Source organism: Ceratotherium simum, chromosome 4 (assembly GCF_057802395.1).
Source record: "Ceratotherium simum simum isolate JZ-2026a chromosome 4, ASM5780239v1, whole genome shotgun sequence".
NCBI classification, from domain to species: Eukaryota; Metazoa; Chordata; class Mammalia; order Perissodactyla; family Rhinocerotidae; genus Ceratotherium; species Ceratotherium simum.
In genome coordinates, this window is record NC_141903.1 from 56,160,752 (window position 1) to 56,391,836 (window position 231,085).

Consider the following 231,085-nt stretch of genomic DNA (forward strand, 5'->3'; position numbering starts at 1 on the left):
GAAAAAATTTGGCCATTATTTCAAATATTTTTTTCTGCTACCCCCCCCCCCACTTCCTCTTCTTCTGGGATTCCAGTTACACATGTTTGACTGCTTAATATTGCCCCACAGCTCACTGATGCTCTGTTCATCTTTTTCAATTGTTTCATTTTGGGTAAATATTATTATACTTGGATTTATATTTCTATAACTTTAAGTTCACTGATAATTCCTTTTGCAGTATCTAATCTGCTCTTAAATTCAGTGCAATTTTTCACTTCAGATATTGTATTTTTCACTTCAGATATTGTATTTTTCCTTGCCTGAAGTTGCATTTAATTCTTCTTTATTTCTTCCATTTCTCTCTTCATTATGTCCATGTTTGTCTCTAGTTACTTGAACAAACAGAACACATTTATAATAGCTGTTTTAACATCCTGTTAATTTCATCATCACTGTCAATTCAGATTTATTTGCTTTGATGATTTTTCTCCCTGTTATGGATTGCATTTTCCTCATTCTTTGTATGTATAGTAATTTTTTATTGGTTGCCTAGCCATTGTGAATTTAACATTGTTGAGTACTCAATTTTGTTGTATTTAAATAGCCTTAAACATTTTCTGGCAGGTAGTTAAGTTACTTTCCCATTAATTTGATCCTTTTGAAGTATTTTTTTAAAGTTCTTTTTAAGAGGGCCTAGAGAAGCCCTTGTTTAGAGCTATTCTTCCCCGCTTCTAAGACTTGGCTTTTCTGAGGTCTCTACTGAATGTCCTTCAGTTCAACAATGTCCCTGCACTCTGGCTGGATAGCAGTCAAACAATCCCCAGTCCTGTGTGAGCTTTGGGAATTGTTCATCTTACAGTTTCTCTGTAATTATTTTACCTTGGAAGTTATTCTTTGTCCAACTTCGTGGGATGTTTTCCATTTTTCTCCTCATACGTTCATGTTTCCCTTTAATTCCTTGAACAGAGTATACATGGATTGATAATCAACCAAAGACTCAAAGAACCCCTATGTACACTTCTACAGTAGTTAATCCTTCATGGACAGAAGCAGAAGTAGCTCTATCTATTTTTAATGGGGATGGGAGGAGATGCAGAAATGTTGTACCATGTTCTTGTCTTCAGCTTTGCATTTCCCAGACTCAAGGGACCAAAGGTTATTTTTGATAAATGTTCTCCAAAATTTTTATGTCTTAAAAATTAAGCCCTTATTCCTAGAAATAGGAACATTCCTATTCGTAGAAATAGAAATTCCTGAGCCATCCAGGGCCATATCTAAATTGCCTTATATCCAATATCAGCTCTCCGGCCCTTGCTCTATATAAAGCAGGGAATACGTGGTGAGGGGGGTTAGTACTTGAGCACAATAAGTGGCCCAGCTTTTTAAAGTTATGTAAAATCTACTGTACACCTTGTGATTAGGGCTTACACTTTAACCTCTATATGTAGTGGGTCAATTCCCACCACCCCATGACACTGAAAACATTTAGGGATAACAAAACAACACTGCCCATCCTCTCCCCTTGCCTCTTATCACTCTGAACAGAAATACTCAGAAGAGATATATTATTAGAAAGACTCCAACCATATCTCCAAACATCTCCTGGGTTACCCAACCCTTCTTATGTCAACAGCCCAACCCCCTACTCTTCCCTGACCTGTGAACAGCTTTGGCAGGGGCATATCAGGATTTTGGAGACAGAATTCACTACCAGAGAGACCTCAGCAGCTATTCTTACAGCTATTTTGTCCAATAAATGGCACAGAGCTGAATAGCTCTGTAGTATACCCACTTCTGATCTCCTTTCTGCTGAAGATAGAGAAATTGGGAAAACAGTATTTTCTGAGACGAAATAATGGAAAGGAAACAGATTACACGTAATCACTTTAAATGTTGGTATCAGCAGAGCTGGAAAAAAATCCCCTGGTGACAATCTGCTAATTTTGAGGGGATTAAATCAACTGAATAATTTTGGATGGGCAGATAATGAAAGTAACCATTCTGACAGTTAAACTACTCCAGGGAAGGAAACTTAATTTTTAAGTCTCTGGCAATAATTGCATGTAGAATTTGGTATTTTTTAAGCTACACAATTGGGACTGTTTCTTATGATACAATTTACATTTCTATAATCTCTGCGTGCAGCCATGTGTTTTGGACCCCAAGTGTCTTGCCACTGGACTGGGAGAGGCCAGAGGATGGGGAGAGTCATTTTATCTCTGAACCCCAGAATAGTGCCAAGAATTCCACAATGTATATGGAATCCTTGATCAAATCATAAGCAGATTTTTGGCCTTTTTGTCCAAGGATTCACTGCCTGGGTCTCTAAGGAGGTGGCTGAGTTTTCAGTCTCATCTTTTCAGTTATCTCACCAGCCCTGACACATAAAAGGTGTTTTTCTCTTTGAGCCTTTTCTAATGCAAAGAATTCTAGGGGGAAAAGATCACAATGAGAGTCACAGTGCTAAAGCAAAACAGCCAAATAACAAGTGGCTGCATACATTCCTGTTTAAAACGTAACCTCCTGGGTTTTGGAGGAAGACAGTCACACAGGCCCTTCCCACCCCTCTGTGTGATTCCCACGATGCAGGTAGAGCCTGGCAACCTCATGACGGTCAGAGAAAGGAGACACCAAAGTGCTACCTTCAGTCTCATTTCTTTCTCCTGGCTTCCCTTGCTAGACGAAGCTGGGAAGGTGTTACCCCGAGCACTTTCTCCCAAAGTGGCCCCTTTTCAAGCCCCATACACTGTCAAGTGATCACAGGGTCATGGCTCTTTTATGTGCTCGTACCCTCAATAGCAGGACCTGGTCAACCCTGAGTACTTTTTCCTGTGGGGAACAGGCCCCAGAATCCTACTGGCCACATTCAGATGAGATTTACTAGGTAATCTTTAAAAACACTATGCTGCACCTAGCTGAGGCTTCACTCATGGGTTCTGGGAGACCCCTTACTTCTACACAGTGGAATAAACCTTTGTGAGCCCATGAGTACAGTTACATAAACCCGTCAGTGAGACACACATTTCCCCAATCTAAGAGCTCAGGTGGAGTATGTGCTTTACTGCTTTTTGTCTAAAATAGAAATTTTCTGGGCCGGCCCCATGGCTTAGTGGTTAAGTGCGCACGCTCCGCTACTGGCGGCCCGGGTTCGCATCCCAGGCGCGCACCGACGCACCGCTTCTCCGGCCATGCTGAGGCCGCGTCCCACATACAGCAACTAGAAGGATGTGCAGCTATGACATACAACTATCTACTGGGGCTTTGGGGGGAAAAAAAAGGAGGGGGACTGGCAATAGATGTTAGCTCAGAGCCAGTCTTCCTCAGCAAAAGGAGGAGGATTAGCATGGATGTTAGCTCAGGGCTGATCTTCCTCACAAAAAAATAATTAAATAAAAAAATAAAGTAAAATGAAATAGAAATTTTCTGAATATTTTTCATTTTAAAATCCTTCTGCATTGGCATTAGGGTTACTTATTTCAATTTTTTATTTAATTTATTAAATTTAATTAATTAAATAATTTAATTTATTAAAACTTCAATGTTTTCAGCTTCAAGACGTAGAGAGTAAAAGTCCTGGATTACGGTAGTCAAGTGAGGCACTTACCTCAGATGCAAAATTTAAGGGGACTCTGCAATCAAGATACATAATATTTTAATGCAGCATTTAAAAAAAATCAAAATTAATGCAAAAATTTCATGATGAAGAAAATATCAAAATTTTAAGTAAAGACAAGATCAGTAATAGTGCCATTCTGACCTATATTGAAACCTGAGGCAAATGAAAAACTCAGCAATATTTTGTTCATCATGGATGCATGATGTCTCTTCACAATGTAGAAAGAGATAAAGTAATAATCAGAACCAGACTCAAATATGACACAGATGTTGGAACTATCAGGAAATTTGAAACAGCTATGATTAATAATGTTAAATTCTATAATGGAAAAGGTAGATAATATACAAGGTCAGATAGGTAATTTCAACAGAGAAATGGAAATTATAAGAAAAAATAAATGGAAATGTAAGAAATAAAACAACACAGTAACAGAGATGAAGAATGACTCCGCTCATCAGTAGACTTGACACAGCTGAGGGAAAAAAAATCAATGAACTTGAAGATAAGTCAATAGAATTTATCCAAACTGAAACACAAAGACAAAAGAAAAAAAAAAAACTAGAACAGACATCCAAGAGATGTGGAACACTATCAAGTGGTCTGATGTGCAAAACCAGAATTCCTCAAGAAGAAGAGAATGGGTCAAAATAAATACTTGAAGAAATAACGGCTGAGAATTTTCCAAAATTAAGACAGACACCAAACCTAGATCTGAGAAGCACAGAGAACGCCAAGCAGGATTAAAACAACAACAATGAACACAAAGCAAAAAACCTAGGAATATCATAGTCAAACTGCTGGAAACCAAAACAAAGAGAAAATCTTGAAGGCAGCCAGAGGAAAAATATACACATCACCAATAAGGGAATAAGGATGAGAATTAGGGTCGATGTCTTGTCAGTAACCAGGCAAACAAGAAGACAATGGAGTGAGATCTTAAAGGGGCTGAAAGAAAAAACTGTCAACCCAGAATGCTATATGAAGTGAAAATATCCTTTTAAATGGAGGAGAAATAAAGATTCTCTCAGATAAACAAAAACTGAGGAACTGAAGGAATTCATTGCCAGCAGACGTAGTGTACAAAAAAATGTTAAATAAAGTTCTTCAGGTAGAATGAAGATGACATAGGTCAGAAATTTGGATCTATATAAAAAAATGAAGGGAGTTGGAAATAGAAAAAATGAAGATGAAATATTTTACCTTTATTATTTTTAATTGTTCGAAAATATAACTTGTTTAAAGTAACATAGTAACAATGTTATGTATTTATATCTTATCTACAAGTAAAATATATAACAACAATAGCACAAATAATGAGTGGGAGGCATTGGCAATATATTGTTATAAGGTCCTTAAACTACACATAAAGTAGTATACTACTACTTGAATGCAAATTCAGATTACTCAAAACATGTATATTGTAAACCCAAAGAAAACCACTAAAATTTTTAAGCATAAATAAGAAGTCAATAGAGCAGATAAAATGGAATAATAAAGAATGCTCAATTAAAAACAGAGAAGGCAGAAAAAGAGGAAAAAAGAAAGAAACAAAGAACAAGTGGATTTTAATCCAGCCATACCAATGATCACTATAAATGTGAGTGATCTCAAGACATTTAGCTTAAAGGCAGAGATTGTCAGATGGGGAGAGCATATCCAATTATATGGCATCAACTAGAACCCCACTTTATATATAAAGACATAGATAGGTTAAAAGTAAAGTATGAAGAAAGATACATGATGTACACTAAAAAAACAAATTAAAAAATTGGATTAGCTATTTTAATTTCAGACAAAGTAGACTTCAGAACAAGGAATATCATCAGAGATAGGGAGGGACATTGCATAATGATAAAGGGGTCAATTCTCCAAGATGACATAACAATTCTAAATGTGTATGCACTTAACCTCAGAGTTTCAAAACAAATAAGGCAAAAACTGAGAGACCTGAAACGAGAAATAAACAAATCCACAATTATAATTGAAGATTTGGACATTCCTCTCTTAGTAATTGATAGAACAAGTAGGCAGAAATCAGTAAGAACATAGATGATCTGAAAACACTATCAACCACCTTGACCTATTTGACATTTATAGGACATTCCATCCAACACTATCAGAATGAATAATTCTTCCCATATACAATGGGACATTCTCCAAGATAGCTGATTTTGTGGCTCATAAAAAATTTTTAATAATTATAAAAGAATAGAAATCATCCAAAGTATATTCTTGGCCCATGCCAGAATTTAGCTAGAAAATAAAAACAAAGATTTTTGGAAAATCCCAAATATTTGAAAATTCAACAATATACTCCCAAATAACTCATGGGTCAAAGAGAAATTCCCAAAGAAAATTTGAAAAATATTTTGAATTGAATGAAAATGAAACTAAAATATGTCAAATTTGTGAGATGCAGCTAAAGCTGTTCTTAAAGAGAAATATATAGCGTTAAATGCTTATGTTATAAAAGAAGAAAGATCTAAAATTATTAACCTAAGCTTTTACCTTAAGAAGCAAGAGAAAGATAAATCAATTGAATCCAAAGAAGCAGAAGGAAAAAATAATAACAAAGATTAGTGTAGAAATGAATGAAATTGAAAACAGAAAAACAATAGAGAAAATCTATTAATCTACTAAAAGTCGTTTTTTTAAAAAGATCAATGAAATTGATAAACTTCTATCCTGAATTATCAAGGGAAAAAAAACAAATTATCAATATTAGAAATAAAAGATGAATATCCCTACAGATCCTACAGATATTAAAAAGCTGCCAAGGGATTATTATGAACAATACCTATGGCAATAAATTTGACAGTTTAGAGGAAATGGACAATTCTTTGAAAGAAACAAATTACCAAAGATGACTCAAGGAGAATTCAAAAACATAAACTAAATGTGTAATTAAATAGTTGTCATAAATAAAACTCACATGGCTTTATGGTGAAATCTATCAACATTACAAAAAAATACCAATCCTACCCAATATACAGTGACAAAGTTGGGCTTATCCCAGGAATGTAAGTTTGGTTGAAAATTCAAAAATCAGTCAATGTAATCCATCACATTAATAGAATAAGAGAGAAATAAAAACATATTTTCCTCTTAATAAAGACATTTGTCAAAATTCAACACTCATTCATGATAAAAACTTTCAACAATCAAAGAACTTTCTCGGAGATGGCCTGGTGGCATAGTGGTTAAGTTCACACACTCCGCTTCAGCAGCCTGGGGTTCACAGGTGCGGACCTGCACACTGCTCATCAAGCCATACTGTGGAGGCGTCCCACATATAAAAAATAGAGGAAAATTGGCATTGGCACAGATGTTAGCTCAGGGCCAATCTTTCTCACCAGAAAAAAAACCTTCTCAATTTCATGAATGGCACATACCAAAAACTTAGAGCTAACATCATGCTCAATGGTGGAAAGATTTGCTTTCCTCCTAAGACAGAGGACAAGGCAGTGTTGTTTGTTCTCATCACTTCTATTTAATATTGTCCCTGGGCGTCATAACTAGTACAATAAGAAAAAAACTGCATAGAGATCAGAAAGGAAGAAGTAGAAGTGTCATTTTCCCCAGACTACACGATCACGTGTACAGAAAATCCAAAGGAATCCTCAAAAAGTTACTAGAACTAAGTAGTGAGTTTATCAAGGTCACAGGATGAAAGATTAAAATACAAATATCAGTTGTATTTTTATACATTAGTAGTGAACAATTAGAAAATGAAATATAAAAAATACTATTTAACAGGGCATTAAAAAAATGAAACCCTAAGGGATAAATTTAATAAAACAAGTATAAGACCTATACAATGAAAATGACAAAACATTGCTGAGAGAAATTAAAGAACTATATAAATAGAAATTCACTATTGTTAAGATGTGATGTCTTCCCAAATTGAACTATAGATTAAATGTAGTTTCAATCAAAATCTCACAGGCTTTTTTTGGTAGCAATTGAAAAGTTCCTTCTAAAATTGAGAGAGAAATGCAAAGTACCTAGAATATCCTAAGCAGTCTTGAAAAATTATAACAAAGTTTATTTCATGACTTAGTATATAGCTACAGTTATCTAGTATGGGTCTGGTGTAAGGATAAACATAAATATGGGACCAAATAAAGAGTCCAGAATAGACCCTCATAATCAATGGTCAAATGATTTTGAGAAAGGTGCCAAGATAATTCAATGGGGAAAAGATATTCTTTTCAACAAATGATGCTGGCAAAACTGGATATCTATTTATAAAGAAATGAACCTTGGCCCTTACCTCATACCATTTATCAAAATTACCCTAAAATAAATTATAGGTTTAAACATAATTTAAAACTATAAAACTTCTAAAAGAAAATATAGGAGAAAATGTGAATTTGAAGACAGCAAAGATTTCTAGGATAGGATACAGAAAGCACAAACCATAATAGAAAAAAATTGGCAAAAGTAGACTTTTTCATAATTAGGCACTCTGCTTTTTGAAGGAAAGCCACTGACCGAGAGAAATGTTTGCAATAAATATATCTGACAAAGTGTTTGTTTCCAGAAAATATAAAGAACTTTAAAAAAATCTACATTAAAAAGACAATCAGGGCTGGCCCCGTGGCTTAGTGGCTGGGTGCGCGTGCTCCGCTGCTGGCGGCCCGGGTTTGGATCCCGGGCGCGCACTGACGCACCGCTTCTCCAGCCATGCTGAGGCCACGTCCCACGTACAGCAACTAGAGGGATGTGCATCTATGACATACAGCTATCTACTGGGACTCTGGGGGGGAAAAAAAATCAACACAATAAAAAAAGAGCAATATATTTGAAAGGACAATACTCAAAAGAAGATATATGAATGGCCAATAAGCACATGAAAAATTGCTCAATATCATTAGTCATCATGGAAATGCAAATTAAAACCACAACACATCTAAAAAAGCTAAAATTAGAAAGACTGACAATACCAAGTGTTGGTGAGGATGTGAATCAATAAGAACCCTCATAGGCAGATGGTGGTAATGTAACATGGTACAACTACTTTGGAAAACAGCCTGGCAATTTCTTATAAAGTTAAACACTTTCCACACAACTCATTAGTTTCTAGGCATTTCCGTGAGAGAAATGAAAACATGTGCCCTCCCAAAGACAGACACAAATATTCATAGCAGCTTTACTCATAAATAGCCCCAAACTGGAAGTAATCTAAAATCCCATCAACAGATAAACAGATAAACATTTTGAGGCGTATCCATACAATGGAGTACTCTTCAGCAATAAAAAGGAACCAACTTTGGATACATACAACAACATGGATAAATCTAAAAAACAGGCTGAACAAGAGAAGCCAGACACAAAAGAGTACATACTCTATGCTTTCTATTTACTTGAAATTTTAGGATAGGCAAAACTAATCTATAATGACAGAAAACAAATCAGTGGTTGCCTTGGGCCAGGGGTGGAAGAGATTTACCACAAAGGAGCACATGGGATCTTTTGGGAGGGTGGAAAGTTTCTACATCTTGACCGTGATGGTGGTTATATAGACCTGTGTATCTGTCAAAACTTATTGAATTGTAAAACTAAAATGAGTATGTTTTATTATATGTAAATTGAATCTCAACAAATTTGACTAAAAGTAAAAAATAAATCCTAATTTTTTTAATATTTAGTTTCAGACAGACAGCTGGATTTCAACATCCAGGATGTGCATCACAAGAAGCAAGCCATGCCATTCCAAGGCCTGAGCTCAAGCCAGCTGCTGGTCCAGAGCCTTGGGACTGCCCTCCTGTCAAACTCAATGACATCCCAGGTGCAGAAGTCCACTATTCGGAGTATTTCTGTTTAGAGAATCCTATCCTACGTGTTAGGAGAGGGTGATGAGTTCTTGGCTAACAAAGAAGTCCTATGAAGAGCTGTTGTACTCCCAGAGCCTAGCACAGTGCCTCTTGAATGAATAGATAAGACAAAAGTAAAAAAAAGAGTATTCTCAGAGGAAACCTTGGATCTCTAGGTCAGTACATATACAAGGACTGAGAGAGTCAGGGGTGAAGAGAGGGAGCAAATCAGTGGCTCTGAAGAAAACCCTCAGGTCAGGAAGTGCCTCAGTACTGGCTTAGAGCAAGCCTAGGCTATGAAGTGCACAACCTAAGCATTTGCAAATCCTAGCAGTGTCCTTCCTCGCTAATTCCATTGGGCCAGGTAAATAGAGCCATCCTCACTGTAGCAGATTCCTCAGTGAGGGAAATTCTATTTTCCATATACCTGCAACTCCCAAGAGTTGCATAGAGTTGCATCTCTAGCCAAGGCCAGCCTGCAAAGTGCAACTCGCATTTCACTGGAACTCCTTGCAGAGCATCTGGCCTTTCCTAGGATGCTCACAGGCAGGCCTATTTTCTCTGGACCCACATGTCTTTTGTTTCCCACCACAGAGGTGTATGCACATCCCAAATCAATTAATTAGCATGGGCTCCTTCCCAGTGACAGCCAACAAAGACACTGTAAACATGGCTTGACTTAGCTCACACAGCTCTTGCTACATCCACACTCCTCCTTGGCTCATATGTGACCCATCCATTGATGAAAAGTTAATGGCACGCAGTGTGTCACATGTGCCCATACATTCATAGTAGGATTCAAGTGAGAAGTCATGCTTTTGGGGAAGCTTAAGAGGAAGATATAGAACAGACTCTATTGGCTTTCCTCCACTTAATTAAAGATTCCATGCCTTGGCTCCCTGGAAAAACATCTGATCAGAAATAGCAAAATGTCCTGCTAAGTAAACCAACATGATAAAAGAAAATCATTAGCAAGATTAAGCTGCAGATGTTGGAACGGAGGGATGGAGAGGCTTTACGGGGGTTGTAAGACCACCTCAGAGAAACCAGTGAGGCTTTGAGGAGGGTAAGACAGAGAACATTTTGCTTTTCCCCAAAAGCCTGGGATGCTGTGGGTTAACAGGTGATCAATGACCTTGAGGGCAGTCAAACCTCAATTCAACATATTTGACAGACTGCTAGTTGCTTTTCCAAAGGTAATAGTATTGACAGGGGAATTTCTTGGATCCCCAAAATAGACTCTTTCGAACTACTAGGTAAGGGATAACCATGGTTTGGGGTATTTTCCCTCACTTCCTGAGATGGCAGTTTGTATCACCACCCCTTCCCACCCCACTTGAAGAAGCAATGCAATGTAATGGTAAAGGTTTGGACTGAGGATTGAGACCTGCTTTCTACTCCTGGCTCTACCAAGAAGGGGCCACGTGACCTCAGATAAGTCACTTATCTTCTCTGAGCCTCACAAGTGGTTAGATCACTTGATATTCCCCTAGTTCCTTCTGGGTCTTTTCATGTTGTTTCCATTCTGTCTTCCAGAATCTTCCATTAGCTTGTCCTCTAGTAGCAACCAATTACTTGGCCTCCCAGTTGAGGGCCAATGCTGTTGTTTGACCTGTTGTTGGGGCCAATGCTGCTGCTCCCAACTGGCATTTGATCAATTTTATTTAACAAATGAATGAATTTACCACATGCATAAACAAATTCCTGACTCCTTCCTGCATGCTTGCTTTCTCTGTAGGCTGCTATTGCTTCCCATGAAACAGGGGTGTTAAAATGAACTTAAATTGTTCTCAGTTAATCAGTCCTTATTCAAGACCTTCTACGTGTCAGGCATCAAAATAGGCAGGTGCTTGCAGTGACCAAAGACATATACAAGATCCCTGCCCATAAGAAACTTTATTTCCTTTACCTTGTCTATGACGCCACATCAACAGTTGGTGAGTACATCAGTCAGTGTCCAATCAGGAGGCAGAAACTAGACAGTGATTTAAATAAGGGAAGTTTGACATAAAGAATTATTAAGTTATGAAACAGTAGATATAAGATATAGGAAAACATAATAGGGTACCATAGGGCTCAGGGAGAGTATCCAAGGAAGAATAAACTTGGAAGGAGATCCCCCTCCTTAAGGTTGGGGCTCATACCTGGTTGGAGAAGGTGTAGTTGAAGTCCATTGAATGGAAGAGAAGATTGTTGGTTTGTCCAGGCCAGACCTGGTCCACAGTCACTGGGAGAGCAGGAAGCAACCCCCTGGGAAGTAGGTAAGCCACAGCCAGTGACTAGAGGTGTACAGGAGCACAGAGAATGCCACTGTTTGTAGGATGCTTGGAACACCCAGTGTCCATGTCAGGAGGGTAAGGGCATGTGAATAGAGCAAATCAGGGCACAGGTGAGTCACAGTTGGTGGGCAGGTGAGTGGGCTTGCAGAGGGGCTGGAGGTAATGCTCTGGGCAGGAGGCCTAGAGTATGCATTATCTGTGTTGGGAGGGCCACGGGAAATGTTCACCATGTTAGGCCAAGGCTGCAAGGTTGTCAAAGGACTGCATGCTCTGGGCCCATAGTTGGGGCAGAGCACCAGCAGATGCCCTCACATCCACACCAGTGACCAACAGGGCAGCTAGTGAAACTTGTAGGAGAAGCCTTTTCCTCCTGCGTTGTCCCTCTAGCACCCTCCACTGAGAAAGCTCAAGATGGTGCTCTCCGTAAAGGAGAAGAGCTTAAAGGGATTGCAACCATTACGGCAGAGCAGTATTGAAGGGGACGTTCGGAGCCAAGAGGCAAAAACTAACGTCAGGGGGCCGGCCCCGTGGCTTAGCGGTTAAGTGCACGCGCTCAGCTGCTGGCGGCCCAGGTTCGGATTCCGGGCGCGCACCGACGCACCGCTTCTCCGGCCATGCTGAGGCCGCGTCCCACATACAGCAACTAGAAGGATGTGCAGCTATGACATACAACTATCTACTGGGGCTTTGGGGGAAAAAATAAATGAAATTAAAAAAAAAAAAAAACTAACATCAAAAGAGCCCTAAATTAGGGGTCAGAAATTGAGTGCACCTGTGTGATATTCGGCAAGTGACTTAGGTGTCTCAGTTTCAGTTTATTCATCTATAAAATGGAAATAATGCATTTCCAATTTGCTAAACAAGAATACTGTGAGGATCAAATAAGATTAGTAGGAGTAGGAAATGGCTTTGTAAACTGTGAAGCGCTACACATTTCTAATGGGTCATTGCCGTGTTAGTTGTATTCCGTATTATAGTTGCTGCCCCATCAAGTTGGGTGATGTTCCACCTGGTATTAAGGACACAGAGATGAAACCCTGTCTTATTTATTTTGAATTCCTAGCACCTAGCACACTAACTGGCACAAAGCAGGCAGTTAATTAGCCTTTGTTACCAGAACTACATTGTTTTACTTATTGACTAATTGATAGTCTCATTAACTGCGGAGCTAAGGCTGAAAGTAATGCTGTGTCTGACCAATCAAGGACCAACTGTGGCTCCTCAAAAGTGGCCCACCCTGGTGTTTCCCCATCTTTCTTCCTACCGCGAGAAAGCTGCTAGAATCAGTAGGGAGAGCCTCTTTGCCCCTCCCTGGTCTGCCTCTTCCTGAGAACCTGGGGCAATGCCTTTATTGTAGATCCTGATACTCAAGCAGAACAAGAGAGTTCCATAGGACCTCACTTGCTGGCCTATTAAATAGTTAGTGGTTAAATAAACGTATAAATGAATGAATGAATAAATAAGCAGAGTTGTCCAGCTAAGGTCTTGCCTGGCATCCTATTTGAAGATGACAATTATAAGGCTACCAAAATCCATTTTTCCTTAAATACACCTTTAAAAAAGACACAAAAATCTTTGTCCATTCCTTTCTCCATTACTCCCTCCTTTCCTTCTTTTTTTTTTTTTTTTTTAAATAATGAAGAAATCTGGGTCCATATGCACAGCAACTGCTGATTTATTCATTTATTTATTGTATTTTTGCAGCAGGAACCTCATAGCAGAATATGCCAGGGCTCTGTCTGGGCATCTTGGGCACTGCTGTCTGAGGTCTGAAGCATCTCTCTCTGCGTGAAGGGTTAAGTTCCTGGTGGTCTGTGCTTCACACTCTTTCTGTCCTGGGATTGCTACTGATTCACGTAGGGAGAAAGATGGGAACAAGCTGTGGCTGGAGGGGGCAAAAATTGAGGACATGCTGATTGGTCTGGGAGAGGAAGCTCCTGCCATCTGGCTCTCCTCCCCAACAATGGCAGTTCTGAAGGAGAAGCAGAAAAAGGCAAGCAAGTTTAATTGCTGAAACATATCCTGGGACATTTCAGAGCTCCCTGCAGTGAACTGAAATGTTGCATACTCTTTAAAGCTAAACATCACTAATGTAATTAGAAATTTTTTTTTTCTCCTGCCCATAACACATTTTGTGGATGAAGTTCAGCCAATGAGCACTTATATAGATTTGGGCACACTAACGGTTAACTGTTTGAGGCAGAAACAACTGGGCATTGCAGACTCAGTTTGCTCTGCTTTTGATACGCACTGGGATGGGTTAAATATTTCAGGGTGAAACTAACATATGGAAGAAGTCTTTCATTCATTCATTCCCCTGCCTGAATGGCAGTTTCATATGATGTGAATCAGCCCCACTTGTAGATAACTCAACACATTTAGAAAAGGAGGCACAAAGGTAGCCCTGAAGTGGCTTGGACATCTGTTACTGGAGCACAGAAGGGTAACTTATCAGTCAGTTAATACCTCATCCTCTCTTTTTCTTGGTTTCCTACTTAGCTGTGTTGCATTGTAAATGCTTAGTCTGGAAAGAGAGAAGCATTGTTTTGATTGTTCTTTTCTTTTCACAAATTCAGCAAATGGTCAAAAGACAGAATCGTGTCAGGCTACCAAAGGTACATTCCACACCTCCTCAGCATCCTAGGGAGCTGGAGAGAGAGCTGAAGTTCAAGTTCTCACTGAGAAATGTAGAGGAAGTTGAGTGTCAGGTCCAATTCCATGCTGCTGGGAACTGGTCTCACTGGTCTGTTGTGCCAGGTGAGTACCCAATGAGACTTTGAAATTGACTGAATAATGTCTCCCCTCTGTTTTCAGAGAAGTGGATATTTTGCTTATTTAGAATGGAGGGTTAGAAGTGTCAAGCTGATCTTCTTTGAAGGGAGTCAGAGTCATTGATTTTAAAGCCTTCTTCTCTTACTCAATGCCCACTTGAGAACTGAAAAGTATGAATGATGCCTTTCATATTTTTGTCCCTAGCTCTGTACACACATTTACCACTGAAAAATAAGACAGATCTGCTAAGAACAGCTATAAGGGACAGAGGGGAAATTGTGATTGCATTTAATGGCACTTGACTAGAGAACCTCCAAATGCCCAAATCTTGTCCTGCCAATCACTCCTCAACCCTTGACATTCCCAAGGGAGCTGCATACTGAAAGATTGATAAATGGGAAACAAAGTGACACTTTCTTATTATCTTTCAGAGCTTGATAAGCCTGGGTTAGAGTACATGGTTCACTCTTAAGGCCTAAGAATTAGGACCCTCCTGCTCTCCTCCCCAACACACCACAGCTTCACCTCAAATTTTGTACTATCGCTACCCTGCCAGCCACATGGCACGAAACTAAAGCAATGATGCTTTGAGGTGGAGAAAGATGGCTAGGCCCTGAGGAATCCCTGGTTCCGCTGACAATTCCAATCCATGGAGCAAAAGCAGGGAGTGCAAGAGAGGACCGCCATGCACAGACACGGCCTTTTTACTGTACTCTGCCCACTAGTAAACACAGCCAACCAATATTTTATAGTTGACCAAACAGAATGGCAAACCATTCTCCCGTAAGAGACGTGGGGGAGCTAGAAAGAGAGACAACAGGACAGTAGGTAGAGAAACAGAAGCCTTCCTTTGCCAATAAAACATTCACCCTCTCCCCACAAAAATGTTCTATTTGAAACCCCCTACAGAGAAGCTTATGAAATAGAGGTGGCTTCTTTAGTAAAACCTAAAATACATATTTAGTCTTAGAAAGCTGATGAAATAAGGAATAATTCTTTAATTATAGGAGAATTTTTCACTTCTCAAAAAATATAATTCTATAGAAAGAAAATTAGACATTTTGTGGCCCCACTTGTTCAAGCCCACACTTTTGTAACTCTGGATCCAACAGCATAGACTATAGAGCTAAATATAAGAATTAATTAAAATATTTTTGAGATTGTCCTGATTAAAAATTTAACTGAAAGTGTAACCTAAAGAAAAGGGTTCTGAAAGTACAAGTGTATTTATGGGAATGGTATTAACCCAAGGAAAATAATCCAGGAAAACCAGAGATGGGAGGAGTGGTTTGAGAAGCCTGTATAGGGGAACCACAGCACTGTAAAATCAGTACCCTTGGGCAAATTCCCATTGAGTGCCTGAAGGAATAACCCTACAGATGGTGGTCACACTCTACTGCTCCATCAGCTCAGGGCATCTATCTACACATGAGCCTGCCCAGCAGAACTTGATAAAACCGCTGACCCAAACATACAAAGGAGGTTAATAGCATTGCTAGCAAAGGTGGCCACCCTAGAGTCTTTCAAGCCTGCTGAGTGAGGAATGTTTGCGCTGGGCAATTTGCAAGTTCAGAAAGCTGATGCACCCAAACTCGCTAACTTTTTATTACTACTCCAGTTACTTTCGATCATACAAGTACACTACAGAACATACTTTGCAGTAAGAAACACCAAAACTCTGACAAAGAGGGCCTTAAGCCATGAAGTAGAAAAGTTAGATGTTATAAATCACCACTCTTATCAAGAAGAAACTGATCCCTCACATTGGACTCTACATCTAAAGGTACAGTCTTGGTTGCATAGGGAAAATTTTAACTAAAATGTTACAGATCAGCTTTCTGAATGGTTCTCTGCATCTTGCTTGCACTCTGCATTATCTATGTGAACTCTTTCAGATTTTTGTCCAGCCCCTATACTTGTGATAACTTAGAACATTCTGTGCCATGTAACAGGAGTCTTCTTTCTAAGACTTTGTCATTGACTTGTCCCACGTCATCGAGGAAAGCCTATTTGTAGGCGGTGTGTATATGTGTGTCTTTAATCAAGACACACTCTTTTCAACAGGAAATTAAAATCTAGGTAATGAGCTCACAAAATCTATACATACTTAACATATATCTCAATATAAGAATGTTTCTGATATCTTTCTGGAGCACTTCATTTGATCCTGTCACATAAATCACCTCTGAATTTGGTAGGAACATAACTATTTTTCAGTCTTTGCAGTATCAGTACAAGAAGCACGTCTAGGTCAAATTCACGACTATCATAAATCTCCTCTCACATCAGTGGGAGAACTTGCTCTAGCATTTTGGACTGGAGGAATCTGGGTCTCCAGCAGGTTATCAGGCTTTCATTCTCCTCTTGTATATCTCCTGCTCAATGAGTGAAAGGAACAGTGACTTCAGGAGACCCTCCCCAGAAGAGATGTGGCTATTCCCTAGTGAGATTACCAACGTATTTGGCTAAAGCAGTTTGAAAACCACTCTTGTAAATCTGAGATTTATGATCGTTTGGTTTGTTTTTAGGAATTCAGAGGGTACTGTGCAAATAAGAGAGGCAGAGGGGAAAGAACTATTTATGTACTCCATTAATTCATTCAACCAATATTTCTTAAGTACCCTGATGTTCACAGGACTACTTACATCAGCAAGTAATAAAGTGAGAGAGGCTGGATTGCAAAGTGGAGCACATGATCTGAGATGTACAAGTCACCACTTTTTCCCATCATTTGGAAAATTACTGTGCTCTGCTGCCAAAGCATAACCACATTCCTGGACAGGGAGGAATGCTGAAGCTTCCAAAGTTGAAGTGTTAGAGCGGCCTGTTTCTGGGGACAGCTTTTTGCCTTGTTCATAGGTAGCATGGTTGAACCAGTAGGAAGAATCTGAAATGTAGACTAGAAACAGAGCACAAAGGAAATCTGGCAATTTCAGAAGCCAGGTGACATGGGGAAAAACCTTGAGAAATCACTGAGCTCTATGCCTCATGGCAAATCTACATTTATTATAGGTGAGAAAAACTTTATTATCGACTTTTCCTTAAACAATTCAGGTAGGATGTATTGTGTTCTTTAAAATTCAGTTTCAGAAATAAATGCAACTATTAAATTTACTATTAACTGCTTTCCCCTTCTTTCCTTTACTTAGAATCCTTTGAAGAAAAACCATTTTAAGAAACCAAGTCATTTATAAAATGAGATTCTCAGATTCTCATTAAAAGATGCTAAAAATGACTGAACTCTGGCTTTACTAAGGGAACATTATTATATTTTCATTATGTTTCCTGCCTTGGAGATTAAAACAGTTTCTCTAATCCTGTAGCATCCTCTTCCTTACAGATTTATAAACTGGACCTGCTTCAACTTTCTTGTCTTTGAAGCCTATTTCTTTTGAAATAAAAACTAATAACTTTCCATTTCAAATAAAACAAATAAAGCGGGCCATGAAAACTGCCATCATTTGGATTTGGATCGGAGGCCTCTAGTCAGCTAGTACAACCTTACACTTCAGAGAAAAGCAAAAGACCTTTAAAAAGATTCAAGAGTATGCATGTGGGGAGGGGTGGGAGAAGGAAGCAATGATGAAATTCTTGAAATTCTCCAAAATTATAAATGCCATTAAGCTTTACTATAAAATCTCTCAAATTAATGTGTTCCTAATTTTAGCATTAAATGAGGCTGGTGTATTGAGTAGAACTATTTGCATAATGATGACAAAAATCAAAGTTTCGGGGAAGTAAAATTGACTCATCTGAAACTTAAATTTTAATTCCTGAACAGCTTCTGACTAATGAGCCTGAACAAGTCAGAATTGTCTTGGCCCTCTTCTTCAATGGTGGAAAAGGGATTATGTAAAGACTGGGGGAAATTTACAATATACACCTATGGTTTCTCAAACTTTTCCTTCCAATTAGCCACCCTGGGTGCGGAGGATGCATATATCCTCCCAGTAGCTCTGAGAGCTTAGCCTAAAGTTGCAGGCTGCAAGCACAAAGTTTTTTGAAGTTTCCCATTTTGTCTTTAACATTTATATGTATTTTGAACTATATACCATAAAACATCATCTCTCTTTAAAAATGTAAATGCTCTAAATTACTGGCTAATTAAAATCATATTATCCCCATATGAGTTAGGCTATAGGCTAAGCTGTTGTAGTAAAAAGATCCCAAATATAGTTGCTCAACAAGATGTTTTATTTTTCACTAATGGTCTGGAGATAGCAGACTGTGAAGGACATCTTGGCAATACTGCTCCACGAGGACATTCAGGGACCCAGCTTCTTTCCATCTTGTTGCTTCCTACCCCTAAGGCATTATCCTTGTCTGCTCAGTCAAAGCTTACTCAGCTCCAAATCTATGTTTCAGTCACGGAAAGAGGAAAGAAAAGTGGAGATGAATTCTCCATGCACATTTCATTGGTGAGACCTAGTCACATGGCTGCAGTAGCTGCAGAGGATGGAAAATATAATTTGCAACTGGATAGCCATGTGGCTGGCAAAAATTAAAGTAAAAGTGATGCTACAGAAATATATACCACATCCATCTTATGGATTTATGTATCCCTTACAAACTACTATATTCCTCTAGGGATACCCCAGGGAAGCACAGTATAAGGCATGGGTCTGCAATTTTTTCCAATAAAGAGCCAGGTAGTAAATATTTTAGGTTTTCTGGGTCATATGCTCTCTGTTGCAACTCTTCAACTCTGTTGTTGTGCAAAAGCAGCCACAGACTATATGACTACGTGTAAACGCAAGTGCATGGCTGTTGTTTTAGTTATCTATTACAGCATGACAAATTACTATAAATTTAGAAGTTTAAGTCAACACTCATTTATTATCTCACAGTTACTCTGGGTCGGGAGTCTGGGTCCTTCATGTAGGCTCTCATAAGGCTGCAATCATAGTCAGTTGGACTATGTTTTCATCTGGAGGCTTGACCCAGAAAGAATCCACTTCTAAACTCACCCAAGTTGTTTGCAGATCTACTTCCTTGTGGCTGTAGGGCTGAGGGCCTAGGGCCTCAGCTTCTTGCTGGCTATGGTTGTCCTCAGCTCCTAGAGGTCACCTGCAGTTCCTTGTCATGTGGTTCTGTCCACAGCTCCTCTTACGACACAGCAGCTTGCTTCTTCAAAGCCAAGAAGGGAAAAAGTCTCTAGAGTGAGTTTGGTAGCACAACAGAATTTTACATAATGTAACAATCACAGGAGTGACATCTCATTACCTTTGCCATATTCAATTGGTTAGAAGCAAGTAACAGGTGCTGCCCACACTCAAGGGGAGAGGATTATACCTAGGTCTGAATACAAAAAGGCAGGGATGATTGGGAGTCTGTCCACCATAGCTGTGTTCCAATGAAACTTTATAAAAACAAGTGGTGGGCTGAATTAGGCCCACAGGCCATAGTTTGCTGACCCCTGGCATAATGAATAAGGTATAGAAGAGATTGTTTAAGGTGAGAAGAGATAGAAAGTCATTGAATAGAGTTACAGAAAAAGTTAGATTTCTCAGACCCAGAAGAACTATGTAGAAAGATAGTCATAGAAAAAAAAATTCTGATTCTAGTCCCTTCCATAATACACCTATTACCTTATTTTGTTAATAAAACATTGAGTGGGATAGATTGGCATTATGCTCGAATCTGGCGATCGTAAGATAAGAGTTGTTATTGGAACTCCAAGTAAATTCAAAGTGAAGGGGCTTCACAGCAAGCTTTCTGCAATTTTGACTTTAATTCAAACCTTATGTTGGACAATTTCAACAGAAAGCCTGGTCATTTTCTCAGTGATTATGAAAATGACAGCTAACACTTATTATGTGATTATAGTAAATCAGGAATTATGGTAAATGTTTAACATGAATCATTTCATTTTATCTTCATAACACTCCCATGTTATTTAGATTATTATTATTCCCATTACAAAGATGGAGAAACTGAGCTTTAGCAAATTAACACAAAAAGTACAACTATGATATGACTCTTAGTCTGTCCTGAGGGCCCAGACACTTAAATTTTATTTGAAGTGAAATGGGAATGGTTTGAAGGGTTTTAAGCAAGGAGATGGGGTAATTAATATGATGAATGTTTTACAACTATGAGCTCTGTGTGAAGACTGGACTGAAGGGAGGCTAGAGTGGAAGCAGGGTAGTCCAGGGCAAAGATGATGGCAGCTTAGAAAAGGTAGTGTCCTGAAGACATATTTGCAAGATATTTTGGTGGTAGAAGTGACAGGACTGCCTCTCTAACTGTAACGCACTCTACTGCCCCCTTGTTCACTACACTCCAGCCACACTGATCTCTGGTTCCTGAATCGCACTAAGCCTTTTCCAATTTCTGGCTTGCAGCATGGGCCATTCTCTCCGTCTAGAACGCTTGTTGCTCTATTCTGCTATTGCTTCATTCTAACTCATCCTACAGGACTCAGCTCACATCTCACTTCCTCAGAGAATCTTTCCTTGATGCCCCATTCTAAGTTTGGTCCCATCTTTTATCTTCTCTTAATAGAATCCAATTATTTTTCATCCCATACTTGTTCACAATTTATTACAACTTGAGTTTTTTTTTAATTGATTGTCTAACATGTTACACTCCAAGAAGCCAGAAACTATATTTATTTTGCTCATCACTGTTAACATGGTGCCTAGTGTACACAGTTCCTGGCACCAGAGACACTCACTGAATATTTGTTGAGGAAACAAATGGCCGATTTCAATGCCCTTTCACTTAAATACTGTACTATTGCCTCTCACATTTGCTGATTTTAGAAGAGATTTTCCTCTTCAATCCCTCTGGCTTTATCAACATGACATATTCCAAGTAATTAGTGATGCTCCAGTCTCCAACCCACTCTCACCCTACACTTGTCCCAAAACTCCATCCCAGGTTAAAGAGAACGCTGAGAATGAAATCTACAGTAGGAGGAAGGGGCTGACAAAGTTGGCTTAAGGTGGGTGAATTCCCATTTATAGTTGGTGAGAGTATAAAGCGATGTGAATCTTTGGGGAAACAATTTATCAATATGCAAAAATGGCCTTAAATGTAAACAAATAAAAACATACACAAAGAGGGGTGTGTGTGTGTGTGTGTGTGTGTGTGTGTGTGTGTGTGTGTTTGTATTTATATAAGATGTCTGAAAAGATATAAACCAAATGTTTCTAAGTAGTTAGGTAGGTACTTCTGGGGAATGAGATGGCAAAACAGAAGAATCTTTTTTTTTTTTTTTTTACAAGGGGCAATTATTTTTATAATAAAATCCCATTAAAATAGAAATAGAAAATAAATCTTCATACTTCTGACATAATAATCTCACCTCTAGGAATCTATACTAATAAAATAACAAGAGATGTAGTCTAGGGTTTATATATGATATTCACCAGTGAGTTCTTTAGTATGTTAAAAAACTGGAAATAATCAAAATGTCTAACAATAGATTGGATAACTAAATAAAGTGTAATTCATTCAAATGATGACTATTTAATACACATTAAAATTGTTTTAGACAATAAGGACATGAAAAATGCTCATGTTATAACATTACATAAGCAAAGTATGAAACTGTAGTTATGGCATTACTCTAATTTGTTAGGAAAGAAAGAAAAAATGAGAGAAAAGAGAAAGATATATGAATAGACAAAAAAAAAAACTTCAATAAAATCTACCAAAATGTCATTAATGGCCATTTCTGGATGACGAGATTCTATAATTTTAGGTTACTTCTTTATGATTTTTTGGTATTTCCTAATTAAAAATAATATATTTTCCAATCAGAGAATTGCAGATATTATTTGTAGTAGGTATAAAAATAGTACATTGGTTCCTTTCTCACAAGTAATTCTATTTGTATTCAGCCCTCTTGTCAAGCACTCATACAAGACATATTTATTTGCTAAGATAGTAGGTTCCAGTCCCCACTTATCCCTCCACCCATCTTATTTCTATGAAAAAGTAACATGCATTTAATACTCTCTGGGGATGATATTTTCTTTGACTTGTGTATTGTAACAATGATGGTACCTTAAGGAATAAAAGTATCTGCAATTAAATATATTTCAGGAATAATTATGTTCTTGGTTGCAATCAGACCTTCTACTTGTCCTTCCTTCAATATCTTTGGTCAGACTTTCTTGAAATAGACTAATACAGAGAAAACCACCACATTTTTGTATAGGTTTAGACATATTCTTAGAGAGTATAAAACCAGCTCTTTTAGGGAACACTAATAGAAAATTTCATTTTGAACTGTCACATTTAATTTAGATACCTACACTGGGAGTTAAGTTGGCGATTAAACCAAAGAAAACTTCTACCTATCTATATGGTCACTGTTAGGAAGGCCTAACAAGTTCAACTTGAGATGATGTATGCTTATTGGTACATAAGAAGTGTGAAAGAGTATTTACCAAAATGTAGTTCCCTCTGGGGCAGAGCATAAAAACATAAGACAAATCCTACAAGCCACATATGGAAACAAATCCAATTATATTATAAACATGTCTTCCAGATATCCTATCAATAGAAGTTTGAGTTTAAAAACTTGTCAAAGCAATCAACTATGATCAACAACTACAATATTTACTTTCTGAAATAATCCAAACTGCCAGTCCTTCTAAGCCACAATATACAAGCACACATATAAATGAGTAAGGGCATAAATCCCATACATTGAACATTTATTTGGGAGACATTTAACAATTGTATTACTCAGATACCCCATATAAGGAATGTGATTTAATTTCAATGGTTCTGTTTGTTTAACTGTAGGACATTTCTGAAATCAAATTCCTTCATGTGAAGAAAGTTATGTTTGAATCAATGCATCTCTCTCTCTCTTTCTCATTTTCTCCCCCACTTCCCCTCTCCCTTTCTCCTCCTCTCTCCCTTTGTCCCTCTCTCCTTCCCTCTCTGGAAACAATATAGGACAGATATTTCATTCATAAAAAATGCAATTGATATGATTTTTTCTTATAAGCAATCATACATTTATGTACATTCATAGCATAAAATACTGTGCACTTCAGTTCAACTAATTTGAAGACATAAAAATTTTATTGACTGTAATTAACATATTTACAGAAAGAGAATGTAAAAAGTATCTGTTTTGAAATTTAAGAACAACCATTTAGCACTCATTACAATTATTTTTATTCATGATCTGAATCTGTCTCTTACACTATGAAGCAGATCATTATTAATTTGCAGTACAAAGAAAAGCACACAAAAACCTGAATTGTTATTAAATCGTTAAACTCAGAGGAAATGTTAAAGCACACAGAGAAGTTCACACTGAAATTAACTGATATACTACTACTAGCTCTATTTTAAATTTCTTTCTTATATTATTTATCAAGCAAAATATACTCATTATATTCAAGGAAAAATACCATAATGTATTTGATTGTATGTGGCTGCTTTCCTATGTTTATTAATGTAATTACTGAAGTTCTGTATTCTAAGGTATACATTATACCTTGTATCCATGGATCCTCCTTGATACATAAAGGTGTCAAGTATGTAAAAAATAAACAGGTCAGGAAATAAAACAAAAATAGGACAGTAAGAACAATACGGTATTTACTTTTTTCCTTTAATGCAAAAGTAACAATTGCTTTCTGTTGGCTCATACAACTAGAGAATATATTTTAGAACCTCAGTACTCAGAACAATGATCTCCCTTGGCTGTTATTTGTCTAAGAAGCAATAAGCCATATAATTTACAAGAAGAAAGCTACGGAATCCTTCAGAAAATACAAGCTGGCAGTCTATCTTCAATGCAAAATAGCGAGGTGGCAGGAGTGTGATGAAGAAACCAGTCTTTGAGAACATCATGTAAGGGAATCCAGCTGTGCTTGTATGGTCTCTAGCTATTTACAAAGGCAAAAAAAAAAAAGAAAGTTGGTAAAGGGAGAGAAATTCATCTGAATTGTTGTTTAGAAACATGCAAACAGAAGGAAAAGAATGGCATTGGCAACTATGCTTATTAAATCCATTCACACAGCAATAAAAATACCACTTAGAAAACTTTTCTTTTTATGTGAAGATATTAGAATTCATGCTTGCTATTTAAGTTTTCAAATTTGTAAAGGAGGATTTCTAAATACTACTGTTTTAAATACACTCAGCTGTTTCATTTAAATGATCACTACATAAGATTTGGGAAGTAGGGGGCAGTGCATTTTCCTGGATTACAAAATCAGTATTTGGAAAGAAACACGAAATATGCTCAAAAAGAAATCTTTAAGGGCCTGACATCTTCCTTCTCCCTTGGGCCCAGAAATTAAAATGTCTAACATGACCTATATCTGAAGGGCCAGTGTGGCTAAGTACCACAAAGTTCATTACTTAATGCTTTACATTAAAACAACAATCATATTGCTTTAATTAAAACTATTTCTATTTTCTTTCTGATTTGGTTTGTCAGATTCTCTTCATCTTGGCAATGCTTCCTACTGTGAAATATAAGGTGTTTACAAGGGGAGTTTAAAGAATCTAGCTCCATAATAGGGCATTCAAAAGTAAGAATTCATAAAATGAAGAGAACATTACAAAAAAACCCACATACATATTAGAAATTATTTAAAAAATATAGACCTTGTTATAGAAATCAAACAACTCTTCGTGACTGAATTCCACAAGAACTTTCTCCAGGCTCTGTAAGGAAGAAAAAGAAAGAAAAAAAATTTAGTTGTATACAATTTACATTTCATTTTTCTCTCTCCAGCCAGCCCAAGAATGTGCCATATTATTCTCCATGTGGTTTTAAAAAAATACTTACTTGCTCTACTCAAACCCACTGTTCCTACAACTCACAAATGCACTTAATAACATTCTACTTTAGCAAAAGGTTTCAACTCTATAGGGACATCTGTTCTTTAAGTTTACTCCACAAAGGTTAATAAAATATATGCCAGCAAGAGAACAATTTCATTATCTATTTTTTTCAAGACAGAGATAATATATGAGATTATATTTCATCTTTCTCAGCAGTCCATTTGAAATCTAGTAAATACCATTACACAAAGACACTGAAGGCAGCATATCTGATTGAACTCATCCAGCCATTAATGCCTCATGTCAGCACAGCTGCTGCCTCCAAGCATTAATTTAACAGTTATGATCTTAACATGCTGAGATTGTTACCTTTTTTAATGTACAGACGCAGCAAAAGTTAACGATTAACACAACAGCTTCAAAGCTGTTCCTTCCTTTCACCTCACATATGATAGAGAAATCTTTATTTCTTTATAATGGATGCTAAAAATGCTAAGTAATATTTTGTATGTATGCATGATGGTTTAGTAAACATTTAAGCAACATTAACCCAACCCACTCCAACCTGCTTTTGGTTGATTTTGTAAACTGAGGAAACAAACTAGTTTCTGAAGATTGTTCAAATATGTTTATTTTATTGAAGGTATCTTTGGGAAGTGAAAGTTAATGAGGAGAGGATGCCAAGAATGTGCTACCTGGTCTGACCACACTGTCATGCTCACATGACATAAAACAAGCACCACGAACTGAAGAAGTGGAAAATCGTTGCAGATAAGACATTGATTCATGTACTTAATTGCTTGTGGTTATTTCCAACATTCTATTAATTATAGTTCTCAGTTTCTATGTTTACTTTTTTTCTTTGTTTTATCTGTTTTAATGATTTCCATTTCTATTTACAAAGCCAACATTTTCAACACAAGTTATCTCCAGCTAATCCAGGAGAGTCAACGGGGCTATGTTCAGAAACGGCACCTCTCTTTTCAAGAAGCCTAAACATAAAGGATCAAATTCCACACTTCTTCATTTCTCTTATACAGTCACCTAAGTATTTGAGCTTTAAAAGGAATGAAGAAGCATATCTACTTTAAAGCCTCAACCTTTAGGAATTATATAAAACTATAAATTTTTCAAATTTATTAGAAAAATTAGTTGGCTAATTGGCACATATCATTAAACCACCAAAGGCTGAATCAGCATTGTCTGGCAGTGCTATATTTCCTCCCAGCAGTTAAAGGGAGATGATAGGCCTAGGTTTACCCTAGGGAAAAGCAAGGCAAGTTCATTACTTTTCCCCCTCCAAGCCAAAAGTTAGGAGGGATTGAAGACTCAATCAGTATGTGAACAACTGATTTGCTGTACCCCTAGAGGGTGCAGCCAAGCTTTGCTTTGCTTTGTTTCAAGGCAGTGTTTCCTAAAATGTTACACTGAGGAAAGAGAAGGAAGGTAACTTGGAAAACATACTTCTTACAACAACAACAGCTAAAATGTGTGTGTGTGCATGAGTGTATATACAAATATAGATATGTGTGTGTATATATCTTTTATATATACATATTTAAATTTCGTGTCTCGCTTTATTGAAATACTTAGCCCCAAGAAGGAAAAATGCTGATACCTGAGATAAAACATGCACCTATACCTGTGTGTGGCATAATCACTGGTACCTATTATCATTATCATTTCCCATTCAACCCACAGGGACTTAGAGAAGACCATGAGAATATGGGAATGGTTTTAAGTGTTTCATGTCTACGTGTTGAGAGATTATCCTTAGAATTTGAGAATCTATTATCCAAGGGGTAGCCAAGGGCAGTTGTTTTTTAGGAGGGTAAGGATGGAGCTTAGATGTGTAGGATGAAAAGGAAAGGGGGGCTTGGCAAGGGGCCAACTCCCGACATTTTCATGTTTTGACATGGAACCCCACAGAATCTAAGAATTTTAAATTCAAATCTGGCCTTACAGGACACTATGAAGGTATCTTATCAAGAAAGAAGTATAGATCACATTTTATTTAACAGTTTGGTGACTTTATTTATGACTTTAAATTTAGACATATGGTCCACGGCCTCCATTTTTACTCTTGCTTCAGGTCCCACAAATATTAGGAGTGGGACTGATCAAAATCTTTACTGGGACCATAGCATTTTTAGGAGGAAAACACACTCTTAGCTTTCTTTGAGATATACCTGGGAAGTTATATTCAGATTTGCTTATCAAACCAGAATCAATTCTCTATCTTCACTGTCTACTCTTCAGAAAATGTATGTACGGTTCTAGCCATTAAGGAAGCATGTTTTCAAACAACTTCTCTTCAGTTTAACGTCTGGACACAAATCAATGGCAGTCCAGACCCAACAAGGATGTACAAACAGCATTAAGTTTAATGAGAGTTCAATTATTAGTATTTCAGGGGTGCTTCTGTTTGGATTGTCTAGCTCTACATACATCTTCCTTCACTTTATATACTCCTGGCCTTTGACTCAACTCATGGTTCATTAGTATCTTTGTTAAAGGAAGAAGAGGAAAAAATAAATTGAAATTCATACCTGCTATCTGAGCTATCAGTAGCAACTCTAACAGGCTTTCTGAAGGAAGACGTAGAAAATCCTGGCTAAAGTAGTTTTATAGGCTGAATTTGACAATGGATTTAATTTATCTTAATTAAGTGATTAACTTAATTAATTAAGTGATAGCTTCCTGTCTATCACTGTCAATAGATAATGAGCCTTGACTATTTGGTCCTAATTTTTTTTCCAAAAGAGTCAGAAAGATAGTCTGGATAATAAAATGTAGACTATTATGTCATACTAAATAAGAAGGGAAATAGCTGCATAAAACTACAGTCCTGAGTCATCAAAATGCATCGTCATCTTGTCAATTATATACCAAAACTATTTTAAACTTGAACTACATAACTCTAATCACTTGGCGAAATCAAATAAGTATATATTTCTGATACATATGTGTATATATTTTTCATATATATGCATATGTGTGTGTGTATATGAGATATATATACGCGCACACACACACACCTTTAGCTAGTACTGTACTTCACTTTTTACATAGTCTAGTGCTTAGGAAAAAAGTATATGAGAACATACATAACTATTCTTCTAGTAATCAGGTACAAAGGATATTTTCATATAAGGCAAATTGTATTTTAAGTTAAAAGATTTTAAAGAAATTGATAATTCTAACAGAGAGTTTATATTGTCTTCCAAAGAAATATAATGATTAGATAAATAATACAAATTATTTCTGGGAGAGCTTTTTGTTGCTTGTCTGTTTAAGAGGAGTATCAATGGATACTACTATTATTCAGGATAACTCATGGGAAACATTCACTAGGTTTGGTAAAAAAATAAGTAATTTAATGATAGCTAACTAGGCCAAGATATTGTTATACATACCCGTCCACAGAAACGAAGAATTTTTTAGACATAAAAATGAAGTCAGTAAGTAAGACAGTTTTTCTTTTCTTTTGATTTGTTGTTGTTATTGTTTTGTTGGGGGTAGAGAGGGGGATTGATTTGTACTGAGTCATCCACACTATTGCATGGTCCATCTTGGGAGAAAAGTACCTATATGTATTATGTTTTGGAGGCTACTGTGAATGATACCTGCTCACATGAGAATAAAGCAGGAAAACATTGTTCTTAGTCTTTTATTCTTGGTTTTACACAATCTTCCCTAATCTCACTTTTAAGTTTTATTTCCCACAAGACTCCTCCAAAATCTCTGCTCCAACCAAACTGGTGTATTCACTGTTTCCCAAATATTCCACTTTCCTGCCTGTTTTTGCTTATGTGGTCTCCTATTTCTGAGGTAGATTGTAGTTCTCAATGGGTAAAGTAAAACAAAAAAGCTAAAAGAAAATATAAGGGAATATTTCCATAACCTTGGGGTATATAAAGATTCCTTTAAAAAGACATGAAAATATACTAACTATATAATCTTTATATAGGTTAACAACTAACAAATACGTTGTTAGTAAATATACTAACTATAAAGAAAATGATTGATAAATTAGAATACATTAAAATTCAGAACTTCCATTCATCAAAACACAGCATCAAAAGAGTGGAAAGAGGGGCCGGTCCTGTGGCGCAAGCGGTTAAGTGCGTGTGCTCCGCTTCGGCGGCCCGGGTTCGCTGGTTCAGATCCCAGGCGCACAGCGATGCACCGCTTGTTAAGCCATGCTGTGGCTGCATCCCATATAAAGTAGAGGAAGATGGGCACGGATGTTAGCCCAGGGCCAATCTTCCTCAGCAGAAAAAGAGGAGGATTGGCACCAGATGTTAGCTCAGGGCTGGTCTTCCTCACACACACAAAAAAAGAGTGGAAAGATTGGCCACAGAGACTCATATCCAGAACACACAAAAATTCCTGTGTGTCAATAAAAAAAAGAGATAAAATTCAGTTTAAAAATGGACAAGAACATATATCAAATCATTATGTTGTACACTTAAAACTAACACAATATTATGTCAATTACATCTCAATAAAAAAATCCCACGTGGGTGGTAGTGTTTGGCTGGGGAGAGGAGGAGGAAACTATCAGGAGATCCTTATGATGTCAGATTAGACTGTTAAAAGGGACTCTAGCTAATGTGAATGATCTGAAAGCCTGGCTGCTGGCAGAATGCAAGCAGGGGTGTGAGGGGAAGGGGAGGAGCTAACAATTAGGGACAGCCCTTCTCTTGGGAGGCTTCCCGGCAGTTTCCCCAGCTCAGAGGGGTGGGTCCAGGTTGCCCAAGATAACCATGGATTGACAGGCTTGCTCTGATTCAAAAAAAAAAAAAAGACGACAAGACACTTAAACAGGCACTTCACAGAAAAGGATGTCCAAACAGCCAAAAACAAATGAAAATATATTAGTAACCATACTGCTGGAAGGGGTGAAAATTTGTATAACTACTCTGGAAACTTGTTTGGTATTATTTACTAAAGCTGAAGATATGCACACCCTATGACTCAGGTATTCATTCCTAAGTATTAATATTTTGCTCAATGGTACACAGTTGAACATTTGCACCATGAGACAGGTACAAGAATATTGATAGCACCATTATTCAAAAGAACCAAAAAACAGAAGTAACCAAAATGTCTTGCAACAGAAGAATATATAAATAAATTGTAGTATAGTAATACAACGGAATGTTATACAGATATGAAAATAAACTACAGCTAAATATAACATCATGCATTACTCTCACAAACATAATGTTGAACATCAGAGGCAGGCACAGGAGAATATATACTCATTGATTTCGTTTATATGAAGATTTAAAAAAACAACAACAAAAAAGATTTTAGAGACAAAAGCTTAGATGGTAAAACTATAAAGTAAAGTAACAAAGATATTACCAGAAGTATTAGAGTAGTGATCACCTCTGGGTGACTGGAGAGAGGAGGTAGTAATTGGGAGGAGGCATAAAAGAGGCTTTTGAGGTAATGGCAATAATTTATTTCTTGATTTTGGTGGTGGGTAAAAGGATATTCTTTTTTAGACAAATCACTGTGCTCTTTTTCTGTATGTGTGCTATATTTTCCCCAATAAAAAAGAATGGCATTGTTATCTGTTAAATTCATTCATCAATTTTTCCTCAATAAATATTTATTAAATGCCTATGAGGCCTGTTCTAGGCACTACATATACAGCAATGAGCAACAGAGACAAAAATCTCCCACATTCTAGTTGAAGACAGCAATAAACAAGATATGTCGTCATCATCATCATCATCATCATCATCATCATCATCATCATAATTCACATACATACATGTAGAAATGTTTGTTGGTGATAAATGCTAGGAAGGAAAATAAAGCAGGGATAGGGAATGTATGTTTAGGGGGGTAGGTGGAGATTCAAGGTTAGGTGGTCAGGGAAAGTCTCACTGAGTTGGTGACATTTGACTTAAGATTTTAAAGAAGTGAGGGAATAAAAAGCCAATCCTCAGAATGGGAGAAAATATTTGTGAATCATTGTCTAATAAGAGTATAATACCCAGAATATATAAAAAATTCATATAATTCAACAACAAAAAGACAAATCCAATTAAAAAACAGGCAAATGACTGGAACAGACATTTCTCCATAGAAAATATACAAATGGCAAGTAAGCACGTGAAAAGATGCTCAACATCATTAGTCATTAGGGAAATGCAAATCAAAACCATAATGAGATACCACTTCACACCTAATAGGAAGGGTATACTTTTTTAAAATGGGGGAAAAAAGTGTTAGTGAGGATGTGGAGAAACTGGAATCCTCATACATCGCTAGTGGGAATGTAAAATGGTGCAGCAGCTGTGGGCAACCTTGGCAGTTTCTGAGAAAGGTAATCATAGAATTACCGTTATGACCCAGCAATTCCACTCCTGAGTACATACCCAAAAGAACTGAGGACAGGGACTCAAACAGATGCTTGTACACCAATGTTTATAGCACCTTTTCAATAGCTGTTTACGGCAATATGTTGACATTACAGCAGTTAAGATTTTGATAAAAAGATGGTAGAGGAAGCAAGACCATAAGAAATATAAAGACGTTACTCAGAGTAGTGCATTTTGTCTCCTCCATCAACCATCAGTTTAGGCCCTGTTATGGGCTGAATTGCATCTCCTCAAAATTCATATATTGGAAATCTAACCCACAGTATCTCAAAATGTAACTGTATTTGGAGAAAGGGTCTTTAAAGAGGTAATTAAGGTAAAATTAGGTCATGTGGGTGGGCCCCCATCCAATATGATTGATGTCATTATGGGAAGAGATTAGGACATTACAAAGGAGACCAGATGAAGACACTGGAGGAAGACAGCCATCTACGACCCAAGGAGAAAGGCCTTAGAAGAAACCAATCCTGTTGACACCTTGATCTCAAACTTCTAGCCTCCAGAACTGTGAAGAAATAAATTTCTGTTATTTAAGCCATCCCGTCTATGGTACTTTGTTATAGTAGCCCTAGTAAAATAATATAGGCCCTATCATCTTTTCTGGGACAGATAGAAGAGAAGATCTTTAAGAGCAATGGAAAGTCATTAGAGGGTTTTAAGTATAAAAATGAAAAAATTATATTTACATATTAACAACTCACTTTGGCTTTTATTTGTAAATGGATTCCAGTTGGCCAAACTGGATGTGGAGAAACCAGTTAGGAGACTATTGCATTAGTCCAGGCAAAAGATAGTGACTTGATCTAATGCGATGGCAACAGTGACAGAAAAAAGTGAAAAAACTTGAGACATGGTTTAGAGCTAGAAGAGATAGCACTTAGTGACAGATTTGAGTTGCAGGGGAAGGTGAAGGAATAGACGAAGTCAAGAATGACTCTCAGGTTTCTGGTATGAAAAACTGGATGGATGCAACTGAGATAGGTAACTCTAGAGGAGTAGATTTGAAGAAAAGGAGAATCAAAAGTGCAGTTTCAGGGGCCGGCCCAGTGGTGCAAGCGGTTAAGTGCGTGCGCTCAGCTGTGGTGGCCCGGGGTTCCCCAGTTCGGATCCCGGGTGCACACCAATGCACCACTTGGCAAGCCATGCTGTGGCGGGGTCCCATATAAAGTGGAGGAAGATGGGCATGGATGTTAGCCCAGGGCCAGTCTTCCTCAGCAAAAAGAGGAGGATTGGCAGATGTTAGCTCAGGGCCCATCCTCCTCACAAAAAAAAAAAAAAAAAAGTGCAGTTTCAGACACAATTAGCTTGATTTGTTTGTGAGATTTCCCTGAAAATATATGAAATAAGTCTGGTAAGCCAGAAAAGAGTTTTAGGTAAGAGATATACATTTGGGAGTTACTGATACATTGATATTTAAAACTGCATGAGATTGACCAGGAAAAGAATGCAGTATGAGAAAAGAGGGCAGTCTGGGCTAACCTAGTGGAACTCCAGTATCTAGGGTAGGTAGGTGTTCCATAAATGATGAGTATCACCAGGTTCACAAATGTTTCCTGCATGGTATGTGGAAGTGTATGGTGGGCATTTATTACATGAATCAAAATAATTTAGTGAGTTAGTTTACAGGCAATAAAACTGGGTGGCTTATTTTTAAACATGCCTTCAATCTTCCATTTTCCAGTAAAACCCATTAAAGTCACTAATATTGTTAACTAAACATACACAGACTAGAAGATTTACTCTCTTTCTTCTGTCTTATACATATGATTACAACTAGGAATCCATTTAGGAAATTCATTACTTACATTGTCTAAGCTGGTCTCATGCATTAATACCAAACTTAGGCTTTCTGCACCCTATTTGAAACACTGCAAAGTGAAAAGGAAAGTGCAAAGATTAACTTTCTGCCAATTTCTTAAAAGAGAAGAAAGATGTATTTGTTCACTGATTCCTTTTTATTTTTAATTTGTAATCCTGTCTACGAGTACCTGGATAACGTTGCACATACCCATTAGCAAAATTCCCATGGAAACAGAATTTAGTGTGGTCTTCACAGAGGTCTAACTTGATGAAAGCTAACAGTAAAAATATCTTTTGCTTTCCCATTAGTTAGGTATTAGGAACACATATACATTTTCCAAGAGATAAATGCATGAGCCTCTTTACAAATTATCCAAGCAGAAATATCCTCTAAATAATACAGACATAAACTAGATAAGAATTAAACCAAATTTACATTGCTTAGTTTTTAAACTTAAGTTGGATATCAGAGTTAGAAATGATACAGTTACCTTTTCACCCAGAAAATCAGGAGTAGAGGATCCCAGTAAAACAAAAACTACTAATCTCTTGTCCTAGTTAAATCTAAAAATACTTTGCTAGGTACTTAAAGAGGAAGTTTTCTCCTTGTCAGTTACAGAAATGAAGGATAGAGATAAAATTTAAATAATATTTCAAGTTCTACTGAAAGAGTTTATAAAACAAAAATTACTAGTCACCATTTACTAAATAAATACATCTATATATTATACTCTCTACAATTCTATATGTAGTTACAGATCATTGTAAATATATTCCAGTATCTCTATTATTATTTGTTGACTATCTTCACTATTATTGTTCAAAAAACTGGGGATATAATTTAACCTTCCATCATAGACTGAAAAAAACCATGAAACTCTACTCATACATACAAGCATTAGCCATTTCTGTCACCCATAATATTCAGTCATTCAATAAATATTTAAAGAGTACTGATACACAGATGAACAAGCCATGGGAAGCAGTATACTCTTGACCAAAGAAAGGTCCTTCTCCAGGTAGGCAGGTTACCCTTTACAGCTAAACTCCCAACTATAGGAAGAATGTACGTGGGACAGTGAGGGAGGAAGGGATCCTCTGCCCATCTGTCAGATCAATGAAATCAATCTTGGCAACCAAAGGGATAATAGATGTTACAATCAGTTCTGATTCAGAGGGTGGCAGCTTAAGAAGATGCAAGCAAAAGCATTCCAGGTAGACGGAAAGAGCAAATCTCCATTTTTCTGTGAGGCAGCTTGACTACATGATCTCACAAGGTTCTTTTCAATCCTATGACTTGAGGATGTTGAACGGCACACCCATATAACCAAAGTAAACTGATGAACTGAGGTAGGTAGAGAACCACAAAATGCCAGTAAGAGAGAGCTTTAGCAATGACCTAGTTCAACTCTCTTATTTAATAGACGAGGACGCTGGTCCCACAAAGATGAACTAACTCACATAAGGGATACAGTGGTGGGACTAGTAATTGTTCTTTCCACTGCATTATTATGGTAACTGAAGATAAAATAGCACTTTCACCTACATATCAAGCTAATTTATAGAAAAAAATTTCTCTTCATGAATTTGCACAATTAGTTCCCTTCTCTAACTCATCCTACACAGAAATAGATAAAAGCTTTGCTGAGGGGAAACAGTTTGATAAAAATGGCTGAGGAGGTGCCAAGCTGTCTTAAATAACAGAGGTATAATGTGAGGTTAAAGTCTTCAATTTCTCAAAAATTTTCAGAAAAAAATATAAGCAACTCTCTTTGTCTTGGTTATATTAATTTAAAAAAAGCCACTGTGAAAATTTCACAAAAGTTAACATAATACCATTGCCATATTTAAATTCCAAAATTCCAAACAAACAAAAATATATGAGCCCAAAGAATATACTACATCATACAGCAACAGAGCAAGAGAAATGATCACTTTCACCTGAATATGGAGCTGATTTCTGCTGCTCCCTCAAGCCCTGTGATTCCACAGGCCTTCATTAAAATAGTGCCCAGTCCGGCAGGCTCCAAAACCTCCCGGGCATGGCTTTGCTGTTTGAGGAGGGCAGTGGGCCAAGTGAAAACCCTGAGCTTATATCAAAGTTTGATGAAGTTATAAAAGGACAACTGCAACAAATACATGGAATACAAGCCACAAAAGGCATTTCCCCAGGGTTAAATCAACCAAATTAAAACTCTTCTTTTTTCAATCTTTGAAAAGTACAGTTTGAGAAAATGCTTATCTATTTAAGAATATAGGCAGTATATAAACTACAAAAGCAAATTTCAAGCTCGGTAGCGTGGCATTTCAAGACTTCCAACACCTGGCCCACGACTCCTCCTACAGCCTCATCTCCTAGCATCCTCTTAAGGCACTGCATGCACCAGCGGTACCAGCAGTGTTCTGCATACCGGCCTTCGGGTCTTTGTTCATGCTGTTCCCTGTGTTCTTCCAGTAGTGCTCCCCAGTCGCTCTTGTGTGTGCATGTATGCACACGTGCACAGATACCAGCTATTTCATTTGGCTACATCCTTTAATACTCAGTTCAGTTGACATCATAGCACCCTATGCATATCTCCATCATTGCCGTTCCCTACTACACTGTATGGAATTTCCTACCTTTGTGCTGCAGATGGTAGGCTCTTCAAGGGCAGGGCCTATGCTTTACTTTCTTTACCGTAGTCCAATAGCCTACTATGGTACCTAATCATAGTACTTAACAACTTAATATATGTTTACTGAGCTTAATTTTAAGAAGAAGAGTATATATGGAGAGTATCAGAATAAATGGATTTTGTCTAAATGACGACAATGTTTTCCAATTATTCTATAGAGTTTGCCCCAATGATGACAGTAATCTTGTAGATCTCATAACTCGTGTTACTCGGTAAATATGTGGGCTAAATAACACAGTAATTAAACCCTAAGTATTGCTTCCTGGTTAGCTTGAAAAATGGCTTCTCACATTTGAAGGTCCCTGCCTCAAGTTGGTGAAAGCGGAAGATTTGAGGTTTTGTAAATATGTAGCTAAAAACACAATAGTTTTGGCTGTCAACTTAACAACAAACCATTTTTGGCCAGAAACCTTTATTCAATAGAAAAATTGTGTAAAAATGTGCATGAAATATTGTCACTAAACGTTTAATCAGAGGTATCTAATTCAGCTGTTAGTACATTTAACCCATTATCTGTATACACCCTTTTCATTCTGGCTAAAATATTACTTTTTTCTTGTGTAGACAAAACAATATGCTTGGCAGTAATATCATCGCCATATTCTCTGCCCTCTTAAAAATTAACAATGTGCTAGGCATGAGCAGATTACAAACTTGGAGCCAGTAAAAAAGCACCTCCTATAGTACTCATTAACTGTAATTTATCACGTGTATGCTGATATGTCATTATGATTTTCAGCTTTGGTACTGAAATATTTAGCTATGGTTGCTGAATATAATCAGCAAGATAAGAGGTCTTAAATATCATTACATGAAGCTCCTTAAATACAGTGAGAAATTATGTTAAGAAGAGCACTGACAGCTAAAAAAATGGAGCTGTTTTGTGTAATAAATATTATAGATGATGCTATCTTTTTTGGGAAATTATGCTTTATTCTAATTATAAGTACTTATCTGATTACTGAAGTATTATCATTACAGATTCAAAACAGCTGCATTACTTAACTTTTCAAAACATGTGTTAGTATCCTAGCTGAAGGATTCCAGGTAAACTACAGACACCAAACTGAAATCATTTTATGTTTCCAGTGTATAGTTTTTCTTCTGCTGAGGAAGATTTGCCCTGAGCTAACATCCGTTGCCAATCTTCCTCTTTTTTTTGCTTGAGGAAGATTATCTCTGAGCTAACATCTGTGCCAATCTTCCTCTACTTTTTTTCTTTTTTTGGTGAGAAAGATTGTCCCAGAGCTAACATCTGTGCCAATCTTCCTCTATTCTGTATGTGGGTTGCCGCCACAGCCTGGCTTGATGAGTGGTGTGTAGGTCCGCGCCCAGGATTCGAACCCATGATCCCCAGGCAGCCGAAGCAAAGTGTGCGAACTCAACCACTACATCACCAGGCCTGCCCCCTTCTTCTACTTTTTTGTATGTGGGTTGCCGCCACAGCATAGCTGACAAGTGGTGTAGGTCCTAGGATCTGAGGCAGTGGTGCAGACGCAGAACTTTAACCACTCGTCCATGGGGCTGGCCCCTCCAATGTGTAGTTTTAAAACTAAGACCTCAATGCCCAAATTTGGGTTTCTCCCCTGTTGATAAAATCACTTTATTGTATTCATAGAAAGTTGGATGATGTGCGTATACTTTCAAGAGCTACTATGTATTTTGCATCCTAAATTAAATAACCTAATGTAATTCACAGTGTTAAGAAAAAGGTAATTAAAAACATATGTTGGTTTAATTTTTTTCTACCTTGTGTTGTCATGTCAGTTTTCAAGGAAAAGAGGACCAATACGTGCACCTAAATGAGTATTAATTTCACAATTTAGTTACAATTTACACTTCTTATCAGCTAATTAGAAGCTCTGTTTCTGCAAAATAAAAAGGGTAAGTTCAGCATTTGCTTCATGTTATGAAGGGCACTGAATTTATCATATAAGAGGCCCTTGAAAATCCACTATTAACCTGCAGCATAACAATAGGAAACCCCCTATTTCACCCTCAAAACGTGTGGACCCAAAGTTCTAAACACAGGCAGGTACAATAACTAATTTGATTATGGGGTAAATTTAAGGCAGTAACTGTCTAGAAGAAATTAACTTGTAATGATGTTGTTCCATTACAAAATTTTAACTTGTAATGGTGACAGATGAAGACTGCGCTCATTTTTCCATCCACATTAGTTCCCTGCTAACCTAATCACCTGATTACTATTTGCAAAATCCTCTTGGAATCATCAAATGAACTAATAATGCATATTCTAAAAATGAAATAGTTCTAACGAGTTGATATTTTTCTATAATCCTGAGTATATCTGGAGCTCATAAATAAGGTTTTCAGTTTACATTTAAAATACAGTGTCTGGGGCATACTACTACGAATTTAACACAGATACTATTGGCAGATAGTTCAGTTTGTACTATGGTACTTAAGTAAAGGGTGGAGCATGGGTTTTATTTTTAATTTAGGGCAAATAACATTGGAGAATCTAACTTATAATTTTTAACAGCTTTATGGAGATAATCATACACCATACTACTCACCCATTTAAAGTGTATAATTCAATGGTTTTTAGTATATTCACAGAGTTGTACAACTATTACCACAATTAATTTTAGAGCATTTTCACCACTCCAGAAAGAAACCCCATACCCATTTGCTATCATCCATCAACCCTCCTAACCCCTTAGCTCACCCTAGTGCTATGCAACCAGCAATCTACTTTCTGCGCCTATAGATTTGCCTATTCTGGAAACAATAAAAATTTTAAATAGATCCATAATGCACACTAATATTTAAGGAATGGGCTATAAAAAAGTAGAGCTTTGCAAACACAAAAACTGAGGAATGCCTTGAGAGGTAGGATAAAAACTAGAAAAGGGCTATCCTGGATCCTAAGGAAAAACAGAGTTTTAAGAAGGAAAGAGTGATTCCTTCTTAAAGGCTCCCAAGAACCAACTGAGACAAGGACTGGTAAGTTTTTATTTTAGATTCAATGACAAGGAGAATGTTACTGACATTGGCAGAAGTATTTTTGGTGGACTGGTGAGGAGAAGCCAACTCCGGTTGATTAGAGGGGTGAGTATAAAGTGAGGAAGTCAAATGAACGTAGACCAGGGGTTAGTAAACCGTAGTCAACAGGCCAAATCTGGCTTGCTATTAGTTTTTATAAGTAAAGGTTTATTGGAACACAGTCATACTCATTTGTTTATGTATTATCTATGGCTGCTTTTGTGTTACAATAGTAGAGTTGTATAGCCTGCAAGCTTAAAATATTTACTATTTGGCTCTTGACAGAAAAATGTTTGCCAACCCTTATTGTAAACAAATGCCTCAAATTATTAGTTATAGTTACCAAAAGTGACCTAATAAGCATCCATATTCCACATTATGTTCACTATTGCCAGTTGAAGAGGACCAGTTGTTTATATTAAGTACAAGTAAAATCAGCTGTATTGAATACAGTGTAATTACTCATCTCAAGGCTGACATTTCAGGCCCTCTACACTACCATCTGCTGTTTTACAGGAAAGGCTGGTGAGAGCTGCAGAGGCTGTTAGATCATATCTTTGGAATAAATAGAATATATCACTTAGCAGCTCATATTTATATAAATTTCAAACATTAGTAAATTCTTACATCCTGCAAACTTCTTTAAGAGAATACAAATGTGATTTTTTAAAATTGATATTTTAAAAAGTAAATTTTGCCTCAAGTTTTATCTCTTTTCTAAAATTCATTAATAATAATTGCTTTTTTGAATAATTAGTTTCAAGTATTTTATTTTAATTAGTCCCATATTCAAATGAAGTCTCTAAAAAATTGGTTTGAGTGTCAGTTTTAAAACTCCAATTTATCTACATAAAGAAGAAGCCAAAGGTTTGAATCATAAATATTAAAACTGGCTTGTTCAGCTTTTGCTTGTTGTATGTGGTCTTTGCCTGGAATGACTCATAACATAATAAAGCTATACAGTTTGGTTTAATGTTTTGTATCTGTTGATGATTAGAGAGGCTAAATGCCTCTCCAGTCTAGTCATTAATATTAATGAGTTCTGTGACCTAGGCCAAGTTAATAAAACAAACCTTTAAATATCTTATTAAGAAGTTCTCAATAATAATTTTGAACTTGGAATTACTTTATAGAATTCTTTTATACTGCTGGAAAATAAAGAAGCGTTCAAAGGCATTTCCTATCTCGGATGGGAAAAAAAATAACAGAATGGTGAGACTATCTATTAAACATCACTTTTTGATTACAGGTCATATAGGGCTCCTTCAAAATCACAGATTAATGGAAGAGGGAATTAAGACATAGATTATTCCATAGATGACTGGAATACAATATGAGAACAGGTTAAATCTGTTTTAACCCCAAAGTGATTACAAGTAATTTTTACTTTCAAGTCAGATCTGAGTTAACAAATATAAAATTGACAAGGTTGGTGGGATTTACCCAAATAGTTGTGAAAAAATTACTCATTTGTGTTATGGAGTTGGAAAAGGTCAATGATTTTGTAAAAATATGGAATGTTTGTGTGGAGCAATGTCATTTAAGGCGGGGTGAAATAATGGCTTACAGGTCTCTCTTTTAGATGTTTATGAAGAGACTGGCTTAAATAAAAGTTTGTAGAAACTTGTAGAAGCAGCCAAGGACTACATTGCAAATGAGAACTCTTTCAAATAGACACAGGCTCCTTCTAGATGGGTCAGACTAATTTGAAAACAGTATTATTGTAACAGAGCTAAGTGATGTCCTCCTTAAAAGATGATCTTCCACGTGGGTGGCTTAGGGGTAATAACCACATTACTGGGTCATGCTCTCAACTTGGTCTTAGTTTGGAACATTAACCTAGTTCATGGAGAGTGCTTATATTTATGCAGTCAGACCTAGATTTGAGTTAGGTTGTAAAGTATACAAAATGCATTAAGCAGGATTGGTAATATACCCTAACTTTCATTTGGGAATGCTTACTGAAATGATTATATAAAAAACAGCATCCCTTCCCCTTTCCTTCCTATTCCCCATGCCACGACCTAGTCTAAGTACTTATTTCTCAAAAATTAGAATGCTGAATTTGCTTAAATTCCTTTTCTTCAGTTTCATCATTCTCTAGATCATTCTAAATAAAGATGCCAAATTCAGTTTTTTTTTTTTTTTAAAGATTTTATTTATTTATTTTTTCCCCCCAAAGCCCCAGTAGATAGTTGTATGTCATAGCTGCACATCCTTCTAGTTGCTGTATGTGGGACTCGGCCTCAGGATGGACGGAGAAGTGGTGCCTCGGTGCGCGCCCGGGATCCGAACCCGGGCCACCAGCATCGGAGCGCGTGCACTTAACCACCAAGCCACGGGGCTGGCCCATCCAAATTCAGTTTTTTAAACTGCCACTTTCATCAGGTTGCCCTTCTACTAGAAATAGTCAATATCTCCCTCTTTACCAACTGTTAAAGTTCTACCTCTTTTGCTTAAAAGTCAAAGCTTTTCATAAAATGATCCAAGCCTACCTTTTCCTTTTTAATTATGAAATATTTAAAATATTAAAATCACAGGAACTAATATAACAGATATTCATGTAACCCAACACCCAGATATGACTCGTATTAACATTTTACCTTTAAAAAGAGTAAATAGGGAAAACAGTTAAAGTATGCCACCACTCATCTCATCTCCTTCCCTTTAGTGGAAGGATAAAGACTTGCTGGAAATACAAATACAAAGTAGGAAATGAGAGACAACAAACAAAAGACTTAAAAATATAAAACTACAATTCTTAACTACATCGAGATTAGAAAAATGATTTTTTAAAATGCTACCCATTTATTAACCTTAGGTTAGAAAGTGGAAAATGAGTAAGAAAGTAACAATTAAATGGCAGTTAAAACCTCTTTTTACTGTCATTTCAAATTTGTTATAGCAGTGAAATTAGACCTAGTCTTTGGAGATGGGATTTGAATATGCAGAAACGGGGTAAAGAATAGTCACTAATTCTCCCACCTCCATCCCCTATTCCTCTAACAAAACATAGAGAATTAAGGTTGGCAAGGCACAGATCAGAAGGAGTGGAAGCCAATTATCTCCTTTAATAATGCATATGTATGCAAAGCAAGATGGTTTACAATCCAAAGAACCAAAATAATGGGCAAAATCATTTCTCAGTACATAGCTACACTCATGGAAAGTTGGGAAGGAGGTGCTTAAGAAGCAGCTAAAATATTTTTAAAAAATCAGTATAATATTTAGATGGTGCTTTTAGAAAAAGGGATAACCCTAAAGTTAAAAATATACAATTTATTATATAAAACTCATAAAAAGTAACATGAAAATGCTTGAAAAAAGATACAAAAATATGGTTTTGACTAATACAATTTTTTCTAACTTGAACTAGGTCAGATTTTTAATTATCTGAAATCCAAAAGTCAATAGAACCTATGAAGTAAAATGTGAGCGTCAAAAGGAATGCCAGTCTGTGTAATGACCTCAGTATAACTTGGTTCACGAATTGAGTTAGGAAATTACAGGTTTAGTGGGTAGCCCAAGATTTCTCCAAGTGTATCAGTTTCCCCCTGACAGGCTTGATAGGAAATCTTTCCTCTAGAAATACTATATTCAGAGAATACTATTTCAGTACTTTGGAATAAGGTATTCACGACAGTAAAAATGAAATTTTGTTGTGTCTTTAACGTTTAAAGTGTGTTTAACATCTTTAATATTGTACCTTAAATATTGTCAGGTTATGGAAAGAGATTTAAAGAGTGTAATAGGAGTAGTTCTTTAGAAGGTAGGTTTATTCCTCTTGTATCAACTCAGACCTATTAGTTCAGCTACAGATAATGTCTTCTAAGATTAGATGTAAAACAACATTAAAATCTGTAAAATATTTTATACATCTTTATAAGAAAGAGATGTTAATCCTTAGCACCTTGGCCAGATTCAAGTTTGGATAATTCCTTTCCATTGAAATATTCTCCTACAGTTAAAAATGAAAAATGTAACAATTCAATTTTTAAATAATCTATAATTTGGATCTATAATTTACTAATACCTTAAAACATGATGTAAAGGTTCCAATTTTAAATGAAAACATATGCATTATATTCAAAGACTGTGTAAGCACAAAGATTTTTCTTTTCCATATATTTAACTTTCGCCACCCTAGTTTTCATTTAGTTACAGAGTAAAATATCTTTTAAATATTTGATGTAATTCCTAAATATGCTCTCTGCCCAAGTTTTAAAAAGTCTCAGGGCCATTATTCTTTTCCCCCTTGAATCCATCTAACTCTGATCATGAATTTCTTTTCCTAGAGTTTAGACCTTTCAAAGATTCTTCATTACTGGCAGGAGTTCAAATTTCCCAGGTTGCCACTTCAATCCTTCCCCAGTTCAAGTTGAATTATCTTCTCCCTATGACCTCTCCAAGGATGCTATACAAATTTGCTAATTACTACTCTTGACACTTCTATATTTTCTCAAAACAATGCCTTCATTCCCACTGCCCCCTTCAATGAGAATGTACTCCTCTAACTAACTTCCACATGGCAAAATCCTTCAAGGGTCAGCTAAAACACATCTTCCATGAGGCCTTCTCCCATCTCCCAGCAGGAACACATCTCTCCTTCTGAGCTCCAATATCGTCCATACTTGAGCCAGTAGTGCCTGACCTAACACATTCTACCTTGTACTGCATTTTTTCCCTGAATATATCATCACTTTTCTAGTAGGATGAAAGCTTCTTTACGGTAGAATCTTGTCTTCATTTTAGTATAGCACAATGGTTAAGAGTGTGACCTCTGGGGTCAAACCGGTTGCTCGTGTTTTAAACCAGTCTTCGCAATCACTGTCTTGAGCAAATTATGAAATTTGAAATGTTCTATGCCTCAGTTTCCTCATTTGTAACATGGGATAATAACAGCACCTACCTGACAGGGATATGAGCATTAAATAAGTATTATGTGTAGAAGCACTTAGGCCAGTGGCCTGGTCTGGTATTCAGTAAGTAATTAATGATTGCAAGTGTTGGCAATCCTTGTCATCATCATCATCATTTTTTATGCTCCACACGTACCTAACCCAGGGCCTTGAATATAGCGAATGTTTAATAAATGCTTGCTAAGTTGAATAGAATTTTTTTGACTTTTCAAATCGCATGGAAAATAAAGCCAAAAGGAAAATACTGAGTAGGGAAAACCAAAACCAAAACTCTCTCAAATATAATATTTTAAATAAGCAATAAGTAGACAAATAATTAAATACATAGTTATGTAAATTTTGTACAAATAAATTACTTTTTGGAAAAGGTGTAACATCACTGCTTGGATATAACTTAAATATGGTTACAATTGTGAAAGTTATTTTTACACCTATAGGTTGTCTGAGAGGCTCTTTACATAGATAATGAAGTTTGATTTCAATAATACTATCAGAACTGCAGGAAACATCCTGACTTTCAGGGAGAGTAAAAAAAAAAGCCAGTATGTAGAATATTATGTTCTAGGCAGAAGGCACGTGAGGGCTGGCTTTCTTTCCGACATGACATCGCTTCATATTAAAATGCATCTTCCAGCTATTTTTAGATGTAATGTCTCTTGAACACAGACCGCCAAATAATGCAAAACTATGTTACTGTTTTGTGAAGTAGACAAAATGTCTTTAATGGAATGAGTCTATGAAGTTTGTTTGCACTGGTGACCTAATCCAGAGATTAAGCTATAACATTAATATCAGAAATATTTTCACTATTTTTCATGAACATGTGAAAACAAAATGAAATGCCAACCGCTCTGAATATAGTCAGTATCTAAGATTTTCAGGACATGAACTTATTCATGGTAAGCACTATACGTCATTTACGCAGTATAGACTTGCTTTAAAGAAGTAAATATTATTTTTAATGGCAAGGCAAATAAATGAAATGATGTGTTAGACTAAAAGAAATGACTATATATATATACGTATATATACATGTATATATACGTACATATATATATGTTTTGTGTGTGTGTGTGTGTGTGTGTGTGTGTGTGTGAGGAAGATCAGCCCTGAGCTATCATCTGTGCCAATCCTCCTCTTTTTTGCTGAGGAAGACTGGCCCTGGGCTAACATCTGTGCCCATCTTCCTCCACTTTATATGGGACGCTGCCACAGCATGGCCTGACAAGCGGTGCGTCGGTGCACGCCCGGGAACCGAACCCGGGCCGCCAGCAGTGGTGCGTGCGCACTTAACTGCTACGCCACAGGGCCGGCCGCAAGAACTGACTATATTTTGCATTTAGATGACACCTATCTTTCAAGGAGCTCAAGACATTTTGCAAAATCTGGCAGAAACGATATCTCTCTCCATCAAGCTCCCAACTAGGAAAAATATACGCTAAGAAAGACAAGTGAGAAATTCACAAGATGATGCAGGGCTCAGACCCAACAGTCATAAAGGAGATCACAATGCTATCTGTTATGTCAACAGGTGGGCCTCAAAAGTGCAGGCTTCTATTTTCAAATTAAGCCTTGATTTATCTTTTACAAGGCATTATAGTTAACATTCTCTTACCTTCTGATAAGAGAGGAGACTGTGAGTTGCAGAAAATCAAATCTTTGCATGCTAAATGCTATGGTGGAGGTAATGGAAATGTTAGGTGCTGTGAAATGAAGTGAAAAATGACAGAGCTAGGTTTTAGTGAAGGGATATCCTGACTAGCTGAACTTACACTAAGCAGTAATTTTTATAACTACTGAAGGGAACAAACTAGATTAAACAATTTTATGGCTTCATACATACATTCATAATTTGACCTGAATTACAGTTGAACAAATCTGCAAAATAAAACCCTCCTTCTTTCCCCCAGCACCATGTCCTACACTTTAATCACTAGGATTCATCTAAGGAAAATGTAAACCTGAGAAATCAGAGCCAGATGGATCCTACATGGCGAAGAGGTAGTTGGGACCTGGAAAAGTTTGACTTGATTTAGGGTCCACACTATTAGTTAAAGGTCTGAAGCTCTGGCATTTTAAACACCAGGGTACAGGTTCACACTCTGGATCAAGTCCAGCTCTCTCTAACTCTTCATCTTCCCAGGAAGTATGGTTCACTGCAATTCAAATACATCTTAGTGTTTAACACCTCAGAAAAGACAAGTCCTCAAAGAGCAAACTATGAATCAGTCATTTTCTAAAATATATGTGTATATACAAATAAAAACTTGCTTATAAATTAGTGAAGAACTTCTATAAAACCAGAGAAATTTTTAGCTATGACAACCAAATATCAAACCTCATTTCAAGTTTTTCCTTTTGCTAGAATAACCGTTTCTATTACAGCAACTAAAGAGAAAATTTCCATAGCACTGTCTTCAAATTTGATATCATTTTAAAAAGCAAACAATGGTGCTATAATACACGGGACATTTTAAATGCAAGATGGTAAAATATCTAACATAGAAATATTGTCAAATATTGTACAAATGGGCCTAACTTGTACCTCAAATTTTTTGGAATGAGTAATGAAGTTGTAAAATATTATTTTTGTTTTGCTGGTACAAAATAGCAAAGAAGAAAATGCATAGGTATTTTATCTTTAGCTTACTTCAGAGTAAAAGACTTGGGAATGCATACATAAGGACTTGACAACCAATACTTAGACAGTAATCCATTTTATAATGAGTAGAGCTATACATTTTCAAATAATTAACATTAAAAAAATTGGCCCTAAATTCAGTCTTCAACTGAAAGAAAATCATATTAATAGCTCGTGATGAAATCCAGGCATTATAATGTCTTGTTATAGTACGAGCAATTAAAAAACTGAAGAATTATGGATAAAATAAAAACACATATGTCACCTCTAAATCCTCTTAGTTCTAACTTTAAACCTTGTAATGATTATTCTACCTTAATTTCAAAGGGCAACAAAAAGGACATGTTAAAACATGTCCATAACATGTATTAAACTCCGACTTCACTGAAAACTATATTAACTAGTACTAGGACAGTTTTGAGGGATGTAGAAATTTTTAACACAATAGGTAAGTGTGGGCCAAATGAAAATATAAAAACCTAGACTCAAACAGAAAAAGACGGGAGGAAACACTGATTAGAAAAGCATATAGCATTTAGAAGTCAAACAGTACTGGCTCTTGAGTCAGACTGCTTGTGTCTGCATCCTGGTTCCACCACTTACTAGTTGTGTGGCTTCACATAAAGTAATTAATCTCTCTGTGCCTTAGTTTCCTTATCTCTGAATGGGAATAATAATAGTAACTTATTTGAGGATTGTAGTGAAGATCATATAATATGTGAAGTGCTTGAAACAGTGAATGACACAAAGTAAGTTCTCAATAAATACTAGCTAATATTATTATAAAACTAAGGGAAAAAGAATACTTCTGAAGCCAAAACACCAAGAATGGCTGGCCAGTAATACCAGAGGTTGATGAGAGATCTAGAAGATGCAGAACAGGAGCACTGAGTCTGCTGGTAAATCTTAAATAAGAACAATTTAAATTGATAAGTGAAGATAAAAGTCAGACACTAAAAATTAGTGCTCATTGATAGGAATGAAGAAGCCAGAGATCCATACATCTGCAAAAGGCTGCAAAATAAAAATGAGAAAATGGATGAAAAGAAAGAAGCAAGAGTCAAGTGTTTTGGTCAATAATAACAAGAAAGATGTCAAATAAATGCACTGACATGAAAACTTCTAATCACTTCTAAGTAACATAGTTTTAGAAGTACTCAGCTGCAGGCTGTACCGATCAATTTGATAAAAGAGCTTTATTAAGATATGATAAGAATAAACATCAACATCAGTCTAACCCTACTAAAAAAAAAAACAAAAACAAAATAAGAGCATCACCACTCCCTCAACAAGAAAATCCTCTAAATACTTATAGAACAACCACTGTAGTAATTACAGTAAATTACAGTAAATAGTATTACCCCAAGCAAGATGAGTAAAACCTTAAAAGGAAATATCGATTGTCACATCAAGATTTTCAGATCCAGTATCTCCATGGGTACACCTCTGATTTCTGACTGCATCCAGCTTTTCTGTTCAATAAACAGTTCTGAACATTATAATCAACTTCTTTTTAATCAAAACTAGTTATATTGGCAAATTATGTAGTACTGAGAAATGTAATTCATTATGGCAGTTTTCTTTTCTTTTTTAAGTATGTTTTTAATCAGTTTTGGGTGCAGGTGCACTTTTAAAAGAAAAGCAACAAATTTCTACTGGTTACTGATGTCTCTAAAGTAGAAATTGGTTTTGCTAGAAAAAAGTAAAGGACAAAAATGAAATCAAATTTTGTAAGTCTCCATGAGGCAGTCCATGTAGAAAAGCAAGCTTACCGATTTGTTAATAATTTCTAACTCTTACAAAGAGTACATGTTTCACATCTTCCTATTTTTGAATAGTTTAATGAAAAAAACATAATACTTATATCATAAATAAACCAGAACTATGGAAACTAAAATATTTCCTTATTCTCTTCTACAGACCTATTAGCAAACTTTGTTTCAAACTGCAAATATGAAAATATGACAAATTCAAGCCTGGGGTCTAACTTTAAATTGCATTCATTTTCCAAAAATGCAATTAATTAAAATGAGGTTATAAACAAATCAATCTGTCCATTTTAGCAGATAGTTAATTTACTTGTGCAGATTGGCTACTGCTTTGCACGATTATTAATATGGTACCTGATTTTCTCTTTTTATTGAATCTTGCCTAGAACAAAACAGTGAAGTTCTTTTATAATCCCCATTTAAGTACATAAGGATTTACTTCTTATAATATTGAGTAAGTTAAGTTACCAACCAAAATGCTGACATGCCATGCTACTTTGAAATAACACGTCTACTTAATAAAATGGGTCAATACAGAGTATTAAATATATGAAAATAATCCATTTGTTACCATAAAATAAAAATACCACTTAAGCAAGTTCTCCTTAAACAGATAACTAACAATAAACATTGCCCAAGAAATTTCTCCAAAGTCAGTAGTTTTAACTTGTTTTCTTGGGGGAAAAGAAATGAACTCATGGATAAGGTTAATGCTAAATAAATGGTTTTTATAAACTCATTAAGCACTATAAACATTCAGCACATTTTCCTTTTTTGCAAATATGTTGATAAGCCTCCATTAGTTTCATCATCTTTTTAGTTTCTCTTAATTTCAAAATCTGTACTTTTACTTTAAGAGAGAATGGATCATGATGGCAAAAGAGGACACATTATCTCTTCCCTTTCCCTTTAAATTTCATATAGAATATATATTTTTAAAAAAAGCAACATTAATAGTGCAGGAAAATGAGAAAGAATACCACTGCAGATGAGAACATTTTAGGAAGTTCTATAAACTAAAAATGAGAGGAGATTTGATTAAAGGAAAAAAGATTAAATCAGAGAAAACTGAAGCTAAAATAAGCAAAGGAGAAGCTACTGTAGAGTCCCAGAGAAACACAAAGCTCGTGGTCAATAAACAACAAACGCAGGAGTATATTTTCTCAGATGTGATTTCTGACTGTGGAGGATCCCAGAGTGGACAATGGGATTAGAGGAACAGAACAAAGTGACATGTAATTTATGAGAAGGGAGTCCCAAACCCAGACAACAAACTCCTGTAACAAGGAACACTGTGTCCAGCCATACCCCCTCCTATTCCCTGCAGTCACTGGATGAAGCCTTCAGTAACAAGAATCTTATTACCCCAAGAAATAAAGAGGGATGGATTCTCATTTAGGCTGAGGAGTAAATACACTCCAGCCACCAAAACTGCTGTATTTAGGCTTTCAACTATACATATTAACTACCAACCACGAATCACTAACCATTTGAGGAAAAATTAGCAAGAAAGTCATCAAATTCAAACTGAAGAGATAACATTCAGACAGAGTAAAAGAAACAGAAAAAAGCTTTAAATTTAATTGACATTCTCAGTGAAATGAAAAGATGGCACATCATCAACAACAAAAAAGAACACGCTATTTTGAAAGAGTTGTACAAAATTACAAACATGATTGATAAAATAATGACAAAACAAAGCCTAAAAAAATGGACTGGAAATTTAAAGGACCCAGCTAAAGATCAAACTATTGAGCTAGACAATAAAGACAAGAGATTCTCCAAAATCTATTGCAAAATGAGAAAAACATAAAGTAAGAGAAACAGAAGGTAGATTTAGAAGCTCCAGTAGCTAAAGGAAAGATAAAACAGAACTGGGTGAAAAAGTAATCATAGAAACAAAAGAAGAAAATTTCTCCTAGCTAAAGATAGATTCAGGCTTTTGGACAAAAGGGGGTGGAGGCACCTAAAGCAGGACACTATTAATAAAAACAGACACTTAATCATATCCTAGTGTAGTATCAGAACTCTATGGTTACAAATTTCAAAATCTTCTGGGGTGCGGTGGGGGGACAGACGGAGAGAGAGAGGGAAACAGGTTATCTACAAAGGTATGAAAATCATATTGATATCAGAATTCTTCTTAGAAAAATCAGATAATAGAATTCAACAGAACAGTGTCTTCAAAATTCTAAGGTAAAATTATTTACACGTAGAATTCTGTCAAGCCTAATTAGCAATCAAGTGAGAGATTAAATACACATTTTCAGTCATACAAAGACAGACTAGCTTAACATCTTCAGATACAATCTAAAAGACTTACTAAATGATTAATTCTAGTAAAACAAAAAAAAATTAATCTAGAGACGAGGAAGATTTGAAATAAAAGAAACTGTGGTGTCCAAAAAGCAGTAAAACTAAATTTAAATAATTATCGATGCATAATGTTAAAAAGAAATAACAATCTAAAATTAAAGTATAAAAGTATTTTAGAATAACTATCAAGGAGAAAGAAATAGATATATACTAAAAAACTCTAGATATTGTTAGAAAAGAATACCAGCACTCAGTAAGAGAAAAGCTTTTGGATGCCCTCAAAATATTTCTTTTATTCAGTTATACAAAGAGATGCCTGACAACGGAAAGAAAATTCAATTTCTATGCCTTTAGATTTAATATGAGTTCGCTTTTCTCCAGATATACTCGTATTTGTACATCAATAAATCTTCACTGGTGTGTAAACATCACTGTTATACTGTTCCTGGAGCTGCTGAATTCTCTTTAAAACTAATTAGATAAAAATGATTATATATGGCCTTGAATGTCCTATAGAATGGAACCAAATAATGAAATCAAGTATATGAAATTGTGACTTAGAAAGCTTCAGTATTAATTCTTGGAAAATTACTTCCCCCCAAAGTCAGATGACTACAGAATCTTTATCTTGGAGTTACATTATACAAAAACAGTCCATATATGTGACTCTTCAAATTATCTATTGCTAATGTTCCAATGAAAATCAACCTGAACCCACCACAATAGTCTTCATTTTGATAAGTAAATAAGTTTGATGTCTTATTTTTCTTTCTGAGAAATTTACCTAATTTTGAAAAGAACTGGTATTTACAAAAAGGAACATGAAGTCCTTAACTAGCACCATGAGTTCAGGTAGAGAGACCACTGTTAAGAAGGTTCATGGAAATTAATTTTGAGGGTCTAAATGAGCCTTCTATTTACAAGGTACTCATTAAGAGCAAACCAAGTGTCAAAAGCTGTCTTGTCTTAATTGTTTTGCTAAAATGCCCTCTTGTGCATTTTCCTTTCATAAATTACAGATAAAAATAAATAAATGTTTCTACAGCACAGGGCATCTGGAAATAGGTGATATAGAAGTTTAAAATATTAAGTAGAAGAAAAACAAGAGAAGTCTATCTTTCTACTCAGTAGACAACAACAAGCTATATATTTAAAATACCTATAAAGGGTCTTTGCAAAATCTGGAAGACTTATTTGTATCTTGTTTCAAATGTCAAAGTAAGACAGAGGGGAAAAATTGCCCATCCTTGGCTCCCTGAAACACAATTCCAAGGACCATTACAGATCTCAACTGTCATATGGATGCACGAGAATGGTAATTTCTATAGCACCCAAAGTACAAAACATTAAGTCTATTACAAATTGACACCAATACCCAAATTATACTTCAGCATAATCATGTCCATGCTTACTGACCTTCAGAAACAGGTAAAAGTATTCTTCATATACTCAGTAACTCCAAAATGAATAGAAGTTGGAAACTTTACCACTTGAAGTTTTCACTAGTCTCCAAGGTCAGTATCATTCACTGATACAAGCTCATTTTGGACTTTACAACAGTATGGTTAACTTTCATTACATTTTAGATTCTTTTCTTCTGATCGTATATCCATCTAGAAGCCAGGCACAGCATTTTAATAAAGTAAAATATTATGAACTTGCCACCCTTGGGATATTTTTCAAATGCTTTTGGAAATTTTTATAGAAGGTAATTTCAGTCATGCATATTTGGGCTAATTTATTTAGCTGAGAATGAATATAAAAATAGCTCAAAATGCATATCCATGAAAATTTAAGGAAATGAGAAAAATTAAGATTGGGCCTAACTGCAATGTTTCTGAACACTACAACTCATTTCACATTACTAAATGTTTTAAAGACAAGAAATATGTTCTTCTCTTTCACTTAATGAGATCAACATTTCTCAATGTTTTAATAAAGTCTTCTATATCTCTTACAGGCAAAAAAGATACAACCCAAGAGAGTAAATAAATCTGAATTTGCAGTTAGCATAAATGTACACTATTAAATATCAGTGTTAGCCCACGCTATCATTAAATTCAGACTAAGATTATGAAATGTAAGAACTATCTAACTATTCCTAAATCATATCTCACTAATGTATTAGCAAATGAAAACATCTTCAGAGGAAAAAGTAGCTTCTGGTAGATTCCTAAGACTGGGCTACCAAAAGTGAATTACCCTTGAAAATAGAGTCTGCTTCAATTTGTGAAAAATCTATACAATGGGGAACAAATACTTAATGAACAATTAAAATGAGGATAAGAACATGAGAGAAAATTAAGCATTTGTAATAATATGAGGGCTTCAGAAGCAATGGACAAGTATAATAATAGGTTTCATAAAAATAGGTTTCCTCTGTCTTCTTGCCTGCTTGGTAGCTAACTAGGAGCTCTGTGTACACAGGGACGCTTGAGGAGCTGTAGTGAACAGGTAGGAAGCCAGCTCTCAGGCTGCAACCCCTCAAAGGCCAGAACAGTGCAGGCTTATCTGTGGAGTGGCAAGATGCACAACAGAAACCTTATCCCTTCCCATGTGGTTCATTCCCTTTCTTCCGAGATGAAGCTCTGGTTTCTGGCCTGGGGATATAGAAGCGGGGTAGCGAAGCCAATTGTTCTAGTTTCATGTACAGACCTTTAATTAATTCTCCTGTTTTCAGCTCTACGTCTTCTTCCAGCCCTTTTTTATACTCGTAGATTCTCAGGCCAGAGGCACTTTCGGGTTCAGGCAGATTGATCCGTTTCCTCTCACCTCCTCTGCAGCCTCCTCACAGCTTGTTTCATCAGTCAACTCACTCCCATCTTTCCTTCTCCCAGTAGTTCCTTAAAAACTTACAAGTCCTAGTGAGTCTTTCTGATTTTGTTTGCCTCATGGATCTATTCCTTTATGTGCTTCTATGCTTCTATTTTAGTGAGGTCTCAGGAGGGACAAGAAGTCAACGTGTATGCTCAGGCCTCCATTTTACACCAAGAGGGTGACTTTTTAAAATTTTTAACCAGACTACTTCCATCTAGTGCCTATAATTGTGTGTAAAAATCTCGTCTGCTAAGTTGTAGAACAGCTAACCTTTCTAGGATCTAAACAAATTCAATAACTCCACAGCACTTCAATTTAATCTAAATTGTTTATGGATAGGAAATCAGCAGTTATTTTCATACTTAAAGGATAACAAATTACTATTACTACAGTCATAACAAATTACTATTACTACAGTCAATGCTTAATTAAGAAAACCTATTCCATCTGATGAATCTCAAAAAGATTCAGTTTTTATTTCAAGTTCAAAAGTTTCCTTACAAACTAAAAGATAAAATGTATTTTTTCCAGTTATCTCAGCAACTGAATGATTATCAATTAGCTGCAAGATAATGAAAACTAGATGTTTCAAAGTAAAAATTTGGCTTTTTTTCCCCCAAAGAAGGCAAGGAGTAAAAAGGATCAACTACAATAGTATATGAAAGTTTGGGAAAATATAAATTATCATTACTCATAAAAATCAAATCTGAAAAAACAGCAATAATATAATCCTTAAAAATTCTAGAAACAGGTATTAACTTTATGACAAACATACCACTGAATAAGAAATATGATTATTAAGTGACTTATGTGAATCACAATTAATAGAATCATTATGTTGATTGCTACTTTACTGCCATTGTCTCATTGTTGGTTCATAGAATCAGATGTGGAACTGATCTCTAGGCAAGAATTCCCAAAGAAACATAAATATAACAAGAAGCACAAGCCATATAACGGCAGCTTAAAATCTGCACTGTATTATACACTCTATTTTTAAGATTTTAATTTATTATAGAAAGATAAAAACATTTTTAAAAGTTACAAAATAGTTTAATTTATTTGATATAGACCCATAGAATGTCTCAGCCACACTGGCATTATCTTTTAATCTTTTAGAACTCAAATTTTATGTAGCGGAGGAGGAAGGCTGAGGGGGAGGCAGGCAGAGGGGATAAACTGACCTTGACTGTCTCTTCTCATTTCTAAATTCTCTCGTCAATTTTACATTCTCAATTCTTTATTTCTTAATACTTTATTACCATTACAAATAAAAGTTACTTTTTATTTAATATCACAGTAACTTCAAAATCCTACATTAGACAAATGTGTTCAGAATTAAAATCCTACATTAAAACAAATGAGCACTAGAAAATCAGACTTTGTGGTTTGCCATGGCCAGGTCACTTGATTTATCCAGATGTCTGACAGATGAAAGATCCAAATGCTAATCCACAATGATCACTGGAATAATGTTTGGGAACCTACCTATTGTCATAAAACAAAAAGAATTTAGGATAAAAAATAAATACTTGTAATCATTTATATATTTGAAATAGCCCCAACAACAGGAGTCCCAAATATACCAAAGTAAAGAGAATATGTGGTACAAATTTTGAATTTAAAGGAAGAATATAGCTGCTAACCATGCTTTGAATTGAACTAATACAATAGTCTAATAAATATTTTTTCTTTCACTAAAAACAACAAAAATTGCTAAAGACAATATTATTGACATTTAACACAGCATAAAATTATAATAATGGATATTGTACTATTTTTGGTTCTTATTTTGGTGGTGTTTTTAAAGATCAGTAGTAAAGTAAAGAAAAATAAGATTATCTGCACAGTCAGATCACAGTACTGTAGTTCTCAACTTTGGCTCTAATAGAACCAACAAGGACTTCTAATAAAAATTTCTATGCTTAGGGCTACTCCCAAAGATTCTGTAAATCTTTAGGCCAGGGCAGATGTATTAAAAATGAAACAAAACAAAATTACATCAACAAAAACAAACCAGCATAGGCTATTCTGGTGCCTACCTAGCGTCTGGCACACCTGGCAGACCAGCTTTGCCTTCTCATGTATTCCTTTACCTTTGCCAAGTCTTGGTTGTAAAAATCTTCATTCTTTCTCTGTCTTCCAGTTTACTTTCCTAACTTTCACATTATACTTTTTCTAATTATTACTCACAAGGCTGCCTTGCAGTTCATTGATACCAAAACTGAAACTTTCAATGTTGCCCAAAAGCTACACTGAAGTCAATTTATACAGTCTAAAATTTTATTTAAGGGGGATTCAAGGTCACAGACAGATGACTGTTTAATGAATATTCTGATGTGAGCACACTGTAATACAGAGCATAAGGAAAAATATTCAGGTTTCGATACTGCATGCATTTAAGAAAAGCAATACATGACAACAAGCATGAGTTTCTGGTGAAAAGCAGTGCAGGTGAATTCAATGATACATCAGTTTATACCTGGCAGATTTCAGTACCCCAAGATATGCTGGTTTGGAACTCAGCAATCTGAGGGAAAAAACTTGGATAATGTTTCGGTCAAAAGCAATCTCTCAGTGATTATGAAGTCTTCATCAGTTATTACAGAGAATCGAGTATAGTGGTCTTGCACAGTGGCCCTCTTTTGGATTTAAATAGATTATGTGGCCTAGAAATGGTTAGACGTATTGTGGTTCAGTTTGAAGTTCATGTCTCCAATCTCTGTCTTTTCTATTTTTGAACATTTTTGAAAATGCTTATAAGGCTTTTCCAACAGATTTTATTTTACTTCAATAATTTCTTACTTCTTACTTATCCTGATTAGTATGCTTATATGAATATCATAATAATAACTACTGGTTTTATGACACTAACATACACAATTTACCAACCTTCACACTATGTATGCATGTTAATGAAATGTATTATACTTTATAAGTTGCCCTGAGTACAATAAATTTAAACTACCTCAGACTTTTGTCTTTGTCTTTCACTCTTTAGATCCAAACCTAAAACTTTTTACTCTAGCTCAAATGCATTAAAATTGCATCTCATTAGAATTCAATTTTTCTAATAACTATGTACTCATCTTTGAAAACTAATGGCTACATAGTGGAGGTTATTGGGAAACCAGATGCTTAAATAATTCCAGGAAACCTACCTCCCTCTTAATTGTTTTGAAACCTAATTAATACTAAGATATTCTTTAAATTGTTTTTCTTTTGACCTTACCCTCACATACAGATTCAAGAAAAAGTTGATAGGATTTTATTTTTAAGGTGGGGAAGATTCTAACATTAAAAGGATAACAACTTAAGAGCCAGAAATAACCCCTATTTTCTATTTTTCTGGTAAAGATCCCAAATTAAGTTGCCCGAGATATGAATAGATTAGAAGGTCAAACAGACAGACAAATCTGAGTTTGTTTTGAGCAGAGCGATTTCTTTTAAAACTTGTCAATTCCTTCAGAAAACAGATAATATAAATGTGCTCTTATTCCAAAACACCATTTGTAAACGGTCTAATTTGAGGACTGCTGATCCCACATATAAGAAGCTTTCTGAGAGGGAGAGAGAGAGTTGGAGGACATTTATTGGGCTTAGTGACTAAAGTCATCATAAATCACAAACTTATGTATTGGAAAATAAAACAATTCTTTAACAAAAAAGTCTTTGCTCAGCTATTAAAAAAAAAGGAAAAGAAAACTGCACAATTTTTTTTTCTTGACTTTTCATGGTTAGTTCAAGCCTTTTGACTATCTGAGCAAATCTTATAAAAATAAGAAAATCTTGAGCCAGCCCTGGTGGCCTAGTGGTTAAGTTCGGCATGCTCTGCTTTGGCAGCCCAGGTTCAGTTCCTGGGTGCAGACCTACACCACTTGTCTGTCAGTGGCCATGCTGTGGTGGTGGCTCACATACAGAAAAAAAACGGGGAAGACGGGCAACAGATGTTAGCTCAGGAGAATCTTCATCAGCAAAAAAAAAAAAAAAAAAAAAATCTTTAGACAAATATGTAACATAAGGAGCTGTTTGATGAATCATGTGAGGATTTAAAGCTGATCAATAAAATTATTAAATCTGCATTTTGGGAAAAAATCAAGTATTTGCTGAGTGTCTGTCATATGCCTAATTAATTTGAGACCATAGTAGTTCCTAAATTACAATATATGAAATTTTGTGGAATAACTTCTGCCTTATAGAATATTTTCTCAAACTGATATCAAGTGAAAATTTCTAAATAGATGCTTTCTGGTTGGACTATCAATGAGTTAAGTTTCCTACTTGATGGTTTAAATAATTTACTTGACAATATTATTTGATTCTAAAAAGACTGACATAAAGTGTGGTATGTATAAATCAGGAAATGCATAATATAATACTCTGGTGTGGAAAAAGAACATACATAGTTATCTAATTATTTTCTATTTTCTGTTTTTTTAAGTAAAAATGAGTATGCTGTACACATAGGATACAAATAAATAAACTATATGTATATAGAAGGTACATATTACTAAATTTTTATTGATAGGGTATACAATCAAGGAAAGCTGGAGTAAAACAATAAAATTTTCTGACAATAACATTAGAGACTATTTCATAACATTAGAATGGAATTATTTCTTAAACAGGGCATGGGAAGTAAGAACTATGAAGGAAAAGATTAAGAAATAAATCAGATAAAGTAGATCACATTAAAATTAAAAATTTCTTTTCCTCAAAAGATACCTTAAGACAGTTCAAAAGCAAGCCACAGAGAGGGAAAAGATAATTTTAACATATACAGTCAACAAAGGGCTTCTATCTAGAATATCTACAAATCAATATGAAAACCAGATAACTGGATAGACAAATGGACAAGAGACTTGAAAAGGCACTTTATATAAACGGATATCTAAATAGTCAATAAACATGTCAAAAACTGCTCAACTCATTAATAATCAGGGAAATGCAAACTTAAAGCTCAGTGTGATACTTCTATACAAACTCACCAGAATGGCTGAAATTAAAAACACTGACAATACCAAGTTTTGGAGAAGATGGTTAGCAACCATAATTTTCATACACAGCTGGTAGGAAGCAAATTGGTATAGCCACTTTGGGAAACTTAATTACCTACTAAAATTGAACCTGTGATATAGCAATTCATATCTAAGTACAGACTCAACAGAAATGCATGCACATGTGCACCAATCATAGTACTAACTCAAATTTCCAGCAATAGGAAAAATGGTTAAACACAGTGTGGTATGGACACACAAAGGAATACTATGCAGCCAGGAATGTAAAAGTATTGCTACACAAAATATGGAGGAACCTTACACATGTAATGTTGAACAAAAGAACCCAGAGGCAAAACAGCACATTCTGACTGATTCAACTTATACAAAGATTATAAAACAGACAAAACTAATCCATCATATTAGAAAAAGTTGGAAAAGTGGTTAACTTTGGGGAGCAGAGAAAGGGCAGTGGTTAGGAATCAATAAGAGGGTTTCTGGGGATGCAGATAACATTTTCTTTCTTCAATGGGTGGTGGCTATACAGGTGTGTTCATTTTGTGATAACTCATTGAGCTGTGTGTATGTTATACTTCCTTAAAACATGGAGACCAAAGGCTAACTTGAGCACCTTTAGTTGGAAGACAAATTTATTATTTTCTTAAACAATGAGCAAATTTTTCTTCTGACTTTTCACAGAATCCTACTGACTAAAGAGAAAAGTAAAACTATTTTAGTATAATAGTTAAAATGTTCTCATTCTTTTTAAATCATCAAAAAATTATTTGAATTTTTATATAACTGGGAACTTAAAAGTATTCAAAGAAACCAACCGGAAAGTACCCGTTGAACATGAATACTGGAGTAATTACTTCAATACAATCCAGAAACTAACAGATAAAGAGGACAAAATGAAATGTTTTTAGCATAAAAGAAAAGTCAAGTTGTATTTAAAGAATTGTTTAAGATACAAATGAAAACAACTAATTCTGAACTACATGACACTCCCACCAGGGCAGAGAGGTTATCTAAATCAGTTTTACTCAACTGTGTCAAGCTAAAGAGCCACTGTATACTGAGTTGAATTTTATATGGGAGCTGGAGAGCCATAAACTTCACTGCCACATTCTGAAAGGCAGAAACCCTAAATAGTATGTCGGGATTGCATACTATATCTATTTCAGAAGTCCAGGTTAGATCTGCATATTTGTTTTGTTACCAGCAGCAAGAAAGCTGCCTTTTGTGGTTTATCCTCTGGCATACCAGTTTGAGCCAACTGGGTTGAACCAAAGCAGCTCTGATTAGAAACGGAGGGCTTCAAGATGATACAAGTGGGGACCAGAAGTGGGTATATATAACACTATAGACATATTAGTTAAATATCTCTGTCCTAAAGAAAGTTTTTTTATTGAAGTATCAAAATCATGATTTAAAAAAAAAAAGATAAACAAATGAGCTGGAAAAAATTCAATCCATGGTGTCAAGACCAGTACTCTCCACCTCAAAAGAACCCTAGCATAAATATTCAGAAATAACAATGCTCAATAAGCTCAAAAAAGTGACAAAAGCAAATTTGATGATATTGAATATTTCCTTAGTTATAAAATTATATTGTACTTATGTGTGCCAGATACTATTGTTTACATGTATTAACTCATTTAATCCTCGAGCAACCTATGAGATACAGAATGAGACAGAGAAATGAAGTACTTGTACAAGATCACATGAATGGCATTTGAACCTGGGCAATCTGATTGTAAGTCCATGCTCATACTGAAAGAGATTGCTCAATTCTAGCTAAAATGTATACCCTATAAAATATGGAGCATTGAAACATTTATAATATTCATTCATTCAACAAATATTCATTGAGTGCTTATGATGGGCCAGACACTATTATAGGTGCTCTGAATATGTCAGTTTATAAAACTAAAGGCCCCTGCCCTTGTGGAGTTTGCCTTCCAGTGGAAGCTGACATACAATAAACAAATAAGTAAAATACATAATTTACCTAATAAAATATATAGCTTGTCTCAGGCTATGGGGCGTGGGGTACGCTAGAAATATGGTGAAGGGTTATTTCCTAAGGTGGACAGAGAAGGTCTCACTGATAAGGCAACATTTGAGTAAAGATCTGAAAGAAGTGGAAGGATAAACCATGAAAATATCTGGGAGTAGAATATTCCAGACAGAGAAATGAGCAAGTGCAAAGGCCCTGAGGAAAAAGTGTGCATGGTGTCTTCAAGAAATAACAAGGAGGGGCCGGCCTGGTGGAGCAGTGGTTGGGTTTGCGCACTCTGCTTCAGCGGCCTGGGGTTCGCAGGTTTGGATCCTGGGTGCGGACCTACACACCGCTCATTAAGCCATGCTGTGGTGGTGTCCCATAGACAAAATAGAGGAAGATGGGCACGGATGTTAGCTCAGGGCCAATCCTCCTCACCAAAAAAAAATAAAAAAGAAATAACAAGAGACAGTATGACTGGAACACAGTAAGCAAGAGAGAGATTAGTAGATGATTAGGTATGAGAGGTAGTAGTGGGACAGATTATATAAGGCCGTTGTTAGGATTTTGGCTGTCATTTTCAGATGGAAAGCCATTTGAGGGATTTGCACAGAAAACCAAATCTTCAAAGTATTTTGGGCTTTAAGGGTTCCAGAAGAATCCTTGGTAACTGGAAAAGTAAGATTTTGCATTGATAGAAGAGGTGAAGAGTAATAAACAAAAATAGGAGGACTGTAATCAGTGAAGTTAACATATTTGAGGGTCAGGGTCCCTATTGGCAGTGAGAAAGGAAATGAAAAGGGGCTAAAATTTTCACTAGCATTGTGGTTGGGAAGACTGGGGTCTGAATTGACATCTGCTATGGAAGCCAGGTGACAGTGGAGGTAGAAGTGACAAAGGAAAGCAGGGAAATTCTCAGCAGCATCACAGTAATATAATGAATCCTCACAGAAACACTTGCAGGGAAAGACAGAGAATGTCATTGGACAGCTATGTCAATCAACTAGCGCAGCTTTGCTAACAGACACTCTTAAGTCAGGCATTTGGAAGACGGCCTGTTTTAAAAAGAAAACAAAAAAGGACTGGATAGCACTGAAAGGAAAACAATTCCAGTTTTGTAATAATCATTAAACTAAGGTCACATAAATAGGAAAAAATACCCATAGTTCACACACAAATTCTCATGGTAGTAATAATATAATACATATGGCTTTAGATGAGTAAAATTATTACTTTAATACAGTAAATGGATGAATAAGGAATGATATAGACTGCTTATGCAAATATATTTGAAATGAAGTAAAATTCAGTGTTCAAATGGAGAAGCTATTGAAGTGTCCAGTAATGATACATTTAAATAAGGCAATTTGGCTAGAACTGCATTCATCTGTAAATAATTTACACACAGACTGAGTTATGAACAAGCTAAAAAAATAGTATGAGTTCTAAAAACATATCCAATAGCATAATTTCATCTGTAATGTTAAAGAGTGCTGATTTTTAAGGGTCTCAGAATCTCGTCTTTGAAGAGATCCCTTAAAGTATAAATGGTTGGCAGAGTACAGGAAGCAGCTGACGTGGAGCCTCAGGAGAGCTGGGGAAAAAGGGCAACAGCTCTACTAACCAGCCACTCAGAGAAGAGCCAGTCAGAGCAGTCCCTGAGGGGTCTGAGACTTTTCATTTTGCTGGAAATCCCTCATCCAGTCTATCCAACTGTCTACATCCTACCAATGAACTTCAACCTTGAAGGTACTATTTGTAAGAGGACATAGAAATCAATCATTTGTATGATATAATTTCAGATCTGTGTTTTCTACACATATCTTGCTGTTTATTTTTTCCATGTGAAATGTGCCAGAATCTACTCATCTACTTTTTTTTTTTTAAACAGACAACATTGATACAATTAAGAAGAGAGCGTGGGAATAATAAGAAGCTCATCGGTCAAAAACATAGATTAAATGGAGAACAGGTTAATAATGAATACTTTTTAACTCCTTTGAGGAGCCTTTGGTCCTTCAAGATTCAGAATTATAAAAGCTGTAATTCCTTTTGGCTGCTAATTGTAGGGCTGCTGCTTGGATTTGTTAGATTTTGAGTTCCAATTTGAATCAGTTGCCTTCTTGGATAGCTGCAAACCTGGCACTTATGTATTTCAGGTACTTCACTTTCCTATTACATTCCTGGGTTAGATTCACGGTTTCTTGGCTCTTCATCTATTGTCATTTTATTGTATTGGAGAAGCTCTTTCAGAGTTCTTGCACGTCTGAATTATCTTTGTTTGCTTTCACATTTCATGGACAGTTTGGCTGGGTATATATAGACTTCTAGTTTTAAAATAATTCTACAGAACCTTAAGGACATTTTCTCCATTGTGCCCTAGAATTCAGGGTTGCTGATGAGAAGTACAATACCAGTTTGATTCATGTTCTTTTGCTGGTAACCTTTTTTTTTCTCTTTGAAATCTCATAGGATTTTCTTCTTTATCTTTGGTAGACTGAAGCTCCAAGACTATATATTTACATGGGAGTATTTCATTCATTCATTCTGCTTGATATTTGCTCGGCCCTTCCATCTGAAGATTAATAGCTTTCTTCAGGTCTTGTGATTTTTTTTTTATTTCCTTACTTCGCTTCTATAGTGCACATACTAGATATAGTGCCCATTCACTATCTTTGAACACCCTTCTATGTTTTATTTCACACATTATGTTCTTAAAAAACAAGAATATTATACAGTTTGTTAGAAGTGATAGATGCTATTGAAAACAAAAAAGTAGAGCAGAGTAAGGAAGTTCAGGTGCTGAGGTGAGGTGGGGAGTACAGGTTGTAATTTTTGAATAGGGTGATCAAGGCAGGCCTCACTGAGAAGCCGACACATGAGCACTGAGAAAAGGCTATGTGGCTATCTTAGGGAAGAACATTCCAGGTAGAGATACAACTAGTATAAAGACCCTAAAGCAGAAAGTCCTTGGCATGTTTGAGGAACAGTAAGAAGGTTAGTGTGGCTGAAATGAACTGAGTGAGAGAGAGAGAGAGTAGTGGAAAATAAGATCAGAGAGGAAACCTCAGGGGACCACATCATTTAGAATTTTGTAGGCTAATGTAGACACTTCTCAGTCTGAGTGAAATGGGACGTCTTTGCAGGGTAGAACAGTAATGGTTAAATTTTAGCATTTCCTCTGTGGTAGTATTATTACAACAGATTTAATGTTCCAGTTATAAAAATTACATGATTCATTTTAAATTTATTTCTATTATAAGCTTAGAAATTTTGAAAAAAAAAATACTACACCATGCTTTTATTCTAAAATGCAGATGTTACAGAAAAAAAAACTGTATGCAAGATTTGTAAGTTCAATTACTCTTAGAAAATATTTCAATCATATAAGTAATCATCTCTAATCTGCTTTTCATTATATAGTCAAATTATTACTTAGCAAAGCCCATTTAGTTATATTTATTAAAGAAAAAAATAAAATAAATACATTCTGCATTTATTGCAAGTCAATAGTGTTGTTAAATCTTACATCTCCTGACTTATACTAATACCTTCAACTCCTACTGAGAAAAGTTAGGGTAATAGTAAAACCTTGGGAAAGATTAAATGACAGCAAAGCTAAGGGGTGAGAATATAATGTCATCATTGTTTCAAAGCAATTTTCTTAGTTGTAATCCAAGTAAATTTGATAAAACTAAAAACAATCTGCTCCTAGAATGTTACAATCTCCTGTTTTGAACAAACTCATAGTATCTGGAAATCAATATGGCTCATGTTGCACACAAACAAAGTCTGAAAATAGTAATACCCCAGAGCTCCAACAGGATGCCATATCCTTGAACTTTTTAGACCAATATGAAAGGCTATTTCCTGGAAGAAATGATGCTTCTGAGCAAGAAATGTCTTAAAATACTATTTCCAGAATTACTTGCAACCACCATAATAAAACATTATCAGGAAATCGTCAGCTTGATTGTTCACAGCATTGGTGACAGAGGAAAATTGCTCATATTTACTAGACCATATGACAATTAAGAATAGAAGATTTTCATAGTGAATAGGTTAAAAGGCAGGAGTTTTCAATGAACCTAGATTGGGCAACTTTCAAATCTTTGATGACTGTCCTGATCACTTTTAACTGGTTTACTGTGTTTCCCTAAATGTTACATCTGTTGATAGTTAGAAACCAGCTTAAATTCCCATTAAGTTTTATTCAACAAACTTCAAGGTTCTGCTCCTAGAACCTCATAAGCAAGTACTTTCTGTGCTATAACAGGATTAGAATTGTATTTCAACATTAATTTAACAGTTGATTTTGAAAATTTTAAAAACGTGTAGGCTCCCCAGGAGTTCATATTCAACTGGACAACATCAATTCTACTTAAGCCATAAAAACCAATTTCTACAATATGAAAACTCAAACCCATACCCCTTATATGGGGCGAACTCCCAGGGAATGAGTCCAGCAAAGCACAGAATCAAGGAGTCTCAGCTTTGACAAAGTACCACTGGATAATACTTACACCAGTAATTATTTCTGTCATTTACAATTATGGATCTGTTTAATGTCTTCAGTTGCTTAGACTGACCCTTTGGATGATCTTAAACTGCTTTGAAGACTTTACATTTAGGTTTCCAAATTTTCATTTTTGTTTTTGCTTCAAGCTTAAAGTAATTCTAGCATTACAGCAACATACTGCAGCAACAGGTGGATTTTTTAAAAATATACGTCTTCTATTGAAGAGACCAATGTTCTTAACTGTTGTCTGTTTAATTAAAGAGTAGGGAACAGGAAAGTTTGTTTTTTAATGTCAATCACAACTTTTACTCAATTTAAATCATGATTTTCCACCAAGAATGCTACTCTAAGATAACTCTTTTCACACAAGGATCATAGCGAATTTTACACACTCTTAGTCAACCAACAATCCTCACAAGATTTGTTGGATTTAATAACAAATACTTTTTTAAATGAACCTCTATTTCTCTCATCCAAAGTCTTATTTCTCTTCTATTTTGTTTCATAAGAATGAGCATAAGGAAGGACAGGCAGACAACAGATCACTATGTGAGATCAGGGTGTGTTCTTTTTTAGATTCAATAAAGGGAAGACAGAATGGCAAGGTATGTAAATATGAGAAAGGAATTAAATACAGGTGAATGCAGAAAAATAGGAGAGGAAATGGAAGAGGTAACATGGGAAAAGGAAGATAGATAAGTGGCGAAATATGTAAAGAGAAAGGAGAGGTTAGGAGGGCAAAAAGAAAACAGAATGGAGAAGAGAGAAAAGAGAAAAGAAAGGAAAGCCTTTTAAAAAGAGGTACATAGGAGGTAGACCTTGACAAGCAGATAAAATTCTGATTAAGCTGAAGGAAGCCACATGATGAAATTGCTAAAATTTTCAAATGCTAATTAAAATGTGTGTTTTTAAAATGTTTATCCTTTAATCTTCTCATTTATGTTTATAAAATAATGATCTGGACGGGAATTAAGGGCACAGCCTGAAGTAATTGTGAGTAAGAAATACTACTAATGGGAAAAAACTAATGGGAAAAAAAAAAAAACTTGTTATATTTTAAAATTATGATAAATACTGACCACACTATGAATACAGAAAAGTGCAGTTATAGCTACTACATTCTGCAACATATAACATCCCAGATATGATCTCAGTGCTTTTAAGACTACCAGATTACAGTTAGAAGAAAGCCAAAACCAACTGTCTCAATTTGCAATTGAAACAGGTGTTCAGGGAAAGCCTAGTTAACAAAAACAAAAACTTCAAATTTCATTCTTCTAAGTTGAACTAGAGAATTTCTTGTATTCACTGCCAGGTACTATCACCTACAGAAGTGAAAACTTAGATATCTTGATTTCTGAAATAATGACTTTGAACAAAATAGTTCAAAATAATAAAATATAAGAATTTCTATTTGCCAGACAGAGTATGATTCTCCAAATATCCTGGTATTTAAGCACTTAAATAATAAAATATACTTTGGCCAAAAATAAACTAGCTAACATTAAAAAGCTTTACAATGAAAAACTACAACACTAAAAATTCCAGGTGAATAATCAGTAAGTTTATTAACTGGATTATTTTATTTCACATCAATAACATTTAGCCAAAATGACAGCAGTAATACCTAACACAAATAGGCTGTGGAATCAGTTTGACCTTATTTTAGAATATCTGAGAGGCTCTAAGAGCTGGCAAAACCATTTTAAGAGTATGGAGTGATTGAGAGTAAACTGTATTTATTCTGGATTTGAACCACTCCAAGCCAGCCTCAGAAATAATCTTAAAAAAGAGGAGCCAGAGACTCAATACTAAAAAAAATTTTAAATGCAATTTGAAACTGTATCTGGAATCATTAAGTCAGTGGAAAACTGGAAGGAAGGCATCAATCAACATTTGAAAAGCTGTTTCTAATAAAGATGTGTGTGCGTATACACACAAATACTATATCTATACATCATATCTATATTTGGACTGATTCAGGGAGTCCGTGTGCTTGTAAAGGCAACTTCAAGTACTGTTGATGGTGTGGGGAAATAGACATCATAGCTTTTCACACCAGTTTTCTTGGAGAAAATTAGATGGTAGTGATGGGGACTGATAAAAGAGGCGGATTTTTTTTTAAACAACTTGTATACATCGCTGGATCTTAAAGATCTATACCCACTGGAAACTTAACTACAGGATGTACCCCAGGTTTATTGTGAGAGCTAAATGCAGTAACAAATTTTCACTAGCATTGTGATATATACATAACAAATTCATATGTTTTATTCATTCAATAAATGTTAATAAGAATGTATGATCTACTAAGAACTATGTGAAGTCCTGGTGATATGGTAAAAAAGCCAATCTAGTGAATCAGACAAATGAATTTATTAAAATAAATTAAAATACAATGATATATGTCATGATAGAGATGTACAACAGGTCTGGAGGTAGAGTGAAGAAAAACTTAAGGAGAGGCAAAGAAGAGAGAAAGCTTCCCAGCCAAAGCTGAATCTTAAAGTATTTTAAGAATCTACTAAAAGAAGTAAAATTATCTCTGTTTGCAGATGACATAATCTTACATGCAGAAAATCCTAAAGATTCCACAAAAAATTGGATAGAACTAAAAAATTCAGTAAAGTTGCAGGATAAAAAAAAATCAACGTACAAAAATCCATCACATTTCTATACACTAAAAATGAACTACCCAAGAAAGAAATTAAGAAAACAATCCCATTTATAATAGCATCAAAAATAATATGATACTTAGGAATAAATTTAACCAAGGAGGTGAAAGACTTATACACTGAAAACTACAAAACATGATGAAAGACATTAAAGACGACACATATAAATTGAAAGACATCCCATGTTCATGGATTGAAAGACTTAATATTGTTAAAATGTCCAGACTACTCAAAGGACCTACAGATTCAATGGCATTTCAAAATCTCAATGGCATTTTTTAATAGAATTTCACAGAACAAACAATCCTAAAGTTCATATGGAATCACAAAGGACCTCGAACATCCAAAACAATCTTGAGAAAGAAGAACACGGCTGAAGGCATCACACTTCCTGATTTCAAAATATATGAGAAAGCTGCAGTAATTAAAACAGCATGGTACTGACATAAAGACCAATGGAACAGAACAGAGAGCCCAGAAATAAACCCATGCGTATATGGTCAACTAGTATTTGATAAAGGTGCCAAGAATACAACAATGGGAAAGGATAGTCCCTTCAATAAATGACATTGAGAAAACTGGATATCCACATGCAAAGAATGAAATTGGACCCTTACCTTATGCCAACACAAAAAATCAACCCAAAATGGATTAACAACTTAATCGTAAGACCTGGAAATTTTACAACTCCTAGAAGAAAACATAGGGGAAAAACTTCATGACTTTGGTCTTGGCAATGATTTCTTGGATAGGACACTAAAAGCACAGGCAACAGAAGCAATAATAGAAACTAATCTCAAAAGTTTCTGCACAGTAAAGGAAAGAATTAAACAAGTGAAAAAGCAATTTATGGAATGGGAAAAAATATTTCACAGAAAATATATCTGATAAGGGGCAAATATCCAAAATATAAAAGGAACTCTTCCAACCCAATAACAAAAATCCCCACAAATAACTAGATTAAAAAATGGGGAAAGGACCTGAATAGATAATTTTCCAAAGAAGATATACAAATGGCCAACAGGTATATGAAAAGATGTTCCACATTACTAGTCATCAGGGAAATGCAAGTCAAAACCACATTGAGATATTACCTCACATCTGTTAGGATGGCCTTGTCATCAAAGAAACAGAAGATAACTAGTGTTGGTGAGGATGTGGAAAAATTGGAACTCTTGTACACTATTGGTGGGAATGTAAAATGGTGCAACCGCTATGGAAAACAATATGGAGGCTCCTCAAAAAATTAAAAATAGAAATACCATAGGACCTAGCAATTGCACTTCTAGGTATTTATCCAAAAGAATTGAAATCAGGGTCTTGAAGAGGTATTTGCACTAATGTTCATTGCAGCTTTATTCACAATACGCAAGACATAGAAATAACCTAAACTGTCCATCAACAGAAGAATGGACAAAGAACATGTGGTATACACATACAAGGGAATATTAATTAGCATAAAAAAAAAAGGAAATCTTGCCATATGCAACAAGATGGATGAACTTTGAGGATATCATGCGAAGTGAAATGAGCCAGTCACAGAAGGACAGATACTGCATGATTCCACTTATACACAGTCTCTAAAATAGTCAACCATATAGAAGCAGAGAGTAGAATGGTGGTTGCCAGGGCTTGGGGGGAGGGAGAACTGGGGAGTTGCTACACAATAAGCATAAAGTTTTAGTTATACAAGATGATTAAGTTCTAGAGATCTGCTGTACAACATTGTGCCTCTAGTTAACAATACTATATTATACACTTAAAATTTCTTAAGAGAGTAGATCTCAAGTTAATTTTCCTTACTACAATAAAAAAAAAAAAAATCTCCTAGACCATTACCACTTAGCAAGCAATGGAGAAAAAAATAACAAAAAACAGAATGTAGTGAGGCCGCTTTGCCACATGGCCTCCTTACACACAGCTAAGCAGATGACTACGCTCTTTGAGGCCTACTTTCTAATAAACACAATTGAGAATACCTGGATATTGGAAAAATAAGCTGTATTTAGGGTACATAGAAGACTTACGGCAAAATAGAGTGAATGAATCTTTAGGATATTAGAGGCAAAGAAAGAATATTGGATAAAACCTAATAAAGTTCATACTCAATGGATTGAGCCATTAAAAGGAAGCAAAGTATTCTTGAATTTATTTTGTGTCTCATGTATGAAGTGATCATGTATCTAATTGATGTTTAGGTTGGGCTAAAGGATAAACATCTTTTAAATTACTTTTTTTTTCATTTTAAATAATCAAAAATGTCCAATAACCCAGGCTATGTTCCTTTATGTCACCACACAGAATTTTACATCGTACAGATATATCTTTTCACTTGCCAAATAACTGTGCTTGTATTTTGTTGCACAAACCCACACTCCACTATACATTGTCATATTTTGTTCTCCAGCTGTTTCATATATGAATCATTTGTCTCCCAAATTAGATGATAAACTTCTTTAAGGCAAATCATACTGTCTTCTCCTTTTGTATCTGTTAGCAGCTAACAGTGTTGGGCTGCAGAACTGCTCAATAAATGCTTGTTGACTTGAACAGTACCCTTAATCATTGCCATTTCTTTTCTCTGAAGTACAGTTGAATAGATTTAATGCTCTGGTGCTGTCAGCTTTTATACTTCATCCTGCTTCTGTGACCACCTTGCTAGAGAAAGGCAAACTCAATCTTTACATTTATTCAATCAATGCTGCTTCTGCAGGGATTACCAACAACAATGATAATCAATGCCAGTTCAAGTGGTGAGTTTTATTACACACGAATACCTGTCACCTAGAGATTGAACCCAAAATATCTGTCTGTATCAGACTTAGTCATTATTAGTCTGTACCTGACTCAAAACAAATGATCAGTCTTAAATATAAGTTCACTGCCTGCATCTTTCATCCTATAAATGAGAATCAAAAAAACAGTAAAAGGGAAATAATAAAAATAATTATTTTTAGAGTAGATAAATTATAAATGTTCTCTACATATTGGCATTTTTATGCCCAAATGTGAAAGCAAATTAGTTTCTTCTAAAATAAAATTCCTCTACTTTAAACTGTAATGTCTATAGGCACATATTTATTTTACACTATTTCTTCACTTGCCAAATAGCTGTGCCTGTATTTTCTTACACAAACTCTAAGACAGATAAAATAATCTACATTAATCTTATCACAAGCTGGGAGCCAAAATCAAAAATATGATTCTCATAGTAAGTTAATCTTCCAAATGTAAGACTATGTCTCAATGCTTATTTACTTCAGTGAAAAAATTTTCCTTTGCCAATGCAGAAAGAAGAAGTAGTTAAAGTCTGTTTATAATCAGGGCTAAGTTATAACATGAAACAAGAAGTCACAGTGATCCTAAACGGTCCTATTTTAATAAGCTTGAGAAGAAAAGGATCAGAATTCAGACTTAATTGTCCTTTACAATCCCACAATTCATGACAAACCACAATTTATGTAACCATGAAAACATTCATTTAAAACCATAGCAGGACTATATTATCGCTTCAGGTTTAATTGAAACTTTGAAGAAAAAAAAGCAGTGGCCCCATTAAAGGTTCTTTGACAAATCTATTTTATTACACATTTTATATCTATAATCATTTTTCTTGAAACAAGAAAAAAATTACTATATATGAACATGATAAATATGATATTTCCTTACTTTACTTTGCCTAAATTAAATTAAAATTAACATCTATTTTGTGTTGTGTAAAATCAACAATAATGAATAAAATTTTATTTTACCTTTTTGAATTTTAAAACTCTTGCCTAGAATATGAATGATGTTAGTTATCAAAATGGTGGTTTTGTGGCTACACTACACTATGTTTCATTTTTCCTAATTCAATTTTTAAAGGTGAATTGGAAGTGTATTTTTAAATCAAACCACTACAATGACTGTTATCTATTTGGCTGAAAAACTCTTATCTGTACCAACCTCCAATGGCAAAATTGAGATTTCTTTCTAATTTAAGGAAAGCAGGGATGAGGCCAAAACGAACACCAAAGAAAGAGTCATAGCGACAGTAACTATATTCACATTCATTGCTATAATGAAAAAAAACACTCGAATCTTGATTCCTATAAAAGATTTTAAGCTCTATTGAAATGTAAGCATATGTGCATTATTCTGATGACATTTTATTCCCTCTCTTGCCGTGTTGACATTTATAACATGACCCAGTTCAGGTAAAATTACCATAGTGAAAAAGCAGCTGCATTGTGATAAGTGACTTTACCTAGACATGCTGTCTGGTTCCCACTAGTATCCACACTGACATCCTTGGGTGGGAGAGACTAATTTCTTCTACCTGTCTTTTTCATGATAAAAGGCAGGGATACTGACTTTTTAAAATTCCTTGCTTCCAAACTGAGAAACTGAAAAGCTGTGAATGCTCGGCATCCCTGATCAAGTCAGAAAACTAAACTCTGTAATAACACAAGCTAAAAAAATATCCTGATGCCAATACCTTGGGAAATGAAGATAACAGGAATGAAATCACCTAAGTAGCTGGTCTTAGTATTTCTGGCCATGTTCCCTACTCTCCACAGGTAATAGTGGACTGGCAGCTGGGAGCCATATGAGATAAAATATAACTGTGGAATTTCAAGGATAGTGCTATTCTCTGTTAAATTATCAAGAAGTATGAATTGAATAAAAATTCTTTGCAGGTAGTACTAGATTAAAGATGTAAAATAAAGGGGTCTTTCAAAGTTACTGTGAAAGATAGAAAAAGGAAAATAGAAAAGTACCTAAAATGAACTGATGAAGAATAAAGAGGATGGGTAATCACAAGCAACTTACCGAAAAAGTTATTAAAATTATTGGTAGGAATAATAATGTCTGTTTAAAGGAATCCAAGCCATGTTGATTGAAAATGCGAAGCTCCATTAAGGAGAAAACTAGGTAAGAGACTAAGGGCCCTGAAATAAAGAGAAATAAAGAGAAAAGAATTTCTGTCAGCGGGCTGAATCTAGTACTTTAGTAATACTTTTTAAGTAATCAACTCTAACTTATGCCAAGGATAGTGAACCTATAGTACAGACAGAAATAGATCCTGCTTTCCACACTTTTGAACCAGGAAGGCAAAAGAGAAGGAGAGAGAGTCAGATAGAGTGTGCATGAGAGGAGTAAACTTACCTACACCTTGGATCTGGGGCACAGAAATCATGTGAATTTGTCCAAAATGAAAGTAAAGTTAGTGAAGTCAGACTTTCAAAGAGAGTCTGAAAAAGAATGTTTAATATTTTAAACTGTCAAGATCAGCAATCTGTCTATATATAAAACTCCTAATAGCATATTAGGGGGTATAACAAATCATAATTACTATTGTTATAAATAAATATGGAATTTAAGTGCTGCTGAAGTTATCCTGGAATTCAGAGGTACCTGGATGTCTGTAGCAGGATGGTATGGTAGAGCTGGTAATATACACCAGCTGTGTGCGGGACCTGCCTTCCACAGGGAGTGAAAACCTAAGAGCAGCTGACTTGAGCGGGATGGGGAGGGTAGAGATAAGACTAAGGGTGGACCTAGGTAAAGGGAGTCTATAGACAAAAATTGTTTTCCAAAAGGACTCGATGGGACATGGAGTCCAAGCACAGCAGCAATGACTAAAGTAAATCCAATGCGGTTTTAGAAGCTCCAGAATTTGCATCTGTGAGATCATCAAAGGACAGCATCTCTAATAAGGAAGGAGCTACATAGCACATACTACAGAGGTGGTGGTGAGGGTCTGCCCTCATGCGACTGCATGAGAAGATAAGAGTAAAGGAACGTGTGGAGCCTGTGCACACTAGTGAAATAGCCCAGGGGACCACCAGAATAAACTAGGGTATACTTGACAGAGAGTTGGAAGCCTTGCATTATACAGGTAGGACATGAACCAATATAACTGAGTTATTACCATTAATGTGACTGCATGTCAACCTCCAGAATGATGAGACAGGGAGAAACTCAGGTTAGGCACAATTTGTGTCTTAAGCCTCTGAGAATGTTCTTTTCTCACAGATGTGATGAGGAAAAGAGAATAATTTAGAAAAGAGAGTAAGTTAGGGGAAGAGTACATATCCTAGAATAGACTTCTTCCAGAATGCTTAGAAAAGCAGTCTTCTCCCTGATGACCCTCTCTATAACATCCTTAATGGTGTTGTTGGGGTGGTGGTGGTGGTTTTCTTAACAATGATGATGACAACCACAACAAGCGATATTTGCCTAGTACCAGCTACTGTGAAAAAGACTTTATTATTCATTAACTCACTGAATTCTCACAATAGTGTTATGAGGTAGGAACTGCTATTATTAACCTCTCTTGATTAATAATGTAACTGAGCTTAGAATTTATCCAAGGTTACATGGAAGGTAAGTGGTAGCAGCAGCTTAGGGATGTTCTGGCAAGATTTCTGCTCCTGAAGCATTCTGTTTGGCAGCTCCTCCGAGACTGCACAGAGTGGAAACCAGACAATATCATTAGCCAAGGCTAGAAGCAGCAGTAGGGCCATGAGTAATGAACCATGTCCTCAGTCTCCATCTTGAGGCTAACCAGGAGAGGAGTAGAATTCAAGTATTCTGAGCAGGGCTCAGAATACTGTAGTATGTAAAGTGCTTCTGCAATAAGCTGGAATTCTCCAATTGTTCCACTCACACGAAGAAAAGTCACTGCTTTTCAGGATAAGGGCAGAAGACGAGTTTCTTCAAATTCAAGTGGCTTAGAGTGAGAGTAAGAAATGAAGATTACTTAACTCTTATCAAGCTGACCTCTTGTTTCCCCTCAAACCTTAGAAACTCAGCATTCCACAGTTCATGAATAAGAGTGTAGATCCGACAACTTCAAGATCTTCCCCACAACCTAAACACATTAATATGCCTAATTGCCTGTACTCCACTTCAGACCCAACCACTACCCAGCTTCTAAAAAGTTAAAGTCAGAAAACTATTTACCACTTGAATTATAAAAACTCTCTGTATGCATTCGATAGGAAAGAGATATGAATTCCTCAAAATAAGTAATAAATGATAAGCATACATGACACAAAATGTCACAAATACAAAATGGTCAAACTAGCTTATGTAAAATCATTTAAAAATGATAAATCTTTTACCTTTAAGCAAGACAAAATTTCAGTTGATAAGCAGTCTGGAACACTAGTACTTAAATTTTTAAGACACAATTACAGTCTAATGTTACTTACAAAATGCCATATTTAATGGTGGCAAGATAAATTTATGGCCACATTTAAAATGCAAGACTAGATAATATCAACTACATTTTACAAGTTCTTTTTTTTTCCCTCATCAACTCTCTAGCTTAAGCTGAACTAGTTCTCCAAAAAACTGTAACTTTCATTCACGCAGTTGGTAAAAACTAAATGTTCATTATAGACCAGACAGTGTGTTTAGGGTCTCTTACCCTCATGAAATTTAAAATTTTAGAAAGACAGACCAAAATACAAGAAAATGGGCAAAATAAATGCAAGCTATAATGATGGGTAAAAACAAAACTAACAATGGACTGGATGGGCATGGTGCTCGTGGTACGCCTCTCCAAGGACATACCATCTGACTTGAGAAAGTGAGAGAAGGAGCTAGCTTTGTGAGAAGCTGGAAAAAAAGTTCCAGCCAGATGAAAAGAACACGTGAAATAAACTGCAGCAGATAAATACTAGTGCATGAGGAACTACAAGGACATCAATGTGATTGTGGTCAATGAACAAGATCAGGCTGGAGAACTAGAGAGTTGCACCCAACTGGACAAAGTATCATGAGTCACAGAAAAGTGTCTGGATATTATACTAAGTACAATGGAGAGTTACTGAAAAGTGTTTTAAGCAGGGAGTGATGTGATCCAAATAACACTCTAAGAAGGTCACTTTTAAACTGTGTGAAAATGGAGTAGAGGGGCTCCAGTGGGAGTCAGGAAAGTTAAAGGATGCTGACACTTTGGAACAGGTGGTGGTAGATATAAAGAGATGAGAGTAGACTCAAGATAAAATTTGAAGAGAGAAGCAATAAGGCTAAGGATGGGGAATATAAAAAGGGAATAAAGGAATGAATCCTAGATTTCTGCTTTGAGTAACTTTAAGGTAATATTACATCAAAAACTTTTCAAAACAAACATCCAAGTCCTTGTGCACTCAAAGGGTCATTTAGAAAAAGAGCTATGATTTAGAACAAGTATTTAAAATATTCCACTAAAGAAAGGAGGAAGGAAGGGAAGAAGAAGAAATGGAGGGAGGAAGAAGGAAGGGAGGGAGGGAGGAAAGAAAGGAGGGAGGGCGACAGAGTGGGAACCCCTGTCATTATTTGGGGCATTCCAATATCCCAACCTTATGTTATAATACTAGATAAGGTATTATACAATATACGTGAGCTGATTCTTGTTATTTATCCGCCCACCTCCAGATTAATTTTCCATTTAATAGATAATTTGCATAAAATAAGCATGCTCTAAAATTAAAACTCATGTTAGAACTAATTTCTTCTACAATTGTTAGACAAACCACACTGACATACTTATTGATGTTTCATTCTAAGTAAATTTTTAAAATATATATTTTGCAGCTTACAAATACTCTAAAACCTGAGGAAGCAAAAGAAGCTGTATGTGTTAATCGAATCTAGATAATCGGAGGAAGAAACTTTTACATTATAATTGTTGAGTGGGATGGATTCTTGAAAGGGACATAAAAGGTTCTTAAAAGTGACATCATTATAAGTTTTTTGAGTAAAGAGTAGAATTAGATATAGTAGAAGAGATAATGAAGTAAGGTTTAGGAGACTTGGGTTCAAGAACTAGTTCTGATAACACATACTGATATTTAACCAAGTAAATAACCAACTTTACCTGTTATGCTTTAGTTTTTTCACTAATGAGTAGGTTGTAGTACTAACCATTTGTTTCCCTTCTAGCTCTAAAACTCAATAATTTTATGAAACTATATTTAGAATAGTTAATAACAGAGGTAATATGTTAGAAAAGTCAGAGAAACAAAAGTTCCAGTCTCATCAGAGAAAGCATATTCCCATATGTAAACAGAGGTATTAATCCACATCAAATACACAGGACAATAACATATTGTTTATTGATTTAAACAGAACAATTCAATAAATTCTGAGTGCATATTAGGTACAGTGCTAGCCCTTACAGAAAATATAAAAATGGGTTAGTTTACAATAGAATAAAATGTCCAAGAATATAGTGTGACATAAAATGTTACTTTGAAAATAAAAATATTTGCACTGCCTTTTAATTCTAAGTTCCTCAGTAACATCACCAAGTCCAACGTCAAACTATTTTCCAACCAAATGCCTAGAAATCTGACAATGTTGAAGAATGAAGAGTGACTTTAGTTGCAATATTACACAAGCACACACACACCATTTACAGTAATTGAGGAAAGCCCATCAGCTAAAATATAAATTTGCTGTCCCTTCATAAAAAGTATAAACTGTCAACATGAACCTGGAAGAGTTGAGGTATAAGTTAATATTTAAAAACTTCACTTAAATTTCATTGAATGTATAGAGGCTTTTTTTTAATGTACTATTAAAATCAATAAGAATGCACAAATTCAACTTCTGGTCATGGTGAATGACTGAAGTGGTCACACACAATGCCAAAGATAACAATGATAAAATACTAGATTAACACAAACTAGATAAACAAACTACATAGAGACAGTGCAAAGCATTCAAAAGCAGACATAAGGCTGAAGCGAGTTTAATTTTGAAAAATGAAAGTGAAATGGGTAAGAATTGAGAGTGCAAGACTTACTGGTCCCAGGGCACTGACCAAGCTCCACAGCTACAGCTGCAGAAAATGGAGGGAAAAAAAAATGCAGCCATACTGGCTAACTGTGCTAGAAATTAAGAGTTTAGGGCTGGAAAAGTGGCTGAAAATTTGAGGAAATTTTGCAGCAAGTCAATCTCAGAAGGCATGAGACCCAAATTCAGAGCACAAACTACATAAACCCCTGGCTGATAGCAAAATTACACACAAGCAAGGGAGATTCATGAAGCCTGGTGAAAAAGGAAGAAAAAAAAACCCAAGACTTTTGAATTTGTGATGCTATTATTAAGTTAATTAATCAATCATTTGCAGCTTGAGTGGTAGAAACATGAATCTGGACAGGCTTGACTATCAGAGTACAAAGCTCAAAGCCAGCACAGCTACTATCAATTAGGAGGGACTCCTTAGAAGCAAAGAAACACTGGAAAGGGTGAGCACCATCTTAGCCTAAATCCTTGGGCTAACTGCCAAAATTTGCAGGCACTAAGGAGACCTACAGGGGTTCAGGCTAAGAAAACAGCAATGGGAAGCTATAAGCTGTATACTGCACAAGAGACAATGTTTGCAGTTACAATTCAAGAAAGTTAACTGTCTACTATAGATCAAAAAACCAAGGTCCTCAAAAGATTATGACAGAACTCAGAGTCACTTCAGCATATAATCTGCAATGTCCAGTTTTCAACTAAAATTTTCTAGACATGCAAAGAAACAGGGAACGTTACTTGTACTCAAGAAAAAAATGTAGTCAATAAAAATGACTTTAAGGGGCTCAGATGCTGAATTTAGTAGATAAAATAATTCAAAGAAGCTAGTATAAATATGTTCAAAGAATTTAAGGAAAACATGCTATTAGTAAGTGAACATACAGGAAATCTCATGAGAAAAATAGATAAAAAAAAATGGAGACTCTAGATCTGAAAAATGCAGTAACTGAAATGAAACATTCACCAAATGGACACAACAACAAATTGGAGATGGCAGGAGAAGAATCAGTAAAATTGAAATTGGATTAATAGAAATTACCCAATCCCAAGATGAGAGAAGAAAAATAATTAGAGCATCAGAGACCTGTGAGATAATATGAAATGATCCAACATATGTGTAATTGGAATCTTAGCAGGATGCGTGATAAAGGGGAAGAAAAAAATATTCATAGACATAATGGGTGAAAAATTTCCAAATCTTATGGAAAACAGTAGGTTAAGGCCCAAGAAATTCAACAAAATCTAAGCAGGATAAACACAAGGAAAATTTATACTAGAAAAAACATAGTCAAATTGCTGAAAGCTAAACAAACCTTGAAATGGGCCAGGAAAATGCCATAAAAGGGAAAACAAGAAGACTGACAGCTGAATTCTCTTCAGAAACTATGGGAGCCAAAGAAATTGAAACAACAACAATTACTTATTTGAGCAGCAAGATTTATGGACTATTTCTCAATGAAAAAGTATTGGTTCAATTTATAAAAAAGGGTTGAATTAAACTTGCAAACTCAGTTTCCTTAGAAGAATTGAAGGGCAGAAAAGATCGTAATTAAGTGAACAGACCTGGAGATGGAAGTTTAAAATGTTTTGTTCTTAAGAAAAATGTACAACAGGGGCAGGCCCAGTGGCATAGTGGTTAAGTTTGGCACGCTCCGCTTTGCTGGCCTGGGTTCGTGGGTTCCGATCCCGGGCGCAAACCTACACCACTCATCGGCCATGCTGTGGTGGTGACCCACATATAAAATAGAGGAAGACTGGCAAAGATGTTAGCTTAGGGCTAATCTTCCTCAAGCAAAACAGGAGGAAGATTGGCAGTGGATGTTAGCTCATGGTAAACCTGCTTAGGGAAAAAAAAAAAACAAATACTACAACAAAACAAGACATTAATAGTAAAACCATTTCTGTGGAGTTATAATGGTGCTTCTAATACACACTTTCCTTTAAAAAAATATATGCAAAATGCATTCAGCATTTAGAAACATAAAAATGCTTTAAGCAATTAGGCAAGGAGCACCAATTGGAATACCTTCATTCTTAAGGCTATGTTGAATACCATATTTTAATCAGGTGATTTTCAAGTGTTACCTTTTTTTTTCTTTTTGGTGAGGAAGATTAACCCTGAGCTAACATCTGTTGCCAATTCTCTTCTTTTTTTTTGTGAGGAAGGTTGGCCCTGGGCTAACATCCAAGCCTATCTTCCTCTACTTTATATGTGGGACACCTGCCACAGCATGGCTTGATAAGCGGTGCCTAAGTCTGTCCCCGGGATCTGACCCTGCGAACCTTGGGCCGCCAAAGTGGAGCACATAAACTTAACCACTACGCCACTGGGCCAGCCCCCTCAAGTGTTGCCTTTTGAATCATCTGAGCCTGGCTTCACCTCATCTCATTGCCTCCATTCCAGTGATCACAAACATCTTTCAGAGTTCCCCACAATACATTATAGTCTCTTCAGGGTTTTTGAACATACTATCCCCACTGCCTATAACACTCTCTCTCTGGCTGTCACTCACCTTACAGTTTCAGCTCATGTCTCAGCTTAGATCTTTCCTAAGGCTGGCTGGACTAAGTTAAGGCTCCCTAGACTGTGCTCTGAATGTACCACAAGCTTTCACTTCTTAGAACTCATAAATTTCTAATTATAAATGTAATGTCAGATTCACCAATATGTTTGCAAATATATTCCCAGAGCCCAGGAAGGTCACTAACATGTAGTTTGGAACTCAATAAATATTTGTTGAATAAATGACATTCAGATAAAATATAGATAAGCATACTCATTATTTCTTGCCTCACATATTACTTTGTAGTGAAAACCTTTTTCTCTGATATATAAATTTAACTTTACACTTCTCATTACTGAATAAGTAGAAATCCACTGATGTTTCTAAAGTAGTCTCTAGATTTCATTTCCTCACATTTTATCCTGTTTTTTTCTTTTTCAGAAAAATATCATTTAATATAGAATTATCTGATTCCTGTAAGGACTTGCAATTTAAAATTTATATATGGACAGCAAAAATACAGTGAAAGATGTCAACTTGAAAGAAATAAGAAACACAAATAACACAAAATACTATTAAATATTTCATATAGTCTAATCAAGAGTAATCTGTAGATACCCATCAACTAAAACAACCATAATGTAAAAAAAGTCTAAACGTTGTTTTCTTTTGAATTCTACTTTCTTTTGTGAATAAAAGGTCAAAATGAATAACTAAGATAATTTCTTGTAAGATTATCTTTCTGTCCAGCCTCATGTTTCTGAATAGAATATTAAATTCGCACATAAAACTTTGTGTCAACTTTATGACTACAAGTAGACTCTATTCTACTTCTAAAAGCATATTCCCATTTAACTAGATGAGTCAATTTAATATCATTTGGAATATAAGAGTTTGATAGCTTAATGGGTACAGAAACTATAATTGTTAACCAAAATAATTCTAACCCACATTACAAGTTTCCATGTTTTTACCAAGAGAGATTTCAGGAGGAGTAGATTTTCAAATTAAACTATTAAAATTTAATTCCAACAGTCAAAATTAACTTTTCTTAAGATCCACATAAACTATCTTACTGTTTCTTCTTTTCAACTTTGGGAATATTTTCATGAGAGCAGAGTAACAGGCTTAAACTGGACTTAACTATCACTGGAAAGTAAGACACCACAATTTCTTCTGAATTGTGCCATGTGCCCTCCCACAACTCCTTAATACCCCAGGGAGCATTAATATTTTTTTCCTCCTTTCATGATCTCTACTTGGAATATATCACCATTAATGCTGGCTGATGCACCAAGGCTTACCCACATCCACTTGCTCACTAAAGGACACGCGTAGATCAATGAACTCAGTACATCTCACAAATCTGCTACACACGTTTTATTATTTTTTTCCTGGTTGAATTGTCTGTCTGTCTTCCCATCTGTCTATTTATATATCCAGTTATTTTTCATCTAGTAAGAAAAAAGTCTAGGAAAATAAACAAAGGACTCTAAAAATCTACCCTTACTTTCTTCTTGACTTACTACCCATTTAAACAAAGAACAGTGGTTAGAACTAAAGCATAACATCCAAAATAACCAACAGGGCCACCTGAAAAGTAGTTTACTAAATTCAAAGTACAAAAAAATTAAAAACTTAAGAACAATTTTATAAAACAGGAGCTATCCTGTAACTTTCAAAAAGCAACAATATAACTTTCAATCTATGCATAGCCCAAAGTCAAGAGATGCAGGTATCTATACTTTTTCAAAATTAACCACCAGTAATTACTACTGAAAACCTAAGACATTTTCTTCATAGAATTTTTAAGGGATCTTGAAAACATAGGCTGTCACTAGGAAGTCTGTGACTACCTGAGTAAACGAATAACCATGAATATCCTCAGCAGTAAAATGAAAGTGTTTATTTAGAAGACAGTCCCTTTAAAAACAGAAAATAAAAATACTTTACAGACTCCCATAGGATAGCAGGTGTTTGTTGTTAGCACTGTCGAGTTGATTCTGACTTCTAGAGACCCTGTGTACAGCACAGCGGAATCCTGCCCAGTCTTCTGTGCCATCCTCTCACCTTCCAGTGCTATATCAGATGCAGTTGCCACAGCATGACAACTGACAGATGGGTGGTGTGTTTCCTGACTGGGAAATGAACCTGGGCCGTGGTGGTGAGAGCATCAAATCTTAACCACTAGACTACCAGAGCCAGCCATCGTAGGTATATGCTCTTATTATTTATCCCTTGAAAACATTCATGACCAAATGTACCATAAGTTCAAAAACATAATTGCTCAGTTGGTGATTTAGATTTATTTATGAAATAATTGAGCACATTTGAAAATATGGAACAACAGATATAGGTTATATGTCAAATCTCCCTCTGCCTCTCTCTCATAGGGACACTTGTGATTGTGTTTAGGGCCTACCCAGATAATGCAGGATAATCTCTCCAACTCAAGATCCTTAACTTAAGCAGATCTGCAAAGACTTTTTCTTTATAAGGTAAAATTACAGGGTCTAGGTATTAGCACCAGATATCTTTGGGGAGCCATTATTCTGCAATACAGTATTTAGAACAACAGAATCTAAACAATATTTAGAAAGGAAAAAAAAAAGCTATACTTGCTATATTAGTTTGCTAGAGCTGCCATAACAAAATACCACAAACTGGATGGCTTAAACAACAGAAATTTACTTTCTCACAGTTCTGGAAGAAGTCCAAGGTCAAGGTGCCAGCAGGGTTGACTTCTACTGAGGCCTCTCTCCCTGGCTTGCAGATGGCCGCATTCTCGCTTTGTTCTCACATGGCCTTTTCTCTGTGCACATGCATCTCTGGTGTCTCATCCTCTTCTTATAAGGATACCAGTCATAATGGATTAGGGACCCAACCTTATGACCTCATTTAACCCTAATTACCTCATTAATGGCCCCATCTCCAAATACAATCATATTAGGGGCTAGGGCTTCAGCATATAAATTTTGGGGGAACTCAATTCAGTCCATAACTCTCTAAGAAGGTTCACGTGGGGGAAGAGTCAAGGCCCCATTCAAAACCAGCTGGAATTTTCTGATGACAAAAGACTGAATGTAAGTTCTTTTTGAGCTTTATTACTCTACTACCCAAGACTGGCCCTAAAGGGTTCTCACAATGTCTATTCATTCTTCTATCCTGTCTCACCAAAAAACTGCTTCCTGGAAATGTGGTTCCACTTTCCCTGCTTCCTGAAAATTTTTGCCAAACCTGGATCAGGGAAACTCGTGTAGTTAGCCCGTATACTGTTCCTAAAGTTCCAAATAAAGAACTGTTGGTTTTATTTACTAAGTTGGGTCAATTTATTTAGAAAATTGTGCTCTGCTGTCATTAGCAAGTATCCTTAGAAACTGTGTAAGGCAAAACTGTTTTTAACAGTGAAAATTTATATACAGCCTAAATCTACACAGTAGTCAATATGTGTAAAGAGTTTACTATTAACAGTGGTTGATTTGGGGTGGTAGAATTGGGGGGATTTTCTTTTTTCTTTATACTGTCTGTATTTTCCAAATCGTCAATAGTGGTCATCTATTACTTTGAGAATTTAAAAACTCTTTCATAAAAATATATAAATCTTTGTTTTTTAATGGCTTTTTAATGACTATGTTTACTCAAAAGTATCTTCAAAAGTAACTATTAAAATCTATCCACTCCCTATCAAAACCTTCTAAATCCTACAATCCTTACTCAAAATTTTCACCTTTTTTGTACTGAAGATATAGTGCAGGAATTACAGTAGATAATAAAAACTTGAACAAAATTATAATTTAGAACTGCTATGTATAATTTATATCCACTTTACAAAGGTCTAGGCTAGACATGTGTAAAATTTACAGGTGATAAACTATGATTTTTTAAATAATTTTGGTGAAAATATGGGTCTTACATGAAAACACAACCTAATATTTTGAAACTGTTACTATGAAAACATCAGATTTGTCTTATGTTTCTACACAAAGCACTAGAACAAAACTTTCCAGTCCATGTAAATATTGTATATGTGCTACATGTATTTTATGTGATCAGCTTTTCCTCATTTTTGTAATGTAGATAATTGAGGAGTGAGTAAAATAATCTTCTGAATTAACAGAAACAGAACAGTCAATATTACTAATAAAAACTCTGTAAAATTCAAATTTTCTCCTTGATGTGAAATCTTCTGATCAGTTTGCTATCTATTCTTTGTCAAATAATAAAAACTTTATGTAATGGTTAAAAATATAAATCAAAGGAAAAAAGATTTCCTTAATGTTTTAAAGGACATTAAAGTGTGCAAAACACTTTTGTGTGCAAAAGTGTGCAAATACACTGTATCCAAAAATATTGGACACTGTTTTTTTTAGGATTAAACCTCTAATCTGTCTGATTGGAGAAAATTATCAGTGTTGTAATGGTCTGGGTTTCTTACTTCAAAACAACTGTCCCCTTGATATCAAATTCTGTAAATGATAAGGCTTTTCCTTTCCCACAGGGGCAACTTGAGGAGCAGCTTTTCTATTCTGACCTCTATATTAAGAAGAAAAAAAACTGTTTTTCTTCTAGGCTGACAGTATATCTTGTAATATTCATACCAAAATTTTCTTCACAAAAGAAATCTTTATTACAAAAAAATGCTCTGCATTGATCTACAAATAATTAGGCAATATTAAAATAGTGATTATAAACAAATGAGAATAAGAAAAAAAGCCATTTATTTTTAAATTAAGTACTACACTTGTATAAACAAAGTATTTAACATAATCTTTAACATTTTTTTAATTGCTCCGTTTTACAAAAGTTAGGTATAACAGGACATCACTTAATATTATTTTGTGTCATATTTCCCTCAACTAAATGAACTTAACCATAACGCATCAGTAATAGCTATAACACTTAAAATATTCTGAGGTATTATCTTTAATGTAAATAAACTTTCTTTGTATACTTAGATCTTTATAAAATGCTAACTATACAATGCAATTTTTCATTTCTTTTTCTCATATTGCATAACACAAATTTGATATCTATTCACAGAATTAACCACTATTTAAAAATGAGGCTGATAGCAAAACAAGAGACAGAAAAAGTATAATTATGGTATATCCATAAAATATATTCTTTCTCCCAAGAAATTAAGCCAAAGTAAGCAAAAACTATATTAAAGATTGCTTAGCCATCCAAACTATTAAGAAAAATGAGGATTCATCTCTATTGACATAGAAGGCTGTGCATGAAAGACCTCCAATATTTCAACCAATCTCCAGCGCAGTAATTGGTGATTAATAAGCAGGAGTTGAGGTATAAGAAATCTACTTCACTTACTTTTTACATAGGATTATAAAATGGGATCATAATTCTCCTAAACATTATGATAAAAGCTTGCTAACAGTGCAGCACATATTTCACTGGGTGCATTTCCATATGTGTATCAAGGCCTAGGGTCCTGAGACCATAATTTAACCACATATAAATGGGGAAATAAAAATGCTAAAAAAGGAAAGCATCAGGGCCGGCCTCGTGGCTTAGCGGTTAAGTGTGCGCGCTCCGCTACTGGCGGCCCGGGTTCGGATCCCGGGCGCGCACCCACGCACCGCTTCTCCGGCCATGCTGAGGCCGCATCCCACATAGAGCAACTAGAAGGATGTGCAACTATGACATACAACTATCTACTGGGGCTTTGGGGAAGAAAAAAAGGAGGAGGATTGGCAATAAATGTTAGCTCAGAGCCAGTCTTCCTCAGCAAAAAGAGGAGGATTAGCACGGATGTTAGCTCAGGGCTGATCTCCCTCACACGCAAAAAAAGGAAAGGATCAGAGATTCACAGATATCAATGCAATTCAATTTAACAAATACTGAGTACCTGTTATTGCCTGGTTTTGAAGGTCCCAAAGAAGACCCTGAACAAGCTACTCTGTGTTTCAGTTTCCTCAGCAAAATGGCAGTATTATTTATCTCATGCAGTTGTAAAGATCAAATGAGGTGGTATATAAAAGTGCCTGTAACAGGGTAAACACTCAATGAATGGCTGTTTAATCTAGTGTTTTTATTAATTAACATAACCAATGTGTTTCCTTTCTTTGGTAATAGAACAAAAAATTCTTGTTTTCAAAAATTTAGTTGCTAAGTTAACAAAACAGCTCCACATTTGCTTATTAATGTAGGTGGTAAATTTCACGACAGTGAGGGCTAGAATTTTGAAATAAATTATTCACTGTCCAGTTCAAAAACATTAATTAAGGTTAGATTGAAGTTACATCTTCTAATTCTTCTCGTTTGTCTCATAATTCTTCTCGTAATTCTAATTCTTCTAATTCTTCTCATTTTCAACTCTATAGTTCCACTTTCTAGGAAGTTTGCTTCCCTTAGGCAACACAAAAGTCCAGGAAGCAATAGCTAAAGCTGTAAAGACAAAGTCTGACTCTATCATAAAGTCCAGTTCAAACAGAATAAGATATTCACATACACTCACAATAATCAACCATTGCTTAGTCTACTCTATATAGTGTACTACTATTTTCTATATGATAAGATCCTATTTCTGCAGAATGAGTTAGGGTTATGTACTTCCATAAAAGCAGGTATTTTCTGAACATGAAAATTTAAAATTCAATCCAAAATTTGTTTTAAAATATTCTACTCCATGAAAAGAGCTGTATGTAAAATATGAAAAATTCCTTCTTTCTCCCTTTAATAATGAATTCAGGTATATAAATAATAAAACTACATAAAGCATCATTCACATTTTATCAATCACATTCATTCAGTGACACTGAATTTGCATTAAAATATGAATTCACATAAAAAAGAAATACCAGTGTACTATAAAAAGGCCACAAATTTTCTGGACTGTAAAATTAAAATAAGACTGATAAATAAACACACATACTATCTTCATTCCTCTAGAGGTATATGCCATATATCAAGGAAATGAGATGGCAAATGTTTACTCAATGTAAAAGACCTCTGAATAGGTTATGAATCCATTGGTCCTTAACCTTTCTTGGGTTACAGACTTGATAGTACTCATAAATGCTACAGATCTCTTCCCAGAAAAAAATGTGTATGCACATATACACAAAAAATGTAGCAATTTCAGGAGTTTCATAGACCTTCTGAAGACAGAATCCATACAGGTTAAGAATCCCTTTACATAGACCCTTGATATTCAGTGACTATTTTCATCGTGACCCAAAGGTTCAGGGCCTGTGGTAATTTGTCATTTTGATGAGGCACAGATTTGAATAACACTAAAATAAAGCTGAAAGACTGATGTGAAGTAGCAAGTCACCCAGCTAGTGAGGGTGCCTGGCATTCACATCTCAGTTTGACTCTGGCATCTTTACAACTCATCATTAGTAGAATAATTATCAAGAATTGCTTTAGTGACAATCATTAATATATTCAGAAAGTCTTTGAACTCATAATAAAAAGGATACACTGTGCTTTCATATCCTAAGGCTCCTTGGCAAGTTATATCATGATGATTCTCTAAAAGAAACTAGGCTTATAAAAGATATCAAATCAATAAAAGAAATAAAGTATATTATCTCCATAGATAGTCATTCATTAACATATTTATTAAATCTCTATTTTGTAGAAGGTACTTCCTAGTCATTGTGTAGTTTACGAGATAAAAGATAAAGGATAAGGACAATCTTCTAAGAGCATTCAATATTACGTACGAAGTTTATTTCTGGTACTGACCACAAAGAACCACGTGACCAGAGTTTTATTACGGACACCCAAAAACAAGTAGTTATAAGTGTCAGATATGTTTACAATATTCTTCAATTCCTATAAACATTAAAGTTCTAACATGGGTTTGCTGATAGTCTTCAATGTCTGTACTAACTAATATGCCACCATCATACTAAAACAAACCATCAGAAATCCATTCAGTTTTCTTAAAATAAAGGTTGAGATGATAAAATGTGATGAATTCATCATCTAATTTCAACAAAATGCCAAGAGTAATTTCTTCAAATAATGTATAGTTGGCATGGTTTAAAAAAAAAAAAACCCAGAAGTTCTATATACCTATCACCCTGGGTGACCACTTTACACCCTCCTTTATCCATCTCCCCCCACAACACTCCTTCCCCCAGCACACAAATGGCATTTCAGCACCTTCTGTCCTTGGAATCTCATTTTTAATTTTCAAACCCTGTACAAGCCCCACTCTGCAAAAAGCCCCAGCCCCAGGCAACCAGAGCCACCACCACTGGCTTAGATATGAGGGTATTATTTACTCCTAATCCTCAAAGGATAGAAGGGTCCCTGGGGAAAGGATGACGGCTTCTATTTCTAGAACTTTAGGAGGAGAAAGTATAGTTTCTGGCTTTTCAAATTGGAACTCTGACTGCATTTTCCCATCAAACCACTGCTACAGATGGTGGTTTCACTCTAGGTACTATTTATACTACTCTAAGTTATATTATGGATCAAATCAACTTTTGAGAGCTGGAACAGAAACCAAAATGATATTTATCAAACTGTTTTTCAGGAGAAAGAAGTTAAAATTAAAATATTAATGGTTTACTGAGTATGCTGTGTAAGAGGCACTGTACTAAGTGGTTTACGTGTATTCTCATTTAATCAACACAGTGAAGTAGGAACTATAACTATTTAACAAGTTGTAAGAAAACCACTGCTCAGAAAGGTAAGGTAACTTGCCAGGGTTGGAATCCAAACGCAGTTCTATCCGATCCAAGTCTGTGCTCTTAGCCACTACACTTCATTGTCCTATATGTGTGTTTCAAGTTTTAAATATCACTGGACAATGTCTTATTTCATGCACTGTTGACTGCCTGCATGTGTGCATGTGTAAAATTTAGTTACAAAGACATGTATTAAACTTTTTTTGATCTTCAAAATCCATGTATTTAAAATTCTCCATATATTTGAAAAGCAATTGAAAAATTACGTCTATGTATGTGATTTTAGCCTTACTAGAAATTCTGTTACACAAATTTATATTAATATACTAATGAGTAAAAATAGTAAGCTAAATAATAATTACCAAGCTTTTCTATTTAACAACATGATCTCCTGGTAATAGATCAGGCAGCAAAACTGAAATTTTGCGAAGTTAATGGCAACTTCAAATAATATTAACTTTTATACTTCATCTTTCTTCCTCCAAACCTCTAGTTAAACACTTGCAGAAAAAAGGAACTGTACCGTATTATTTTCTCCACAGAGATACTTTATGTGAGAATGTTTTGGCCATTCTACTTTCAAGACATAAAAAGCATACTTTTGTTTTGTTTTAAAATTTTACAAAATTGTTACCAAACTGTGCACTTCATTTTGCAATGTGCTTTTTTAGAATCAGCACTGCTTTCTGAAATTTATCTATGTTGGCAACATGTTAGTCTAATTCTTCCATTTGACTACTACATGACGTCCCACTGTACAAAGAAACCTGTTTAATTATCCAGTTAGAACAGGCCATCATATTGTTTCATTCTGTTGCTATTTCAGATGTAATGATCTTTCTATACATATACAATGTTCTCTGGCGTTGACATCTGGAGGCATGAACTGCAGGGTCATAGGGTTTATATATCTCCAAAACTACTAGGTGTTAGGTAATTGTTTTTCAAAGTAGCTGTACCAATTTACTTTGCCACCAGAAGTGTATAAAAGAGTTCTCATTTCCCTACATAAATATTTGGCAATATCAGACCACCACATTTTTGCAGATTTGATGAGTGCACCAAATTCTATCTCATCCATGTTAGTTACCTGATATTCCATTGGTTCATCAGTGAAATTTATTACTGATTTAAAATTTTATTTTTCTTAGTGTCGACACTGTATTCTGATAGTATTTACATATTTTAATGGTCATTTTCAACTTACTGTAATTCAAAACATTTAAAAATTGAGTTTTTAAGTTTGGAAATAAAAAGTTTGGAAATCTCTTGAAGAATGTTCTAGGGGCCAGCCTGGTGGTGTAGTGGTTAAGCGCGCGCTCCGCTTTGGCGGCCTGAGGGTTCGCGGGTTCGGATCCCCAGCGCGCACCACTTGTCAAGCCATGCTGTAGTGGCGTCCCATATAATGAGGAGGAAGATGGGCACGGGCGTTAGCCCAGGGCCAATGTTCCTCGGCAAAAAGAGGAGGATTGGCAACAGATGTTAGCTCAGGGCTGATCTTCCTCACAAAAAACACAAAAGAATGTTCTAGTTTTGCCATTAGCTATGACAACGTCTGTTTAAAAGCGTTTGGCTTTTTCATCACAAAATTATCTGGATTTGAAGATTCTATTAATTAAAAAGAAAAGTACTTCTAAGTTTTATACTATAAAAACAGTAGGCACTTATGACAAAGGGCAATATTAAAGGTATTAAAACTACTTATAACTGTCTTTCCACACACTCCTCAACAGAATTAACCATTCTATCCTCTGCTCACTCAAAGCACTTTATTTATACATCATTTATTTTATTCAACCTAATGTTAGTTTGTTGCTTCTTCATTAAGTTAGTTCTTCTAAGGCCAAGATTGTTGTGTTGTCATATCTTTAAGTACAAAACATATCTTTAAGGTACAAAACATTAGAGTACCCTAAAAGTCCCTCCTCATGTCTCCTTCCAGTACTACCCTTTCAAGAGTAAACACTATCCTCACATCTAACAACACAGATTTCAACTTTATATAAGTAAAATTATACAATATGTGTTCTTTTGCCTCTGGCTTCTTTCACTCAACATTATATTTATGTGATTCACCCATGACGTTAAATATAGCTGTAGTTCTTATATTCTCAATGATGTAAAGTATTTCATTGTATGACTATACTACAATTTATTTATCCATTCTACTGTTCGTGAGCACTTGGATAGTTTCTATATTGGGGCGCTCATAATAGTATTGCTACGAACATTTTTGTCCACGTCTTTTGGTGAACAAATAATTGCATTTCAGCTGGGTTATATCCCTAGAAGTGGAATTTCTGGGTTACATGGTATATTTATGTTCAATTTTAACAGATAATGACAAATAGTTTTCCAAAGTGGACTACCAAAGCCTAATTTTTATATTCATTCATTCATTTATTCATTCCCTAATTAAAAAAAAATGTATTAAGCAAAAATGTGTTAAGGTACTATGCTTGACCCTGGTGAAAATGGCCAGCACCATGTTCCTGTATCTCTACAGCACTCATTTCTTCCTACATTCATTTTCCTGAATACCTAAGGTGTGCCAGGCATTGTTCTATGTTTGGAGACCATAAGATCAATAAGAAAGACAAAATCCTCACTCTCATGATGCTAACATTCTAATGGGGAGACAAACAATAAAACAAAGGTAATAAATAAGTTTAAAAAAGTAGATATAATATCAAAAAGTAGAAAGTGCTATAAAAAAAATAAAGTAGAATAAGGGGAAAGAATGTGGAGGTGGGAAACAGGGTCCCATTTTAGATAAAATCACGGGGAAGGTGTCTCTAAAAAGGTAAAATCTGGTTTTGAAGTAAGGTGCTATTGACAAAGCTTGTGCGAAGTAGTTATATTTAGCATATATTCTGAAAGTAGAGATAACAGGATTTGTTAATGGATTGGATGTGGGCTGTGAATACACTGAGTATGACCAACTATTCATAAATGTTTGACTGGATGAATAACAATATCTAATAACAACTTTGTAGTATGATCTATTACCTGTCAACAAATGCACACTAATTTATTAGGCAGTTTTCAAAGTATTGAGTATATCCTCTATAATACTACTTAGGTTGTATTTCAAATCTTCCTCTGTTGTCATCCCAATAATCAGTCAGTAATAACTTTGTAAATAAAGAATTATCATTCTTCCCAGAGAAAAAGATTTATAAATAACACAAATAAACATATGAGTATGTCTGTATATGTGTGTGTTTGGGTATATATATAATCTTAATAACATCAAAGGCTCAAGTTTAACAAGTAAATAAATAAATAATTATATTTTAATTAACACGTCACCATTTTGAGTACCTAACAATATCTTAAAGAAGATTGCCAAATAGATCTGTCAAAAAAATTTTAAGTACATAAAAACAAATCCTTTAAGAGATGCTTTGAGGAAGTTTATTTTAAATGTTTTAATAAGCATACTATGACTTAAGGTAAAATTTAACTCCCTGTGCTGTATTACCAATTGCTATTATATTTTTAATGTTCACTTTTTTCTTAGTGTTTTCATTTCAATTTATGACAATTCAACAAGGAGGTAGGTAACTTGGGTTTAAGTTCAGTACTATCACCACATATTAGCCAATACTAACCATATGAATGAACAAATAACAAGTCTCTTTAACTCTCCTAGTCTATCTTCTGCTCTGCAAAATGAGAATAGTAATATTTGCATGCTATTTCTTTAGACCAAAAACCATACAGAGTACTCTGCAACTTTGATTTTGTCTTGCCAAGAAGCACTATTTGGAAAATCAGTCTTAACTGACAGATTTGGCACACCAAAATGGCATTTTATGTGGTTAGTAGTCAGTTAAAACAATCTTTTCTCTTGTAAAACAATGAAAATATTAAGTGCGAGGTTTACAAAGCCTTAGTATGTACTTATCCAGAAAGTTTTACACTTGATCTCTTGTCATTGTAAAACAAGGAGGAAAATACAATGAAAATTAAAATATCCATACAGGATTATATGAAGAAAGAAAAGTATTTATTAAATGAGTCAAAGTATAGCATATAATACACAAACTGCAAATAAAAAGAAAAAAAAAGAGCTAGCTTAATCATAAGGTGGTCAATAACTGTAATCTAATCGTATAGCTTTGAAAAGCTTTAGAGTAAGACTTGGAAAAAAGTGAATAGCTATAGGAAAGGAATCAAAGACGAGTATGCTAACAACACAGAAAAGAGAAGAAGAATCTAGTAGAAAAATCAAAAGGCAAAACAAAAATAAAAATTTAGAAAATCACCATTCACAATAAAAGACATTCTCAAAGTTTAATCTAACAATGAGCTACAATGGAGAAATAGTGCCTGCATCTCATAAATACAGTTAAACTGTAAAAGCTTAAGAATGAAAGAGGTAACTCATTTTACAAAGAGTTCAATAGCAATCGGTATGCCTCTACACCTAAAGGATAAGATAATAGGACAGTTCTGGCAGCTCTGTTTGTTCTCAACTACATAAACAGCCTGGTGAAAAAAGGCTTATGCTCTCCTCTACTGAGAGGGAAAATTTTTTTTACTTATTTCAATTATTAAATGCCTACTGCGCAGGCTGCTATGATCTCTTCCCTTCTAAGGGCTTACAATAATAGACAAATAATAAATAAGTAGAAAGATACCGAGCAGTTGCACCTCAAATAAATAAATAACCCACCTTAGCACCATGTACAAGGAAGGAGTAACTGCTCATTATTGCATAGTGTGTAACAGGGAGCCATGGGTGCTGCATATATAGGAATGTCTAGCCAGGAGATGTCAAATGAGGAAGCTTCCAAGAAGTGATAGAATTTCAGGAGCTTTTTGAAAGAAAAAAGAAAAGATGAACAGAGTATATTCCAGAGGTTATAGCAGGACTGGGAAAAGGCTCCAAAAGTGAAATAAAATGATTATGACTCAATGAAGCTGGTCAAATCACTTTTGTGATAGGATTAGAGATAGTAGCCTTTACGTCCCCTTCCCTAACATCAGTCCTAGATGTTTTATATGTATTACCTCATTTAATCCAGGCAATATCTCATTTAATGCAGAGTTGTTAAATTCATTTTAGCAAGGAGGAAATTGAAACAAATGATGAAGTGACTTGTCCAACTTTATCAGGAAGTGGTGCAACCAAGACGAAAACACCCAGGTACTGTGACTCAGGAGTCCATGTTCTTATCTACCATCTCTACTAAACTATAACTCCATTATAGCAGGAACTACTACGGTCACTTATTGCCAGAGCTTTGTACAATGTCTGACTCATGGTAGGCACTCGTTAAATAACGGCCAAAATAAAGAATGAGAAGCAATACTAAAGGTGGGGAGTGTCACATAGAAAAATATTGATTTTCCCCCTGTCTGATAATGCAATGTTCTGAAATCAATTGAGAAAATCTGATGAATAAGATAGAGCACCTCCATTATCTTTATGCAGTTTCTTGAAGGACCAACAAGAATCTAGGAAGTCAAGAAATCTCTAACCTTACTGATGTCCTTCTCTAATACAGGGGATTATTCATTTCAATGGGTCAAGACTTGAATATATAGATTCATCTAAACTATTAGTAACAAAACATAACGTAATTCGTGTCAATTCAAAACAGCTATTGGGCATTTATAATACCTAAAAATTAAATGTTTATTTCAAGATTATAACAGCAAAAAGACCAAGAATTCTAGATTGCATATAATGCACACAGTAATGCAATAATTACAAAACTGAATAAGACTGTGAAAAATTAATAAAAAGAAAACTCATTTAAAATAAGAGTTGGGAAGCCCTGTAGAGTGAGCTCTCATGCACATATCATCCATCACAGTTTACTTTACAATTTGAGTTAGGAAATGCAACTACTTTCCTACTTCAGCAGGAGGAAGGAAGATTTTCTCCTTGCCCAGCAACAGCCTAGCCAGTGAGAAGTGCTGCAGCTCAGCCAATGAGAAGTAGTTGTCACCGTGAACTTTCCTCCAGTGAACTTTCACTTAGAACAGCCCCTCTTCTCTCCCTCCTTTTCTCTGTAAAAGCAAGTTCCCCTCCTTTGTTCTCTGGATTTGCCTATGGTCTGCCATAGCTTGCATTTCCTGATTTGCAATTCCTCTAGCTATTCCTGAATAAATTCATTTTGCTCTTAAGATAACTGCCTATTTTATTTTAAAGTTGACAAGATCAAAAACATTTGAAAAAGTATTTCCGATTCTCTCTCAAGTTCACTAACTTTAATTCTTAAAAAATAAAAAGGCTTATTAAAATAGAAAAAGAAAAAAGCTAGATTGTATCTGTATAGTTATTTGGACACAACATTTCTATTTATAATTTTTTTGGAGGAAGGGAGAGGAGGAGAGCTGATTGCTTCCTCATGCCTGTTAGCCCAACATCATGGGGTGTCTCCTGCTTCTCAAAGGAAAGTCAGATCGAATACTCTACCTTGGTTGGAATATCTCTGATTCAAACATCTGCCAAAGAAGTTTGCTTCTGGTAGTTTATCTTCCACGGATTAAATACGAATTTTATTTTTATTTCACCAATCCTATTTTCAGGAAAACTCCCCCAAAATATCCTCCCTTCTTTAAACATAAGTGAGCAAACCCACCAAATTTCCACATTTTTCCAGTGCTGGAACTCGATAAAAGTGGGCATGGGTTCACCTCCCCATAAGGGAAGTGGAAACTGTTTCAACTCTAAGGCTACTCAATGGAACAAATGGATTAGGAAGTTTAAACAGTTCAGCTAGCCAAAAATTAATAAACATGTAGAAATCTCCTTCATGAATTTTGCATAGTACACTATTATACTCCCACCACAAACTAAATATGAAGCACCTGATACCTGATATCCTGAATGCTTGACTTGAAGATAATTCATCAATGAGCTAATAATTTCAGTAAACAATCTTCAGAATTAAGAATAATGAAATTTTATTCAACTTTGTTTCTAAATTGCTTTTTCACTTTCAGACCCTACCACATAAGTGAATGCATGTAAACTAACGAAGGAGGGAAAAGAATCAGTGGAAGCGGAATTCAAAGTGTTTTAGAGAAACAGGAAACACTGAGAATAATAGGAAGCAAATACATAACCGAGAGTATCAAGAAAACAAAGTAGGGGCCGGCTCCGTGGCTTGGCGGTTAAGTACGCGCGCTCTGATGCGGGCGGCCCGGGTTCGGATCCCGGGCGCGCCCCGAGGCACCACTTCTCCGTCCAACGCGAGGCCGAGTCCCACGTACAGCAACTAGAAGGATGTGAACCTATGACATGCAACTATCTACTGGGGCTTTGGGGGGAAAAAAAATGAATAAATAAAATCTTTAAAAAAAAAAAAAAAAAAAAAAGAAAACAAAGTAAAAACCAAATAGACGCTAAAAAATGTCTACACCAAATTAAAAGTCCTCAAGTTTTCTTAATATCTGTGATGTGAAGGTGAAAGTGATATAACAACCTCAGTTTCTTAAAAGAAGCTATCTTGACCTTATTTTTTTGTTATTTTATATTTTTCCAAGGTATGAAATAGAATATTATTTAGAAAGGAACATACACATATACATAGAAACACACAACACACATGTGTGTATATGAATGTGTGTGTATATATACATACACACATATATATACATATACAAATATAGTCATGTGCCACATAATGACATCTCGGTCAACGACTGACCCCATGTATGCCAGTGATCCCATAAGATTAGTACCATATAGCCTAAGTGTGTAGTACGCTATACCATCTAGGTTTGTGTAAGTAAACTCTGCGATGTTCGCACAACAATGAAATCGCCTAACAATGCATTTTTCTGAATCTCTGTTAAGTGGCACATGACTGTATGCCCATACGCATATGTGTATGGACGTATATGAATATTTTTTTAACAAATCGTGTAACTGAAAGAAAGACTAGAAAAATTACCTAATGAAATAGAATGATGGAATCTTTTCCTCCAGGTAAGGAATGATTACTGCACTGCTTTTAGATGCCAGCAAAAATTCAGTAATACCAGATGCTATTATACATAGCATGGCTAATTAAGATTTAATGTACTTTTCTGCTTCAACAATTAAATGGGAGGGACTGCGGGAATTGTTTTATATTGCTAGGAAAATCATATAATGGTCAGACAAGTAAAAATAAATTTCCACGAAAAATTTTGTTTTCTTGCATTTGTTTGAGGAACGTTTTCACTTATGAGGAAGGCACCTCCTCCCTTTCATTTGGAATTTAAATTTTATACTGTAGATTTTAGTGCTTTCAGAATAAGAAGGTTTTAGACACACCAGATGTATGACCATCTAGGAAATCAACGTTTAATGGTACAAAAAGAAGAGCTGCTGGAACTTGGCAGCCATTTTATTACTGTCTGATTTATCAGCATTTAACAGAGACAGCAAGTTTTATCATGCACCTTTAACTACTAAATTCAAAACAAACAGAAGGTTTACCATGAGAGGTAGAGAGTGATCAGACTTTATCCTCTAGTTACTCTTCCAGTAAAACAGCATGTGTTGTCTAAAATTGCTATGGGAACCTGGGAGCTCATAAGGAAAATTGAGTTTTAGTTGAATGTCTTCTTTAATATCCTATACTATGACCTCCATAGTAAATAAAAAGTTTACATGCAGACATCCATTATAAGTAAGATCAAATATTAATATTAAAGGGAAGTACAATGATATTAAACTTGGCAATTTAATTATGGTGCTGAATTCTTATTAAGCCTATCACTGCATGATGTTTTTGCTTGCATATTACAACTGATTTTAACATCTTTTGTAAATTCAAATCAGTAAAAGGGAAGATGGATTTGTGCTGCAGTTCCCCTTCTGCCTATAATATAAAGTAGAGAAAGGTTACATTATTAGATATTCTCTCCTCAAAAATGGCAAGTATTCTTCTAAATATCCAGCACAATCAGGAACCAGTTCCAAAAGGAAAATTAATAAAGAAGGTACAGAGAAGAAGGGGGGAAGAGAGAAAACCTAAATGAACATGAGATCAGAAACAGTAACTTAAGCCTCATTGTACTATTCATATTACCTTTCAGAAAAGTGGAATTTAGTGCAGTAGAAAGAGAATTTGATAGAGTGCAAATATTTAGGTTCTAGTTCCTCCTCTGTCATTTAGAGGCTGTGTCACTTTGGGTAAATCAAAAACCTTCCTGGCATTTGCTTTACAGACTTAAAACCAAACAGCATCTTCTCATTCTCTTTATTTAATGCTGCAGTGTAGTCAGGGTGTCAGTTTATGACATTAAAATGATTTCCACAGCAACCAACTGATGTCAACACAGTATTAGGAATTCTTTATAGTAGCAGTCAAAGGCAGGAGACTGGCTTCTAGAGGTGAACATCTACTAAAAGCCTGCATCTCCAATACATAGCAAAGAGAAAACCAAAACATACTTGAAAATTAAACTGCTCCTTCTAGGTTTCATCTTCTCTCTCCAGCTGTGATTAATATTAAAGTCTTTCTCTTTAAGGATAGCAATGGACATTTCTGAGCATAACTTAAGGCTATAAAATGAAGTTAAAAAAACTAATCAAAACTGTGTGTGGGTTGTGTGTAGATGAGGTAGAAAAAAATTATCAAAATAACCAAAACTATGTGCATGAGATAGAGGAGACGAGACAAGATGAGATGAGACACGATGAGAAAAGAGAGACGCCAAGTGAGGCAACTCTTTTTACGTCTTTGGTTGTCAGGCCTTCCACGTAATAACCACAAGGAAAGCATCCACGGCTCTGGCTCTGACCTGACTTGAGAATCAGGGCCTAGTACTCCAATTCTACCTCTACCACTAACTCAACAGATAACCTCAGCAAGTCTTGTAGCTCCCTGTGCTGCTGCACCTGAACTGGATTCTAATCAAAGGGTAGCTGGCTATTTCCATGGGGGCCTATATGGTAATTTACACTTTATTGCACTTACAGAAAGGTAGAAAAAGTAGCAGAGTTCTCCCACAGATTTTCTATTTCTATAAAAATAAAATTCTGTCCTCAACTGTACTTATAATTTTTGTTGGCAAGACAGATAAAAAAATAAACTGTTTATATGAAATACAATGACATTTTAGAAAGTAAAAAATGTTGCCTAAGGTATTAATTTCATATTAAATCTGCAAAGCACATTATCATCACATGGATGGGGATGAATGAAATGACCTTTACGGTCTCTTCCAAAACTGAAGACTCTATGATTATGAACTAGACTATGCAAAATGTGAAAGACAATCCCACATTAAAAAAGGCCAAAAGTGTTTACTGTAGAAAACTTAAAAAAAGGATAGATATTTATTTGGCAGAAACAATTATCCTTTCTTGATTATATACTTCTGATATAAATTACTAACAATTCATAAAGGGAAAACATTTATAATCAAGATGTTATTTTTGCACATATTGAAAGACAGGAATACAGGTATAGCAAAACTTCTAAGCTTTATTTAGAAAATCATCTGTCACACTAAAACAATATCCACTATTTTTTAAGGTTTTGTTTAGTGTTTTCTTGATAAATTTGAAAATTAATAATATGCTATCCTTTATATATGAAGATAAAAAGCCATCATTTAGAATATATATCTATATTAGCTACTTTTCTAATCATTATATTAGATTGTGACAAGCTAATTCATTCATACACCATATTTAGTATTTCTGTGACTAATAATAGCATGAGGGATGTTTGAATATAAGGATGCTGTGCACTGTCTATAGCCATAAATAATAAATGTACTTTCTTAAAAGTAAGCCAGTAAAATATCAACTCCATAACTCTGACTCCTTAATATCATGTGATAATCACCTACAGTAACCAAAGCTGGCATGAGAGTGTTAACAGATTTGGCTATTAAGTTTTTTATACTAGAAAGTTATCATTAAAGCTCTGTGGGTCTAAGATTATTCATCCATGTACTTATTCTCATTGATAACAAAAGAGTTGAAAGTGGTAAATAATTTTTGCAAAAATGTCTAAGTACAATGACTCTAAATTCTCTGAATATGAACAGCCTTTGAAAATATTCATCTGTACTATATATTATTGATAAAACCATGGAAAACAGACTCACTTGACCACCCACTATGTGACTGTGTACATTTATCCTGGCATATCTGTGTAACTTTCATTGAGATCAGTTTTCGTAACAATGAATAGTCTCAAGTTCAGAAGACTTCTTTGCCTGCCTACCATAACCACATTCCTCATATTGAGCCAATCAGCCCACCATGTTGAAAGGCCACAAGTTATGACAGGACTTTTAAAGTGAAATTTTAAAGATCTGAATACAAAAATAAAATGAAAAAGCTTGAAATTTCATTTGTAGCTTAATCAGGCTCCAAGTTAAGCAGCCCCCAAAGCAAGCCATATGATCATGATACAACTTCTCATAGCAGTCAGCAGCCTCTGTGAATACATTTTATTCTGCTGGAATATACTTTAATTCTAGTATTTTATTATAAAACAGATTCTGATCCTTACTTACTTGACTACCTGGCCCTCATAAAAGGAACAACTAGATATAATTAAAAAACACGGTAAATAGAGGCAAGTTCCACCGAAGAATGAGTTATGTTACAAAAACATATTTTCTTCAAGTTGAAGAAAATTTTCCCCGTAGAACCAATGTTATGAACAGCAATTAGACTTCCAGACTCACTTGTAAAATGTGATGTAAGTCTTAATGTAGTTGAAATACAGAACAATTTTCAACTCTTCATGCTAGTTGGGGACCACTTGGGAACAGGGGTGGCAAGGGACAGTGTTTATTATTACTGTTACTGGTAGTGGGAATAATAATATCAGTTACCACTTACTGAGCACCCACTATGTGCTAGGCATTGTGATAAATGCTTTATATATTTTACCTCATTTAATTTCCATTGCCACTCTGTAAGACAGGTATTATTTTCATTTTACATGTTTAAAAAAATCAGGCTTTGAAAAATTAACTGACTTGCCTAAGGTCATACAGCTGAGAAGTGGTAAAGTTATATCCAGGTCCATATGATCTCCAAAGTCCAGGCTGTCTACCACTTTGCTACATTGCCAAGCTTTAAAATACCTACTTTCCTTTCCACAGGCAAAATCACCACTCCTTCAATACAGGTGATCCCAGCTTCATATTAGAAGAAACCATTCTGATCTAATTTACACTGGATATAAATAACTAAATCCTACAAAAGTAGTATTTTTTTCTTTTACAACGGAGGCAACTTAACTCAACTGAATTCAAGAATGGTATACTAGATAGTGAAACAAAAGTAAGGAGAACAGAACAAAAGCAAGTCTGCAATGGGAAGTACATCAGTCCTACTGAAGAGGACATCTATACTTGTCTGACTGGCGTCTTTTCTTTTTTGGAAATATCACTACTCCATTCAATGTGAAACTGATAGAGCTATCAATTATGTGGCCTTCCTTCCCCAAACCCTGGTGGCCATGAGAACCAAGCAGAGCCAATACTGTTTTTTCTGGGGTTTTTTAATTGTCACTGAGGAAAACAACACTTACTCACACTTATCTGAAATCTGGAACTATAAGAATGATATACATCTGGACACACGCAGTCCACGGAGAGTATCTGCCAGGAAATAAAACCAACACAAAAGAAAGCAAACTTGAAGGATGCAGACACAAAGCTGTGGTGATACTGCTGGAACCCTTGGATCCTGCCACGACTGAGGCTAGAGATTCACCTCTCTTTCACAGTAGCTGCTTAAGCCAGTAAGTTGTGACTAAGTTAATTGGTGTTAGGTCTCTGACACTAGTACTCAAAACAATCCTAACACAGGCTTCTGAGAGTTTGCTCTTGAGGTCATCTCCCCTCGGGAGTGCTTTCACTAGTTCTTTTCTTTATCCATTTCAGTACCCAAGGGTGTGGTAAGCAAGAGGGGAAAGGAAGAAAATCAATTTCAATTTCAGATCAAGGATGATTAGTGAAGGGTAAATACAAGGATATAGAATGAGGTTGGGACAGTATTAACAAATATATTTTCCTACTTAAAGTATCTATGTACAAAAACCTGGAAATAGCTGCTGATTCTCATCCATAAGCTCATATTTTGAGTCATGATGTTTATAGAAAACCACAATGTGCAAACTGCAGAAAGTTATATAACAAGGCAACGATAGAATATAAAATGTAGGGAAGTGCTTATTACAAATCAAGTATAATCCAGCAAATGTTTGTAATATGTTTGTTTAATCTGACTTTTTAAAATACACATTTTATATGATTTAAATATTCTTTTTAAGTTTTTGTTTCCCAACTTATCTTTTATAGATTTAAATCATACAGAAAGTAAAAATGCAGCTATCTCAAAGTTTTAGAGAATTTAAGGTTTGAATTTTCATGCTCATTTCTTTCTGGATTAGTACTTCACTTTCCACCATTAGCTGCTTTTCCTTGTTAACATTTCAGGTACAAAAGTTATACATACATAAACAGTGAACTCCTCGACATCAGTCTTAGCAATATCTTTATGGATCTGTCTCTTCAGGCAAAGCCAACAAAAGCAAAAGTAAACAAATGAAACTACACCAAACTAAAAAGCTTTGCACAGCAAAGGAAACCATCAATGAAATGAAAAGGCAACCTACTGAATGGGAGAAGGCATTTGCAAATGATATATCTAATAAGGGGTTAATATCCAAAATATATAAAGAACTCATACAACTCAATATCAGAAAAAACAAACAATCCAATTAAAAAATGGGCAGAGGACCTGAACAGAAATTTCTCCTAAGAAGACATACAGATGGCCAACAGACACATGAAAAGATGCTCAACTTCACTAATCATCAGGGAAATGCAAAACAAAACCACAGTGAAATATCACCTCACACCTGTCAGAATGGCTATTATCAAAAAGACAACAGATAACAAGTGTTGGTGAGGATGTGAAGAAAATGGAACTCTTGTGTACTGTTGGTGGGAATGTAAACTGGTATAGCCACTATGGAAAACAGTATGGAGGTTCTTCAAAAAATTAAAAATAGAACTACCATACAATAGAGCAATTCCACTTCTGGGCATTTATCTAAAGAAAACAAAAACATTAATTCAAAAAGATATATGCACCTCTATGTTCACTGCAGCATTATTTACAATAGCCAAGATATGGTAGCAACCTAAGTGTCCATCAATAGATAAACAGACAAGAAAGATGTGGTGTGTGTGAGAGTGTGTGTAATGGAATATTGCACAGCCATAAAAAAGAATGAAATCTTGCCATATGTAACAACATGGATGGACCTAGAGGGTATTATGCTAAATGAAATGTCAGACAGAGAAAGACAAATGCTGTATGATTTCACTTATATGTGGAATTTAAAAAACAAAACAAGTGAACAAACAAAACAGAAACAAACTCACAGATACAAAGAACTGGTAGTTGCCAAAGAGGAGGGGGTGGGGAGATGAGTGAAATAGATGAAGGGGATTAAGAGGCACAAACTTCCAGTTATAAGATAAATAAGTCACAAGGACATAGTGTACAGCATAGGGAATATAGTTAATAATATTATAATAACTTTGTACGGAGACAGATGGTTACTAGACTTGCTGTGGTGATCATTTCGTAGTATATATAAATGTCAAATCACTATGTTGTACACCTAAAACAAATACAATACTGTATGTCAACTATACTTCAATAAAAAAGTTATACATAACTAAAATATAAATAAAAAGTTAATCCTAAAAATTATTGGCAATATATCACGATGCCAATTCAAGATGATTTAGCATTTACATTTCAAAGAAACTAGGACTCTTGGATGCCAATAACTGAAAACCTAACCCAAACTGGCATAAGCAAAAAAGTAATGTATTGGCTCATAGGATTAAAAGTGTAGGAGTAGCGATAGCTTCAGACATTGCTGGATCAAGTCCTCAAAATACATAATCAGGACTCAGTTTCTCTCTCTCCACCCTCTCAGTTCTACTTTCCGATATGTTGGCCACCTTCTCAGGCTCCATCTGATGTGTGAGGCTGTAGTGCTTGAAGATGCTACAGCCAACCTTCAAAGTATACTGATAGATACTTGTCCAATCTGAACCAATCAATGTGTCTAAGCAGACTCAATGCACTGATTGCTTAGGGACAGGTCACATACACACATATACATATACACATCTCTGAGTTGGTTGGTGACTGTGACCTTACCCTAAGACCAGGGAAGGGGTAGATGCTTCAAACGAAAAATCAAAGGGATGTTTTTCAGAATATCAGGAATACACGCCCAATACAAATTACATGTTTTCATAATAAAATTTATGTGAACTAACAATAACATCTACAAAAAATGCTTTAAGTTTTTCAGTGTGCTGAAAAATATGAACAATTTCTTGAAAATAGTATTCTTCATTAGATTTTCATTATTGTTTCCTTCTGATACCACTACTTAAACAATTAAAACTTGTATTTTCCCCCTTTCAAATTCTCTTTTATAATATGAACTGAAATTCAAGGTTTTGACAGCTGTGGCTATCAAAAAAAAAACAGGATATATTTCCCAATAGTGAGAGATTAAGACCAATTTTTGCCAAGAATAATTGTACCAAAGTTCTTGGTTGCAAAGAGCAGAAGTGATCTCTGTTAACTTAAGCAGAAAAGGACACAAAAATGATGAAGCTGAAGAAACAGACTTGGGAAACAAGCTGGAACTAAAGTGCACTAGGAAGCCAGAGCTGCAACCAAAGTCACGCTGAAGGAAAAGTCGGCTTAGGAAGCCTCTGCTGAGAATGCTGGCACCACCACCACGGCTAGTACCAGTGCCTCCACTGCCCGCTGCTACAGCCACTAGAGGAACGAATTTTTAACTGCCCCCTATCACTCTGCATCACTTTTTTCAGAATGTGAAGTTTCATGCAGAGATTTCTAACCAGTATGTGTAAGTCATGTGCCAAAACTCTAGCTGTATCAAGGCTATGAGAGGGACTATCTGCCCCATTTTGACGTCCACAGTGGGAGGTGGAACCTTAAGCACTTAGAATAAATCCTAACATATAATGAGCCCTTAATAAATGCATTTATTATTCTCATAAAAGCATGTGTAAGTAATTATGTGGCAAATTTTGTTTTTACCATGATACTAGGATTCATAGATCATCTTCATTAAAAAGAAACATAACAAAGATATTTCCAAAATCACACAATTATTGGTAGAAAATAGGCAAAAGCTGATTACTCTGAATCAATTCTTTTGGTTCTAATTCCAGCAGAAAGAATTCCTTAAAAATAAACTCCATCACCTCCCCCCTAAATTTATCCTGCCTGTACAACATACTTTAAGTCAAGTGGGCTTAATAAGGCAAACAATAAACCTGGCAGGCAATCACAAAGTTTGAACTTCTGGGGTAGATTACGACAGGTCACGGACAAGTTACCATGAGTATAATTGGTCAAGTAGTCAGTCACTTACTACAAAGTACCAATGTTCATCTAGGTTAGTTTTCATTGCAGCTATTGGAAACCAAGAGTCAATATTCTGTTGTAAACTGACAGAATGATGTGTTAGTTCACTCCAAAAGCTTCCTAAAGACTATGGATTTATATACTTGGAGGGAAAAACTTGTACCTTGGCTCCTATATTACCAAACTGCTTTTGTGATTACAGGATAAAGTCCATTATTATTCTGTTAGAATTCTACATAAGACACAGAGCTATAATTTAAAGAAACTAAAGTATAAGATAAAAGTGAAGTATTTAACAGGAAAACTTGCTTTACAATGTACAATTGTTGTTTTAATTAATGTACAAATATTTGGAAGCCAGCAATTTTATTTAAAAAAAAGCTTTGATTTAAAAAAAAGAATTCAATTACTACAATATGTTTTCTCAACTCAGTTAAACACAAACTACATTCATTTCTATATTTCTGTTGTGAGTTTGAATTATAATATGCCAGGAATATATTTATATGTAAATGTTAATATATGAAGTAATTAAGAGATCATTTAATTTACTTTGTAGTGCTGGCCCAAATTCTGTCACTCTTCTTTGTCATATCCACATATAGATAGGTTGAAGAGAATTTTTTTTACATCAATAAAGTAGCTGTGCAAATACCATAAAGGTTACTTTTAGAGACTAAAATATCTCCAGAATTCCATTCTAACACTATTTTGTTGTTGTTAGTGTCGTTAAGAATATCCGACTCCTAGCAACTCTGTACAGCAGAGGGCAACCCTGCTCGGTCTTTCTACACCATCCTCTCATCCTCCAGCGCTATATCAGACAATGCTCTTCTGCTGCTCCCAGGGTTTTCATGGCCAATTTTTTCAGAAGTGGGTGGCCAGGTCCTTCTTCCTATTCTATGTAGTCTGGAAGCTCTGCTGAAACCTGTCCAGCACGGGTGACCCTGTTGGTATTTGAGAGACCAACCAGCGGCACAGCTTTCAGCAGCACAGCAACACGCACCTGCCACAGCATGACAACCGACATGAGGGTGGTGTGGTTCCCTGCCCAGGAAATGAACCTGGGCCGTGGTGATGCTGAATCTTAACCACTAGAACACCAGGGCTAGCAACACTATTTACTAATCCATAAAATATATTAGCAATCTCCGTACATACATGCAACATCCAACTGTATTTAAATGCACATGCTATTATTATTTTGTATATAAATGAGAATTCTACAAAACGAATACATTGTCACTGCTCTCTGTTCCTCTATATATTCATTAATTTATCTTTATGGACTTTCGTACTTTATTGTACTTTATGTACTTTTAGCTGTCAGTTCTTAACTATAAAAGTTTTGTAACATTTGATTTACTAGAGCATTAGGAGCTGAGAAAAGTCTAATATATTAGGTAGAAAACAGAAAACAATTTCTGGGGTCTCTTTTGGATATACATTCCTACACTGTTTTTAAAGTACATATTTTCTTTTAGACACTTGAATCATTTATTTATATTTTAATTTTTCATTTAGAGGTATACACTGAATAATATTCGATAAATATGTGATTTAATTAAAAATGCCATGAGAAACAAAATACAGAACTTTCTAATAAAAAAGTTTGAAATCATTACACATTTCTAGTTTTTCAAAAAAGCAAAAAGCAGAAGACAATAAGGAAACGTATATATGCTGTGAGCTATTATGCACTATTGACTACACTGCTTAATAACTCTAGTAGAAGAACTAATAGTTTCACCTCCACTTAAAACTTATTACACTGCCAAGGAAAAGAAGTTCTCATAAGATCAAAGACATATTAAACTACTGGGCTAGGGAGAGAGAAAGTTGTTCATTTATTTAACAAATATTTCTTGAGCTCCCTATGACCAATGAGATCCCTACTCTCTAGAAACTAACTCTAGCTAGTTTCTACTCTCTAGAAAAGACATGGGAAGAAAGACATTAAATAAATTATTACAAATGTGACAAGTGCTATGAAGAGGAGGTATAAAGTAAGAGGACTAAGCCAGGTCAGGTGAAGTCAAGGAAAATCTGTCTCAGGAGATGACATTTGATAACTGAACAGCAAGAGTGAGGAGGTGGGGAAGTTGAGAAGAGTGCTTTCCAGGTAGAAGAATCAGAACCTATAAAAATCCAGAGAGGCAAGAAAAAATGAAGTATATTTGATGAAATGAAGGAAGTGTGTATGACCAGAAAGTAGAAGAATGGTATGAATATAAGGCTGGGGATATGAGACTTTCTCACAAGGTAGTGAGAAAGCTGTTAAATATTAAGCAGGGAAGTAAAACAAATTTACCAAATCAGTTTGGTTATAGGAGCACAAACTGTATTGGAGTGGGCTAAAGACCATAAAAAGAAACAACTTGTTTAAAAAGTTTATGAGAAGATGAGCAAGAGGGTTGTACTTCAAACAGCAGATGGATTTCTTTGTCACTTTCATCTGATGTTTGGATTCGTTTGAGCATGTTTAAATGCTGACGGTAAGAGGCCTGACAAATTCTTGTCAGGAAATCATATTATTTCCATTTTGCAAAGCAAAAAGCTGAGGTCCAGAGAGATCAAGTAACTTGCCTACAGTTACAAAGCTAATAAGTGAAGGGGTCACAATTCAAAGCATCTGATCTCAAAGCCCCAAAGTCCGTTATATCACACTGCCACCAAGTTCATAATATAAATATTACACTGTCCCTTTATTACCATTTATATACAAAATTCTCTGGCTAAAAGCCCACAAAATGTTTTCTCATACATAACACTAAAAACAGCTCAACCCTTGAGAATTATCAAATAACTGTTTTACAGCAATAGTGCACAATATAGTTACTCTAACAGATCTCTGTTCAATCTGTTGTCTTTTGGTAAATAATGATTCTCTCCACTGCTGCTGGAGTAAAAGTTGATGTTGCTTCTTTAGTGTTCATTATGGCCCAATTCTACTTCTACATGATTGATGAGGTTCTATCCTAGGAGTTAGTGTAAACCAGTAATATTAACCCAGAAAGGTCAGCTGGAGATGAAACTGCAACCACTAAAATGTGTCTACATAGAGGTAACAAAGGTCATGGAAACAAATATTTGAGAAAATAATTACTGAATAACAGGATCATGAGAAAAAGGAGCCCAAGTTAATTTGAATTATTCTAGAGGAAAGTTGATTTTAATCACGAACTTCAGGGAAAACAAAAAAAAGTCAGATACATAATTAAGAAAAATAAAGAAAGTATGGATACGCAATTAGGGAGAGAATACAAAAGAATTGACATGCTAGATTTTAAAAAATAAAGAACTAGGGATCAGATAGGAATGGCTGTCATTTTTCTACATGTGACTACAGTAGTAAGTACATCTACTGGACTTCCAGAAATAAATCCAAGTAAACTGAGGTCCTGGGATATCGCATCCGTCATGAATAAAACTTCTTTCAATAGCTATTGATAGTATTTGTTCTCAAAGCATCATAAACTCAATCCTTTAGTATTTGGAATTTAGGAACAACACAGCCAACTGTACATTATTAACCATAAAGAGGAGAATGATCAAAATAATTAAAATCCACACAAATTATAAAAGGAATCTATGTTTGGCTTAAACCAGCACCAGTATCCTCTGTAATGCATGGAAACACATAATCTCAAAAATGTTCTACCCCACTTCTGATCAGCACAATACTATTTAGGTATACCCCTTCTATTATATAATTCTTGAATGCAGAAATGGTAGAGAGATCTCGTCTACCACCACAAACGAACTGCTTTGTAGATTATCAGCTTTCCAGAAAATCCAAAACTGAATGTAAAATTCACATTCATTCATTGAACAAATATTTACTGAAAGCTTACAAAGTGTCTGGCACTGTGCTAAGTATGGTGAATATATTGGTGAACAAAACAGAAATGGACTATTTCTTTCAAAAACAAACAACGTTCTCTCAGAACAGAGCTTTCTTTGGAAAGAAAGTCACAAGTTTAAATTGAATACTACTGGGAAAGTCTCTACTCTTATTAATTTTAAGGAGTTCTATAACTCACTTTCATAAGGATATGGATTATTTAAAACCTTCCAATAGTCCCTTGGAGAACTGGGAAATATTACATTAAAAATAAAAACAAGATTGACTTTCATTTTAATGAGTTCATATTCTATGTAGTCACTGCAATTCTAGGGCATGAGCTAGTTAAACCCAGGTTTTTTTTTTTTTTTTTATTGATGTTTTAATGGTTTCTCACATTGTGAAATTTTGGGTTGTACATTTTTGTTTGTCCATCACTATATATATGACTCCCTTCACCCCTTGTGCCCACCCCCCACCCCCACTGCCCCTGGTAACCACAGTCCAGTTTTCTCTGTCCATGTGTTGTAAACCCAGGTTTTTAAAACTACTTCAGGCATTTAAATTTTATTCTCAAAGAGGTTTCCTAAGATCTTTGGGTTTTAGGTCCTCTAGAAACTGCCTTTTCCTCTCAATTCTGGCATTGTCCCTTTAGTATTGCCTATAAATACTACCATTTCATATTTCAACTATAATGTTAGATATTCTATGTCCATGGTAATTATTTTCTATATTCTCTGATGAGCCAATGGCTTCTCTCACCAACAATCTCCTTATGATTATGTATTAATTTATTATTTTCACTTGTCTTCTGAACAATCTGCCTTTTTCCAGTTGGCTAGAATATTAATCGCGTTTTAGTCTCTATGGGCATCAATATTACTTTAAACTCCCCAAAAATAGATTGCTTTTCTTTTAATCTTTGATAGCATTGGTGTTTTCCCTAAAATACTGCTTTCTTTCCCTAAATTTTGTTAACATCTGATGGATCTCCTTAATTTCTTAGCACTAATTAAAGCTGCTTCTCTGTATAATCTTACTTTAACACCATAACGATTTTAATCACCTCAACTGACCACTTCTTTGACCAAACTCTCTCAAAACATAGCTGAGCTCCCCCTGACACTACACACACACACCTCTTCCCCATTTCCATAAACAATACTACCATTCATCCATTTACATAAACCAGAAACCTAAGGATTGCCCTGAATTTTTCTCCTCTTTCTCCCTCCCACTCTCCCCCTCCCATCCCCAAACTAGAACAAAGATTTTTCATCCTGCCTCAGGGCCTATGCATATTTAATTGTCTCTACTAAAATAATGCTCCTCTCTCCTCCTCTTAACAGACCTAGTTCCTTCTCTTTTTTGGGTTGCAACTTTAATGTCATCTCCTCAGACGCCACCATACCTAACATAGGTTGCTCTCTGATCTTCTCAATCTTCTTCCCCTTGTTTGTGCCCTTCACATGACATACTTCAACTGGCAACTACAGAATTTGCCTGTTTACCTGTTTTTGTCTACATATGGCCCCCAGGAGAATGTAAGCTCCATGAGGGCAGGAGCTATGTCTGTCTTACTCTTTCTCTGCAGCTCTAAATATGCCTGGCACGTATTAGATGTTTAGTAAATATTTATTGCATAAATACACTGGAAAGTTTAGATTAAAAAATGCCGAGATGCTGGCCAGTTTTATAACACATTACCACTGTGGTAAACAAGATCCTGGATACTAGAAGTTAGAGATCACTTTCTTAAATTAAAATATCTTCCTTTTCATTCTCGTCTGGATGACTTCAAATGGGTCTACCAAGATCCATAACAGTGCTGCTTCTCGACCAGCAGCATCAGGATCACAGTGCTTTTTCAAAACGATGGGTCACTAAAAATGTTTGTTGCATTCATCTGAACAGACTTCCTATGATTATTTCCTTCTTTCTTTATGTGGTTTTTCATAGTTACGCTTTATGCTTTTTAAATCTGTGACTCAGAAGTATTACCTACTGTGCATAAATTTAAACTACTCTGACTTCTATTAATTTCTTTCCCATTAGTTACAAATCACTAGCTTAGTTTTAATTTACTTTGTATTGCTATTTCACACAATTTCAGAAGATGGGAGACACAAAGCATAATCTTGGTCTGTAATAAGGACACTGATAAACAAACATCCCATAGGCATAAAAGTCAGTTTTTAGAAGTCACATATTGAACATCCACAGACCATACACCCACATACTACTGTGTTTCCAAAGATCTCAATTTATCCAACAGAGAAGTACGCTTGAGAAACAACATACATTTGTGATTAAAAGGGAGGCATGGCAAGAATAATAAGGATGTTTTTAACAAACATTTCTCCATTTTCTCCTCAAAATTACAACATAAAAATTTCTTTAATATAACAAGAATAAAAATGTAGTCTGTAGCTGATAAGATACTACAATATACATAATTCCCCTAATCCTCCCCAAATCAAAAGAACCGATTTTATAAAAACAGTTTTTAAGGACTCATTTTTTTGCCAGGAAAAATTTTCTCTTCTTTTTATTTTAGTTTTACTACATTTGTTTTTCAAACAAACTTTAAGATTAGAGACCACAAAAAGACAAAAGCTTTTGTTTCTAAAACATTTATGAATGAATTGCTAATAGAAAATGTCACAGTAAGTTCTACTCTCATTCAAGCAAGTATTATTAAAAATGTGAGGCACCACTAAGGTCTTGTATGAAGAAGTAAATCCATTATTCCAAGAAAAAAATGGAATTGGAAAAAATGCCTGTTTTTTCCATTTTACTCTATTTTTCAGTGGCCTAGGACTTAAACAAAAGATAAGTGAATAATTTACTTGGAGAAGGAATCTGGTGAACATGTTAAAAATGCATTCTAAGCAATGGAGAGGTGACAATTACGAATTCAGGTATATTACTGCTATTAGATTTAAACCATATCCATAGCGGTTTTTATAAACCGGAATATAAGTAGCGTTCCACTCAAAAATGTTTATACATATAACTGAAAAATGTACAGAGATAACCTAACAGTCTTTAAGTGTAGACAACAGGTACAACTGACTATTAACCCTAAATTAAAATGAAAAACTTCATTATTGACTGCCCAATATGGGAAACCATCAAATGAAAACCTAAAAGCCTATTTTAGATTAAATGTTAATACATTTACAGTAAGCCTTCATTAGCACTGAGTAGTAATCCTTTTAATATCAAGAACAACAAGAAAAGCTTCCTTAGTTCTTATTCTTTGAATTATAATCTATTTAATTCTAATTCAAAGCTGACTCATCACTGTACAACCTGCATATAAACATGTATCAAATTTAACTGCATTATGATTCTATTACATTGCTTTATCCAAAACCCATCTTTCAGACACATAACCCGTTAGTTTTCTTTTTTGTTTTTCAGCGCCAGTGTCATTTCTTTATTCTTTGTAGACTCTATGGCCCTATTTATCTTATAAGGTTTATTGAATCTATCTGTGTTAAGCACTGCGCTAAGCTCTTTACTGGCTTTATTTAATGCTTGCAGTAAACTTTACCTAAAATATAGGGTACTATTACTATTCTATTGTTCATATGAAAAAAATCGAGTTTTAAAAAAGATGACACATCCAATGTAACAAAGCTAACTGGATGTAGAAGATGAACTTCAACCTAAGTCTGTGTGGGACCAAAGTCCACAGTGCTCTTAACTTTTCTCCCACCACGATTACATTTTTAATTCATTCTTTACTGTCTCCTTTTTAACTCCTCTACTTCTTCCTCTCCCCTTCAATAGTAACATCTCCAAGACTGTCTCTTTTACTCTTTTGCTTCCCCTATTTCTTTAGTAAGCTCATATATCCAGACAATTTCAACATGATCATATAGCCAAGATTCTAAAATCTATATTTTGGCCCCTTCACTTAAGTGCTATATTTCCAAATCCCCAAGGGATATATTCAGTTGGATGACCTAATATTATTCCTAAACTCAGCACAGAAGATTTCCAAAATCCTTTACAACTTAAACAATCTTAATTTCCCACAAAAAACTCAATTCATCTCAGTCCTCATCCAAGTTATTTCTTTCTGCCCATGGAAATACCATTTTTCTACACTCTTCTTCCCTTCATTCTCTATATAAAACTACAATCTAGTCCTGTTGTTCTTCCCCTAGAAGCACCCTGTGGGTTTGAATATTGTATTTCATTCCTGCTACCACAGCCTGATAACCCAACCTACCCTGTCTTCCTGGCCCTGGCATTACCTTACTTCAATCCTTCATGCTCACCATTACAGACTGATCTTCCCAAAATACAATTTTTATCAAGTCATTTTGTTCAAGAAATCTATAACAGCACTCCAGTGCCTACAACATAAAATTTACCTGGTTTGCAAGGATCTCCTTAATCTAATCCCAAGTTACTAACAATTCCTACTCTGTCCCTTCTACTCTCATTAGGCTGTTCCCTTTGTTCTTCCCCAAGTCTTCTAAGCTCTCTCCATCATGGAACACCAGCTCTCCTCCCCACCATCTATCCATACCCTTCAACGTCTCACTTCTTCCATACATCTTGAATCAAGCCCACTCCATATAGGCTCACAGGTGCTTACAAACAGAAAGTACTAGGCTACAGTTAGGAAACCTCGGTTCTAATGGTGGCTATGACATTATCTAGTAGTGTAACTCTGGGCAGATTTTTGAGCTAACTAATCCACACTTCTGTTTCGGCATCAGTAAAATAAGATACTGAAGTAGATTATCCCTAAAATCTCTTTTGGTTTTAAAATTCTTTAAGTCCTACAATATTTATTGTCTTAATACTTTCTAACACTTACTCATACATTAAAGGCTTTATCTATATTTATTCTTCTTTACTAGGTTATAAACTTCCCAATGATAAAAGTTATGTATTATATGTTTTTGTAAATTCAACAAGACATAGCACAGTGTCTGATAAGTAGATCCTTAACCAATACCAGTGACTTATTAACTTTGAGAACTCCTCTGTTTATATCAAGATAAATAAAGCAATATACTTTTAAGTAATAAAACCTTAAAATAATCTCATAATTTTCAAAATCATAAAATTAGTGTATGGGGAGCAGTTTTTTAAAAATTTTCCTTTGCTTTTCTTTTGCTTTCTTCAATTAATTTAAGTAGAAAAAGAGAAAGCAGGATCTGAGAATTTCTTTTTAGGAAGCCCATAAGAATACATTTGCTAATGCTTAGTTATAATCATTATTTCAGAAAACTATTCTGTGGAAAGAGTGAAAAACTCTAGCTTTGTTTTTTAGGAACTTTTACAGCAAAATATCGTTCATTTTATATTGGTTCTCTTTCAGCTATTTTATTTTGGTTATGGGATCATAAAATTACATGGATGAACATGGGGCCAGAAGCATGATGAATCACATTTAAAAACTTACTTTGAATCCCTTTAACATAGAGTATCTGAAATCCATATGTCTCTGGTCCAGATGCATTACAGAATAACATATAACTAATGCAACTGAATGACTAAGGCATACAGTATTATGTTTTCTGACTCTGAGGAATGGAAGATGTTTCTAATGAATACTAGATTCTAATGGCTGTTTTCATCAACTGTAGCTAACCACTCCTCAGAATATGTTAGGGCATCAAACTTTATGTTAAAATCTTATTATCAAACCAATTTTCCTTAAGGCTACTAAGAAAAGCAGAACCAACTACAAAAGGCTTTATCTAGGCTAGAAAACAAACTTTAGAAAGAGGCTGTATTTCCTGGTACTATAATTTTAAGTGTTTCGAAGGAATTAAATGGTACAATTTTTTCAGAGATAGGAACTCAAAAAAGGGGCATCACTACTCATATATTTATGTGCCTATTTTAAAAAGTATAAATTTATGTGTCAATTTAAGAAATTATAAATATGCACACATGTGTATGTGAGTAAACGTGCACGCGCAGACATATAAAAAGATACATTTTTTGGTATCTTCAGGTAGTGCAGCATAGTGTTCATTGTATATTATATAACTTTATTGTATTTTATTTAATATGTGATAATTTTACAATAATTTTATAATTAATTCAAATATTTAACATAACTACCTATCTCAGAAAAATATTTAAATAAGTTTTGTTTAAGACTTAAATCTTACTAAGTAATCACAAAATTTTAGATGTGGAAGAGAACTTAGAGTCACAGATCTAACACAATGTTACATAGTAGGGGCTCAACAAATAAATATTTGTCTACTTGATTTTTAGTACTAGAAAGATTAAAGGAAGATAATTCAAAAAGAAGTGTTTTCTAATTTCAACCCCAATATTCATTTAAGCAGTTGGCTCATTTTCACCTCACTTTCCTTATCTCTACTTGCTCTATCATGTAGCAATATATATTTAAGCATTAGGAAAGAATTATAGAAATTAAGGTATTATTTCTTTAACAGATATAAACACACAGAACTCCAATAATCCTCAATTATAGTGTGTATTCTTCCGAACTCTATTTTTTTAAGTTACGGCAGGTGATCATGTTATTTGAGCAAAAAACTATTTAAAGTCCAGTATGCATGGATATAGTTTATTGATTCATCTAACATCTAACACCCACTATGTGCTGTGTGGTACACTAAATATCAAGGATAAAAAGATGAATAGGTTGCTATGGCTTGAATGTTTACATCCCCTCCAAATTCATATGTTAAAATCCTAACCCCCAAATGTAATAGTATTAGTAGATGGGGCCTTTGGGATGTACTTAAGTCATGAGGATGGAACCATCATGAATGGAATTAATGCCTTATAAAAGAGGCATTTTATATATCTCCAGAGAGATCCTTAGACTCTTTCACTATGTGAAGATACAATGAGACGTCTGAAACTCAGAAAAGGGCCCTCACTCGACCACGCCGGCACATTGATCTCAGGCCTCCACTCTTCATAACTGCAAGCAATAAATTTTTGCTCTTTATAAGCCACCCAGTCTAATCTTATAAGCCATCCCGCCTAATTAGTCTAGTCTGCAGGTTTTTTAATTATAGCAGCACAAAAGAACTAAGACATAAAGTAGAAAAACTCAGTTCCATTGTGGGACGAGGCATACACAAGCAAATAGAAGTGTGTTAAAAGTAAAACGGTCACCTAGCACTGAAGAAGGCTTGGGCAAATAGGGAAAGAATCAGTGGCACTTAAGTTTTAAAAGATGAGTAGCATTTTCCAGATGGCAAGGTGAGTAAGGGACAGTAGAGGGGACATAATATGCAAAGGAGAAGAAAATGATGTTTGGAGATTTTTGAGAAATTCAAAACAGAAGGTGTCTAGGGTGGTGGAGGGTATAGCGTCCACACTATAGGCCACGTATGCTACTGTAAGAGTTTGGAGTTACTCAGCAGTGGGGGGTCACTAAACAATTTTAAGCAACAAAATGTCATGTCAGATCTTTATTTTTTTAAAATGACACTAGACTGGAAGAGGAAGATTCTGAAGCAGGAAGATAAATTAGGAGAATAATGCAGTCCCCTGAGATGGAGATGATGAAAGCCTAAGCTAATGCAGTGAGGATGGCAAGAAGATATTACTAGAAATAGCGTTCACAGTACTTCGTACGTATTTCAAATATATGAGGAGTAGAGGAGAGAGAAAAATAAAGTTGTCTCTTAAGTCTCTTTCTTTCCTTTTCCATACCCCATTCCAAATATCCCAGCTTCTTTCTGCTCCACCCAATACCATCAACCCCTCCCAGGTTCTCCATCTCCATTAGGATTCTTTATCCATAAGATCCCAGATCACCTTGCTGTGGCCCTCCCAACACGGATAGTGCATGCTCTGGGCCTCATGCTGCCAGTCAGTGGCACTCTACTTGCGCATGCCCATCCACCAGCCTCAGCTCAACTGTGCCCCAAAGGGTTGTTTCCTGCTTGCCCGGTGACTATGGACCAACTCTGGTCCCAGCAACCCAGCAAACTTCTCCACCATCCAGTAGACCTGCAATCACATCTTCGCTAAAAAGGTCTGAACTCCAACCTTGGGAGGACTCCCCTCTTCCAGGTTGTTCCTTCCTTGAATACTCTACTTCAGCCCAAGGGTATCTGTTACAGTTCTCTTTACATTTTTATAGTTACTAATCTATCATAGCTTAATAAATCTTTATATTAAACTTCCCCTGTTTAAATTAGTTTGTGGTTTCTGTTTCCTTATTGGACCGAAAGAGATATTGACAACAATAGTCAAAAATAAATAACCTATTACTTGAGAATGAGTAACATGAGAACTAATAACTAGGATTTTTTTTTTTACAAATAATAAAATGAGGAAATTAAAGTAAACCTCTATAGGAGTACAACCTTATAGGACCTAAACACCAGAATATGTAGAATTTAAGTCTTTAGAATATGAATTTGAGATACATAATAAAGCTTTAAAAAATTACCAGAAAATAACCGTAAATAAAATTGAGCTTAAGTACCTAGAAATGAGGAAATACAAAATTAAAGGCCTCCGAATAATACTAGCAAGCTCCCAATTCAGTGAATGTGAGGTTAAATAATTCAGGTTCACTCTGGTAAAGCCTGGAGTAGAACCAGGAAAAAGTCTGGAAAGCCAAGAAAATCAATGTGAGATTCAAACTCAGAACAGCCTGCTTTCAGGTCCATTTTTTGTGTTTTTTTTTTTTTTTCTTGTAGTAAAATCTACATAACATAAAATTTACCATTTTAACCATTTTTAAGTGTACAGTTCTGTGGCATTAAGTACACTGACATTATTGTGCAACCCACCACCATCCATCTCCAGAACTTTTTCATCTTCCTCAACTGGAACTCCATATCCATTAAACACTAACTCCTCATTTTCCCCAGTCCCTGGCAATCACCATTCTACTTTCTGTCTCTACGAATTTGACTATTCTAGGTACCTTGTATAAGGGGACTCATACAATATTTGTCTTTTTGTAACTGGCTTATTTTACTCAGCATAATATCTTCAAGGTTCATGCATGTTGTAGTATATGTCAGAATTTCATTCCTTTTTAAGGCTGAATAATGTCCCATTGTATGCATATACTCTATTTTTATCCATTCATTTGTCAAAGAACACGTGGGTTGCCTCCACCTTTTGGCTATTGTGAATAATGCTGCTATGAACATGCGTGTACAAATATCTGAGGCCCTGCTTTCACTTCTTTTGGGTATATACACAGAAACAGAACTGCTAGATCATATGGTAATTCTATGTTTAATTTTTTGAGGAATTGCAATACTGTTTTCCACAGTCTCTGCACTATTTTACACTCCAACCAGCAATGCATAAGGACATCCATTTTTCTTTTCATGCTGCCATTTAATAAACACTCATTTTGTGTCATGTACTGTGCTGTGTCTTCACATAAGGACAGCTACTTAAAACTATTCATTAATTCAATTAATGTATTGTTATTTACTGAGTTACTACTACATGTTAAGTACTATTCAAAAATGCCACTGCCCTTGTAGAGTTTATGTTTTGGTGGGGTGACACAGACACAAAAATAAGAAACAAATGTATGTCAGATGATGATAAATTCAATGGAGACAAATAAAACAGGTAAAAAGATAGAAAGTAATGGGAAAGTGTTTTAAATGGGGAGGTGAGAGAACTCTTCTCTGAATGGCGACATTTAAGAGGCCTCAGGGAAGTGAAGCAAATAGCTATGAGAGACTGAAAAAAGCAAAACAGACTTGCCCCCCCTACAAACTAGTTGTCCATATCTTCTAACCAGCAGGCTGTATTTTAACATATCTACCATAAAATACAATTTTTTAAAAGAAAAAAGTTAATCTACTATTTTAAATGGTTTAAAAGAATTTCAAACTTGTAGTAAACATTTAGAATTTGACCATTTCTTTGTAGAGAACTTAAAATAGGACACATCGGGGCTGGCCCGGTGGCACAAGCGGTTAAAGGGCGCGTGCTCCGCTGCGGCGGCCTGGGGTTCGCCGATTCGGATCCTGGGCGCGCACTGACAACACCGCTTGGCACGGCATGCTGTGGCGGCGTCCCATATAAAGTGGAGGAAGATGGGCACGGATGTTAGCACAGGACCAGTCTTCCTCAGCAAAAAGAGGAGGATTGGCAGATGTTAGCACAGGGCTGATCTTCCTCACACAAAAAATAAATAAATAAAAAAAATAGGACACATCAACAGACTTAGAGGAGGACTGCTAGTTTTGATAAACATTAAGCCAGAGTGGCTACTAATTTAGGGATAACCAGAATGGTTAGAAAAGAGTTTCTGTAAACAGAGCAATAGGCAAGTGAGAGAGACATAAATTATCCAGGTAAACTCTGGAGTCATTCTTAATGACTCATTTTCTCTCGCACTTTATATCTAACCAACAAATCCTACTACCTTTACCTTCAAAGTATTACAGAATCCCCCTTTCACTACCTCTACCATTGTCATTCTGGTCTAAACCACTATCATCTCTTGACTGAATTACTATAATAATCTACTAGTTGACTGCCTGCTTCTACCATTGCTCTCCTGCAATCTATTCTCTGTACAGCAGCCACAGTGATCCCTGTAGACTATAATTCTGATCCTGCACCTCTTCCACCTCAAATCCTCCACTCAGAGTAAAATTGAAAGTTTTCACCAAGACCTATAAGGCACTACAGGATTCCATGTCCTCCCATCCCCATTATTACTCTCACCTTATCATCTAAAACTCTCTTCTACACACATACTCCTACCACAATAGCCTCCTTGCTATTCTGGGAATACTATAAGCACCCTTCCATCTGAGGGCCTTTGCACTTACTATTCCTGCTTACTGGATTGTTACTCCTCAAGATACGCCAGTCTTACAGGTCTCCAGTTAGATATTACTTTACCAGACAAAAAGACCTTCCCTGACCACTCTATCTAAAATAGCACTCCATTATTACTCTCTGTCTCCAAACTCTACTTAGTTTTTCTTGATGGCATTTATCACTACCTGACAGAGTATACACTTATTCAATCTGTTTAAGTTCTTTCTCCACTACTAGAATGAACTATCCAAGAGGATAGGGACTTTGCTTTGATTACTACTGTATCCCCAATACCAAGAAGCGCCAGGCACATGGCATGATTTCAATAGATGCTTGTTGAATGAAGGAATGAATAAATTAACCCCCATTACTAGTACTCTGTGTGTCCTCATTCCGGGGGGGCAGGGAGGAGAGTTACGAAATGCTCCAACACGGAAATTAATACCCAATGCTTTGGCTTGTTCAATTAGCACATGCAATTCTATTTGTATTTGTAGAAATATATCTATAGAAGGTGGATGATTTATGAAACTATAACTCCTCTGTTGAAAACAATGAACCGACTGGAACTTTTGGAATGACTTCTGATCACAGCTAGAGAGGTGAAATTGAATGCTACCAAAAGTGAAGGGCAAATACCAAGTACTTCATTACCTAGGATGCAAATTAGTCTTTTTTTAAGCTAGTCACAGTGTGATGGCTGAAAATAACCACTACCTCTTTGAATAAAAATATATCTATGCTTACTATATAAATTAAATTGTATGATCCAGCCCACCAAAGCAAAATAAAAAGTTAAAATAAAAGTCAGGAAATTCCAAAGTTTATACTCCTACTCTAATATTAACTTGCTTAACTTGACTTATATAGCATTTAAAAGGTATATATAACAGAAAAACTGAAAATTACTACACTCATAGAAATAATGTTGAAATATAGTTGCTAGAGGAAGTATAACTTAGGAATTTCCTGATTTCTAAGAAATGGAGTTTAATGTCAAGGATTTTTTCATTTGCAAACTACTTTAAAAATGGAATAAACAAAAAATTAAAAAAAAAAAAAAAATGGAATAAATGGGGAACAAGAGGCAGCTGTTAGATGAGTTAAAATTATATGACTTTGTCTTGACCTTAACTCATTTATTACCTAAATATTTTCATTATATATTAAAAGAAAAGATAAATACAAAACAAGGGTTATATGTATTAATTTACATTATTATAAATCTCAACGAAGACTACAATACTACCATAATTTTAGGTAGTTTAAATTTTCCAAACTTTACAAGAGCAAAAGAGAAAAATTTGATTATATTACATAAAATTATTAAAGATGTCCTCTCATACTAATTCAACCTATGTATTGCTCAAATTTTTACATGAATAACAACACTGAAATATAATTAAACAATTTTTCAAAAAGTTAAAAAGCACGGAGAGTTCAAGCCCCAAAACCTCACTATTTCAAATGAGTGACTTAAGTTAGTATTTTTAATTTTAACCGACATATATGCACGGTCAGGACTCAGGAGCACAGAACACTACAAGCAAATCTTTTCTCTAAATGGGAACTCAGCTCTGTTTTCTAAGGTATCAGTCTAAAACTCTGTAGGTTTGAAGAAAAAGCATTTTATTTCCCACCTAGGACAGATACCATAAAGCAATGGTCTGAGCAAATGTTCCAAGTCTGAGCAAACTCCTACACTTTTGTAAAAACAAAAAGCTAATGCTGCCTGATCATTTGGGGTAGCAAATTTAGACAGGAGAAAGAGGCAGCATCCACATTTCCACAAAATGCAATTAGCATCAGCATAGAATTTTTCCTTATATAATCTCACTCTCCCTCTTTCCACCTCCCTACCCCTTACTCTCTTGTTATCCCTGAGGTAGTGTAAATAACATCCTTCCCACTTCTGTAATAATTCAAAGTTTTTCTCTACTCTCCTCCTCACCTCCATCCAGCCTTACATATTAACCTAAATCAGATTATCTCTCTATAAAAATAGCAGTTGGTAAGCCAATATGGGATGTTTCCTTAACATTTTACATACTTCTGAATATGTAATATATAAAGTGGTGAGGCTAAGAGATGTATTTTTCCAGTCTTGGGTTATTCTTCTATAAGCTCTAGACATATCACTAAGCAAAATCTTTTATTTTGGGCACAAACCACTAGCAGCTGAGTTTAGATATAATTCACAAAACAAAGCTCAGCATTTTGGTTTATTTGCATGAGACAGTACAAATAAAACTTGCTGGGACCTTCCCCAAAGTAATTGTGCATACAGAATTACAACTATTCTTGGAAAATAGGCATGTTTGGCCTCTTATAGAGTCCTAAACTTGGAATTAGAAGATGTGGATTCAAGTCCTTAAGCTTTGCAAACAGTAATAAAATAACACTATACATCTTAAATAACTAATCTTTGCATCTTTATAATTTTTAACATACTTTCCCTTAAAGGATCATGACCAATAACAACTCTGTGGAGCAATTATTACCGCCATTTTTCAGAGAAATAGACTTAAGCCCACAGAGCTAGATGTCTCAGAGTCAAAGACTAAAACAACAGAAATATTTTAATGTGCTGGCTTTTTCACCCATACAATGCCCAAATATGACATAAGGGATGTAGAATAGCTCCCAAAGAGCAAAGAATGACATGCCTAGTGAGTATGCCACCACAGTACACTCACAGCAATGCAAGTCCCCAAAACCTAATTTGAATAAAAAAAATGTAAGGGGGGCCACCTCTCTGGAGCAGAAACATGGTAACCAAGTGTTATGGACTGAATGTTTGTGCCCCCAAAAATTCACATGTTGAAGCCCTAATCCCCAGTGTGGCTGTGTTTGGATAGGTAATTAAGGTTAAACGGAAGGTAGTAATTAAGGTTAAATGAGGCCATAATAGAGGGGCCCTGATCTGATAGGAATAGTGTCCTTACACAAAGAGATACGTGCTTTCTCTGAGCTCTCACACTGAGCAAAGCCATGTAAGAACATAGTGAGAAAGCAGTCATCTACAAGCTAGGAAGAGAGCTCTCACCAGAAACTGAATTTGCTGGCACTTGATCTTAAACTTCCCAGCCTCCAGAACTATAGGAAATAAATGTCTGTTTTTTAAGTCACCCAGTCTTTGGTATTTTGTTATGACAGCCGTAGCAGACTAATACACTATGTATATAAGACCTAGAAGAGTGACTAGTTATCACTTTACAATAAGAAAGCACAATTACCAAAAATACAATATGGTCAACTGTATTCCTTGCTAGAATTGTGCTTGGAGCCGAGAAACAAAACCAGGGGAGCTTGATGAATAGGATATTAATAACCTGAAATATTCTTCTCACCATAGGCACTCTATCAACAATGGAACCACATTATTCAGAACTTTCTGAGTTAAATTTCCTTTGTTCACGCACTGCCAGGTCTCGTCCTTGTCTTGGAGACTCTCTTTGGGCTTCTACAGCACAAGGCCACTTCAGCAACTTCAGAGGGGCACATACGTTCTTTAGATATGTTAATAAAATGGAAAAGCTATAAGCTATAGACTGAGATAAATACCGGCTTTACCAGTGACTTTTCATATCTTGGCTGTGATTCATTCTATATACAGACAAGATAACTCTCAGAGAGCAAAGCATTTTCTTCACTTCCAAGTCTTCAGGGTGTGCTTTACTCTAGCCTCCAAGAACAAATATGTTTTATCTTTTCATGTTAAAAGTATTTGTATATGTCTAGTTAATTACTGTATTATTTAAAAATTTCTCACTAAGGTAAATAATTATTTCCCTTTAGCTTATTATTTAAGTCAAAAGACTCTTCTTTTCTTATTTGAAGCTCTAAAGAAGTGGTAAGGAGCCCTAAAGGTGGTAGACAGGTTCCTAGGAATTGCGGGTGTAATATGAACAGGCCAAATTACTAACAACGCCTGGTCCCCTCACTCCATTTTCCCCAACAAGAGTTGCTCAATTTTTGTCAAATGAGAGAGAGAGACTGACTCTGAATATGTGATCTATTTGAAGAAAAGGTGCTGCATCTAAAATAGTTCCAAAATTACTGCTCCAAAGTAGATCCTATTAGGTGTCCTCTATATGATAATCAGTAGAGGACTGATGGGAACATGTACCAATATGTCTTCCAAAAGACTTGTTTCTCAACTTAATCTCACAAAATTGACAAGATAGTATACAAACTGCCCTTTCAGGCAGCAAGGTGTACATTTTTGCTCCTCATTATACTGTTATGTTATCCATACTTTAAAGTCTTCAATAAAAATTAGTTCTAAATTAACCAAATTCAATTATGGTGAATGATAAATATACTTAATCCACCTAGCTGGACCGGGGCTTGGTCACCCTCCACCTCCATCACATACATTCTTTCTTACAGCAAAGAAATTCACCAGAAGTTACTTGGTTAGATCACAATCTAGCCTGGTATCTGGGTACCTAATTATAGAAACAACAGAACCAAAAATTACAGCCCAAGCCCAATTAAAATTTTAAGCAGACACACACACTATATATATATATATTTTATATATGATAGATTGACACCAATGAAAGTTGATTTGCACATGTTTGGTCCAGTTGCATTACTTTATATGAAATCCCCAGGTGTTTAAATCAATTTGAAAAAGGTTCTCTAAAATATCCAAAACTTAGTTGCTCATAAACCTGGAAAAAACTATCTGGGTCATCTATTCCAACTGTCTACACTGAGAAAGATTCCCTTTGGCTGATTTTATCCAACTGCCATGGCAATAATTGTTGTCATTGTATATCAGCGCAAGCAATGGAGTTTAGTGATTAGATATATTCTGCTTCAGAATTATAAGGTCATTAATGTGACCTTGGGGAAATCATTTTCTCTTTTTATAAAACTCCCAGTTTATAAGAATAAGGATCAAAATGTTTCATAGGAGGCAAAATAGAAAAGTAAAATGCTTAAAATGCACTGAATCCTAACAAGTTGTTTTTGTCATAAATAATAGCAACAAAAACAAAAGACAACTATACTAGTTATCTTAAGATCTGGTTCTGATTATCATTTACTAACCATGACTAACTACGCTAGTCACCTAACCATCTTGCCTTTAGTTTTCTGTCATCTATTAATATTAATAAAATATTAATATGCATAGTACATATAGAGTTAGAAGTAGTAATGGCATAATGTGTGAAAACACTTTAAAACAATAAAGAACACGTATTTGGATTATTATAAATTACAGTTGTAAGTATAAATAATGAGATTGGAAAAACATACTTTTAGTACTTTACTAAAATGACTTATTAGTGTAAAAATGGTGGGTTCATCACCACAGTATTTTGTTCATTGCCTGATTCACTTTACCACAACAATAAAACTTAAAATCTTTCAATTTTTCTCTAAATTTGATTTATTTTTCTTTGTTTTATGACTCAAACATTATATTATCTCCCTTATCCAACATTTTCAAATAATTTAAAATCAATACACATTTATTAAATTCCACATATGTACAAGGCACTGTGCCATGTCCCTTTACTCAGAGGTTCATCAAACTGTGGATTGCCAAGGCCCCTTCCTTTCTTCATTTCTTTCTCTTGGGTTTACACTCCATTTAAATGGTAACTTTATCTGAGATTCTCTCTACCCTCAATCACTTATACGAAGAAAGAAGAGAGGACACTAAATTTATTCAGCTCCTACTATGCACTTGGCACTACACCATTATACATAAATTATCTCAGTCCATCCTCACAACAACCCTACGAGGTAGGTATTTGCATCCCATTTTAGAGACTAGAAAGATGAATTTACACCAGATTTGCCAAATCCAAAGCCTATGATCTTTCTACTAAGTCAGCAGTTCCCAGACTTTTAGATTTCTCAGACCAGTATAATACCTACACACACACACACACACACACACACACACACACACAATTTGATGGACTTCATAAGGCTGGCAACATTTTATTTTCTAAGAAACTATATATATTTTTAAAAGCCCTACTATCTACCATCAGCATTATTTTATAAAACAAAAAGATATTAACATGAAAAAGAATAGAAAAACATAATCTCAAAATAAGAAACAAACTTTCTAAAGAAGGAAACTTATACTGATCTTTTCACTACAGAATAGCACAGATTCTCCAACTGGCAAATGAGAACAAGTGCACTGAAGCACACTGTTTCCAAACTAAGGGAGAAGCAGAACACGGAACCCAAGACATGGTCCTACATACTCTTCCTAATGTCAGCACAAAAGTGTTAAGAACGCATGTCACCTGACTAAAGCCATGGGTTTTTTTTCTTTTTTTTTTTTTTCCTCTTCTGTGAGGCAGACCAGCCGTGAGCTAACATCCAATGCCAATCCTCCTCGTTTTTTTTTTGCTGAGGATGATTGGCCCTGAGCTACCATCCACGCCCATCTTCCTCTACTTCATATGGGATGCCGGCACAGCATGGGTTGACAAACGGTGCGTCGGTGCGCGCCAGGGATCCGAACCTGCGAATCCCGGGCCGCTGAAGCGGAGTGCGCGCACTTAATCGCTTGCGCCACCGGGCTGGCCCCCAGCCACGGGTTTTCTCAAAGTTTTACATGCTAAGGTTCTGAGGACAAATAAGTTAAATCTTCTGGTATCAACAGATCAACATTTTCAGTATTACTAGGTATTTTCAAAGATAGAGATCCTTCTTTAGGTTTTTCTTTCAAACAAAATCTTTGCATCTGATGCAGACAAGAGTGGTTAAAGAGTATAGATCCATTACCTCGTACGTAAAGGACTCATCCATCTTCAGCTGCTTTCCTGTCTTTCCAGCCTTATCTATCACATTTAACTAAAAAGAGCAGGGACCTTGTCTTTCTCATGTTTTGATGCAGCATCGGATATTAGGATGCTAAGTTACTATTTGAGGGTCAATATACAATGAATTTATTAGCTCATTGCCAATGCCAGAAAAAGTGGAACATATTAAAAAGCGAATTTGAGCTAAATTTTCAGAATAAACTGACATTTTTAAAAAATTCATAGTTTGTCCTCAAAACAGTGACAGCAGCAAAAGTCATAATAATTCTGAGATGCATATATCTAAATACTCACTACAGTCTCTTCCATATCTCTATTTCTATTTTCATCTGCTTACTAGGCAGAAGATGGGATCAAGAGTCTAGGGAGGGAAGCAAACACACATAAAATAATCTGCTATTTGCTGTCCAATTGCACTTGCAACTGACCTCTACAATTCATTACCATTTATGAGCATCTAGTGTATTAGGCACCACGTTAGGTACTTTACAGTCTCCAATCACTCATCCATTACTACTGCATCCTGAATTGCCCTCAAAAGTCTTAAGAATGGAGCATACCCACTACATACCTAAAGCTTCTAAACAATCACCTGGAAATAAAGTTCATAGTTTTACGAAATAACTCTTTTAGGCCAACATACTTGGCAAATTCTCTCTTTTAAGGATTAAACAGTATCCTGATTGATCTACTACACTTTACATGGTACAGTTAGATTATGTATTCACATTGATCAAAGATAAAAAATATAAAATACTCTTGATTTTGTCACTGACTCCATTTAAGGTCATAATACAATGTAATTGGAATAATCTACCTATATTGTAAATGAACTGCTTTCTAACTGTAAAAAAAAATGCTACAAGGAGGTGAATTAAGCATTTTTCTGGGCAATATATTTAGATTTCAATCTTACCGAATTTAGTCATTGCGTCTACTCTTGCCTTTACTCAGACTATCCTTTTTTTCCACTCACATTTTAAGGCCTAATTCAAATGTGTACTCCTCTGTGGAGCCTTCCCTACAGATCCAGATGACATCAATCTCACACTGCACTTTGAATAAACCTCTATAATTCATTACCATTTACAAGCATCTAGTATGTTGGGCACCATTTTAGGTGCTTTACATATTTCCCAATTAACTGCATTGTTTTTGAGCCTTTTTCTCTCACATCACTCTGAGTCTGTCCAGAGGAGGAACCGTAATGCCCATTTTATCCACTCAGCACCTATCGCAGAGTTTGGCACATAATAGGTTTTGAACAAATGTTCATATTTTGTTAAAAATACACATTTTATTAACAAAATAGACAATTGTATTCATTCAAAATATAAGGACTATTAATTTGATCAGCATCTTCAAATTTTATTATTCTAATGTAAAATTTGATTCTTGACTTTCTTCTACACTTGAATTTGATATAAATAATTGCTTAGAATCAATGTTTTCCACATGTCATATCCTCATTCTTGACTTTTTTTCCCGTTGTACATAGAAATTCAATTGCTAAAGTAATTTTGTCTCTAAATCAGGAGAGTTATTCATTGAATGCTTTATTACATTGGAGTCAGACAGCCCTATGTTCAAATCTCAGCTCAGTTACTTACTAGGCATATGATCTTGCTCAGTCTCTTCATTTATAGAATGGAGATAATAAACAGTACCTATTTCATAGAGCTATTATGAAGAGTAAATTAGATAATATATTTAAGCACTGGCACATACTAAACATTCAGTAAACGGGCAGCTATTGTCCCTGTGATACAGATTTACCCTAATCCAGCAAATACCGTCTTACTTTAGACAGTGGAACTCAGATGTATTTAACAAAGAGCAAAAAAAAATACTTGTATAACTTATAAAAATAGAACTTATAGGGGCCGGCCCAGTGGTGCAAGTGGTTAAGTGCGCGTGCTCCGCTGCGGCAGCCCGGGGTCTGCCGGTTCGGATCCCAGGTGTGCACCGACACACCGCTTGGCAAGCCATGCTGTGGCGGCATCCCATATAAAGTGGAGGAAGATGGGCACGGATGTTAGCCCAGGGCCAGTCTTCCTCAGCAAAAAAAAAAAAAAAAAAAAGAGAGGAGGATTGGCAGATGTTAGCACAGGGCTGATCTTCCTCACACACACAAAAAAAGAAATAGAACTTATATCCCACACCTCATTCTGAGATTTTCTTATTGGTGGAAGGCCAAGGGAAGTAAGGTATAAGCACAAAGAGTTAGAAAACTATCCTCTGATGATTCTGAAATCAGTATTTTAAATATTAAATTTACTAAACCTTTTATAGGACTCCATTCCTGAATCCATTTACTAACAGTCAAAATGTTGGATTTGTGAAAATGCCAAATTCACATTTTCTATTTCCAATTAAAAAAAGCATATTTTACTCAACAAAATATTTGTCTATACAGCCAGCTCTCTTAGCAATAAATGCTTAATTAAAATAATTATATTGTTTTTAAATCCTTATAAAGATATAAGATGTAGAAAAAATATTTTCCCTCTATAATCTATTCATAATTTGGGGCTTATTACTTTTTAAAATCAGAAAGACAATGCCCTTATCATCACTGTCACTGCATGAAGAGAGTGCTTTGACATTATCACCACGGCCAGTGTGCTCAGGGCTCAAAGCTGCTCTTCTACTACGTCAGAAAGGTCTCCGTCCTACCTGCTGGTAAAAGTTTCTATGTTTTACTGTTGTTCAACTTAGCCGTTTAGCTCAGCATTTTAGAACAGTCTGTAAATGTGAAACAAAAATACTGCAGTAGCCACAGATTCACTCATTAAAAATATAATAATAATTGAAGGTCTACCACGTGCCAGGCACAGTTCTAGGCATGTTCCTGCTCTCATAGAGTTTACTTTCTAGGACAGGGGAATAGAATATAAACAAATAAATGTACTACTAAATAGTATATTAGGGGATGATAGTTCTCTGAAGAAAAATAGAGTAAGTTAAGGGGAATAAAGAGTGACGAGAGGGATGCTGCAATTATTCATAATGTGTTCAGGGAAGGCTGCTCTCTGATAAAATATTTGAGCAGAGACCTAATGAAGGGGAAATAGCAATCCATGTAGCTATCAAGGGAAGAAGCATTCTAGAAGAGGTACAGAAAGTGCAAAGGCCATGAAGTAGGAGCATGTTTGCAGTGTTCCAGGAAAAACAAGGCGACTTCTATGGTTAGAGCAGAGTGAGCAAGGGGGAAAAGGTAACAGATGGAGTTAAACAGGCAGCATAGGGTTATATCACGTAGGATCTTACAGCCTATGCCAAGGCCTTTGGGTCTTACTTTGAGTTATAAGGGAAGCCCTTAGAGTACACTAAGCAGAGAAATAACATAACCGGAATTATGTTTAAAAATTATAATTTTTGTGTGAAAAATAAGCTACAGAGAACAAAGGTAGAAGCAGGGAGACTAGAGGCACAGACGACAGATTCATGTCAAACATAAATGATTAGCCACAGGAGAAATAAAATTTCCTGGACTTAATTAAGGAACGTGGTGACCTAGACCCTCTATTCCCTGTGACAAGATTGCAAAAGACGCTACCACCTGTTACATGTCAAACACAACAAAACTGTTTGCCAACAAATTTGTCAGACCTCAGGAAAAAAATCATTGTTTGCAAGGCAAATGACACTTCATTTACACAAGTCTCTCCATAATATACGTTAATCCTTAAAGCTTTAGATGCGCATCCCTAAATCTGTCAGATTCATGAAAGTCAAAATGACAAAGACAGAAATGAATTATTCTACTTCCAGGAATGGGAAACTAAGACCAACTCTCCCAACAAGGATTAACTAGAAAAACTTGACAAAAAATAATTAAAAACAAAAATTAAAAAGACATTTGCTTGAAGGCATTGGAGAGCTAACAACAAAGTAATGATTTATAGTTCAGGATCGAGGAGCAGCCCAGGGAAGTAAACTCAGCTTTTGGAGGCACTCTTCCCCTCCTCCTTAACAAAAGTAGATATTCAAATGGCCAATGGGGGGGAAAAAAAAGATAAAGGCAATCCATCTTATTAGCAATTCAGAAAATAAATATTAACATCATAATAAAATACCACAGGACATTCACCAAAATGGCTAGAACTAAAAAAACTTATTACTAAGTTCTGGTAACAATGTGGAACAATCACAACTTTTATACACTGTTTGTGTGAGTGTAAACTATACAACTACTTTAAAATTAAACATACATATACTTCAGTAGATTGTAAAAATGACCCCAATTCTTCACCCTTCACTACAGACATTATCTCTGAAATGTGACGCTGTAGCATCTTCCATCAATAATTAGAATCTATCTCCTTACTCCTTGAATCTGGCCAGTCCTTTGGACTTACTTTAGCCAATAGAATGTGATGAAAACAACAGTGCACCAGTTCTGCTCCTAGGCCTCAAGAAGCCTTGTGTCATTTCATGCTCCCTCTTAACCAAGTGGACAAGCCTAGGCTAACCTGCTAAAGGATGACAGACATGAAGCCCAGTCACCCAGGTCACCGCAGTGAATAAAGCCATCCTAAACCAGCCTGCAGTCAGCAAACTGCTGACACGTGAGCAAGCCCAGCTGAGATCAGCCAAGCCCAGCCAGCAAACTACCTGGCCCATTCACAGGCTCATGAGCAATAATAAATGGCCACTGTTTTAAACCACTGTTTCTGGAGTGGTAGGTTATATAGCAATAGCTAATTGATGGTACCAGAAGTGTGGTACCGCCATCAATAAAAAAATAAAATATGTAGTATTGGCTTTGGAACCAAACAGTGGCCTAAGGCTTGAAAAATGATGAGCAAACTGTTAGCAAAAGCTGGAAAAGGGTAAGAAAATTTTCACTGGAGGCTGAAAAAATAGGAACCTGTGTTATATAGCAACAAAACAATTGGCAAAATTGTGTTGCCTATAGTAATTCAGAAGATGAAAAAGTTACTTAATAAACATTTGGATTTGCCTAAGATCTCTAGGCAAATGTTGCAAGTCAGCCGGTTGTTCCTAGCTGTGTGTGATGAGGTAATATGGCAAGAAAGAGATGAGCTAAAGAAAAAATTGATCAGTTTACAAGTAAAATCTAGAAGGAATAAAGAGGGCTAGGACTTGCTGGATTGGAAAATACAACTGCTTCTCATCTCCAGTCTCTCAGCTGGCAAAACATTCTCCAAATACAATATAGTCTGAAACTATAGATCAAATTATGGGAGTAAATGTAAAAACCCTTTGTTAATGTCTCTAATCCTTTGTTAATGTCTCTAATCTTCTCTAAAAGAATTATGGAGGGGCCTGCCAGACCTTCTCAGCTAAATAAAAGGCCTTTTACAGTCTTCAAGGAGTTGTCTCACAGCAGTCTGCCATACCCAAAGAAGTCTAGAGCAAGAGGCATGTCTCAAAAAGAATTATAAGTGTGGCTTTTGGCACATGATAATACCCAGCAATTCCACTCCCAGGAAGATACCCAACAGGAATGGGCGATCATATGTAACAAGAGGCACGTACAAGAATGTCCATAGCAGCAGTATACACAATAGCTAAAAACTGGAAACAACCCAAATGCCTATCAACGTTATAATGAATAAATAGAATGTAGTCTATTTATATAATAAAATGCTATACAGAATGAAAATGAGCAACCTACAGCTAAACATAACAAGGATTAATATCACAAACATAATGTTCAAGAAGGCAGAAACACAAGAACATAATCAATATGATTTCTTTTAAATAACGCTAAAAATAAAACAGTCAAAATTAAACTGTGGTGTTTAGAGATGTATGATTAGGGGGTAAAAATATAAAGAGAAACAAGAAAATATTATCATAGAAGGCAGATTACATGAGGGGAGAAAAGGGGAAGTTATTTAGAAGAGGCCAAGGAAACTTCTGGCATGCTGGCAATATTTTATACCTTGATCCGGGTAGTAGTTACACAGATGTTAGCTTTCTGATTAACTGCACTTCTGTGTCTTATATGCACTTTTCTACGTACATATAATTTAGCATGTGGGAGAGATGTGAATAAGTGAGGCCACAGGTCACGCTGTGGTAGCCAAAGAACTAAGAGCACGTCCAGGTTCATAAGCACTTGGGAATAGAACTATTTTTTGTTAATGATATGCACTGCTGAGATTTTATTCGATTCATGTAATCAAAGCAACACTGATGTTTTCAGTCAGCCTGTTTAAGACTAAAGAGGGAAAAACGATTCCCTGCATTCGTTTAATCATTCAGTAAAATCTAGCAGGTACTATATTATGAAATGAACTGTCACTGTCTCTTATCAGAGGCACCTTTCACTTTCAACAATAGTTTATTGAGATGTGTGTTCAATAGCAATTGAAAAATCCTGTAAGATATTATTCCTCCATCATTCATCTAGTTGCTCTTCAGAAGTTCTACGTGAAATTTTACTGTGATGAGAAACATTTGAGTAGAATTCCCTCTTAGCCCCACTATAGCTGAAAGCACAAGACCTAGTCCCTTTCTGCCAGGGAAAGAACAAAGCTAAGAGAGCCAAGACTCTACCTCTCTAAAGGCTTGGGTACTGTACCTCAGCTCATATCAGCTTGACCCATGTGATAAGAGACATATATAGCACAAGATAATAATATGCTATACTACCCAGCTTCCATTAGAACTTTCTCTTAAAAAAAAAAAGGCACCACTATAAAACAAATGCTGAAAAATCATACATCATAACTCCTATTTGTCTACTTCATATTCTACTGCTACACAGTTTTTGAAATCTGTAACTCAAAGCATAAAAGAGAGTTACAGATTCATTCAGTTAAGAGAATACTTTTCTTTAAAAGTGTAAACTCATCAAGAAAGAAAAAATTCTGCTTGAATCAGCACCTAATAACTTTAATTAAATTAGGAATGTACCAGTTGGCTGATGTTAGTACTAGATACACTATAAGACTATTATAAAGAAAACTTTAAATTACCCTATGAATCTATAGTTGTGAAATGGGCTCCAGGGTTAGTAGCATTATACTTTGAAAGAACGTTACAAATCAGACAAAATGCAATTTTAAAATACAAGCTAAAATTTGAGATCTGTGGCAGATTTAATTCTCCAAATATAGATACAATATCTTTTATCCCATATGTCCTCTTATAATATGACTTGAACACCTCTCCCATAGAGAGATGGGGTCAATATCCCTCCCTCTTGAACCTGGCAGACCTTATGACTCTTTCAACCAACTGTGGACAGCAAAAACTATGCTATGTGACTCCTGAGGCTAGGACATAAAAATGCCACGCATTTCTACCTTAGGATGCTAGCTCTTGGAATTTAGCTGCCATTGGCATTGGAACCAGGTGGAGACAATTATTTAAAGCCTAAAGGGCATTGAGGATAGTGTTAGTGGAAGCCTAAAAGGCCCAGAGGGGTTGTTGGTGAGGGTTTAAAAGAAAGTAAGAAAATGTGTTTGGAAGCTGCAGGAAAGGGGATCCTTGTCTTATTTTGGAAACACTGTTGTTGGAAGAAAAATTGAAAAGAGGAAATGTTCCTCATGAACTCAATGACTGAAAGTGCCCCTGGGCTCTTCTTCTCGCTGCATTTGACAACATATGAGAGAAAAGAGGTAAGCTAAAGAATGACCTGTTAACTCTAAAGAACCAAGGACTTCCTGGGTTAAAAAATAAAACTATGTGAAGTAACAAGAACCTCCAGATGACAAACTGATTCTCAAATAATAAAATGGCTTCCATTTCAAATCCAGAACGGGAACTGTACGAACCTACACTAAGATTCACAAAGATCTGACACAGAGCCTCAGAAATGTTCAGACTGACAAAAGGTCTTATAAGGTATATCAGCAGTTTTTAATTGCTGCATAATTAATTATCACAAACTTAGTGGCTTAAAATGAGATCCAATTACTAGCTGGCCCCTCTGCTTTGGGTCTCACAAGGATGTTATCAGGTGTCAGTCAGGCTGGGCTCTTATCTGGAGGATCTGGGGAAGAGTTTGCTTCCAGGCTCATTCTGGTTGGTGGCAGAATCTAGTTCGTGCAGCTGATGGTCTGTGATCTCCATTTCCTTGCTGTCTACCAGCTGCCCTTCTCTGCTTCTAGGGAGTGCCCTCATTCTTTCTCACCAATTTCTCCATCTTCAAACCAGCAACTTGTGGAATCCTTTGCACATTTTGAATCTTTCTGATTTCCTCTTCTGCTAGCAGCCAGAGAAAACTTTCTGCTTTTAAAGAGCATGCCTGATTGGGTCAGGCCCACCCAGATAATCTCCATATCTTAACCCAATTGACTTGGGACTTTAATTAAATCTCTTTAAAAAATAATTATCTGTTTAAACAAAAATAATAATATAGTGTGAGGTTTACAACATCTGTAAGAAAAATGTATGATAACAACAGCAAAAGGCCAGGAGGGAAGAAATGGAAGTATACTACTGTAAAGTTCTTATCAGTGCCTGGAACCTGAGGCAAAAGGAAAAATGTGTAACCCTATTCAGATGTTTTACTGTATATTTTAATGGTTAATATTTTTCCAGAACATTAATTGAAAGTTTGAAACTCGCAACATTTTTTTTTTTTTGTGAGGAAGATCAGCCCTGAGCTAACATCCATGCCAATCCTCCTCTTTTTTTGCTGAGGAAGACGGGCCCTGAGCTAACATCTAGTGCCAATCCTCCTCCTTTTTTTTTTTTTCCCTTTTTCTCCCCAAAGCCCCAGTAGATAGTTGTATATCATAACTGCACATCCTTCTAGTTGCTGTATGTGGGACACGGCCTTAGCATGGCTGGACAAGTGGTGCGTCGGTGCGCGCCTGGGATCCGAACCCGGGCCACCAGCAGTGGAGCGTGCACACTTAACCGCTAAGCCATGGGGCCAGCCCATGAAACTCACAACATTTTAAGTTTAAATATTTTATTTATGTCAACAACAGAATTTGTTATAATTTTACTTTCCTGGCTTTAATGGAAACAGACTCATCAATAACGTTTTTTTTTTTTTAAAGTTTTATTTATTTATTTATTTTTTTGTGAGGAAGACCAGCCCTGAGCTAACATCTGTGCTAATCATCCTCTTTTTGCTGAGGAAGACCAGCTCTGAGCTAACATCTATTGCCAATCCTCTTCCTTTTCTTTTTCCCCCAAAGCCCTAGTAGTTAGTTCTATGCCATAGTTGCACATCCTTCTAGTTGCTGTATGTGGGACGCGGCCTCAGCATGGCCAGAGAAGCGGTGCGTCAGTGCACGCCTGGGATTCGAACCTGGGCCACCAGTAGCGGAACGCACGCACTTAACCACTAAGCCACGGAGCCGGTCCAATAATATGTTTTTTTTTTTTTTTTTAATGTTTCTCAGCTGACTTTTTTTAATTTTATTTATTTATTTTTTCCCCCCAAAGCCCCAGTAGATAGTTGTATGTCATAGCTGCACATCCTTCTAGTTGCTGTATGTGGAACGCGGCGGCAGCATGGCCGGAGAAGCGGTGCGTCGGTGCGCGCCCAGGGTTCCAAACCCGGGCCGCCAGCAGTGGAGCGCACGCACTTAACCGCTAAGCCACGGGGCCAGCCCCCAGTAATACGTTTTTAAATCTACTTCTTTGCTTATATTATTTTCAACTGAGGGAAATGTCATGTAAAACAATGTCTTTTGACCAAATGATGATCTTAAGTAATTTTAAATTAGCTTCAGTTTACTGAAACTTCTTTCACAGGACACCACTGTGACTAGTATTGTTAAAAGAAAATTCTCAAGGTCACTTACATATTTGGATAAAATTGCACTAAACAAATTTCATGAACCAGTTTTAGAAGATCCAAACATCATGCTGATTTTATATTACAATTATTGATACTGCATGCTGCTAAAACTATTTCAGATGAAATTTCTATAGGATTTAGTCTAAATATTTAAGAATCAAGTCAATGGCTGTTTTTTGCAAATAGATGTACTCATAGAAAATAACTTTTCTCTGGTCTGAAGACACTTTATTTTTCATATCTTCATCACAAATGTGAAATTAGGACACTTATAATCTCCCTAATTTCTATTTTATATACACTTTTCCCATAATAATTAATACTCTTATCTGGTGATTTTTACATTTCTAATTTCTTTACTTATCTTTTTTATTTTAAAATTGAGGAGTTATATTCATAACTCTTGCTAAAGTTTCACATTAATCAAACACTCAAAGTTATATTCTCCCATTTGTTGTAAGCAAAGGCGTAGGCTTTTTATTAAGTATACAGCTTTACATATAGTCATTTTTTTTTACAATGTTTTCAATTTTATTTTTCCTTCAATACACTTTTAATCCGTAGTGATGCCTATAGTTTGTCTTCAAATGAGTGCAGAAAGAAAAATGGTGCTTATTCTAACAGTTTTTTTCCCTCAGACTCCTGCATTTGAAGAGTGTTTTCTGGGTGAGCTGTGTAGGGAGGTTTTTTTTTTTTTTTTTTAGTCATTTTTTTTTTATTGTAGAGCTTTATTAATTTTTTCCTCTTGGTTCAAACAGCCACCATGAGGATCCCAAAATTTTAACCCCAACCCCAGTGATAAAAGTTAAAATTTTGCAATCCTAACAGAAAATAACAAACTGAACCCCAAGTTCAAACACCACTACTATGCCTAATCCACCAAGAATGTATTTAACAAATCAGTAGATATAAAGTACTGTACAATTACTCAACATACTCAGTTCAAGGCTACACGCAAATCAGATTATAATTAAATATCCAGTAGTTTAAAAAGATACCAACTATAAAAACAAGAGAATAGCCACAAATTCAAAAGACAGCCCACTGCATTAAGATTTCCTACCATTAAGGTACTAACAGAAAACGACGACAAATTCATAGGCTTTTACTATTTGTGTTTGAATGAGCCATTTCCTCCAAAATGTTCCGACAGTATTTATTCTTTGATTTTATATTTCTAAATATAATAAGTTTTCTTTACATATTCAAAATATTACATATTTTTTAGTATAATACCCCTAAAATTGGTATTATCGCCGAAGATACACAGTTGAGTGACTAGCCCAAAGTCATTCAAAAAGTAATAGAATTGGATCCAGATTTTTCCTGAATGTTTACTTAGTATTCTTTTCTGATTTAAGTTCAAATGCTTAAGAAGTTCACTAGCACCAAAGAACAAAATTCAATAAGGTCTTTTAACAGACCTAATCTTCCCTTGAATATTTTCTTCCAATTGCTGTCAAATAGTAATTTATCCTAAAGATATTACAGAGACTATTAAAAAAAAGAGGGAAAGAATTATCTTCTTTATGCTTTCTACATTTACAGCTAGTTCCACTTTTGGCAAAACTCAATAATGGCCTTATAAAGAGCTGGGCATTTCAATTCTCCTGCCCTAACCCAGAAAGACCTCTTTAAGGAATGAAGATATCAATGAACTAAACTGTACTGTAATAGACACTTTTACATTTCCTATTATATTTAATTCTCAGAAAAACCTTGTGAGGTAGCTATTACTGTCCAAATATTCAGATCGGAATTCAAGCCTCAATCAGATAAGTAACCTGCTCGAGATTCTTCAGCTACTTCCTAAGTGGCAAACACTGTGATTCCAAAGCCTGTGTTGTTTTTACTGAGTACCAATGCCACTGTCAAAGTCCTTCACCTTATTCGCTAATATTTGCCAAAATGTAACAGAATTATTTTTGAGCCAGATGGTAGAAATCACTTAACTCAACTCCTTTATTTTGTACATGAAAGCACTAAGATCAGAGAGGTGAAAATGCGTCGTCCCAGAACATACAGCTATTATTTAGTAACAAAGTCTAAGCCCTCTTCACAATATTAGTGTGGAAAAAAACAAAAACAAAAACCATGAATAGCAATCTTCAGCCAGACCTTTTAAAATATAATAAATTAAATGTTACAGGTGTTCTAAAAAATTTTAGGTCTTTAATTTATGTTAATTGACTTTTATAATAATTCTTATAATAATGAATATATGTTTTAACAGCCTAAAATGAAGAAAAACTAATAGGGGATTAATGCTGCTAATATAAATCAAGGCAAACTCTTACTGTATAAAACAGTATAAGAAGAGCCTACAAGAGTGGAAACCATGGGAGACAGTCATATATGAGTCTAAATCCAATTAAAATAACTTGGCTGGTAGCAACAGAATCCAGCTCAATATATTTGAAGGAAAACAGAATCATTTTAGAATTAGAATTCTTCAAATTGGCACTAACCAGGTCAATATACTCACATTTCTCCCTGTCAATTTAAAAAGAGTTAGTACCTACCACCTGCATTATCTTATCCCCTCCTTTTTTCACTAGGATGCACAGAAGGTTTATCTGTAAGGTTTTTACAAGAATACATTTATCTAACAAACACAGAATACCAATGAGTTTTTATTTAAGAACATTTTCTCCCTCTGACAGGCTCTAATCCTATAAATCAGTAGAAGAATTGGTAATAGGCAGGAGACTTTCTTAATGAACACAGCAGTACTTTTAAATTCTAAGATATGAGAGTCTGAAGATTCTGAAGGCATAAATAAGTAAAACATAAGAGGGACAAAGCACAAACAACAGAAGTTATCAGTTAATACAGTGGAGTGACATTTAATTTATTAACTATGCTTTACTTATATGAATTCAACTATACACTTTGCAAACAGAGATAGAATAATTAAATAACGCAGGCAATTAAGTCCGCAATTTCCCTGAATGAGTGTAAGTCCTGGAGTGAGTGTGAGATGGAAAATGTGAATCTGCTGTTTCCTCAGTCAATGAGTGCCAAAGTCTCATGTGTGCTGAAGGTGATTCTAGTGTTAACAGACATACATGTACTCTAAATGTCAGACTAAAGAAATTACAAACTGTTCCAACAAACTGCTGAAGAAAAATAATATGGCTGAAATGAACTTATTTAGAAATGTTATGCTGGTATCCAATGTGGTGCTTTCCCAAGGGATTCCCTCTCCCTCCCAACAACAGTCTTATCTCTACGAGATCATCACCTTCTGCACTGTTAGACCCTAAAACTCATCTCCCCATAAGATGAGATTCCACTGTATGTATAAGAAAAAAAAAAAAAAGAAAAGAAAAAGGTCATCACTGTTTTTAACACTAATGTGCAAAAAGAAAAATAAGTTTTGTGGGAGAAGCTGGCAGAAATGAGGATTTTCCCACATAGGGAAAACGATGAGGGACTAATAAAGGTGGCCTGTGAATGAAGATTTGGGCCAACTTGCTATAATGTATGTTAATCAAGTATAAACTAAGTCTTAACTAGGTATCTGAAAGAATTTTTATACCAGAGCTTCAAAAATTACCTAAACTACTAGTAAACCAAACTTCCCCCAAAAGAATATTGGAGATGAAAAGCACTCTCAGAAAACAGGTCAAGTTTGCCCTCTGTCAATCCACGCAATCGACTGGTAGACACACCCTGGTCAGGAAATGTTTATACTTTTATGCAAGTCTCTACTGTTAGCTTTTGAGATCACTAACAATATGCTGCCAAGCACAAATTTTAAGCTCTAAATTCAATATCCCACCAGCAATTAAACAATAGGAGAGAATTAGGTTTAAAAAAAAAAAGGTAAAATATTTTACAATTTCTACTTCTTTCAATTTCTGAGGGAAATTATGTTTCCTAAGCCTAACTCACATCCTGGCACTGACAGAAAATGATGATGTTTGTACCCTAGACTGTGGTTAACCAACAACACCCAGCTTGAGGTTGGGTGACTGGCTGGGGACTCCAGTTCCCCCAAAACCTGCCTGGATGTCCCAAGGGCTTAAGAGGTCAATCAGTATCTCAGCTGACCTGTTACCTACTTACACTTCAGTTGAGTAGCTATGCTCTAGAACAATCCAGCACAGAGTCTATTTTACTAGTGGAAATTCTGATTGTCTAGTACTATAAGTACTTCATCACCCAGACAGCCCCCCAACAAAAGAACAGGAACAATTCTCAATCCCGTATATTTTTTTTTTGTGTGTGTGTGGAGATCAGCCCTGTGCTAACATCCGCCAATCCTCCTCTTTTATTTTTTTTTTTGCCGGGGAAGACGGCCCTGGGCTAACATCCGTGCCCATCCTCCTCCACTTTATATGGACGCTGCCACAGCATGGCTTGCCAAAGCAGTGCGTCGGTGCGCGCCCGGGACCCGAACCAGCGAACCCTGGGCCGCCGCAGTGGAGCGCGCGCACACAACCGCTTGCGCCACCGGGCCGGCCCCTCAATCCAATATTTTATCAAGGTCATTCTCTCACTCCTCTCACTTGGCAAATGGAAATAAATCACCTACCTTCAGGAGAGCTTCATGGCTATCAAAACAAAATGTTTAAGAGCAAGATAAAACCATAAAGATTGTGAGAATAGGGTTTCCAGGACTAGCCATGGACCTCACTAAAGACAGGTGGCAAAGTAATCACTATGAAAGCAATGAGGCTACTTTATTACATTGTACCTAATTTTCAGTGCTTCTGGGCCAATAAAAAAAAGTGACTTTATTAATTTCAAGGGTCCTATGAGACAAAGCATAAAAGCACATTAAATAATACCTGGCACATATTAAGTGGTCAATAAATGTTATCTATTATCATCACTATCTTCTTGATTGTTTGAATGTGGTAGAATCTGGTGTAGAGATTACTGTTTGTGCACTGCAGCTATAAAGACACTCAACTTTGATCAGCTCCCCCCTCCCAGGCTGACTAGAATTCAGAAAGAGAAGGCAGCAGCACTTACAGAAGAGAAATGAGGTATCTCAGCCTCCACATGGGACCTGACCCATATTAACTGACCCAAGGCAACTTATGGATTTACTTCCTAACATAAACAAAATTTCCTTATGAGAAATGTTTATCTTTTTTTAGGAGTTACTATTAATCAGGTCCCATTTTAAATTGTATTTTTAAATTTGTTCTGTATCTTAACCTATATAATATCTCTCCATCTCCAAGAAAAAGACTGCCAAAATATATAGGATTAAGTAGTACTTTATTCATAAAGGGCATGTGTACCATCAAAGAGAAGCATAAATACCCTATTACGTGACAGCAGTCTTATTATTAAAGAGTCATTACCATGCCAACTAAAATACCAAAGGAGGTGACTATTATGTAACTTTTGTATAACTGAATACACAATACTCCCAAATCTAAGAAATCTATAAATTATTCTACTCACCTGTCTATAGCAAAAAGGCTTAATAAATTTAAATCAATCAAACTACTTTAGGTACATGCTCACAATTTTCATATTTTCCTGTACTTTAGAATCAAAAGAAGTCAATATACATTACAATCAGTTGAAAAGTAGAGAAAATACCCAAATTAAAATGCGGACAACAATGTGAGCATCATTTACGTGTGGTAGAAGAACTTCTGGTTTCTCATTTTTAAAAAAAACCATCCTATAACTGGAACATGTTTTTATTAAACTATTTCTTGTCTTATTATAGCACTAACAAGTAAATAACACCATCCTCCTCCTCTCTTAACAAAAAAAGGATGATTACAGTATGCCTGCCTCAAAGGGCTTCGAGGTTGCTCAATATTTGCAAAGTTTTGAGCCCTGTAGCTGAAAGCTGCTAAGTAAATACAAAGTATTATAATTGAGAATGGTGATATAAAAGCAAAGATGGTTTAATATAATAGAAAATTACATTTATAATTGGCACATTGCCATACTACCCCTGTGGATTTGTTCTTTCAGATCATATACTCTATGAAAGGTCACTGAGGGTGAAAAAAAAAAGAAAAACCCACAGGGAGTTCAAGTAGCCTAGGACACAATGTTAGTAATTAAGGAAGTGGTATTCTTCCTCTATATTCATTTGGTATGTTGATTTTGTATCCTGCAACTTTACCATATTCATTTAAATCAGGGAGTGTGATACCTCCAGCTTTGTTCTTTTTTCTCGGGATTCCATTAGCTATTCGGGGTCTTTTGTTGTTCCATATAAATTTTAGGATTCTTTGTTCTATTTCTGTGAAAAATGTTGTTGCAACTTTGATAGGGATTGCATTGAATCTATAGATTGCTTTAGGAAGTATGGACATCTTAACCATGTTAATTCTTCCAATCCAAGAGCACGGAATATCTTTCCATTTCTTTGTGTCTTCTTCAATTTCTTTCAGCAATGTTTTATAGTTTCTGGTGTACAGATCTTTCACCTCTTTGGTTAAGTTTATTCCTAGGTATTTTATTCTTTTTGTTGCAATCGTAAATGGGATTGTATTCTTAATTTCTCTTTCTGCTACTTCGTTGTTAGTGTATAGAAATGCAACTGATTTTTGTATGTTGATTTTGTATCCTGAATCTATATTCATTTGGGAATCATTTCTACTAATTAAGAGAAAAGGAACAGTGATTTGTTAAAAATGAAGCTACAGACAATTCAAATTCAATTCTAATAGCCTAGTTACAAAGTAGAATATTGTAACACTGAACAATTTTTTTTAAAAGTGCAAACTATTGTACAAGTAACCAAGTCAGTACTCCACTATCCCAAGATAATATATCCTAAAAATATCTTCCAGAGTAACTTATGTTCCCAACACAATGTTAAACTATAGCACTGCAAATTCAAATTCAATTAACATTAAGTGCTTACCATGTGAGTCATTATAACAGGCATTTCACAGACATTATCTCATTTAATTCCATCAATAATCCTAGGAGGCAGTATTACTAGCCACATTTTCAAATTAGGAAATTTGCCACAGAAGATTCAGATTCTTCCCACGGCCTAAGAATTTAAAATCACTTTAAATCCAATGTTCCTTCCATTATGTCAGATTAGGGTCTCACTGGCTATGCCAATAATCAACTGACAAATCATTTAAACTCATTGGGCCTGAGTTTTCTCATCAGTAATCTTAGCAGGTTGAAATATTCCTAACATCGGTGTCCCCAATTGTCTCCTAAACTCTCTCTAAAATTTACTATTTTAATCTTTTTAAAGTTTACAATTCAGTGGCTTCCAGTACATTCATAATGTTGTGCAACCATCACCACTATCTAATTCCAGAACATTTTCATCACCCCAAAAAGAAACTCATAACCTTTAAGTTGTCACTCCTCATTCTTCTCTCCCCCAAGGCCTTGGCAACTGCTAATCTGCTTGTGATTTCTATGGTTTTGCCTAATCTGGACATTTTATATATATGGAATGATACAACATGTGACCTTTCTGTCTGGCTTTTTTTAATAAGCAAAATGTTTCTGAGGTTCATCCACATTATACCATGTATCAGTACTTCATTCCTTTTTATGGCTCAATAATATTTCATTGTATGTATATGCCACAACTTGTTTATCCAGTCATCCACTGATGGACATTTGAGTTGTTTCTACCTTTTAGCTATTGTGATTAGTACTGCTATAAACATGTACGTACATGTACTTGTTTGAGTCTTTGTTTTCAGTTCTTCTGAGTATATGTCGAGGAGTGGAATTGCAGAGTCATATGATAATGCTATGTTTGAACTTCTGAGAAACTCGCCAAACTATTCCCACAGTGGTTGAACCATTTTACACTCCCACCAGCAATGTATGCAGGTACTAATTTATCCATATCCTCACCAACACTTTTTTTTTCTTTAAATTATAGCCACCCTAATGGATGTGAAGTGGTATTTCATTGTGGTTTTGACTTGCATTTCCCTAATGACTAATGATGTTGAGTATCTTTTCACATGCTTCTTGGTCATTTGTATACCTTCTTTGCAGAAATGCGTATCCAAGTCCTTTGTGCATTTTTGAGCGTTTTGTTGTTGAGTTCTAAGAGTTCTTTACATATTCTAGATACAAATCCCTTATCAGTTACATGATTTGCAAATCTTTTCTCCCATTCTTTAAGCTACCTTTTCATTTTCTTCATAAAGTCCTTTGATGCACAAAAGTTTTTAATTATGATGAAGTACAATTTATCTATTTTCTTTTGTTGTTCTGTGTTTGTGGTGTCATATTTAAGAATCCATTGCCAAATCCATCTAAGATCTCTTTTTGCTGAAAAACTTCATAAGCCTTTGCTTATTCCATAGATAAAGTTGGATCTGGATAATGTGATTTGTTTTACCGCTAAGAATTAAAAAAGGGTTATTTTGGAGTATTTATTATATTGCCCTTACCACGGAAGTGGTAGCATTTTAAGTTTGGATAAAATTACCCTTGTAAGATGAACAGGTTGGAACTTCTTGAGATAAAATGGGTTATCTCTGAAAGAAGCTGCATTTCTGCTCCATTATATAGAAAAAAGGAGGAAGGGGAAAGAGAAAGAGAGGGAGGACGAGAGGAAAGGAGGGAGCAAATTCTTTCCATTTGAGAACCTCATAAATTAATAAACACACAATTTTAAAAGACATTTCAAACTATATGTCCAAATATGTTAATTCCCGGAAAAGACAGTTAACCTTGCAATATAAATTCAATACTGTAGCAGTTACTAGAATCTCTCTAACACATGGATAGCATTTCTAAGACCTACTTCCCTCACTTTAGCTGGGCAATATGTTAGTATCTATCAAATGGTTTAAACATGGCTTTAAAAGCAAATATATTGCTGAAAGATTACTAGAAAAATAAACCATTTTTACCAAAAAAAGAAAGAAGATGGAATATACAAACAAAACAGAATACTCTGCAGCCATTTAAAATGTTGTTGAGGGCCGGCTCCGTGGCTTAGCGGTTGAGTGCGCGCGCTCTGATGCTGGCGGCCCGGGTTCGGATCCCGGGCGCGCACCGAGGCACCACTTCTCCGTCCAACGCGAGGCCGAGTCCCACGTACAGCAACTAGAAGGATGTGAACCTATGACATACAACTATCTACTGGGGCTTTGGGGGGAAAAAAATGAATAAATAAAATCTTTAAAAAAAAAAAAAAAAAAAAAAAATGTTGTTGAGAAGAAGTTCATTTACTGATAAGGAAAGATGTTTTACAATGTAATGCTCTCTCAGGAAAAAACTAGTTTATAATGGATAGATTTGGAAAGCTATATACTAATTAAATAAGTCATTCAAAGTTATTCTCTTTACGTAGGATTATAGGAGAATTTTATTTTCTTATATTTTCTGATTTTTCTATAATGTAAATTTCTTGTGTAAATTTAGAAAAGTACAAAAGAATAAAAAAGATAAAAACAAAATTCTTTAAAAGTGAAATTTATTAACAAGAATTTCTTTCTACACATTCACTTATTATTGCATTTTACCTTCACTCAGTATATGTAATTTGTCAGCTACCTTTTGGTTAACTAACCACAACAATAACAACAAAAACTAGAGAGAGAGTTTTACTGATGCCATAACAGCACAGTTATTGACTGTAAGTAAATTTTATATAAACTCCAAAGAATACCAACAAAACAATTTTTAAAAACTTAAAATATGAAGTTTTAAACATTGTATATGGTCTGTTACTTCATTAATTAGACTTAGGAATCAAAATTTTTCTGAAACAAAAAGTTATCAAGGTTTGTAAAAATTAGATTATATTAATTCTGTCTGTCTCTCGTTTTTACTAGTAGCAAGGGGTGGGATAAGTGGTAAGATAAGAATAACACTGCTTCACCAATCCTATTTCTACCCCTTTGTTCATCTATGGCCCTAGTTATGATATGTCCCACTGTCTAGGGATATCATTCTCCATTATACGATAAGGTGACTGAAATTGACTTTTTTGTGCGCTAAAAGAACAGCTGCCTTCAGACCCTCAAACACATCATCCAGATACAGACTGAAAACATGGAAGTGATGATGCTGGGCTGATGCTAAATACAAACAGAAAATAGCCAAACCTGACTCATAATCATTAGGCATCTTGGAATGCCCACATTTCCAAATAAGAGGTCAGGTGATGCAACATTTGAGGAACTAATTAACCCTCAAAGCACTTTATATATAGGCGTGAGACTTTTTTAGAACATAATTTTACATAATTTTTACCAAAAATTTACATAATTTTACCCCAAATTACATAATTTTGGATCGTAAGTACTAAAGACAGTTGAAAAGCTCAAAAAAAAAGAAAAGATTTTGTATGTGAACTTACTAGAAAAATCTTCACTTTTCCTAATACCATAAATACAGCCAATCATGCCCAATAATTTGTCCCGAGAACTATATTATACAGTAAAAATGATTCCTCCTCTTCAGATAAGTTAATTCCCTCTAAATAATTCTCATATAAAGGAAATAAATAAATCTGAATAAAACATAATTTGCATAATCCATTAAATACATATTTAAGCATTCATATGGTACGTAACACCAAACATGCTTAAAATCTCATTTAAACTAGGCCAGGAAAGAAAAGTGTTTGCCAACTCCTTTTTTGCCAAAATTATTAAGACTGAATTCAATATTCAACAACGCAATTTACTCATGAGAAAACTTAATCTAGCCATCTTTATTTTGTCTTGAATCGAAAATTTATAATACTATCCCAAAATCAGAATACTAGATTCAGAAAAGCAATTCAGAAAATCACCAATGATGTTCAAAAACTAATCAACTCAACTGAGACATAAAACGTTCACATTTTAACTGATTTCTGGCTATAGTATCATTGGTATAGAGGGTTTATTATGAACTACTCCAGTATTTTCTAGCAGATCCAGGGTATATCATCAACCAAGGAAGCAATAGATCAAAGAGTAGCCACTGGCTACACATTGAGAATTCCTAGGATATGGAGCAAAAATTCATATAACTTAGACCACTTCAGTTTCCAAGTTGATGTAAAAGTTCAGACTAGACCAAGTATCAGGTTTTACCTGTATCCACTTCTCCATCTTAAAGGATATGCTATACACCTGATCCAGCCACAGGGAGCTGAAGATTCAAATAAAAAAAATCCCTGAGTGATCCTGGAACTAATGTGTCTATACGAGGCTCCTCTGTACCACACACTACTCGAGGGAGGCTATGGCTAGGGTTCCCATACTATCTCCAGTTTCTCACTCTCCATCATACCCCAACCCTCAACACACACCATATCCTCACTTTCCACCTGACCCTATGGATCTAAAATCCATAGTCAGTCACTCCCGTGTGTACACAGCCAATCCTCTGTCCCTTTCTCCCTTCATCTGATACACCTGGCAAAGAAGACACCTTGATTAAATGCAACTATCCATCTACTCCACATCTGCACCAGAACAACTAAAAATGAATGAAAGAAAAGGTAGGGCCAGCCCAGTGGCATAGTGCTTAAGTTCACACACTCTGCTTCAGTGGCCTGCGGTTTGTGGGTTAGGATCCAGGTGTGGACCTACACAGTGCTCATCAAGCCATGCTGTGGCAGCATCCTACATAAAAAAAAAAAAAAAAAGAAGAAGAAGAACTTTGGCAACAGATGTTAGCTCAGGGCCAATCTTCCTCACCAAAAAAAAAAAAAAAAGAATCAAGAATTACAAAAAAAAAGAAAAATGTGGGGCTGGCCCGGTGGCGTAGTGGTTGGGTTCACCCACTGTGCTTCAGCAGCCCGGGGTTCGCGGGTTCAAATCCCAGATGCAGACCTACACACTGCTTATCAAGCCATGCTGTGGCGGCATCCCACATATAAAGTAGAGGAAGATGGGCACAGATGTTAGCCCAGGGCCAATCTTCCTCAGCAAAAAGAGGAGGATTGGCAACAGATGTTAGCTCAGGGCTAATCTGCCTCTCCCCCAACCAAAAAAAACAAGAAAAATATACAGCCTTCTAACAGCTCTCCTTTCAAATTCATGGTCACAAATCTCAACAGGCAATCAGCACTGTTTAGTGACACTAAAATATCCTAAAATACTTAATTGGTTCATTTTCCCAATATTCAAAATAACTATTTAATACTTTCTCCTCTGTTATCAAACCTCCTACACCTACCCACTCCCCCATCTAATGACTGCATTGAGAAAACAAAAGCAATCAGACACAACTTTCCCTTCCCAGCACCAAAACTATCCACCTAACTCATACTCTTCCTTCTTTCCTATTACAACAAATGATATGTTCCCACTTCCCATCAAAGTTCAACCCTTGCATTTGCGCTTTGGACCTCGTTATCTTCTCACTTCTCAAGGAGCTTATATCCCTCTCTTCCCTGCAGCATCGGTTTCTCTCTCAGTGGATCTGTGGCATCAGCATACACACCTCCTCTGTCTCCAGTCACTGAATCCACATTACGCTACATCGACTATCCTATTTCTCTGCTTCTTGAAAGAGTTACCTATATGGTTGCTTTCACTTTCTCCCCTCATATTCTTTCCCAAGTTTAGTTCAATCAGGTTTCTTCTTCCTCTCAATTGTAATTGAGATTACAATTGTCAAGGTCATCACAGAAGTCCATCTACCAAATCCAACAGTCACATGTCTGTTTTCTTTCCTGACCTCTCAATAGCATTCAATACTCCCCCTCATCTTACAACATCTCTTTCTCCGGCACACAGGTGATCACCGATGACCTCCATGTAACTAAATTCACTTTTTACCACTATATGGTGATTATAATAAGTTGAGGCTATTGAGTCAGATGGACATGGGTTCAAATATTGGCTCTATCATTTTCTAGCATCCAATTAGGGAAAGATAACCACTGAGCCTCAACTTCTTGATCTACAAACTAGGAAAAACATTAGTACCTAATTCATAGCTATGAGAGTTAAACTAGTATCTTTTTTTTTCTCTTTTACCTCTTAGCAGCATGTGACATAATTTGTCCTCCAAGAAATGCTCTCTTCCTTTGGTCTCGGGCTGCTCCTTCCCAATCACTGTCATAATCCTCCAACTTTACTTGCCTTTTAAATGTAGGCATTCATTAAGGTTCTAGACTCTCTCCCTAAGTGATTGATCTCTCCCATTCTCATGACTAAAATTATAATCTAAACTTCAATCATTTCCAAATCTCAATTTCTAGTCTATAATTTCTCCCAAGCCTCAGACTGCCAACCAAACAATCTCCACCTGGGTATCTCAGCTACCTCACCCTCAATATGTTCAAAAGGTGAGCCTCGAACCTTTTTCATGTGCTCTTTCCTCCGCCTGAAACTCCCCCACTCATCACACTCTAATTCCTTGCTGTCAGTTTCCATAGTTCCATGTATTTCCTCTCTTGTAATAGTCACTAAACTGATATTTACTGGCTTAACATATGTATTTCCTGCTAGACCATAAGCTCCATGATAAAAAATAAAACCTGTCTAGATCACTAATAGCTTGCTTAGTACCTTGTGCATAGTAAATGTTTAATAAATATTTCTTGAATTGCATTCAAGCTATTTTAAAAGTTATTGCTTATTTATCGAACTTAGCATTTTATTTGTTCTGATGTTTATTTCACTGTTAACACTTTTATTTCAAAATATTTAAACCAGTCACTGACATTATTGTCATTTCTAGCCCATAAAAATACATCAAACAAAATTGAAAGGTACTTCTAAATATATTCTATTATGTTTAAGGAATTCTACCACTATCATTGCTCTGGATTTCAAAAGTTAACAAGGTTCAGAAGCTAGGAAGACAAGTGAAGGTGATATTATTTGTTTCCCTACTTTAGAATTACACAAAGTTTTAAAATAATTTTAGCAAAAAGATTATTTTTTAATTCTGAAATGCATGAACTTTCTGGAGTATTTTTAAAAGGATTTTCTCCTCCAAGACTCTTTTATCATTTTGGTTACATGAATACTAAATTCTATTACACTCTAATTGTGTATTAATATTGTTTGTTTTTCCTCATCAAAGATAAATAGTGTTTAAAACAATATTTTTGTTAGCTTATAAAGTCTTATCATGGATAAATGCAGACTTTCTGTTAGGCAGCCTGAAATACAGAGAAAAGCTTACACACACACTCGCACACACACAAGGGGGTTCACTTTGTGATATCAAGGAACTATACACGTATGTTTTAAATACTTCATTATACTTGAACACATAAGATCTTTTAGAAAGTCATATTTACAACAAAACTAAAAAAATACACTACATCAAGGAAAGACATTTTTATATTGCTCTTATCTAGAAAACAACACCTTGAAGGATACTATCATTGATAAATTGATCACAATATAAAAGGATACAAAAAAAATTTAAGAATCAGAAAACTAGAGCCACAAAGCCTTAGGAATATTTAAATAAATTTGATTCCAAAGAACTAGGCTTTGTTTTCAAAATATCTGGGCAATTATCTAACAAATAAGGGCTGTTTCTATTTTTTTTAACTGCTAGAGTATTTGATCAGATTGCTTCTGTAGTTATATAATCTATTTAATTATATATAATTGTTCTATAATAAAACACATATAACAAAAGTTTGTTTAATTTGTACACTAATGGAATAAAGAAATTATAAAAGAGAGGGCTCTATGATTTAACAAAAATACCTGGACTTTTCACTGGTCTCCTAAAATTATCTAACTTAAATAACTAGTTATCAAAGAACCTATTTCTGAGATAGTAATTTTACATTTTTCTCCAGAAGCTCTTAAATCCTTTGAATGCAACCTTTGAATTTCATGTGTGTTGCCAACATGATTATGGAAAGCCATTTAACAAACTATAGCAAGACCTTTTTTTTTGGTTTACACCCTTTCACCCAGTAATTATACTCCTGAGGAATAACCCTAAATATCAAGGAGGATCTATTCACTCATTCATTCATCTATTCAGTAAATGTTTACTGAGCACCTACTATGTATATATTCACAAAGATGTTTATCACAATATAACAGGAAAATACTGAAGACAAGCCCATTATTTGACAATATAGGAATTGGTAAGATATCATAGTACACCACAGCCAAAATATGATGCAGTCATTTAAAACCTATTAGTGATGAGTTTGAAGCAATATGGAAAAGAGTTACGTGAAAAAAGCAGAATATAAAACCAGAGAAGTTATATGATTAGACTCTCAAAAGAACGTATGCATAAAATCAACACTGAGATAAAAGAGATCAAATAAACTGGCTGCATCTTGGTGGTAAATCTAAGTTCTTCATTCCATATCTCTATAATTTTCAAGTTTTCTATAATAAACATATACAACTTAGATAATAAGAACCACATTTTTTTAAAAGAAAGACAATCAATATTCATCAATCATTTCATCTGAGAAGAAAAATGACTGACTTGCCTTAAAAATTTTCTGAACGCTTAATAACCATCCCAAATGACACAAATGCAAGTTAGCATCTTGATCCAGAACTGCTGGAGACAAAGCTCATTTTATAAAATTTCTGATCAAAATCAGTGAGTAAAAAGCCCAAGACTTTACAGAATGTCCCTTCAGATCACAAGATAGCATAGTGCAGAAAAAGGAATAACTACTATTACCAAAAAGGAAAAAAAATTCTGATTGATGAATGATATTATCTTCTTATAACCATATCTAGTATTGAACAGTAATAATAAAACTTCAGTTCTTTTTCCTAGGCCAAATATAAACATCACTATTTTTTAAAAATCACTTATAAGTTAATAGATGCATAGAACAAAACAACTGGAAGGTCATTTAGCAAAACATATCAGTGTTGTGGGTACTGGAATTATACTTAGCTTTAATGAATGTTTTTTTCCATATTTTTCAAAATGGCCATTATAAAAATGTACAGCTATTGTAATGGAGAAAAATAAATTTAAATTATTAAGGGAATATGTTGAAATATATTCACTATACAGATTAGATTAATAAAAATACAACATTTCATAAAACTCAAAGACCTGCTCATGAGAGTAGCTCAGAAAAATTTGAAGGTACTTCAAAATCAGTCAACATAAACATCACCTTTAAGGAGATCAAAATATTAAATTTCAAATAGAAGAGTTCATGATTTGAACAGCATACATATTTTTCTCTTACTGAGAAATCTGTCATAAAGAGATCTCAGGATGTGCTTTCTTTTTAATGATTTAGCCTATTTCTTTGTTCATAAGACATCAACATCAATGGTGTCAGATAGCCCTTACAATAAAGTGTGTTAATAAATGCAGCTTCTATTGAACTGAGATGATAACATCAAAACATACAACTTTACTTACTACATAAAGGTGTATATTAGTGTCTCTCATTGACTTAATGTAAAAAATTGTTTCAACTTAATCAAATAAAAGGAAAATGAAATTTAGAATCCTTACAACTATAATTTTATGAAGAAGAACAACAACAATAAAACAGTCATTGCATTTTAGAACAGCTTTCAACACCCTGAAACATATACGTATATTACAGGATAAACTGCTAAATGATTAAATAAGCACAATGATACAGTATCCTAGTGATGAATACAGCATAGGACTCTGAAATAAAATTGTCTGGTTTCAAATCCTAGCTCTCCTGTTTATTCGTGTATAACCTAGGAAAATAATTTAACCTTTATGTGCTTCCATTTCTCCAGCTATCTATAAAATAAGGATAACAATAATAATTCATACCTGTAAGAAATGTTTTAAATATTAAAAGAGGTAATACCACGTCTAGCACAAAGTAAGCACTAAAAAAAAGGGTTTTTTCCCCCTTTTTCTCACTTTAGATAGAATTTGTCATACATTTTGGAAATAAGAATGAAGATCTCTAACTCAAAACTATTATTAAAAGTCCTAAGTTCACTAGAAATCATAATTTCCCAGGCATAAAGTACCTTCTGTAACCTGAGCATAATCCAATCTAACATTAAGATAAATGATAATTCTCTTGTCAAGGTGACTTTACCCCCGTTGTTTCAAAAGAAGAAGAAAAAAATTGAAACACTAGGATTCTTTCTTAAAAGATGTACAAAAAAAATTTAGAATAACTATATTTACAAAATATGATTGTTTTGAACAGCAAATTTACTGAAGAAAATGCAATAAGGCAAGATTAATACCAAAATTTAAATATTTAAGTGTTTTTAGAATATTCAAAGTTAAAGTATTGATGTCATTCAAAATTACCAACATTTGTTACATATAAAATTGCTATTCTCTATAAATAAGGAAATTTCAACTGTCTATGATTAGCCTGAAACTAGTTACACTATAACCTAATAGAACCATTCAACTATCTTGCAGATTATTTTATTCTCTTTTCTCATAAAGAAATTAATACCAGTGACAGAATGTAACAAAAGAATCAATAGTGTAGAAGATTTTTTAATAAATTTCATTTTTTAATAAATTTCAAATAAATTTCATTTTGGCAAAAGAACAAACACTGAAACCATGATGATTTCATTTATTTGTTCTGTACATATCTGATTAACAGGCATTAATTTTGTTGATGGAAACAAGAGAACTCTATTGTTATATACAGATTAGAAATGTAAACATTTAGCATTTCCCACAACTACTGACTTCACAAATTATTTTGAATGTTATTTCAAATAACACTGTGAACGCCAGAGGTTAGGTAAGCAAAGAGCTCTACTGCCCCCTAATGAAATAAACCAAAAAAAACCAAAAAAACCACCTCAGAAAACTCATTTTGCAGCATCTGTGGAACAGGAACATAATCTTACTTTGCTAAATGCAGTAGACAAACACTAAGACAATTAACTGAAAACAACTAGGGTGTATATCAAAATACTGTAGGAAAAGCTACAATCACCCAGTTTTCATGATAAAATTAGTAGCAAAACAGGAAAGCCCTGAGACAGAAATGTTCTAAGAGAAAGAGACCAGTACAACAATGTTATCTAACATGATAGCAATTAAAACTTCACTGCAGACTACACTTTTCATGTGTGTGTTGGAAGTGAATGAGAAAAAAGAGATTCTTAGAAACCATACTCTTCAGTGAAGTCCACTGAAGTTTTCAGCTCTGTAGCTCAAAAGTAAATACCATCAAAACATTCTATCACAATTTGCACTGACTCTAATCCTCTCAGAATTATTTTAATATATGTATATTTTCAGGATAACTACCCTGTAAAATATACACTTAAAAGAATTTTACCTAATGCTTCCAGTTTTAAACAAATGCGAATTTCATAAGTATGACAACTTTGTACTTCATGGTACTTTGCATTATAAACTAACCAGCGATAACTTTTAATCTTCGCCTTTTTTTTTTTTCTGGTTAGGAAGATCAGCTCTGAGCTAACATCCATGCCAATCCTCCTCTTTTGCTGAGGAAGACTTGCCCTGGGCTAACATCTGTGCCCATCTTCCTCCACTTTATATGGGACGCCACCACAGCATGGCCTGACAAGCGGTGCGTCGGTGCGCGCCCGGGATCTGAACCCCGGCCGCCAGCAGCAGAGCGCGCGCACTTAACCGCTATGCCACAGGGCCAGCCCCTAATCTTCCTTTTAATAAAAACTCTCCCTGGGGCCCGGTGGTATAGCGGTTAAGTTCATGTGCTCCGCTTATGCAGCCTGGGGTTCTCTGGTTTGGATCCTGGGCGCAGACCTAGGCACTGCTCATCAAGCCATGCTGAGGCAGCGTCCCACATAGAGCAACTAGAAGCATGTAAAACTACGACATACAACTATCTACTGGGGTTTTGGAGAGAAAAAAAGAAAAAAGGAGGAAGACTGGCAACAGATGCTACCTCAGGGCCAATCTTACTCAAAAAACACCAAAAAACAAAAAACCTCTCCCTTCCTTTAACAATGTTCGTTTTTAAAATGCTCCATGCTTCTGTTCCTTTTACCTAATACCCCAACCTGTCAAGAATTCCCAAATTCTCATTTCAGAAAAGAGCAAATGTTGGGGGAAAAGTAGTGTGTGGTCCTTAATAACAAGAGTTACACAAAAATTAACATCAAAGAACCAGATGTAATAAACATACAAAGAACAGAATACCAGTTCATAAAAACAGGGAGAATGTAAACCAAAGAAAAAGTAAAAGTGCCAGGCAGTAGTTCACTGAGGGGAACAGAGGTGTGGTAGTTAACTGTTCCTTTACAGCTAGGGCACACCACATCACTTGGAGATAGCATGTTTCTGTCCAAGTTGACAGTGGTTATACACTCCACAGCACGTCTATTGTTTAGGAGATATAAGAAATAGGGACCAAATCCACACAACGCTCTAGGGGAGATGGGCAACACAGACAAAAAGGTTCACTGAAGTCTACATACAAAATGAAAATATCCTTTGCATTTGTGTGCTGCTGCTCTTCTTCCCAAGTATCTGTTTCTTACCAAACATGGTTCTCTAGCTCTGTAAGTTATAAGGGTACCAACCAAATGTTCATTCAAAACTTCAAAATAGCAACACAAAGAAAAATATAAATATACTCAAGACTATATCTCAAATGAGTTGGATCTCACATCTGTATAGATTTCCTGAATAATATGAATTAAAAACATGATTCTTTTACCAGAAGCATTACTCATCTATTCCTACTGCCTAAAAATATAACAGACATGTAGACATATTTTGAAGACATAATAAAGGAGCTGTGAGGACTCAAGCATCCCAAAGTCAAGCATTGCCAAAGTCATGAGGCTTAAAGTATACCCAATATATGGTCAAAACACCACCCTTCCAACCTATAAATTGCATTTAACTACTCAGACTTAACATACGGTAGCCACGAGAAATACAACACAGAAGGTATCTAGCTACTTGGAGAATGTATGTATGTACATACGTACATGTGTATTTTAACTCATGGAATAGTCCCAGTCTACACCAGTGAGTTCCAGATTATTATCCTAAACCTAAAGGAATGCCTTCCTTAGTTCATAGGAGGAAAAAAAGGACCTTCCAGGCTGTCCTTTTCCTCTCCAATCCCCAATAAGCATAAATATGAAAAATATGACCAAGAAATGAAAGGGAGGAAGAATGCAAGGAAAAGGAAAAGAAAAGGTTAATTTCACCAGGAAATAAATTTAGTGACAGCTTTGGTTTAAAACAAAGAGATTTATTTATTCACTAGCCCAAAAAGTTTCACTGATGATGATGATGGAGATGGTAGCAGCCAGCGCTTACTGAGTATTTACCATAATAGTAGGCATTGGACTAAGCACTTTACATACACTACATATTTAATCTTCATAAAAACCCTGTGAGATAGATAATATTATCCCCATTCTACAGATGAAAAAACGGACAGTCATAAAGATTAAGTAACTCACCCAAGGTTACACTGCTACTAAAATGCAGAGCATATACAATACACCAGTCAGTTTGACTTTTTTTGGTGAGGAAGATTGGCCCTGAGTTAACATCTGTTGCCCATATTCCTCTTTTTGCTTAAGGAAGATTAGCCCTGAGCTAACATCTGTGGCAATCTTCCTCTATCTTGTAGGTGGGATGCCACCACAGCATGGCTTGATGAGTGGTGCATAGGTCCCCACCTGGGATCCAGGCCTGTGAACCCCAGGCCGCTAAGCAGAGTGGGCGAACTTAACCGCTATGCAACCAAGCTGGCCCCCCAGTCAGTTAGACTTTTAATCACTAAGTTTATATTATTTTCTGGTGAAAATGTGTGAAATGAAATGATACTTTTGAAATACTGTAACAAATTAATACATTATATATAATAAGACCCAACACAATTGCCTAAAATTTTGGTGACATGTAACCTGGGCTAGGCACTGGTCCCAGTTCTTAAGAAAGACAGAAACATGCATGAAACCTAAGTGCCCATCAAGGGACGAATGGATAAAGAAGATGTGGTATATATACAGAATGGAATACTACTCAGCCATAAGAAACGATGAAATCCAGCCATTTGGGACAACATGGATGGACATTGAGGGTATTATGCAAAGTGACATAAGTCAGAGGGAGAAGGTCAAATACCGTATGATTTCCTTCATTAAGTAGTAGATAATAACAACAATAAACAAACACATAGAGACAGAGATTGGATTGGTGGTTACCAGAGGGGAAGGGGGGAGGGAGGAGGCAAAAGGGATCATTTGGCACATGTGTGTGGTGATGGGTTGTAATTAGTATTTTGGTGGTGAACATGATGTAATCTATGCAGAAACAGAAGTATAATGATGTACACCTGAAATTTATACAATGTTATAAACCAATGTTACTGCAATAAACAAAAAATTAAAAAAAAAAGAAAGAGAAAATCTTGGAATCAAAAAAAAAAATGTGCATGATATAATAAACAGTAAAAGTGCTAACAAAGAAGTAATAATATCCCCATCCTTTAATGTCCACTATAAATAATAACATTTCTTCCATTATTCTCTGATTATATCCAATCATAGTAATTTCTCCTTCCTCAGATCTTCTTACCTCATTCTCACTTCTATTTTATTTGTCTTGAAAGGAGACCAAGTCTCATTTATTTATGGGGAAAAAAGGTCACTCCCTCTTCTCTATCTTAAAAAGATAATTACAATTAAAAAATATAATAAATATCTCTCATTGGTATCTGAAATATTTATTTCAATATATCCTACAGTAAGAAAAACTATTTCATAACAACTCTTCAATCTTTGATAACATGTTCAGATTTTCTGAAATTAATATTAAAGGAGAAATCACCATGCAGTATAAAACTTATCTAAAATTCTATTTTGCAAGAGCTGGGATTTAAACACATGAACACACATACTACACACACATAAACACAACTCAGGTCATCTTCATATTCCAAGCACTGGCTGGACAACAAGATTCCCTCTACCATATGAATACAAGTTAAAACACAAAACACCAAGGAATAGCCACAAATATGTAAAACATAAAATCATAATTTTATATGGCTACTTCCAATTGTTTCCATTGCAAAATTTAAGACAACATAATGAAATGTTCTTGCAAGAAAGGCACCTTGAAAAGACAAGCTATTTCTTCAAATAAATAACAAAGTGATATGTAAATCTGACATAAAACCTGTCAAAAATAAAGATATGTCAACTTGTTAATCCTTGTTTAATTTTAATTGAATTATGTTTAAGTTTTCAATCCAAAGAGCAAAGACCCTGTTAACAGTAAACAATATCAAGTAAACAAAGATCAAGTAAACAAGATCAAGTAAACAAAATACATCATTTCACTGGAATACCATTTCTTACCTTCGAATCTTCATTGCTCACTCCTAGCTGTAACACAGCTTGAGGAGATTTTAGTTTTGCTTGAGCAGAGTGAGCCATCTGAAGGTTAAGCTGCCATCCGACTGTCTCTAGCTATAAAAAACAAATGCGGATTGGAATCAGATCATACAGAAGGGAGAAAACAGTCAACTTTGAACAAATCTCCACTCAGCAGAAATGAACATGGATAGCCTGGACTTCGTGGAGAGCCAGTTCCAGGCAGGGCTCCACTAACCTGCATACTCTATGGATTCTCCCTTTGGGCTCATTAGATTGGCCTCATGCCATGCCTGTCAAATCCAACAGTAAAACTGGTCTTTAAATACACTCTATTCTAAAAATAAAAGTTCTAAGACCAAGCGATGAAGAACACTAAAAAAGTCAATGGTTTCTAAATAGTAAATTACTATTTTAAAATAGTATATTTTAAAGCCAAAGATTTTTAAATAGTTATAAATTTTAACTAGTAAATAGCATATATTGGTGATAAGCACTTAAATGACTTTCCATTATCTTTCAAAACTCTTCTGCATCAGGTAGAACACGGGTAAGACTTTTTTGTTGTTGTTGTTAATTTAGAGGGAAATGGAAGTACCCAGATGGTAAGAGGTTCACAAGTTTAGACACAGTTAGTGAGACTGGAATAGAGCCAGGCAAAGAAGTGATACCTACTTGTGAGCAGGTGTTTAGATTATCATGCTTTTCCAAAGTACTCTAACTTGCTGTGGTTCCCAGTTATGACAGAAACTAATTAGAACATCGCCTTTGAATTTATTAATTAACACAACAGCAAAATTTAATCAGGTAAGGCAAAAAAACAGTAAAGAGACTAAACCAGTTTTTTTCTTTTAAAATATTAAGCAGCATAAATGTGGCTTTTTTGAACTTTACAGATTATTGGTTTCTCGAACCTCTGAATTATGAGTATAAAATTTTAGATTTAATTGCCAGTAAATCTCAAGTATCAATATTTAGGGAAGTTTTGTGAAATGCAATTGTCATATGCATCTGACAACATGACTCTTAATAACTGATTTAGTAAAACTACCTTAGCTACACTGGTAAGAATGGCAGCCTCATAACAATTTTTACTTAACCAGAATACTAATTGCTAACTTGAAAGACTGTTTTAACAGCTAGAATCACAGCAGTGACTCAAAGCCAAATCAGAAAGCAAGCAATGAAAAGTACTATCTATTCGAGAGACAATGTGATGAGAAAATAAAGATACAGTTCTGTTCTTTCTGGGACTAAACCTTCTAGAGGTTATGGGTAAAAAAGGGGAAGATGTTGCAGAGACAATCCATAATACTGGAAGTAAAAAATCAATTTAATGGTGCATGTTAAGTAATGATCCTTAATGTATTGATCTTTAACGCTGATTATAGTAAGCATAGTCCCTAATACCAGCCCACCACTATTTTCAACAGTCACATGCAATAGACCCTCCAATAAAACAGGAAAAGACAAGTCATAACCACTCTCATATATCCAAGCGTTTTAATACACATCACTGTCAATTGAAAAGCACTTTCTGGGTATTCTTATGGACCCAAAAGACACTGTTTTGATCTCATTTAATGGATTGATCCTATTCCTGTCCTTTAAGTACTTAAAATAAACGATGAAGATAATATTAAGTGAATAAATTAAAACATACCCCCACTGTGGTCAGGCCTGTGCATAAATTAACGCATGCTTAGTCACTGCATAGAGGTGGTGTGGGAGAATTAAAAAGAGCCCTGAACTTCAAGCTTATGCTTTGGTTCATGCTTAAGCTGTCACTCACTAGCTACATGACCCTGGGTAAGTCACAGTCTTTCAAGATCTCAATTTCTTCATATAAAACGATAAATCTACCTTAATTATCTACTTTTCTGAGCTTTTGGTAATATCAAATAAGAAAATGCATATTCAAAGTGTTTTGGAAACTGCAAAGCATTATAAATACAAGGTATTTTGGTCACCTAAAGTTTTCTGTAGTATCTTTTAAATATAATAGGCACTCTATCTGTTGAAATGTAATGTAAAGAATACTCACAAGGAAAGGTAATTTTAAAAAGAGTCATGATTAAAAAGAGTGTGTGAGTCGGCTTTCTTAAATGCCAGAGCCTTTGCTATTGAATTTTGTGATTTAAAAATATTTGTCCCATACCCACATGAAAGAGTAATTTAAAAAGCAAATAAAATTGCTAAGCTTATATGTAGGAATATGCACAAACGCACACCCACACATAAAATTTCATAGAAAATGATCAGTAGTCAGAAACCTTAAATGAAGAGGAAATAGAGAAAGAATAACTAGAATTATAAAAAAAATATACAGTTACACAGAGCAATAAAAAAACAAAACAAATAAACTCTTCAGTGAAACTAGGAGACAAAGAAAACCAAAACTACTTAAGATAGGTACTCTTATTAGCTCCATTTTACAGATTAAAAATGTAAAATGTAAACAATTGGTGAATTGGAGTAGAGCATATGGAGGCTCCTTATGTTATTCCAACTTTTCCCTAAGTTTGAAATTATATCAAAATCAAAAGTTACAAGAAATTGCGCGAGCCCGGTGGCGTAGTTAAATTCGCACGCTCCACTTCAGCAGCCAGGGGTTCACAGGTTCGGATCCCCGGCGTGGACCTACGCACCACTTATCAAGCCATGCTGTGGCATCCCACATATAAAGTAGAGGAAGATGGGCATGGATGTTAGCCCAGGGCCAGTCTTCCTCAGCAAAAAGAGGAGGCTTGGCAACAACGTTAGCTCAGTGCTAATCTTCCTCACACACACAAAAAAACATTATAAGAAATTGATTCAAGTAAGAATCATTAATGGATACTAAATCTAAGTAGAGAACGTCTAATTTGAAACACACAGTCACAAAGTATCAACCCACAATTGCTTTCTAGGAAAAAGGTAATTATGCAGTGGAAAAAACAAACAACTTTGTAACCAAGAGATCAAAATTAACATCACCAAAAAGTGGCAAATGGATATGTGCCTCTAGGTGTGATATCCTGTGAGGACCATATCACTACTTACTAGCCTTCTACCCAGAATGTCATAACCCAAATTTGATCATGAAGAAACAATAGAAAAACAAAAATAAGACAAAATTCCCTTGCCAAGGTGAAAATCTCCTAGTATACTATTTAATTATTCCTCTAACTGAGAAACAAATATGATAGTCATCAATATTTTAATTACACAGTAAAAAACAAAGTCTAGTGTAGAATTTTGACTTAAGTTAGCTACTCTACATTTGCTTCTGTTTAAAATAAAATTCTGTCCTGTGTATTTCAGACATTTGTACATTAAAATACCAGGACCATTTTAATATAGTTTGTTTTATTTCATATTCAAATTTAAATCTGAGGGTCCTTATATCTTAATCAGCATCCTAGATTTAAAAGTCACCAAGATAACATAAAACACAAGGAAAATGAGCCACTAATATTTTTAATGTTTTTTAACCCATGCCAAAACTGTTTAAATGATTGTTCTGAGGCATCTCACTTATATTACTTCTTATCTGACAATGTTACTAAGATGTCATTCAAAATACAATGACTTCATTCTCCCTTTAATGTCCATGTAACAACTTCAACATAAGCTTAAATTCTCATAATTGCTTTGCAAACCACACTTCCAAGCACATGCAAAATGAGCCAAAATTACAGTAATATTAACTCTTTTACATTGAAAAAAAAAACATAAAGTTATCAGCAAATTTTAACTAGTGGCTCTCTAAAACAGCAGCCACTGTTTGGACCATATTACCCAGTAAGAAATACTATTTATGTTGCAAAATGATATACATATATAAGTTCCGCAAAACAATTTTTTTTTTTTGGTGAGGAAAATTGGCTCAGCGCTAACATCTGTTGCCAATCCTCCTCTTTTTGCTGAGGAAGATCAGCCCTGAGCTAACATCTGTGCCTATGTTTCTCCATTTTGCACGTGGGATGCCACCACACATGGCTTGATAAGCGGTGCCTAGGCCTGTGCCCAGGATTCGAACCCACAAACCCCAGGCCACCAAAGAGAAATGCACAAACCTAATCACTACGCCACCGGGCCAGCCCAACAATTTTTATCCATAGTAATGTTCTTTAATAATCTCTTAATATGTTTCATTTTTAAAATGCTATTTTAAAACTCTCTAAATTGATTTCATTACCCACTAAACCACTACTAGATAAGGCTATCTACAATTAGAAAAATACTTCTCAGAAATACTGAATGAGTTTTAGGAACTATGTGTGTGGAGATTCATGAAACAATTATTATTTATTATATAACAAATCATGAAAATGCATAAGATTAGAGCTCTAACTGCCAAAACAGAAAATACTATTTATATTCTATTGGTATAATCCACCATTTTATAACTGGAAAATACCATAAGCAGAAATTCCATATATGTATGGCTCATTAGAGAAACTATACACCACTATTTACTCTTATGAAATATAAAACTTACGAAGTTGATTAAACGTTTAATACAAGAAGAACACGAACCTACCAATTTTCAGGGCTTAGCTAAATACTCTACAAATTTTGTCTTAAATCACCTCTCGACTTAATGATGTTTTCCTATAAAATCTACTGATTAATTATATGAAATTCTCAACTTAAAAAACTGCCTTCTGGTGCCAAGGAGTGTGCACCTAAAAACACCAATCTTTCCACAAACAACATCTATAAACTCTCAACAAAATACAAAAAACAACTATACATAGAACAAAAGCACATAGGTTTTGGAGAATCAAAACATAATGTAATGTTAACAACCAATGGGTCGAACAATAAATCAAAAGAAAAATAAAAAATACCTTGAGACAAATGAAAATGGAAGTACGACATACCAAAACTTATGAGATGCGGCAAAAACAGTTCTAAGAGGTACGTTATGGTGATAAATGCCTATATCAAAAAACAAGATTTTAAATAAACAACCTAACTTCATACCTCAAGAAACTAAAAAAAGAAGAACAAACAAAGCCCAAATTTAGCTGAAAGAAGGAAATAACAAAGATCAGAGTGGAAAAAAATGAAATAGAGACTAAAAAGATGATAGAAAAGATCAATGAAACTAAGAGCTGGTTTTTTGAAACGATAAACAAAATTGACAAACTTTTAGCTAGACTCACCAGAAAAAAAGAGAGAGAACACAAATAATAAAATCAGAAATGAAAGAGGAGACATTACAACTGATACCACAGAAATACAAATGATCATAAGAGACTACTATGAACAGTTATATGCCAACAAATTGAACAACCTAGAAGAAATGGAATAATTCCTAGAAACACACAACCTACCAAGACTGAGTCATGAAGAAATAGAATATCTGAACATACCAATTACTAGTAAGGAAATTGAATCAGTAATAAAAACCTCCCAACAAACAAAAGTTCAGGACCAGATGGCTTCATTGGTGAATTCTACCAAAGATTTAAAGAAAAATTAATACCAATCCTTCTCAAACTCTTCCAAAAAACAGAAGAGGAGGGAACACTTCCAAACTCATTTTACAAGGCCACCATTACCCTGATGACAAAACTAGACAAGGATGCCACAAGAAAAGAAAATTACAGGCCAATATCCCTGGATAAACATAGATGCAAAAATCCTCAACAAAATATTAGCAAACTGAATTCAACAATACATTAAATGGATCATACACCATGATCAAGTGGGGTTTACCCCAGGGATGCAAGGATGGTTCAATGTCCACAAATCAATCAATGTGATATAACACATTAACAAAATAAAGGGGCATGGGGTGGACATGAAAGGGAAGTGGATGCTTGTTGTGTTAAGACTGATATCTATGCATATAGTAACAAGAAGACCACATATATAAAATGCTGGAAATTGAAGATTTATCTTAATGCCAAGGTATAGGTATTACTTGTTTTTAGCCATTGGATGGTGAAACTTTATTATTTTTTGAGTTTTAGATATTCCTCTGGTTACGACAACAGTAGGGAACCACTGCATCCCTGCTATTAAATTCCTTGGTAATTTAATCACCATTTGTAATGTTATTCTGTTTGCAAATTTGTTCTAAGTTCCAGACAACTAGATTGTTTAGAATGAAACTTAGTAAATTGGGCACTGCCAGCTTGAAAATAAGGAATAAAATTTGGGATCTCCTGGAGGGCCTCCAAATGACAGACTGTTTAAAATTTTGCTGATTTGATTAATAACCTGTTTGAGCTGATTATAAGTACCTTCTTCATATTCTACAGCATTTTCTTTCCAAAGGACAAAAGGTGAAAAATTGCCGTCTGTGTGCCCTTATTGTTGACTGATATATAGAATGTTTCCAATGAAATACTCCTAAAATGGTGGTATCATCTTGTGTCCTTTGGCAAACTCTGAAGAAATAAATCTCCATACATTATAATGGAAATAATGGAAACTTCTCTATTTTAGACAAATGTAAAATTACTCTGAACCTATTATTTTAAACAAAGATTAAATTACGTATACACATGCCATTATTGAGGGATCATAAGTATGACCTCTTATACATTCATAAATTGATTTTCCCAGCTGGTATTACTTTCTTGGTGATACAAGTTTATAATGAGAAATGCTTCAAAAAGCTAACCTTATTAAGGGGATTACACTGAATTGAAAAATGCCCTTCTCTCCTGTGTCAAAGATTTAGAAAAAGTTCTTATCTCATGCTTCATTCTATATGTATAATTTTAGGAAACAAAATATGGAAAAGCCAACTAGAATCATAGGGACCTTGTAGAGGAGTAGGTTTGCTTACTTACACCTAAGAATGAGGTATAAATATGAATTTAGCAAATTTTCCATAATTATTTACATTTATTAATCTTCTTTCTTCTCTTCCTCATGCTCCTCCCCTTTTAAATGAATTGGCCTTTTGAGATGATTATAGATTTACATGCACTTGTAAGAAATAATACAGAGAGTTCCTATACACCCTTTACCAAGTATTCTCCAATGGTAACGTCTTACATAACTATAGTACAAGATCACAACCAGGACATTGAGAAAAAGCCTGGTGCTTTCAGGATACTAATGATTCCCATCTTTATATAAATTCCATTATGTTTATGAAACCTACACTCTTATCATCCTAGTTTTCTATTCATTTTTAAATAACAATGGCAAAACGATATAAAGACTGACCCTTGCAAATGGAGGAAAAAAACAAAAACAGAGTTACCATTCATTAACTGAGATAGAAAAACTACAGGAAGAGTTTCAAGAGGAATGATCAAAGATTGGTTTATTTTTTTTAATGCTAAATTTGAGATGCCTATTAGACATCCAATGAAATTATCAAGTAGGTAGGCCCAGGCTAGAGAAAAAAATTTTATTATAAAATAGTATTTAAACTCTGACGCCTAGATGCGATTGCCAGGGAAGTACAAAAGAAAAGAGAAGAGGACCAGGGACTGAGTCCCGGCACAATGCAAAATTTAGAGGTTGTGGAAGTGAGGAGAAAGCAGCAAATGCAACTAAAAGCAGCAGCCAGAAAGGAGAAAAACCAGAAGAGTATGGACCTGACTTTTATACTTTCTTAGATGCTGGAGACAGAAAAATGAATAAAATTACAATCTCTGCCCCAAAAGCTCCAAGTCTGGTGATGAGGACAAAACTGTACAAAAACTATCTTGATATAACGTGCCATCATGTATGTAGAAAATCCTAGTTAATCTGCAAAAAAAGCTACTAAACTAATGGGTAATTTTAGGAAAGTTATGGCACACAAGATTAATATGAAAAATCAATAGTATTTCAATATACCAGAGACAAACAACTGGAAAATAGCAAAAATGCAATTCCATTTATAGTAGCAATCAAAATCATGCAAATGCGTAGTGTCTTAGTTTGTTCAGGCTGCTATAATAAAATACCATAGATTGAGTGGCTTAATAAAAACAACTATTTATTTCTCACAGTTCTGGAGGCTAGAAGTCAGAGATCAGGGTACCAGCAAGGTAGGGTGAGGGCCCTCTTCCAGGTTACAGACTTCTCTTTGTATCCTCACATGGTGGAAGGGGGCAAGGGAGCTCTCTCAGGCCTCTTTTATAAGGGCACTAATCCCATTCATGAGGGTTCTGCCCTCATGACCTAATTACCTCCCAAAGGCCCCACCTTCTAATACCTTCACCTTGGGCATTAGATTTCAAATATGAATTTGGGGGAAACACAAACATTCAGTCTATAGCATAGGGATAACTTTAACAAAATTTGTGCAAATCCTGGTCATTGAAAAACTATAAACATTACTGGAATAAATTAAAGAAGATATCATAAACAGAGAGATATACCATGTTCATGAATTTAAAGGCTCAATATGGTTAAGATGTCAATTCTTCCAAAAGTGATCTATAGATTTAGAGCAATTCAATTAAATTCTCAGCAGGCATTTTTTATAGAAACTGACAAGCCGATTTTAAAATTTAAATGGAAATGCAAATGACCTAAAAGAGCCAAAGCAATTTTTTAAAAAATCTGGAAGCACTATACTACTTAACTTCAAGATTTATTATAAAGCTACAGCAATATGGACAATGTGGCATTGGCAAAAGGATAGACATATAGACCCATCAATTGACTTCTGACAAAGGTGCCAAGGTAAACAATGCTGGAACAACTGGACATCTATATAGAAACGAACAACAACCCCTACCTAACACCAAACACAAAAATAAACTCAAAATGGATCACAGACCTAAAAGTAAGTGCTAAAACCATCAAACTTCTAGAAGAAAACAAGAAAACCTTTGTGATCTATTACCTATTAGCATATATCACATAGGTGCAAATAGATAAACTTCTTGAATCAATATTGGAGTTATCCTGCACCCAAGTGACTGCCTATCTCCACAAAGCACAATGCACAAATCATACTGCACAGGGCTACCCATTAGGCAGTCTCCAGAAGACATCAAAGATCCAAAAGTGACTGAACCAATGCCCTTCTTTAATGTTGCTGTTACACCAAATCATAGTAAAAGGTACAAATACTTTATTACAAATTCACAACTTAGGGATATTCCCTAACCTATACCTTCAAGTTTAGATGCCACAAAAGTCAACCTAGTCTCATTGCCAGGGTGGGATGGAACTTAATTATACTCCTTGACCCATAGACTTCACCAAAATATCTAGTCATGGTCTTCATATCCAAGTTGTAAGGTTTTGAAGGAAAACATCAATGAATCATCCTTCAAAATGTTTGCCACCTCTGCATACCAAGAATATATGAGGATAATAGTACAAGTTGGAGGACACTGAAATGTCATTCAACTAATGTTCTCACAATTGGCAACACTCTGAAAAAGTACATTAACTCTATTTAGCAAGTGCACATCTTTGAATACTATGACATAAGAGTTATTTTGCTAACATTAATTTGTTAATGGTTCTGGTTTTAGCCAATAATTCATGAAGCAGAGAATACACTTCTGTTTCCAATAAGACTGATTAAGGATCTCTTAGATCTAAAGCTCTTTAAATTGATTGCTGCAGATATCAATTTAAAGAGCTTGATATCTGTTGCTGCAACAGTTAATGATATCACTTTTTGTTCCTGGGGAATTTCCATTTCAAGCTAAAGCAATTCTATATTTCTACTTTTAAAGAGGAAAAAATGTAAATAATTGAATCTAGTATTCCAGCAAAACTCAAGAGTCATGAAATAAATGAACCACAAAAGGCTTCAAGTACAACGAAACTGAGAACACAAAAGAACACTAGGAAATACAAAATATAATCCATACCCACTACTCTTTAGTGTTCTTTTCTCCACCAGTAAATACAAATATCCCTCTTTATAAGAAAACCTACTAGACTGAACTTCAAAATAGCACAATATGTAAAGCAGGGATATTGTGCATTTATTCATTCAACAACTATTTATTGAGAACCACTCTCTCTCAAGGGCCATTGAAAATAGTGAACAAAACAGACAAAAATTCCTGCCCGTGTGGAGTTTACAGTTTAGTAGTAGAGACAGACAATAAAAAAATAAACCAGTAAAATACATACTGGGCCAAATAAGAATAAATGTTGTGGAGAAAAATGAAGTAAGAAAGTACCGTAGAGGAGGGGGCACTTGTCACTATGATGATCAGGGCAAGATTCACCGATCAATGTGACATTTGAACACAGAGCTGAAGAAGATAAGGAAGCCAGCCACATGAACAACCAGGAGGAGAGCTTTTGAGGTAAAGAGATTACAGGTATCCAAACTGAGCCAAGTGGAGGGCATTGAGACGTGAAGGTCAACAAGATAGGTAGTAGACTGAGGGGGGTTATAGATCATGTACAGCCTTAAGGCAATTGTAAAAACTTTGCCTTCCATTATAAGCAACATGGAAAGCCTTTGGTGGATTTGGAGCAGAGGAGGGTAGAATAAGACACATAATTTAAAAGAATCCCTTTTAGAGATCCTAATCTGGAAATGGTAGGAATTAGTTTACATCACATTAACCTTCTTGCAAATAAAAATTATAACCTCTAGACAAAATACTTAAAGACCAATAATTTGAAGGCATTGGAGAATGACTAAAAGCAGGCAGAAGGGGAATTTAACTCATAAAAGAAGGGAACCACACAAGATGAGAGATTCACATTTATATGACTTCTCGATACATGCAGCACAGGTTAGCTAAAACTCAAATACAAAGCCTCAGAGTTGGCTTGAGGGATCAGCAACCCCATTCCTAGATATTTACCCAAGGGAAATGAAAACATATGTCCACAAAAAGACTGGTACACAGATGTTCATAGCAGTCTTATTCATAACAGCCAGAAACTGTAAACAACCCAAATGCCCATCAAGAGGAGTATGGCTAAACAAATTGTGGTATTTTTGTACAATGGAATACTACTCAGCAACAAAAGAATTACTGATAAATCTACTAACAACATGAATGAATCCAAAAATAAATTATATTGAGAGATATTAGTCAGACACATTTATTTGAGTCCATTTATTTTAAGTCCAAGAACAGACAAAACCCATCTGTGGTGATGGAAAGTGAGGGTGAGGGTGAAGGGAACTGTAACTGGGCACTTGCCAGGTGATGAAAATTTTCTCTATTTTGTTATGGATAATGATTAAATGGGTGTATATAATTTCTGAAACTCATCAAACTGAACACTTAAAATCTCTGCATTTTACTACAGGTAAACTGTATTTCAATAAAAAGTAGCAAATAAATATAGCAGCATTTAAGCCTCACAAACATTTATATTTAGTCAATTCCAGCACATGGAAAAACTATGCCTTTCACCTGATTCATAACATACCAACAACTAAAGTAATAAAAGTGGCAGAAATTTGAGTTGTATGTGGATATAATTACAACAAAATACCTTTCTTATAAATGCAGATGATAATGTTAAGCATTTAAATCTTGAAGAAGTGCTCATATATGTATTCATAGTTATATATTGTGTTGCAAGATTTAGCTGCATCAAGCATGCTTTTTCTGTCCTCTTTATACTAAAGCCATTCATCCATCCTTAGAATTCCAAAAAGAAATGAAACAAGGATATTAAAGAAAATAATAAAGCAAAAGAACACAATAAGTTTTAAAAATGTCAAATCCAAATTTCTAATTTCTTATAAAAGCCAGATATTTAACAATTAATGAAGCAAACTATCAGTTGTACATTTAACAATAAAGTAAATCTTATTATAACACCTTAAAGAGGATTTTCTTAAGAATGCTATAGGACCATTATTTTTTTTTTTTCCTGAGCAAGATTCACACTGAGCTAACAACTGTTGCCAGTCTTCCTCTTTTTGCTTGAGGCAGATTTGCCCTGAGCTAACATCTGTGCTCATCTTCCTCTATTTTGCATATGGGATGCCGCCACAGCACAGCCGCCAACAAGTGGTGTAGGTCCACGCCTGGGATCCAAACCCCGGGCTGCCGAAGCGGAACTCGCCGAACTTAACCACAGGGCCAGCCTCTAGGACCATTATTATTTTAGGAACACTAGCCATCCATTTTTAAATTTAAGTTTCTCAAGTATCTGCAAGAAGATATGATGAAATTTCACTATATAATGAAATGAGTAGATATTATGAATAAATTTGCCATATTATTGGTAAAGTTAAGACCACTCTTAACAGAAGAAAATCACATTAAACACATTTTGAACATTTAAAACAGACATAACTGTCAAATTTATATTTAAAAATTCCCTAACAAACATATAAGTGCATTCTAAGAAAAAGAATCAGTGCATGTAGCCTTTAAAGAATAGGCTACTCAGAGTGCTTAAAATTTGCCTTACATATATTTCTCATAATCCTATCTATTCCTGAGGAACAGCGTTAACTTGAAAATGAAAAAATATTTTAGAAAAAATATTATATAAAAAGAACACAAATTCTTTTCCTTAAGGTCTCAGAAAAAAGATACATATGTCAATAATATTTGACATGTAAAGTTTTTTTGCGTGTATGAGGAAGATTGGCCCTGGGCTAACATCCGTGCCCATCTTCCTCTACTTTATATGGGACGTTGCCACAGCATGGCTTGACAAGCAGTGTGTCGGTCTGCACCCGGGATCCAAATCTGTGGACCCAGGGCCGCCAAAGTAGAGCACGCGAACTTAACCACTACACCACCGGGCCGGCCCCGACATGTAAGTTTTTACATTTAGTTTAGTAGGAATATATGTAAAGGAATTCTAAACAGAATTTCAGGCATAGGATTAAACATAGTATTCAAGTTCTGTCTGAAAGGGGATTCATAATTTAATAAATGTCATGACCACACAGGAAATATAACAAAAATCAAACAGAAAATCTTTTTAGAAAGACACTATTGACATAGTGAACACTGATAAAAGAGGAAGAATATAAATACAAAGTAGTGGTGACTTTTCAGTCTCAAGTCTCCAAAGAGGAAGGGTATTTAAAAAAAAAAATGAGATAGGATAAAATTTTAAAATACCTTCAATCATATCCTGCAAGAAGCTATCACTAAGATTAATTTTCAATCTGCCTCTCACTTATTAGATCTAAATAATAGAAGACAAAATAAGGTGTTTTTAAAAATTGAATTAAAAATAAGGACCTTTCGATTTATTAACTTATTATTTAAGTGAATCTGACTCTTTGAATTTAGAATTATTACACACAGACTTTCCACTGCAAGCACCACACAGACAGTTCACATGAGTGAGCCCCTAAATTACCATAAACAATAGTCAGTCATTATAAATACACCTTTTGTTCATTATGTACTAAGTCACAGTCATATATTTTTGTTACAACTTAAATGACACGATCTACTTTCATACATGGCTATTTTAGTCACCATATCCTAAATAGCAGAGCAAATAAGGAAGATAACATTATAGCTGCCGGAGGTAGCATGATATAAAAGGAACAAGGCTTAAGCGAGATAGATCTGATTCCTATCTCAGCTTCACCATGGACCACTTGGGTTAACACGGCAAAATTACACCTTATAAAGTTTTATATCCTTCCTTTTCAAAGATATGAAACGCACACACTTCTACGTAAACTACTCTGCATAACGCCTGACACAGAAAAGTTTTGCAGCTAACATCCAGGTGGTAGTATAGCATAATGGTTTAGGAGTGTGACTACTTGTGTCAGATCCCAATTCTGCCCCTTACTTAGCTGTATGACCATGGACTAATTATTTAATCTAAGCCTGAATTTTATTTTAAGTATAAACTAGAACTATTAATGGGTTTTACATGATATGAAGCACTTAGTAGAGTATTTGGCCTACGATAAACATAAGAAATGTTTGCTATTATTATATTATCTTAATTAACCATTCAAGGCATTAAAATAACGTATTAGCTATCCTCTCATATACTCTGAATTGGCAAAAGTTAATTCCAGCATTCTCAAGGGGCTAATGTACAATTAATCATGTTCTTCCAACTTCTTTTTTACATATTTTATATGACAACTGATTAAAACACTTCTTAGGGGGCCGGCCCCGTGGCTTGGCGGTTAAGTGCACGCGCTCCGCTACTGGCGGCCCGGGTTTGGATCCCGGGTGCGCACTGACGCACTGCTTCTCTGGCCACGCTGAGGCGGCATCCCACATACTGCAACCAGAAGGATGTGCAACTATGACATACAGCTATCTACTGGGGCTTTGGGAAAAAAAACGGAGGAGGATTTGCAATAGATGTTAGCTCAGACCTGGTCTTCCTCAGCAAAAAGAGGAGGATTAACATGGCTGTTAGCTCAGGGCTGATCTTCCTCACAAAAAAAAAAAAAAAAAACACTTCTTAAACAGAAGTTAATGTAATGGAACAATGCAACATAATATGGAGAAAAAATAATACTTTTAAAAAAGAAACAAACTATCATCCAGAACACATTGAAAAATGACTTTCTATTAGAAGCAGCAAAAGAAATATTTTTAACTGTACAAGTATACCGTACTTGTATAAATGCAAGAAAAAATTGGACCCTATAAAATAGAAGAAAATTATAAATAGAGAACAGGCACATATTAAAAAGCAAGTGGATTTTTTTTTTAATGGAGATAATTGAAAGAAGAATTTCAGGGACACAAAATGGAAAACCTAAAATCTGTACAGGATATAGGAAAAAGTAGAAACCAAAATGATGAAAAATGAAGCAGCGACGTGGAAGACACTTGAGAGCTCTTAGAATGCAGAGTTAAAAAAAAAAAAAGAAAAGGAGAGAGATGAACACAATAAAGGTGCATTTTCTAAAAACCTATAGCTAACATCCTAACTTACTGGTGAGAGACCAAATGCTTTCTCTCTAAAACTGGGAACAAGATAGGATGTTCGAACTTACCAATCCTATTCAATATCATATTAGAAGTCCTAGTCAGTGCAATAAGAAAAGAAAAACAAATGAATGGACTGGAAAGGAAGAAATAAAACTGTCTATTCGTGGACAGCATGACTGTCTACAAAGAAAATTACAAAGAATCCACAAAAAAAACCTGCTAAACTAATTAATGAGTTTATCAAGGTCATATAATACAAGGTCAATGTACAAAAATCAATTATGTTTCTATATACTATCAGTAAACAATTGGAAACCAAAATTTTTAAAACAGTACCATTTACAACAATTCCAAAAAAACTAAATACTTAGGTACAAATCCAACAAAATATGCACAGAATCTGTATGCTGAAAAATGAAAAACACCAATATAAGAGATCAAAGAGGACCTAAATAAATAGAGAGAGAAACTCAATGCTGTTAAGAAGCCATTTCTCTACAAAGTGATCTATAAATTTAACATAATCTCAATCAAAATCCCAGCAAGATTTTTTGTAGATATAGAAAAGCTGGTTTTCAGATTTATATGAAAAGGCAAAGAAACTAGTACAGCCAAAACAATTGCAAAAAAGAACAAAGTTAGCAGACTCACACTACCTGATTTTAAGACTTACTATAAAGCTCCAGTAATTAAAGCAGTGCTATATTGGCATAATGATATACAAAATAGACAGATCAATGGAACCAAATAGAATCCAGAAAAAGACGCACACAAATATGTCAAATGATCTTTGACAAAGGGGCAAAGGCAATTCGTGACAAAAGGATGTTTTCCACAAATTATGCTGGAACAAATGAACATGCATATGCAGAAAAAAATAACTTTGAGCTGCACCTTAACGCCTTACACAAAATTAACTCAAAATGGATCTTAGACCTAAACGTAAAACATAAACCTACACAACACTTAGAAGAATACAAAAGAGAAAATCTTTGTGACATTTCTACAAATTCTTAGACACAAAACCAAAAGCAGGAACAATAAAAGAAAAAAATTGTTAAATCAAACTTCATCAGAATTAAAAGCTTTTGCTCTGCAAAAGACACTGTTAAGAAAAAAAAAGAAAAGGGAAAGGAAAGGTACAGACTAGCAGAAAATATCAGCAAATCATATATCTGACAAAGAACTTCAACCTAGAATCTATAAAGAACTCACAAAACACCCTCTACACATTGTAACAACAATGACAAAAAAATCCCTACACATTTCTATATGCTGTGATTTACACCTGCAATTGTCCTTTATTTTACTATAATGGGACTTCTTTATTTTCCATAATGTGGAAATATAGTTAGGCAAAAGATATGAACAGACACTTCACCAAAGAAGGTATACAGATGGCAAGTAAGCACATAAAAAGATCACCAACATAATCTGTTATTAGGGAAATGCAAATTGAAAACACAAGATACCATTACAAACTTAATAGAATGGCTTTAATAAAAACAACTGACAATACCAAGTGCTGACAAGGATTTGGAGTTACTGGAATTCTCATATAATGACAGTGAAATGCAAAATAATACCAATCCTTCACAAATTCTTCCGGAAAACAGAAAAGGAGAGGAGAATACTTCCCAACTCATTTTAGGAGGCCAGTATTACCCTGATACCACCAAAGACATCATAAGAAAACTACAGACCAATACCTCTCATGAACACAGATGGAAAAATTTTTAACAAAATATTAGCAAATCAAATACAGCAACATACAAAAAGGATTATACACCATGACCAAGTGAGATTTATCCCAGGAATACAAAGTTGGCTGAAAATCTGAAAACCAATTATGTAATACAACATATTAATAGAAAAAAGGGCAAAATCCAAATGATCATCTTAACCTCCATTAAGAGTGACTAAAGGTTACTAAAGAGCTTTGTGACACTGCTGTTATTTTATATTTTTCTCAAAGTGTTCATTTTGTTCACTATTTGCTACTCAACAAATACTGACTACCTTTTGCATGCAAGGCATTCTGCTAGGCAGAATACACAGAATACAGAAACACAAAACACAAAAACGAATAATTATGTGATTCAGTAAAAATTATATTAAGTCTATACATATGTACACAGTTAAAAGAATAACCAACTCTGCCCAAGGGCTCAAGAAAAAAAAAGACTGTTTCATTTCTATTCTTAAGTTATAGAGGCATATTTTAAACTGGCAATTAAAATTGAATCCAATTGTGGTAGCAAATAGGTATAGAAATAATTTTATAGGACTATTGTTAATATACTTACTTTTGCCTGACCCTACATCTCTACAAATATTATCACTTTAAAAACACTTCAGGTATAAAATTTATGCCATACAATATTGAAAAATATCTTCAGGGTAGTATATCCTATACCTTGTGGGGAGCAAGAATCCTCTGCCTGAATTTTTCAACTGTCTCTTGACCCATAGAAGACCAAGCATTGACAAATGCTTCTGCTTTGTCTTGTGTAAGGCGAATGTTGTCTAACTGCTGCTGCAAAGCCGCTGGCTTCACGTTGTGATATACTGCCTATTAAAGAGAAAAAAAAAATTACACATATTCCTAATATTCACACAGAGACCTTGATCTATAAACAAATACAAAATTATTTTTAAATGATTTAAATCAAAAGAATATATCATATTTTTATAGCAGAAAGTTTTGATTATTTTACAAATAATATACACAACCAAGAGCTGGAAGATTCAGGATTAAATGGCCTAAATTATTCAGGCTAAACTTTTTCATTTTTGCCTGTGGTTTAAGTAATCCTAAACCTACTTAAATGAAAAATTTCTTCTTTGCTTTAGCTATGTAAATGGTACCCTAATTAAACTGTCATTTCCTTATTTCACTTAATTATTTCAAAGTGTACAATGGTTTTGTTTCTCAATTAACAAAATTTTTCCAAGAAGCACATTCTCAAAACTACTTTCATCTACCAATTTCCTAGGTAATATATAATTAAAAAATTATAAAAATTTTTAAGTGATATCTGTTCTATTTCTTACATTATTCTGGAACAATTTTCTCATAAACCCCATGCTGCTATGTCCTATCTGATTATCCTTTTCTTCTATTGAACAGTCACTAAGGATAAGCAGCACAGTCATCTTTATGATCTGTAATCTGTATAAGGCTGTGTGTAGTAGATACCTGGCCGCTGGTCCTCGTAACAGTATCTGTTGACTAGAATGCTCATGAAGCCACAAAACTATTTAAACTTTTATTTCACATTTATTTTATTCTATTTAATCAACCAAGAGGAATTTATTGAGAATATATTTTAAGCCCAGCAATGTGCTAGGTTTAGACAAGATGCACAAAAAATATGATCCCGGCCCCTACAAATTCAAAACCTAGTGAAGGAGACATAACTGACACACATGAAAAAATGAAAGACTAACAATGTGCTCTACTACGATAAGCCCAGGACAAAAGGAATCCAAATAAGAGGAAGACTGCAAGCATCAGGGGTCAAGGCTGCAGTGGGAGGAGACGTGACTTGAAGGGGAACTTAAACAATGAACTGAAGTTAGATGAAAAGAAGGGATGCAGAAGGGCAGTTGAGTAGGAAGAAATAGCAAGAGCAACCGTTCTTTGACAACTGCTTCTTTTCTAAATGTTTTATTTATCATCCTAGTCAAATAAATCTCCCAAAATCATCTATTAAATTTCTTAAATAAAATGTGTTCATGTTTTCGGGGCCAGCCTGGTTGCCTAGTGGTTAAGTTCAGTGCACTCTGTTTCAGTGGCCTGGGTTCAGTTCCTGGTCCTGGACCTACACCACTCATTGGCAGCCATGCTGTAGTGACGACCCACATACAAAATAGAGGAAGAGTGGCAACAGATGTTAGCTCAGGGCGAATCTACTTCAGAAAAAAAAAGTGCTCATTTTTTCGAATTATTATACCAAGTAACAATGAATTAAAATCTTTTATAACTGTCTCAAGTCAGTGAAGTCTTAATTCATATTGTCAAATACTTTACTTACACTACTCAACATTAAGATTGTTTTGTAGAACACAATACTGTTGAAAAAATCATACGAGCAAATTTTTTTTTTACTACATCAAAATTCTTGATTACAGTGGCATAGTGGTCAAGTTTGTGTGTTTCGCTTCGACAGCCCAGGGTTCGTGGGTCTGGATCCCAGGCATGGACCTGCACACCGTGGCTCATCAAGCCATGCTGCAGCGGCGTCCCACATATAAAAAAAGTAGAGAAAGATTGGCACAGATGTTAGCTCAGCGACAATCTTCCTCAAGAAAAAAGAGGATTGACAACAGATGTTAGCTCAGTGCCAATTTTCCTCACCAAAAAAAAATATATATATAAAAAATATATATATTCACAGCTTCCATCTGCACACTACATTTTTAACAAACAAAATGTTATAGATATCATAGCAATACAAACATATAGTAAACAAACCACTGTCACGAAGTTTGGGGCAATAAAAATACCTGTTCTAAAATGAATGATATTGTTTCAAGAACTAGGTGAAGATCTTGTTTCTCTAGAGAAAATGCGGCTTGAAGTTTTTCTTCCTCTTCTTCACTGAAACTGTTCTCAGCCTAAAACACAAAAGCAATCTACTAGCATACATGTAAGTATTCAAAATTCACTCAACAGAAGATTCATTTATTCATATATGGAATGAGAACGTGAAACAAAAAGTGAGGCCATGGTGAAAGAAACTGATGTGTTTGTAAATTTCAATATCTCAAAATCATAGTACAGTTCAATATCTGGATCTTGTCAAATAAAGCTTATTTTTAGAAAACAGTATTAAGTCCTATGATTTACAGGAGGTGGAAAATTACAGTAAATAGCATAACAAATGGACATTTAGAAAAAATACTAGAATACAAAACTAGAAGGTAAAAACCCCAAAATGTTAACAATAATTAATAGTAATTTCCATCTTCACTCACTCAAAAATATTTACTATCTATTATATGCTACGTAGACAGTTCATGTCCTCAGGTATACTATATTCTAGTTAGAAAGACATATCAAAACAAATAATTATTCAAATAATTTCTATTTGATGAGTTCTGCAAAAGTATGGGTTATTATAGGAGCACATATAAAGCAGGAAATTAAGTTTTTTTAATAATTTCAATATTTTCCAAAACTTACACATTACACAATTACTTTTTTTTTTTTTGAGGAAGATTGGCCCTAGGCTAACATCTGTTGCCAATCTTCCTCTTTTTCTTTTTTCTCCCCCAAGCCCCAGAACACAGCTGTATATCCTAGTTGTAGGTCCTTCTAGTTCTTCTAATGTGAGATGCCGCCTCAGCGAGGCTTGATGAGCAGTGAGTAGGTCCACGCCCAGCATCCAAACCAGCTAACCTCAGACCGCCCAAGCAGAATGTGCTAACTTAACTGTTATGCCATTGGGCCGGCCCCTACACAATTACTTTTATAAGCAATATATGAAAGAAAGAAAACAATTAGCCTACTAAGTATACCCTCTGGCTAGTCTCCTTTCTTTCATTTCCAATATAATCTCCTTGATCTAAAGATATTGGTTTATGAAGTATAAAAAATGTACACTATTAGACCAGCTTTTAAATAAAAATAAATACTTTATCCACACATACTAAAAACAACTTTCTCTACTGCTGCCTCTCCCCAATAGCAATATGGAGAAGTTTCAGAAGTTCCATAAGTCCCTGCCTTGACAGCTTAGGATGATGCACAAGTGTATAGTCGCTCAACTGAGGCAGCTTTAGAACTCTTAAACTGGGAAATTTTTGGAGGCTAGTCACCAGAACTCCCAGTGTCCACTACCTATGTTATGACTGAGAAAAATATGAACAAAATTTGAGCAAAATGTCAATCACTTACCTCAAGAGCACTGTTTTGATTTACAAGTTCCAGAATTTCTGTGACTACCATACATCTTCTTGAAATAATGAGCTACAGTGCCAGATTTTATCAATATGAGGAATATAATAACAGCATTACTTATGTATAATCACTGAACCACATGTTGCATTAAATTCAATGGATATTTACAATTTAACTTTCAAATCTGTTGAACTGATTCCTTTTAATATATACCAAATAAGCTGTTTTCACAAAATAAAAATAGTGACTGAGCATGTAGAAAAATAAACTTTAGTGTCCCCAATATACACAAGAAAGTAAGATTTTTTTAAAAAGACCGAGAGAAACAAAAGGAACATTCTCAAGATCTTCAAGGGCATTATATTAACAAAGTGGAGTGAAGGGAGACAAGGGAATATTTATCTCTCCCCACCCAATGGAACATCAGGCATGCAGCCTTAAAATAAGGTAGAGCTTAAGATATGTTAGCAGAACAGCAAATGGAGAATACAGCCATAAAACAAAGTTCCAAACACATATTCAACACCTTGCTCCAACAATGACCCTGTGTAGATAAATATTAAATCTAAGTCCCTCTATTTGCTTCCAAATAGCAGCAGTTTAACTTCTTTCTATCTACTGAAACCAAATTGATAACAAAGGCTACCTCTAGGGAAGTATGGCGGTTTTATTATGTCAGCAAATTCTTTAACACTCCTCCCTTCAAAAGATGGAGCCTAACCTCCTTTCCCTTGAAAGTGAGCCAAACCTAGTGACTTACTCCTAACAAGTAAAATATAGTGAAAGTGAAGCTATGTGATGTCCAAGGTTAGGTCATAAAAAGCACAGCACCTCCCCGTCTCTTGGATCACTTGCTCCGGAAGAAGCCCAACTCCATGTCTGGAGGAAAGGCCTGGGTGGCAAGGAACTGAGGCCTCCCACCAACTGCTGCCACCAGCTAGTCATATTGGAAGGAAATCTTCCAACCCCATTCAAACTTCCAGATAACAGCCCCAAACAACATCTTACAGCAACTTCATGAGAAACTCCAAGCCAGAACCACCCAGCCAAGCCACTCCTAAGTTCTTGACCTACAGGAATTGTGAGAGATAATAAATGTTTATTGTTGTTTTAAGCTGCGAAGTTTTGGGGTAATTGTAATTCAGCAATAGATAACTAATACAAGAGAGAATTAAGATGGAGGAGGGGCAAGAGTTAACCAAGGGGGCATTTCAGTTTGTCCATACTGTTTAAATTTTTTAAACAAAAGCTTATTCATAAATTATTTGTGAAATTTAAAATGTTATTAAAATGCTTAATTTAAGCACTCTGAGTATTTTGAATTATATGGGGCACAAAAAAGCAAATTAAAAAATCCATGCTGGGGCCAGCCTGGTGGCATAGCAGTTAAGTGCGTGCACTCTGGTGCTGTGGCCTGGGGTTTGCAGGTTCGGATCCCGGGCATGCACCGATGCACCGCGTGTCAAGCCATGCTGTGGCGGCGTCCCATATAAAGTAGAGGAAGATGGGCATGGATGTTAGCCCAGGGCCAATCTTCCTCAGCAAAAAAAGAGGAGGATTGCCAAGAGACGTTAGCTCAGGGCTGATCATCCTCACACATACAAAAAAAATCCCTTCTTTCAACTCCTCTTTATCTTTTTGGTTTTTTGTTTTTTTTGAAGAAGAATTACTTTTCTTAACATGAAAGATGAGGGAACTAATCTCAATTCCACATACACTTGAAATCAGGTCATATTCGTCAGAAAATTATAGAGGTCTTCTATTCTATGAAGATAGTATATTATCTAAATAATTATGAAGGCAATTAGGTTTAAAAAAGTCAGAGCCTGGATTTAGAAACAGAGAGGACTGTGGTCCAGAGTCCAAGCTCTGACTCACACACACAGTCACACACACACAGTGGAAGGACACATGGTACTAGTACTCTGCATACACCATAATTTTAAGTGTATATATATATCATTCTTACACAATAAATCAATTTGTAAGAAGCCCTCCACATTGACTATAAAATAAAAGCATTTTCAGCGATAAACTACTCTTTTCTTTTTTGTCCACATAGGTGGGGCAAGTTCTTCTTTGTGCAGTTCTCTCTCGCACGTTGTAAGACATTTAAAGTTCCAGGGCATTAAATGCAGCAGTACCATCCACACATTGTAACAAACAAAAAAAATCCTCAGGCATTTCTATACGCTGGGACACAGTCACAGATGTGACTGTCCTATCTGTCATAATGGGGAAATACAGTGGTACCCACAAGTGAATCTATCAAGTAAATGAACTTCTGTTTTAAACTTCTGAAAGAAATAGTTCTAAAATGCATAGCATCCATTCTAGAATTTTGTAAACAAAGTATATTGAATTAAAATAATCTCTTGTGATGACTCAGGTCATAATCATGAGCATCAGAGTTCTGTGCTCAAGTATCCTAAAGAACTCCTAAGATACACTGATGCTTTTTCACTTCAGCAAAAAAACCTCAGACCTCTGTGCTTTCATCTTTCTTGTGTCTGATTTTCATAATTCTTCCATTTCATTCCATGATCAGTAGTCAATTCTTGAAACAGCCTACATGCCCTATTACAGCAGCACCTTCATCCTCCAGTTTGCTGTTTTTGGTCTGCCATGGCCAGGAACCCAGATAGCTGATCTCTCAGAACTAGACATGCTGCATATTTACATTAATAGGCTTTGTGTGAGGGACTGAAAGTCTCTTCTACGAAGCAAAGTATATGAGTTTTTTTAATTGCATGAGTTGTGACAGCTATTTTTGAAACTCAGAAGACATAAATGTTTATTTCTAAGTTCCCAGCTATAGAAGTTAATCAGACTTCCCTCAGTATTTCCCCACAGATTCTATTAGAATGCTGGATGGAACAATTCTTTGTGCAGGACTGTCCTACACATTGCAAGACATTTAAAGTTCCTGGGCATTAAATGCCTGCAGCACCCTCCAAACATTGTAACAACCCCCCAAATTGCCATGTATTTCTATATGCTAGGATGGGCCAGGAAGATGACCAGTTCAAAGAGGATTCCCAAACCCATGCTTAGGCGTGCCCATATTCTATACCTCAGCTGTCCTAGTTTCCCCATGTTTATCCTACGAGGGATTCCAAGGAACCAGTCTGGACAAAAACAGATATCCTCTGCCTATTGGCAGATTAAATTCGGTAAAATCAAAGTGCCAAGCTGATAACAGTTAAAAGAGCAACCAAATCCCTAAACCTCTTCATCAATCTACCTGCATCAGGTTTCACTGTTCTAAGAGCTCTGCTTGTCTCAAGGCAAAAGCCAATTTGACAGACCAAGAGCACACACAAGAAAGCTGGCAGATCCCGAATGATTCTGCAAACTGTTGGATAAGAGTTCTTACCCCATTCGGAGCCCCTCTGGAGGAACATTCCCTGAAACTGTCCAGGAAAAAAAATTGTGCACCTTTCTTGACTTTCTTTCTTAGCAGGCAAGTAATCACATACATATATTTCTGTCCTAGGTCGCTTCAGCTCTCAACAACCACACCTCCTCATCTCCACTCCCCTATCTCTAGCGGCATAGCATCCAAGCATCTCCGTGGAATGCTTCAGCCACTCAGTTTCTCTAAGATAGATATTAACTATTCTCAACTCCAGAGGTGACTGAGGGTCAAAAACAAACTACACATCATAATTTTCCCTGCAAATGTTCCATCCTTCTTCAGTATGAAGAACAAAAGATGTATATAAGAGTTTTTTGTTCCATGTTGTTTTATATGTTTAAGAAGGCAGCCACCAGCTCCGAAAATCAAAGCAGAACTTCTATGTAGATTGCCTGCATCATTCACTTTTAGACTGACTGATATACTATTTCATACTCTTTTCTGAGGTTTACTGTAATGGGTTAAAGGGATGGATTCTGGAACCAGACTGTCTTACTAGCTAGCTGTGTGACCCTGGGCAAATTACTTAACTAGCCTCTATCTCAGTTTCTTCAAGAATAAAATAAGGATGACAACAGTACCGACTTCTTAAAGTTGCTATAAGGATCAGATGAATTAGTAATACAAAGCCTTTAGAACACTACCAGCCACAGAAGGAGCAATGTAACTGTGAATAGCAAACACCACAGAATGTAGCTGCTACTGTTGTTGTTGTTCCTCCTGTCTCTCCATCTACATTACAAATTCCTTACAGGCAGGAATTTAGAAGACCTACATTTGTTTTCTGTTTCCAATGGCAAGGAAAAGAATTAACTCCAAGAATAGTAATTGAGTGCAGACTGCATAAGTATCAACTTATTAGGTACAGGAAATACAGAGATGAGTAAGACGTGATATTCAAGGCATTCAAGGTCAGAGAGAAACCTTGTAATCATGAAACAAATACTTACGAAGCAGTACTGAAGTGAGGTGAGAATGAACCAAGTGTTTTAGAAGCACAGAAGAGAGAACAACAAACTGCTAAGAGTGAGATCGTGAAATCTCTGAAAGAGGAATAGTTTATTCACTAAAGAGGGAAGAAGAATACTGCAGGTAAAGGAAAGAGTACACGCACAGAGTAAAAAAAAGTTCATGGCACGTTCTAGTAAAAGAGTATAGTCCAGTGTGACTGGAGCGCTTGCAAAGTAGAGAGAATATAGGTTGTGGCCATATTATAATGTTATTATAATACAATACAATGTTAAGGATTTTGAATGTTTAACTTTTTCCCATGGGGCAATGGGAAGTCACTGATGGCTTTGAACACTGTAAAGATATGATCAACTCTTTTTTTTTTAGGAAAAAAATATTTGGAAAGATAAATGCAATAGCATTATGAAGAAGCAATAGAAAGGGAGAAGGCTATAAGCAAAGATACCAGTTTGAAGGTAATTATTGTAGTCCAAGGAGGAGAAAATAAGGATCTGAACCAAGACTACGAGGAGAACTTGGATTTGAGAGACACTTCAGAGGGAGAAAAGGCTTTGGGCTGACTCCTCACCAGGAAAAAGAAATGGACAGAGTCAGGTTCTTGTTTAATGGTGATGCCTGGCACCAGGCAGAGCAGTTAGTAGATGCTCCATAAACATGTGTTGGATGGAATTAAATTTTTATAACCTAATAAAGAAGTTAACTTAGATTGGTGACCAAGCAGTGAATTACATCAATACATCCAAAACACCTACACCCTTGAAATAAAAGTGAAAGAAAAAGATTAAATGCAAGATCAAATACTGGTTGATAGCAAATACCACAGCATTATTTTTAAGAAGAAAGAAATCAGAATTTTCCCAAAGCATGTTTCACAGAACCTTAATCCCAAGATATATACCATGATAAAATAGTTCTAAGATCAAACACATTCAGAAAATTTTGCATACCATATTCACCTTTAAATATTTACTATAAACACTACCATATAATATACTCTGAAAAGTTCCATAATAAAAAAAATTAAATTTAATGAAGACAGAGTTTCCCAAACTTTTGATCATGGGACATTATCAAATTTTCTAGAGACCCAGTGTTCCTGAGGATACAGTGAGGAACACTACACTTTGAAAAAAGTTCTTTAAATAGAAACACAGAGTTTCAGTGAAATCACAAGAAAGTATTATAAGCTACAGAAATGCAAAAGTACAAACCTTCAGGTGAAGTTTTTGAAGAATTCGGGTGAGCAATCGTGGAAATCTTCCTATATCTATTGCATTAATCAGCGACACTGCTTTCTTCATGCTAAATAAATTCATAAAACAAAGTTTTAAAGTGAGTTTTCCAAGTGGCATTGTACTTGCTTAGAGTACAGTTGTCTATAACTGCAGTTATCTATAAGTTTTCATTTCAACAACTCTGATTGCTATAAGGTAAGCCTGAGTGAAATAAAGAAAAACAGATGATGGCCAGCCAAGAGGCAGAGCATTTCCAAAAAGATGTCCCCCCAAAGTACTTTTGTTGAAAAGGTCCATTTGGCAAATTTTCTCCTTCTTGTGGGCAAGGAAAACTACTAACTGAAGCTTGTGCTCTGTGGGGAATAGCACAAATTTAGCAGTGGGTGTTTAAGTATCTGCTTAACCCCAAATGGAACTCTGAAAAGTGAGAGGAGGGAAGTGGCTATTACACCAAAAATATAAAGAAAAGAATGCTGCACGGCACATAACGGAATTAAAAAAACCTACACACACAACTATTTGGGGTCACTAAGTACACAGTTGTTTTAAAATCCTGCTTCAATTGTAATAAGCAACTTTATTTTTTTTTTTTGTGAGGAAGATCAGCCCTGAGCTAACATCCATGCTAATCCTCTTTTTTTTTTTTGCTAAGGAAGACCGGCTCTGAGCTAACATCTATTGCCAATCCTCCTCCTTTTTTTCCCCCCAAAGTCCCAGTAGATAGTTGTATGTTATAGTTGCACATCCTTCTAGTTGCTGTATATGGGACGTGGCCTCAGCATGGCCAGAGAAGCGGTGCCTGGGTGTGCGCCAGGATCCGAAGCGGGGCCGCCAGTAGCGGAGTGCCTGCACTTAACCCTTAAGCCACAGCGCCGGCCCCTGTAATAACCAACTTTAAATTACGTGATAATTCTATTGCACCGTATTGGATATAGTTTCCTGATGTGGTGTGTGTCACCCAGGACACTGGTGTGAGGAAAGAAACTGGCTGTCAGAAGTCAAGGAATCCAGGAAGAATGAAAAACTTTAAAAAGACAACTCTCTTCTTCAAGAAGATTGCTGCCCAATCCAAGCGCAAAGAGGATATTTTCCAACTTCAATTATTTGCCATATATACTTCACAACTTTTTCTGCATCTACAAATCACCTGCACTATTATTTTAAGTTAAATGGAGTCATTTTTACTTAAATAATTTTACTTTAAAAGAGAACTTTATATCATCACCATGGACAGCTGACTTACCTACTATAATTAGAAATTAACTAAAAAGAAACAAAATGAAAACAAAAGCACTGTTACCAAATGCTGACTAGATACTGTTACCAAGCAAAAACTCCTAGCCTGAGGCTAATTCTATCTTGATTGAAAAGAGATATTCACAAGACCACCCAGCACCAGTGGGAGCCTTTCTCATAATCAGAAGGTCTGAAAAGAGAATTGGAAACGGAAACGGAATGCCTTTCCACTTGATTCAGCACTAGTCCAGGTGGGCCTGGGTACTTCCGATCCCGCAATCTGGGGACAGTGACACAGACCACACACCGGGGGACGGAGCTCAGCGGCCGCGCACTGTGACCCACGTAGGTGAACCCCCGTGCAGGCGGGGGCGCCCACAGTCCCGCGCACCCCTGCGGGGCTCGCATCGCCTCTTGGGGAGCCCCGCGCCCACCCTCCCGACCTGGGCCCCGCCTCGGCGCCGAGGCGACGGACAGCAGGGGCATCCTTGCGCAGGCCCTGTCCGCGCTCCCCCCGGGGCTTGCTCCCCAGCCAGGCGGCTACCTGGGGCTCTCCCGCAGGATCAGCGCCGCGGCCGCCGCCATCCTCGAAGCTCCCTCGCCCGGCCGCCGCCTGTCAGCTGCTCGGAGCCCCACCAATGGCGGCCGCGGCGGACGGAAAGCCGGAAGGCTCAAGCCGCGCAGGGCCGCCCGGGCCTCCCGTCTCCCGCGGGCCCAATGCTCAGGTGCTGTCCTGCCGGCCTGCAGGGGCGACGGGGCGTCACCGTCGTCCTCCCCGCCACTCTAACCGTTCGGAGTTAGGGCTGTACGCATATTAATTCATTTATATTTATACATTTACTTATTATAATATATACGTGTGTGTACATAGCTGGATGTGTGTGTATATTTTTACGTATTATGTATGTCGTTTGTGTGTATTAACATATACATTTAGGAGTGTGTACATATACTCTTTTTTTTTAATAAAGTTGAAGCACTCCCTCCGTGTCAGGCCTGCGCTGCAGAGAGGTGGGCGGATGGAGCCCCAGGCTCCGAGCGTCACCCCGCAGGAGATGTCGCGGCGCCAGCTCCAGCCTGGGCGCTGTGTGATGAGCCCTGCCTGTATCTGCAGCCCTCGAGCTCTGCAGGGCGCCACGCGGAGCTTGCAGTATGTTCCCTCATTTGTTCAACAGTATTCATTGGGCGCCATGTGCCAGGCACTGCGCTAGGCACTTGGGATACAAAAGACCAAAATTTCTGCCCTCGGGGTTCGCCAGCAGTTCAAATGGACAAGTATTTGTTGCGTCCCTCTTTGGGGTCCGGCACTGAGCTAGGTACTGCACAGTTGGGAAGATGGACTGCCGCAGAGACTGCCGTTAAGGATCTCACAAGGGAGCAGGAGATAACACGGGTTCATGAATACCGTGGTCTGCCTTAAAGAAAAACAAGTAGTGTATTAAGGGAACAGTGCTAAGGCATCAGAGGTACGATCAGGAAAGCTTCCTGGGGCAGGTGGCATGAAGAAGCACTGAATGATAGGTTGTGGCATGTGCACTTAGTCTGGCGAGAAATGGGGAACCATTAAATGTTTTCAAGCAAAGACATTTTTGTGATGAGAGCTTTTTTTTTTCTTTTTTTGAAGATTACTGTCAGTTACTGTCAGCAGAATGGTAATTGGATTGGAAAGAGGAAAGCCAGATAGGAAACTATTGCAATAATCTATGGAACACAATACAATCCTGTGGTAGTAAAATGTTGTTGGAAAAAGAAAAGATAGTGGACGGATTAGAGTTACATTTCAGCTGTAGAATCTTCAGGAGCTGGCAAACGATTGAATTTAATTTTCTTACCTAATTATGTTTTACTTAAATTATTATTTAAATTAGTTGGCATTCCTAGAGCAGCCCAAAAACATTCTAACTGAAAGGAGAAGCCAGATTGCAAATTAAAAGTGAATAATCCCCACATGGATAATTGAGTCAATTATACAGTGTGTTGAACACATACAAATACATTTAGTTCCACAACACTCCACACACTCCCCAATTTATGCAGTATTTGAAAAAGATGTATGTGAATCTACATAAATTATAGGTCTCTGATACAAACACAGATTACCTTACCTGGCACAACTTTAAAAGGGTCCCAGTTGCCTCAACTTTTGAATCATTTCCCTTTTGTCTTAATCCATTGCCTAAAGATGAGCCACTAACCAGCTAAAACCATTTTGAATCTCTAGTGAAGTTTACCTCCTCCTCCATTCCCTCCAGTCCGTGAGATTTTGAGCAAAAGAGCATCATGGTGGTTTGAGCCCTGAATCTGTGTAACCTGGAACAAAGCACTTTACCTCCCTAAGTTTCCTATTCCTGACCTGCAAGGTGGGGGTGCGAATAATGTCTGCTCCCGTGGGCTGTGATGAGAATTAAATAAGGTGACATGTATGTGCAAGAAACACTCTGCCCTCCCTAGTAAAACAAAGCACAGACTTCCAAGGTCTTAGCAAAAGAGACTCCAGTGGACACAGAGGCCTCTCACTCTAATTCTCTTCATTTTCACTGAGAGGGTGATCACTTCTTAGTACCAATTGTTGCTATAAAGGATTGATGCAGTGAATAATTTTACCCCTTAAATGAGACCCTCACCCAAAATATGTCTGTGGTCCCTGGAGTATAGGCATATATATCCATGAAATAGTCCTTGAAGGGGCTGGCCCCCTGGCATAATGGTTAAGTTTGCGTGCCCCACTTCAGCTGCCAGGGTTCGCCGGTTTGGATCCCAAGTGCTGACCTATACCACATGTCAGCCATGCAGCAACCCACGTGCAAAATAGAGGAAGACTGGCACAGATGTTAGCTCAAGTCTAATCTTCCTCAAGCAAAAAAAGAGGAGGATTGGTAGGAGATATTAGCTCAGGGCGAGTCTTCCTCAGCCAAAAAAACAACAAATAAGTCCTTGTAGTTGTCTACCTGTTGCCACCTGCTAGAGAACAGGAAATATACCTCCTGGAGGCATAATTCCATAACCACTCTTTACTTCTAAACCCCAAACTTGTTAACCCAGCTATATGATGGACAGAGCCCAGATCTGCTGCCCCTGATTTTTATGGCTACCTAACATGCTGAATGCCCCCCAAATTTCTTCCATACCCTTGCCTTCATTGCAAACTTCCACAAAATCTACCTTTCTTTACCTTGTATGTCAGCCTGGGTTCTCTAGAACACAACCTGAGTTACATGCTGGTGCTTCATCTGGGGCTGTAATGGTAGGGAAGTAGGAGTGAGAGTAAAATGGGAGGAAGGAAGAAAAGGAGGGAAGCAAATACAAGGTGGCGTGTTAGCCAACTGGTTACAGCTTCAAAGCCCAGCTTATTTCTCAGTACTATGGGATATTTCCAGAGAGACTGTTTCCAGTTACTGTGTCTTGGAACAGGCAAGAGGTGGGAGCGGGGGCGGGGGGGGGGTGGATTTTTGTATGCAGACTCTTTCCAGTCTTCTGTCTCTTGTTGGTCAAAATTTGACCTATGGCTCATATGTCCCTTGTACACTTGGGGTATGTCACCTGCTGCCTCTAGGCAGCCACTGGAAAATCCAGAGCTTCCATGAGTCTGGTAGAGTAGGAACTGAGTCCTGGAGCTGTGGGAGAAGAGAGCCCGAGGCCCACTCCCTGCCCATACCCACCTCCAGATGTCTCCTCCCCCACCCCGCCCCACCAAGGATGGCAGCAAGTGTCAGGGGCTTTAAGACCAGGTGAACAATTCAGAATTCCTGGGAGCCACTTCATTGGAAAAGTTGAGCAATGCATAGAAGCCTGGGATGCGGTGAGGCTGAGCATATCTGGGGAGGTAATAACTTGGAGACAATTTTACTCCTTGAGTGGAATCTCAAGACAGGAGTTGTCTGGCCCCTGAGTGCTTCCACTCTTGACTGATGTAGCTTTTTCAATTCACATATGCCTAGTTGTTTTACCAAAGTCTATCACAGCACAGGTTGGAGTGAGGTTGGTGACAGCCCTCCACGGTGTCCTGGGAGCTACCACTCCCTTCTGGGTATGACTTTTGTCCTGTTTGGAGCCCCTCCCTTTTGGTGGGTTCCTTTTCAAGGGCCCCATGGCAGTCTTTTGCCATATAGCCTCAGTCTGCACCCACCCTTTCCCCACTAGGCATGATTTATATCTTTGACACTCAATGAAGTAGAGCCAAGGTCTGAGCCTTTTTTTCCCCAGAAGTCTCCTCCAACTCTTAAGTAAACCCTGGGTACACCAACAAGCCTGGCCCAAATCCATCCATCAATATTCCAGCCACAAATGCAAATGATTATCTTTGGAGGAAGGGTAACACCTACTCACCCACCAGAACAGTGTCTGAGCCACAGGAACCCAGTTCAGCTGAAACAACCTTTTAAGTAAGCTCTTGATATATATTGTCAAATTGGGGGGTACAGGCATTTTATCATATACCCAGATTATTCTGGCAATCTCCTTAACACTGTAAAAGTCTGTAGTCCTACAAGGCATCTTGAGTTTCTCAGGTGAACTGATGGATTAGAGTCACATAAGGGCTGAGGACCATCAAATACAAAATTCATATTCAGTTGCTTTGTCACATTCGCTTGCAGAAGCCATTGGCCCAGTTTTCCTCCTTCCTATCCCGCGCTGAACACACACCTCTCTCTCTCTGTTGCTCAGTCACAGTTTCTAGCCCTGTTTTTAGCTCTGTAGTCAGCACTTGCCTCATAGGTGTGAGTGAATCAATTGGGGTGTAACTGAAGAATACCCTTCTAAATGGTGAACATGTAATTGTTCATTCCACATTTTCTCCCCAGATTCTCAGGGGAATGAAGTTTTAAAATTACGTACTTTTATTTATGAGTTGGCAATGTGAGTGGTCCTGTTTAATGTAAGATACATCAGGAATAAAGAATGCATGAGGATAATCTATTCTCTGAGTATTTGCATACCAGGCTGTGATGTGGAAAGGAAGCAAAAAGCTTAGGAAAAAAAGGAAAGAAGAAATAATATCAAGGTTGCAGGCTGCATTTGCCCATAAAAAGTAGTATTTATGTTCACCTGCCCTTAACCAAATGGAGGGTAGGAAAGGGTATGGGAGGGAAACTTTTATTAAAACGTAGCAAAAATATGCTTTGTGATATATGAATGTATCCCTTTCTAATCTATTCTTGAAGTTAAAACCACCTCAGATTATCACTCCTCCATTTTAACTAGCACCTAGTTCCCTCCATTCTACCTCCCAGAGGCCTGTGCCATTAACAGGACTGATATTCACACATAGGACACGTGAAAGATTGAATGGTTTCTTCAGTAATTTTCACCAGAGAACTCAGTTTGAAAGGAATTAGATGGTGCTTCCCATATCGACATGAGTGAGGCACAATTACAGATTCCCTTTTACCCAATGACTAGTAAAGGAAATAAAAATAGTCAACACCACAAATAGGCAACAGGAAAAAAAAAAATCCACCCATCAACAGCAAACACACAAGGCAAGAAGCATAACTTAATAATACACTTGAAAAAGTGTCTGCCAAGAAAAGACACAAAACATCTGCATTAGCTAAGCTGGATTCTAAAGGTAACACCCAACCTGCTGAAACAGTGCTGGAAAAGAAAGTGTCCACGAAACCGTGAGAATTCTCTTTATATCTTTCAGTCTGGAGAGGAGTAGAATGGAAGGTAAACAGTCAGCCAAGGGGAAGTCAGGGGAAATCCCTGGAGGATATAAGTCTATGAGGGCCGATGCAGGAGTCAGTAGAGGCTGGAGGAACCTCCAGGAGTCACTCTTTTGGTGCCTCTGGGCGAGGAAAAAGTAGAGCAGTAAGACAGAAAAAAACAAAACTATATCCAATAGTTTTGTGATGAATAAAGAGCTAGAAATATGAAGAGGAAAGAGAAAATAAGAAGAAAGATACCTTGAGGCAAAAAGCGAGTGGAAAGGGTAACATAGACGCCATCGTGCAAATAGTCTTCCCTGAACCTCCCCACCTCGTTGTTAACGCTGGCTGAAACCCACGGCTACCCCAATTCTTCCCCTATGCTAAGTGGAAATGGAAGAATGATATAGGGAAGTGAACACCAGGGCTGACTCAGGAGGAATCAGAGGTTCTGGAGCGCCACAATTAATGAAGGGCTCATCTGAAGCCTGGGTATCCCCCCTCAGGGACTGGACATGCCCCTACCAAGGGCAGTGAATCCCAATACAGACAGTTAACTAAATCTCAGAGTTGAGAAAGCAAAAATTAAATCCACCAACACATGCTCCCTTCAGCTTCCCATGAAGCTTTTGTAAAAAAGTAGATAGAATGAAATACTGAGCCATCAAGCTGGCATCCTGGCTGGAAAAACAAACAGATCTCACAGTAACAGGCACAACAATAATGTTCACGAAGGAGACTTTGGCACCACATCAGAGAAAACAGAGGTCTGGGCAGAGCTGTCTACGCTAAACATAAGTAGGATGAGAAGAAAGGGCATGTCAATTATGCAATCATCCTACAGAAAAATATACGAAAGAGAGGTATAAAGGAAAAACAGATGAAAAGTTCAATCTGGAATAAAATGTAACTGAAGAGATAGAAGAAAATCCCATGTGAATGTTCAAGATAGAACTTAATAAGAAAATAAATTCAGTGGAACAAGAGCTAAAAGACAACTTGATAAAACAACAAAATTAGATGTAATAGGTGTTGTGAAACCAAAGAAAGTGAGGACTAAAAGCACACCATTCCCTAACTATTCCGTAAATTAGAAAACTGAAAGAAACAGACTAGACACAATTGCAAATTGAATTATTGGCAGAAAGGAAGGGCTATTCATAGCAAATGCAAAGGAAAGAGATAAACACAAAGTAGATACTGAGAACAAAGAAAAGCCAACCTAAGGATAACTGTGTCCCCAAAGAACCCAACAAATGGACACAAAAATACATTCAAATATTGTGATAAATTGTCTGAGTCCATTTTTGATGTTTGACAGCAGACGGCTTCCAAGCCCCTATCACTCCCTCTTCCCTTCTGCCCCACATCTGGGCAAGCTGATAAGGAAGCCCAGGTGCTCCCTCCTTTGGCATTGGTGAGAAGTTCAAACCACACAAGCCCCTGACCGTGTGGGAGAACCCTCATCTGGGCCCCACTCCCTAACCACCATAAAACACCAAGCCAATCACCCTTCCTTACTGTCTCGACCCATTTTTGGACCTGCTTGGGAGCTTGTTCTGCTCTCTCCAGAAAGCCTCATTATGTGAATAATAAACCTTTTCATCCCTTTTTGGGGGTGTGTGTAGCATCATCAGTCTCAAGAACAAACCAAATTTGGGTTGGGAAATCCATCTCACATCTATGAGACGATCACAACAAACATGCTAGAAGACAACTTCCCTGTAATGTTGGAAAAACTGAATCTGTACTTGGATGAAAGAGCAAATTGTTTTCTGGAAGAACCTGATATAGAATGATGAGATTGGGACAAATTCCAGTAAAACTATCAAACTTTAAAGATGACGAAGAAATTCTTCAGGCATCCAGGTGAAAAAAGTCAGTCATTTACAAGAGGAAAAAATCATCAAGTCTCAGACGTCTCCATAGCAATATCTACAAGTTTTGAGAAAAGTGCATTATGCCCAGCCAAGAGGCTATTCAATCATTAAAGCAAAAGTCAGATATTCTCAAACATGATTGCATCCATAGTTTTTATGAGTTCTTTTTGGGAAAACTGATAGTTGAAAACAAGCCAACCAAGAGATTAATAAGAACTCAGGAATGGAGGTGCTATAGCATGTAGGGAACGTTAAATCCACATAGAATTGAGATTTAGTTAAAACGAGAATTACGTTTATGAAATTAAATATAAATATTTTAATGCTTGACAACGTAAAATTAATATATAGCTAGAGAGCTAATTTTAAAATAGACAAAATAGGTGGAATACAGTTTTAAGAGTACCATGTCTTAATCTTTCAGGGCAAGGCATCAACAAATTCTATCTTAAATGAACTACATCACTTAAAACATAAATTGACTATGGGGTCGGCCCAGTGGCATAGTGGTTAAATTCACACGCTCCAATCAGCGGCTCAGTGTTCACAGGTTCGGATCCTGGGCATGGACCTACACACTGCTTATCAAGCCATGCTGTGGCAGGCGTCCCACATATAAAGTAGAGGAAGATGGAACGGATGTTAGCCCAGGACCAATCTTCCTCAGCCAAAAGAGGAGGATTGGCAACAGATGTTAGCTCAGGTCTAATCTTCCTCACCAAAAAAAATAAAAATAAAAAAATAAATTGACTATAATTTGTTAATCTTTTTTTAATCTTTAAAAGATAACCTGGAGAACTGTAGTTTGAATATGGCTCAGAGACTGTGGAAATCTTTTGCTCATTTTGTTTGACGTGCTCAGTGATAATAACATAGGCAACGTAATCAGATTTTTATTTTGAAAACAATACTAGCAACTTAATATCTATAGCTTGCTTCATGAATCATATTGTCACTGCTCCTAAAGGCACTTGAGTTTATGACCCCTGCCTTATAGGAATATTTTAGGAACACACATATCTTTGTTACAGAAACAACTTTCTAAAATAAAGCAATTTCTTCAGTTTCTTTTCCTTCTCTTATCCACTTTAACAAAATCATTTCTCTATATCTATATATAGATTGCATATATTGCATATAGATTGGGATGTAGATATAAATATGCATATACAGATTATTGGGATTTGGTTTGGCTAATATTCACAATATTATTTCTGGCTGGTAAGATTTTCTATAATTTTTTCATCTTCTACTTTGTACTTCTCTGGATTGCTCAAATTTCCAATAATGAGAATGTATTATTTTTACAAAAACAGTAAAGTCATTATTCACAACATAATGAAAACAAAGTGAATTAGTTACATGTTCAATTTTTTTATATTAGGTACCAAAAGAGGTTTACATCAATAAAAATACTTTGGGTGACCCAAATATTAGCATCATTCTCATGGTAATTTTAAATAATATTAATTCATTAATCATTCTCAAGCTTGCTTAAGGTTTTTTTGTGTTAAAGGAAAGAAAGATCCAAAGCAAATTATTAATACTACTGCATTTGAAAAGAATGCAATCAAATATCTCTTGAATATAATTACCTATCTTTTATTTACACAGGATTTCTAACAGTTTTCTCTTTACTGTTTGCTTAGATTAGTAAATTGAAATGGCACAGTGACTTTCCTTCAGGAGCAGTTAGCGTAGCATTACTAAAGATAAAGTGGTGCTTCTAACAAGCCAAATAGCCAGAGAGGTCCTAATCTGTGTCATCAGAGCCACTGGTAACTACATAAGATTTGACCTTTCACCCAGTTTCTTAATTGTTCCAACAACATGTCATTCTCAGTTCTGTGTCTAGAGTCGAGTAGTTTCTTCCTTATGATATACTCTCAAACAGAAAAAGGATATTAGGTAAAAACTAATAAACCTGAATAAAGTATGGCTTTTAGTTAATAATAATATATCAGTATTGGCTCATTATGTATCAATGAATTGGCTCATTCATCATTTTAACAAACATGCCATATTAATCTAAGAAGTTAATAATAGGAGAAACTGGCTGTGGGGTATATGGGAACTCTTTGCACTGTCTTCGCAATTTTTCTGTTTTCTAAAACTACTCTAAAAGATAAAGTATATATTTTAAAAACTTATTAACTATGTGCAACTTTTTGAATTGTAAAGGAAATACTACTGTCAAAATGACACACATAAAACTTAGAAATATCATCATCTCTGTGCTTTCTCATAGCAGCACAAATAGATCGTGGGGACTGGTGTGGATGCTGTGCTGTGCCTCCCATATCCTCCCTTCAGGAACGAGGGATATATCCCCCCAGCTGCTGGGAAGGCTGCTGGCTGACAGCTCTGAGCTGTCAGTCCTCTTCAGGAATTGCCTCACCTGAAGAGTAGCACCTAGCCCAAGGTCACATCCACTTCTCAGGGCAGCCTGTCTCCAATGATTGGTTATGTTTGACAACTGCTCTCTGAAGGAAAAAAAAAAAAAAAAAGCCCTAATCTGTAGCATTTGCCATTTTCTATAGTTTTTGCTCCTGCCATGGCCCATTTCAAGCTACCAATGTTTCATCAATGAATGCACATTTGGGAAGAGATGCTGACAATCGCCTCTCCTGAGCCAGTAGGAGCAGGCTCCAGCACACTACTGCGTTGCCTTGAAGTTGACTCAGGACAACTTCAAGAACCATTTCAACTCCAGAGCTTCCTGTGGGGCCAGCTGGGTGTTTGGTATGACTGCATCACGGCCCACCCTCTCCCTCTGCCTAATCCTGCTTCCTTCCCACACCTTTCCAGGTGTTGAATTCAAGAGCAGTCCTTAACTAACTTCCTACATGATATCCCAGCTCAGATTCTGCTTCCTGGGGAACCTAACTTGCAACAAGGATTTCTTGTTGGACAAACTGGTCAAGAAGATTATTATTCAATGATTGCATAAGGTACTTGAAGACAGTTGTGATAGTGATGATGATGGTAGTGGGTGTGGTGATGGGAAGACAAAGCAAAGGAAAAGTTTTTATCTGATAGACTCTCAAATTTTATTTGAACAAGCGTTCAGGGTATTTGTCAAGTGGGACTGAAAAAATAAAAATAACCAAACATTTTAATGAAAAAAATTTATATTACTATCTAAGAAACCCAGAGGACCTTTTGTAACTATGCCTACTTTACTTTCATATTCCCCTCAACATGTAACCCATGATGTCTCTCACCTTCACCCACTATGCATTTAGTAAGCATCTACTTTGTGCCAAGCTTTGTACTAGGGATCTGGTATTTTAAATACACAGTCCTACCTCCTAAGAAACTTACAAACTAATGTGAAGCCCAAAAAAAGACAATACGAAGTAGAAAAGTGCCATGGTTGATGTGAGCACGGGCCATTGTGGGTGCTCTGAATCCACAGTGATAGCCACCATTTATCAAGCTATGCTCCTGTGAGCCCAGCATTGTTTTAAATTCTTTAGAAGCATTATTTCATTAAAGCTCACAACAATCGTGTAAGGCAGGTCCACTTGAACAGATAAGGAAATACATGATGAGAATTTGAGTAGCTTTCTCACAGTCATGTGGTTAGTGAGTTTGGAGTAGAGCCAGGATTTGAACCCCATGTGCTAACTCAAGACTAGCACTCGTAACCACTGTCCTGCTGAGAGATGGAGAATGACTGAATATAACAATGAGTGTGCAAGTGGGCTAAAGACAAAAACTTCGTGATGAATGAATAACAAAAAGACGATAAAAGACACTGGGAAGAAATAGTCAGAGAGGAAGGAGAGGAATCAAGGGTTGAGGTGGTTTCAAAAAGCAGACTGTGGCCAGCAGAGTCAAAAGTCACAGAAAAGAGATCAACCAAAATAAAGATATAAAGGTCCTTGGGCTTTAACCCCAGTGAGGTCCTTGTGGACCTTGGCAAGAAAATTTGGGGTTGGTGGGGAGTCAGGGGAGCCGATGCCAGATCACAGTGAGTTGAGAAATGAACAAGTAAGTGGCAGAAACAGACACAGTGAGTGTTGAGTATTATTTCTAGAAGCCTGGCTGCTCAGATAAGGGGCAGGGTCAGCAATAGACATAGAGTCAAAGAGAGGTCTTTTCTACAGTTGGTTTTTTTTTTTTTTTTATAATTTTATTTATTTATTTTTCCCCCAAAACCCCAGTAGATAGTTGTATGTCACAGTTGCACATCCTTCTAGTTGCTGTATGTGGGACGCGGCCTCAGCATGGCCGGAGAAGCGGTGCGTCGGTGCGCGCCCAGGATCCGAACCCAGGCCGCCAGTCCCGGGCCGCCAGCAGCGGAGCGCATGCACTTAACCACTAAGCCACGGGGCCGGCCCTCTACAGTTGGTTTTGCTTACGTTTTTCTAAGGGAGAAACAGGAGCATGGGTGGTGCGTGGGTGTTGAGTTGACCTGCCTAGCCTCTCTTCCACCTTTGTTTTGCAACAGCCCCTGCTTATATTTGGGCTAATCCTCTTCTCTCACTCTATGCCGTCTTGGTGGGACTGCTAATCTGGGGCAGGCGGCGGGGGGGCGAAAGGGGTGTTTCTGATCTACCCTAGGACCATTCAACACTTTCCCTAGGGACTTGAAGACTTGATTGACACCGGGACAAAAAATGGTTTGAGTTGATTCACCACAACAATGAGGAAGAGTCCAGCTCCTGGTTAAAAAACCTATATGTGATTTTTCAGGCCTGACCATAGGCAATGACCAAAGTTTTATCTGGTAGGCCTCACAGGGGAAAGCTGCCCTTCCCACACCAGCTTGGGGCACAGCCACTGCATTGCAGTCTGGGGAGTTCAGTCAAGGACTCAGGCCCCTTTGGCTCATGCTCTTCGCATATTTGCATTCCTAGCCCCAGTGCCTTCATTCCTTGGTCTGTTTATCTGAGGCCTTGGGCAGCAGTCTTCTTTAGGCACCTCTGCCTCCTTATCAGGAGGAGGAGGAAATCTTTAGACCCCTCTCGCCACTCTGACTCATAACCCAGTATTTTTCCACTCCTAGCCCTTACCCCCTCACCTCCCCTATCCCAGGGTCCATAAAACTGCAGGAGCCTTTTGCTCAGGGCTCCCTGGAGAGTGAGATGACTCCCACATCTGCGCTGATCCACCAGACCATTGACCATGGGGAAAATGGAACGGAGGAGTTGTGCTTTACTGGTTTAGGCTCTTGCTTATGCCATTATAGTGATTCAAGCCTTAACTCTTTCCCTTTCCACTTGTTGCTTTAGTGGGCGACTGCGACACCTGACAGCTCAGCTGTCTCTCTCCCAGCTCAGCGAAGCTCCTGACAATCAGTCCTGGAGGACGCTGTCCACGATGTTGCTACCCGGCTCCATAGAGCTGCCCTGGCACCTGTTCTCCCCGAGGTGGGCTCTTCTGCATTTCCTTGCACGTGGTGGGCCCTTTTTCGGCTTAATTTAGCCAGAGCTGTTTGCAGTTGAAAAATTCCAGCTGGCATAAGTGTCTATATGCTGATCAGGAAAAGCCAGCAAAGACTAAGAGTGTAAAGATACGGAAAGGAAAGAGGAGAAATAACAATGATTAATACAGTGGGGCTCCTGAAGAATTGGGGGAAATGGGATCCAGAGGTCATTCCAATTGACTGGGCTTTGACAGGTGAGAAACTTGTTTCACTGAACCTAGAGAAATGGAGGCAAGAAGGGGCATGAAGAGAGATTTTCATGAAGATTTGGGGCAGGGGAGATAATCAGGATGTCAAAGTTATCTGTGTTGACCTCTATCATTTCTAAGAAGGAGAAAACACTGCTGAGAGGATGAAGAGGTGGTGAGTCAAAGAGGCTAAAGCTTTAGATAGCTGCTGTGGAGAATGGCTGAGGAGCTGATTGGACCAAGGAGGTGTTGCCACGGAAATAGGTAACAGCGTCAGTCTGCATAACTCGTACCTTCACCACAGACAGCTTGAGAAAGAGACATAGTGGCAGTCACCCCCTTTATCTGAAATATTTTCTAAACTTTATTTTTTTGCTAAATGTATCCTTTATTTTCAGTGATAATTTTGGAGCAAAAAAAGTACCAAAATAAAAATAGATTTACCAATTGAAAAGTCTGTCATACATTTGGAAACATTAAATTTAAAAATTGAAATACACTTTGAGGAAAAACCCCAAATATATTTCCACAGTGTTGTCTTGGTTTTGTTCTCCGTGTAAAACTTAAAGTACATATGCATGGCCAGCAGAGGGAGCCAAAACCGTGCCTTGAACCTTTTCTTTTCTACACAGCTTTTAAGGAAAAAACTGCAAAATGCAAATGAACCCATCTTCCAAGAATATATGCAAAAATCATAGAAAACATATAATTTAATGCTACTCTGCTGCCAAGTACTGTATAGAAAATTTGAAAGCTGGAATGAGATTCTGAATCTCAAGTAGTTCTAAGAAGCAGCATCCCTCCCTCCCTCCCTCTCTCTCTCTCTCCTCTCTGGACTTGTTTGTAGCACCTCCCCCAAAGCTAGGTAATTCATATTCTAGTTCAGTTGAAACAGTCTATGAATTGTGTCAACACTTTTTCAGTTCCCGTCACAGGGAGTGTACTGGTTCATACTGGTTACGGGTCTGTTGAAAAGGAGAAGGAGAGTCTCAGTTCAGACCTCTGACATCAGGCCTTAGGTATATCTTAGGAAAGGGAAAGAACACATTTCTTGTGCAAGTTTTTTGAAAAGGAATTTGCTGCAACTAAATATAAATGTTTCTCCATTTTCTTAGTTAGGGTGTTTTGTTTATAAGCAAGAGAATCCAACTTTGACTAACTTGAGCGGGGAAAGGAATTTGTTGAAAGAATACTGGTTTCTACTATCATTTTAATAGTTTGTAATTAAAACTTGGAGAAAATACTTTATAATTAAAAATGAGTTTATTTTGTACAACTTTATGTTCACAAATTTGAAAAATTTAGATAAAATGGATAATCCCTAGAAAAATATAACTCTCTGAAATTGACATTAGAATAGAAGAAAACAGAATGTAACTATTTTTACAAAGGAATGTATTATTAAAAACCTTTCAAAAAAAAAAAAAAGAACTCAAGCCCAAATGTCTTCACTGGCAAGTTCCAACAAATATTTAAGGAAGAAAAATATCATCTGAAAGAAAGCCTTCCAGAGAAGAAAAAAGAGCAAGTAGTCCCCTTTTTTCCTCTTGTGAGGCTAGCATTACCTTGATATCAAAGACCAGAAAGGGACTTCCACTTCCAGAAGGATGGGGTAGATGTACTTTTTTCTAATCCTCTCAGTAAGCACAGCTAAAAAGGCTGGACATTATAAGCAAAACAAACGTGAGATGACTCTGAAAGATGGAGAGAGGAAAGCAGACCGGACAGGGACGTCAGACACGAGGAATGACACAGTGGGAAGTGGCATGGGTTTTCTTTTTACTTCATATATCCCAAGTTTGGGGTTTTTTTCCTTTCTCATTGTATCCTTAGCACCTAGTAAAGTGTCTGGCAAATGGGAGGTACTTGATGAATGAATGCATGAATGAATGAATGCATCAATGAGGGGTCACTAAGTAGTGTATCTATTAAGTAGGCAGGGCTATTGAATGCACTATTAAAGGAGAAAAATTACATTCAGTCCCTGATCTCTTTGAATGCATCATATCTGACCTAAGCATTGGCCACTTTAAAAAGAACACACAGACAACCATACAAAGTGAGGGGGAAAATCCGCTAAAATTACAAACTATAAACACAAACTACGTGTTAGACATGGATAGTGATGATAAGGGAGTCATTTCCCTTCCACGGAGTGAAGAAAAATACTGTGCAAAAAGCAGAATTTTAGGAAACCTGTGAATATAGAAAAGAATATTCCAAATCTAGGATTAAAATATAGATTCTGGAAAAGAAAAAAAGTCTGAAAACTGCATAGGCTAGATCAGATATGTGGACCACGGTCCTAAATAACCTGAAAACTGTCTTCTGCTGGTAGAGACACCAGGGAGAATGAGGGAAAAAGAGAAAAGTAGAAGGGAAAGAAACAAGATGTAAGGATTTTCTTTTCATTACTTTATACAAGAATATAAACTAATTTCAGGCACTTAATGCCTAGTGCATACTAAGTGTCAAGAAATACTAAACAATCAAGAAATCCACACTTGAAATGGCACCTGCTCGCAGGGCCGCTCTGCTGTGCAACTCTAGGGGGCATTGCTGGCTGTGTAGTCTATGTGCAAGGCGCCCCCTGGACGTGTGTGGCAAATAGCCTGCATGACCATACACTGCAGCCCTGCTTACAAAATGTTTACAACTCCAAGGCATTATAGAACTACAGTTTGTGGTATCCACAAAAATATCCAAGTCCTCATTGTTCACTTTCCAGAAAAGCAAATAAATATATGATGGAGGGGTTAAATGATTTTCCTGTGAGTTACCATCCCTCAATTTGTACTTGCAATGGATCCAGGATACTGCTTGGGGGGAGTGCAGTGTGGAAGGATTCAGACACTGTGTGGATATTCTTTAACTATCACAAATTAGACTCAGAAAAAATTATTCCGCAAACTGATGTGATATGGCATTCCAGTTGTAAATCCTTGCGTGAATGGGTACAGGGTGACTTGTCTAAATCCTTCAGTATATAACAGTTTATATTTAAACAACCTTCTCTGAAATAGCTTTCCTTACAATTTCTCTACATATTCATGAAGACACACTGTCAGCATTGAAAGATAGCCAAACAGAAAGAGAAAAATCCTATTACACCCACAAGACAATTTCCTTAGTTAATGTAATCAGATAGCATAGCTATATTCTTTGTTAATCTGAATTAAGCTCAAATAACTAAAGAGCTTTGTTCACTTTGTGATAAAATTAGACACTTGCGAAATGTTTCTGACAATTCACATAAATTTATTTTTGCAATAATCATTTAGTGCAGGAGGCTTTTAAAATGCATAGAATTGGGCATTAGATTAAGATGAATAACCTGATTTCTAAAAAAGCACTTATCAAATGTTTTACTAGGTTTCCATAAAAGCAGTATGAAGTGTCTGCTTAGTAATTATGCAATTTTTTACTTTTTTATTTTTTGCTTTACTTGAAAAACTTACCAACATAATTTGCCAACACATTTTTTAAGCCAGATCATTTTTTTTTAAAGGGGTTGTATCAATGGTTTTCTTTTTTCTTTTTTTCTTTTTTTTGTGAGGAAGATCAGCCCTGAGCTAACATCCGTGCTAATCCTCCTCTTTTTTTTTTTTTTTTTTGCTGAGGAAGACTGGCTCTAAGCTAACATCTATTGCCAATCCTCCTCCTTTTTTTTTTTTCCTCAAAGCCCCAGTAGATAGTTGTATGTCATAGATGCACATCCTTCTAGTTGCTGTATGTGGGACGCAGCCTCAGCATGGCCGGAGAAGCGGTGCGTCGGTGTGCGCCCGGGATCCGAACCCGGGCTGCCAGTAGCGGAGCACACACACTTAACCACTAAGCCACAGGGCTGGCCCCCTAAGCCAGATCATTTTAAACCAGATTGTCTCACCTAATGTTTAAGACAACGACAAGAGGAGACAAAAAGGAAAGATACTTTGATATTAATTTGCCTAAAGTTATTTTTTAATACGAAAATCAGACAACTAGTGATAAGGCAGTTTTTCTCAAATTTACCTGATCATGAGACTTACCTGAGGTGCTTGTTTGAAAGGATGGATTCCCAGGCCTCTTCCCTAGAGGTTCTGATCCCTCAGGTTTGGGATGGGGCTCAGGAGTATGTATTATTAAAAGCATCCAGATGAGTTTTATGATCAGGCGAGTTAGGGAAGTACTTGGTGTCATGGAAAGAACACTAACCTAGTCTTAGGGCTCAAAACACCAAGGTTGCCAGCTCTTCTGTATGTCCTTAACCAAATCATTTCATCTCATTGGGTCTAAATTTCTCAGTTTTAAAAATAAAAAATAAAAACACAACTAAAAGACTGGTTTTAGTCTATAAACCCCATGAAGACAGGAACCAGCTGGGTTTTGCTCACAGCTCAATCTCCTAGATCAACAGAGCAGAAATCAACAGAGCAGCCTCTCGGTAAATATTTGTTGACTAATTCACTAGTTAGACATGTAAGATTCCTTTTCAACTTTAAAAGTATGGTTCTAAAATAAATAAGTAATAAAACAATTAGTTTGGTCAGCCATTTACAAAATAACAATTATTCTCAAAACAAAGCAAAATATAAACCCCAAAAGACCTCTACTCCTTTTGACTGGTTTCATGGCTGAACATTCCTGGTAAGCATCTCAGATGATCTGACTTGCGTGATTTGATTTCATATCCTCCTCCCAGGGCTGTAAGGGTTAAAGATAAGGAATTGGAAGCACTCAGCACATAGTTGGCTCATAGTAGATGCTCAGTGAAAATGAGTTGCCTCTGGAAAACCCAGTAAATTCTGTGAAGAACAGAATAAGTTCTCCTGCTACACATACAGGAGTACTGTAGTCACAGAATGACTTTTAGGATTTTTGTTATGTTAGTCCCAAAACAGTAAATACTTAAGTCCCAGAGTTATTAGGAACCTTCCCTGGCACAAGTGGATTGTGCAAAAATAAGTGCTTTTGAAACTGATTATGAAGAAAAACCCTGAAAACTCTATTTATAACATTTCAAGTTTACTTTAAAATCAAATGCTCTTATTAATTTTTAAAAAACTTATAAATTACTCCATTTAAACACTTCCATATAATATTATATATCTAATGTAACTTATAGAAGTGGTACTTAAAGTGTGGTCCCCACACCAGCAGCATCAGCAGCACCTGGGAAAAGCAAATTCTTGAGCCCTGCCCCAGACCTAGTGAATCAGAAACTCGGGGTGTGGGACAGCAAAAACTATGTTAGAACAAGTCTTCCAGATGATCCTGATGTACACTCAAGTACAAGAACCACTGACTTAGGGTAAACAGGACTCTGTTATAAAAACAAATTCAAAGAAGGCTGAGTTCAAGTTTCTATAAACCTCCCGCAATGCATCAGAATTGAAAAAACCACATCACATATCTAGTCAACTGCATGTCAATACACTCAATTAGCAAACATACGCCAACATGCTTTTATAGAATAACTTGTTTCCTCCTTTTGAAAAAAATTCTGAAATACGCATCCTGAAATAAAAAAAGTAAAACACTGGCTTTTAGGAAACTCAAGGTCTAATTACTCAATTTTACAAGTAAAATACAAATTTTTAATAAAAATACTGCCAAGTATTACCAAATTTAATTTTAATGTTATTAAAACATTAACAATAAAAAATGAGACTATGGATACACAGTGCAAAGTCCCAACATTTTGGTTTTTTTAAATCCAAATAGCAATTCTGATTTAGAACTGGTGATGTATAAGATTCTGAGGGTAACTAGATATAAATTTATGATTCTATGTTCTATGTAAAGAAAGCTCTCAGCTACAGAGTTTTGAAAATCTTAAAACTACATTTTCTCAGGTACCAGAAAAGAGATTTTTAATTTGAGACCAGAGCAGAGATGGGGGTGTGGATGCTGAGATCCATCTGCTGTTACCCTCCTCAGTTATAAGTGAAGGAATTTGAGAAGACACAGTAAGAAGGTTATAGAAGGACTGCCATTGTACATTGTTCTACAGCTTCAGAGCACGTGAGTCTTAAATATGCTATTCCAACATTTTCCCTAACCCCTAAAACTTACCCAAGAGAAAGAGGTTGGCTTAAATATAAAGAAGAAGAAACAAATCAGTCCATATGTACAAGCTTCTAGTCAGGAACATCAAATGGCAGTGTGCTGATCACCTCTCCAGATTCGGTGACAATGGCATCGTAGACCCACCGCCGGTTGCAACGGCACTCAGGGCCACACTTGTTGGAGTTACACTTGGGGCAGGGGTAGAAGCAGCCAAGACAGTTCTTCTCCAGGCAGTCACACAGGTCAGCGTCGTTACAGATTAGCCTGCCACTTTTGTCATACTTCTTCATAACTCTGCAAAGAAAAAGAATGACACTAACGTAGTGCGATTTTCCTCAACATTGAGAATAAATGATTATGCAGCAAACTTCATAAATATGATCCCTTTACTCTGAGGAAACAGCACCCTAAAGATTACCCAGCAACACATCAGAATATTATATGACAGCAATGTCCTGGAAAATTCAGTCAATATGCCACCAATTTCCAAGGCAGCCAGGCTTGTCACCAAGAGTAACACTGCATTTTTCCAGCATGCTGGTGGGTGTAATAGTCCACCTAAGCCAAGTATGAGGAATATCTAATGAAAAGCTACTAAAAGCTTCCTCCTACAGATGGCCCAAATTTTTCTGCAAAATATAACTTTTCTTGATGGAATTTTCCTCAATAAGTTACACTCATTTCCTTTCTTAAGAAAAAGCACGATAGTGAATACAATTACATTTTTTAATGACTCAAGATAAGCATTAGAACTGTCAGTTACTACATTATCATCATTAAAAAACAAACAAAACACAAAAAACCTCCTTTGCTAACAGTCTCCAGGTGCCATTGCTTCTGTTCTTGACTGATTCTGTTGTTTTACCCAGGGTGGAGGGAGAAAGCAGGCGATCAAGATGGTAGGATCAAGATGCTAGGTAAGCTCTGAGTGAAGACCAGAAGCCCTGTACCAGCGAGACCACCGGAGTCTACACCTAGCTCTGGGTTCCCACACTTTCTCCGTCAGTCTCTACAACACGTCCAGGAGGCAAAAGGCTTTCCCGAGAATTCCGCCACTCTCTCAAAACCAAACCATTTTGAAATAAATCCTTCAAAATTGAGCTACTTGAAAATCTTAGAATGACAAAAGTATCTCTGTACAGCTTGTATCCATTATTACCAGTTGAAGTAAAAAAAAAAGGCTGGCCCTAAGTTAGTGGTGAAATTATGAACTTCTGCACCCTTAGTCCCCAAGCAGGCATAACACCCCATCTCTTCCTGTTCAGTTAAGTAATGCTGTTCCATCCTCTTCCCTCTCCTAATAAAGCAGAGAATGTTGAGGATCATTATGTATACTTGCCCGATTATCACACTTTAGCGAGAATGCCTTCCAGCAAGGATTTACATTTGAAGCATTTCATCTGTGGAATGAGAGTTCCCACACCCACCAGGAAATTCGTCAGCAGACAAGGAGATTTAAAATCTATTATGGGAATGATGGGAGTGGGTGGTGGTGAAGCCAACAGAGAGCACAGATCAAATTCTGTCCTTCTGCTTTGCCTTCACCCAAATACTCCCTTGCCTTCCCTCAGACATCAAGACACAGATTTTATAGTTTCCTCCCCATCTGAGGCTATCTTTTCTAAAATTTTGAACTGTCATACACATGAAAGTGTACAAAACATACACGCACAGATGAAGAAGAATAAATCAAACGTCCAAGTGCCCATGCCCAGCTTAATAAAAGAGTGTTGCACCTTTGAGGTCCTGTTCATGCCCCATCCATGTATCCCTCTACCCTGCCCTCCAAGAGGAACCACAACTTAATATTATGAAAATCATCTCCTTGTTTTACTTTTAGTTATGCCATGTGTGTTTATCCCCGAGCATGCTGCATTTTCCCTTCTGTAATTTGCTCTTTTATTCTACATCATGATTTGAGATTCATCCATGATGGTACGTGAAACTGTATTCAAATGTTTTCACTTCTATATGTGTTTTACTGTATGAATATACAAGTTACTTATCTTTTCCATTATGGATGGGCATTTGGATTATTACTACTTTATTTTCTTTCCTATTTCAGTGATGCTATGAAATTCTTGAACATGTCTCCTGTTGTACATGTATAAGAGTTTTTCCAGGATATATACCCAGGAGCGAAGATGTTAGGTCATAAGATACATAGGTAATGCCAAGGTGTTTTTAAATAGTGATTGTACCATTTTGCACACAATTCATGTCCTGTAGCTTCATTAACACTGATATCATCAGACTAAACTCTTGGCCTGTCTGAGGAGTGGGGCACATCCCCGTACTGTACCAGTGAGGTTCAGTATCCTGAATGTCTATTAGCCTTTTCTTCTATGAAATGCCTGTTCATTTCATAGAAATGCTTGGGTTTGTTTTTCTTTTAGGATGTTTATCTTTTTCTTATTGTCTTGTAGGATTCTCTATATATTTTGGATACCGATTTTTTAAATTATAAATAACTTCTCCCACCTTGTGATTTGTCTCATTACTTTTAGGGTGTCTTTTAATGAGCATAAATTCTTAATTTAATGTAGTCAAATTTATCAACCTTTTCCTTTATGGTTGCTTAGTTTATACTTCTGGTGCATGAGCAATCATTGTACTCGAACTTCTGTGCCCATTTCATACCTGAATCCATTCCCATGGTTATATTATTTCTCCTCCAAATGATACATCTTTTTTACTTTTAATCATCTTTCCTACTAAAGCTATTACTCTAGTCCAACGGCTTCTGATGCCTCTTTTTTTTTAATTGATTCCTACTTTGGGATTATAGTCCATTTCTTTAAGTTGCTAACTTCCAGACACTTGCTAACTTCCTGTTCAGTTAAATAATGCTGTTCTATCCTCTTTCGTCTCCTAATAAAGCAGAGAAGGTTGAGGATCATTATATATAGATTATATATTATATATATTATTATTATATAATAATTATATATTTAATTATATTATATATAATATAATAATTATATATAATTATTAATTATTATAATAATTAATTATATAATATATTATATATATTTATATTTATATATAATTTATATTAGATATAATATTTATATATAATATCTATTAATTTATATTACATATTATTATATATTAATATAATGTATATTATATAATATATTATATATATATAATACTCTCCTGATTATCACACTTTAGCGAGAATGCCTTCCAGTGAGGATGTACATTTGAAGCATTTCATCTGTGGAATGAGAATTCCCACGCCCTCCAGGAAATTCAGGTGTCAGCAGACAAGGGGATTTAAACTCTATTATGGGGTGATATTATCCTTTAGAAAATATATTTTAAAATCATAGAAAGAGGCAAACTTTAATTACTTTGTCAAGGAGAACTCATGCATTTTATAATCCCACAGATCAAATATAATAAATCATGATCTTACTTGTGTTTTACAGAAAAATACTCATTCATCTTTGACATCCGTGCTTTCTTTTTCTGCTGCCTTGTTTCAGGATTAAAGTCTGCTACTTGTGGTCCAGGGTTTTGAAATGCCAAGCATTTTAACTGCCGTTCTATCTGTTGCTATAAAACAAAATGTATTAGTGTAAGAACTAGATTTTACATTGTATCAAAATGAACTTTCTATAACTTTTACCATAAATGGCATGTAAGTATAAATGTTTTATCTAGAGAACTAAACAGTTTAAACTGATTAAGCTTCAAAAGATGCTGTAAATTTCCCCAAATTATGTCATTCTTTCTGAAAAAAGAAATACATAGTATAAAACTCATATAATAAAAATGTGAGGGCCGACCCAGTGGTGTAGTGGTTGGGTTCATGCACTCTGTTTCAGAGGCCCAGGGTTCAGATCCCCAGTATGAACCTACACACCGCTCATCAAGCCATGCTGTGGCAGTGTCCTACATACAAAATAGAGGAAGACTGGCATGGATGTTTGCTCAGGGACAATCTTCCTCATTCAAATGTGAAAAACAACCAATCAGGAACAGAATTCCTTTTATACCTGCAAAACACCAGTTGGCGTCTAAAATCTGTTGGGGATGGAAGTCATAATTAGCATTTTGTGGCAGAGAAGGACAGGGAGTAAAGGCCATTCCACAGTTGTCATCTGAAGAAGCCCAGGTAAAGTGTCTCAAACCACAGTTAGAACCCAAAGTATACACAGCCCTCCCCTTCAGCGCTCTGGGACAGATTTCAGAACTACTCATTACCTGGAAGTGTGGACTCCATCAGGGCTCTGATGCAGAACACAGCTACCTGAAGGATCCACTCTCAGTCAAAGCCAGATTTGAAGAAGAAAATCTTGCTAGAATGACTTTCTAGAGTGTTAGTGGAAATTCTCAAAGGTCCCTGTTTGGGGATGTTTATAATTTGAAATTAAATGGGGCCTAATCAGGAAGACAAGTAACAAAGGTGCTTCAATCAATCCTGAAGACTTATTTTGAACATGAGGCACGTACATCATGAGGGAAGAGAATGCTCTTTTGAAGGATTTTAGAAGAAAATAATCTGTGTGTCCCCAAAACATACAGGCTAACATATACATGAAATACTACACCTGGAAACAAGGGGAACTTTCAATGTATGAATTTCAATGCAAAAAATTAATAACAGAATCTCAGGCTTTTCTATAGTCTATTTAGTTTAATAGTAGTTGGTCTAAAATAACATAAATATGTTTCTTTAAAATTTTATTTTGGTGTATGTGTATGGGTTTGTTTTACAAACTTAACCTTATGAAACAATTCCATGTTTAGGTATAGCTGTAAAATAAGTACAACTTAGTACCATCTATTACTATTCTCAGTAGCATAGCAAGATTTTAAGGACATGTACACCATAGTAAGCCTACTGTGTTCAAATCTTGGCTCTGCCATTTGTTAATGGTGTGCCTTGAGCAAGCTCCTACTTCTCTAAACCTCAGTTTCTCCTTTTGTGAAATGGGGTTAACAATAGTATCTTGTGATAAGGATTAGGTAAATTAATATACAGTCACGCGTGGCTTAACAATAGGGAAACATTCTAAGAAATTCGTCATTAGGGGATTTCATCATTGTGCGAATATCGTAGAGTGTACTTACACAAATCTAGATGGTATAGCCTACTACACACCTAGGCTATGTGGCACTAATCTTACGGGACCACCATCGTATATGCGGTCCATCGTTGACTGAAACGTCATTATGCGCTGCAGGACTGTATACAAACTTTTAGAACCATGACTAGCACATCATAGGAAAAAAAACAAGGATTTGTTAAATAGAAACACGACCATATTCTCTACAAATATTCTGCTCCAAGGGCAGGATTTTATTGCACAGTACACTGGGCTAAAAACGAGGGGACTGAGAGGCACAGAGGAGATAAGTGAGGGGAGACCAGCCTAGTGGTGAGCAGAGTTAACAAGAGAGGGAGATAGGGGAAGCAGAGATCCTTCCTCGGAGTCCTGACTGAGCCCACCTTCCCACCCAAGTCCAGGGCATCTCAGAGATCCCCAATGTGAGAACTCCCCAAACACCATGGAATCATAATATCCATATACCATACCAGTTGCTTCTGTCCGATTTGACAGTTTTTCTCAGGAGAACTTCGACCTGTGTGTCCCTCTTGAGTGGAATTGTGTTTTTCTGACTGTTCACTCATATCTGATCACTAAAAAAAGCAATTGGAAAACAGTAAAACACATACATCCCCAGGAAACTTAATCCTGTGACTTTCCTGCTCTCTCTCCCTACATCTTACTTTCATTCAAAGCCAGACTTCCTGACTCCTGGCTCCTTTTTTACCACTCACTCTTACAACCTGCATTTGACTCCCCCAGTCTACTTTATAGATGCTCTTCTCTGCTGGGTGTTCCATGAGCAAATCAATTGTACCTTTTACAGCTCTTAGCATCATAGCCCTCGCTGAAGCAGGGACCACTCGCTCCTGCTTAGAGGACTGTGAATTCTTAGACCTCTGTTTCTCCCTTTACACTTACTCCCTTGAAAAAAAGTAAGACATATTAATGTCACACATCCCCAGTACCTTTGTGGAAATCTTATCCACTCCCATGGTTTCCACTGTCAGCTCTGCAGAGATCATTCCCCAGGCTGTCTCTAAAAGCCCTGACCTCCTCACTCGAGTTTTCTGAAAAATTTCGAATACAACTTGGTGACAAATGGAAGTCATCAGTCTTCCATAAAACTCAGCTGCTAAAATGCCTGTAATTTACTTTGAAATACTTCAGTATGTATACAAGGTGTCATTGTGTGTGTGTGTGTGACTTAGGTGAGGCTGACACTGGGTGCTAACCACCAATGCACAGTCCAGGCTGCTCTGCAGTTTCTGTCAGAAAGGACCACGCTCCAGCAGAGGTTCCACAGCCCTGCTGCTTTCCCCCTCACTCTTCAACTACTAGAGCTGACTGTAGGGCGCTGTTTCTACCCAAGGATCCTAAGAGTTATGCTTTACCAAGTTGGCCTGGGTCCTCCGGCACCACCACTCTGCCTGCCAACTGGAAATTCCATTTCTATCAATGAACCTTCAATTCTCCCATGTCTAGGTTCACTAGACATTGACTGCTCCTCCTCCATATCCCCCTCTCCAATTCCCAACATTAGGTTAGAAGTCATGTTGATTTTTCTTTCCTAATATTCCTAACATTCATTCTTTCTTTTCATTCTCTATCAGGTAGAATCCACCCTCAAGATAGTAGTGGTAGCAGTAATAGTAACTTACCCTTGACCAAGATGGCCTGAACATTCCTGTCAGCTTGACTAAACTTTACACAGGCTTCTTCCTGATGATAGGCCCCTGACCCACCTTTTGTAAGAGCATTTACTTCAGAAAACTTGGAATTGTAAATTCTTTCTCTGCGCCACTGAGACGTAAATCTTCTCCCAGCCTCTTGCCAGTTTTACAACCAGGAATGTCTTTCTCAAGGATTAGGAGCCATCCCTTTGAAACGTAATCAGCCAGAAAGATAGTGCCCCTGTTTTCCAGTCTCTCTGGGAAGGTAGAAGCCTAACATGCTAATTGGTGGGCGCCAATTAGCAAACACAGGTGGCCTAATCACAGAGAAAAACAGTTGCAGACTTGGGAAGAACTCAATGAGCTCAACACATCCCGTGGATCAATCTCCCCCCTCAAGTCTCTAGGATTTTCTTCCTGCCTTTTCTTCCCACGGAGTTGAGTTCAGACTGAGTTCTGGTTTCTCTCCCCTGTTACGATAGCCTCAAATAAAGTCTTCTTTGCCTGTTTCACTGTGTCCAGTGCAATTTTTGCTTTGACACCCTCCCTCACATGCCATTTCACAACTGATCTGCCACACAGTCCTGTGGAGTATTTTCCAACTTGTCTGAAGATAAAATCACATGGAGCTGTTTTAAAAATAATAAATTCCCTCTCAAATCCCAGGCCTACTGGGGTTATAAAATGTAGAGGAGAATCTTGGTAACCTGTATAATTAATAAGCTCTCCAGGTGAATCCTATCCTTAGACAATTATGGGAGACATAGGGATAGGAAAAGTAGGTATAATTTTCTCCATCCAGTCTTGCCATCTGATCCTAAACTGTTGTCCATATTTTCTTCTCACCCCCAATTCATCCAAAACATTGTGGCCATGTTGATATTCCCAAATCAAAAATTTCTTTATCTCATTCCTATTAAAAGACTTCAATGACTCCCCTCTGCCAATAACATCCCACATTCCTGTCATATCAGTGAAGGTCCATCACAACCATCTCCAACTTTCCTGTCCAAACTCACCTCCCTGCACACCTTCACTTGGGCCAAAGCTGCCTGATATCACCACTCCCATTAACACACCTCCCAGACATCCCCTTTGAACTCTGGTCTGTTTCTCGGCTCTGAGAAGCCTCCTCTGATCACTCTACTCCTTGAAGTTCCCTTTCTCTCTTGGGCTCGGTTTGGAGTTTCCTCAAGAAAATTCCCCCCAAAGGGGCCCTCTAGCTTTTTTGTGTAACAAATTTCCCTCCTCATGGGAATAGCTATGACCTTATGATCTTCTTTGCAAGAAAGAACTTTTCCTGAAAAGGCATCCATTTAACTGCATTGGGAGAAATGAATATTTTACGCAAATCCTCTGTCTGAGATGCCTTTAAGTCCTTATGAAATGTAGGTCTCCACAAATAGATTAGGGGAAAACATTGCTCCTTTGTATTTCAAATAAAGCAAAAGGAAATTATAATAGAATTTCACCAGGGACTAAAATTGTAATTGGATTTTACTATGAGCTCAACATATCTGTCGCAGGAAAAGTAATAAAAAGGTTCAGAACTCCCCTTTTCCCTGCTTGGTATTCCTAAGGCAGGGGTTCTTAACCAGAGAACAAATATAGGGGCCCTTGAACTTTGTGAGTAAAGAATACATATTTATTTTCACTAAACTCTAACTGAAATTTTGGCATTTCCTTCTATTATAATGCAACCAACAAACCACATAGCGTTAGCAGTACTTGTGACTTCGTTGCCTATGAAAACACAGATGTTTTCATGACCCATTACACTTGTAGATAAGTCAAAATGTTATTTACACTCATCACTTCTTCAAAATGACAGTAGTTCTTAGACCTGCTGCTAGATCTTGTTATTTGATATGTGAATAATGAAATATATATATTACTACCATGAACTGTTTTTAACATTTTGATAAGTATATTTCAAAATAATTGGTTTCCTTTGTAACCTTACAGATTTATTTTATATGATTAAAAACATCACTCTGAGAAATGGTCTATAGATATAACAGTTGGCCAAAGGGTTCCATAACACAAAAAGTAGGATTAAGGACCCTTGCAAAGAGGCAGGAGAACCCACTGCCACCACTGCCACTGATCATGGTGATGAGAAACAACAGCTTCTAGCTATAGAGGATGCTCATCTTCAAATACATGGCTGGAAGCAATGATGTTATATCCTGGTTTACTACATTTAATGGAACACAAACTGTCTGACATAAATTTAAAAATCTCTCTATTTTGTCCTAACATTAGGTCAGATTGTCTATGAAAGATCCAAAATATCATCTAGCCCAAAGAGAAGAGGATCCCGCAAGTGGCAGATGTAACACAGACTCCAAGAGCAGGGATTCTCAAAGTGTGGCCCAAGGATGGGGCAACTGTTTAGGACCAGACTTGGGCTTCACTAAGTACACTGGGTGGTTCAGCTGACATTGTTCTTCACAGCAAGGCTGTCTTGCTGGAGGAGGCAGTCACTGATTTACATTCTGGCACAAGCTCGTTGATTCACCGCGAAGGGGAACCTCGAGTAGCCCTGGAGTACACGTTGGCTATAACACTCATCTTCCTTCTGTAGTTAGTTCAATTGTCACAGGCAACCTCCTATTTCTACTAGGTCTTTAGCTCTTGAAGCAGTCTTACAGGTGCCTTTACCCCCAGCAAGCCTAGAGTTAGTACCTAGTTAGTGCTCAATAAATAGCTCATGAATATTATCCTAATAGATGCCAATTATTAAACACTAATACTATGTGCCAAACACTTTGCTAAAGATTCTACATATATTACTTCCTTAATTCCACAACACTCTTAACTAGATATTGTTATCTCTGTTTTACAGAAGAGAAAACTGAGGCCCAGAAAGGTCATTTAGGCCTCACAGTTACTAGTATGCTGCATGAGTTTGAAGCCCAGATTTGTCTGACCCCAACAACTAAGCCCTTTTCAGGATGTTACACTGCTTCAAGGTTTGCTTTAATGATGACCACTATCTCTATACAAGATATTGTTGAGGGACTGGATGTAATTGATGCCAGCCACACAGAGCCTTTTCAAGAAGAGGCCTGAAGAAGGAAGAGGTGGGGATGCACTTCAGATAATCTTGAGTTTGCCTCCTCCAGCTCATCTGTCAGAGCACACATCTCAAAGGGTATGCTGGAAAAGGCTCCCATCTCAGGCACGTGAGCCACATCTGACCTCAGGATTGGATTCGGAAGTCAGCATAAAAGAAAAAAGTCATGTATAGGCAAAATTACCCTTAAAAATCCCTTCAGGGCCGGCCCCGTGGCTTAGCGGTTAAGTGCGCGCTCCGCTACTGGCGGCCGGGTTCGGATCCCAGGCGTGCACCAACGCACCGCTTCTCCAGCCATGCTGAGGCCGCGTCCCACATACAGCAACTAGAAGGATGTGCAACTATGACATACAACTATCTACTGGGGCCTTGGGGAGAAAAAGGGGGAGGACTGGCAATAGATGTTAGCTCAGAGTTGGTCTTCCTCAGCAAAAAGAGGAGGATTAGCACGGATGTTAGCTCAGGGCTGATCTTCCTCACAAAAAAAAAAAAAAATCCCTTCAGAAAATGCTGCATGGGAATAGCCCTATACAGCCAGGCATTTCTCCAGCACTGAAATAGATTCTGGTTTCTTAGGTTGAGCATCAGATGAAGTAGTTGGCCAACACATAGGAACCATCAGCCTTAAATTATGTTTACCTTTAAAGCTCAGAGTCACACACCCTGGCTATGGAGGCCTCAGGAACTAGGTCACTCTAGAAACAGCACCAGATTCAGATCTCCGACTTCCCACTCACTCTGAGGCACAGGTCATCGCAGGGCATGCAGGCGAAATGACTCACACTTTAACAACTTGTACTCATCTTTAGGATGCCCTAAAGTACTATATAGTTGAATTTATGTAAGCTGATTGTGTCTTGCATAAAGTATAATATGCAATTTTTTTTTCTACTTTTATCCCTAAGGACACTAGCAAATTATCAAAGCAAGAAACGTGTTCAGTTTAAACTCCAGCTCAAAGGTTGGTCTCTACTTTTATTCAATAGCAGATAAAGCAGTTTATTCAGAGACACCATCTGTAAGACACTTCTCAGAAAATGTTTAGAAGTGAAAGATACACACGTAGACATTCACAGAGAACATTCAAACAGATAATGTAGCAGTGATTTAATCAAAATGTTTCCACTAAAAGCAATCGCAGTAGAGAGTCAAGCTCTTTTAATCTCCTTCTGTCTCCAGCCTTAGTTCCTAGACTTGCTAAAAATGACAAGTCACTGAAACATTGGCAGGTGAGTCAGATCCCAGCAGGGACACATTTGGTAAAGAGAAACAACTGCGGGGTGGGTGATCAATTAAGTCATTCCCTTACTGCTCCCTCCCAGCTGATGCAGCTGTTTTTAAAGCCACAAAGCTGTTCAACAACCTCTAACAAAATCTCCATTGCCATTTGTCCATAAGAATTCAAAGTCATTTTGATCTAAGCCTTCGAGAGTGTTTTAAACAAACAATGTTAATGCTTTAGAAACAACTTTATTTACAATATATAAACATATATCCTTGGGATACATTTATTGCTGTATTTTCCAACACACACCACACACACACACATCCTTCTGTGGCTTAATATAAAATAACGTGAAAATAAATATCACATATGTAAAGTAATTTGAAAGTGCACTCAGCAGAGAATTTGATAAGCTGTGGAACACAATGCCACCACGTAGTAGTTATTGCTAATGCTGTGAAGGCTACAATCTGGCCTCACTCTGAAACCAAACCCCTTGAAGGGCCCATCTGGGTTAGTTACAGATCAACAGCCACGTGGGCCTCTCTACTTGCACGGTATTTATAATCCGGATCTCTTGAATAATACACTTTAATTCTTCCTTGCAATTTTAAGGACTATAAAAAAAGAGAAACCTGTTTACTCTGCCCCATCAATGGAAAGAAGAGAAGAAAAAAAACTCTTCTTTGAGACGAAAATACTGGGCCATTGTCAGCGTTATGCTGGTAAATACATTCAACATTATGCTGATAAATATACTTCAAAACCACTCATCCCAAATTTTAAGTGTGGAGGTTCTTTTTTCCAGATCCCTAAAGCCCTTTTATGCTCATTTCCGAGCTTTCATTTTTATTTCAGGCCACACTGCAGCAAAAGAGTCCCAATTTTCTTCCACTCTTAACTACAACACATTAATATGGCAATACATATTCAGAGTTAGCATCAAGTGGCTTGCTTTTGCCTCTTCTCCCTCTACCAGCCTCAAAGGGAATCAAGTGTGAAAGATCACCAGAGAAGGAGCACCTTTCCAATGATGACCTTCCACTGTCTGTTACTGCTGCTGCTTAATGCGAGTTGCCTTGTCAAGCTGAAGCAGTAGGTGGTAAAGAGAAAGTACACATACCTTTAAGTTGGATGAAAGAAGAAAAGAATACTGGGGAAAAAGAGAAACTGTACTGCCTTGTTTCCTTTGTTTTGCTGAGAAACCATAGAACTCTCTAGGGAAAACGTCATAAGGCCTCTAAGGTGCTCTTATAATTTACCCTTTTATAATAATGGCTGGGAGGAGGAGAGGTGGAAAACCAGAGGGGTGGGGGGATGGATGTAATCATTAACTCTCTCTTCCACCATGTTTCCATTCTAAAATCATACGAAATCAGGGAATGATAATTCATCTGCTCACCCATCTGCTATTTGCAACAAGCAATGAATCTAGAGTTCAAGTTTTGACTCTACAGCTCAGTCTCATAGCTGGACTTCAAATGTTCAATTAGTATTAACACCAAATTGCCCCTGGCTACTTTTATACTTTAGTGTAAATAGCACACACACACACACTATATATATATATATATACATTAATATATATTTAAACTCAAAACCATTTAAGAAAAAACTGTGTTGTCCCAAGAGAAAACTAAACCAGGTTTATAAGCTGTGTCTAAGACATTTACTAATCACTAAATTATAACCCTCAAACCATCGTCCTCTGCCACTAGGGCTCAGATATTGTGCTGTGAGTCATTAAAATCACTTCAGTGCAGATTAATACCCACCCCTTTCATTGGTGAATTATAGGGTAAAAACCACCATTTCAATCTTAATTACTTTTGCTGCAAAGAACAAGGAAAGGAAACAAACTCTTCAGTTGTAAGAGCTTGCAACCCATCTGGCAATGATGCAAACCCTTCAGGTGGTGCCAGAAGTAAGTATATTGACCTGAACTTTATATCCACTAGGCAACTGTTATATTTTTGAGATTACACAGTAAATTTTGCGTATTAAAAACTTACCATCTTGCCATTTAAGGGTTATCAGTTGCATCTTGCCAATTAAAGAGCAACAAACCTCAAAGGTAAAAATCCTACCAGACTTTTCCACGGTCAATCACACCTCACAAAAATGCACTCTTTGGCCAATGTTTGCCTTTGTTCTTATACAATCAACAGGAGAAGGTGCTCTTCACTGATCTTACCACACAAGATGCGACAGAAAGAACAAACGCGTATCAGGGGCCAAGGGCAAGGGCAGTAATCCCCTTAAAACTAGACGGAAGGAAGTCTTCTAAAGGATAAGGATTGTGCTCAACTAAGAAAAGTCCCAACCATAAACTTTTTGAAAAATTAAAGTGCTAAGAAATAACAGGGCACTACAGAGTTGAAAGATGCTACTTCCCCTCATTTCTTCAATTTAAAACAGGAGATAAATCATACAAAATAATTATCCTGTATTATTTCCAAGTTTCTCAAGCAAAGTCTAATAGCTTTTCAAACTAATGGTTTAACTTGCAAATCTTCACAAGAACTTTACATCACTTTTTAAAAAGATAACAACTTAAAAGATGGAAGAGTATTTTCCAAAGTTACTAATATCTCACTAAATTTACTAGTCCAGATTTTATAGCACTTTTATATGGCTTTTACTTAGAAAATATATTTCTTTCTCTTCAGATGTTCTCAGGTTTCCTAGAGAATAAGTTGATGTACATTAAAATCGGTTGCTTTTTCAAATGAAGGATTCACATCCTAAAACACTCCTCAGTTTACCTATTAATTCCTGGAGAGTAAAAATCTTTATGTTTCTGAGTTTTATTAACTTATTTTATTAGTTTGTAGCTATCTGTATATTAAGTTGTAGTATACACTGTACCTTAAAAGCAACACAACTCATAAGCTTATTTATTGTGATATTGTTTATAATTACAAAATGTTGGAATGCCCACATACAGGGGAGTGGTTGAATAAACTGTCATACAGCCACATGTACCATAAACACAGAGTACTATGCAGCTGTGAAAAAAGAATGAAGATCTCTATGGAGTGATAGTGATTTCTAGAATATATTATTAAATTAAAATAACAGAGTACAAAAAAAGTATTTACCCTTCAAGTAAGAAAGAGTACTACCCTTCATATAAGAAAGAAGAAGATATAAGAAAACGTGTTACTTGCAGCCAGATAATTTTAATAGATTCAATGTGATGTAGGGTGTGGCTTACAAAACAAAAACTCACTGGCTTTGGGAGTCATGAGCATCTAGGGAGGGGCTACAGTAAGAAAACTCTAGTTTATCTTCCTTAATATATTAGCATCCTTCTCAGCAGCTACTGAACAAGCATTCACTGGGCTTGATCCTCCAATGGAAAGATCCGAATAAGAATAATCCTTATTGTTTGGGGACTATTACTGCAGGTTCACTGGGTTATTTTTTGACTGAGGTAACTGTGTTACTGTGAAACTGTGATGAGTTGTACTTTTGAAAGGCAGACTTCCCAGTGGGAATCACCTTGGGGATCTAGAAATGAATGGAGTTGTTCACCTGAGCCAGAAGCAGTGGCTCCATCACTGGAAATGCTGAGGGTATCCATTACCACTACTCTTCAAATCATTCACTCAGCAAGCATTGATTAAATACCTCTTATTGGCCAGGAACTGCGTGAAGAAATAAAAAGACAAATAGGACATAGTTCCTCTCTTTAAAGAGCTCACAAGTCTAGTAGGAGATATGTAATTAAATAAATAGAAGATGTGTATTCCAAGTGCTCAGGACACTGCCAGGGCCAGTGGAGAGAGTGGACAGAGGGGTGGCTTTCCCTGGGAAGGGAGGTGTCAAGAAAGGCTTCCAAAAAGAGGTGGCAATTGAGTTAGTCTTGAAAAATAAACAGGGAAAGACCAGGCAGAGTGGGAGTGGGAAGGGAGTTCTAGGCAGATGGAGCTGCTCTGAGCAAGAGCTTTACGTGGGGAGAGTCTACACATTTTGGAAGGGTCCAGTGGGAGGGGCTGTCCAGGCTATGATAAGGCTGAACCCCAGTGCACTGTAATGGCATCTGTGTATTTATATAGACTCTAATGAATGTCATTCCCAATGAAAACAATGGAGTGGCTGGTGGGCAGATGAAATAATCAGGCAAGGGGGAGGACAGTACACAGAGTTATGCAATTTCAGGAACTCCAGCTGCTCCATTTTGGAAAACCATGAAGATAATTTTACACAATTTCTAACCTGAACAGAGATCAGTATAAGTGTATACAGCGTGCAGGTGAACAGGTTTCTTTTTTGAAGGAATGAATTGTTTTACTATTATTGCTATTTTATTTGCTACTATTACTATAGTATGTTGACTATTATTCACTATTACTACTAGCATAACTATTATACTAATATTGCTCTACTAATTTGATTTACTAACGTCATAGTACACTTATTACTCCATAGACTACTTCCCACTCTCAGGACACATTTTGTATTTGCTGTACCTAAATTTGTTCCGTTCCTGTTATTCTCTCTTCCAAGAATGGCTTCCCATCACAGTTTTAAAAAAATTATAGACATTTGGTGTGTAACAAATGCTTTAAAATAGGCATCTTTGAACCAGCAATTCCTCTTTGGGGAATTTCTTCTAAGGAAAGATAAAACTCTTTGCACAAATTTAGTATCTTGTATTAATTGCTAGATTATAGAGTTGCTAGGTTGGGAGACTAAAAATTTAACAACTTAATTATCAAACAAAATTATATAGTACAATGTAGGCATTAAAATGATATTGTGGAATTATCATTTTATCAAGAAGAAAGATATACGCACTTTATTGTAAGAAAGCAGATTCCAAATGAGAATCTAGAGGATTTTTTTTTTCTTCTTGAGACAGTCTGGGTAAATCACATTTTTCTAGTACTTTAACCATTTCTTCCAAGTTTTCAAACTTATTGACATAAATTTGTTCATAATATCATCATGTTTTCTTTTGTGTCTGTAGCATCTATAGTTATGTCTCCCTTTTCATTCCTGATACTATTTGTGCCTTCTCTCTTCAATTTCTCATCAGAGAAAACTTTCTTTCTTCCTTCCTTCCTTCCTTCCTTCCTTCCTTCCTTCCTTCCTTCCTTCCTTCCTCTCTCTCCCTTCCTTCCTTCCTCCCTCCCTCCCTTCCTATCTTTATTTCTTCTTTCTTTTTTCTTCCCTCCCTCTCTCCCTCCCTCCCTCCATCCCTCCAGTTCTCTCTCCCTCCCTCCCTCCCTGCCCCCCTCCCCTTTCTTTCTTTCTTGTATTTTTCTTTTCTATTTCATGCCTTTCTATTCTGGGTATATTTTTATGTTGTTTTTCTATTGTCTTAAGATGTATGCTTAGCTCATTATTTTTCATTTCTTTTTTTTTCTAATATAAGCATTTGTGGATGTAAATCTCATTAGGTCTGTCTCTGCCAGCTTAGTTTACTTTTTATCTTCTTTTCCCCTTCTATCATATCTCTTTTGAGTCCTATCTCTGATTTGATCTCTTGTTTCAAAGAACAAATATTTTCTAATTTTTTTTTATTCCATAAAGAAGTTTGTTCATATTTTCTTCTGCTTTATGGTACATTTGTTCTGCTAAGTATTCTTTATCAGTTTTTTTTTTTTCAGTGCCTTTGCAGAAGTCCCATTCTGATCCTTTCTGACTATCTGTGATCTTTGCATGGAGGCCATTCTTTCTATTTGTTGAAGGATAGTGGGAAAAGGACTGAGGGAATGAACTGGGAGAGCAAGTAGAGGTATGTTGACTAGGAAATTTTCCCACAAGTCCCCTGCTCTGGGCATAAGCCTCCACCCAAGTCTCCACATGTGCTCCTAGATTACAATTAAGCCTGGAACGGCCCCTGATCATTTTACTGATCAAGACTGGTACCTGTAGGGCTGATTGCCACCCACCCTGTTTCCCTACCCTACCACTCCAATAGTAAAGGTGGCTTGTCTGTGCATTTACACATTCTGTTCCATTTTCTCTGTTGCTCTCTGATGTCTCTCAGGCCCCAGGATGTGATGAAAGCCTGTCTGAGGCCTGCAATTCCAAGGAAAGTGTTTCCAGTTCTCCTCAGGGTGTGCTACTTAATTTTGGGAGGCTCTGCATATTGTTAAAGATCCACAGAACCATATGTTTGCTCTCAGATTTCTCTACAATTGGGTCCAAATTTTACTTTATTTAGCAGTAATTACTCACAACTGTGGTTTTCAGATTGTGCTGTTTCCTAGGTGCATTGAATAATTAATTTTCATCTCTGTTTCACCCCCAACCCATATTCACCAGGCCAGCTTCAGCCCTAGCCTTGTTTCTCTGCCTTCAGTCTGTCACATCTTGCTACATCACTACCACAGCCAAATCCTCCTCAAATCCTGTTACATTGTGTCACTTTCCTCCTCCATCACCTTGGTGGTGCTTCGTGATCCTCAGCATGATATTCCAGGCCTTCTGTGACATGACCTGAGTTTACTTTCCCAGCCTCATTGTCCCACATCCTTCCATTGACCTCGCACTAAATGCCAGGGATGTTCCCATCTTCAGCACCCACATATGCTTTCCTCACAGTCCTGTTGCCCAGTTAGGAAAAGAACCCCTGCGTCTATGTTTCAAAGCTTGTATTGTAGTTATTTACATAGTTGTCTCCTTTCTAGGACTTCTCTCACTTTGAAGCAGCATCTGTAAGACTTCATTTTATAGTCACAGCCACTAGCTTGTTAGTGCTCAATATATATCTGCTAACAGAAAGGAGCAATGCCACATTTAACACAGGAAACAGTAACTTGGGGATATGTTTCCTGTGAACCTGAGCAATATAAGGCACTTTTTCCAGGGTTTAACCCACTCTCTCAAAGCTACCTCTATCCCACCCTGCCCTGTTAAATTGGAATGTAAGATTCCCACCTTGCAGAGTAGCCAAAGCCAACCTTAAGGTTCACACACACAGGGGCTGAGAGCAGTCCCTCCCCATGAATCTTAATCTTCAATGTGTCCTTTCCTTTTACTACTTCCATAACCTGAATCACCATAGCATGGATCTCAAATTTGTGTTTAAAATAACACAAACCCAAACCAAAAGATAACATATTCTTGTGTGTATAGAAGGAAATACTGATAGATCTTAATAGTAGGTATCTCTGGATTTTTGTTTTATCCATTATTGTTTCCTACACTTACACATTTCCTGTGATAGATATATATTTTACGTTTTTTGAAGTATTAAAAAATATTTTAAAAGATACTTCTGAGAATAAAGGTAGTTCTCCTAATATGTGCAAAATAAGTATGCCCAGCAGGTGGCGCCAAAACCCAACCCAGAATTACAAGAGATTAAAAAATAACCCTTACTGCTTCAAAAATACCACGTGGAGGGCATGTTTCTTAGTGACCAAGGATCAGTCAGAATGGACACTGGCTCCAGAATTTTCATATCCATTAAATATAATTTCTTTGACCTCTTCTATAGTCAAAGGTGAGTCATTTCGGAGGTAAGTAAGGGGCCTCTGAAGAGGGGATGGGTGGGACCAACAGAGGCTGCAAAGCAAGAAGATTTGTGTAGAAGATACTTGAGGAATGGACAAGCTAGATACCAACGTGATGTTGCACCTGGAAAGGGCTTTGGAGATCATAGGGTCCACCAATTTTCAAACACTGTTTTTTAGATTTTTTTCTCTAAATAAATCCCAGTATATGAAACCAACAGCACTGGAGCTATGCTGCTTGAAGTGGGGGCTGGGGGTAAGAGCCATGCTAGGTCTTCTCTTTGCCAAAGCCCTCCACCCCCAACTCCCTGGTGGCTAACATAATCAAGAATTGGCTACTTAATCAATATCTATGGAATCCATAAACTTCCAAGAAGCCCTAGAAAAAACCAGTAATGCAGTGCAATACTTTCAGTTTCCTACTGAGAAAAGGGATGCTCAGAAGAGGAGAGTTTCCGATATGAAATGGAAAAATATTTAAAAAGCAAAAATATATATGTCATTAATTGTTATTAAAGGAAAAAGTCAATTTAGGACATTCGAAATGCATCAATAAATTCAACACTAATATTTTTCACAAATGTGACATCCGCATTTAGAATTTATATTGAATTAAATTTCTAATATTCTTAACTTAGGATTCACTCAAATCCTTTTTATGGTTGTATATGGTTTATGAAAACTGTAGGAACTCAGCATTTCAGCTAAAGCTAGCTTCTATGAGTAATATAAGCATATTCTTGTGGTATATGTGTATCAATAAAGTTTATTTATATCAATAAAGTATCCTTAGGCTGTACTTCGTGGATATGCTATAATTTTTAAATGCAATTATAAACCGTAACCAAGAGTGAGTTGACAGCATGAAGCTATTTTAGAACTTTCACAGCCCCATAAAAATCTGTCTAAATGATGTTTGCAAAGTAGATGCAACAACATATTTAAATGCATTTGCCCAAAGTTTCCTTTTAATACAAGTCCAAATTTAACTCTCTTTTAAAAATCATTCTTAGAAATTTTTCTTTTGTTTTGAATGGCAATGTTTACCGGAAAGCAATGCCTGTTATTTCCAAGAGCTGCCTACTTGAGACCCTATACTTCTGGTCCACAGTAGAGGTGTGTGGATTAAAAGCTGTCAGATGAGGTTTCTCAGGATATAATACTATCTTAACAATGTCCTAAGTTTACAAGTAAAAGACAAATCCAAAGTAAACGGGGTTTGGCAGTAGAGTGGGTCTGAAATTCTGGCTTCTGACTCTGCTAGCACTGTGGCCTTAAAGCCTCTGTTTCCTTATGTGTTAAAATCAGAACAATTATACTGACCTGAGTTGGTTTGTAAGCCATTGTCTCTCAGTTCCAAATCCATCTTTTTATTCTCTACTGTGTGATGTTAGGATTGGGACTCTGCAAAGCACATTTTGGCTTTGCTAGCTCTGCCAACAGGAGGCGCTGAGGGACGGGGGGAGGCTGGAGGAGAGAGAAGGGGCTTCCTCCTCCCTGTTTGCTTCCTGTTTCTACAAGCATCAACTCAGCAATGATTCTTCCTCCTGACAGTGGCTGTTGGATTCCAGTTCTGGGGTTGCCCACCTTCCCCCCTACCCCTGGCACTCTTCCAGACCTAGCCTAGTGTGTCCCCTCAGAATTACCGGCTCCTAGCCAGAACCCCCTCTCAGAGGTCTAGGTCCAGCTCCAAGGCGCCCTCCTCTGAGTTCCTGAGGCATCAGCACCAGTCAAGCCAGACCCCCCCCTCAGGGTCTGGACCCCAGCTCTGCCTGGCCCTTCTGCTAAGCCTCTGAGGCAGCAGCACCAGCTTCTAGGTTCTAATAACCCACGCTTCCCTTTGTTGTCCCCACCCCAGGAACGCTGGCTGTTTCTTGGAGTTCCTGTCTTGGTGTTATATCAGTGTCACTCTTTTGCCTTTTCAGTTTCTTATATACCAATTCTTTATAATACGTTCTCTCAGTCAAAAAAATCTGATCTAGTTTCTATTTTCCTGCCAGGACCCTGACTGACTGACGCCAGCAGACTCCCAGGAAATAGACTCAAGGTGGGATTCTGAGATGAGCCTTGATCATGCCCTTGGCCTTGAACACTGCCCAGACCCCTAGTGCCACCACAATTAATCAGGTCATCACTTGGTGATTGCAGTGAAGTACCTACTGAAGCAAGTACCTTCGAGGCCCCAGTGGCTGCTGTGTTTAACCACTGTGACTGCAAGGATGTGGGATGGCATGGCTATATCTGAGTGTGCTGGAGCGCTTACTGGAAGAAAATGACCACCTCAAGTTGTGGTCATACGACCAGAGAACTTCAAAGGCAGATCTAAAAGAACCTCTTAATTGTTGTAGCTTCTCTGCAGGATGCATCATCACAATGCGAGCTGAATGCACAGCCTTCCCAAGTCTCTACTGTACGGTTCGGGCGTTGACTGGGAAGGAGTGAGGCCCGGAGATTTGGAATGAGGGCATCCAACTAAAACAGAAAAGTGTGTACTCCCTGGTCCAAGCTCTGCTTTCTAGTAACCCCAGCCCTCAAGAGGAGAGCTACTTCCTGTGCTACAACTTGGGGGTCTTCTTTTGCTTTTTAACTTCTCTAACCTGTTTAATAAATCCCGAATGTTAAAACCTCTTTGGTAAAACAAACAAAAAAGCAGCTGGTCTGGGTTCCGTTTTTCTGACCGGATCCTAAGGACACACTGCCTCATAGAGTTCTTTTGAGGATGAGACCAAGTGTAGATAGCACACAGTTCAGTCTGTCAGACGCAGAGGGCGCTCCACAGGCCGTAGTGTTTTCCTGCTCACCACATCTTTCTCTACTATATTGTGCTACTTTGAGTTGGGTCAGTCATAAGTTCTCTCTGAACTTAATTATAACATGAGTATATTTCCTCTAAAATTTGGGGTATGTGTTGGTGGGGAAAAGATGAGGGAGAACATCAACCTTATGGAGAAATAGTACTCTCATCCTGCTTACCTCTCACAGCTCGTAAATACTGAAGCCACCATCTGCTGCTAGTGGTTAGGAAGGCCTTCTGCTCACTGTTGATAAGTCTAAGAAACACTTGCTGAAAGGAACCATACCTATTCTCTGTTACGGGGCAATCTTAGGACAATCTCCTAAATGAGACCCCTGGCATCACTAAGGGTTCTTCAGGTTCCTAGGAACTGATGGGACTAACAGACTCTGTTGATCCCAAGTAAGATATGCTGAGATGGAGGAGCCATTCTGAATGATAGGGTGATCATCACCCTGGGGACAGAAAAGAAGAAACTCCTGCAACCCCACGCTCGGCACCGTTTTACTCCTCGGATACGTATCTATGAACCCCAGGGTACGGGATTCGCCAAGTCATTAAAATAACCCTCTTTCAGCAGCTTGCCCTTGTTTCTGAGAGAAAGTACAGAGAGAGGAGGGCTTTGACTTGTCTCAGGTAATAGCCTGCTATTTCTTTTCCATGGGAATCAAAAGAATCAACATACAGTTCAGCCTAGCACAGGCAGGTGTTCACACACGTACTATTTATACTCACACGTACACATACAGGGTTAGATAGACACACATACACAAATAGCTTTTTTCACAAAATAAACTTTTAGCAAACAAAATGACATACTTTTAAGGATATAGCTTGGGTAGGAAAATTTTCTATAAAAAAGTCTGTAATTTATTATTTTGAAAATCTTGTCCAATGATATTAATTTTTTAAATAGAGTAGAAGTCCCTATCTGTATTTTTCATTCGATACCTCTAAATCCCATTTAGAATTCTGAAGTCGTGTTATAGCACCCAAGTCAAAATAATTTTTATTCATCTAGTTAGGTTTTCTCCAATGAAGAAAATAATGAAAGGAGCTGGTATATGCACCTAGCAGAGTTTTTAATTAAATCAAGATAGTAACACTAAAAAATACATAGCTACATAGCAGGTGTTGTATACTACACAACTTTAGACTTATACACCATTTATCATTAGTTGTGTGTAATGGCAATATATTATTTAGGCATTACTGTGGCATAGATTAAGTCAAGTTGTTACCATAGTGACTTCAAGGTTACATTCATCCATATAAAGTTTTTCCAAAAGATTTAGCTCAGTTTTAAGTTTTAATAACTTTCAGAAGCATAAATGCTACAAACCTACATACGTTTCAAATAAACTTTACTTGAAAGTTGAATGATTTACATTTATTTTACATCTATATACCTTTGTTCGTTTTGAGTAATAATTTTTTATTTTAAGTTTTTAGTCCCTCTGGTTTAAGATGGAAAATATTGGCTGAAACAAAAAATTAAGTCGTTTGGGACAACTTGTGTCTTCACTTTGTGCGTATTGAAATGTTTAATAGATAACTTCAGGGCTGTGGCTGTGGCCATGGCCACGTTCGAAAGAAAAAATGGTTTGAAAGAAAAATGCTTTGCAGTTCTAATAAAAAATGACTCTTATTTATTTTTAAATTTAATCACAAATTTATAGAAAAGTTGGAATTACAGTAGAAATAATTTCTTTCTGAATCATTAAGAGTAAGTTGTCACCTGATGCCCCATTCACTCCTTGATGTGTATTTCCTACAACCAGGCATATTCAGGGTTAATTTTCTGACCATCAACGTCAGAAAATTAACATTAACACATTTCTGGTAACTAATTCTCAGACTTCATTCAAATTTTTCCAATTGTCCCAATAACGTCCTTTATAGCAAAAGGATCCAGTTCAAAATCACATGTTACAGTTTGTTGTCATGTATCTTTAATCTCCTTCAGTCTTAAATGGTCCTCCATCTTTCCCTGACTTTCATGACTTTGACACTTCTGAAGAATTCTTGGTGGCATGTGCCTCGATTTCAGTTTGTCTAAGGTTTCTCAGTGATTAGATTCATGTTATGCAGATTTTTCAGGGATATAACAAAAGTGATACTGTATTTTTGTCATTTCATCTTATTAAGTGGAACAAAATTTTTTATTTATCCCACTGTGACAATATTCACATTGATTGAGTAAGGTGATGTCTGCCAGGCTTTTCCACTGTAAATTACTCACCTTCCCTTTGCAATTTATCAGTATTTTAAGAGAAGTTACTTTAAACTTATGTGTGTATTCTTTTCCTCATCAAGATTTCAATTTATTCATTATTTAGACGTATAAGTACAGATTCATGAGTCCCAGTTTTATTCCATTACTGTCTTTATTTGTTATGAGGCTTAAGTTTTTCCAGATTTGACTAGCGGGGGCCCCTTCGAGCTGGCTTTTGTGCCTTTTGATATGTCCCCATCATTCTTCGAACATTTCCTTGTTTTTTGGTACAAAAAGATGTTCCATCTCAAATGGTCCCTTTCCTGCCCCAGCCCTGAAGTCAGCTATTTCTCCAAGGAGCCCTGCTTCTTTTAGCAGAGCATGGCATGTAGAAGCTACGACCTGGGCACTAGCTGTGCTCAAGGTTATTACCATGTTGCTGCTCCCAGGCCCTCTCAGTTGAAAAGCCAGGATCTACGTCTACATCTATATCTGTGTCTCTATCTGTATCTATATCTGTATTCGTATCCATATCTATATATCTATATCTATGTCTATATAGCTATAGCTATAGCTATATAGAGAGAGAAAGAAAGAGCAAGATAGCTCTACAAACACACATTTACATCTGTATGTATAAATCTATCTACATGTTGAGATCTGTGAGAACGTTTCACATCAATACCTCCAATTCCAATCCAACCACAAAGAGTTTATTCTAGTTTTTTCCCTTTGAATGTCTGCAACTCTCTTCTCCAAAAGTGAGAATCCTGGATCCTATTATCATTTGTGTATTTCCTTATCTGATCCATATCCCTGTGGTAATCAAACTCCCATCACTGCTCTCCCCCACCCCATGTGGACTCCTTCCTCACCCTCCTCAGGCTCTGATATCTCACGCTGGGCCCCTCCACCCCAGTCTGGACCTCCTCTTCACCCCACTAGGACTTAGACTCCCCATTCCCACCCTGTCTGGGCTCTGACTGCCCATGTGAGGCAGCCCCCTGCATAGACGTCCTCCTTACCCTGTTTGGCTCTGACTCTCCATCTCATAAGCCGCTCTCTGCACTGTGTGGTCACCCTATTCACCTTTCTTTGGCTCTGACATCCTGCACCAGCTGCTCCCCACTGTGTGGACACCCTCTTTGCCCCACTCCAGCTCTTACACCCCATTCCAGGTCACAGGCCACCACAGCTCCCCCTCGGCTCCCACTGGTGTAGAAGCCTACCTTGCTCTGCCTCATCTTTAGGACTGACCTGTTTATGACAGAAAGGGAAGAGGAGGAGTCCAAATAACTCCTAACATGTGTGCTGTAAAGAATACCTTTGCTGAATGTGGTTGAATTAGAGAGAAGATCGAGTTGGAGACAATATAGGTATGGTTTCAGATGCTGCTGGCTGTGCTACATGATTCTTTGTGTGTGGGGGGAACACGTAATTCTTTGTGTTATATTTACTTGTAAGCTCCCCTTAGGGCTTTGCTTTGGACATACTAATCCTGCTGCAGTTTGGATGGAAAAAGACAGCATTTATTGGCATAAACAAGAAAACTAATCAAGTAGAGTTCCCTTTAAATCTCATTTCATTTTGCTTCTTCATTTGTTCCTCAGAATAAATTGCTGTACAGCTGGGCCCAAGAGCTCTAAATTACAGAGGATCTTGAGTCTTCCAAACTAAGGCATTTGTTCTTTCACTTAAAGTCAACAATGGAAAGTCATTGAATGGGGTTGAGCAGGAAAGAAGCATAAGATTGTGGAGAAAACTTTAATTTCTAATCACCAGATGGAAAAAAAATCATGAATACATTGTACATTTGTTTAACATTTTTTAGGATGAACAGTATAATGTAAACTGGCTGGGTCAGAGAAATTGTTTCATAGTGGGAGTACTAATAGATAAGATGGTTTATTGGTTAATAAAGTGTTTACACCTTTTAGACAAATCTGCCTCAATATCACTCCCTGACTTATTGCTATCACAGTAGTCAATCAACAATTACTTCTTTTAATGCTAAGAATAAGGTATGGTATAATAAAATGTAAGGCTTATCTGGATTAACTGGCTTTATCCGTGTAAGAAAAAAATGTACATTACTCAAAATTCTTTTTCATATCGAGGAAGGATTATTAACTAAATATTTGGGCATTGATTTTGGATAAATACTTTCAGTGCTGTTTAATTACTACAGAATCTAAGCTATAACAGGACTTTACTTTTCAGGAAATGGTCTGGAGAGCCCTGCCTACTTGCTCTTTTGGTAGGACCAGGCAGTGTTTGGCATCACCTGATAACAGATCTCAGAGCCCGC

General features: G+C 36.3%; 2 protein-coding genes across 4 annotated transcripts; both read right to left on the bottom strand.

Moving 5' to 3' along the window:
• Positions 1-23,488: 23,488 nt before the first annotated feature.
• COMMD10 (COMM domain containing 10) lies at positions 23,489-186,698 on the bottom strand. 3 transcript variants are annotated; one of them, XM_087429910.1, is made up of 7 exons: positions 186,606-186,698; positions 184,802-184,892; positions 177,805-177,915; positions 175,712-175,867; positions 158,507-158,617; positions 25,053-25,112; positions 23,489-24,321 (listed from the first exon to the last, which is right to left on the bottom strand). In XM_087429910.1, exons 1-7 carry the CDS (start codon positions 186,644-186,646, stop codon positions 24,202-24,204), a joined length of 690 nt encoding a protein of 229 aa, XP_087286036.1. In that variant the 5' UTR covers positions 186,647-186,698; the 3' UTR covers positions 23,489-24,201. The 3 variants fall into 3 exon arrangements, with proteins under 3 accessions (XP_087286036.1, XP_004420345.1, XP_087286035.1); XM_004420288.3 differs by having other exon boundaries at positions 23,489-24,325; XM_087429909.1 differs by lacking the exon at positions 177,805-177,915 and having other exon boundaries at positions 23,489-24,325.
• An 18,408-nt stretch (positions 186,699-205,106) lies between these two features.
• On the bottom strand, positions 205,107-210,908 carry ARL14EPL (ARF like GTPase 14 effector protein like). The gene is made up of 3 exons (XM_004420289.3): positions 210,808-210,908; positions 208,681-208,820; positions 205,107-205,553 (listed from the first exon to the last, which is right to left on the bottom strand). The coding sequence occupies exons 1-3, from the start codon at positions 210,901-210,903 to the stop codon at positions 205,331-205,333; spliced, it is 459 nt and encodes a 152-aa protein (XP_004420346.1). The 5' UTR covers positions 210,904-210,908; the 3' UTR covers positions 205,107-205,330.
• Between the last annotated feature and the right edge of the window lie 20,177 nt (positions 210,909-231,085).

Excerpts from the sequence above, each read along its gene's own strand:
- COMMD10 (XM_087429910.1), bottom strand. The coding sequence starts at position 186,646 with ATGGCGGCGGCCGCGGCGCTGATCCTGCGGGAGAGCCCCAG. Across the intron at positions 177,916-184,801 it reads TTCAAAAACTTCACCTGAAG|GCTGAGAACAGTTTCAGTGA; the intron begins GTTTGTACTTTT and ends TTTGTGTTTTAG. Across the intron at positions 158,618-175,711 it reads GGATTCTTGCTCCCCACAAG|CTAGAGACAGTCGGATGGCA; the intron begins GTATAGGATATA and ends TGTTTTTTATAG.
- ARL14EPL (XM_004420289.3), bottom strand. The coding sequence starts at position 210,903 with ATGAGTGAACAGTCAGAAAAACACAATTCCACTCAAGAGGGACACACA. Across the intron at positions 208,821-210,807 it reads AAATCGGACAGAAGCAACTG|CAACAGATAGAACGGCAGTT; the intron begins GTATGGTATATG and ends TTTGTTTTATAG. Across the intron at positions 205,554-208,680 it reads TATTTTTCTGTAAAACACAA|AGTTATGAAGAAGTATGACA; the intron begins GTAAGATCATGA and ends TTTTCTTTGCAG.